Consider the following 237,538-nt stretch of genomic DNA (forward strand, 5'->3'; position numbering starts at 1 on the left):
CGTAAAGAAAGATAAAGCAGGTAGAGGGTATTCGTTGTTTTTTGTTTTTTTTTAAATTTTATTTATTTATTTATATTTGGCTGTGTTGGGTCTTCGTTTCTGTGCGAGGGCTTTCTCTAGTTGTGGCAAGCGGGGGCCACTCTTCATCGCGGTGCGCAGGCCTCTCATTGTCGCGGCCTCTCTTGTTGCGGAGCACAGGCTCCAGATGCGCAGGCTCAGTAGTTGTGGCTCACGGACCTAGTTGCTCCGCGGCATGTGGGATCCTCCCAGACCAGGGCTCGAACCCGTGTCCCCTGCATTGGCAGGCAGATTCTCAACCATTGCGCCACCAGGGACGCCCGAGGGTATTCATTTTTAAAAGAACATCGTTTTAACAATGACGCACCTATTCCACGTCTAATTAAAACCCTCTCACTCCTTCATGGAGGGAAACAACCCAGAGGCTCACCAGTAACTGCAAACGTCTCCCAAGTCCAGGGCCTCTGAGCACCTGCACCTGTGCTCCGGCCCCACTGCAAAGCCGCGTCGGTGTTTATGCCCAGAAGTCAGTCCAGGCAACACACCTTTCCATAGTGGAAAGAGGTGGAGGAAAGGGAATAGAAAATACATAAATATCGTGTGTACATGCACACGTGATGCCAGGAAAGGATGCTTCTCTCCTCTGCCTCTGGTTGTGAGGCACACGTGCTACTTCTGACTCTGCAACTTGACCCCATCGTTTGCTCCGGAGCCTCTGCCCCGAGCCCGGCCTGTGCTGGTCTTTGCCAGCTGAGGCGCTCCAGGCCTTCACTCCAGGCTCTCAGCTGGTACTGGCTCTACTTGTTTAGAGTCGCCATGGTCTCCTCTATTCCCCTCTCTTAGTCAAAAATCAGTCAATCTACAAAAAAAAAAAAAAAAGTGTGAGCATCAGCTCTGAGCCAGACACCACTTTCACCATGTGGAGAACAGCAGAGATTAAAGCATCCCAAAGCGTTTACATTCCAGCATTTAAACAGATTCAGGAAGTGGGTAAGTAGGATTAGCTCAGCCACTGATGATCGTTCTGGAGAAGGTGAAGCTGGACACGGTGGAGGGCGACCTCGTGTCCCTAAGAGGTGACGTTGGAGCCGAGACCTGGAAGATCTGAGGGAGGAGAGGTCCCAGCAGAAGGGGCACCAGATGCCCGACGCAGGCAGGAGCTTGGTGTGCCTGAGGTTCAGCGAGAAGGCGGGGGTGCCTGGAGCTCGGGAATCGGGTGGGAGCGGACGGCGCAGCCTGGAGGTTAGAGAGAAACTGGATAGAAGGGGCGTCGCAGGTCTCGAGAAGCGGTCGGGGTTATTCCGAGTGAAACGGGAAGCCGTTGCCAGCTGGGCTTCAGAGAGGAAGGCTGTCTGCGGAGAGAGGGCAGAGGAAGGAGGCTAATTGGAAGGTTATTGCGTTGGTCCAGTTGGGAAACGATGGTGGCGGCGACCACAGAAGACACACATGTGTTCCCTGGACGCTCATTTTCCAGAGCACGAGGAAGCTTGAAAGCCGGTCCTTCGCTCTGAGTCAGCGGGGCCAGGGCTGGGGCTCTGGCGGAAGTACTTCTCTCTTGGGGGAAGAAATTCAGTTTGGACAGAGCTGAGTTACCGGAGGGAAATAAAATACTTTGTCAATGTATTATTAAGTGATCCCAAGCCCCTGTGTTGCCCTCTTCGTTTCTGGGCTATGGTGAACATCACCCTCTCTCTGGGGAGATTCCAGCAGGGCTCTGATAGGTAAGGCAGGCAAATCCGAGTCTAGAATAAGTGTCTCTTCCAGTAAGGACAAACCATCCACCCCTCTGTTATGGAAAGGGTCCATTGTAATCAACTCCCCACAAGTAGTCGTCTGGGTCCTTCAAGGAACCATATCATTAACTCTGTTGAGGGGACACCCTGTGGTTTAGCCCAGGCTTGGCGTCTGTGCCTGCCACCAGAGCCATTTTATTTTTTTAACCCACTGATTCAGCATCAAGACGACCAGGAACCAAGATGGACATTTGCCCCGTGGGACATAATGCCACACGGTTGTCAGACAGCCTCGTTTGCTGTGGGATTCCTGTGGGACAGATGATTTCCCGTGCTTTGAGTGTATTCTGACGTATCCAATCACACCCCTGCCCCAGAGCCGTCCACGAACCCATTTTGTTCTCTCCAAGCTCCCCCAGTGGCTCCTCAGAAAAGCCATTTGCTCTGACCGTGAATCCACACAGGCTCACCCCTCACTGAGGCCAGAGTATCGCTTAGATTTTACTGCTGGGGGGACTTCCATTTCCGGGGGCACCAGGGAAGTGACAGGAGGGCTTGAAGGAAGAGTTGCAGTAATGGGACCCCGGACCCCAAGGTCACCTGGCTTCTGCTCCACGAGGAGGCCCTGAGTCTGGAACCGACTTAGATCTGGGAGTTGAGTGAGGTCCCTCGATTCCCTGTGGTGGTGGCTCAGGTGCGCCCTCTGCTCACCGGAGTTGGCCATTTCCCGCTACACGAGTCAAGCAGTACCTTCATGGAGCCCCTCATCAGTTTTGTCCCCCAGGGACCCTGTATCAGTGAAGCGCAGCCGGAGATCAGGTGGGTCACACCGTCCCAGTGACCGGGCAGGCCCTGCTGCCTAGGGCAGAAGCCACGCCCACTTTCTCAGGTGGACATCCCACCTCCATGGGGTCCTGGACTCCTTGAAATAGAAGCCTCTCCTGCTGGCTCCCTGGGCCCAGGGAGATTAGCAGCAGGTTGATTATAATGTAGCTGCCACGTCCATGATCTGGTTTGGGAGGTAAGCCCAGGGGAGGGTGAGGACCTGACACACCGGCTCCAGCGTTTCTGTCCCCAGACTTGCACCCCTTCTTCTTCATCTTCGGAGAGCTGGCCTCTCAGCTGCCTTATGAGTGGGCAGCCCTGGGTGCCCGTCCCACCAACGTGCTGGAGTGGCCGCCCCGCCTCAGGAGCCCGTGTGTTGAATGCACGATCCCTGGTGCGTGCCGCCCAGGGGGACAGATTTGGTCTGATCTAAATTATGTTTAGTAAATGCCGTGTGTGGGAACCTTGTTTGGATTCTGATACCGACCAGCCGGCTGTGAAAAGGTCATTTCGAGACAAGGGGGGACATTTTCACATGGAATCAGTATTCAGAAAAGGAATTATTGTTAATTTTGTTCATAGGGATAACGATAGTGTAGTTATTTTTAAGTCCTTGGTCATTTGGGTACATACTAATATTTGTTGCACGAAATGATACATGGGAGATTTGCTTTAAAATATCCCCTATATTGTTGGGAACTAGTTGGGAAAAATTGTAAAATATTGATCCTTCTGGGTTCATCATATAATTTCTCTCCTTTCATGTTCGTTTGCAATTTCATAGAATAAAAGGTTTTAAAAATAATGAAAAGGGTGTTTCCTCCGCCCTGGTCAAGTGTTGTCAAAACCTCCAAATCCCAGAAGTGCCCACAACTAACATTTTCTCAAAATGTAGAAATGTGACCATGAGCAGTTTAACTTTTCTTAAGAAATGAAGACCTATTCCTTTTAGGTGAACGTGAGGTCCTCCTCAGAACTTTGCAGCACGGTGCTGGGCTATTTTCCAGAACCAGCTACATCTCTCTGGCTTTGTTTAGAGCTCTTGTCTCACCTCCTCCCTGGCCCATATGTCGCTGACGAGAGCTTATTACATGGAGCAATCCTTGGTCACGCTTACCCACTGCACGGGTGTGGTGTTGGAATAATAGAATTCCACCATGAATCACAGTGGTACTCAGAAGTGCTTTTCTCAAGTTCACGGCTGGGAGGGTGCCAGCCTATAAAAACCCTGTGGCTCTGTTGGCGATAGTGTTTGTGCCCCTTGGGTCTTGTGCCCCTTGTGCTCTTCCTTGGGTCTGAGCAAGTGTGCCTGTGCAGTGCTGACTTTCTCCTAGGGAACTACCTTTGCTGCCTTTTATGATGTTTTCTCTTACATCCAAGGCAGCTTATTCCATCGCAGCCTGATTTTCCCATACTTATTTCCGTTCCTGCCATCTTTCCTCTCGTAACTAGTCTACCTGTTCTGATCAGAAGTCAGATTTGATCGCCCTTCAAAATTCTTATTTTCATGTCTACTCATGCTTCTCTTTCTACCCATCCCATGCATCGAGTTCAGATTAGTTTTCTTCTGTGATGTAAACAAAGTGATTGTCTTAACTGTCTCCCAGAAAGAACAACATCCAGTTTCCTTAGCTGGATGGAATCTTTTTTATTTTATTTATTTATTTTTTTGTGGTACGCGGGCCTCTCACTGTTGTGGCCTCTCCCGTTGCGGAGCACAGGCTCCGGACACGCAGGCTCAGCGGCCATGGCTCACGGGCCCAGCCGCTCGGGGGCATGTGGGATCTTCCAGGACTGGGGCACGAACCCGTGTCCCCTGCATCGGCAGGAGGACTCTCAACCACTGCGCCACCAGGGAAGCCCTGGATGGAATCTTAATGGGTCACAAGCAAAGGAATATAGCATGCCACTGAATCGGTAGATTTGCGTATGCCATTTAAAAAATATATTTGTTACATTTTCAGTAAGGCTTTTACTTAACCAAAAAGTATTATTTTGTAATAATGCCGAACCACAGAGGAAAGAAAATGACAGGATTAGGTCCAATGAAAACTTATTATAAAAAATAGAGAAAATGACTTTCTGGGGAGACACAAACGTGAGTTGACTTGATGGACTCTTTATGGCTTTTTAAAGTATTTCGTCCCACATGCTGTGTGGAGTGGCCAAAAAAATAAAATTAAAAAAAAAATAAATAAAAGGGACTTCCTTGGCGGTCCGGTGGTTAAGACTCCGCGCTTCCAATGCAGGGGGCGTGGGTTCAATCCCTGGTCGGGAAACTAGGGTCCCACATGCCGTGTGGCACGGCCAAAAAATAAAATTAAAAAAAAAAATTCAAAATTACTCAAATGATTGCTTGATTTGATTTTTTCCCCACATCTTTATTTCTTATGAATATAGTCACTTTGCACACTAGGAAAGAGGATCATGTTAAACCAGTGTAGCCCTCCAGTGACCTGGGCCAGAATTGCTGGATCTGCAGCAGAATCATGTCATCATTGAAGCTGTCACCCATGGCGCTGTAAAACTCTAACTCATAACCACCTGTGTACATTATATTTTCGTTAGGAAACAACCAAAAAATCCAGTCCTTAAGGGCATGATGCATATGAATAATATCTTGTTCTATAAAAGAATAACCCAAGTTACACAAGTGGCCACCGATGTGTGAACCGGCCAGTGTTGCTGAGGGGAGGAGGTATTTTGAAAACCTACTCTGAGGTTTAAAAATTCCTAGTTCTGCTGTCAGTGAGAAAGCAAGAAAACAGTGCTACAGACCGCACTGCCATTGATCAGGGTCTACCACGAGAATATCAATTTAGAGAGAAGGGTGGGGAATTGGATAACTTAGAAATTTCCAAACTAATGAACTTATGACGAGAAATCCAGCATGCTGCCTTTTTCCTTTCGCCGAGGACACACTGAGGCCCGTTTTAGAGACGTGTCCAGGTCTGAAAAGGGATGGCAGGTGTCCCCCCGAGTGGGTTCCTGCTTCCTCCGTCCGGGCCGGTCCCACTTAGCCCATCATGAGCCCGGCGACCTCTCTCGGGTGGACCCGTAAACTCCCGAGCCCCGCACGGGCGCTGCCTTCCGCCGGGGCCCCGGGGGGAGCGACCGCACGTCCGCGGCGCTGGAGGGCCTGGGGTCCTGCGCGCGGGGCTGCACACGGGGTCCTGCACGCGGGGCGGGGGGCGGAGCTGCCCGCGCGCCTCCCGCAACTGCCGCCCGCTGCCCCCGCGCAGCCCGCACGCCAGCCTGGCTTTCCTCTGGTGAAGGTTCCCACACAGCTTTCAGGCTGGTTTGTCTACGGGAAAAAGGCGTGTGTCAAGACGGTCCACTGGCTTTAAAGCCCAGTAGTTTCAAAGGGCAACTGAGATTATCACTCGGGATATCCTTCCCCGCCCGCAACTTCCAGTCGCTCTGTTTGGTTTTGTGCAGAGATGTATTTTCTCAGCCATGGAGAGATCTCCTTATGTATGTGCCTATTTACTTTCCTGCATTTAGGAACTAGTATTGGGTGTAAAGGCCAGTTTATCCAACCTCATTATGAAGTTGATAATATCATTAGGAAATGACGTAGGATGTGCCATTAGGACATAGTCAAACAGTGGCATTTCAGGATGCGTCCAAGGTGCGCGGAAGCCTTTCTGACTTGAGCTTTTAGTATGCTCTTGGGTTAGGAGACACCTCGTTTGTATTGATCCACTGAACACACACACCTGCTGTTGTGTAACACATACGTTTATATCAGTATGAGCCCTGTGATAAGTGAGGCACTTTGTGGAGGCTGGCTGCTCCCAGAAGCCAGAGACTGAGCTCATGGAACCTCCCGGCTGGTGTCCAGACCCGGAAATACACTGCAACAGCAAAGGAGGTGAGTGTAACCGCAGAGCCGGCAGGTCCCGTCTGGGGAGTCCCCAGGCTTTCCCCAGAAAATGACGTCACAGCCGAGACTTGAAGGCTGAGCTGGAGTTAGATGCAGTGTGTTGTTGAGAGAGGGTGTATTCCAGGCTGGGAGTGATACCGACCAGGGTTCTTGGCCTCCTTAATCAATAGAAATGGATTAGAGGCCAGATGAGAAATTCAGGCAGGGCTTTACTGGGGCCCCTGCTGCAGCAGGGGGGGTTGAGAGCAAGTAACAGTACCCTTGCTCCCTCATTCCCGGAGGGGCGGGGGGTGGTCCCTTATACGGGGTGAGGGTAGGGGTGTGTCCAGCGCTGGAGGGGTGGCTTAGGCAGTTGGCCCACCGCTTAGGTGGTGCTCAGGGCAGGGGGCATGTGCAGTGCCCTGCCATTGCTCCAGGCTCTTCAAAAGCGGCAGTTGAGTTTTTTTAGTCTTTTGTATCTTTTTGTCCATAATTTGTCCCAACTGCACATGCATGCAGTTATTTTTAGTCCTGCGAGTTTCTTTGTATTTTCTTGCTGGAGGAGAAGTTTGTCCAGGTGCAAGCATTGAAGCCCTAGCAGCAAACGGTCCCAGATGTCAGGAGAACAGCATGTGGGGAGTGTAGGAGCCAGAGGAGAGAAACTTGAGAAACCCAGGTTTGGGTCACCCTCAGAAACTTTCTTAACCCAGCCATGCGCTCATCAGATGGAAGTGTCCTTGGTGCGGACAAGGCCTGCACCTGCCCAGGGCTCGCTTGGGGGGACGGCGCCCTCTATGCCACTCTCATGGGTGGAGTTGTGTCCTTCTTGGGAGTCAAGGCCATGGCTCCAAGCTAGCTCTGGCAGCTGTAGTCGCTACTGTAGTCACGGAACTAGTTCAGCTCCATAAACCAATGAAATGTAAATATGAGACTCAAAAGAGATCCATATTTATGAAAACTAAACACTTTGAAGAGGCTTAATCAAGGTGAGTTGCTAAAAAACTGTTTTCAGTCAGATGAAAATTGAGAGCTGTAAAACATGGAAAAATCAGGGGATCTGTACTCAGGACGCTTCTGGTCATTGCTTTAAAGCATCCAGAACTGGCGATCGTAGTTGACGCCTCATGGGTGTGACATGCAGAATGATCACAGGGGGAGACCTCTGGTCCTCGATGATAACGGAGGTGAATCAGCTGCACCTTGTACGTTGAAGTTGAGGTGTTCTGGGCATGATGCGTGTGTCATGTTTTTGACTTGGGCCTTTCAGGCAGCCGGACTACCTGGTGGGAGGGCCTTGCAGCAGCCCCTGAGGCTGTAGCCAGATGAGCTGAGGGGCAGGGTCGAGAGGCGGGTCTAGACGAGGGATCAGACTACCAGAGGTCGGACAGAGCCTGCCCATTCAGGGCCTCCTGTGAAGGGGATCAGACTTTATCCTGGGGGCAACCAGGAGCCGCAGAAGGGTTTTAAGTGGAGTGGGATGGTCAGGTTTGCATTTTGGTGATGTCACTGGCTAGGTTGTGGACCTGCCTGGGGACAGAGGAGGCAGTCAGTGGGCAGAGCCCTGAACTAGAAACACGACGGTTCTCCTGGAAAAACGAAGACGTGGAGGTCGAACAATTGTCCGGATGTTTGGGGGGCAGACACCCCAGTGCCCCAGTGATGGGGGGAGCATAGGAGAAAAGCGCACGAGTGGGGGGCTTGGGTCTGTTCCAGGCATTGAAGTTGGAGGCGCAGGTGGGACAGCTAGGTGGAGATCTTATCCCCTGGCCTTCACCATGAGGGTCTCAGGAGGAGGTGGCCCAGGCTAGAGGGGAAACTGGGGAGTCAACAGCAAGTGATTGGCTCTCAAAGCTGATGCAGGGAGGGGTACCATCCAGGGTGTGTGTGGAGTGAGAAAAGAGGGTCAGCATTTGGGAGCCAGTAAAGAAAGGAATCCACAAAGAAGATAGAAAAGGAGTGGGGCTTCCCTGGTGGCGCGGTGGTTAAGAATCCACCTGCCAATGCAGTGGACATGGGTTCGAGCCCTGGCCCGGGAAGATCCCACATGCTGTGGAGCAACTAAGCCTGTGCACCACAACTACTGAGCCCGTGTGCCACAGCTACCGTAGCCTGCGTGCCATAACTACTGTAGCCCACGCAACTAGAGGCCATGCTCCACAACAAAGAGAAGCCGCCGCAAGGAGAAGCCCATGCCCGTGCACTGCAACAAAGGAGCTCCCACTCACCGCATCTAGAGAAAGCCGTGCACCGCAACAAAGACCCAATGCAGCCAAAATAAATAAATAAATAAATCTGTGACTCTGTTTTTTAAAAAAAAAAAGGAAAGAAAAGGAGTAGCCAGACAGGTGAGAGGTGTCCAGATGTCCAAGGATGCTGGGCTCCGGGGAGGTGGTGGTTATGATGTCACCTGTGCCCAGGGCCAAGTCGGATGCTCTGAACCATACGCATGGCTCCAGCAGCAATTAGGAACTTGTGGGTTTTGAGAAAAGCGGTTTCAGTTCAGTGAGCGGGCAGAGCCAGGATGCAGGAGGGTGTCTGCAAGATTGTGCGGAGAGTCCAGACCTTATGTGTGAGTGTGAAGGAATTTTTATCGATTTTGTTTATTGGTGTTGGTTTTCTGATTTGATGGCCAAAAATTTCCCATAAGTGCTAGGGCTAATTAAAAACTGTTTTGCTATCATATTAAAAAAACTATTTTGGCTTTACATTACCATATCTGAAAGCTCGTTAATTGACTGTGTGAATGTTCATTTGTACTAAATATTTTTGAAAGAAATAGTCTGTTAAATATACACCAGAAAGTTCCATTCCTTGATCTAGAGTTCTGTTCTAATACCCCAACATGAAGGAACTGGGGGCAGTTTAATCATAAGGGTTTATGCCATTTCAACTCTGATGTTTTTAAATTAAATAAATTGTAAGAAATTACTGAAGCATATTTTTTTTAAGTCTTGCAGTGAAGTTAATAACTCCATTAAGACCTTAATTTTATTTTTTACTTGGTCAAGACAAAGAATATAGGTTTCTTCCCTTTGCCTTAGTTTTTTGTTGTCGTTGATCCTACTTCTTATTTGTTATTCTGGCGTTGTTCTATTCTAATAATTGTTATGAAAGTTAATTTTATTATGAACCAGCCTTTGGGTCAAAAAAACAGTGGAGTCCCAGTCATCTATTGACCAGCCATGTGACCTTGGCAAGTTATTTAACCTCGAAGTCTTAATGTCCTCGTCTGTAATAGGAAATATTACTGTTGTCCATCCCACAGATGGGTGAGAGTGACCTGATACACAGTAAGTGTGCAGTAAATTATTACAGAGACCTAAAGAGAAGCACTGATTGTTCTGGGGACAAGGATAGTGATGATTGGTGAGCTGTGTTCGCAACCAGAGTTCTGAGTTCCTAACTCAACTGCGCTAACAAGCAGTTTAACCTTTGACAAGTCACTTAATCTAATAGGTAAGGCCCTAGGGCACCAGGAGTCCATATGGAACAATATTCTGTTTAATTATTATCCAAATATAGGTTAAACTGATCTAAAAGGCAAACACTCAGGTTATAGGAAAAAAGAAGGTAACCCGAATGAATGTTTTCTGTTGACTCTCTTGATCACATCACCCAGAGACGCCTCTCAACTTTTTGTTAAAAGGAAAGAAGAAAAGAAAAGGAACGGCAGGTGTTGGAGGGTGAGTGTGATGCCTTGAGATTATTTTAACCAAACCTTGTCTGATCTCTTATTGTTTGAATGAGCTCTTTCTGCGTCTGCTTTTCCAAAGTTTTCTTTCAATGATGAATCACAGAGAAAATATTTAGTCAGATCGTCCTTGCTCAGGACCTGTGGAGGGTGATCGTAGCGGAGCTCTCGGGAGGCTGGTTGAAGGGTCGGTGACGTCGAGCCCTGATGGTCAGGTGTGCACGTGCGTCGGGTCTGGGCTCTCCCGTCTCCAGCCCGCTTCACGCTCTCCTGCCAGTGATGGCGGGCGCTGGGTGTATTTATCTGTGAAACAAGATGATTCTGTTCTCTCGTCTTTAGGCGGGTGTCTTCCTGCCTCCTGACACCGTCCTGGCTAAAATCTCTCCCTGCTGACCACGCCGTGAGACCACGTGGACTCCACGGTCAGACCGATTTAGAGCCAGGAAAGGGTTCTGTCTGCAGGCACAGGCCCTGCAGATACAGACACCAGGGCCTTAGACCGCAGGCCTGCATGTCTGAGAGGTGTGTGGGCTTCAGCAGCGCTTAGCTGCTGTCTCAGCCTTATCAGTGCCCAGAATCAAGAGTTGTTTTTTTTTTAAAGGAACACAGTGTTCTAGTTCCTGTCTCAGAAAAACATCATAACGTTTCTTTAACGTTTTTCCAGCAAACTCTTGAAATTCTCATCTTCTAACATTTAAAAGCTTCTCGATTCTAAGATGTGTATTTGTTCCAATCATTCTAAACTACAGAGCTAAAAAAGTTTTTAAAATATCATGTGTCTAATGCCAAGTCTAAGACATTGGATTTTTTATAAGGAAAAGAGTAGGGAATTATATTCAGTATCCTATAATAAACCGTAATGGAAAAGAATATGAAACAAAATATTTATATATACATGTACAATTGAATCACTTTGCCATACACCTGAAACTAACACAACGTTGTAAATCAACTACACGTCAATAAAATAAATTTAAAAAAAGCAAAAGAAAGAACATTAAAAGTCAGGGGAAAGAGAGCAAGAGAATTGAACATGGAGCAAACCACCACCAAGCACCCAGCCTCCGCTCGTGTCGCTGGTCTTGCGGACATTCCGAATCTGAGGCTTAAACACATGCCATGCTTTTTACTCGCTCGCTAGTCGAGATCTGAGTCCTGGATAGTGAAGCCAGCGATCAAAGCAGGCCAGACAGACCCCAAAGCCCGCATTGGTCCGTCCCACTGGCTGTCTCCCAGGCACTGTGCTGTTGCAGGAACAGAGCACAAAGCTATTTCATTCATGTGCACAGAAGTTTACCCATGTGCCAGGTTTTAAGTCCACACCCTAATAGTTGCCTTTGATTACAACAAAGAAAAAAGTGAAATTCATCCATTATCTTGTTTTGCTCTTGTTATGTTTGAACCATATCCTAAGGATCCAAAGACAAATAAATGCAGAAAAGAAGTGAAATGTGTCCCAGACCTTGAAGGATGGAAACCCCACATGGTTGTTTCCAGAAGACAGGAAAGGCTTCCGTCTTAACATAGAGATGGTACCTTATCGTTTAAAGGACAACTTTGTATCTGTTTCTGAATTAGTCTAAAAATTGTAGTCAGAGCCCAGGACCACTGTCTTGTTTGGGGCGGTTTTGGAGTGGGGGGCATGGGGTGGGGTAGATGGGAGGGCTCACTAAGTCATTGAGAGCACATCTTCCATCAGTTAGGGTGGATAGGCACACGGTACCTCGGGTGAAAGAGCAATAGCTTTGAAGACACACCTCTTCGTCCTCTGCCTTTGGCTCTCAACGGCTTGTTCGTGTTTCCCCCGCTCCGTTTCCTGTGTCTAAGTGATGGGCCCTCCCCTCTGCGTTCGGGAGGCTGGCTGCTGCACGCTGTTTCAGGAAGACCTAAATGGAGCCTACCTTAGCCATCCTCGGGCAGGCAGCTTACCGAAACGGGGTCTACAGTTCTACGTCAGTATGTGCTAGAAAACGTTATGTGCTGCGTTGACTGTCTCTGGTGGTGTTTTCTTATGTTTCTCTGGGAAATGACATAACTGTGACCTGTAGATTAGTACTAATGTTTGTCTTTAATCCATTTAGAATAAAGGCATCCCTCTGGATACTCCATTATTTATGCTAATAGACAAGGGAATGTGGGTCTGAGTAGCTGATGGCAAATGTAGTTGATTACTTCCTGTTCAGAAATGCCCCCACTGCAGCTTTGGGAACTGCAGCCCCGTGTCAGCAACGGGGACAGCGGGGGAGTGTACTCAGAACCCTCGCTGTGTTCCTCTTGATTCTGGGGCATTGTTGCTCAGGTGGGGGTCTGGGCTGGGGCTCAGTCCAGCCGAGGGCAGGGGCTTCCTCGGTTCTGACATGCACCCAACCTTGAGCTCATTTTCTGAAATTGGCAGTAGTGCTGGGCCGGAGAACAGCATGACTGTCCTCGGGGCCGCCTGCCGCCCTGTGTCTGTCCTGTAGCTCTTGGTAATGGGGCCTTACCCAAGCCTAGAAAAGAGGGGAAGTTTTAGAATCTTACCAGGTTAAGGACATCTCTGAACCATGCAGGGAAGCTGCAGCTTTGGTGAAACAGCAACAGCTGGGAAACGTTTGTTGCTGAGTAGATATCCAGTGCTGGTGATCTTTCTGCCCAATATCAGAAGGTGGCCATGTAGGAAAACCTGTACCTGGACTTCCCTGGTGGCGCAGTGGTTAAGAATCCACCTGCCAATGCAGGGGATACGGGTTCGAGCCCTGGTCTGGGAGGATCCCACATGCCGCGGAGCAACTAAGCCCACGCGCCACAACTACTGAGCCCACGATCTAGAGCCCGCGAGCCACAACTACTGAAGCCCATGTGCCTAGAGCCTGTGCTCCACAACAAGAGAAGCCACCGTGATGAGAAGCCCGCTCACTGCAATGAAGAGTAACCTCCACTCGCCGCAACTAGAGAAAGCCTGGGCACAGCAATGAAGACCCAACACAGCCAAAGGAAAAAAAAGAAAAAGAAAACCTGTACCGTATTGTACTTAAGAAGATACCAAAAATTCAGAGCTAAATGGAACCTTAACGACCACCTGCTCATCTCAAGAACCAGTTCTGGGCAGGTGGAGGGATGAGTACTGGTTTGAGTTGGAGGTTCCACTGCTAACTTACCTCGCCAGCAGCCTTCTTTTCCACACATATGGATGTAACTATGTAGGGGTCTTAGGGCCACTGGGCCGAAAATAGCCTTACTGTAGAGTAAAAATCATCGTAACATCCCGCGTGATTCTGACTTTTATCATCTCTGATTTCTAAATATTTGATGTTAATGTATAATTTGGATTTCTCCACTTGCCCGTGGGACTTAATCCCTTGCTGAATTCTTTTCGTGGTACCAGTAGTCAAGGTTCGTGACAGCTTAGTCTTGACCACATAGCAGCATCTTATCCAAGGAGAATAGATTCGTGTGTTGGCGGGGGGCGGAGGGGTTGGGGGGATGGAGGGTTTTGGGGGGGGTGGAGGAGGTTAAGACTTCCTTCCACTATGCTTAAGGTCTTTGTTGCAGTATTCTTATTGATCTGGTAAATATAGGCTCTAATCACTAAAGAACTTTCCAGACCTAAAAGTCTAACCTTCTCTGTAGCTTTTTCCAAAAATATCTTGGAAGCATTTTTTGGGTCATCTTCCTTTGAGAAGTTGCCCCACTGAATTCAGTGCAGTTTTTGTTCGTTTATTTACTTTTTTCCTTCTTTTTATCTTTATGTTTGTTTTGAGTGTCTGTGCAGTAAAGTAAGTTTACTTAGTGAATGCCTTTGGTTTAAGATCCTGAAATCCCAAGGACCTTAATCTAGCACCCTGACCCCATCTCTGGATTTAGAAAAAGTCCTTGGGAAACAGAAGCTGCCCTTTGTACCAGCTGCCCAGGGAAAGTGAAAGTGAGCCGTAGAGCCAAGTTAAGACAATACCAAGGAAATGTGGCCAAGAGAGCTGCTGCTTTTTGAAAACTTGCAACTTTAACCAGAAAAAAAATTTAAGAAAATGAAAACACTCTGGATTTTATTTGCCTCCTGCTGGATTTTAAGCTTTGTTAGAAAAGATGCTCCTCAGAATTAATTCCCGCTTCGCTGCTTTGTGTCTCAGTATTCAGCGTTTCACTTGTTCATTCTAACGAAAACCAGATCCACCCGTGCATTCCATGGTCTTCCTTTGTTTCTGAATTAACACTTCTCAAGCCTGAGTGTGCCTCTGATCCCAGATCCCTGGGTCTGGTTAAAGTCAGGCTGTGATTCCACAGGCCGGTGGAGTCTGCAGTCTGCACTCCCCACCAGGGACCCGCTCTCCAGTCACCCGGCGCTGCTGGTCCCTGGACCGCACCCTTTGGGGCAGTAATAACGTGTTATCGTAAACAGAGAGTTTTGTGGCCTTTTGGGAAATTCTGTGTTAAACAAGGTGACACAGATGTCACGATGTGGATTTGTAGCCTGCGGGGACTGACCTATCCTCTGGATTTCCAGGAAGTAGATACAGTGTTCAGTGGTTTTCAGACACTTTTCGTGGACCATATTATACTAGTATTCCACATGGGATATAGGAAACTTTACCTCACAGAGAGTGGTCTGCCCTGAAAAACAATTTCAAGGAATCTTTTGAGTCCGTCATTTAATGAAGCACTGCCTTTATTAAGAATAGATATGCCCTGGGAATTCCCTGGTGGGTCCAGTGGTTGAGACACCATGCTTGCACTGCAGGGGGTCAGGGACTGAGATCCCACATGTCTTGCAGTGCGGCCAAAAAAAAAAAATGTGTATGTGTATATATATATATATATATATATATATACACACACACATACATACACACATGGGGAGAGGGAGGGGGAGGGAGGGAGGGAGAAAGGAAGAAAGGAAGGAAGGAAGAAAGAAAGAATAGGTGTGCCCCTGTTGAATGAACTGTCTATTCATTGTTTTTAAAAATTTTACTCTTTTCAGTCGTTTAAAGATACTTGCAAGGGGTAGATTCGAAGCCGCCCCGGTTCTGTGAGTGGCATATGTGTGCTCGCAGGTTACCCTTTGTTGTGGTTTGTTGAAGACTTCGCTGGATTTAAAGGTGGGATGCACCAAATCAGCAGAAACAGCCACAAATAGTTCAAGATGAGAAAAGCCTATGGTGAAGCGCGTGGTCGGCGTGGGTGACGTCACTGATCATGCAGCTTTGCCCCTCGAGCGTGGTCGGCGGACCTGAGGTTTGTCAGAGTAGCTGCTGCATGATCTGTCCTGTTCATTAATCCCCAAGAAAGTGCCCGCGTTGTTCTGATATGTTCTCAGGGACCCTGAGAGCGCTGTCCGAGCCTGGTTGTCCCCACTGTACAGACCAGACACGGAGACCCTGGAGGTTTGAACTGGCGCCCATCACCCCAGAGCCGGCACGCACTCACGGGCTCAGTTTTGAGCCATTTACTGGGGGACAACCATGTGATCCCTACTGTGTGTATACCATCTCCTTGCTCATTAACTTAAAAAGTCAGCATCTTCAGTGTTGTGAGGAAATTGAAGGAAGCTGTTTGTTAATAGGTGTCCTTTCACAATATGACTTGCTTGTTGTAGATAACTGGGAAAAAAGTATACAGGAAATAAATAACCCGTGTCAGCTAGAGAGAGCCTCTTTAAAAAGAAAAGACAATTCTCTTCATTATAGAGAACAGATACTTTATATAGTAAAAGATATGCATATCCTTGTCACATACACACATATTTACATATATGTTTTTAAACAAATCCCACTTTTAAAATGAGTTCACAGATTTGCAGTTAACAGTGTAATATCACAACTGAAATTTTTGTCATGCCTTAGCATGAAATCCCAACTCCAGGTTTGAACCTAGCAACCTCTCTGCTTCTTCCCCCATGAAATGGGTTCCTTCTTTTTTTTTTCTGAGCCCGCCCCTTTTTTTTTTAATTGAAGTACAGTTGATTGACAGTGTTGTGTCAGTTTCTGCTGTACAGCAAAGTGATTCAGTTATACACATGCATACATTCTTTTAAAGTATTCTTTTCTATGATGCTTTATCACAGGGTAGTGAATATAGTTCACTGTAGGAGCTGGTGGTTTTTCCTCCTGTATGTAATAACTTACATCTTGAAAGCTCTCTTCGGGTCTGCCTTGGGCTTTGGGATTGCAATGAAGAGCAGCCTTTCTCCCACCGTCATCGGAGGCTCTCCGGGGCCCCTGGTAGGCAGATGTGGTGCCTGGTTTCCTGGGTGGCCGTCTGGCCTGCGTTTAGGCTTTCCTCCCCGCCGTCCAGTCTGAGGCTGTAACCTCAGCCGCCCGTGGGCGGGCGCTGTGAGCAGTGAGGCTCTGGCCGGCAGGCACAGGCGTCAGCAGTGAATAAGCGATTCTGTTGTCTCCTCAGCCAGAGCCTGTGCGAGTCTCCGTGATGCACAGTCACCCCCCAGCCCCGCTCTGAACGTGGCTCTTTTCCAAACAGAAGGATGGTGGCTAGAGGGGAAATTGCAAGATTCTGGAGTCTGGAAAGCCTTCACCTGGGTACGTGTGCAGAGAATGGACTCCTGTGTCTGGCCATGTTGCCGATTCCCCTCTGTCCTTGCAAGTTGCAGGGCTCTCTTTGCTGCTTCTTGTCGAGTGTGTGTGTGTGTGTGTGTGTGTGTGTGTGTGTGTGTGTGTGTGTGTGTGTGTGTGTGTGTGTGTGTGTGTGTGTGTGTGTGTAAGAGAGAGAGAGAGAAAGCTCACTTGTCCCGCCCGGGGTCCTAAGGGCAGTTCTAGGCATGGGCACAGTGAATCAGAGAAGCTGGTGTGGGTTACAGCACAGCCGTTGGTGTGAAATAGAAAGTAGTACGAACCAAACGTGGGCTGTCCGTTATGAGTTACGGGTCTGGTTTTTGTTGCGCTAGTTTTTGCTTCTGTTACATGAAATTTCTTTATACCGGAGATTATTGTTGGGGTCCGTAACAGTGTTCCTTGCTAATTTGGGGTGTGTGAGGTTTAAGGGTATGAACTGATTTTTGAGAAATACTGTCGACTGTTTGCGAAAGTGCTACTGCCCAAGACTCAGTTCCTGTGTGGTGCTTTATCCCACCTTGCTTGTCAGTGTTTTTGTGAGTGTTGTCAGCTAGACTAATTCCTATTTAAGTGTGAAGGAAACATGGTTCTCTGATACTAGGAAGTTATCAATTGGAGCCCGTGTATTCTTTAAAGGGAGTGAGAATAAATGCTTCACAGAAAGAATTCTGGCTGACTGCTACACATGGGTGCAGTAGGATGCTTTTAAAAAAAAGTCTTGTGGCTGTTTTTGCCTTACATCATAGCTCAGGCTGAAATGAGTGGGAGTCACAGGTGAGTCTGAAGTCAGCCCTGGGCCTTGCAATGCAGTGTGTATTTTGTGCTTCCTCCTTGTTTTGTTGGCTTTCTGTGCGGCCGACAGCAGACAGGGCTGTGATCAGGGCTCCTGCTTCTGGCCTCTTCACTAACAAACATTTAGAAAAAGAAAAAGAAGTAGCCCAGATATTCCTGCGTTCAGAGCACAGGCCTGCCTGCCAAGGGGCTGTGCTTGTCACTTGAGTGGCCGGTGGTCCCACTGTCCGGCGTGGAGGAGTGCTGGCCGCCCGGCCTCACCCTGGGCGGGGGAGGGGTGTGTGCGCGCCTGTGTTTATTCCAGGGCAGCCAGCCTGATGGAGCCCGCCCCCCGCATTCCTCTGCTCCCGGGGCGGGCACGGGTCCCAATCCTCATTCCCAGGGTGCGGAGGCCGAGGGAGGCTGGACGCAGCCTCCACGCTGAGCCGGATGCTCTCCCGTCGCTGGGATGCGCAGCTGGTCAGGCCTCCTGCGTGGGGTCCGCACCCCCTTCCCCGTGTGCCCTCCGGCTCCCGCACTCCAGCCCTGCCGGCCTTTGATGAGCCTGGCTGTAAAGAGAAAGGAGGAGGCAGCTCGGCCCGAATCTTCTCTTTCCCACTGGTTCCGTGTGTTCCCGGGACCGTCTTTCATGTACTCGCTCTACGGAGCATGTATGTGTGTGTGATGCAAACGCGACGTTTAACCATCCTTAAGTGACATGCCAGCGTAAAATAAAGCGGAGAGCTTGCTGAATGGGGGGCTCTGTTTTCTTTGAGATCCCTGATTGGCCAGGGGGCCTTCGGGACAGCTCGGCGGCTCCCGGGAGGGATGTCCTGCAGGGACTGGGGGCGGGAGCTGTCCAGTCACTGCGGCTCAGAGAGGCCAGGGCCAGGCAGGTGCATGGCAGGATGGCTTGGGAGCCAGACAGATCTGGGGTTGAATTCCAGCCCCACCTCTGGGGAGCAGTTCCTTAACCTCTTTGAGCCACAATTTCCTCCTGTTTAAACAGACAGTAGTAATTCCAGGAGGCGTACATGGCTTGGATGAGATGATTTACTTAAGCTCTTAGCACAGTGCCTGGTACACACTGTGAGCTCGTTCTGGGGATGCGGTGAGACTGGAAGGGTTCCTCCTCAGGATTTGTTCAGCCAGCCTGCAAGGCAGCTGCCAGGAGCTGGGAGGGGTGTGGTGAGCAGCCTCGAGCTGCCAGGGGGCGGCCGAGTGGAGGAGAGGGGCGAGGCTGCGATGGACGGGCAGCCACGGTCAGAGCCACACCCAAGAAGAGAGGAGAAAACAGACTGCAAGGGGCCAGCCCAGGCTTGTGGCAGGACGCAGAGGAGCCCAGAGCCTAACCCCAGGGCTGGGTTGGAGGCTGAGGACTGTCCAGCTGCTGTGTCCCCAGGAGCACAGAGACCCTGGGGGCAGTGCCTGCCCAGGGCTCCCGGCCCAAACCCCAACCTGCCTGTCTCAGGGCTCGGAGTGCCCCTTCCGCAGGTGATAGAGAGCATATAGGAAGCACCTCTAGGGCAGGATTTGCCTTTACATTGAGAAGAAGGAAAATTTTTCACTTTTAGTGGTTTAAAACAAACCTTTTTAAACTCCTTGTAGAAACAGTGCACCTTGGAGGTTTGGTGTAAATTAAGTTCCACCGTGACATGACTCGCATCACTGCTCGGGCATCAGAAGGTGGCCGAGGCCCTAAGTTGAGTCCAGATGTAAAGTTCTCTGCTGGGAGGGCTATTTCCAGAAGACCCGTGGACATTATAAAAGGTTATCAGTGAAGGGTAGCGCGTCCATTTCTAGTACCTTTTTGACCTTCTTAATGTCAACATGTTTAAAAGATTCAAAAATACTATGTATGGAAAGTGGTTTGAAAGTCTAAATTAGGCTAATAGGGACTTTCCTAGAAGCAACATTAAATTCTAGACAGGAAGAATTTCGTGCTTTAATTCGGTGACCTGACACTGACTAATAAGCATGGTCTCGCCCCTGAGGAAGTAAGATGGGGCAGGAGTGGGGCAGATGTGAGGAGAGATGCACACACAGCTAAGGAGGATATTGTAGTGAAACGGCTAAAATATGATGACAGTGTAAATATGGTGAACGTTTTAAAACCGGACACCGTTACTGCACAGGGGCAGGGAGCGTAGGCAGGAGAGTGGAAAATCATAACCCATCACCGGTGCGTGAGAGCTTGGCCGCCCCGAAGGAGAAGGGGGCATTTGATGGGCTCTTTGGGTGGGGACATAGCTCCAGGTGGGCAGGTCAGTGTGGACCAAAGGATCGCGTCCTTTTTGTAGAGCGCAGTGAACGCTAACAAAGTGGCTACAGCGGAGGTGTTCAAGCAACGAGTCAGAATCCAGTGTTCTCCAGCCTATGTCGCTGTGTAGACGGGCCACACAGCGCACATCCCAGGGCAGACCCCTGCACGTGGGGTTAAGGAAGCTTAGCCTGAGCGCCTGTGGTTTCCAAATGTAGCCAGGCGTCAGAATCGCTTGGGGAGCTTTGGAAAGAGGTTCTCAGCAAACCCCTGTGATGGGACGCCATCCACCCTAGAGGAGTGGCCCTGGAGGCGGGGGTGTGTTCCGACATCCAAGGCCCCCTGTGGCCGGGTTCATGCCCCCTGTTGCATCTTGGGGCCCGGGAGCCGCGCCGGGTGCAGGGACCTGGCCGGTGGTCCAGACACGGCTGCAGCAGCTCCCCGTGAAGGCCGCCCTGGGCTCTGAGCGCAGACCGCCCACCCGCCCGCCTGGTTTTGCCATTTCTGCTCTTAGGACGGCCCGTGAGAACGGTTTGTCTCCCACCTGAGGAAGCCTGAGTGATCAGCAGGTTTGCTAACGTCCGTGTTTTTAACGGATTATTCTAAGTACGGGAACTTCCCTGAAGTGACCCTTGTTTAGTGGGACACCCCTGGAGAATGTTGTGCCGGTCAGGTGTCCACACCCATGTGGCCTGCACGGCAGGTGCCCAGTTATGACACCCACCATGTTAGCTCTTACCTTCCCCTGATCTGTCCCCTGCCCTCCCCGACCCCGTGTGACAGGTAAGGGGACAGTTTTCCCCAGCTGCAAAGAGGGGCCTGGCTGGGGTCCCAGCAAGGTCTTGTGCTTTTGAAATTCCATCCCTCTGATCAAAAGTCCTTAAACGTGCGAAATTAAGCCAAACAGGAGAGATCTGATGTGTGTCCTGAGAAAAATTCCTGCCGGGACACGGGCTGGGGACCTGTTTGCCGCAAGTGGGACTCAGGATCCTGTAAGAAGGCCTTAACCTCCGGCGTGTGTTATAGGATAAAGTTTTCCGTTGTTGCTGACGTGTGATGTGTCCTGTCCTAAAAACTCACCTTGAGGATCAGTTGTCAGGTTTTGTCCCCTCACAGACGTGAAATCCAGGTTCAGACAGAGGAATGTCACCCTCCCCAAGGAGTGCGGACACTGTTCATCGTTGGCCTTTTTTATAAGACTCCCATTGTCAGACTTCACTGGTGGCGCTGTAGTTAAGAATCCGCCTGCCAATGCAGAGGACATGGTTTTGAGCCCTAGTCTGGGAAGACCCCACATGCCACGGAGCAACTAAGCCCGTGCGCCACAACTACTGAACCTGCGCTCTAGAGCCCGCGAGCCACAACGACTGAGCCCACGTGCCACAACTACTGAAGCCCGCGCACCTAGAGCCCGTGCTCCACAACAAGAGAAACCACTACAATGAGAAGCCCGCACACTGTAATGAAGAGTAGCCCCTGCTCGCCGCAACTAGAGAAAGCTCGTGCGCAGCAACGAAGACCCAACGCAGCCAAAAATAAAATAAATAAATAAATGTATTTAAAAAAAAATATCCTGCAAGCCTCGCAGCGTGGCCAAAAAAAAAAAAATCAAATTGAAAAAAAAAAAAGACTCCCATCGTCTCCACTGTCTGCAGCCGTCCTGACTGTACAATGGCACGTCCTCTATGGCTACAGGGTTCTCTCCTGAATGTTTCTGAAGCTGCGTCAGGCCAGGGCTGGAAATGTGGACGGGGTTTCCTCAGATCGGTTGATTCAGGAAGCGTGTAGAGATTTGGGGGAAACGAGGATTCAGGGGCTGAATCTGAAGGTACGACTGTGTGAAGGGACCGGCGGGTGAAGGGGGCAGTGGTCCAGCCAGTGCATCCCCTCGAGACCCGGGACGACATCCCCTTTACAGGGGACGTTGACCATGAAGATGAGACAAGCATGGGATAAATTCATGTCACAGAAACGTAGAATGTTTATGCACATTTACTCTGTGGTCCCAGAACTGTCCCTGCAGAGGTGGGTGCTGTCATCAGCACGCAGAGCCTTTGGACCAGAAGGATGTTCCCGCCGGGCGTGGTGGCGGCCTTGACAGGCGTGGTGGACGAGCAACACGTCTGCTCTCGGGATCCTCTGTCTAGGAGTTCAAGGTTTTCATTTCAATTTGCAACAGACTTTGCTCAACGTTTACAAGATGCTTTTCAAACACGGCTTTTCCACACCTACTTATTCAACAGAAGAAATAGTACAGCTGGGAAGGATCTGGAGACGCTGGAACCCCACGTGCCATTGGTGAGAGTGTAGAATAGTGCGGCCACCATGGAGAAAGGTGTGGAGGTTCCTCAGAAAAGCTGAAATCGAATTTCTCCACGACCAGCCATCCCACCTCTGGATACACATCCAGAAGAATTTCCAGCAGGATCTCGAGGAGGTATTTGCATGGCCACGTTCAAGAGGCAGAAGCCACCCAAATGCACCTGGACAGACGGATGGTATTAGGTGCAGTGGCATGTTATCCCACCTTAAAAAGGAAGGAAATTGGATACAGGTAACTCCATGGATGAACTTCGAGGACACTGTGCTCAATGGAATAAGCCAGCCACAGGAGGGCAAATGCCGTGTGATTCCACTCACATGACGGGTAAAGCGTTCAGATCACAGGACCAGAAGGCAGAAGGCTAGTTGCCGAGGAACGGGGCTGGGGGAGAGGAGAAAGGATTCGTCTCTAATGGGGACAGAGTTTCAGCTTCGCAAGGTAGAAAAGTTCTGGACGTGGTTGCACAACGATGTGAATGTACTTAACGCTGCTGAACCTACATGAATCTACATCATGCGAAACACCCCTAAATAAAAAGTCACCGCTAAAAAAGAAAAAAGAAAGAATGAAACTTAATCTCCGAGAAAGGCACCGTGTGAACCTTCGTCTGCAGTGGAAGGTTTTATGTGACACACACGCTCCTTGGTGAGGAGATGCTGTCGAGCCGGGGGCTGCTGGGTGGGGTGGGGGAGGGCAGCCGCGGGGAGGAGGTCTGCCCAGCGGGGTGGGCTCTGGGTGGGACAGGGGACTGTTTAACTGGTGGGGCCGGGGTAGATGGCATCCTGCGGAAGAATTTGTGATGACGCAGCAGATCCCTGCTGTGTGGTTTCTTGCACACACGGTGGAACCATGTTTTCCGAAGTTGGCCTTGGGGCAGCATGGGGGTGGCCCGGGGCGGGATGGAGGCTGGAAAGAGGGAGACCCAGGTGAGTACCTTGCCTCCCCCCAGCCCTCGTGCCCCCAGATGAAGAGGTAAACTTCATCAGCAATTTGCAGTCCACCTAACTGCATGCCTTCTACATGCCAGGCATGACACTGGGTGCTGGGGGTACAAAAATAGACCCCGTCTCTTCTCTCAAGGGAGTTCCGGCCTCAGAAGGGAAACACACATGTAAAGGCGGCAAGTGTGGGCGTGACGGGACCGTGCCCCTTGCAGATAGAGCCTCGAAATGTACCACCTAATCCCCCCCGTGCAGGCGCTGGAAAAATCCAACTCCATAAAATGCCTGTACATCATGGGACAGAAACACAGGGAGACATCAGCTTAGAAGGGACTTTAAGACCATGAAAGCAGTTAACGCCCTGAACGGGAGAGGATGAGGTCAGTCAGATGCGCTGGGAGTGGGGGCAGGAAACGGCGAGCAGAGGACCCTGAGCGACGCGGAAGTGCTAGGATGTGGGCACTGCGTGATTTCTGACACTGATAGCAAAGGCAGCCCTGGGAGGGCCGGCCCCCAGTGGGCGGGATGCAGACGCCCTGGGCTTGGGGCCCTGCTGCTGCCCCAGCCGTGTGGTGTTGGGGCCTCAGTTACTCATCTGTAAGGTGGGAAAGCTGATGGCATCCGCCCTCAGCCGCACCTGGCACACTGCAGACGCCCGCTGAGCTGGCCTTGCACTTTGCGTTGCCTTTCAGTTGACAGGGTGCTCTTGTGTATGTCATTTCACTTGAGGTTCCCAGCAAACTAAGAATAACAATTATTGGTTGAGAACTGACAAATGACCCGTTGAGAAGGGTATTATCATCCACGTTTGCAGGTGAAAAAACAGAAAGGGGTGACCAAGGACCCCCACTTAAACAAAACCCATCGTGCTGCACCATCGTTTGAAAGCAGTCTGTCTGGCCCCGAAGCCCCGCCCCGCTCTTGCCCGTGTGCTGTTTCCATCCGTCCGTCAGGCCTCCAGCAAGTATTAACCAAGCACCTGTGTGCCAGGCAGTGGTCCGGGTACCAGGAGTACAGTGGAGAACAAAGCAGGCTTTAGGGAGCTTACCTTTTAGTGGGGGAGACAGATGACAAGCAAAGTATCTTAGGTGCTGATAAATGCTGTGGGGAAAATAAACTGGGAGAGAAGACTGGGCGGTTTTCGGTGGGATGTCGGGGAAGCCCTTGGGGGAGGGGACAGCAGGCCCTGAGGAGGGGAGCCAGGTTCAGGAAGCGGGCAGCCGTCAGGGTCAGAGCTGAATGTATGTGGGGGGGAGATACGGTGTGTGTTTTGGGGGGGTCTTCAAGGACCTGGGCTTTGTCCCCCGTGGGTGGCTTGGGGCAGGGGCCTGAGTGGTCCGATGTCTGGGGCGTTTAGCACCATCACTCTGGCCGCTTTGGTGAGACTCGTGGAGGGGGCGGGGCGGGGGTGCAGAGGGGCTTCTGCAGTGACCCAGCTTGAGGTGGCCGAGGCCACCACAGCTCCGTGGGGAGCTGTGGGGAGCCATGGGGAGCGGCAGGTTCTGGACACGTGCTGAGTGGAGGGTCCGGATTTGCAGACGTGTCAGAGGTGGGACGTGAGGCAGAAGAGTGACCTCTGAACAGATGGGACGTGTGGACTTGTGCCCATTGTACAGATGAGCACGTGGGGTAGAAGAGGCCCAGAGGCTGGCTCCAGCTCATTTGGCTGGAAAGTTGGTCAAGCTAGGACATTTGCCAGGTGCTTTTGCTCCGATTCCTTTGCTGGTCCCCGGACACAAGGCGTCTCTCCCGCCCAGGCCCCCCGACCTACCCCACCGAACGGGCTGACAGCACAGGGACCACCTCATTTCCGTGGCTCAGGACACGCTGACCCGAGGGACCCAAACGCTCTCGTGAGGCCCCTCAGCCAGAGCTCTTTTCCAGGCGTTTGTGATGCGGTCACCCGTCCAGCATGTGAGGTTCACGTCTGTTTCCAGATAACTCTACCCTCTGCCTCCCGTAAAGGTTCAGCCTTTTTTTGACAGAATCCTTTTTTCATTAAACTCCTGTGAACTCTGGGTTTGCACGTTATCACCTGGCTTTTTTCCCCTTTACTGATTTTCGTAGCAACTCCAGACGAGGTGGTAAAGAATTCTCCTGGGAAACGCAGTTCGGAGGGTCTCTAGGGACAGCGTGGTTTCTGACTCCACTGTGGGGAGGGGCCCAGGTGTTTGACTTTCCTGGCGCAGCAGTCCCGCTGAGACGGGAGGAGGGATGCTCGGGGCTCATCGCGGCCTTCGGTGCTCTGGGCCCCGACAGACCAGGCCCGCTGTTACTCACCGTGCTAGTGGGCGCAGTGCTGGGTCAGCTGCCCCGATTAGAGGAGGGTTGCAGCCTTACCGTTACCTCCCTGCTAGCCTGATGAGAAAGGCTCGTGCCTTTACCGCAAGTGCGTTTGCTTCCTCTGGGCTTTCTCCCCACCCCCCAGACGCAACCCAGCAAGAGTCAGGTGACCTCGTGTCCTCTGCCTGAGAGCGCTGTGACCACAGCGCAGGGCAGGAGTGGCCGCACGGGGCCTGAGGATGGACACGGACACACATACACACACACACACACACACACCCATGGGAGGTGTGCATCGAGCGAGTGGCAGGGCCGGAGTGAGGGCAGGAGGAGAGCCCTGGGGGCCTGGTGTGCAGAGCTGGGAGCCCGGTCCTGGGACGGACAGGTGTCTGCAGGGCACCCGAACTTGGCTCGTCCAGAGGGGATGGGGAATGTAAGATGCACATCAGATGTTGAAGACTCAGTACAAAATAAAGACTAGGAAATATCTCACTTTAAAAAATAAAATGAAACACAAATTTAAAATGAAAGAAAATATCTCATTTTTAAAAACAGATTCCTCAGTTTAGAAAGTAGACCCGTCCCCCGAGGGTAAAGTTACTAGAAATCCCGACTCTCAGGTCCTTGAAGGAAGCAGGGCGCACGGAGCTATCCCACTAGCATCCAGCTCGGCCTTCACCCTCCTGCCCCACCGGCTCCTCCCCAGACTCCCTTTCTGGAAAGTTCTCCCAGTAATTCGGGAGTTTCCGAATCATCGTTGATTTCCCCCTCTTTGTTGCTGCCACATCAGCTGGACGTGCGGGTCCTCGCACTGCGCTTCCGGCGGCTGGTTCCGTGTTGCGGCACGGTGAGCCCTCCCGATCCAGCTGGCCCGCCTAACCCGGGGTCTCCTGGGCCCAGCATCCGGCCCGCCCGCCACGTGCTGAGGCCAAGGCGCGCTCCTTCAGCCCAGCCACGACCGCCCTCGCTGCCATCACCATGGTGGCTCCTTTGAGCGAGTCCCAGCCACGGACCAAGGATGCTGGGAACGTGACACACATCATCCCACCTGATTCTCCAAAAAGAAAGAAACTACCGTTTACAGCGAAAGTGTGTGGAGCTGGGAGAGTCTGAGTTGCCTGGTTCCGGTCCCCGCCCGCAAGGGGCGGGGCTACAGGTCAGCCTGGGCCTCCGTCACTCGAACGCCTGGTGTCTTTCTGCGGTACCAGGGGGCCTCTGTTCACACCTGCCACTCCCTTGCTCAGGCCCTGCGAGAGCAGCCCCGGTGCGTGCTCTAACCCTTAGGCTTGCCTTCCGGTCCCACCCTTTGTCAGATGTTCTCGTGCCCAAGGCCAGCCACACTGCGTCCTCAGGCGAGAGCCAGGTGCCTGTGCCGTGGGGCCTTGGCCGCCTCACAGCGGACGTTCAATGACAGACGAGCCTTGGTGAGGGGCCTGCTGTCGCAGCAGGAGATCTGAGTGCCAGGTGGTGCGTCCAGAATGCCACACCCATCCTCACAAGGGCTGTCTCATTCTGGTAAAGGTGCCAGGTAACTGCTCGTTCTGACACTGTGGGTCCAGGCCCTTCGCTCTGTGACAACTGGGAAGCATGGTGCACGGCTTCACTCACGGAACCGTCAGCACCTTCTGATCTTAGCAACACCTCGCTGTGCCTTGCGGGGAAACGACGGAAGCAGGGCACTCTTTAAAAGAAGGATTGTATCAATATTTTCCACTTTCGTTTCCTCCTCAAGCTTATGGACACATGAGTTAGAAACATTATCTGTATCTTGTATATCCACTGTGGAGCACAGATTTCCAACTAAGTCACACATCGTTCACTCAGTATCCTGACTCGCGAAATAGCCCTGTGCGTCGCCGTTGGCGGTAGTCTCTGAAGTGTCCCCTTTCTCACCGACAGGGCACTCAACCCCGGCTCTGCTTAGCCTCAGCTGCTACCTGTGGATTACTAGATCAGTAGACATTTTCTAATGGTCTCATTCTGGGTTAGATACAAATGATTACTTTCCCCTGAGGGCACGTTCTCAGAGGTCGTAGGTTTTGTGGTTATATTTTTGACATTAGCTGTGTCCTTTAAACTGCACCGTCTCTCTCTCTCTCTCTCTCTCTCTCTCAGTTTCTTCTGATGGCGGTGCGGAGTCATCTGCCCTAGCGGATGACAATGGCAGCGAGGAGGACTACAGCTATGAAGACCTCTGTCGGGCCAACCCCCGGTACCTGCAGCCGGGCGGGGAGCAGCTGGCCATCAACGAGGTACTGAGCTTAATTCCACACGGCAGCAGCCAGTGCAGGAGGCCCGGTTTTCAGGACCCGGAACCCACTCATACTTTGCTCTCTGATTATTTCTTAGTGAACATATGCTAAAACCTAGAATTCTGGTTAGAAAGCCAGTATGGTTTTCTTGCATTTTCAAGGTTGATTTATGTGATTAAGTGTTGCAGGTAACTAACTAAAGACATCCCTCCCGGTCAGAGCAGCCATCCTTATGCGTGGAGAGGGCTTCTCAGTTCAGGATATACCTTCCCTACATTTGTTATAATAAATCTAGGAGGGGAACGTTAGTTACTGTCCACATTTTAGCAAACACTCTTGAGACTAAGGCTGAACGACTTGCTAGCAGACGCAGAGCTGAACTTAACCACGTGTTTCTCACCACGGATCTGGACTTCTCCCCGCCCCTCTGCATCTTTAGGCCTTTTTACAGAAGTCTTTCCAGAAGGCGCCTCTAGCCTTTGGAGCTCATGAACAGAGCACGTGGAGTGTAACTTCTCTGGCAACATCACTAGTTGTTGCTATAGGATCCACGGTGTCCCCATGACATCCCAGGAGCTGAGTGGTTGCACGGCCCTCAGCCCCTACAGGCCGCTTACAGATGAGCTTAAATTACCTGCTGAATATCTAGACGTCATGCTGTGTTCTCTTTAATTGCAGTAAACGACACAGTGAGATGCAGAGTCTGCTAAGGTTGTGAGGAAGGAACGGAGAGCAGGTTCTGGGTGATGCCATGAGGGGCTTGCAGGAAAGGGTGTGCTGACCTTTGACGGCTCGGCTCCAGGACGTCTAGTTTGGCTGCTCAGAAGCCCTTTCCAGGGCGAAGCGTCCAGATAGTCACACTTGCTGGTTGACTGATGCCCAGATGAGTGGACCTGGGGGTTCCTTTAAGAGCACAGGAGGGGTGCCCGCCCGGTACTTCTCCCCATCCCTGTCGTGTGACGTCACACGCTGAGCATCGGCTGAGCGCCATCGGCGTGAACACTCGGGGGCCGGGAGAGCTCAGGGTCCCCGCGCTCCGCGCTGAGCGCCCGCCTCTTCATTCCAGCTGATCAGCGATGGCAGCGTGGTCTGCGCCGAGGCCCTGTGGGACCACGTGACGATGGACGAGCAGGAGCTGGGCTTCAAGGCCGGGGACGTCATCCAGGTCCTGGAAGCCTCCCACAAGGACTGGTGGTGGGGCCGCAGCGCGGACAGGGAGGCCTGGTTCCCCGCCAGCTTCGTCCGAGTGAGTGTCTTCCTGCCTCTGGGGGCTCAGGGGCAAGAGCCACTGTCCCCTCGTCATCCTTTGAACCAGACCTCCTAGAAGCTGGGGTGTGGGAAGGGAGAATTTCCACCGGGGTCAGCGGGGCGGCTGGCGCTGCCGCTGCGTTTGCGGTGCTCAGCTCGCCCGTGCGTGCCCGGCGCGCCCCGCCCCCCACTACCCTCCTCACCGTCCCCGGGGAGTGGAAACCAGGGGCGGGCCGGGTGCCGCCCCGCTGACCTGTGCCCTGCGTGTGACCGCAGCTGCGGGTCAACCAGGAGGAGCTGACGGAGGGCTCCAGCGGCACCCCGGGCGAGGAGCCGGCGGAGGACGCGGGCCGGGGCCGCCACAAGCACCCCGAGAGCAAGCAGCAGATGCGGACCAACGTCATCCAGGAGATCATGGACACCGAGCGGGTATACATCAAGCACCTCCGGGACATCTGTGAGGTGAGCTTGGGGGCCTCGTGGCACCGCGTGCCGTGCCGTGTGGCCGCTCCGCGCCCAGCCAGACCCTCTGCGCACGCGTGTTCCTGGAGCCCCGTCGCCACCTCCGCCTGTGGTCCCTGTACGGGCCGCTCGCTCACCAGATGCTGGTGCACCCCGGGCAGCGTGAGCAGCCGGCCGTCTTCAGGGTGAGATGCGGCGACCTCCTTGCGGGACTTAGCTGCCACGGGTGTTCAGAGGGAGTGACATTCAGGGGAGGCGGCACCTGTAAGTGAGACCCAGCTGACTTTGCGAAGAACCGAAGGTCTGTCACCGTCCACCAACCACTGCCTCTCATCTCTGGCGCACAGCGAGACCCCGGGTCATGCAGACGTGGGCGTCTGGCGCCGTCCCGGGCTCTGTCTTGCGGGGTCTGGGGTCCCGCTCAGCAGCCAGGTCTCTCCCCTGTGGTGTTTTCAATTCTGTGGATTCTGTAGAGCGTTTCCCTAGACCGTCGTGCGCCCCGCGGGTCACCCCGGCGTCCTGGCCGTGAGTGCTGATGCCTGCGCCTTCCGTTCAGCTGCGAGGGTCCAGCAGGAGGCAGGCCAAGTGTGGGCTGCGCTCCCCCTGCCCCCGCCCCGCTGTGTGGTTGGACTGACCCCCAGATGAGGACCCCCCGGCGTTGGGCGTGATTGTGGCAGCCGTCTTGTTCCGTGTGAACCTGCGGTTGAGGGAGTTCCTCTGAAGTGGCATTTTAAGGAAACAGTCACTGCTGATACCTGTTGAGCCCAACCGTGCCCTTCACCGGCTTAGCTCGACCCCATGACACGCACGGGCAGGTCCCATGCGCCCCCATTACGGTTGAGGAAGCCCAGACGTAAACCAGACCTGCTGGCCTATAGCCTGTTAAAATTCATCCCCAAGAGTCAGTGGTCTGTGTTTTACCGTATAGTCAGTTCAGTCTGTGTAATTACGCGGTGCCCATCTGGGGATAATTGTTACACGTTTTTGTGGCCCTTCCTTCCTACCCCCGTATCCTACCCAAGCCGCGTACAACCAGGGCATTGGGCGTAGAGAATTAGTGGTGCTCTGATTAGGCCTCAGATTAGATATCTACGGATCTGTGTTGTTTCCTGTAGAAACTGGGTGATGGTGGAACCCTCGGCTAAGCCGTTCTTGGCTCTGGGCCGTGACGGTGAGCCTTGCTCCCTGAGCGGCTCAGCCAGCGATGGCGTCTGTATTGGACAGGCCTTCTCGGCTGTGAAATGCACTTAGGAATGAGAGAATGGTTATCTTAAGAGTTTAGAAAAAGTGTGACAGTACCAATTTTTGGGCTCTAATATTTGAAACCAAGCATCGCTTTCCTATTTTGTAGGGCTACATTCGACAGTGTCGCAAGCACACGGCGATGTTCACGGTCGCACAGCTCGCCACCATTTTTGGAAATATTGAAGATATTTACAAATTCCAAAGAAAGTTCCTGAAAGACCTTGAGAAACAATACAATCAAGAGGAACCTCACCTGAGTGAAATAGGGTCCTGCTTTCTTGAACATGTACGTCGCCCTCCACTTACCGATAGCGTCCGGCTAACTCATTTTGAAATGTCTCTCGCTGAAGCGCAGGGGTCCTTTTTGTTTTGCTCCACTTTGTTTCATTTCTTCCTTTGTTCGCTAGATTAATTTCCTGCAGGACGGAGGCTAAGGGGACTGCTGTACATGGTTGGTCTTTATCTGAGTGCCCCGAGTCCATTATTTCAAAATCTTTTCAATTTTATGCAGTTTCGACTTAGGGGTTGTATTTGGGGTAGTTTCTAGTAATACCTACCAGGTGTCTATTATATGTTAATCGCTGCGTTCAGGGCTGTATGCCAGCTCCTGTACTGCTGTGCCGCAGGTATGATTATTTTCCCCATGTTCCAGATGCAGAAGCCAGGCTTCACCCAGAGAGTAAGTGACGCAGCGTCACACATGAGTAATTGGCAGAAGTGGATTCAGGCCAGAGGCGTGCGGCTCTGGGACCCAAGCCTGTACCTGCCTCAGAACAGTCTCCTGATGCTGGCCTGAGCTCGCTCACTGGTGACTGACTGTCACTTTTTAATACAACAGATTTCAGAGGAAGAAGATTCCATCCCCAGCCAGAATGGTCAGGGCGCAGTACCGGTAGTGCTAACACCAACGACCGGGCTAGTGTAGCACTCGCTCCTCTGGGCCCAGCAGCGTTACAGTGGCTGTGGAATGGGGGCCGATCCTCGGGTGGACTGTCTGTAAACGGCTGGAGGCGCTGTTGCTGGTGGCCGTCTCCAGCTGCAGGGGTGGGCCCGTGGCTCTGGGCCTGTTTGGGGCTTCGTAGGAGAACTGTTTGGCCAGAGCAGGAGGTTCACGGGAACAAGTCGTAGGAGAGAAGCTTCCAGGTCAGCCAAGGTGAGGCTGCAGGGTGGCACGCGGATCTTGCTGTGGAGGACAGGAGAGCCTAGCTTGGGGACAGAGGTGTCACTGCTTCTGGGGTAACAGGGAGGTGGGCCTGGGCGAGGGTGACAGCATCAGGGACGCAGAAAGAGGGGTTTGGCTGGAGAGGTGGTGAGCCAGAGGACAGCCGGGTATAAACTGGGGTAGGACCCAGGCCGAAGACACCGCAGCTGCGGGCAGGTGGACCTGTGTGAAGGCAGCGGCCTTGGGGCTGAGGAGCCTCAGGGAGCTGGGTGGGGCCCCCTCGGAATCCCGGGGGGTGGGGCAGCCTGGAGGAGGGGGGGAGGGGCGGAGGAGGGGGGAGGGGAGGCGGTGGCCCCTACGTGGATGGCAGGTGGCAGGGTGGGAAGGAGACCTGTGACCAGGAGATGGGGCTTTGCGCCCACCTGCCCGGGAGAGGAGAAAGGACAGGCGGCAGCCAGGCGCAGGGACAGCACCTCCCTCTTCTCCTGGATCAGGCGACACAGGGGGTGACACAGAGGGCGCCACTCCCCAGGGCGGCCTGTGTGCCCGACACGCCCTTTCAGGGTCTGTGGAAGGGGCCTGGCGTGGGCCAGGACTCTGCGTCCTCGGCAGCCTCTCCCTCCACCCCCAGGGTCTGGACGTGGCCCCTTCCCACGGGGCCCCCTGTCCAGGAACCTCCCCGGGGGTGGGGGGGAGGCGCTGGGTGTTGTCCATCCTCGTCAGGGTCCAGAGCCGCCCTGACAGAGCTGTGCCCCCCCTTCCCAGCAAGAAGGCTTCGCCATCTACTCCGAGTACTGCAACAACCACCCGGGCGCCTGCGCCGAGCTGGCGGGCCTGATGAAGCAGGGCCGCTACCGACACTTCTTCGAGGCCTGCCGCCTGCTGCAGCAGATGATCGACATCGCCATTGACGGCTTCCTGCTGACGCCGGTGCAGAAGATCTGCAAGTACCCGCTGCAGCTGGCCGAGCTGCTCAAGTACACCACTCAGGAGCACAGGTGAGGCACCGAAGAGGACGCAGGGTCACGTGAAGCTTCCGCAGGGAGCTTGGGGGCGGGTGCAGGGGAGGGGCTTCCCCTGGATGCCAGCACGCGGGGGGGCGAGGGGGACGGTGCGGGGGCCGGAGGGGGGGCGGCGTGCAGCGGGGGGCGGGGTGGGGGGCAGCGAGCAGTGGGGCGCGGGGCAGCGGTGACGGTGCGGGGGCGGGGAGGGTTGCGGTGCCCTCCTGGTGCTCTCAGTCAGCTGTCGGGAAGATGTTTCCAGGTCGTTTAGAAAGTTTACGGTTGTTAACTACTGAAATGGGGCCATTGAAGAGCCTCCCGAATAGCCATTTCTAGAGATACTAGAAAATAAGAATTAATTCTTAAACTGTGTCATGAGCAGGTGGGGGATTTTTATTGTGTTGTCTGTCATTATAATTGACATGTGTTTTATAAATACTCTTGTAGCTACTCAGTAGTGAATAAAAACAATTTAAAAAAATAGACTGGTGTGAATACAGTTTCAGAAATACTTTCTTTCCTCTTATTTATCCTTGAGATATTTCCGGCCAGCTCACCCTCAGAGCAGTACGGTCAGCCCTCGGTGTCCGAGGAGATTGGCTTCAGGGCCCCTGGACACTAAAATCTGAGGATGCTCCAGTCCCTTATAGAAAACGGCGCAGTGTTCACATATAACCCGGGCGCAGCTTCCCAGATAGCTTACCTCATCTCTAGATGGCTTCTGATGTCTAATACGATGTGAATAGTTATAAATACAATGTAAATGCTGTGTAAATAGTTGCTGGCCTGTGGCAAGTTTTGCTCTTTGGAGCTTTCTGGAATCTTTTTCCCAAATATTTTCAATCTGCGGTTGGCTGAATCACGGATGCAGAACCCCTAGGTATGTAGGGCTGGCTGTGTTATATGCTGGAACAAAAAGTTCCTTCGCAGAGGGGTGAGGACACAGAAAAATTTGAACTCTGAAACAGAGCAGGGAGTCTCAAGGGTGCAGCGTAGTGTGTGGGTTCCACTGGGGGGCGCATCCTCCTGAGATCCTGTTGGGCTCTGAGCCCTTTCTGGTCCAGCTCGGTGCTTGTTCTGTCTCCTGATCCCATCCACCCTGTTCCCTCTGGCTCTGAGCATAGGGCTTCTCGTCATGGTTACCTGAGTGCTCCATCTCCCTTTGGGGCTTACTTTGTGAATTCTTCTGAGGGACCCAAAAATACTGACCTCTGCTTACCGAGTAGCAACTCATCACTTCCCCGCATGCACAGAACAACGTCTGATCGTGCTGTGATTGTACGTGAGCTGTCACCCATTATGTGTTGGAGCAGGCCTGCCCCCTCTCTGAGTTGTGGGGAAGGGTCTCCACCGCAGGGCCCCTTTCGCCGGCAGCCACGGGGTCCTCGCTGTGTTCTCAGCAGCCCACAGCTGGCAGGCCAGTGGGGACACAGCCGTCGTCCAGCAAGGTTTTAGGACAAAGCTCTTTGTTTTCGATGAGAACCAGACCTCATCCGTGACATCCGTGTCACGGCACAAAGCTTTCACTCCACCTGCAGCCCTTGGAAGGACAGTCTTGAAGGGGTCTAGTGAGAAAAGGGAGCGGGGAGAAACGGTGCCCAGAGGGAATCGGCTGCAGCACACGGCACGGCTCTGGGTTTCAACATCTAACTGTTGCCCCGAGAGCAGCGGGATTCTCCACGGTAGCGCCTGCTCCGGAGGACGAGGGGGACGAGTCATTCTTCTGTCCTCTGCGCCTGGACTCCTGCGGAGAGACGGGGCTGGGACAGGGGTCTTTTCGCAATTAGATCAGAAGGTCGAAAGAAAGAGCTGGGTCGCTAAACAACATACCCAGATGATGATGTTAGTTTCAAGAATTAAGGTGAAAGGAATAAGAGAAAGGAGTTGATTGAAATAGATAAAAGGAAAGAGCTATGTTATGCTTTTCTTTTTCTGATGGAAAAATCAGAAAACTTTGACAGAAAGAAAATAGCAAAGTCAAGCGAGTCACAAATTCGAAGACATTTTTTAAAAAATAAAATGTCATCGTGATGAGGAACCTGAGAAAATAAATAAGCAAATTAAGAAGCAGAACATCTCGAAAGACGGGGAAGCTATGCCAGGAGTGTGCTCATCGCCCTTCAACACTTAGCTTTTCTCCTTTAAGGGCATTTTTCACTATGAGGCATCTGCACAGTCTGATTGTTTCAATCATTTTAAAAGAAATGACAAATCATTTTAAAAGAAATGACAAAAAGCCCATTTCCTTGTCTGAAGTAAAACAAAACAAAATATTTTTAAAAACCATTACACTCTGCCTCTTTCCTGGAATTGTACAGAAAAACTTGTGGGAAAAAAGTGCAATTATTTTGCACACTTTCTTCATTGCTGGAGCCCTTTCTGAGGGGGTGTTTGCTCCCATTATTTTGGCAGCCCCTGTGTGTCACTTTGTTCTTCTTTTCTGCTCCGCTTCTGTCTGAAGACAGTGGGGTCTGGTCTGTCCGGGAATGGGGTAGCGGGGATGCCCAGGGACCTCTCAAAAGTGCAGATGAGCGGTGTTTGGTGCACAGACAGCAGAGTCTGCTCCCAAGGCTTTCTTCCTGGCCGTGCAGGAGGACTGCAATCCAGTCCACCTGAGACCCAGAGGCTCTGTGTGTCCTGGAAGACACAGGAAAGCGTGGGGGGGAAAAAGACTTAGCTCGTTAGCTGGGCGGCCGGTTTACGTGTCCCTGAATTGTTAACGTGAAGCGAGGCTTGAATGTAAACGTTTCCGGCCCCAGACACCCCCTGGCAGCCTGTGTGCAGATCGGAGCTTCCGTTTTCCTGGTGCCTCCAGGGCTAGAGGAGCTGCTGGGGGAGACATGTGAGTCTGATCTGACTGCGGCCGGTAGAAAGCACCAGCAGTAAAGCTGCGTGGATGAGGGAAAGGTCGTGTCCGCAGTTACGTAACTCACTTGTGTCCTCCCCTCCTTTCCTGACTCAGAGCAAATCACCCCTCTTGAGAATGGGTGGGGATCACTGAAGTACTTTATATGGCAGAACTAGCTCTATGAGGGTGAGAGCAATAACAGAGGCCTGTCTTTTCTTTATTAATGAAAATAGTCTGTCATCACTGTGACTAAAACTTATTTCTTGTGACCTTTGCTTCATTTCACTGTGGCTTCTGGGAAACGAACGGCAGCATTCTTATTCCACAGAATTCTGGGTGGCATTCGGTCGGCTCCCTTAACCTCTGCGAACTGTAGCCTATTCATGAAGGAGCAAGGGAAGGGGAACAATGGCTGTTGTTTAAAGGCCATCTTGTCTAGACTGTCAGTGTACAGTCACAGATGGAATGTATTATTTCGTAGGTCCTCATTTGCAAGGTGCCCATTACGTGGTTAAAATTAACCCCTCACTTTGCAGCGATTACAGGAACATAAAGGCAGCGTACGAGGCCATGAAGAACGTCGCCTGTTTGATCAATGAGCGAAAACGCAAGCTGGAAAGCATAGACAAGATAGCACGGTGGCAGGTGTCCATCGTGGGCTGGGAGGTACGTGGGAGCCCACCCCCCACCTGCGGTCCATCGTGGGCGCGGGGCACCTGGGAACCCTCCCCGCTCAGCGCGCATCTCGACCCACACACCCCCGACCTGTGGTCGTCTAAGGCGACGGCCCACTTTGTGTCCCGTGATTGGCGCCCTGTGCTCTTGGCTTTAATGGCATGATATTTTGATGCACACTGTTAAAGCAGTCAAAGCTTTACCCTCCACCTCCTCCAGGGAGTGCTCTGAAGAGCGTCTGTGACCAGTTTGTTGCGGACACCCTGTCTCTCCTGCTTGACTGTGGGCTCCGTGAGAGCAGCTGGAGAACCTTAGAGTGCAGGTTCTGTCATGGTGGGAGTGTGGCTCCTGTGTGATCTGGGCGAGGTTGACGATCCGTCTGTGTGATGGGGAGGGAAACGTTACCTCTCGTAGGGCTGTCGTGAGGATCGCGTAAGACGGTGCCACGGAGCACTTGATGCACAGCCTGTGGCGATGGCCTAGCGCGCACACGCACACACACACGCTTTTATTTGTTAGAACAGCAGTGACAGTAGCTAGTGCTTGTACTGTGTTCACACGTGCCTGGCGCTGGTCTGAGTCGTTTAAATATATGAACTCATTTAACCCTCTCAATAGTCCTATGAAGTAGGAACTGTTATTACCCCATTTAACAGATGGGGAAACTGAAGCACAGAAAGGTGAGGGAGCAGCATGGGTCCCACGGACCACTGCCCCTGAGGCCATCACCGAGGACAATAGCCCACGTTGTTCGGATGGTTTTCAGACACAGGAAGAGCCATCCTGCATCAGATCAATTGATCAGAGCTCACTCTCCCCAAAGATTGTGAAAGTTTGGATGGAGAAGTTAGGTCTTTAACTAAAGCAGGTGACAGCAGTGAACACTGGAGAGAAATACTCTTCTTTCAAGGCCCTCATGGACTCTGGGAGTTCAGATGGGACCTTGGGGTCCGTGGATCTAAGTCTCCTGTGAGCCCAGAATCCAGGGCACAGAATCGCTGTAGGCAAGTAAATAGAAAAGCTATTTCGGAGTCGAGATCTTTTGCCTCCAAAAACTATTGTGTATAACCGGGACTAGAGGAGGGTAAAATCTTACAGTCAAAGGCCAGTGTCATAGCAGATACCACAAAGTTACACTGGACTAGAGCCGACCTAAATATTACAGAAGGGTGTTTCTCCTCCTGTTCTTGGACTCTGACATTTAGGGGATAATTTCTTGTCAGAAGTTTACCTTCTTGCTGGCAGCTTGCCATCTGGCCTCTTGTTTCCAAGACCCTGAGCTGCCTAGAAGCCCCCCGAGTCTGCAGCACTGAGCCCCTAGCCACAGGGGGTCTCCTTGTTCTCGGGGGTCGGTCCAGGCCAGCTGCCATTTCGGATCTTGATTGGATCCCACCCATCCAGAATTTTTCACCAGATCTTTCTGATAAGGGAGACCCCTCAGGTAACATAGGGGCTCAATCACATTTTCCCATGGAATAGGGAAAAGAGAGAAGAGTTTTCCTGCACAAGGAGGCTGACGGCCGAGGTCTGACCGGCCTTTGAGGCCTTGCCCTGCACGTGGGCCTCGTGTAACTGGCCCGCCCGTGGGGATTCATGCCAGGGCCTCCCCCCCCCCAGCTCCACCCGATGCCCGGTACCCTAAGACCTCGCGTCGGGGCACCTCAGGACATGTGTCCACCCTTCCCTCCAGGGCCAGGACATCCTCGAGCGCAGCTCGGAGCTGATCCACTCCGGGGAGCTGACCAGGGTCACCCGGCAGGGCAAGAGCCAGCAGCGGACGTTCTTCCTGTTTGACCACCAGCTGGTGGCCTGCAAGAAAGACCTGCTGCGGAGGGACGTGCTCTACTACCGCGGCAGCACAGACATGGACGCCGTGGAACTCGTGGACCTGGAGGACGGCCGCGACGGTGCCCGCACCCTCGGCATCAGAAACGCCTTCAAGCTGGTCAGCAGGACGGGTGACGAGGCGCACCTGTTCTGTGCCAAGAAGCCTGAGGACAAGGCGCGGTGGCTGCAGGCCTGCAGGGACGAGCGCAGGCGGGTGCAGGAGGACCGGGCGATGGGTGAGCCCTGGGGTCTTGGCCCTTCCCCCGCCTCTGCCGGATCACCCCCCGCGGGGAAAAGACCAGGGAGCTGCAGGTCCTGATATTCCTAAACCTGCCTACAAGACCGACAGGGACAGGCGTGCCGTGGGTCCTATTGTTGGACCCATTTCACAGATGAGGAAACTGAGGCTGAAGGCACCAGCCCACTCTTAGAAGGCGGGTTGTCACTCTTCACGTGTCCCGGTAGGGAGAGTGGTGGTGTGGCCATCCTGGTGATAATCGTCCTCCTTCTCCGCTCTCTTCAACCCCTTATACTTACTTCCTGAAGGATTAAGGCCCTTTGCTTCGGGTTATGGAGCAGACCTCAGGGTTAATGTGGGTTCGGTGCAGGTTTTATTCTGAAATGTTTTCACTTGTTTTGAATACATATCACATTTGTTTCTAAATACAGGAGTGGAAATTTCAGAAAATCAGAAGAAACTTGCCATGTTAAATGCTCAAAAGGCAGGACATGGAAAGTCAAAAGGTAAATTTTGAAGAATGTTTTTCACCTCTTTAGTGTGTGTATGTCAGTACTGGAATTAAAATGGGGAGAAATGCCCGAAGCTGTTAGGTATGACCGACTCTTAAGTGAAGGAGAGAAGTGTGGGTAAAACAAGATGATAGTTCAGAGCAGTGGACGGTTTAAAAACCAAATCCGCATTTGGTTCTGAACATCCTTTAGTACGTGCTTACGTTTGAAGAGGAGTCTGTACAAGGTGTTTGACTTGGGGCCGAGGAGCTTCTAGACCCCCCTGCCCTGCCCTCTGAGCTTCCCCCCTGCAGAGGGAGGGATTATCCATCCACAGGCCAACCAGCCCAGGAGTCTGGGGCATGTGAGGAGGAAATCTCCAACCCCAGACTGCTTATCAGCTGAAGGCATGTCCTAGTTCAGATGAGAAAAAAGATGTCAAAGTTCACTGTGTCAAGCAGGGGGCGAAAGCAAAAGAAGATCCTCTGGCTTCTTTAGGGCCTGGATTCTCTACCCCGCAGGCACATTCTGTGGGAGTGACCTGGGCAGCTCTTACAAAATACCAAGGCCCGGGACACGGACCCCAGAGTCCACACATGCATAGTACAAATATTCCAGCGCAACAGAAATGAAACAATAAGGATTCTTATTCCAAAACTACATGTTGTATTTCTGCAAACTTTATTCACGTGAAATTTATCCCATTGGGTATTTTCCTACCCGAAAATGCAAAAACAAGGACCAGTTGAGCCCAGGACCGATGGGCCGAGAAGAATTTATTACCAGAACAGCATTTAGCAAAGCCCTGGTTCCTCTGCTCAAATGCAGAATTCCCTGCCGCCGCCCCCCCTCCCCGCCCCCACACTAAGTTAACGGATATCTTCAAGGCAGAAAATCTCATTTTAAGTATTTCTTGCATCTCCACTTTGGATGGCAGGTGACTGGTAGATACCAGTTTATTGGGATCCACTAGTTCCCGTCCATATCTTCCAAGGATCACTGGCTCAGCGGCCAGGCAGCTAGTTCGAAGGAGCTCTCATGCTTCTGGGGGTCACCTGTCCTGCACTTTCCATGAGTTCTCCCATGTCATCCTCTCTGCCGCCCTGGAAGAGGAGAGCCTTGTGGCAGGTCAGGGGCAGGGAGGGTTTGTGGACGGAGGCCTCTCTTCTTCCCAAACTCCCACTCTCTCCTCTCTCCATGCTGACTTTCACAGCGCGTGGTCTTGTAGCTAATATAACACAACTTTCTGACCACCTGTGCATAGGTTTTATATGCCAGCTCCAAAGAAACAGTTTTGGTTAATTCGACGAGGTATCAGGGCACTACTCTAAGCACGTTACTTACATTCACTCATTTAATTCTCATAACAACCCAGTGGGCACCGTTACCCCGTCTTAGACATTGGAAAACTGAGGCTCAGGGGAACCAAATCATTGCATCCCGTAAGTGGCGAGCAGCGTGAGCTCCAGGCTCTCACAGAAAGCACTCCGCTGCTGCTCATCCCACACAGACGTCCAGATCCAGTCCTGCCGGTGAAATTTACACAGTGGCCCTGGGTTTCTGTTTCCTTCCCGGTCACTTGGCTGTCACGGTACTGTCCTGGGAGGGTTTTAAGTGAGGATTCAGTGCGGTAGTCTGTGTCCCAATTGGCACACAGGGTCTGAGTGTGTCAGGATGGCCGTTCGGGACCCCTTTGGGGGAGGTGACTGGAGGGTCGGCCTGGGGTGTGGGGACCGGCACTTGCTTTTCCCTTTGGGCTGCCGCCGGCGCTGAGTCCGTGGCCCTCTGCCCTCCTCACCCCTGCATCAGGCTACGGTGGAGGATGCCCCTCGGCCCCCCCGCTCCAGAGCCTGCGGCCGGTCCACCAGCGCCACGTCACCGTGCCCGCCAGCCTGCCACAACAGCAGGTGTTCGCCCTGGCGGAGCCCAAGAGGAAGCCGTCGCTGTTCTGGCACACCTTCAACAAGCTCACCCCCTTCAGGAAGTGACGCGGGGACTGGGGAGAGGGGCCCCCGTGCCCCTCCTGGGCCCCGTCCAAGGAATCTACTCCGCACGTGGCACAGGGATCCGGTGCTGAAAACCTCTCCTGGGGACGCAGTGAGGAGGACCTGGCCTCGCCTGCGGTCGCAGAGGCCCAGCTGCCTTCTCGGGAGGGAGGGGGGTCATGACGCACAGCTCCAGTGTCCCCTGGACCGCTCCCCGCCGTGAGCCCACCGAGGCGGCCGGCGCCGGGGAATCGGAGTGGGCTCTGGAGATGCTGGGCGGGGAGCCGGGAGCATCCCCGAGGACGAGCTGCAGTCCAGGCCCCGGGAGGGGCTCCCCGAGGAGGATGGGCAGGGCCACTTTGCCTTCGGTCTTGAAGGGGACGGGAGTGCCGGGGTCACGGGGTGGCGGGCGGTGACTGCAGCCCTGTCGGGGCCCTGGGGTCCCCTGGCGTCTTCCTCATCCACGCAGTCGCCAAATGGTGGGCCGGCCTCTCCCGCAGGCTCCTGCGCACATGGTCCAGGGCCCGCGGTGCACGGAGACCCACATGCTCCAAAGACGCCGTTGCTTTCAGGGGGCAGGGAGCCCGCTGCTGGCTCTGTACACTTGTCCCCGCCCGTGTGCCACTCCCCGAGCAGAAACCTGACAAACTTCACGCACGTGCACTTCCAGTGGGAAAACCGATTTCATTTCGTTTGAGGACGAAGTGAACGTGCAGACCTCCCAGTTGAAACGTGTCCTTAAAAGAGCATCCGTGTGCCTGTTCCTCCCTCTGCCTCTGTCCTCGCCGATCGAGGGACAGTGACACGTACCTTCTTCCACTGAAAACCAGAGGCTCAAGGGTCCTGCTTCCTCCACGTTTGAAGCCAACTTTGTCCCACGCCCCCGAGCAATAGTGCCAGCTGTGCCATGCTTAGCATGTCGACAGGTTTCTGAAGATCGGTTCCGCATGGAAGAGACCTCACGAAATAGATCCAGACTCAGAGAGAGCAGCCCGCTCTAGCGAAGGCCACGCGGCCGACGCCGGTCGGCAGCAACCTCCTTGCCTTTTCTCGATGGTAAATTTTGATGAAAATGGCTTTTAAACGTGAGACACCTTTCCGTTGACCTCGTGCACCGGGCGGGGGCCTGTTACATGTCTTGTGGTTTTCTACTCGGGAATCTCTCTTTGGTGTTGAAACCTCAAAACTTCTCTTTTCTACCCAGTCCCTGCTTGAGAATAAACACACCTGTATGGTCCTAACAGAGGGGACACCTGAGACTCCAGGTGTGGGCCCCCTCCTCCTCACACCCAGAGCTGTTCCCGGGGGGCGGGGGGACCCAGGCGGTGCTGCCTCTGCGGACCTCGGGGCCCAGGTCCCGGCACGGAAGCCGCTTCTGTGAGGAAGCTCCTCGGGAGGTGCCGTGGGTCCGCGTGCTCGTGTGTGTGTGTGTGTGTGTGTGTTTCCTTTCTGAATAGACTTCTCAATTTCCGTTGCATTTATATAACTGACCTTTTTACTAACAAGATACAATGATACATTTTGAATACTATGCTTAATATGCTTTTCGTGGGCCCCCTCAGCGAACATTGTCGGGCCTCTGTGCTAAACAGAGTTGTTTGTTTATACGGCAGTTGTGAACAGTTGGGTTGCTTTTTTTTTTTTTTTTTTTAATAGAATTACTTTGAGGAAGTAAAGAAAATCAGTTGCTCATGTTATATTTCCAGTGAGGACTCACCCCCAGTGCAGAAGCATCCAGAGGGCCCCCATCTCCCCCGTTGTCCAGAGCACAGGGACAAAGGGCTGGACGTGCTGTCGGCAGCCCTGGTCTGTCTCTCGGCCGAGCCCTGACTCCTGGCTCCACCCTCCTCCCCTCAAGCTTCCCAACAGAGGAGCAGGAAGCATGGACACCAGGGCACGTGGTGACAGTCCCTTGGTCAGATGTCCATCCTCGGTGGCTCCTGCTTGGATTTCCAGGTGATTTGAAAACTGCTAAAATGCGTTTAAAAGGATAGAACGTCCTTTGTCCTCTTTAAATCTGTGTGTCTAGCTTGGGTTTATTAGCAAACGCCTGCGTTCTCTACAGGATAGATGGCTCGGTGTTCTGTTTTTACATTTGACGAACTTCCTTCCTTTTTTTTTTTTTTTTTTTTTTTTTTTTGCGGTACGCGGGCCTCTTACTGTTGTGGCCTCTCCCGTTGCGGAGCACAGGCTCCGGACGCGCAGGCTCAGTGGCCATGGCTCACGGGCCCAGCCGCTCCGCGGCATGTGGGATCCGCCCGGACCGGGGCACGAACCCGTGTCCCCTGCATCGGTAGGCGGACCCCCAACCACTGCGCCACCAGGGAAGCCCTGAACTTCCTTCTTGATTTCTCACATGTTCCACTTGGAGAGAAAAAGAGAAAAAACGAAGAGACTCCCTGTACAGGTTGTGTATGAATTTCACTGGGAATCTCGCTTTCTCTGTCTGTCTTTTTCTCTTTTTAACACTACACTGCGTGGTATCGGTGGACCACGCCCCCCCCCCCCCAATAAAGATGGCATAAGATTTTGATGAATTTCACTTACTCTGTCATGTTTCAGAGTTTGCCAACTCTGTTGAAAGACCTTTGAAATGGCCTCAGGTCCAAAGCAGCCTTCTCGGTTTTTGATGATGCCTAACATGTATAACAACCTTGCAGTAGATTGTAAGCCGTCGTACAACAGAATACCTGTGGAGTCCTGGAGAAATGGCATTCTTTGTCTTTGGCCTGCAAACTGGAAGAAGAGTGGCGGGGCTTTGCCAGGGCTTTCCTGGGACACCTGTGTCTCTTGCTCTCGGTACATCTGATCTCTTCCCACCCCCTGCCGTAGACCTGATTTTGTAGTTGAAACATTTCACCCCCATCTCCACACTCCTTCTGAATATCATCGTGCCTTTTTATTCGTAATACGAGGACTGAGCTCCGTGCCTGTTCAGAAAATCCCCTCAATCCTACATTGCTGTTGTCTAGACACAGAGCAAAAAGTACATTTAATTCAAAACCTGTTTCACAATAGAAATCTTTTGTAGAAGCCACGCACCGGCATTTTATCGGTTGGGAATCTCTACGGGCCCAGACTGCTGATTCTCCTCAGTGCAGATCAACTTAGTCCCCAAGCCAGGATAGAAAAACCCGACCACCTGAGTTAGGGAAGAAATCGCGGTGTAATATTTTGTTGAGGAGAGGAGAAACAGATGTGTCCCTCACAGTCCAGTGCCAACAAGCGTGGATAAATGTGGCTCACAGGCCAGGGACGCCAGGCGCACATCGAGAAGGCCACTGCCCCAAAGCAGTTGTCCCTGTAATAAGCTTAGCCCGCAAGTCCTCCCTGTTAACGTTTCACCTGGCGGACGCTGCCCTTCTCGGGATGGATGCAGCGAAGGTGGAGTCCCAAAGGTTCTGAAAATAGTAAGTGGAAACTGTGATCTTGAAGAAAACAAACAAACGCAGGAGCATAAATATCGGATGCGTATTTCGTAACAACAAACAACATTACTGTCTTCAGTTGTTTATTAGGTATCTGACACTTGAATTTAGAAAATACTGTAACTGATTCTGTAATTTACCGGTCGGTCTCTTTTTGTAAATATTAGCGTCCACAGTGTTCAACTTACCTACTTCGCAAGGCTTTTGGTGACCTGTTCCCTCAGTGCTGACTCACCGGCCTCAAGGTGATGTTATCTGTATAGGTCAAGTGACAGCTTCCAGACTGATGAGGTGGCTGTTGACAGCTGAATTGGGTTGTGCAAGATCGCTGTTACTTGATATGTATTTTCTCTGAAGTTTTTGTAAAAAAAAAAAAAAAAAAAAAATTTACAATGTTATTTGAATGATTTCTTGTAAATGCTGTGAATCTATATTTGTTGTTTTGTATCTGTATATTAAAGTTAATTTGCCAGACTGGCTGTAGTAATGCATTGGAGTGTGTGTGTGTGTGTGTGTGTGTGTGTGTGTGTGTGTGTGTTTAACATATATATATATATATATATATATATTTTTTTTTTTTTTTTCTGTACGTGGGCCTCTCACCGCTGTGGCCTCTCCCGTTGCGGAGCACAGTCTCCGGACGCGCAGGCTCAGCGGCCATGGCTCACGGGCCCAGCCGCTCCGCAGCATGTGGGATCTTCCCAGACCGGGGCTCGAACCCGTGTCCCCTGCATCGGCAGGCGGACTCTCAACCACTGCGCCACCAGGGAAGCCCCGTAACATATATTTTAAATGGAGAGTGAGTGCTAGGAGGCTTTCTGGGATTTGCAGCTCCTTCCCTGCCTGGACACTGACAGATTTCTTTTCAGCAAAAAATCATCCGTTAATGAACTGATGAAAACTGCTGGGGTGGGTGCAGGAGAAGGAAGGCCCTGAGGGGAACAGAGAGCGGCCACTCGACTTGAAAGAAGCCACCAAATATCGGAATGAGACTGGCAAAGCCAAAACTGGAGTGAGAAGCACAGCTCTGGCTCCCGGGGGCGCGAGGCAGATGCGGGCCCTTCCCGGTGGTTCCGGATCCGCAGGTGGCCCCACTCACTTAGCCTTGGTGAGTGGGCTGGATAAGAATTTCCTTCCCTAATTAACAGCTCCGCAAAGTTAAGCAGATAGCCCATTGTTGCTGTGACCGTCATCAGGAAAGCATCCCCAGGAAGGTTGCCGCAGCGCCCCTGCTCAGTTGTTTACTCGTAACGGCCTTCGGCTCCCCTCCTTGGGCTGGACTCAAGGGGCTTTGCTTAGGGGGCCAGGGGTGTGGAAGCTCTGGAACCTAACCCCCCCTCGGAGGGCAGTTCTCGCAGCTCAGGAGGGCACCCCGTGGAGGGAGGAGAGGGCTGAGGGTAGGGCCGTCCTCAGAGGGGTTCCGGGGAGACGGCCCAGCCCGGGAGCCACTGTCCCATGGGGCACCAGACAGACGGTGAAACGGGCGATCCTCCCATGGGGCGTGTGCTCCAGGGGGACGAGCACGTAGAGCATTACTAGAACACAGCGTGCATTGTAAACATTTGAGTTCTAGAAGGACTTAAGGGATGGGGGCCTTTCCGGGGGGGTTGGGGCAGGAGGCAGGGCGCACGCAGACCCCTGAGGGGGAGCCCCGAGCAGCCCTGGGTGAGCTGCTGGGATCCAAGTGCGATGGGAGTTGAGACACCAATGGTGGAAGGTCCATCTCAGGGCTGCGGGCCGGGGCGCTGGGTTGTACTGGGCGGAGTCTAGGCGAGGAAAACTGCTCCAGGGGCAGAGAAAAGGCGGACATAAAACCAGAGGCGGGGGATGACTGGCGAGACAGAATCCAGCAGAGACGATGAGAAAGGAGAGAAGGCCGCTGTCAGGATGCTCGGTGAGGATGCAGGTGCCCGTCATCACCTGGGTGGGTGCTGGGCGCTGCTGCTGTAATCGGATCCAGGAAGGGATGGCGTGGAGGATGGGTCTGTGACTGTCTGGACCACCCGGTGGAAGCACGGGGCTGGGATGCAGATGGGGGAGGGCCGAGCAGAGAGCAGGCAGCTGGGGGTGAGGATGCACCTGGGGCCCCTGCCTCAGCCCTGAGCGAGGCAGAGAAGGGGGAAGGGGCCCGGGGTGGGGAAGGGGGCAGGAGGGCAGAAGGCAGAGACTGTCTGCAGCGCCGAATGCTGCCCACACGCCTGCCCCTGAGGAAGGACCCAGGTGTCCGGGCGGAGTTAGGGGTCAAGAGGCCAGGTCCTTAACCTGTGACGTAATTAAACCCTGCCACTGCCCTGTGATGCTGGTAATGTTTTGCCTGCCATACAGAGAAGGAAACTGAGGCACAGTGAGGGTAGGGGATTTACCTCTGTTCAGGGGGGACTCTCCCTGCACCCCACTCTCCCTGGGGCCTCTGCATTCCAGCTTGGCTCTCAGAGTTGGTTCTGTGAGAAACAGCATTGGGTGCATTTGTTCTCTCGATGCTATTTTTAAGTCAGAAATCAATGTTAATAGACACTGATGGGAGAAGATAAGAATCAGTGATCACATGGGATTGAAAAACTAGTTGCACCATGTTTTTCTTAGTGCCGTGTGTGTGTGTGTGTGTGTGTGTGTGTGTGTGTGTGTGAGAGAGAGAGAGAGAGAGAGAGAGAGAGAGAGAACAGGCATTAAACTCTTAGACAGTCGAATGCCTACACTAAAAGGAACTACACAGAGTCAGAGAGATCTAGTTAAATGATTCAGTTCTAAGGGTCCGGGATCCGATCGAGGCCTAACAGCATCGTCTTCAGTTTGGTCCTATTAGCTCGTGATTGATCGCGGAGAGGAAGCAAAGGCACAAACGTCAGTCTAAGGGGAAGCGCCTGCCGGGGGGGACTTCTCCCTCCAGACCCACCTGGAAGCTGCCTCACCTTCTCTCGCTACCGAGGGTCTGTCATACAAAGTGAAGTAAGTCAGAAAGAGAAAAACGAATACCGTATGTTAACGCATATATATGGAATCTAAAAAAAAAAAAAAAAAAAAAGGTTCTGAAGAACCTAGGGGCAGGACAGGAATAAAGACGCAGACGTAGAGAATGGACTTGAGGACACGGGGAGGGGGAGGGGAAGCTGGGACGAAGTGAGAGAGTGGCATGGACATATATACACTACCAAATGTAAAATAGATAGCTAGTGGGAAGCAGCCGCATAGCACAGGGAGATCAGCTCGGGGCTTTGTGACCGCCTGGAGGGGCGGGATAGGGAGGGTGGGAGGGGACATGGGGATGTATGTATACGTATAGCTGATTCACTTTGTTATAAAGCAGAAGCTAACACACCATTGTAATGCAATTATACTCCAATAAAGTTGTTAAAAATAATAATTATAATAAAATAAATCGAAAAATGAAATAAAAAGGACGGAAAGAAGGAGCTAAATTGGCTGAACTAAGTGGTGTTGCTGGAAGATGCCCCTGGCTCCAGTGCTGCCTCAACTTTTGAAGTTCTTCCAGGACACCTTGTGCTTACTTGTTCCCTCCCCTTCCTGCTGTTTTGCAGATCCATCCACTAGGGAATTGCGTGGCAGGAAGGTGTGATTTTTATTTAGTTTGCTCCTGATTCCTTGTTTGCATAGCACCTGCGTGCCGCCTGCAGCCCTGGGGTTCAGGTAAGAGCCTTAGGAAACAATTTCTTTAAATTCAGTTTAAGGCCTCAGAGTCCTGAAGCAGCTCTTGTATTACTGGTGTGTGATAATCCTGCTTAAGTAGGTATCTGTCTACAGGGCTTTGGGTAGGAAAGGGGTTAAGCCACTTCCGAAATACATTCTTAAGAGGCTAAACAAGAGACAGAAGCAGATTTTGAAGTTCTGCTAGAACTCTGCAGACTGGCTGCGAGGAGGGATGAAACCGTAGAGTAAATCATGAGAATTAGCAGACCTTTCTAGAGAGCTTTCCAGAGAAGCCCATGGATTATTGTGCACAGATGTTAACATGTACATTTGTATATTCGTGGCGATACTATATGACCCAGTGTAGTTTAAAACAAGGCCTTCAACATATGTTGAAGAAGAAACACATATGTACAAAGTATAGAGAAAGTGGAAGAAAACGTATTCAAGGAAGGCAATTTGGAGATTTACGTTCTTGGACCGTCACGTCTGGGAGGGATGCTGGGTTCCTTGCATTTTTTGCAACCTTTAGAGGCTAGAGGTTTGGAGACCCAGTAAAGATTGCTCAGCTGGGCTCTGGCAGGTCTTTATTAAATCTTTGTATTTGGGCAAGTAAGAATGATGAAGAGTAGAAACCTTTAATCTTGGCCATGAATTAGGGACAACATGTCCTTGGAGAAAATTAATCAGGAGGGGCCTTGAGTAACCTTTCAGAAAGAAATTCAGTCGTGAAGGAGAATGTAGGTCAAGCATAGGAGAAACAACCCAGAAATAAGAAGTAAGAACCTATTTCATTTGGGTCTAACAAACAGTGACTCCATAGCCATTTGCAGTCTGTATCCCTGTGCCCCTAACCGTTTCCGTATGTCAGGTCTGTGGGGTCACAGGGGCTTCCCAGGGTCCCTCCTTCCCCCTGACTTGACATTCAACAGAAGGACTGTGTCCATTCTCTTTGCGTTCACACGGACTTTATTGCTCTAAGGCAGGGCCTGCTGTGGGATTTTTAAGGTATCACCTGAAGGGTTTTTGACCCAGTGGGTCCTCAGCAACATCGATGGGCTGAGTGACTACAGATGCTAGACCCTCCTCACTTTGGATGAGCACGCACACCTTTGACAGCTGAAGCCTTGCATCCATCAAAACTGAGGTTAGCTCCAGGAGGGAACCTAAACAACAGGCTTGGGCAGGTTAGCAGCACGTGTGTTTCTCTCTCACGTCAAAGATGGGCTGGGAGGGCAGGCCTGGTCTGCGCTGTCATCAGAGACCAGGATTTCTCTGTCCCCAAAGTGTTGCCCTCCAGTTCATGAGGGAGGGCGCACCCCTTCCCGTGAAGGTCCTGGCCCATCAGGGGCACGTGTCACTTTTACCCACTTCCCACTGGCCAAAATCTAGTTTCACGGTGATACCTGGGCTGCAGGGGTGGCTGGGAAATGAGTCTATTGTGGGCAGCCATGTGCCAACCGACATTTCTGTTACCACTGATGATGGTAACATCCAGCCACCTGGATGGTAACATCCAGCCACCTCCCTGGTGAAGATTTGCATGTGGTTGGAACCAGGATAATATTTATTTATTCATTCATTCATTTATTTATTCACTGTCATTCATTCATTCAACCACTCAACAAATATTTGACTGTGAGTGCTGAAAATAAGAAAGTAGGAAGATGCAGTTGCTGTCTTCAACAAGCTGTTACCTGTAAGTGACGCTAGTCTAGGTGCTGCGTGGAGAAGGGGCGGGGCAGGGGGGGCAGTGATCCAGAGAAGACAAGAGGGAAGGTGGAAGCCGGGGAGGGAAGGATGGGAGACAGACGGGGTCCTAGCTCCAGTGCACTCTGGAGAAACACCAGAAGTAGGAATTAAACATTGAAACTGAGGAGCCAGCCAGAGGCTTTGTGAGAAACGCAAATGTAACTTTTTATTTTGGAAAATAACACATGAATGTAATTTCTCCTCTATTCCTTGTGCAAACCGTCATGTCCTTCTTCTAAAAATGTTTTCTTTAGAGATGGTGCCACAGCCTATCTCACTGCTTCTTCGGGAGCAACGCACGTTCCTTTATTCATGATCCTTTGTTGAAGTTTGTCTACCTGCCGGGCCTGGGGTGTTACATCTCCGCCCGTGTCAAGTGTGCAGGACCAGGGAGAGAATCGCAGAAGGATGGATGTTTGCTTTTACCTCAGCTCTTCTCTGGCTGGAGAGCAAAATGGAGTTTATCCCAATTTGACACCTATAGGAGCTCCTGATCCTTTCTATTACTGGAATAATTGTAACACATTTTGAAACAATTAAAAGGGAAAAATCTAGACCCCCTGCAGAGGTTGGTCTGTGCAAGTTAGCTTTGACTACGACCAGTCACTTCTGAGTTAAACGGAAGAGGAAGGTGTAGGTTATTTATGGAATTTGGCTCTAAGAAAACTCAAGTCAATTTCCTGAAATGGCGTAAGTTTGTGATTTTAAAGGGAAACATCTGCCCTTCCGTCCCCAAATTCTTCTATTTGCATCAAGCTGCAGCCTGAGACTCATGGAGGCTTCCATATGATGGCGATGTGACCCTCTGGATGACAGTCTAGCTGGGTTTTAAAAATGTATATGTAGAAATAGTTTTATAGGCACTGTAAAAAAGCATTTTAAAAAAAGATAAGCTCCCATAACCTCACCATTCCAAAGCCACCATGTGCGTTTGGATATATTTGCTTCTAGTTTTTGTTACTATGCTTATAGGCACACGTTGCTTTATTGCGCTTCACAGACAGCGCGTTTTGTCACAAACTAAACATCTGTGGCAATCCTACATTGAGCATTTGCTCACTTCGTCTCTCTGTGTTCCATTTGGGTAATTCTCACAATATTTCAAACTTTTTCATCACCATTACATTCGTTCTGATGATCTGTGATCTTTGATGTTACTGCCGCTACTGCTGAAGCCTCAGACAATGGTTAGCGTTTTTCAGCAATAAAGTATTTTTAAAATTAAGGTATGTACACTGTTTTTCAACATAAGGCCATGCACACTTAATAGACTACAGTATGGTATAAACATAACTTTGTTATGACCTGGAAACCAAGAAATTTGTGTGACTCAATTTTTTTCTGATCTTCACCTTATTGCAGTGGTTCTGGAACCAACTTTTCTACTCTCTGTCTCTGAATTTGACTATTCTCAGTACCTCATGTAAGTGGAATCACACAGCATTTGTCCACTTGTGACTGGCCTAGTTCACTGAGCACAGTGTCTTTAAGGTTCACCCATGTCGTAGCCTGTGTCAGAATTTCCCTCCTTTTGAAGGCTGAATCATATCTATCCATCACGTGGGTGGACCACATTTTGTTTATCCATTCATGCATCAATGGACACGTGGGTTGTTTCCACCTTTTAGCGATTGTGGACAGCATTGCTGCTGTGAACATGGGCGTAGAAATATCTGCGGGAGTCCCTGCCCTCGGTTCTTTTGCGTGTATACCCGGAAGTGGGATTGCCGGAGCAAATGCTAATTCCATGTTTGCTTTACTGTTCAAAATGTGCTTTCATGCACAATGTGCTCGAATTTGGTTTTTACAGTAGCCCTGTGAGGGAAGCATTAATCTCTCCTCTGGCTGCAAGGAGGGGTTTGCCCAAAGTGAAACGGTCAGTTGGAGTTTCTTTGCCCAAAGCGAAACAGTCAGCGGGGGTTTCCTGACTTGGAACGTGGCTCTCTCCCGAATCGCCCACCATTAGAGTCTCCCCAGTCACACGCGTCCTCCCAAGGACAGTGTCCTTCGATTGTGAGCGGCCATTCTGCTCCCAGCTGCCCCCCGACCCGCCCTGGCTGTGCTGTCCAAGCTGGGCCACTGCAAAGAGCAGAGGCTTTGTCCGTGGCCCCGGCGATGAGAGTTTCTCCCTTCAGTCTGTTTCCGTCTTTCCGTTCAGCTCTGTCATCTGAGCCATGAGGATCTGGTGGCTCTTGTTCGTCTCCGGGGCCTGCGCAGGGATGGTGAGCTCACAGGACACCTGCAGGCAGGGCCACCCTGGCGTCCCCGGGAACCCAGGTCACAATGGATTGCCCGGGAGAGATGGACGTGATGGAGCAAAGGGCGACAAGGGGGATGCAGGTACCCACCACCTGTGCCTGCAGCTGCCCCCCGCTCATCCCCCTTCCTTTCACCTCCTTCATTCATTCATTGCCTGTGGGCTCACCCCTCTCCATCCATCCATCCATCCATCCATCCATCCATCCATCCATCCATTGCCCAGAAGACACTGATGGAGAGCCTGCTCCGGCCAGATCCAGACTGGGTGTGGGGTACAGGGCAGCACGAGCCATGAGGACCCCTGTCCTCGTGGGCTTTCCCACTGAGTGGGGCTGCCTGTCTGCTGGCCACCATCTCCGATACTACAGGGCCGTTTTCAGGAGCTTGTGATGTCATAGATCTTTCTGCCTCAGGCGACAGGTATGAGGGGTCTTTGGCACCGGGTCCTAGAGAGACATCCGACGGGTAGGTCTCTGGCAGGGAGCACCCAGCACGGTGCAGGCCTTGCCATGAGGCAGGCAGTGCAGAACGCCAGAGAACAGGAAGGGTCCTGGAGCCACACAGCCGCTCCTCGGGTATCTGTGCTGTGTCCTGGGACCTCCCCACGGTTTGGGGACTTGGGGACAGGATCCAGCCTCTGGGAAGGACAGTCCCAAAAGCCAGGATGTGTGAGTGGTTTCCATGACAAAAACCTGTAAGGCTTGATTTCTGAATGGGGTTCTTGAGCCCTGGTCTGACCATAGGGTCATACACCTAAGATGTAAGCAGAGGACCCATCTGGGTGCAGGAAGAAAACATTGAAACTTCTAGTGACGTCTTAAAAGATAAATTTAGGTGAAGAAAAAATTGAGGTTTTAAAACGCTTGCTATATGAATCCGTGTGAATGGCCTCACTTGGTCGGTTTGCAGATACGCACGTGTCATTTGAGGCCTGGACCATGTCCCATGGGAAGAGTGGTGGCCCACAGTGTGAGCAGGCTGGCCGGGACCCTCCCGCGTTCACTGACCTTCAGCGTGTTGGGATGTTTTGCACTAAGTGTGCCTGGACCGGGGGTTCTCAGATTATGCTGTTGAACTCTCACAAAGAGATGGGTGCTGAAAATACTCCCGCAAAAAAACTGATGGTTGAGGGTGAACTTGATAATGCAAAGCAGTAAAGAATCCTGAGAAGGGCAGAGCTGCCATTTCTATTCATGTGAATTCTTCAGATGTGCATTAGAAGGAAAAAACAATGATGAACGTCAGTCAGATCTGTCAAGACGTCTGCCCCCCCAACCTGGAAATTATTATAACTGTGGGCAGGTGAATTTACATTTACGTTCATTGACATGCCCTTGTCCTGACTGTGGATGTCCCAAGGGTATCACAGACTCATAGGAAGGTGCACACCAATTAAGTAAGGCATTTCAGGACTCGTGAGAAGCGTGAACACAAGCGCTGTCATTTTTCTCGGTACGTCATATGAAAGCCTCACCAACCTTAATGATAAACATTGAGAAGCCTCTTGATATTTCTTGATTATACCAGGGAGTTAGATATTCCTCTGGCAATATTAAAACGGCATAATACACAGAAAGCAATTTCAGAATGGACTGAAATTAATGCTTTGCCAGTAAGTGCTGTTAGAATATGGATTTTGAAAAAGCCTTTAAGATTTGGAGAAACAAGAATTACTCAGTGTGGGAAGTCTGCTGCACAGATGTGTGACATTCCAGGTGTTTTCAGGGCGTTTGTGGTCTAGCGTTTACTGCGTGGGCTGGATGGGGCGGAGGGTCACGAGGGGCAGTGTCCCTTCTCACCAAGCCCCGCCCTACACTCGGCGCTGGGATCTCCTAGGATAACACCACCTCCAGGAAGTCCACGCCGCTTTGGGGCATTAGGCCCGTCTCATTTCTAGTGAGTGAAAGGCCCTGTCCAAGTGAATGGCAAACCCTCCATCTTATTGAAGTCCATCCCTTATCCGCCCGGTGGTACCACGTGTGTACATGTATGTGTACATGTGCGTACACGTGCGTGCGTGTGCCCGCACACGCGCACAGGATACCCTGTGTCTTTGAGATCCCTCTCCCCACCCCGCCCCCGTCACTCCCACGCCCCTTCTCACTGCGAGGACCGCCTTGGATCCACCAGCGGGCTGGGCCGGGAGAAGCGCGGGAAGGCATCGCTCAGATGATGCTGTCAGAACCTGACTCCGCTGCCCTCCAAGCGTGGCGGCCGGATGCTGGCCTCTCTCCTGGGCGGCTCTTTGTGGGCCTCCTGTATCATCCCTCGGAGTGGACGATGCATTCGCTGCCTGCACCCCCGGGGCTGGGGCACGTGCTCTCCGCGGCCGCAGTTTTCTCACCTGGCTCCGCGGAGGCGCCCGCCGCCCAGGGAACCTCAGCGCTTGTGCAGCGTGGGCAGCCTCGCCGGCTTCTCCTTTACACTCTTCTCGGTGGAAGTGTCGCATCCGTCTACGTGACTCAAACTGCGGGCTCACAGCCTCGCTTTCTCTACAAACGTCTGAGTCCCCTTTGCTCCAGAGCCGAGGCAACATTTCTGCAGGCCAAGGGCGCGGGTGGGAGCCAGGTCACAGGCCCCGTCTGGCGCTCATCCTCTCTCTTTGGCTCAAGGGCGCATGTGTGCGCTGGGTGGTCGATCTCCAAATTTGGGAGGTTTAATTTAAAACGCTCGTTATAGCATATTCTATACACACAGAAGAAGATAGATGGAGAGAGAAGGAAGACAGATGCTCCTGTATCCAACACCAAATTTCTCTACCTCTCCGCTACTCATTCTCTCCTTCTTCCTCCATGGTCCCCGTTCTTTCAAGTTTCACATACTTCCTTAAGACTTGCACGCTACATATATAGTTTATTTAGATTATATACAACACGCATGTTTCTTAGAAGGATATTATGTCACATTTCTCACACTAAAAATTAACTTAATCTTTGTCTTACCGTTTTCAAATGTATTTGTGTGTATTTTTATTTTTTTAATTTATTTATCTTTTGGTTGCATTGGGTCTTCGTTGCAGTGCGCGGGCTTCTCATTGCGGTGGCTTCTCTTGTTGCAGAGCACGGGCTCCAGGCGCGTGGGCTTCAGTAGTTGTGGCTCGTGGGCTCAGTAGTTGTGGCTCGCGGGCTCTAGAACGCAGGCTCAGTAGTTGTGGCACACAGGCTTCGTTGCTCCGTGGCACGTGGGATCGTCCCGGACCAGGGATTGAACCCGTGTCCCCTGCCTTGGCAGGCGGATTCTTAACCACTGTGCCACCAGGGAAGTCCTGTGTGTATGTTTTATAATGAACATGTTTTTAGAACATTACCTGTACATAGCTTACAAACATACGTGTGTGGACATAACATAGGATGCTGGTGTCCAGGGCAGCCTGTTCTGAGCATCAGGACTCCTGGGTGCAGCAGAACCTCATGGCCTGATGTCCCAGTGGGTCTCCACAGCACCTTGACCACTGTAAGGCGCTAGAGAGATCCTTCGGGAACCCTCTCTCCCATGCCAAGTAGTGTGGTGTAACCATGGTCATCTGCACTTTCATAGGAGGCTAGTACTTCCACTCCACCCCCCACAGAGTGATGGAAAAGGAGCACAAATGACAAAGCCACCCCCCCCCCAAGTCCTTGTCACGTGAGAAACATGCAATCGTGATCATCCGAGCTGGCTGCTTGGGAAGCCCACCAGTCCACTGCACGACCCGCTTCTTGGCGCACTCAGCACCCTTGCTGCTTGCCCCTGCCTGCCCTCCCCCCGCAGGTCTGTGAGGGGTGGGGTGTGCGGGTCAGGCTGGGGCTCCCTGGGACCCTCCATCGCTGACTGGGACCCACATCGAGGGAAACTGGAGCTAGAATTTTAACTTCTGCCTATTTTCTCATTTTCCATCAGGCGAACCAGGACATCCTGGTGGCCCAGGGAAGGACGGGATGACCGGAGAGAAAGGAGAACCAGGTCAGAGATGGCTTTCCATCCTGCTGTGTCCGCAGCCGGAGCCGTCAGTGATAGGATAGGAATTATTAAGTGCTTACCAAGGACAAGTCCCTTACGAGGCTTCAAGAATGCTCCAGCGATAAAGGCCACACGGTCCTTCTCTCCAGAAGCTCAGGGTTCACTGCAGAGATGGGCACACTTTCCATAAAGGGCCAGACAGTAAATATTTTCAGCTTTGCGGGCCACGGGGTCTCGGTCACAACTACTCAGCTCTGCCGTCGTAGGGACAAGCTGCGTAGAGGATGCCTTAGGAAGTGGGGCTGCGTTCCAGTGAAACCTGAATTTTACATAATTGTCACGAATCTCAGAACATGATTTGTGACCATTTAAAAGTGTCAACTGTTCTTAGCTTGCGGGCTGTCAAAAACAGGCGGAGGCTGGACATGGCCCGCGCTCCATGGTTTGCTGAAGCCTGATTTAGCGCTGGGCCCTGAGGAGGGACGCTGGATTCTGACTCGGCGCCCGGGGTGGCACTGCAGCAGAAGGTGGCCCTTGAGCCGGGCCCTGGAGGCAGGGAGGATGCCGGCAGCTATCGCCCGAGGGGGAGGGAGGATGGTTACCACGGCAACGCGAACAGTGTTCTCGCCCCACGGGGTCGTTCTAAGTGCCTTCCTTGTGTTGACTCACTTAATACAACAGCCTATAAAGGAGGCACTTTATTATCCCAGCCGTGCAGGTGAGGAACCAGGTGTAGCTGGGGAATCAGCTTGTGCATAAGCGGTGGAGACTGGGCTGGATCCTGGCGTCTCACTCCAGAGCCGGAGCTCGGACCACGGCTGTCCAGTCAGGGCGTGGGAAGCGGGAGGCGCCAGGGAGGGGGGAAGGCGGAACCACGACTGCGCCACGCACCTGGCGCGGTGCACAGGCCGGCAGACGCGGCGAGCAGTGAGCGCCCACCCAGGACCACCTGACTCCAGTGAGGGGCTTCTCGGGGGGCGTCACGTCATCGGGGCTGCGCTGTCAGCTACCAAAGCAGCCCTGGTGAATCTGCTGTCTGCCTTCTTCCCTCTTCCAAAGATGCGTCCCCTCAGGGACGGGCAGAGAGCTGTCATTTCTTTCTTTTGTTTTTGGCCGTGTCGCTCGGCAGGCGGGATCTTAGTTCCCCAACCAGGGATTGAACCCGCGCCCCCTGCATTGGAATCGCAGACTGTTAACCACTGGGCCTCCAGGGAAGTCCCAAATAACTGTCATTTCTAACGTGAGCCCCGATGCTGATATAGTAGAGTCAAAGGGTGTTTTGTGCACGTGTGTGTACCTGCACAGTTTAGGAGTAAATTAACTTTCAAACCCTGAGCACATGCTGGAACTGTGCACTGCCTTACCTCATTCACTTGCTCAATAATAGAAAAACCAAAGTTGTTTTCACAAGCAAAGTTTCACAAATCGTCTCTTCCTCCGTTCTTTCCTGTCCTACCCAGGAGCCGATGGAAACGTTGAAGCAAAGGGCGTCAAAGGTGATCAGGGCTCAAGAGGCCCCCCAGGGAAACACGGGCCAAAGGGACTTGTGGGCCCCATGGGAGAGAAAGGCCTCAGAGGAGAGACCGGCGCCCAAGGGCAGAAGGGGGAGAAGGGCGACGTGGGTCCCGTTGGCCCAGAAGGGCCAAAGGGCAGCACTGGACCTTCGGGCCCAACTGGTTTACCTGGCCCCGTGGGCCCCACCGGAAAGCCGGGTCCCAGGGGAGATGCCGGCCCCCTGGGGCCCCAGGGTGAGCCCGGAGCCCGGGGAATGAGAGGCTGGAAAGGGGATCGAGGAGAAAAAGGGAAAATTGGGGAGACGCCAGTCTTGCCCAAAAGCGCCTTCACCGTGGGGCTCACGGTGCTGAGCAAGTTCCCTCCGTCAGACGTGCCCATCAAGTTCGACAGGATCCTGTACAACGAGTTTGGCCACTACAGCGTGGCCACGGGGAAATTCACCTGCCACGTCGCCGGCGTCTATTACTTCACCTACCACATCACCGTTTTCTCCAGGAACGTCCAGGTGTCTTTGGTCAAAAACGGGGTAAAAGTCCTGCACACCAAGGACGGTTACATGAGCTCCGAGGACCAGGCGTCCGGTGGCATCGTCCTGCAGCTGAAGCTCGGGGACGAGGTGTGGTTGCAGGTGACGGGAGGGGAGAGGTTCAACGGCCTGTTTGCGGATGAGGACGACGACACCACGTTCACGGGCTTCCTCCTGTTCAGCAGCGCGTGATGGGTCGGGGGGCGGGGAGCGGTTCTAACTCTGTCTCTCCATCCGCCCGAATCAGCTTGGTGAAGACATTATTTGATGGTTTTACCACGTTAATTATATCACCACTGTCATAACCATAAAAAGGTGAAAGTAGTAAAGTTATTCCTAAAACTGAGTCTATAGAACTCGCTATCCTTCCAAGAGTAAATGTAAAACTACCTGCTCTGTTTATTACAGTGTATTTGATATATTCCATCATTCCCGTGATCTGAAGAATCCTTTGCTCAGGCGTTCCTTGTGGGGAGTGTTTTGATATCATTTTAGTGCTCGAACTAGCCGTGTGATGATGTATCTCCCATCTGAATTCCTGAGGACATTACAGGGAAAGAAAAGGAAGTGTTTATTCCATCTGTGACTAATAAGAGTTTGGGCTGGTGACAGTGGCACAGCCCGGGAAACTGCAGGACACTCTGCTCACTTTCTATCTTGGGTTTTCATCACCATTCAACTCAACAAACAGTTGTTAGTAAACTGTTTGCCAAACTTGACTCTGTTTTAGTTTCCCTCCGTATCCACAGTTCCGTATCTGCAGATTCAACCAACCATGGTTGGAAAATATTTGGAAAAAAAAAATCAGGAAGTTCCAAAAAGCAAAACTTGAATTTGCCAACCTGGAAACTGCTGACATAGCATTTACACTGTACTAGGTAATTTAAGTAATCTAGAGGGGAACTGCCCTGTGGTCCAGCGAATAATCCCCTCCTAAAATTCTGGAAGTGTTAACTATGCTTACGTTAACTCCATACACTTTTCCATTAGCTGAGAGCAACTAATAAAGAAGCAAGAGGAGACAAGCCCAGTGCATATTCAAGCGACAGCATCTTCCAGATCACAGCCTGGGACTCTGACGGACTTACAGCCGTTCTCTCCACACGTCAACCAAGTCAGCGCAGTTGTGACAGTATCTTCATTCCTTGGGAAAATGGGAATTTTCTGAATTATCATTATAAGCAGTCAGCACTGCTATAGATGAAAAGGTGAAAAATTACTTGGTTTTGGAAAACTTTGGATATATGTGGAAATCATTTCTGTTTATAGGTATTTTATTGGCTTTCCTTAATGTATGTTTCTTCTAGAACAGAGCCAGGACTCGGGTGAAGCACGTGAGACACCCCAAGTCCCCCACTTGCCTTGGCGCCCTAACGTTGGCCCAGCTGTAGGGACTGATCATTTTCTTTATTGAGCCAGAGTGTCCTTATGCTGTGGCTTCTTTCAATTGCAATAAGCCGAGCTGTTTTTCCCCAGTGTTAAGTCTGGTGTTGTTATGGACCAAACAATTCGTGTACTAACTCCCTTCTAATTAGGGTCAGAACTTTATAGGTGAGATAGGCATAAAGGAAAAAAGTACAGTTTATGACCAGAATATTGGATACAAGCTTTCATAAATTCTTTTTTTTTTTTGCAGGGCAAATGTATAAGATGAAATGTAAAACATGTTATAAAGAACTTCAAAAGGATAAAGTTGATTGGGGAGGTGTCTGATCTGCCATTTGGAATTATCTCCCATCTGCTGTCTGTGGATCTGGTCTGCAGTTTTTACAAGTCTAACTACGCCAGGCTCCCTGAGACACAAGACACCTCGTTAACGTAGCACAAGCCAGCATCCTTTGAGGGTGTTTTTACGCTTCAATTGTTTGCATTAAAAATGGTTAGGAACCATTCTGGGCTAAAGAAAAGCTCTTAGATTTGAAACTCCTTTTAAAAAATATGATAAAGTAAGTAGTTTTGTCACATATATTGATGAATATTTTTACATGGCAGATTTGACATCTGTGTAAGGGCCTGCCGCGCAGGCCTGCGATGTGGGGTGGCTGTCCCCAAGGACCAACCAGCCACAGACGATGCGGTATTAATCGCCACGGAGTTAGGACTTTGGGGATTTTAAATAATTTGGAATCTGATGAAAAAGTCAGCAGACGATGAAATCACGACTTACCGTATGTACACAAACGAACGCAGAATTTCTAGTTACGCTGTAGAGACTTGTGTAAGTGCACCCTGGCACTCGCCTTTACTAAATTTTCATTGCTCTCTTTTTATCACTGGGGCTTTTTCTCCCCACCAGGCTACTCTGAAACTCCATTTAACAGTAAATTGTTGTGAGGACGGAAAGGGGCGGGTTAGAAGCCCGCCCCAGTTGGCCCTCGCTTCTGGCTCTCTGGAACTTCAGAGAAGGTTCCGGGGCTGCTCACATTCAACAGGTGTTCCCAGAAGCAGACTCTACCTCAGGCCCACGCATTCAGGTGAGATACAAGGTTCCGTTGGCGCTGGTCCTTGGTACAGGGACACGAAGCATCCTTCGGCACGGCACGCAATGCCCTGCGCGCCGGGCGCTGGGGGACTGGATCAGGGGCGTCCGGTTCCGCCCGAAGCCGAGGCCCAGCAGCAGCCTCCGCGCTGTCCTCCAACAGGGTCATCCTCACGGGCCGTACAGGGGATGCTCCGAGCGCTGCACAGCCTCCGCTCGCGGACACCGGGAGGGCGCCCCCCGGCCCCATCCCTCACCCTCTCCACCGCTGCCCTCCCAACTCCGTACTCCCTCCGCCGGTGACTGCAGCTTGGCAGATTCCACCCCCCAACAAGCTGCGTTGTCGATTATGTTATCGATCACTGCGAGTTTACAGTCGATGGATGGAGGTCCACCGACAGCTCTGGCTGCAGGGCTGGGACGTGCGGGCGCAGTGCCTTGCGTCTCGCACCCTCCTGGAGCGGAGGCCTACGGAGGGCGACGGGTCTCGGTTCAGGGTGCCGGGCAGCGGTCGGCCTGCCGCCCACGTGTGTTCCCGGCAGCGGGTGCGAGGCTCGGCGCCGCGCAGACCCTGCCACCCGCCCGGCCACGTGGGAGGGCGGGGCGTCCTGCGGTTCCCCCTCCAGGCGCGCGGCGGCGCTAGACGCGGCGGCCCGGGAAAGCAGCGGGCGACGCTCTGGCCCTGGGGACGCCGATGTGCGCTGGCCCCGCGGCCTCCTGCCCTTCCCGGAAGCGCGGGGTCACGTGGGAGGCGGGCGCTGCCGTGGAGACGCGCCGCGCTCTCCGGCGGAGCTGCGGGCTGGGTACTGGAGTCCGGTTTCGTGGGCCCTCGCGGCGCGGAGCGGCTGCAGCGGCGCAATGCTGTGCGCCCGGCGGCTGGGCGGCCTCGGGGCCGGGCTCCGGGGCCGGTGGGTCAGCACCAGCTGGTCCCCGGTGGGCGCCGCCTTCAACGTCCAGCCCCAGGGCCGCCGCCTGGACCTGTTCGGCGAGCGCCGGGTGAGCGGCCCGCGGGACCCGGGCGGGGTCGTGGGGGTCCGGGCGGCGAGCCCGCCTCGCGCGGGAGGGAGGTGTCGTTCGCCCGGGGTGACCTTGCGGGCGGCCCCCCCGCTCTGAGGGGGCAGGTGCCGGGGGGCGGGGCGGCCCCAGGTTCGGGTCCAGCACCTGCCCAGCGAGGGCCCCAGGTGCAGTGGTCCTGAGCGCGTCCCCCGAACTCACAGCCCTGTAGCTCAGACCCGACCGCAGTGAGGCGCGGGCCGCGCGGTGAGCTCACCTACGGCCTCGGTGTCTTGATACCAGGACCCGCTTCTGTCAATTAGTGTAATTAGTCTTTCCATTGATGCCCGAAGTGACGTTATTAATATTTTCCCAAGCTTTTCGGCTTTGTTTCTTTTCCTTTAAAACACCGAGTTGGAGAAGAGTCTGTTGTTCTCTAAGGCGGTGCAGCCCATCACGTAGATTTTCCCACAGAAAATCACTGACTTCTTGTGTTGTTCTCGTTGTTTGTGTATCCACGCGACCCGCTCGGTGTCTGGCAGTCAGTAGACACTCATTATTTTTTTCTTTTTAAAAATTTATTTTATTGAAGTCGAGTTGATTTACAATGTTGTGTTAATTTCTGCTGTACAGCGAAGTGACTCAGTTATACACATATACATCCTTTTTCGTATTCTTTTCCATTATGGTTTAGCCCAGGATATTGAATATAGTTCCCTGTGCTCTACAGTAGGATCTTGTTGTTTATTCATCCTGTATATAATAGTTTGCATCTGCTAACCCCAAACTCCCACTCCTTCCCTCCTCCACCGCCCACCTCCTGAAACTCATTATTGAATGATTGAGTGAATTAAAGGTGAAAGGAAGGAAAGCTTGGAAGGGATTCACCTGTGCCTGCTTTCCTTTGCATTTATGGATTTTGCTCACTTTGCACTGTTACTTTTATTTTTGCCTTTTTAATTTTTTCATTATTTCTACTATTGCCTTTCTTGGAAAAATGAGTGTGGGATATAATTACAGTGAGCCTAATAATGTGAGTTTTTCTTATTTAACGCCCAAATTTCTTCGTTTTAAAATTATTTTTGAATGAAATTTGCTACACCAACTTCCATGGGGGTAAATAACGTTGGTACTGACATAATTGGTGTAAGAACGAGCACAGCCTGTGGGTACTGAGCAAAAAGACGTGAGGGGTAAGCTTGGTTATGGGTGGATGAACTAGATCTAATTTTAGCTTTATTAATTTTTCTTTTGTACATCATAATTGTAGGTGCTGATAGCAGATTTTCAAATACGTGAATTGGTTTTTGATTAAAAAAAGAAACCCGCAGGCTTATGTAGTTTTCTGGTATCACCATAACTTGGTAGGCTGAGATTTAGAATTCCCAGAGGAGTGTGGGGAGGTGTGCTAAGAAGTGAAAATAAAGTCTGTAATTGAATCATATTAAATCATTGTAATAACCAAGTATATTTTTGGTCCTAATTCTGTTTTGCCGCTGCCTGTCTTTATTTTCTCCAACTCGTTAATATAGTTTGAAAAGAAGTTAACAACTTCCTGCGTTCCTTCTTGCAGAAACAGTGGGCCTTGTCAGGCCTGAAAGCTTCGCCTCTTGGTATTTCCCGCAATTGACATGTTAAGCATCTCTTGATACAAAGCTGTCTGCACAGCGGTCTGGCCCTGTTCATTTGCCTCATTCGTGAGTTCCTGCCTGTGTTGGGCCCTGCGTTGGGCAGCTGGTTAAAATGGCGAAGAGCGGGGTTCCTAGTCCCCGGAGCTGCCCTTTTGCAGAGGCAAGACTTTCCAACACCAGTTGCAGTCCACGAGCGTGGAGAACGTGTGGGCTTTAGGGATGCTTGGAGCAAGTTGAGATTGTGGCTTTCCCACTGTTTGCTAGTGACCACAGACATGTTCGTTTAACCTCTGAAAGTGTTACCTTATCTGTAAAAAGGTGATTGATGGTTTGTGCTCTAGGATTGTGTGATTTACATGGGAGAACCTGTGTAAAGTACGTGGTACACTTTTGGCGTGCCGTCGATGTGTAATAAGTGTTTGTGGTTTTGTCTGCCTTCCTGGGCATCATAACAAGTGTGATCGAACCGGTACAAGAAGATGGTCCTTCCTTCCATTAGATAGTGATTTTTATCTTTATCAAGGTGTTGAAATGCTTTTGGAAGATATAAAATTTGCTGCCAGTTTCCGCCTGTGACTTGGTTTAGCATGTTTATTAAATCTTTCTAAAATATATAAGTACTCAGTAATCAACTCACCGTTCCTATTTCATAGTTTGTGGAGTGCTTGACGCTGTGCCCTGGACCTCACTCAGTGCCGGGCAGGGCCTTGAGAACTTACTAACCTTGTTCCTGTGTCTGTGCTGTGAGACACAGCACATATTGTCATCCCTTCATGCCTGATGAAGAAATTAGGCCAAGGAGGAGAGAGAACTTGACCAGGGTCACACAGCTGATAGCGGTTACAGCTGACATTTGTTAAATGCTTTCTGTGTGCCAGGCACTGTTAAAATGTTTTTTAAAAACGTGTGTCGTTTAATCCTTGCCACTTCGTGAGTTAGGTTCTGTGGTAGTGACAGAGCTGGATTTTGAACCCATATCATTCTATTTTTGTTTTTTATAAAATAATTAAAAATTGAAGAAAAATTACATTCTAAAACGTTTTTAGTGTCATATGTGGAATGTCGCAGGGAATGTGAAAGTGATACCTGTGATGACAGGTGTCACCATGATATGAAATATCAATGAAAACCAAGATTTTGTTTATGAAAAAAGTATTTGTATTGAATACCCCCGGGTCATGTTTTTAGTTATCGGTGGAAACTGTTCTTTGGGTTTCAGGGCCTGTTTGGAGTTCCTGAGCTCAGCGCCCCTGAAGGATTCCGTGTCGCCCAGGAGAAGGCCTTGAGGAAAACGGAGCAGCTGGTGCGCCGCGTGTGCTCTGCGCCTCCTGGGCCCCAGACCGTGCTCATCTTTGACGAGCTCTCGGACTCCTTGTGCAGGGTGGCCGACTTGGTAAGACGCCGGGCGTGGGCCGCAGACCACTTCTCACTTTTGCAAGTTAAGCTCAGTGTATTAGGTTCAGTACTGGACTGTAAAGTTAGGAATGTCTGAACTGTTTGAGAGCTCTTGGGTGTAATCTGTTATAGTGAAGTGTGCTGTTGAATGGGAAGAATGTATAGGAAAGGTCAGATTTAGTACTCGTACTTTAATGTGTATATTTAATAAAATAGATATGTAATATGTAATGGAAGAATGATTACGCACATGGCAAAGATTCTTCATGTTACAGAGGTTCTTCATTTATAAAAATGTCTACCAAAATTCACGTAGAACATTTATCTGTACCTTTACAATAAAATTAATCTCAGAAGAAAACTAGTTTTTATAAGCCTTTTCAGGAATGTCTTTTCTGATCAAAAATAAGGTTTTGACATCAAACTGCTTGTATCAAAGGCGTCTTTCCCCCATGTTTTGAAGTTGAGATAGACGTGCCCTCAGGTCCCTCCTCCAGCTGAGACGCCCACGGCCGAGGTGGAAGCAGGCTTCCCTCTCAGCCCGGGGTGGCCGCGACATCGTAGTGGCGCGCAAGTCCCCAGTCGTGGTCACGCCTGCTCCTGTCTGTACAGCTCTTTCTTCACGTTCATTCTACGCGCAGCCCCACCCTGGCCGGGCACTGGGAGTGTGGTCCGACCTCGTGGGGCTTATGTTCTGGTGTTGGCTGTTTTGTAGCTCTTGTTGGCACTGGACCCAGCTAAGAGCTTCACCTGGATTGACTGATGCAGCCTTCTGGGCACGTCTCCACCTGTTGACGAGGAAAGAAAGGCACTAAGAGGTTAAGTTCCCCGGCCCATGAGTGGTGGAGCTGGGCTTCGTGTCCAGGCAGTCTGGCCGCAGAGGCCTCGCTCTCCACGCTTCCAGGGCTGCTGCCGCCCGGGCCGAATGGAACCTTACCTGGAGTGGCAGGAAGGTCACCTCCCCATCTTGTGAGAAAGTGTTCATTTTCAAAATTATTACGCAGTAAAATCTACTTCTTCTAAGGGATGGTGCAGGTCTGTGAACGTGGACTCTGTGTGCATGTGGCCGCCCCACGGTCAGGCTGCGTAACTTCCATCACCCCCAGAACGCGCCCTGTGCGTCGCACCACCTTGCCTCTCACCTCGGGCAACCTCTGATCTGTTCTCCATCCCCGTAGTTTGTCTTTTCTTAAGTATCAGGTAGGTGGAATCATATTTACTGTTTGAGACTGACTTTCTTCACCAGGGTGGCAGCTCCCCGTCTGTGGTTTCCTTCTTCGAGAGCCTCCTTGCTCTCAGCATCTGCGCTGAGCCAGTAGCACCTCCGCTGTCCTAGACCCACTGCTGCAAGTTTCCCGGTTGTAAAGAGATGGGCAGAGTATCCACCCTGAAGGGCTTTCCTGAGGGGAAGTGAGCTGTGCCGCGGGCTCCGTAGTCAGCTCTTGCTTTTTCTGGGTTCGGGTTCTGTCCCTCCAGGATGTGCTCAGCGAGGGCTCATCTTGTTGAGGGACGTGGGAGACGTACTGTCAGAAAAGAGGTTTCGAACCGTCTGTGCTTAACGGATGCCGCTGAAATCTGAAAGGAAAGCGCGGGTCAGCAAATTTCACTTATTTGTAATCGAGTATTGGCTTTTGCGGTCAGAAATCCCAGAACTTACTGGGTGTTTGTTGTCTTAGCCTCTGTCTTAATTAACCAGTGTTCTAGCATTTTTTCCACATTTCTACTTCTGCTCTTCACTAAAAGATTTTAACTTCTCTGCCCCATAGCTTGCCCTATTTTTGAAGTTTTTTATATTTATGAAGTTTGATAATGTCTCATTCAAAAAGACTAGGATGTGATTTATACATGTAAATATTTGGGTCAAAAAGCTCAAAGAATCTTCTTCCTTTTTTGAACTTTTAAGATTTTACCGGCTAGTGAGATCAATACCATGTAAGGCATGAGTTTTATAAACTGGTCATTTTGTTTTCTTTTTCTTTCTTAACACAGTCCCCGTGGAACTGTATTATTTTCCTCACCACTATCACAAACGAGTTTTAAAACGTATGCTGGTGTTTTGAATTTCAATATTGATTGTAAATTGTGCAGCATGCAGATGAGTAACTTATACAGCATCTTTTAAAGTTTACACAGCTCACTTTTCAGGTGCCTTAGTGCAGATGTTATCCTACTGTTACGTCAAATGTCGTATCAAACTATGGATTTATATGTTTCTACATAAAAAACTATTTGATAATAAAATTAGGGCATTTTACTTTGTGGTGATTTTATTTCACATTTTAGCCGTATATGTTGTCTTCATGAGAATGAAGAAAATACGCAGTTTTTTGTAGTTTCCCTGCATTTCTGTTTTGCAGTGTACTGCAGTTAACATGAAAACTAAAATCTAGTTTTATGAGATTTCATTAAAAAATTTAAAAAGGGATTCTGGCTTAGTTAAATTCTAAGGTCAGTACAGCAGCTCTAGTCCTGCGCCAGGTAGGCTACAGCTGGGGAGTCCTGTTTACTCAGAGGCAGCCTTTGTTCTCTGCACAAGGGCTGGGATGCACTTAACTCAGCCGGGAAAGGACACCAGGTGTGAGTGTTAACTAGAAGCGCCTCAGGCAGTATTCCATGGAGCCAGGTGGGAACACTTAGGGAGAAAGCTCCGGATCATTTGAAGCGAGAGTCTTCTCTTTTGAATGATAGAAGTAGGAAGAATTCACTTGGTTTTTACATTTGCAGGAGGGAGACTTCTCTAAAATAAAGTCAGTAAGAGTATTTTGGAATGTATTAGGAAATGAAATGGACTTGGTTCCCGGGAATAACAGAATTAATGAATGTTCAGGAAGAAGCTGCCCCTCCCGCCGGCTTAGGAAAGTTCCAGTAATGGAAATTCCTGGTCAAGGCAAATTTTAAAGTTCACGTTTTCATTTTCGCCCTCAGACCCTGGAAGCAAGCTTCCCGTCAAACGCCCTTTTGCTTTTGTCTCCCCTCCATTAGGCCGATTTTGTGAAAATCGCTCACCCCGAGGCAGCGTTCAGAGAGGCCGCGGAGGAAGCCTGTCGGAGCATTGGTGCCATGGTGGAGACGTACGTCTGCCCCTCCTCCCGGACCGTGCTGGGCCGCGGGGCCCCGGGTCTGTGCCCCGCCGGCGGGGATGGGGCGTGGGGTTGGGGCGTGAGCCACAGGGCTGCCCGGGGCGGGCGGGTGGGGGGAGCCCGCAGCCTGACTCTGGGCCGCCTCCCTGTCTGCTGTCCCTCGGTTTCCTCACTGGTCAGGGGGGTGGTGGAGTGATCTGTGTCTCAGGGCTGCTGGGAGGAGGACGAGACGGTAAACGCAAAGTGCTTGTGGTGCTGGGGGGCACGCGGCGGACACCCGGGGTCCTCGTTCTCCTCGTTGAAGGGATCATCAGCATCTCAGGGGGGGGCAGCGCGAGCTGGCACATGGCCGTGCGGTGGAATTGCTGTCGCCCTGGAGCTGTGGCCGCAGGGCGAGAGGTCAGCGTGGTCACCTCTGCCCGGTGGCCTTGCGGTCCCCTCGGGGCTGGGATTTGGGGCCTCTGGGCCCATCGTAAAGGCAGTCTGGGAGCTGCGGCAGGCGCAGGCTGGGGTGAAGTCTGGGGTGAAGTCTGTCACTTGAAAGGGATTCGCAGTAAATGTAAGAATACTGGTCAGAGTAACGGGGAGGGGGCAGGGCGCCCACCAGGACGGGGGGTCAGCCAGTGCGGGCGCCCGGCCCCCCGGCTGGAAAGACCTCGGGACCTGTGCCTCCCAGCCCAGCGGAGGCCCCTCCATCCCCCGGGGCTCGCGTGGGGCGTAAGGCTGCTGGCCGGTGCCCCTGGCAGCGTTTGCCCTTTGGGGATGGTGCGTGTGAAATTTGGCTCCTTGAACGGGTAAGCTGGTCCCTGCAAACTCCAGACCCCGGTGTGCTGAAGGCACTGGAGCCGAGGGCTGCTGGGGAGGTGAGCTAGAGCGCCGGGCCCCTGCCCGGGGCCTGCGTGCTGCGTCGGTGGACCTGGGCTGCTGGTTCCGCAGGAGGACAGCGGGCGCCTCGGTTGGTAGAGAGGTGGTGTCGGAGGCTCGGCCCGCGGTCCCCCCTTGGCCATGGAACACAGCTCAGTCCTTTGCTGGGACCAGGCCCTGCCCCCCCGGGGGGCGTGGGTGCCGCGAGGGACCTGGCCGTTGTCACTGGACAGAACCCAGAGCCTTGCCCTCCGCCCTCCTGAGCGCTGGCTCCTTCTCTCCCGTAGCCTGAGCTGCACCCTAACTGCCCAGGGCAGCTTAGAATAGGAAGCCTTCCAGTGCCCGAGCAGAATCGACTGACTTTCCAGTGGTGGAAAAGCAAGGATAAAACTGGATGTATTTGTTTAGAATTAATGCCAAATATAGACTCAAATACAGACTTTATCTCAGAGTCCTGCAATGTAGGACACGATATGGGAGATCTGCTCAAACCTCGGACGTGGGCCCGGCCGGCCACCTAGGAACGGCTGCCCTTGGATGTGGGCGGCCGGGGGCCGAGCAGCCAGAGGAGGCGGCGGTCCTTGCTGACCTTCTCCCAGTTCCTGGGGCTGAGGCCAAGCCTGCCCCCCTGCTGAGCATTTCTTGGCCGGCGGGGCTGCCTTGGTCCCTCAGGTTCAGGGTGGCCCGTGAGCACCGTGGTGACAGAGGCCCCTCGGTTCGTATGAACCTGCAGGGGTTTGATTGTGTGTGAGCTGCCCGGGGAACCTGACCGCCCACGAGCCCCTGAGTGGACCTGGCAGGCGGCGCTCAGCCCTTGCCCTTCCCTGAGGCAGGAGCTCTGGCCCGGACTGTGCTCTCGGGAGAGGGACTTAGGAGCTGTCGGTGGTGCCGCAGGCGGGCAGTGCTGGGTGGGCCGGGCCCGAGTGCAGCTGCGGACAGTAGCCGCCTCCTCTGGGAGTGGGGGCCGTGCCCAGCGTCTCGTTGAACCCTGGGGGCCACTAAGGGTCTAACCCTTTCGGACCAAGGGCACGGTAGCCGGGGCCCGTGTGGCTGCAGGGTGCGGCTCCGAAGCCGGTGCCCTCGAGCTGTCCCCGGTGTGGACCTGCCACTCCCGCGGGTGAGCCAGGGCAGCCCAGGCCCGGCGCCCAGTCAGGACTGCAGGTCGTTCCTCCCCTCCCATCCCCGCTCCTCTCCTGTTAGAGAAACCAGTGGTCCTTGGCATGTTGCTGCCGCGGCTGGTTCTCGATGGAAGCGGGGTCACGTCCTGGCTGCTCTTCTGTCCCCAGCTGTGGACTGTGGCTTTAAGTCTGTGCTTTTGCTTTCCGGGACAGTGAATACTAACACACTTCCCGTCCCTCACTAACTGCGGTTATGCCATTCCTGGTCCAAAGGAAGAAACAAAACAATTCCCCAAACCTTTGGCCTCTGGCCATGTGGATGCTGGAACTTGACACCATTCTCTTCACGTAAAGCAAAAAAAGAAGTTACTAGAAAATCATTTAATTTTTTTATTTGTAATTTTTCTAGGTTGAACACAAATGTGGAATTATATCAAAGTCTGCAAAAATTATTAGCTGATAAAAAACTTGTGGATTCCCTTGATCCAGAAACCAGGTACTGCTTCCTTTGCGTTCATCGCGGTTGTGACTGGAGCTGAGCTTGAAAGCCGTTCCCTCAGTGTCCCTGCGCTCACGGCCCCTCTGTCCGGACAGTTTCTCCCCGCGCGACGAGTCCTGCACCCTCCTTGGACGCCACTCAGACGGTGTCTCCTCCGAGAGCTCTGTGCCTGTCTCACCTCGGCCTCCCGCCCAGCTCCGCTTCTCTCAGTCCTCAGGCTCCCAGCCTTCTCTCCTCTGCCCGTTTGTTGGCTCCGCTTTCCCACCCGCTGGACGGGAAGCTCCTCGAGGGCAGGGCCTGGTCTGATTTGTTCCCTGCTGCATCTTAGCACCCCGCAGCCGCGGCCTGCGGCAGGGCCCTCTCCAGGGAATGGATTCCTGAGCAGTTGACGGTTCCATTCAGCTGCATTCCTAAAGTTCTGTCATTGCTACAGCGGGAGCTGAAAGCAGAGTGCTTTTGTTTACTGGTGGAGGTCAAGATCCTTGACATGGTTGGCTTTGGTTCATACCGTTTATGATTCTGAATTGGAAAGACCTAATTCTGACTCAGTACACAAATATACTTGATACAGGACTGTGGATGTTATATTTCTTTGCTCAGATTTATTTATTTATAAGACGTGGTAGAGTTTGTCGTTAACCCACCTATATGTTATTTGTGTCATGGCACAGAGACGAATGTCTTTTCCTGCCTTTTGCACTTATCTCCTTTTTCTTTATGGGATGCTTACTTGGCCCCGTCTGCTTCCTCCTCTGTTGTCTGTCTCCGTACGTGGCCTGTGACCCCAAGTGAAGCCCAGCCCGCAGGGGTCAGTCAGCGGTGGTGTCTCATGTTGATCTGGTGTACGAGTGACCATGCCGTGTGAGAAGCAGGGAGGGGTTGTCTTCCCCTGTCTGCCTGTAAGCGGTTACCTGTGGTCCTGTTTCAGTTCATTGATCCTGATGCTCAGGATATGGGTAAAGCTGGCTGTGCAATCACAGCAGTGGGTCTTTATTATAATTTTAGGTATGAGCATTATTACCTTCGTTAGCAAAATGAGTAAAAGGTGAATGCCTGCTAATTGTGCTGGATTTATACTGAGCTGCTGCTGACTTTGAGTAACGACAGGTTGTCCATGATCTGACTTTACTGCAGATCGCTTTCCCATATTTAATGTATAGAAATGGAAGTAGACTGGCAGACCATTTGAGGTACAAAGGAGTTGTGCTAATTGGACATGTACCACATTTCTAGATGTTACTAAGATGCCAATAGGATTTTTATTTTTATAAATATTTTTTATTTATTTCTGGCTGTGTTGGGTCTTTGTTGCTGGGCGCGGGCTTTTCTCTAGTTGCGGCGAGCGGGGGCTACTCTTCGTTGTGGTGCACGGGCTTCTTATTGCAGGTGCTTCTCTTGTTGCAGAGCACGGGCTCTAGGCACATGGGCTTCAGTAGTTATGGCACACGGGCTCAGTAGTTGTGGTGCATGGGCTCTAGAGTGCAGGCTCAGTAGTTGTGGCACATGGGCTCAGTAGTTGTGGCTTGCGGGCTCTAGAGCACAGGCTCAGTTGTGGCGCACGGGCTTAGTTGCTCTGCGGCATGTGGGATCTTCCTGGACCAGGGCTCGAACCCGTGTCCCCTGCGTTGGCAGGCGGATTCATAACCACTGCGCCACCAGGAAAGCCCACGAGTTCAGTATTTTGATTCCCCTGGTCCCTAATGGGAAAGTAAATCATCTTAAATTAGCTTATAACTAAAAAGGGAAAGATGGGGACTTGACTGGTGGTGCAGTGGTTAAGAATCCGCCTGCCAACGCAGGGAACACAAGTTTGATCCCTGGTCCGGGAAGATCCCACATGCAATGGAGCAACCAAGCCCGTGTGCCACAACTACTGAGTCTGCGAGCCACAAGTACTGAGCCCACACACCTAGAGCCCGTGCTCTGCAACAAGAGAAGCCACTGCAGTGAGAAGCCCGCGCACTTCAACGATGAGTAGCCCCCTGTTCGCCGCAACTAGAGAAAGCCTGCATGCAGCAACAAGGACCCAATGTGGCCAAAAATTAATTAATTAATTAAAAAAAAAAAAGGGAAAGATGAACTTGTAAGTATAAAATATTACAGGAGAAAATTACTGAAAAGTTGCCCCTTGCTTTAGATGTTATCCAGGATACTTTATGTTCTGCTGTTGCTTTTTTATTACTGCTAATACTTGACATTAGGATGAAGTTGTTACATTAAGGAAAGGTTAGGAAAATTAGGGCCTATTGTGAAGTTTGCAGATGCACTTTACGATCATTAAAAACTGGATTTCTACAAAGCACACTGGTACTCATTCTTGAAATAGCCATCTTCCCTCCTAAGTCTAAGCAAACTTAGCCCAAGGGGAAGAGGATGGTGGCTTGAAGCTGATGAAGAGTCTGCTTTTTGATAGCAGGAGAAAAAGGTGATGTTTCAGATATTGCTGACCTGTTGAAGGGTATTACTGGTGGTCTTTGAACTCCCTAAGCACTTTATTTGTACCCCTGTTAGGAAACTTATTATTTCTTTTGCCTTGTGTTCATTCATTCAAAAAGTACTTATCCCCGTCTGGGCCACGCCTTATGGGTGAGCAGAGTATCGTTCTGTTCAGTACACATGCTGAGTAGGAGATGTGTTACAGTTATGCATGCACACCTTCATGCAGAGTTCAGGCAGCATGTGTATGTCCCACAAGGGCTTAATTTGGTGCGTTGTGTATAGTTTGCAGCAGGTATTCTTGAAGGAAAGACAGTTGAAAAGATGTACATTTTTTCCTTTCTAGAAAAAAGCAGAAAATTTGGCCTTGTTGGAGTAATTGTCATTCATTGTCAGTTTAAGACTTGTTGTATAGTTAGCACGGTGTATCTGATACCAAATCATCCATAGGAAAGCTTAAAACCCAGTCAGCCAGCCAGCTGTTTCGCCTGACTTCTAAGATGTTAAGCTCCTGGTTTCAAGCAAACAAATTGTGTGTGTGTGTGTGTGTGTGTGTGTGTGTGTTGAAACATCCGGCTTTTGGGCAGTAAGGTTGAAAAAGATGGATTTATTTTGCAGAACACTGATTTTTGTTCATAATTATCATTACCTGTTCTAACCTTCCACCTATTTTATTTACAGGCGAGTGGCCGAACTGTTTATGTTTGATTTTGAAATCAGTGGAATCCATCTAGACAGAGAAAAGGTAACCTTGTTTTTTGGCTCCTCTTGTTTTGCTGGTATCTAGTTGGTATATTGTTGGTGTGGTTCTTGTATGTTGCTTGAATTTCCATATTATAAAGACACCTAGGTCGGTTATGTTATAAAATTCTCCTGTAAGTTGTATTTGAACATAGTGCTCTCTGGAAGTTTGCCTGTCACCCAGGATAATTCAGAGTTAAGAAATGGCTTGAGGCAGGGCGTTTTAGGTGTCGTGGAAGTGGGATGAGATGGGCCGTATCAGGAAGGCCAGCTAGTGAGTAGGAAAGCTGGCGCTGTTGAAGATTAGGGTCTGGTTGCAGAAGTACAGGAAGTATTGTTGAGACCCAGTGCAGGTGTGTTTGTTGATGTAATACCTGTCTTGGACAGACCCCCATAGTTTCATTCTGAAAGCAGTAAGCATGGGTTATACCGTGTTGAAACTGCGATGGGAGGGGCCTTCTTTGTCCAGACCCCTCATTTTACATGTATGGGAACAAGGCAAAGCGATCTGTTCAAGTTCCCATCCTTTGTCCTCAGGATCTCTCACCCTGGCTGCTGCTCTTCTAGAACATGACATCCCAATGAGTGCTTATTCACTTCAGTATTAAGCTCGGGGCTGGGAGAATGGGATGGTCCAACCAGCACCCAAAGAGCTGCCTGCTGCAGTGTCTCACCCTGCCTGCCTGCAGCCTAGACTGTTACGGTGCCTCTTTCTTTTTTAGATAAATATGTTTCTCCTGGTAAATATACGATAAAGCCACCTACCTATTAACAGAGATTGGTTTATCAAAGTGTCTTGGAAAGTGGAGGGCAGGATATTGAGAATACGTGTCACGTGCATAGATGCTGTCATTTTGGTTGGTGCTGAGTGTGAGTAATTCTGAGGCCGCTCACATGTCTGTGTACTTGTGTGGCCTTAAGGGCTCGACATGTGACTCCTGGCCTAACCCAGCAGTCCCCAAGGCTGATAGGCTCTACTGCAAACTCAGATTGCCTGAAATGGACACATTTGCCCCTTTCCAGACCAGTTTGTTATTAATACTTCTCTGTACCAATAATGCCACCATTCTCTGAGTCACCCAAATCCAGTTTTGGAGTCAGTTTGCATTTCTTTCCATTCTCAGTGCTTTCATATCTCAGTGACCAAGTCCTTGGATTGTTTCTGTAGGGCTTCACTTGCCTCTGTCTGCATCCCCAAAACAACTCACCTTGATCCTTATCGCCAAATACCTGGGCCATCCTAAAAGCCGTTGTCTTCCTACACCCATTATAAGTAACAGTGATTAAGCATTTGCTCTTTAAATCACATATTTCTCATCATATCTTCATAACAGCTTTGAGGTTGGTACTACTACTATTCCTGTTTCATGGGTGAAGACGCTGAGGCACCTAGAGGTCATGTGATTTCCCCAAGGTCACAGAGCGTGTAGGTGGAGGAGGCTATTACATAAGCCAGGCCGACTCCAGGGCCTGCCCAGCTGCCCTGCCTGCAGGCCTTCTGGCGGTCAGCCTAACCTGTCTCTGACCATTGGAGTACTTTCCTTAAAGCGCTGATTCAGTTGTTACTCTCCCACCCAGAACCTTCCAGTGCCTTCCCATTGCCTATTGAAGGAGTATAAATGGTGATTAATACGTAGAATCCCCAGCTCTCCCTGCCCCTACCCCCGTGTTACTCATGGCACTGCCCTCCCTGCTCTGGTCCTCTGTCCCCTCTGGGTTTGCCTGTCTGAAATCCCCATTAAGTTTCCTCTTCAGGCCATGGTGTCTGCAAAGCTGTTCTCAACCCCCCAGGTGGAATTTTGTATTCATCCGAACCCACATTTTACTTACTCCACACATATGGCATTTACCTTTAGGTTGTTACTACTGCGTCGCTTATCTGAATCACAGGCATCTCAAGGACAGGGAGTGTGGTTTCTCTTTTTTCATGCACAGGAGTTTTAGGCTCAATAAAATAATGTGTGAGAATCATAATGATGCTCACCAACATTAATCAGATTTGATATTTTCAGGAGGAAGTTTGCTATTAGAGAATCTGGGAGAATAGTTTTATTATTTTGTAGAATCTTCATGAAAGATGTTTTTGAAACTTTATTAAAAAGTAGCATGTCAGGTCAAGGTCAGCTTCACCAGCACTGACTTTGCTGCTTTTATCTAACGTGTGTTCTTAATAGGACAGCTGCCCCTCCTAGCAGGTAACTCCCTGCAAGCCCACCCACATTGAAGATGCAGTAACGTAAACCTGCTGAACTCCGTGTTGTCACTTCAGTGTCTGTTGTCAGAGGTGCTCCACTAGGACAGGGGGCAAGGGAGACAGCACACTTTAAGAGAGCTTGAAATGCAGCCACTAACATGACCTACAAACCGTAAAGGCCTGCGTTCTTCCTGTATTCTTTCCAGGTCATTCCTTACTTACATTTTAGGGTCTCATGAATACAATTAAAAATTAAAGGAAGTGTGTTCTTCAGCAGTCATTTAATAAATGCAACAATTTCGTAGCATTCTTAGAGCTCCGAGTACCGCATGTTTAATTATGTTCAAATGATGAAATGATATGCTTAGCAGACTGTTGGTGAAGTTGGGAAATGAACCGTTTTTATTTTTCCAGGGATTGTAACAGGTGATGAACTCCTTGAAATAACGCATTTTATCACTTTTTTTTTAAATAGTAAAAGCTTTGAGGAAAGTTTTTGGAACTATAGTATGATTTCCAGATGTCTTTCTTTTTTGTTATTCCACTGGTCACCATTAGGGGGTGACAGATGGCCATATCAGAAAGAAAACGGGCAAAGAGAAGAGTCTGGATGATAAAGATGCAGGAGTAGCTGAAAACTTATGTTTCCTATGAAGTTTGAATTGTCTGTATTGAAATTTTTTGTTATTAAAATACACTAAGTTTTTTCCGGCAGCTTAGCAAGGGTACATCTGTGTCATACATAGTTATCTTTTAAAACTACTAGTGCTGCCTAATCATTTGTTAGGGTCCTAGCGTAGATTAGAACCTGTTAATAGCTATCGACCCCCTTGCCGGGAAGCTTGCCTGTGATTTCACCTGAAGCCCGTCCTGAGCCCAGGTCTGGATGCCTGTCTAGTTTTCCTGTAACAAGTGCCTGAAAATTCACCCCGTGTCCCCAGGAGGGCCTGGCCCGTGGTGTGGGCCTCAGTTCTGAGGGCCTCGTCCCGAGCATTTGTGGCAGCCCTTTGATGGTACAGGCGTTCTCAGGAGCTGGTGTCCTAGGGGTGTGACCGACGAGAAAACCCACCCCATTCTGTCACTGTCACTGACGGCCTGAGGCCTGACGGTGCCAGCCGTGGGGCTGCGGGACGTGGTCCTGCCCCAGCAGCCCCGACTCCAGCCCTCCTCACCTCTCTGCTGCTGTCCTGCTGTAGCCCCGCAAGTGGCTGCCCAGCAGAGCTTCGGAAGTGCCCCTTCGCTGCACTTCAGCGCAGAGCCGCGTTGATTATACCTTCCTTCCCCTGCCCTTGTATCTGATCTTTTAAGACTGAGAATATTTTCTAATCTGCCCTTCAAATACTTCATGTGTTTAGTCTCAAAATACTTTTAAGTATCATATCAAACAGATTCACCTACTCCCTGGCTCACTTAACTAAGAGGTTTTCAGGGCCAGGGGAGGACCTGGACTTCCCAATGTTGTTAATTTCACAGATGCGTTGTGTAACCCAGACTTTGAATAGAACTCTAGAAGTTACATACGTCTTAAAGCCTAGAAGCACTAAAAATCCGTAAGATAACTTTTTGGTCAGGATATTAAATATCTATCGAAAGTAGAGTTAACATTTGTAGTACATTACTGTGTACTAAACATTTATGGGGCTCCCCTGGTGGCACAGTGGTTGAGAGTCTGCCTGCCGATGCAGGGGACACGGGTTCGTGCCCCGGCCTGGGAAGATCCCACATGCCGCGGAGCAGCTGGGCCCGTGAGCCACAGTTGCTGAGCCTGCGCTCTGCAACAAGAGAGGCCGCGATAGTGAGAGGCCCGCGCCCTGCAATGAGGAGTGGCCCCCACTTGCTGCAACTGGAGAAAGCCCTCGCGCAGAAACGAAGACCCAGCACAGCCATAAATAAATAAATAAATAAAATTAAACATTTATGGTACAAATTATATTCAGTATTCATTTTATCACTTAATATATTTAGTATCTTATTAAATTATAATTCAGCTATATATGTTGATTTGCTGATAGATCACCTATTAAGTTGTGAAATATTACTTAAATAACTTTTATTACTGCCCCTACGTACAGCGTAAAAGAGCGGTGGACCTGAACGTTAAAATCTTGGATCTGAGCAGCGCGTTTCTCATGGGAACCCACTTTCCCAGCAAGATTGAGAAGCATCTCCTGCCGGAACACATTCGGCAACACTTCGAGCTGGCCGGGGACCATGTGCTGGTGGATGGTCTGCGTACAGACGTGGCGGATGACTTGGTACGTGTGCTCCGTCCTTCATGCAGTTTGGTCCCCGTACCGGGGCCACGTCTGTTGTGACCCCCAAATTCAGTGATAAGATAGTCATACCTTTAAAAACACGTTAGTGTCACTAAGCATAAAAATTGAACTGGGGGGCATTAATTCTGTGAATGCTTTTGAATGATGAAAATGGTTTGATTATTCTGTTTCATAAAGGACTCCTCATTTTCAAAGTATGATGAACAGCAGCAGTGATGGCCATTCTAGGGACTCAGACTTTAATTGCAGGAGTTTTCACGTCACCTGGTTAAAGGTGCTTCACGGCATGTGTGTTGGCTAAAATTTGTGCCACCCTGCCCCGTAGCAGAGAACCCAGTCGAGTATGATTTGTCTCCCATACCAGTGATGAAGTCAGAAGCTTTATTCCCTTTGTGGACACCATTATTCTAAAGCGTTGCTCGCCTGCAGAACAAAGTGGGGGAGGTACCCTGTATTAATATGGTGTAGGACTTTGTACTGTGTATGGATGTCTTTTACCTTTCACTTTCTAAACATAGGTGCGAGAAGCCGCTTATAAAATTTTTCTTTATCCCAATGCTGGTCAATTGAAATGTTTAGAAGAGTTGCTCAGCAACAGAGATCTTCTGGCAAAGTTAGTGGGCTATTCTACATATTCCCACAGAGCTCTCCAAGGAACGATGGCTAAAAATCCAGGTGAGCCTGTTTCTCCAGCTTTAAGGACAAAGTAGGGTTTTTATGAGGCTGAACTTACGATTTTAAACAGCTATAAATTGCTGTTCTATTTTTCATAGAGTCAGAGACCAGTTACTGAGATTTCTGCTTCTTTATTAGGAAGAATTTTTAAATAGAGCTAATAGTTTGGAATGTATTCTGCCCAACCTATGTATTTTTATGTACACGTTTAGAGCAAATCATACTTAAAATTTCACTGATGATGATTTGAATTGTTTTCATTTTAACTCAGCTGGTTTCTGTGCTGAGCCTAACCGGATTGGTTAGAATTAGTGTCAGAGAGAATATTTCTGCAGAAGTCAAGGTTCATTGTAGGCTGGGTCATGTAAAAACCTGTCCTTTCAGAGAGAAGAGGGCTGCTTCGCAAAGTTGGTGCTGGGGCGGGCGTGGGGGGGCATCTCCTGGGTTTGCTCCGTTCAGTTCTCTATGATTTATGATCTTTAAGGGAGAATGGTTTGCAATGAAAACGATACAAATGTATATAGCACATCTTTCAAAGGTGTGTAGTAAATTACAGTTACATTTTAGACACTGAGTCCAGGGTAGGGTGGCCTCGATGGTGGGGCTGTTCAGACCCAGGTGTGTTGTAGGGGTTGGGTTTGCATGACTCGGTGACGGGCTGAGTGGGGGGAGCAGATGGCCGTGGACACCCGGGGTCTCTGGCCGTGCATCGGAACAGACATGCCGATCGCGGGGTCGGGGGACGCTGGGAGGTGCTCTGTGCTGTCTCTGTCCCTCCCGTGTTCCCTGCGGTGTCCGTAGCTCCTCGGAGGTTTTCTTGAACACAGCCTGCCTTGTTTCTTTCTCGTGCACGCCGTCCCCTCGGCCTGGCCTCACTCCCGCCAGTCAGCTGTGGGCACGTCTCCCGCACTCGAGGCCTGCTTGCTGCCTGCGTGTCTGTCCGTCAAAATCCTATCCAGGGTGTCAGTGCTGGGCTCCCACCGCCCTCTCCATGAAACCTGTTAAAACGTTTCCACGTCCCTTGGACTCCTTCGTCCCTGAACTCATAGAACACTTAAATCTGTGTTATATACTTTAGCTCCCAAACAGGTATTCTGTCCCCTCGGGTGCTTTTCCGTAGTCACTGTTGTCACCACGTTGTTATAATGACGTCTTATTATTTTATACTATATGTAGTTATATAATGCCTACTCTGGGCCATTGTTTCCTTTCATTCCTCTGTAGCCGTGTGAGATAGACGGTTGTATCCACTTCACGGATGAGGAACTGCAGGTCGGGTCGATTGCTAAGAAGTGGCAGGCTCTCGATTCATGCTCCTCCGTAGGCCGCCTGAGACCACCTGCCCCTTTTTCTGTGTCACCTGCATCGGCTCTTTCAGTTCATTGGTTCGACAGATACGCACTGAGTGCCTGCTGTGTGCCAGATGTTACTCTAGGCGCTGGAGATAAATCCGAGTAGAACAGATGGGAATCCCTGCTTGTGTGCAGGTGACAGAGGAAAACAGAAAAGCAAGGGAAGAGTCCGGTCTGTTCCTGGCGCCTGCAGGTTGTGGAGAAAGTGGTACAGGGAAGGGAGGACTGCGCGTGTCAGGAGGTGTGCGGCCTTGCACAGTCCGCGAGGGCTGGTGAACGAGGCTGTGAGCGGAGGGTCCGGATGGGGGCGCAGGTGTGAGGCCGAGAGGAGGAACAGGGGGAGCCTGCGGGGCGGGGCGGGGCGGGGCGGGGGTAGGTCACAGCTGAACGAGGCTCGTCGTCGGGGGAGGTGGGTTTGAGCCAGGACTTCAGTGGTCATGGCCCCGCCGAGGGGGCTGAGAACCGCCACAGGGAGGGGCACCCGGAGGTGCTTTGCAGTAGCCACAGTGAGGGACGCGGCTGCTCCAGGCCGACGGCGGCTGTGCAGGTGGTGAGATGTCACGTTTGGGGCGTGTGGCACCCGAAGGGAGAGCCAGGCCTTGGACATGAGCCACCGGGAAGACAGTTCCTGCTGACGGGGTTGGGGCAGGAGCGCAGTGGGTCTGAGTTAGGTGTGAGGTGCCAGTTGGTCAGTGCAGGTGGAAACACTGATGGACAGCGGGGCACACACACGCCGGGACGAGACTGGTCGGCTTGCCTGGACGCTGGGGGCAGCCGGGGCCCGGGGAAGGGGGGGACTGAGCCCCAGCTCGAGTGACTGGAGGTCACTGGAGGTCACCGGCCCCGCAGTAGCGAGCACCCAGGGTGATGGCCAGCAGATCCACGGCTCCCAAGGTGGTTAGCACAGGAATGTCTTGGAGCTGGACTCTGTGCACACAGTTGTGTCGAGTGTGACCTGTCATTTGGTTGGGGAGCTTGGACGTATACATAGATAAACCTTCATACAGGTCAGTGTCTTTTTAGTTCCAAATGCACAGAATATGGGAAACAATGCCCTGGGATTTTAGGAGCGCAGGAAGTTTGCAGATGCTTGGATGGTTGTTGAAAGTTTCATGAGGGAAGTGAAGCTGGAGGTGGACAATGCGGAACAGTGAGCTGTCGACAGCGGGCGCAGGAGGTGGGAGGGGTACAGGTTAGGGTGGACCCCACGTGACAGGTGTGTGCCGGGTCACCTTCCAGCGAGGCGTGCGCTTGCCCGAGGCCGGCAAACTCATTCCTTTTTATTGAATACTATGACGGTATCCAGGTAGAGTAATTGAGGTAGATGTTTCATGTGTAAGAGAGCTAGGAAAGCAAAATAGGTGAAAGTTAGTAAACAATGGTTATTTTGAAATAAAAAGCACACACAGAGATATATTTGAAAACAGTTCTCTATGCTAGCTGGTTTGATATCCGGAAATAAAGACTTTAGTTTAAACTAAATAACAGTTGTTTTTCTTAACACCGTCTAAAACGAGGCAGTGTTTTTCAGGTTACGAGATATGGGCTGGTTCAGCACTGATGGTGGGGAGACCCCTGGGTTCCTGGTTTAGGTCCGTCCTTTCCCCAGCCTCTTATTTTACTCAGAAAAGAGATAAACTGAACAAGAAACTGAAACATATAAAAGACCATCTGGAAAATAGAAAAACAGAGTGTGCAGCCCACTCTCAAATACACGTGAAAGCTCTGTACATGTTAAACAGTGGCAAAAAGTGCTAAATTCAAAAAGTCACATGAAAAATTTCCTATCATGGGAAACAACAGTAACTCCACTACATTGCCTTTGTGGGTTTGTACAAAATAGTGACTTATGGCTGAAGTATTTTAAGTAGTAAAAAAAAAAAAAAAAATTCCAATAGAGCCTAAATTTTTAATGTTCTAATTTTGCAATATTTTCTTTGGATACTGATCCTAAATAGATTATTCTGCTGTGTATATAAAAATAAAAATATTGGGCTTCCCTGGTGGCGCAGTGGTTGAGAGTCCGCCTGCTGGTGCAGGGGACACGGGTTCGTGCCCCAGTCCAGGAAGATCCCACGTGCCGCAGAGCGGCTGGGCCCGTGAGCCATGGCCGCTGAGCCTGCGCATCTGGAGCCTGTGCTCCGTGGCGGGAGAGGCCACAACAGTGAGAGGCCCGCCTACCGCAAAAAATAAATTAAAAAAATTTACCCAGAAAAACACTGATTTTTAAAATCTGATGTTTCTAAGTTGTAGTGATTTTTATGAACAAATCAGAGGCTATCTCTTGAAAACTCAGAAAAAAATTAGACATGTCTGACAGACATTTTTTTCCCTTAAACATATGAATAGATAGAAATAGATTGAACCTTTGGATTCTTTTCTTTCGTTTCCCCTTAACTTTTTATTTTGGGGTATCATTTAAGGCTTTGATTATTACTATGTCAGTTTAATTCGTTTATTTAATAAAGATTATCATCATCCAGAAATGCCTAGCATATGTTAGCAACCCAGCTTCCCTTCGAGGAGCCTCACTTTAAAGGCGTCGTAGTGTATGGACTTATGATCACCGCGTTATAATTTTAACAGGCATGTACATTTTATTTTGTGTAGTTAAAGATATTTTCTTTTGGATTTTCATTTTAGAGACTGTCATGCAGTTCCTTGAGAAGCTATCTGACAAACTCTCTGAAAGGTTCGTTTTTGTATTCTACTCTTTAGAGTACATGTTATTTATTTAGGTTTTTTTTTTAAGACTTGATTTATAAAAAAACAATTAGTAAGTGACCTGTTAAGAATATAAGTGTTGGAATATTGCGTCAGATCTGTGGACTATTCAAGAGATTAGGTGAACAGCGAGCCCTGCTTTGAAAGTGCAAAGTCGTCCCCCGAAGGTGACAGTCCCGGAAACTTGGGCCGTCCCCTCTGAGGAACCAGTCAGCCGTCTTGAGGAACTCATCATTGATAGGGACTTCTTAAAATTTCCCAAACCTTTTGAAACTATATATTTTAGCTCGTACTGTCAGTTTTATCATCAGCTGGAAACGTAGTATTTCTCTTCTTTCGGCCTCAGTGTGGGTGGCTGGTGGGGTGGTAGACGGATCTGTTTGCCCTGCTGTGTGCTTTAAGAGCGCTCTCAGCGGTCCCTCTGTCACAACTGCCGGCCTTCTCCCTGCCCAGCCCCCTGGGCTGGCCCTCGTCCTTGGGGCCACTCTGGTAGTGCTCTTTCTGGGGGCCAGCCCCCCAGGAGCCTTCAGACACCCTGGCTCTAGGACGAGGCATGGCACGTTTGTGAGAGACCGTGATCTCTCCTGTGGCACTGCCTAAAACCTCGTTTGCTGCCTGACTGCACCAGCGTGTTAATTTTAGCTCCAATTTCCATTTTCTGTTATAAACTCATGCCTTAGAACACAGTCCTCTCCAATTTGGATTATATTTATAAATTCTAAAATTATCTTTCAATGCAGTGAGCTATTGTGGCTTTGATATAATGAAGTAGTGTTGATTGTGCAGTTATTTGAGACTTGATTCTACTTTGCCTTGCTGGTTAAACATTGTTCTTTTTCACTTGTATGTAGCTATAGATTATGTTTTGAGCAGACTTATCTTCAGACTTTTATAGTGGCGTATAGGAGTTCATTCTACGGAAATTTCATGTTCTGCAAATACTAAGTGCATATTTGATTATTGCCCAGCTGGAGGGTTTTGGTAGGGGAAAAATTATGACTAGCAATCTTAAATATAATCTATGTTAATATTCTTTTATAGGAAGTAATTTGTTAGCCTCTTTTTTAAGGTGTAGCAAAAAGCAGTGGTTTAGGGCTTTCCTGGTGGCGCAGTGGTTGAGAGTCCGCCTGCCGATGCAGGGGACACGGGTTCGTGCCCCGCTCCGGGAGGATCCCACATGCCGCGGAGCGGCTGGGCCCGTGAGCCATGGCTGCTGAGCCTACGCGTCTGGAACCTGTGCTCCGCAATAGGAGAGGCCACAACAGTGAAAGGCCCGCGTACCGCAAAAAAAAAAGCAGTGGTTTAAAATTTACTGATTAACACTTTGCACTTCGCATGTTTCTGTTAACACTGCTAGTTTTTCCAGGCTTTCAGTACTTTCAAGACATATCTCTGCCAAGGTGCTTTTTAAGGTAGAAATTGTAGTAATTTACTGATGTATATATTATTGTTTCTTCTAGCACATGTAAAATTTGGTTAATAGTGGTTGCATTTGCACTACAAATTACTTCTAATTTTATCATGAATATTGGAAAGTAACATAAGCAGACTAGTTCTTTTATAATGTAATTATGAAAATTTTGTCCTAACAATTAATGATAAACCTGTTTTACAGAACTATGAAAGATTTTGAGATGATACGAGGGATGAAAATGAAACTAAATCCTCAAAATTCTGTAAGTGACCATCTTGGGATATTTTTATTATAATATAAACAGTCTGTCAGCTGAGGTCTTTATCTTTTGACTCTAGAACTTTCTTGTGATTTGCTGAAGGTGTATATAGTCTTGTTTCTGATCCTTGGATTTGGGGAATAAAGTATTGAAATATTTGATCCAAATGTCCGAGTCTGACATTCCAGGAAATCCATTGTTTTTGTGGGTTGGTTGCTCTCTCTCCCTCTCTCTCTCTCTCTCTCACACACACACACGCACACACACACACACTGTCTGTGCTAATATCTGCTCGCACAGAGGTTGCTTCTGTTCTGTGGAGAGTCGGCGTCTGTGTGAAGCACCTTTAGGGGGCTGGGGGGGGATGACCTGGCCGGTGGCAGCTTCAGCATCAGTGCTCACCTTGCAGTTGACACGTTTGTTTGCTAACCTGTGGAGCTCAGTTAAGTAGATCAATGTTGACTGACAAAGTGTAACCCGTCTTGAAAACACTGAATCTTAAGATCAAATGATTACATGATTCTTCCAGTCAGACTAAGTGTCCTTAGGGCCAGAGGGTGCCCCGAAAAGGGATGAGATCCCAGGTGTTAGGGCTCGGGTCCTCATCTGGCTTGGACTGCCACGGGATTGCTGGGCTGTCTGGATCCCTGTCCTGTAGCTGCTGGTGGTGGTCATTCTTGGTTGCTGGTGGCTGCTGAGCAGGGTTAGAAACTCTTTACCAGCTTCCCAGATCCAACCAGCATGAAATGGAGTAATTCTGTCGTAGTCACCGATTTCTGGAGCAGCATGTGAGATTGTTAAGTGGTAGTCAGAGCTGTATCTAGCAGAGTAACTAGGATTAGCCATCCACCCACTTTGGCTTCATAGGTAGGTCCACTTAGGAAACTAGATCATGGGTCAGAATTTAGCTTGGTGAGCACAGGAACAGAAAAGGTGAAGTGTGTTGCCAAAAGCTAATTCATTAATATGACTGGAAGTTGTTCTCCCTGGACATGTTTTTGTTCGTTTGTTTGTTTTTGGCTGCATTGGGTCTTCGTTGCTGCATACGGGTTTTCTCTAGTTGCGGCGAGCGGGGCTATTCTTCGTCACAGTGCGCGGGCTTCTGATTGTGGTGGCTTCTGTTGTTGGCGGAGCACGGGCTCTAGGCACGTGGGCTTCAGTAGTTGTGGCTCGCGGGCTCAGTCGTTGTGGCTTGCGGGCTCTAGAGCACAGGCTCAGCTGTGGCGCACGGGCTTAGTTGCTCCACAGCATGTGGGACCTTCCCGGACCAGGGCTCGAACCCGTGTCCCCTGCATTGGCAGGCGGATTCTTAACCACTGTACCACCAGGGAAGCCCCGGACATGTTATGTAGCTACTGATGCTGGCTGTTCTGAGGATGTTTGGGAAATGCCCTTTCTTCTCTCCTGAAGCCCCCGTTTCGGTGAAGGTGCCACCGTTCACCCTGCTCCCCTAGCCAGACCCTGGACTAAGTCTAGACCAGGGGTTCTCAGACTGCTCCCTGGAAGGCAGCACCTGGGCGCTTGGTAGAAAGGCAGGCTCTCGAGCGCCACGAGCTGTGTGTCAGTGATCCCTGCGGGTGTTGACACCCGCCCCCGCCCGTAGTGTCAGGTCCCGAGGCCTGCAGCTTCTGCCTTCCTGGGAACTCTGTCCCCTGTCTGTGCCCATTGCCACAGCCCTGGCTGAGGTCATTATTCCTTCTCCCCAAGACGACAGTGACTGGTTTTCTAGCCTTTTGTTCTGCTCCCCTCGAGGTTGTCCTGCATTCCAACTGCTTTGCTGGGTGCCTGGCCCACGTTGGATATGGAGAAGGTCCTGTGCACTTACTGGGAATGGGAATGAATGAATGCAGGGCTGCCAGAGGGACTTTTCCAAAACACTGATTGGGCCTTGCACTCTTTTGTTCCACGTTTTCAGGTAATTATTAGATTTACCTTCCCATTTCTTGGCTTTCCCACCCAGCCCTTCGTCATCTTTCCTGGACGTCCTCCTCTTCTGCCTGGGAGCCCGGTCGGTGTTCTCCGCTCACTACTGACAGCCGCGTGATGCTCGTGTGCTCTTTTCACGTACTTTTTGCTTTGCTTTCCCTTCTTTTACTTTATTTATTTTTTATTGAAGTATAGTTGATTTGCCATGCTGTGCTTTCTTTTATTCTTACGTCGTAACTGACGCTTATGTGCCAGCGAATGCCGTACCCCTGGATTACGTGCTCCCGTTCTTCACAGCCCAGCTCAGGCTCTGTCTCCTGCAGACGTCTCCTGCCCTCCCCTGTGATTTAACACCCTTCGTGTGGTACAGCGTCATACATGTGACACACTGTTCTCTGATTGGCGGGCTGCTTGTCTTCCTGCTGCCTGGACTGTTGTCAGCTCTTGGTACAGGGATGGTGTCTTGTCTCTGTTGCATTAGAGCCTGCGCTCTGTCTGGCACGTAGCAGTTAGTAAACAGTCATCTGTTGGAGGCCATGAGTGCCAGGAACTGGTCACTCAGGGGCCAGAGTCCCAGGGATGCTGTCCCTGCCCTTCAGGAGCTCATGGGCAGAAAGAAAGGAAACCTCCATGTCTTACCTTGGTTCCCTTCCCTGATAAAAGTATGAGCATGGCGCATGAGAAAGAATACCTTGTCCGCAGAGGAGATAATGTCTAAACTGAACCTTTAAAGGACCTTGGTAATAAGGATGGGAGCCTCGTTCACGGAGCTCTTCTCAGTGCCAGGTATTTTGTTTTGCAGTTGAAGTGCATTTAGCAATACTGTCTGGGAGATGCTGTTGATTCATTCAACAGATAACTCTTGAGGGACTACTGTGTACCAAGCAGAACTCAGGGGCCAAGATACAACGGGAAAATTGCAAACAAAATCCCTGCCCTCATGAAGCTTACGTCATAGGGGAAGAAAAGAGATAGTAAACACATGAAAAAAATCAGCATCGTGCTAGTCCTGTGGTGATAGGGACTGTGGGGGAAATAATGCAGAAAAAGTGGATGGAGGCTCTTGTCTTACAGGGGCTGGGCAGTGAAGACCCTCCCCCCCCAGGAAGATGACACTGGAGCAGCCCTGAAGAAGTGAGGGGCTGGTGACAGCCAAGGAAGAGCCCTCTGGGCAGAGGCCGGAGGGAGGGGTCTGCCTTGTGGTGGAGGAGCAGCAGGAGGCCGGCGGGGGTGGGGGGGCAGGGAAGCCCTGCGAGTCCCCGTACTGTGGACTGTGTACCAGGGGTCAAAAATGGTTGTTCTAGTGTTTCTTTATGACATATTTTCTTTGCCAAGATTAGAGTTAATTCTGCCTTAGTTATGTTTTAAATTGTTGCTTTCATTTCTGGGATCCACCCTAAGCTTCTTGCTTAGATTTAGAAAGAACTCTAGTCTCACCTTTAGTTCCCTAATCTTACCTGCAGTGTGTTTTATGGATTAATCCACGGGTTACATTTTGGGGAAAATTTCAGCGTGGCTCATTTAATCTATCAATTTTGACTTCCCATTAGTTTACATTTTAGAATGACATTTGTTTAGCTTTTCCCCAAATTCTGCAATTATGCTTTATTTATACCTCTCAACTCACTGATTGCAGGGAAGTCAAAATAAAAAGGCACGTATTTCCTGCCAAGTCATGAATTTTTAGGCTTTTTATAAACCTTTTTCTGGCATCATAACAGGTATACATTTTGTAAGTTGGCTAAATTATTGATTAAAGTTGTGAAATAGTCAACAGCTTTCATAACAGTGAATTTTTCCTTTGCAGGAATTAATGCCCTGGGATCCCCCCTACTACAGTGGTGTGATTCGTGCAGAGAGGTACGTTTTTTGAGAAATACTCGTGTGTGAGAAGGAAGAAAGAAGTATGTATTGAGCGTTTTGCCTGCTAACTGGGCAACTGTCCCTTCACTTGGTGCCCACGTCACAAACCTGCGTCCCCTCAAGCTCAGGCCCTGTGCCGGAGTGGCCAGCATCCGTCCTCAGGTCACTTATCTGGGTTGGGAAGCCCCTCCCCCAGGCCTGTAGTGGTCCTTCCCCCATAGCCCGTCCTCTGTGGCTTCTGTCATTCCTTTTTACACCTTGTGAGTATCTCCCGCATGGCTGGAATCCAGCCCCTCCGCCTCTTCCTGTGGGTGCTGTCCAGGCCTCTAGACTCTGAGCTGGAGGGGCTGGGACTTGGCTAGAACCCTCGTCGTGTCCCGTTTCGGGCCCAGGGTGGGTGCTCGGCACGTATTTGTTGAACCAGCAGAGGAATACGGTAGTACTTGGCGTGGCACAGTGTGGTTTTCTTATGCTTTCTCATTTTTATTGGAACACGTCAGCATGTTATTGGCACATCTGGGAGGATATAAATGAAATGAGGATTTGGGAAACTTACGTTGATAGAGGGACTCCTCTGGCTTCTGTATTCCTCTGTGTCTATTAAACTGTGGCAAACTAGCAGCTATGCTTTTTTCCCTAAATATACCCTATTTCTGTCCTTTTTATGTTTGCTTGTAAACCCACAAAATATGGAGGCCTGTTTGGAGTGAACACAAAAATGTTTATGTCCCAAGCAACTTTACATCTGCAAGAGGAATGTATTTTTTAACAATCTCAGAATCTTAGCCTTTAACAAATCCTTAACATTTTTCTCTATGGTTCATTTTTTAGATATGCAGTTGAGATTGACTCAGGTCCTGGAAGAGAATAAAAGTTTTGAGCCGCTTTCTTTGCTAAATCGTGCTGGCATATATCATGATAATATACTTACTCAGTTGGTATTAAACTTCAAAGTCTTTTGGTTACCATGCGTTATATTCCAGCACCAAGCAAAGGGTAGTAAGCACCTCACTAAAATTACACGCCGCTTCTTCTAATGGTTTCTTTTGGCATTTGTCATAGAAGCAGAAACCCGTAGCTTTTCCTGTTCTTTCTGCCCCGGCAGCAGGAGGTGGCCTGAGATCGGTCAGTGTGTCCCAGAGCTGACCCACTGAGTTCCCATCTTTTCCCCTCTGTGGCCTCTCCTTACGTATCTGTTCCCCAAACCAGTGTTACTTACAGAGCATAGGCGTCTCCTAACCTGTAGGTAATAATGCTTTGTCAGCTGGTGTTTCTTATACATGTGTCCCAGGTTCAGCATCAGTCACCTTCTCTAGGAAAGCACGTAAACTGTAGTTCAGAATCTGTAATAATTTGATCCTGATGAACAGTGAGTGCTTAGAATATATCATAGCTTAACATAAGATACGGTAGCAATAAGACATTACTTCACAATTGTGTTTTATGGCTGCAAGACTTCATATCCTGTTCTTACAGTTGTATTAAAAAATAACATTTCTCTCTTAAAATCCTTTCAAAGGCATAGCATACAGGAATGTTAAATTTTTTATTAATATGTTCCATATTTATGTAAAGTTTTTCGTTGTATTTTTGACATTGGAAAGTAATGTAAATTAGATGTCCTTGTTTCTTTCTGATTTTTGCCACTGTGATTTTTATGTGGTGTTCCTCTGCATCATGTCCCCCGCCCCTTATTATTACTATTATTATATTTTGTGGTACACGGGCCTCCCACTATCGCGGCCCCTCCTGTTGCGGAGCACAGGCTCCGGATGCGCAGCCTCAGCGGCCATGGCTCACGGGCCCAGCCGCTCCGCAGCATGTGGGATCTTCCCGGACCAGGGCACGAACCCGCGTCCCCTGCATCGGCAGGCGAACTCTCAACCACTGCGCCACCAGGGAAGCCCTATTATTATTATTTTTGACCGTGCTGCGTGGCATGCAGGATCTTAGTTCTCCGACCAGGGATCAAACCCATGTCCCCTTCAGTGGAAGCTCCGACTCCTAACCACTGGACCACCAGGGAAGTCCCTCCCATCCCTTATTTTTTAATACCTTAGCCTTAAATTTGAAAGCGATATTCTTGTCATTTCACTGTGCTCTGTAAGTACAGCATACCCAAGTGGTGGTTCTGTGGAAATTACATGTGGATATTTGAATACTTGGAAAGATAGAATCAGTTATGAAGTATACGTAAGCATTAATCAGGGTGTGCGATCCCTGAGAAGTTTGACAGTGATCTTAAACAGAAGCTATTGAATAAAGGGGAGTGAGTCCTCCATTTATACCAAAAATGCACCACTGGAACGTCTTTAGGTTGCTGCCTGACTCCGGACTCGGTACTTAGAGATCCCGGAGCCCCCCAAAGTTTGGGAATTCTGACTCCTCTGCACCCACCACAGAGATGGGGTCTTCTTGTCCAGATGGGAGGATCGGGGACAGTGTGGCCCTGTGGCCAGGAGCTCCCGAGGGCTGAGGCCCCAGACAGGCCTGGCTCCCCTGTGACACGTGCTACACACAGTCTGGGAAAGTGACTTATCCTCAGCCAGCTTGTATTTTTAGTACTAAAATAACATTATTATGTGGAATTGGCCATCTGTAAACCTTCTTCTAGAGAATGGTCCCCTCTGAGAGATGCTTTGTAATTGTCCTCTCAGATCTTTTGAAAGAGGTTCAGTTCTGCCTTAAAGCTTCTCTGAGAAAACACTCATCTGAAATGTAATGACTATATTAAATGAGTAACAGAATACTCATCAGAGAGCTTTTGGTGAGAGAGACAGCACTGGATAGGGGTCCACCTTGCCTGTGCATCCTGGTGGCCGTGTCCAGGGCAGGGGAGCCTGCCTGTGGCCGGCAGGACAGCACACAGGGGTCCCTTCCGTCTTCAAGGTCACAGGCCCACTGCCGCCTTTAAAATGAAGCTGGAGCGTCGCTCAAGGCCCGCGTGGCTCTAACGAAAGATACACACATGCCCTCTGGTTCTCCCTCACCACCCTCGTCCTCCTCAGGTTACCTCGGCCAAACTGAACCCTGTCCCCTGCCTGGTCCCTTTCTGTGTCAGAGACTGCGGCTTCCTGCCCTGCCCTACATGTGACATTGTGCCTGGAGTCCCCGAAGACCCCCGGCCTGTGCTTATAGCCGAAGTGCCGCACGGCCGGGCGCTCACAGTGTCCTCTGGACCTCACTGTCAGGCACGCCCGGAAGCGCAGAGCAACGTTTGTCGTGTCTCCTCTGTTTGAAGTGCAGTGGGGAACACGCTCTGGGCCCAGGAAACGTGCTGGCTGACAGCCGTTGTTGGAGCCTGTGTCTACACCAGTGGCTGGAGATCCGTAGTAAAAGCAACCCAGTGATCACTGTTTTGGTGAACATATTTTTGTGGATGGCATTTTTCATCTGTCAGGTTTGTTGAAGGCAGCATGACCTCTGGAGGTCTTCATGATGCTCCTTTGTTGAGAGGTTTCCCCAGGCTGGCTGGTTCTTAGAGTAGAAATCACCACTCTTCCGGGAACACAGTGTAACCCACCTGACAGCCACAGGGGACTTCAGTTCACTTATTTGTCTGTTAACTCAGTAAAAGAACCAGGAAAAGGGATGCAGAAATGCTTTAGGTGGGATTGTAAGAATTGGGGGGTTTAAAACCTCTATTTTGAGAAGCTTAAAAGGCAGAGGATGGAGTTTTGGGTTGCAGTGTCAGTCATCTTGATTGACTAGAGTAGACTGAGAGGCGCAGGTAGTGGAGGAGAAAAGAAAGGGAAAATGTAATAGTTTGGGTTTGAGGTTGGAAGGGTAGAACAAAGTGAAGATTTCTAAATCCTCGTTAAATGCCTCTACTTGCAAGTAAAGCCTAAAATGTGTGGTTTGACGTGAAATGAAAAGCAGAAGGGGCTTTCCTTGACTTGAGCTTTTTTTCCAGTTACCCAGGGACTTTTTTTGGCCGACATGTTAAACACTTAAGATTTATTTCACATTTCTTAATGTTCGCATAAGAGAAGAAAGAACCTGTTAGAAAGATAGGAAATTGTGTTTTCAAACTGTGAGTCCTGGGAAACAGTGGCAGAAGCAGCTAATGGGGAATCTTCAAGAGCAAAAATACCTTAATTTTTTTTCTTTTTCAAGTTTTAAATTCTTCATGGAAGAGTGAAAGTAATTCTTTACGAAAAGCGTACGTGCAATGATTTTATTTAGAATTTTTATTTTTGAAGAGTTAATACATTCACGTGGTTGGGACAAAACTGAAAACAACATGAAGCGTCCGTTGAGGTATTTAGAATGCTGCGCACAGCCTCCTCCCACCCCTGCCCTCAGGAACAGTCATTCTTACAGTGTTCACTGCATCCTTCCAGTGTTTGATTTTTGTTTTTAATGCTCGAGGACTTTATTTATTTTCTGCCAAGGATGAGTTTCAGTGAATCACATTTCACTTACTTTGGTGCTGTTTTATAGAATGATGTCATTGGGATGTGGGATTCAGTAGAGTTTATTCCTTGCCAAGGTATATTCTGAAATGTCGGGAGCGTTCACATAATGATACAGGAATGTTTTGTGTTTTAAACTATTCATGAAACATTGGACTTCCATAGAAGGATGGTGTGGTGTTTCAAGATAATACAACTGCTTGATACGTGAAATTGTGCAGTTTATTTGTTAGTATATGTATACTGAGCTCGTTGCTTTCAATTTTTAAGGAAACCTTTATAATGAAAACTTCCAAAATAAACAGAAATAGGGAGAATAATGTAAGTAACCCCCACATACTCATCTCCCAGATGAAGTAATTATCAGGGTTTTGCCATGTTAGCTTCACTGGTCTCTTATTTCTCCCTTCCTTCTTGTTACTAAAGTATTTTAAGCTGAATCCTAGCCCTTGTGTCATGTCATTCTTGTGTATTCTTTCCGTCTCTCAGTACGTGGCTGTTTTCTTATATGACTCCAGAACCACCAGAACCCAGTAAAGTTTGCAGCAGTTCATGGGCGTCATCTCGTACCCCGACTACACCCCTGTTTCCTTGATGCTCTCCAGTCTGTTTCTTCCCAGTTGGCTTGCTGGGCTTTCTGTCTGAGTCTCTTGCTCCAGAGCTGGTCCCCACACGTCATGCCCCAGCCGACCTTGTTCACGTTGCCACTCGCTAAAGAGACCAGGTCGTTGGTCCTACAGGATTTCCAAGCTCGTGGGCTGATCTGGTTGCCTTCACGTGGGGTCATTTCCCTGGCTCCTGTCTTCCTGTAACGTGGATCTCGTGCCCCTCCCCCCCCAGTTGTGTTGGTTATGCTCTCTGTGTTTCACGTGTGGCTGTTTGATTTTACGTATTGATGGAACTGAAGAAGCTGAGTGAGAGGCTGTCATAATAGAGGTCTCGCTGCTCTCCTGGGATTTGGCTCCAGCCTCTATGATGAGTTCCTGTCACCTGGTGCCATGTCAGCGTGACTGTGGTCATCCTTTCCCCTAAGGTTCCCTTTCCTACCTCTCTAGGGTGAGGATAAAATTGTACTGTGATCTGTGTTAAGAGCAGTTTCCAGGGCTTCCCTGGTGGCGCAGTGGTTAAGAATCCGCCTGCCAATGCAGGGGACACAGGTTCGAGCCCTGGTCCGGGAAGATCCCACATGCTGTGGAGCATCTAAGCCCGTGTGCCACAACTACTGAGCCTGCGCTCTAGAGCCCGCGAGCCACAAGTACTGAGCCCGCGTGCCACAACTATGCGCGCTTAGAGCCTGTGCTCCACAACAAGAGAGGCCACCGCTTCTGAGTAGCCCTCACTCTCTGCAACTAGAGAAAGCCCGTGCGCAGCAACGAAGACTCAACACAGCCAAAACTAAGTAAAATAAATAAATTTGGGAAAAAAAAGAGCAGTTTCCAGTGAACCGTGTATCTGATCTCCACCATTAAGGAAAAGAGCCCCCTCCTTACCAGGCAATTTGGCTGGAGCTGTTTTCTTGCCTCTAGAGTCAGAAGTCAAGATAGGACCAAACGGACGATGGCCAGTTCTTTATGAAACAGAGACGAAAAAGATATTTTCAGTGTGTGGTTACCTGAAAGGGAAACAGGTTCCTACTACCTTTCGGTTCTTTAATTGCTACCTTACCTTTATTTAGCTGGAGAAAACAGTCATTCTCGCGGTGGCTTCAAGATTACAAGTTTCACGGTGTCATCCAGCTGTCACACTGTGATCCTGCCGAAAACATCATTCCTGATGCCAGAAACATTCTGTGTGGTTCATTTTCCTTTGGTGAGGTTGAAAATAGCTCTGACGGTGCCGTCACACATGTATGTCTGCGCCTCTAAGTGTCTGTTATCTGTCGTGTTTGTCCTGCAGGGACCCTCTGTAAGCACTTGTCTGCTGTACAGATTCCCACACCTGCCTTAACTTACTGAAAAGAATAGGGTGGGACCGAAGCCTGTGGTACCCGCAGTTTCAACCTGGATTCACTGACGGTACTGAACTGTTTCGTATTTTCACTACGTTCAGTGCCAAGGTTTTTGGAAGTAAAGTCCAAGTTCTTTCTTTACCTTCATCCCAGGTGCATCAGAAGTTGACATATAAGTCTGACTCATAGAGTGTGCTTCAGAGAGACACTGATACATTGATTTTTTAATTTAATTTTATTTAAAAAATTTTTTTAAATTAATTTATTTATTTTTGGCTGTGTTGGGTCTTTGTTTCTGTGCGAGGGCTTTCTCTAGTTGTGGCAAGCGGGGACCACTCTTCATCACGGTGCGTGGGCCTCTCACTGTCGCGGCCTCTCGTGGAGCACAGGCTCCAGACTCACAGGCTCAGTAGTTGTGGCTCACGGGCCTAGTTGCTCCGCAGCACGTGGGATCTTCCCAGACCAGGGCTTGAACCCGTGTCCCCTGCATTAGCAGGCAGATTCTCAACCACTGCGCCACCAGGGAAGCCCCCATTGATTTTTTTAAAAAACTTAAATTACAACAAATGAATTCTTCAGTGGAAAGTCTCTTACTGACTAGTATTTCTGTACTTATTTTAATGACAGTGTTCCTGATGAGGATTTTGAGATACTGCTAAATTCTATTGTTTTTAATAAGAAAGACCTAATTTATACCATTTGCCATGTTGATTATAATATGTTCTCTGAAAACTGAAAATTTGTAAACCCACACGTAGCATATTTTTAACCAGAAAAAAGAGCAGAGAATCTACTGAGCTTCACTCACCAGCCGTGGTGGAGGAACGGTAAGCTGCTTCCCGTTTCTCCTGAGGATTCTAGAGATCTCTTATTCCTGCATTCAAGTCAGGGGAACACCTTCACAACGCATAGCGGTAAACTTCTTGCAGAACTAGGAAAGAGTTTGGGTGATGAAACCAGATCCTCTGAATACACTTAAGTTTTACTGTGTTTAGGTTGGGCTGTGGCTCTGACGTGCTGTGAGGTTTTGTGTGTCACCTGTTGTGCTTTTCTCTTGTTTGGGGGGTGTCTCTAGATGACGGAGGACATTTTTTTCGCAGTGGTTTCTCTTCTCACGGGGATCATGCTGTGAGCAGGTGGCATGGCAAGGGCGGGGGGAGCGGCATGGTGGCCCCAGGGGCACGGCGGGGGGGCAGGGTGTGCTGCCTCCTGAGCCCGGCATCCCGGAGGGCCTCAGTGACCTGTGACGCTGAACATCCTGTGGGTTGCGGATGTAAGCTGAGTGCACAAAGGCAGTCAGGGCGCCTCGGCAGGGGTGTAGCTGCTGGAAATACCTTGGAGCTTCCTGAATCCCTCACAGCCTCTCTGGGCCTCTCCCTTCCGGCTGCTCTTCAGGAGGGAATAGCCTCCTGTTTGGGAGGGTCATGGAGAGCCTGGTGGGACACCGGCCTGGGGGGTCTCTTCCTTGTGGTGTGAGGCCGCTGAGTGAGGCGGATGGTCTTTGTGGTTGAGCCTGTGGTGCTCTGTGCAGCCGCTCCCTCCCCTGGTTCTCCTTCCCCCGATGCCCTTCCCTCCTTCCCTCCCATGCGCCCCACTTCTCCCTGACCCTCCCCCCGTGCTTCTCCCTGACCTCCCCCCCCCCCCCGCGTGCTACTTCCTGACCTCATGCCCTCCCCCACCAACAGAACTGACCACCGCCTCGTCTTCATCCCCTCTGCACTAACATCCCTTGTCACTTATATTAGGTGCTCTTTATGGTTTGGGGGCCTTACTCTTTCCACACTGAGTGTCATCAGGCACATAGTAGGTGATTAATTCACAGCATTAAGTCAAGCTTCCTGCCAGAGTGTCGCTGTGATGGACGGAGTGCCTGCTCTTCTCCAGGCACAGCGCCAGCTTCTTTGCGTGCACTTGTCTGGTCATCAGCGGAGCCTGGGACATACTGTATTGGGTTGGCCAAAATGTTCATGTGGGTTTTTCCGTAACATCTTATGGAAAAACCTGAACGAACTTTTTGGCAAACCCAATAGTTCATTTTCCTGGTGAGGAAGTTGAGGCCCCCAAAAACCAGAAGAAAAAAAACTTGCTCTCAAAGCACAGAAAGAGATAGAGCGAAGGTTTTAACTTCCAGCCCAGGGCTTTTTCTCCGAGACTGCCTTGGGCTGTCACCAGCCTCTCCCGGTCTCAGTTTCCTCCAGCAAAACTGAGTAATAATTCTAGCCTCACCTGTCTCCCAGGATTATGTAAGGAACATGGGAGGCTTCTGGTGTGAAAGTGCTTGGCAAGTCCTGAAGCGCTGTGCAAGTCTAAGATGATGTTATCTCACACCGCTAGAGGTGTTGCCTCAGCGGTCATTCTAACTTTATTATGTATCATCTCTTCCTTTTGATTAACTTCTTCCCTTTGCCTGCAGAGGTGCTGAGGTATTCCTTGTCATGAAACAGACAGTCGCCCCTCCCATGACCCTTGCAGAGATTGAAGTCCTCGTTTTTTCTTGCCAAACCTCCCCCAGCAGTCTAGACCGGATGCCTCCTCTCTCTGGTCTCTGTCGTCTGACTTGTGGCCCTGACAGTCGATCAGATGGTCTCTCCGAGTTACCAGCCACCTGCCACGCGCACAGTTTGGTCCCTTGCTTTAGCCCTCAACACCCCGACCTCTGCGGTTCCTGACAGTACTTATTTCCTGCTCCCTGAAGTTCCTTCTTCAGTACACGGGCCCTCAGCCCTGCTCCCCGCCTTCTCACCGCCGCTCATTTGCCCTTCTGGTTTCTTCTCTGAACTGGCAGCACTTTTTTGTTCGCGGGGTGCAGCTTTAGCAGGGAACTCAGGGCTCTGACTCCCGACCATTGGGAAACGTGACTGAGGACGAACATCCAGGTGTGGCGCTTCCTTTAGTCCTTCCACTGGTAACACACTGTGGGAGGGACCTCGGTGCCTGGGCCCAAAGAAAGCAGGCCTGCAGGCCTCTTCTTGGTGTCATTTACTCCCGGACTGCTGTCGTCCAGTTAAAAAGAAGCCTCAGCCCTCGTGCTCAGTCCTGTCGTAACCTCGGGGAGATGACTTGTCTTTGTGTAAACCTGTTTCCGTACTGGTGACATGGGGGTAGAAGTGTGACCTTGTAGGGCTGTTTCTGCTGTTAGGTGAGATATATATAAAAGGCTGAGCCCAGGGTCCTCGTGAGCACTTGTCATCCGCAGCATCGCACAAATGACAGTGGGTAAGCTGTCAGTTTGTAGATTAAATTTAGGGAACATGGACATACTTGCCATAAGGAGTCCTCTCTTGCCAAAGTAACGAATCTCTGCCTTCTGGACTGTGTCCGTTCCCCGTGCCAGGCCCGTCTTCAGCATTTCTGAGCTCCTCTCCTCGTCTTTCTAGCCACCGATGGGGCTGCTCCTGCACTGAGTGCAGTCTTGGGGGATACCCAGGAAAGGGTGGCAAAGCAGAGGCCTTTAGCTCTGCTCCCCTCCTGACACCTGGTAAACTAACAAGGTCATCAGTGTAGCTGCATCTCCATCTCTGTGTAACAGAAGAATTGAGGAGGGTGAAGGAGCATGTGGCGTCAGGTTGTACCAGGATCAGTAGATGTCATCTGAGAGTGATACACCAGTAAATAAATGGTTAAGTATTTCAGAAGTGGTGGAGGAGCAAAACCACATTGCCAGAGAGGAAAAGAAGGTGCGGCCACAGAGCCAGAGGGAGAGGCAGGGAGCCTGAGCGGCCCACAGAGCCAGAGGGAGAGGCAGGGAGCCTGAGCGGCCCACAGAGCCAGAGGGAGAGGCAGGGAGCCTGAGCGGCCCACAGAGCCAGAGGGAGAGGCAGGGAGCCTGAGGTGCCAGGGCCCAGGCCTCCATGCCTGGAGGGCAGGCGTGCACACTCTCACAGCTTGCGGGGTTGGCAGGATGACTTGGCAACACCTGTTTAAAAATCTGAAACCTCATGCTCTACGCAGCGTCGTTGTTTCTGGGTGGATCCCACAGAGAGGTCTGCACCTGTCTGGCAGAGTGTTTGTGGGCTGTTTGTCGCGGAGGTGAACTGACAGCAGCTAACAGCAGCTGACTGCACAGCTCTGGGTGCATTTTCTGTAGAGAAGTTAAAATTGATACAAACACAATCAGAAGTCCAGCTCCTCTTATCACTGTGTGTGGGCCATTGCAGACAGTGTCAGGGACGGACACTCGCTTACAAGGTGCGGACTCTCACTGGCCACACACACCAGGGAGTGGACGCTTTGGAGAAGTTACGGCAGGTGCTTGTTGTGGACCAGAGCTTTATGTGCCGAAGCGGACAGTATTTAAAAGTACATTTTTGTTAAAAATACAGGAAAACATATTTTTGTTAAAAATGTGTGTTAAAAGGAAATTGCAGGATAAGAATTGTATGATTCTGTATGTGTGTCTATGTATATATATCTGTGTGTATTTCTGTACATGTAGATGTGTATACACACACACATGTAAACCTTCTTACACAGATAAAACGATGATACACAGGAAGTGGTTATCTCTAGATGGTGGGACTGGTAAGCCAGGGGAGGTTATTTGAGAGCTTTTTTAAAAACAGGGAGTTTATATTACTTTTTTTTTTTTTTTTTTTGCGGTACGCGGGCCTCTCACTGTTGTGGCCTCTCCCATCGCAGAGCACAGGCTCCAGACGCACAGGCTCAGTGGCCGTGGCTCACGGCCCAGCCGCTCCGCGGCACGTGGGATCTTCCCGGACCGGGGCACGAACCCGCGTCCCCTGCATCGGCAGGCGGATTCTCAACCACTGCGCCACCAGGGAAGCCCTATATTATTTTTTGATGCATTTGTTCTCAGTCATTTCAAATGAATACCATTTGCTTTTCACCATTGATAACAGTTTCATTTAGTTTATACAGAGTGGAAGTTGTATGTGGAGTATTATACAAGCCTATATTCTGTACCTAAATGATTTTCTCCAAGCTAAGTTGTCTCCTTGAGCTTCGCCTGATTATCGTATGTAGGTGTCGTGGGCAAGTCAGTACATGTTTTAGGTTATGCATAGGCTGTGTTGTTGTAGCTTTACTATGTTTCTTTTCTATAAAGTGAGTTTCTTACAGCCAACATACAGTGGGTCTTGTTTTTTAATCCATTCTCATATTCTCTGCATTTTACTTGTTACATTTAGACTATTGATGTTTAAAGTGATTAGTGATATTATTGGGTTAAAACCTACCATGTTTGTTACTGTTTTCTATCTGTTGCCTGTATCATCTTTTTTTCTTTCTTTTTTTTGTCTTCCACTCTTTTTCTGCCTTTTATGGTTTTAACTGAGTATGTTGTATGATTCCAGCATTTCTCCTTTTTTCACTGTTTGAAGTAGTTGCCCTGAAGTTTACATGTCCATTTACAAGTAGTGTGAGTCTCCTTCCCAGTAGTACTTACTGCTTGTTGGTTAGTGCAGGCGCCTAGGTCTCTTTCCAGTCCCTCCTAATAACATTGCCGTCATTATGTCACTTATCCTTAAGCTATAATCACCTAATACATCATTGCTATTACTATTTTGAACAAATATGAAACAGAAGAAATAGAAAGTTTTTTAATATCTTCATTTATTTCTTCTAACCCTCTTCCTTTATTTACGTGGCTCCAGGTTTCTGACTTACATTATTTTTCTTCTTCCTGAAGAACTTTTTAACATTTCTTATAAGCCTGGTCTACTAGTGAGAAATTTCCTCAATTTTTGTTCGTCCAAGAAAGCCTTTATTTCTCCACTTTTGAAGGATAGTTTTGTTGGGCACAGAATTCTAGGTTTGTGGGTTTTTATTTCAGAACTGTAAGCATTTCACTCCATACTCCTCTTGCGTGGTTTCTGCAGAGAAGTCTGATGTAATTCTTACCGTTGCTTTTTAGGTGAGGTGACGTTTTTCCCCTTTGGCTTCTTTGAAGATTTTCTCTTTGTCTTTGACTTTTTGCAGCTTAAATATGATCTGCCTAAGTGTTGTGTTTTGTTTTTTCCTACTTGGTGTTCTGACCTTCCTGGATTTGTGGTTTTGTGTTTGTCTTCAGTGTGGAAGGTTCTCAGTCATTATTACTTCAAATATTCCTTCAGTTCCTTTCTTCTTCTGGTTTTCCCATCATGTGTGCATTGCACCTTTTGTGATTGTCCTACAGTTCTTTGGGTATCCTCTTCTGTCTCTGTTTTTCTTTTTTGTCTTTGCATACCAGTTTTGAAGTTTCTGTTGACGTCTCTTCAAGCTCACTGATCTTTCCTCGGCTGTACCCAGTCTACTGATGAGTTATCAAGGGCGTTCTTTGTTTCTTTGGCAGTGCTCTAATTTCTCGCACTTCCTTTTGATTGGTTTTTAGCGTTCCCATCTCTCTGCTTACCTTACCCATGTGTTCTTGCATGTTTTCTACTTGTTTCTTCACAGTGCTTGGGATGCTAATCACAGTTGTTTTAAATTCTCAACCTGCTAATTCTAACATCTCTGACATATCTGAACCTGGTTCTGGTGCTTGTTCTTTCTCTTCAAACTGTGTTTTTTGTCTTTTAGCATGACTTGAAATTTTTTGTTGAAGGTTGGACATGGTATACTGGGTGAAAGGAACTGAGATAATGAGGGCTTTGGTGTGAGGTTACATATTTTTCTGGCCAGGAGCCGGGCTCTGCTTGCTTTTCCATTACCCCTGGGGCTGGAGGTAACTCTCCTTGGCTGTGCTCTCTTTGTCTCCCCTGTTTGGGTTTCTCGGGAGGCTTCTGCTTAACTGAGGTCTGGGACCTGCAGGCCTGGGTCGTGTCCCCTGTTGTTTTACGGGAGCCCTGCTGATGTGGTGCTGATGTGTGGACGGAGGAGATGTGACCTGCAGGCCTCTGGTTACGTCTCAGTCTGTTAGGGGCCCTGCGTCTCAGCTGCGACTTTCACACGTGCTTTCCAGTCCCCTCCGCTTTGATGAGATGGGAAGGCTGGGGGGCGTGAGGTGGATGTTCTCTCTGGTGAGAGAGTCCCTCTGGAGGGCAGGCCTTATTGAGAAGAGCAGAACGTGCTGGTGTAGTTCATAATGGCCACTTTTTCCTTCCTCTGCTGGAAGATGGGGGAATTGTTCTCCATCTTCACTGTGAGAACCTGGTGGGGCTCCTGGAGGGAAACCTCATAAAAGTGTAGGGATTCCCCCTGGGATTTTTAGCTCTCAGACAATTTGTCGATCGTAGTTTGTTTTCCTACCTCGGTACTCGTCTCCCCTGGAGCCTCCTGTGAATTGTGGCTCTCTGGATCTGCCTGCCTGCCTCTCCAGTTTTGGGGCCCAGCGATTTGCTCTGTGACCTCACTTCTCTGCTGGGTCCAAGAAGAGCTGCTGGTTTCAGTTTGTTCAGCTTTTTGCTTGTCGTTGGGACAGTGCTGCCCTCCAGGGTCCTTATACGCTGGGCCGGGGGCCAGACGTGGCAGTTACTTCCCGTTTTACAGCACATCCCCCTTCCCCATTTCTGTGACATCCCTTTCTTCCAATTCTCTGCCATCTCTAACTGTTTTTTAAATTTAATTTTACTTATTTACTTTTTATACAGCAGGTTCTCATTAGTTACCTGTTTTATACATATTCGTGCATACAATCCCAATCTCCCAGTTCATCCCACACTCCCCCTTCCCCCCTTGGTGTCCATACGTTTGTTCTCTACGTCTGCGTCTATTTCTGCCCTGCAAACCAGTTCATCTGTACCATCTTTCTAGATTCCACATATATGCGTTAGTATACGATACTTGTTTTTCTCTTTCCGACTTCCTTCACTCTGTATGACAGTCTGCCGTCTCTAACTCTTCTTCCTTGTCTTCCTTTCCACCCCTTCGCCTGGAAGTCCAGGGACCTGCCCTTGACCCTCCTGTCAGCCCCTCCCCTTCTCCTTTTCCAGCTCACACTCTCCTCGGCCATAACAGCCTCCTATAGCCTCCGTGCTGACTTCTCCCAGGACGTCAGAGTCAGTGTCTTCAAAACTGAATCTCGCTTCTTCTCCTACAAACACACCCACCCTCCCCTCTTCAGTTTGTGTGTGTGCGCGCACATGTGCATGCGCGTGTGTTCATTGCTCTGATTAAATGGCTCCTACCCACGCGGTTGCTCAAGCCAGAGACCTGCATGTTAGTCTAGGCTTTTCTTTCTCCTTCAGCCTCCAAATCCTCACAGTCCTGAAACTTTTTCATCTAAAAGAAAAGGAAACTTAGATCTGGCTCCTGGTCTTAGAGCCCCTGCTGTTGCCCCTGTTCAGACCCTCGTTGGGTGACTCCCGCCCTCTCTGTGCTGTGTCCGCTCTCCTCACCGTCAGCCTGGCAGGTTCCAGGTACCAGGTCACTCCTCTGGTGTCTGCAGAAGTGATGTCCCGCGTCTCCCAGGCCGCAAGCAACCCCGTAAGATGCTAGGTTATCCTCTTTCGGATAATCCACTAGCCCTCTTTGGATTTACTTTTCTTAATCTCAACTTATAAAAATGTCTTGTTTTGAAATGTAATAGATCAGTAGCCCATGCCTATAATTTATAAACATACCCATATTAAGGTTGAAATAAGTCCAGTTATTTTATTGACAGGGATGCACAATCAGAATGTTGGGAGACCCCATGCCTGAGGGCACAGTCCCCCCTCCTCAGGCTCGCGGGCCAGGCTCTCGGTTCCCTGGACCCCCCACAGGGTGTCAGTGTCTCTTCCCCTCTTTCCCATCTACCTGCGTCCTGAGCTCTCGTTTAACCCCCTGGTTACTGCAGTGGCCCTGCTGCCTCGTGCCTTCGTACTTTGGTTGAACCGTGGCCTCTCCTGGGCTCCCCTCCCAACTCCACTGCACGAGGAAGCCCTGGCCCTCGCCGCCCCACTGTGCGTGCCCTGCCCTCTCTCCCTCAGCGCCGGCCCCTGAGCCTACTGGGTGCCCGCTGCTGTGGGCCCTTCCATCTCTGCCCGCTTCCATCCCCGGCGTCCAGCGGGCCAGTCGATGGCTGCGTGAGTGAATGAATCAGTGAGCGAGGCCGCTGGACCACTCGAGTCTCTTACTCCACTGAGTCTGCTTTTATGAAAAAGTGATCAGAAATTCAGGTGTAAATTGGTGGATTCTGTACCGAAATCTCACTTGTGGTGCAGTTCATACTCCCTAAATCCGGTCCCCCAGTTAGTAAGAAGCGTAAGTTTGTACATATTTGGTTAATCCCAGGAAGTAGAAATAGACTCAGTACCTACTATCATTCTAGATCTCTTCTTTGTGGCTATGGTTATAAGGTTTGGCCTGGCGTAATGATTCAGAAACATTCACCTCACGCATTCTGGGTGTATTTTGGTTTATGTTGGAATAAAAAACATAAAAGAGTTGTTTTGGGGTGAAGAATGATTAATATTATGAGAATATTATCCTTCGTTTAAGATATATAACAAAAAGATAAATTAAGATCTGATTGTTCATATGACAGAGCTTCGGAGCTTTTTCCGTTAACAAATATTTTACCGGACGTGACATGTGACATTCTTTTTAGAATATAGCGCATTTCGTAGAGTGAGTTTTACCACTATAGTTCCAACTGGTATTACTCTTACTACAGTTATAATCAGACTGCTGTTCTTCTGAAGAAGACTGAGTCTGAAAGTCCCTCAGAAGCTCGAAACCTACCATAGGTTTTCAGTCCTTTCTTGGCTCGTAAATTGTCAATGAAAAGTTAGCTGAATTTACCTCAAGAAACTGAAGCCAGCGGAGCTGTGATTGAGCTGCTTCTCCTCCGTAGGTACGACAGCGAGCCCAGCGCATACTGCCCGTTCTTCTCCCTGGGAGCGTGCATGGAAGGCCTGGATACCTTGTTTAACAGGCTGTTAGGGATCTCGCTGTGTGTGGAGCAGCCTGCAGAGGGAGAGGTGTGGAGTGAAGATGTTCGGAAGCTGGTAAGCGGCCCGGTTGGAGTGAGGAAGCCGCGTTCCTGGACTCCCGGCTTTGGTGCTGAATTAACAGCGGTTTCATCTCAAGTTAGCCTTGCGCCGATGGCGCTTGTCTTTGCCCGATGAAAGATCCAAACCGCCACTTGTGATGCAGGATGCTACGAAAGAAACACTTGCCTCTAAACGTCAGTTGTTGCCTGAAATTAATGTAAACTTTTAACAGCAGAGTTATTTCTCTGGAAAAAAAATGTGTTTTTAAGGAAGTTGATAGAAGGTTGAGTCTTTTATGTCGACAAACCCCGGTTAAACGAACGTTTGTCATTGCCCTTCACGTGCGTCCCCGCTGTGCCAGGTGTCGCATCTGTTAATTCCAGCTCCCTCAGGCACCTCCCACCCCTTCCCGCCCGCCCGTGGGCTCATTCGCGCCAGATGCTCGCCTGCGGCCTGTGCTCTTGGTGAGACCCCTTGGACGGTCACTCCGAGCCTGGGATCCACCCTTTGTCAGGGCGCGCTTCGTGTGAGCTGCGACTGTCGTCGTTTTCTCCTGATAAGATTTTGAGGCTTTATGGGCCCTAAGGTGGTGGTGTTCTCTTGTTTTACCCTTTGCTCACGTGCTTAGCGCACGGTTCACGAGAAACGTGAACTGTCTTGTGGCCTTCTGGCTGCGCTTCCTGATCGTAGAGCAGGTGGTGGTGGAGTCGGGAGATCAGCGGGGAGCGTGGTTGTCACTGGGCATCCTTCTGTGCGCTTCACAAAATGGCAGCGGTGGGTAATGTGCAGACACACCGGGAAAAGAGTGAAAGGGCACGATGTGGGCGATGAAGAGCTTCCCCGGCTCAGGAGGGAGCCCCTTCCGGCTTTGCTCATGGCCGTTCCCCAGATGCCTTGAGCAGTCCCTGACACCAGGTAGATGCTTGGTAGACGCTTGCTGGAGTAATGAACATATGCTTGCAGGAAGCCCGAAAGCATAATGTTGCCGTTCTTTATGGCAGAGGCCCCAGGTTGTGCAAAGATGGAGACCATCCGTCCTGCGAGCCGGGCCTCTTGGAAGCCTAATTGGGAGAAGGATGTCAGTGGTGTATTACTTACTGCTCTTCAGCTGAAGGCAGACACTGCGTATTGTTCCTGTATCCCAGGGTTATGGTTGGCGTGCTCGCGCATCCTTACGTCCTAAGATTGGAGGAGCTATAATTTTGTCGCTAAAATGGTCCAGCCAGCACCGCTTCCCACCGGTTGCGGGTGGTGTGGGCCCAGTGGTAGAGCCGCGTCGCTGGGGACTGCCAGTCAGGATGCAGGGCTTGTGGAGGAGGGTGTCCTCTTCCGACAGAATTCCTAAATCATAGTTGTCCTGGAGATGCAGGAGAGGAGGTTGAGGGCAAAGTGGAAGCCACCTCGAGGTCACATGGGACGTAGGAAGTAATGAAACGTCTATATTTGTGGCTCTGGGTGTTTTGTGAACAGGTTCTCGTGCTAGGAATGTGTTTCTTCTTTTAGAGTTTCTGAAGGCCTCATTCCCCACTAAATTCATTTCTTTTTCCCCCTAGGCCGTGGTTCATGAATCTGAAGGACTGTTGGGGTACATTTACTGTGATTTTTTCCAGCGAGCGGACAAACCGCACCAGGTGATGCTTGGTTTACAGAATGGTCTCTCTAAAGTAATCAGCAGTTAGTTTGTATTGGTGTGAACTTTTTTTTTTTGCGGTACGTGGGCCTCTCACTGTTGTGGCCGTACAGGCTCACAGGCCCAGCCGCTCCGCGGCATGTGGGATCTTCTCGGACCAGGGCACGAACCCGCGTCCCCTGCATCAGCAGGCAGACTCTCAACCACTGTGCCACCAGGGAAGCCCTTGATGTGAACTTTATACCTCACTTTTGTAGTTCCTAATATTTAAAAGACATCACTGGGGACTTCCCAGGCAGTCCAGTGGTTAAAACTTTGCCTTCCAATGCAGGGGGTGCGGGTTCGATCCCTGTTCGGGGAGCTAAGATCCCACATGCCTTGTGGCCAAAAAACCAAAACACAAAACAGAAGCAGTATTGTTAACAAATTCCGTAAAGACTTTAAAAATGGTCCACATCAAAAAAATCTTTAAAAAAAAAAAGGCATTACTGATGGTGACTAAATATATAAATTTGAAATTTGGGTAGAATTTAAAGCTAACAAAACTTATGAAGGTAATTACATAGATCTGTATCTGTCACTTTTATCTGGGTCATGGGAACGGTAGTAATAATGATAGCTGACATTTTGCCAGCCCTTCTGTGGGCCCGCCAGTGCTCTGGGTCCTTTTTCATGTCACATCTTTGAAAGTTCACATCAGCCTTTTGAACTGGACACTGACATTATGAGGAAGCTGATGTCAGAGAGGTAAGGTTACTACTTGCCCAGAGTCACACAGTTAGAAGCACTAGGATTTGAACCCAAACTTCCTAAGTAGAGCCCCAGCTCTCAGCCACTTTCCATACTTGACATGGACCTAGTTTCAAATGGCACAAGATGTGTCCCTGTGGAGACCCTATCAACCACCAGTTCACTCCTTATGCAGAAAAGTGAGGTTCAGTTCCTCGAGCCGCAAACCAGGTTTCCTGGTCGATCAGCTTCAAGCAATTTTGGGCAGTGTGATTGGAATTGTCAAGAATTCAGGTTATTAAGTTCCAACAGAAATAATGGTACCTTATATTTAAATAGTGGTTTCACAGTTTCCAGAGCAGTTTTAGCAGACGTGAGCTTACGGATCTGGTCAGCTGCTCTGGCGTTCGACAGGGTGGAGGTGACCCAGTTTCCAAGGCGATTGGCTGGTAGATCTGGACGGGGGGACCAGAGTCTGGGTCGTTGACCTCTGCGTCCTCTGTTTCTCCTCTCTGCTTGAAAGGCTGGAGAATCCGGGTTAGTGATCTGAGCCCCAGCTCCTAGGTGCCAGCCCGGGGGGTTCAGGTTTGCGATGCCGCAGCCCTAGCTCTGCCCTTGGACACGTGACTTAGCATTTCCAAGGCTCAGTTTGTTTTCTCATCTGAAAAATGAAATACTTGCCTCATAGACTCACTGTGAAGGGTAAGTGATGAAGTGTATGCGAACCGGGAAAGATACTCAGGTTCCTTGCTTTGTGGCAGTTGAGAGCTCGTCACCTCCAAGTGATGGAGACGGTGGTATGGAAAGTGTCTCCTGGTTCATCGCCTGACACAGAAGGGGCTCCATGAACATCAGTGCCCCCCGCGGTCCACGGCTGTCCCTTCCTACCTGCCGTGAGCACCTTGAGGGCGCAGGGCTAAGCTCAGTGGTGACTCTGTCTCCGGTATCTGGTATAGCATCACTCAACACATACTTTTGGAGTGGAGGAATGAGTTCATCAACGCAAGCTCAACGTATTATTGGTGTTTTAAAAAATTAATATGTTAGCAAAATAAAAAGTATTGGGATAAAAGTGTTTGTAACTAAATAAATAGAAGAATGGAATTAAGGTAAGATTTGTACTCACACATTTTGATACAACTTTATATTACCCTTCACTTGTCGTGTTTTCTTAAAGGACTGCCATTTCACCATCCGTGGGGGCCGATTAAAGGAAGACGGGGGCTATCAGCTCCCAGTTGTCGTTCTGATGCTGAACCTTCCCCATTCCTCAAAGACTTTGCCAACATTATTAACTCCTGGGATGATGGAAAATCTTTTCCATGAAATGGGGCACGCCATGCATTCAATGCTGGGACGGACTCGTTATCAGCATGTCACTGGTGAGCCAAGAAGAGGGGACTTTAAACGTGTACATTTCATTTTAAATTGGAAAAAGCTTTTCATTTAGAAAATCTGTGGTCATTTATCGCAGATGGCATCATCTTGTCCTTCCAACTGTGATGCTACCCGATCTTCGTTACCTTTTTTTCCATCCTTGACAACAGTTCTCACCAAGGAATATCTCAGTTGCCTGTCTTTGCAGTTTGTACCATTTTACGTTTTGTCCTATATCGTGTGGAATTTCAGTCTGTGGCCGTGTGTATGAATAAGCGTATCTCCTTAGCCAGGAGCACAGACTTAGCAAGTGAATAAGTGAATGAACCGTTGCCTCTTTCTATCCAAAACCAGTTAGAAAACCTTGAGGCATGTTGTAAAGGTATGGCCAGGTGCTTTGTGTTTCTCCTCTGCTCTCCCCTGCGTAAAGCTGTGGTCCCCCTGCTGACGGGTTGCCGTGTCGGGTGACGCCCCAGGCTTCCCTCCTGCTTATCCTCTCTGAGTCTTAAGCTTGCGATCAGACAGGGCCAGTCAGCCTTCGACCACCTGGGCAAGTGTTGGTCTTCAGTATTTAGTAACTAACTTTACACACAGTATTTTGGGGGAGGAGGGAGGTATTTGAAAAGACTGCGGTAGATGGGCCGGACAGAATCATAAAGTGTCACCAAGACTTGCTTACAGGATTTGTTCTTTAAATAATTTTGAGTTTGAAATGTTGCTTTTCTGTATTGAGGATTGACCTTGTTACCAGAAGCAATCAATAGATAAAGTACTTTTAAAACAAATGAAGGATACGGGCACTTGGTGATGGAATTCATGAATTAAATTCAATTGCTGTGTTAATTAAGTAAGAATGTTGTAATTTGTGTTTTAGGTATAGCCCAGCATAGCTGAAGACAGTTTTGTTTGTAGAGGGTGTGAGCCGTTGCTTTACAAGGTGTTCTATCCAGCTGTGCAAATATTTTGTTTTACTTCTGATACGTGGGAAAATAAGAGGTTACTACAAACTTTTCTGTAAATATGTGCAATAATTTTATAGAAGTATTGACTTAATGAATTAAAGATTATCATAGTTCATCAGAAGTACAAATAAAAAATTTTAAAAGCGTGTTTGTAGTAGGATGAACGTGTTGATGTGATTCAGGCCAGCTTCTTTCTTTCTCCCCATTTTAGGGACCAGGTGCCCCACTGACTTTGCCGAGGTCCCTTCTATTCTGATGGAGTACTTTGCAAATGATTACCGAGTGGTTCACCAGTTTGCCCGACATTATCAGACGGGGCAGGTAGGGAGCGTTGACTTCCTGTACCGTCCTCTGGGGCACGGGGGTGGCTTTTGTGACCTGCGGGGTAGCGGGAACTCTTACTGCTTTTTCAGAACCTTCTCCGAACCAGAATCCTTCTGCCGTTTCCTGATTCCCTTTCTTCAGCTGTAGCTACAGTCATGTGTGGGCAACAAGTAGCTGCCCTTTATTATATGCCCAGTAACGTCCCGTCTAGTCCTCAGAGCTGCCCCCTGAGGAAGGCGCTGTGTCCTGTTTCCAGAGGGGGAAACAAGCCTCAAAGCCTGACTCACCTCAAAAAAGCCTTTGCTCTTTCCTCTACCCTTTATGCTTCTGAATATTCTCTCAGTCTAAATGCGTGTGTTGTTTGGTAAACTGTGATGCCATATTTCCCCGACGTGTTTAGGTAGCATCTGCGTGATGCCAAGTCTGAAAATTCCTTAATTTTGAGGTTTCGGTTTAAATAGTGCCTTGTGACGTTAAAGGTTTTTAAGTTCTGTGAAGTAGGATTAAGTGAGTGATACTTCACGGTAAGTTAGCGCTAATCTAATTGTCAACATTGTGTGTTTACTGTCTGCGTGTCCCGTGGAAAATGTATTCTTTGCTCAGAATTTTGGTGATATACTGTTACATTAGGTAGTGTTTTTCCGCCTTAAACTGTACCTCCCTGAGTGCCTGTGTACAATTCTATTCATCTTTGAATCTTCAACATTTAGAACTGTGCCTAACACACAAAAAGCACTAAAAGGAATTAACGGAAGGACCGAATGGAACCAGAGAAAGCAGGGCCCAAGCCCACCTGTATTTGTGACTCTCTTTCTGGTTGTATCTCGGGATGCGTAATGTGAGTCGGCGATTTCTACTGTTTGGACTTGACTTTAACCACTACTGTCAACTGTAGAATAATGGATGAGTTCCTGGAGAACTAATCTGAGTTAGTCTCCATCATAATCTGTTTCTGTGGTTAAGAGGACAGAATTGAAATATCTGTGATCCAGTCAGCTACGTGCCCATCAACGTGCGGAGCTGCTCTGGGGATTGTCACCTTAGCCAACGCCGTGGAAGCACGTAGCCCATCAGGCAGTGGCCTAGTCCTCCCGGCTCCATGCTTCGGGATCTGGGAAGGGGGAGGATGGCCTGACGCGCTGCTGCTCCCGTACGCCCCCTGCCCGTCCTCGGGGGCACGGACGTGCTCGGGCACAGGGCGCAGGCTTGCGGGGAGCCGGTCCTCTGGGGCCTCGGGACGGGCTTCACCAGGAGCTCCTGGAGGAACCAGGTCGTGAAAAAGTATGTCGGGTGACAACTTGCCAGTGCGCTCGCAGCAGCCCTCATCCGTCTCGTTGCAGGACATTTACTGAGGACACACTGAGGCCATAGGTGAGTCCTTCCGTCGGGAAATGGGCTTCGTTCTCAGCACCTGAGAAGCAGCCGGGAGTAAGTGTGACAGCATCCCTGCACTCGTGGCCTGGTGTCTCGGGGTGCAGAGCAGGGCTGAGGGCAAGGCGACTCCAGCCGAGGGACAGTCCGCAGGGCTCAGAGATCCCGAGACAGGCAGGACAGCGCGTGTGGCAGGGTCAATGAGGGGGGGGAAGAGGGACGGACAGGGACGAACGCGGGAATGTCCTCGTGTTCAGAACCTGCACCCCATCTGTCTCTGCACCCGCCTTGCCCACACCGCGGGAGTCCCGGCCCCTCCGCTCGCCCGCCTGGTGACGAGGGGGATTCTCCTGTGTCCCGGGCTTCCTCTCGGGGCCGAGTCCCTCCTGTGACTCTGCCCCAGCCCCCCTTCTCATTAACCTCCAGCCGGCAGCCTCCCTGGAGTCCACCTTTGGACCCGAGGGCTCGTCCGTCCTTTGCTGCGGTCAGCGGTGACAAGGGCCAGAGCCAAGGTGCTGGCAGCGGGGCCGGGAGGGGAGCAGCCGTCGGAGGCTTGGCGGGAAGGGCCTGCGGCTGGTCGGATGGCGGGGAGGGTCCGAGAGCATGGAGTCCGGGAGGAGGGCCACATCTGAGGAAGGAGGATGGCTCTCGCCTTGGATGTCCGCTGCACAGCGTTGCTGCCCACGCGGCCGCTCGCGGCGCCGGCGTGAAACCCAGAGTCAAGTGGACACGCGGGCGTGTGGGACCGAGTGGTGGGGAGGTTAAAAGCGGCCCATGAGAGGAGCTGCCTGGGGGCTCCGGTTCCCGAGGACACATGGAGCGGGGCGCCTGCGAACGGTGGCGAGACCCTGTCGGCGTCGGACCTAAGTGCTGGGCTGAAATGCACCACGATACTGAGGTCAGTTTAAAAATATTGTTGTCTGTTTCCAGAGCAATGAGAAAAGCCAGGAAGGGCTAGAACCACTGCTTGGAGGGTGGTGTAATGTCCTCAAAAAAAGACAATTCCTGTTTTACTACTGAATTCTTCAGTCAGAAGAACCATTTTTGAACATGATCATTTCAAGAAAAGAATATTAAATCCAAAACCGCACTGCAGACGAGATGAGATCGGCAGCGAGCAGCAGGCTGCTGTGGATTAGTTCCATTTCGGACTCGGAGGCACGTGCAGTGGGCCGAAGGGGTTGCAGACACAGCCTCCAAAGCAGGAGCCAGTGCTGGGACCCGTGGAGTCTGGAGAGGGCGCCAGAGGCACGGGGCACCTCGAGCCTCGCAGAGCACTGACTCGCCTCTTGTCGGTGATTAAACACCAACTGGCTGGATGCTTTCACTTTAAGGGCAGTTCTAGCCTAAGGGCAGGAGCTAATTCCCTCAAATCTAACTCTCTGTAAAGAAATAACGTTAAAGAGGAACAGCAGGGTGCGTCTTTCTGCTTCATTTCCTCCTGCTGCACTTCAGGGAAGGAATTTTTCCCCGTCACGTGGTCTATTCCAGAGAGCTGTCCGCCTCGGGAGAATGTATTGGTGACTTATTAACACCTGGAAGTATTTTACCTGAACCTGAGCATCCCAGAGCCAGTGGATGCCTTGTGGTCACAGAATTAGAAGTTGCCTCTCAGATCTGCAGGTACCATACGGCTGTCAGGAAGCTAATACCAGAGGTGCTGCTTCGAGGCTCACACCGTCCTGACGAGCACAGCGTCAAAGCTGAAGCAGAATTAGTTGTAAATCACTCTTAAAATCAGCAGCACAAGTGTAGCAGAAATACAGACTTGGTAGCAGCTCCCGTGGAAACATCCAGGTTTTTAGACGTGATGAACTTGATGTGAATCAGCGGTCTCGGGGAGTTCCTCCCAAACCTCGGTCGACCTTAGGCTGCGTCGCAGGACCTGTGGGATCTGGGGAACGGGGGTGTTGTCTGTCTTCTCCGTGCTCGTTGGTTCTGGCCTTCAGCCTAACCCTTCCAGTTGCTTCCAGCGGTCCCACACTTCTGGAAGCACAGGCTTTGTCCTCCCTTGAACATTTTCATACGCAGCTCCTTTTCTAGTCGTGGTAAAATACATATTACGTACAGCGTGCCAGCCTAACCGTGTTTCAGTGACCGTTCAGGGGTGTCAAGTGCATTGTCGTTGCTCTGCTTCCCTCACCACCGCCATCCCCAGAATGCCGTTCATCCTGCGCACCTGGCGCCCTGTCCCCCTTAGACACGAGCACCTCATTTCCCCTCCCCCAGCCCGTTAGCCAGCACTCTGCTCTGTTTCCTTGAATTGCACTGTTCTAGGGACCTCATATAAGTGAAATTATACGGTATTTATCCTTTTGTGGCTGGTTTGTTTCATTTAGCATAATGTTTTTAAGGTTCATCCAGGTGTAGCCTGTGTCAGGATTTCTTTCTAAGGCTGAGTGATTGTCTTTGTATGGACGGACCACATTCTGTTCAGCCTTGCGTCCGTCGGTGGACACGTGGGTTGCTTCCACCTTTCAGCTGCCGTTGCTACCAGACTCCGGTTCGGCTGCTTGCTGCTCAGAAAGCGGATACTTAAGAGACAGGTGCCGGCAGGAGCAGGAAGTTTGCTTTATAAAGCGGCTGGCGCCCTGGGGAGAAGGTGGACTCGTGTCCCGGAACCAGTTCTGAAGATTCCGCTCAACCAGGAAGGGTTTTCAAGGGAAAAGGGAAGCGATCTCATGGATCGTCGAGGCCAGGGTTGTCGCTGCCCCTGCTGCGCGCAGCCGTGTGCACTCCTCGTGGTCTCTCCTCAGGTGCTGTCTTGTTCCCAGCCTGCCCGCGAGACTCCTGCACGGGGGGCTACAGACCGTTATGAGAAATAGCGTTGGTCCCGTTCTCTTGAGGCCAGTCCTTAGGATCGTGCTAGCCCGAGATTCAGCACTGCTCAGGAAGGGGCGGCTTGCGTCACGGCTGCAGTCTGGTCATCACGCGGCATAAACTCCTGTGCGGTTGAAAGGGGCGTGACGAGTGACAAAGACGCTTCTCTCACTCCTCCCCTCGGGAAGTTCCAGGGGTTTAGAAGCCCTGTGCCAGGAACCAGGGATGAAGACCGCATGTATATTTCTTCCTGGATCCCAGGAAGAAATATACGCCCTGTCTCCCCTCGCAGGGTCTGCCTCATCCGTCCCCTTTGTTCTCGGTCCTCAGTTTCCAGCCCCCTCTCTTCCTGCCTTGTCCCCCCTCCTCGCCAGCACGCCTCTGCCCTCAGCGCACTGCATGCAGCAGGGCTGCCAAGCCCGGGGCGTTGCAGGCTACGGGGACTCTTGTTCCTTGTGGGATGACAGTGACATCGGTGATCCAGAAAGCACCCTGAGAAGAGGCTTCCACATCATGTAAAGTTGGGAACCCCTTCCTCTTAGGAATGTTGTAAGAATATGGTTTTAGACCAGAAAAAGAAGCTGCAGTCTGTCCTAATATTTGAAGGATACCATGAAGAGGAAGAATATATCTGCCGTGTCATTCCAGAAAACAGTATTACTGGGAACGGTGGATGGGAATCAAATAAAGCTGATTTCAGCTCAGTAGATTCTTCTCAAAAATGATTGGAAAGGAGATGCCTCTGAAAGTAGTATGTTTTTATTTAATGCTTAATGTTGCAAAATCATATTGTAGAATGCACGTCTAGGAAACCAGCACCCAACTTAAAAAGTAAAGTGTTACCAAATGCTCCTCTCTGGAGGTAAGGGCAGTCTTGAATTCCTATTGGTTTCTTGATTAAAAATAGTTTTTACACATAAGTTATTTATTCCTCAGCAACGTAGTGTTTAGTTTTGTATTTGAGTTTTAAAAAAATATGGTATTATACGGTTTCTAACCTTCTGTGCTTCTTTTTATAATCCTGGTGTGCCTAAGATTCATCAGTGTTGCACGTACATGCAGTATATTTGCTTTCAATTCAGCATAATATTCTGTAATTTATGTACTCATTCTTCTGTCATTGAAGTGGGTTCTTCCAGGTTTTTACTAGTTCATCTGTATCTGCTGTGAACATTTTTTTTCCTCTTCTCCTCATATTCACGTGCATGATTGGAATTGCTGGGTTTGTAAGGTGTGTGCGTCTTCAAGTTTATGAGGTAATGCCACGTTGTTTTTTTTTTAATTGAGATATGTTTGACATATTGTATTAGTTTCAGGTATGTAACTTAATTTGGTATGTGTACATATTGTGAAATGATCACAATAATTTTAGTTAACATCCATCACCTCAAATAGTTACGATTTTTTTCTTGTGAAGAGAACTTTTAAGATCTACTCTTTTAGCAGCTTGCAGACACACAATATAGTCGTGTTAACTGTGGTCACCATGCTGTACGTGACATCCCCAGACTTTTCCACCTTATAACTGGACGTTGGTACATTTTACCCACCATCTCTGGCAACCACCAGTCTGTTCAGTTTTTTTTTTTTTTCTTAAGATTCCACACATAAATGAGATCACGCGGAGTTTGTCTTCCTCCGACCCACTTCCCTCTCCAGGCTGCCGTCCAGAACGTTCATACTTATGACCCTTTTCGGCCGTGGTTCCCCGCGCACCTCATCCTCATGCTGTCAGAAGTTTTAACTTTGCCAGTTTTGTGGTTGTGAAATGGAATGCCGTGAGGACCTTCACTGCCAGCAGGACTCCCCAAGTACGTCTGGGTTGAACTTCTTTTTATCTTTTCCTTGTTCATCTTTGTTTTCTCTCGCACGCCTGTTTCTCTTCTCATTTTCCTGTGTGACGTTCGCCTTTCTCTATTGATTTCTCAGGTTTCTTGACATGTTGGAATAATAATCCTTTGTCAGCTGTATGTCTGCTCTCAGTTTACAGCTTGTCTTTTCACTTTATGGTATCTTTTGATGGATTGAACTTCATCTTAATTTTGTTGAATCCAGCAGTCTTTTCGTCCTAGTTAATGCTTTAAATATCCTATCTTTAAAAACCTTTGTTTCCCTAGAAGTCATAAAGAGATTCTTCTGTTTTTTCCTGAAAGTTTTAGTGTCTTTCCCTTATCTTTAGGTCTTTAATCAGGTTGGCACTCCTCTTTGTGTGTGGTGTGAAGGGAAAATGCAGTTTCCCTTCTTCCTGGTGGATGACCAGTTGTCTGAGCGCCACGCACTCTTCGTCCAGTGACCTGGGGGACGGGTGCCCAGTGCCCACCTGTGTGCACTCATCTGCTCTGGGGTCCCTCTCATCCCGTTGTTCTGTCTGACCTGATACCAGTGCCGTGCTGTCTGCATCACTACAGCTTTGTACTAAGTCTTGACATCTTTTTTATTTGTTTTTCAGAAATTTCTTGTCAACTCTTGGGCCTTTGTCTTTTTTCCTACACGTTTTAGAGTCAGCTTACCCATTTTCTTGAAAAAAAACTATGGTAAGAGTTCGGTTGGGGTTCCATTAAATCTGTAGGTCAGTTTAGGGAGAACTGATGTTTGAATATTGAGTCTTCCAGGCCACGATTGTGGCACACCTCTCCCTTCCTTAGGTCTTTTAAGAAGCCTTTTAAAGTGTTTTCAAACCTCCTTCCAAAGAGTCTTGCTTAACTTTTATCAGATTTAGTCCTGGATGCCCCACCTTTTTGATAGCTTTATAAATGTATATTTTAAAAAATTATGTTTCTACTTGTTGCTGGTGTTTAAATGTGCAATTTATCCTTTATTGGATATATCTTATTTTTAGCAACTTTGCTAAACTTTCTTATTCATTCTAGTAACTTGTCTGTGGAATTTTTAAAGTTTTTTAACCAAACAGTTACTCTTGCTGCAAATAATAAGCTGTATTTTTCCTTTCCCATTCATAGGTCTTTTATGTCTTTATTTTGTCCCCCTCGAGTTACGGGACCCTCCAGTACAGGAGTGACGTGGAATAGAAGTTGTAATATGAGCATCATTTGCCTTTATCCTGATTTTTAAAGGAAATGTTTCTAATGTTTTACCATAAAGCAAGCTGTGTGTTGTCGTAGGTTTAGTGGAGATAACAGGAAAAGGCAATTCCTTCCTATTCCCAGTTAACTAAGGTTTTTTTTTTTTTCTTTTTAATCGTTAACAGTTATTGCATTTTATCAGACTTTTCCTGCGTCGTTTGAGGTAATTGGGTGGTTCTTTTCTGTTTATCTGGTAATGTCGTGAATGTCGATATTAATGTTAAGCAACCTTTGCGTGCCAGGGTTGAATGACTTCGGTCCTAACTTAATGTTATTTTTTTTAATACAGTGCTGGCTTCAGTTTGCTAATATTTTGTGTGTGGAGGACTTCTTGTATCTGTGTTTATGAGAGATGCGCTCGTGATTTTCTTGGTCCTCTCACTCTTGCTGGTGTTGGTATTAAGTATATCCCATTTCATAAAATGAGTTGCTGAGAGCTCCTTCTTTTCCTTACAAGCACTTTTATGAAATTGTAATAATCGGTTTCTTGAAACTTCGTCAGAATTCAGCCATGAAACCATTCAGGGTCTATCATTTTCTCTGTGGGAAGATTTTTTAAATGACTGATTTCCTTAATAGTCACAGGAGTCTTTGGCCTTTTCTTCTTAAGTAAGCTTTGCTAACTTGTAATTTTCGAGAAATTTAGCCATTTAACCCAAGTTTTCAAGTTTATTGGCATGAAGTTATTTATAGCATTCTTTCATGCTTCAAGTCCTGCCACATCCATGCTTATGTCCTTTTCATCCCTAATATTCTTCTCTCATTTTTTTTTCCTCTATTAATCTTGGCAGAAGATAAGTATCAGTAGTGTTTACAAAGAACTAACGCAGACTTTGTTTATCCTCCGTTTTGTTTGTTTTCGTTCATTAGTTTCTGTCTTTATGATTATTCTCTCCCTTCTTCATTTTTTCCCCCAGTTTCTTAAGGTGGACACTTAGCTAGTTGAGTTTCAGTTTTATCTAACATGTACATTTACATTTTAATGCTATAAATTTTAAACTGTGTGATGCAGTGCTTTAGCTGCATGCCATGATTTTAATACAAAATGTTTCTAAGGTTGCTCGTTTCCATTGTAATTTCCTCTTTGATAATGAGTTGTTTTGAAGTGTAGTTTACAATTTCTAAACCTTTGTAGAGGAGTTGTGTATCTTTTTGTTGTTGATATCTAATTAATTAGTCCGACTGGTATTGATTTTGCATTTTGTTGATATTTATTTTATGGCCTGGTGTGTCATCAGTTTTTGGAAATGTTCTGTTTGTGCTTGCGTACATTGTATATTTTCTAATTGTTGGGCTTGGGGTTTCAAACCCTTAAGTTAGCCTTTTAATTGTGTTGTTGAAATCTTTGATATATGACTCATTTTAAATTGAGAGATGGAAGGCTTCCACTAGGATGCTGGATGTATCATTTTTTCCCCTTGGTTTGTCTCTTTTTAAAAATTATTAAGACTTTATTTATTTAAAGCAGTTTTAGGTTGGCAGCAAAATCGAGGGGAAAGTGTAGAGATTTCCTGTAAAGCCCCTGCCCCGACTCACGCACAGCCTCCCCTGCCATCAGCGTCCTCACCGGAGGCTGCATCTGGAACAGCTGGTGCATCTCCACTGACACGTCCACAGTTCACATGGGGTTCACCTGTGGGACCGTACGTTCTGTGGGTTTGGACAAATGTAGAACGACATGTATCCATCATTATGGTGTCATACAGAGTAATTTCAGTGCCCTATAAGTGATTTAATTGCTTTTTGCTCTGTTTTGAGAATATTTTGTTAGGTGCATAAAAGTATAGAGTTGAGCTATTCCTTTCTTCCTCGGGTGTTAGCCTTTTAATCTTCATAATGCTTCTTGTCTTCAAGTTTATTCTTTTTTTTCTGGTAATTTTGTAACCCCCAGCTGCATTACTAATCACCAGAGATATATAGTCAATTGACTTTCAAGAGAACCTAAATTTTTTGCATAATTTTGTCCATTAGCCACTACACTGAAATGTTTATTGTTCTAGTTATCTTTCTCACAAAATACTTATCAAGCAGTAAATAATAGAAATTAACATTTATTATTTCATATGTTTTTTTCTTATTTAATCTGTCCAGCAGTGTATGAAGTAGGTACATAGTTATCCACACTTTGTAGAAACTGAAGCTCATACAGGTTAAGTAATTTTTCAGGGATCACACAGTAGTACTCAAATCAGTATTATAACACTGTGGGTGTTTTCTTTTTCCAGTTTTTCCTAGTTAAAAATCCCTTAATATCATAGGAAATGGCTTATACTTCTTATACGTCTCACAAAACAAACAGGCCCATTTCCATAGTAAGTGTTATTTTTAGCACAGTTCTAGTGCTTTCATTTTAGAACTGTTGTGTGTTGCGTCATTATAAGATTTAGCTTGTTGCCTTCATTTGTGAGAGTTCGCCCAAGGCTAAAATTGCTTAAGATGTATTTCCAAGGAGACGTACAGCCTTGTAATAAATCTTCTCCTGTCATCCTCCCAGGAGATATGAATAAGGATTGAAGGTAAAAATTATAGTGCAACTAGAACTAGATTCCTTTTGGCAAGTTTAAGTTGTTTTGAAACGTTTCTTATTTTCGGCTTTAATGTTTCTCAGTTATGTCTAGACAAGACCATTGAACCGGAGAGCAGAGACAGGTCTGACCCCAGCCGCACTGCCGGTGCAGGTGGCCTAGATCAGTCACGGAACTTTCTGAGACTTCTCTGCTCTTTTATACAAAATAAAAATTTAAGAGTTAGAACCTAAAAACTAATAGCTCCATACTCACATCAAAAATTCTAGTCAGTCAAATTTAATAATATATGCCAACTGTAAACAAGGCAGGACTGCAGTTTTTTTTAGGAAGAGAATAGAAGTTAGACTCTGTTACGCATTACAGTGTTTCACGTTGAGCCCTGTATGGCTTTCTCTGTGCCGCCCGTCAGGTGAGTCTGTGATACTACGCAAGCATTTCCAAAGGTTCTTTCATGCCATCTTAGTTCGTAAGAAAACACTAAACCGCTAAAAGCCAGGTAAGAAGGAAGTGACGCTGTTTGCTCTGGGTTCAGAGCTGAGACTTGACCTCTTTGGGCCTGGCAGCATTTTCGTCGTATTGATGAGGTGCCATCGGATTACTGACTAACAGCAAAGCGGGCAGCTCGAGACACGCCAAATCCAGTGGTTTCCCCGCCGTAGACATGGGCCGAGGTCGAGGGCTCAGGGTGCTGGGATCGAGCTGCGAATCAAAGCTGCTGACTCGTGGGCTGGACGGCTTTGGTGCTTGGCCTGCTGCCTCTGAAGCCTTTTCTTGTTCGAGGGGACCGTGTCTCAACAAGTTTGTGTCTTTAGATCCAGCACGTTCCCAGGGGATTTCGGTGGTAGGAAAACAAGGATTTGTACCAGAGGATGTCTTCATTTTGAATATTTGTGCAGCTTCTACCGTAATACATTTTCTAAATGCTCATAAATAAGCCAGATATTTTATCGCAGTGCCTTGGCTCTGTAAGAATTTGATGCCAAAACTTTTCTTTTTTTAGTGAATGGTGTTTTTTCATTTATTTATTTAGTTTTTTAATTTTTATCTGCACTGGGTCTTTGTTGCTGCACCCAGGCTTTTCTCTAGTTGCGGCTAGAGGGGGCTACTCTTTGTTGCGGTGTGTGGGCTTCTCATTGCGGTGGCTTCTCTTGTTGCGGAGCACGGGCTCTAGGCACGCGAGCTCAGTAGTTGTGGCTCGTGGGCTCTAGAGCGCAGCCTCGGTAGTTGTGGCACACGACCTTAGTTGCTCCGCGGTATGTGGGATCTTCCCGGACCAGGGCTCGAACCCGTGTCCCCTGCATTGGCAGGTGGACTCTTAACCACTGCACTACCAGGGAAGCCTGATGCCAAAACTTTTAACGTGACACTATTTAATGCAGACTGGTGAGTTGTCAAGTGAGCGAAGATTTCTGACAGATTGTGAGGTTTCGTGTGTAGAAGTTAAGCACACAGGGAAACATTCAGAGAATTCAAGTAATGCCAAGTATGCTAACACATTTGCACTTTTGACAGCATTTCAGAAGCCTTACCAAAAATGTGCTTTCTGAATATAATAGGAAATCTATTAGTATTTTAATATTTCTGTTCCCATGTGTGGTCAGCAGACAGTGCAGCTGTGTTTACCCCGAGAATACAGTGAACCGCGCCCTTCCCTGGGAGGCGGGGCACAGTCAGGAAGTTCTGGGGAAAGTTCGCTGCACAGGGGCAGCCGTGTGATCTGGCCTCCAGGCCTGAACACTGTGACGAAGGAAGACGGGGTCATTCTCCGTCTCACATGACAGTACCCTGACCTGAAGCCTCCAGGCCCAACCTGTACACATGGTTGCCCTTTGGCAGTGTTTAGAAAGACACCTGAGCTACCCGCAGGGACTTCAGTTTCTTCCAATCAGTCAATACTTTGCACAAGTTGATTGAATAGCTATTACCTCACCAAATTGTCATGGTAATCTTTTGCAGCTTTTTTTTTTTTTTTTTTTTTAAATTCTTGTCTTACAAATGAGAAAGCAGGATGCCCAGAGCCTCGCCTGCTGTCAGAAAGCAAATGAGCAGCCTCCGAAAATGCCAGCCTGCAGCTTCGGCCGCCGCCTCTGTGCTGCCTTCCTGTGGCCAGTGCCTTCGCTCAGAAGATTAGGACGATTTCATTTTGCTCACCTTTGGTTTTCAAATCATTGTGATGATTATGTTTTTCTGAGTCAGGGCATCTCAAACTTTAATATGCATGAAATCATCTGGGATCTGGTTGAAATGCAGATTCTAACTCGGTGGGCATGGAGCGGCCCGAGACGATGTATTTCCAAGAAGCTTCCAGATCACACCATGACAGCTGACTGCGCCTCAGAGTCTGGTTGGGGCTCCAGAAATTTACATTTGAGACATGGATGCATCCGTGGATTTGGAGGAAGATGTTAACTAAATGCTAGAAATAGGAACTCAACACCCAGCAGATCCTTGGGGTCTTTGGTGTTGCCGCTGAGCCTTGGCATTTACTGCTGACAGGCTGCACTGTCATTGTCATTGCCATAGTCACACAAAGCCAGATCGCAATTCTTCAGAACTCAACACAGCACTTTTGTTTTTAAATAAGGAACAAAGATAATTGTGGAAAAATTCATATTGAATTATTAAAATAAATTAGAACAAATTAGGTCACCATAGTTAACTGTTGGCATATTATGTTCTAATTGTAGAAATAATAATTCTGCCGTTTTTCTGTTTCTCACTGGGAGGAAACCTGCAATAACTTTCTACATTTTATAGCTAAAATGCATCTTTGAAATAGAAATAACCTCCTCTACAGTAATACAATAGGCATAATTAATTGTGAAGGTAATTGCCTTTCAGTCATTTAAGTAATTGCTGTCGTCTGAATTCCTGCGTAGCTTCACCTGTACCTCTTTCGTAGCACGTAGGGCATTTCCCCATGTGATTAATTTTGACGTACATCCCTTTTTCTGGGTCCTGGCAGAAGGATCAGGGGTCCGTTGTAGTGTACCTGGCTGCAGGGTAGGGTGCTGTGCACACAGTGGGTGCTTCATAAAGGGAGTGCAGTGGGCCTCCCTGCTCCCTGGCCTGCTGGGCTTCCTCTGTCCCTCCCAGAGAGAGGCAGGGCCGGCTTCAGCCCTGGGCTGTTCATACCTTGTGGGCCGCTACAGAGACAAAAACTGCAGGTGTGTTTTTTTTGTTTTGAATTTTATTTTCTTTTCTTTTTAAACAGCTGGTTCTTATTAGTTATCCATTTTATACATATTAGTATATATATGTCAATCCCAGTCTCCCAATTCATCCTGCCACCCTGCCACTTTCCCCCCTTGGGGTCCATACGTTTGTTCTCTACATCTGTGTCTCAATTTCTGCCCTGCAAACCGGTTCATCTGTACCATTTTTCTAGGTTCCACATATATGCATTAATATACGGTATTTGTTTTTCTCTTCTGCCTTACTTCACTCTGTAGGACAGTCTCTAGATCCATCCACTCTCTACAAATGACTCAGTTTCGTTCCGTTTTATGGCTGAGTAATATTCCATTGTATATATGTACCACATCTTCTTTATCCATTCATCTGTCAGTGGGCATTTAGGTTGCTTCCATGTCCTGGCTATTGTAAATAGTGCCGCAGTGAACATTGGGGTGCATGTGTCTTTTTGAATTATGGTTTTCTCAGGGTATATGCCCAGTAGTGGGATTGCTGGGTCATGTGGTAGTTCTATTTTTAGTTTTTTAAGGAACCTCCATACTGTTCTCCATGGTGGCTGTATCAATTTACATTCCCACCAACAGTGCAAGAGGGTTCCCTTTTCTCCACACGCTCTCCAGCATTTATTGTTTGTAGATTTTCTGATGATGCCCATTCTAACTGGTGTGAGGTGATACCTCATTGTAGTTTTGATTTGCATTTCTTTAATATTTAGTGATGTTGAGCAGCTTTTCATGTGCTTCTTGGCCACCTGTATGTCTTCTTTGGAGAAATGTCTGTTTAGGTCTTCTGTCCATTTTTGGATTGGGTTGTTTGTTTTTTTAATATTGAGCTACATGAGCTGTTTATATATTTTGGAGATGAATCCTTTGTCCGTTGATTCGTTTGCAAATATTTTCTCCCATTCTGAGGGTTGTCATTTCATCTTGTTTGTAGTTTCCTTTGCTTTGCAAAAGCTTTTAAGTTTCATTAGGTCCCATTTGTTTAGTTTTGTTTTTATTTCCATTCCTCTAGGAGGTGGATCAAAAAAGATCTTGCTGTGATTTATGTCAAGGAGTGTTCTGCTTATGTTTTCCTCTAAGAGTTTTATAGTGTCCAGTCTTACATTTAGGAATTTAATCCATTTTGAGTTTATTTTTGTGTATGGTGTTAGGGAGTGTTCTAATTTCATTCTTTCACATGTAGCTGTCCAGTTTTCCCAGCACCACTTATTGAAGAGACTGCCTTTTCTCCATTGTATATCCTTGCCTCCTTTGTCATAGATTAGTTGACCATATGTGCGTGGGTTTATCTCTGGGCTTTCTATCCTGTTCCATTGATCTATATTTCTGTTTTTGTGCCAGTTGATTACTGTAGCTTTGTAGTATAGGCTGAAGTCAGGGAGTCTGATTCCTCCAGCTCCGTTTTTTTCCCTCAAGACCGTTTTGGCTATTCGGGGTCTTTTGTGTCTCCTTACAAATTTTAAGACTTTTTGTTCTAGTTCTGTAAAAAATGCCATTGGTAATTTGATAGGATTGCATTGAATCTGTAGATTGCTTTGGGTACTATAGTCATTTTCACAGTATTGAGATTCTTCCAGTCCAAGAACATGGTATATCTCTCCATCTGTTTGTGTCATCTTTAATTTCTTTCATCAGTGTCTTATACTTTTCTGCATACAGATCTTTTGTCTCCCTAGGTAGGTTTATTCCTAGGTGTTTTATTCTTTTTGCTGCCGTGGTAAATGGGAGTGTTTCCTTAATTTCTCTTTCAGATTTTTCATCATTAGTGTATAAGAATGCAAGAGATTTCTGTGCCTTAATTTTGTATCCTGCAACTTTACCAAATTCATTGATTAGCTCTAAGTGGTTTTCTGGTGGCATCTTCAGGATTCTCTATGTATAGTATCATGTCATCTGCAAACAGTGACAGTTTTACTTCTTTAACAAGTTTTACTTCTTCTTTTGTATTCCTTTTATTTCTTTTTCTTCTCTGATTGCTGTGGCTAGGACTTCCAAAACTATGTTGAATAATAGTGGCGAGAGTGGCCGACATCCTTGTCTTGTTCCTGATCTTAGAGGAAATGCTTTCAGTTTTTCACCATTGAGAATGATGTTTGCTGTGGCTTTGTCGTATATGGCCTTTATTATGTTGAGGTAGATTCCCTCTATGCACATTTTCTGGAGAGTTTTTATCGTAAATGGGTGTTGAATTTTGTCAAAAGCTTTTTCTGCATCTATTGAGATGATCATATGGTTTTTATTCAATTTGTTAATACAGTGTATCACATTGATTGATTTGCGTATATTGAAGAATCCTCGCATCCCTGGGATAAATCCCACTTGATCATGGTGTATGATCCTTTTAATGTGTTGTTGGATCCTGTTAGTATTTTGTTGAGGATTTTTGCATCTATATTCATGAGCGATCTTGGTCTGTTATTTTCTTTTTTTGTAGTATCTTTCTCTGGTTTTGGTATCTGGTTTTGGGAGTGTTCCTTCCTCTGCAATTTTTTGGAAGAGTTTGAGAAGGATGGGTGTTAGGTCATCTCTAAATGTTTGCTAGAATTCACCTGTAAAGCCATCTGGTCCTGGACTTTTCTTTGTTGGAAGATTTTTAATCACAGTTTCCATTTCATTACTTGTAATTTGTCTGTTCATATTTTCTATTTCTTCCTGGTTCAGTCTTGGAAGTTTATACCTTTCTAAGAATTTGTCCATTTCTTCCAGGTTGTCCATTTTATTGGCAGTGTTGCTTGTAGTAGTCTCTTAGGATGCTTTGTATTTCTGCGGTGTCTGTTGTAACTTCTCCTTTTTCATTTCTAATTCTATTGATTTGAGTCCTCTCCCTCTTTTTCTTGATGAGTCTGGCTAATGGTTTATCAATTTTGTTTATCTTCTCAAAGAACCAGCTTTTAGTTTTATTGATCTTTGCTATTGTTTTCTTCGTTTCTATTTCATTTATTTCTGCTCTGATCTTTATGATTTCTTTCCTTCTACTACCTTTGGGTTTTGTTTGTTCTTCTTTCTCTGGTTCCTTTAGGTGTAAGGTTAGATTGTTTATTTGAGATTTTTCTGTTTCTTGAGGTACGATTGTATTGCTGTAAACTTCCCTCTTAGAACTGCTTTTGCTGCATCCCATAGGTTTTGGATTGTCGTGTTTTCATTGTCATTTTCTCTAGGTATTTTTTGATTTCCTTTTTCATTTCTTCAGTGATCTCTTGGTTATTTAGTAACGTATTGTTTAGCCTCCATGTGTTTGTGTTTTTAATGGTTTTTTTCCCTGTAATTGATTTCTAATCTCATAGTGTTCTGGTCAGAAAAGATGCTTGATATAATTTCAGTTTTCTTAAATTTACTGAGGCTTGATTTATGATCCAAGATGTGATCTATCCTGGAGAATGTTCCATGCGCACTTGAGAAGAAAGTATACTCTGCTGTTTTTGGATGGAATGTGCTATAAATATCAATTAAATCTATCTGGTCCATTGTGTCATTTAAAGCTTGTGTTTCCTTATTAATTTTCTGTTTGGATGATCTGTCCATTGGTGTAAGTGTGGTGTTAAAGTCTCCCACTATTATTGTGTTACTGTCAATTTCCTCTTTTATAGCTGTTAGCAGTTGCCTTATGTATTGAGGTGCTCCTATGTTGGGTGCATATGTATTTATAATTGTTACATCTTCTTCTTGGATTGATCCCTTGATCATTATGCAGTGTCCTTCCTTGTCTCTTGTAACATTCTTTATTTTAAAGTCTGTTTTATCTGATATGAGTATTGCTACTCCAGCTTTCTTTTAATTTCCATTTGCATGAAATACCTTTTTCCATCCCCTCGCTTTCAGTCTGTATGTGTCCCTGGGTCTGAAGTGGGTCTCTTGTAGACAGCATATATATGGGTCTTGTTTTTGTATCCATTCAGCCAGTGTATGTCTTTTGGTTGGAGCATTTAATCCATTCACATATAAGGTAATTATCGATATGTATGTTCCTGTGACCGTTTTCTTAATTGTTTTGGGTTTGATTTTGTTGGTCCTTTTCTTCTCTTGTGTTTCCCACTTAGAAGTTCCTTTAGCATTTGTTGTAAAGCTGGTTTGGGGTGCTGAATTCTCTTAGCTTTTACTTGTCTGTAAATTTTTCGATTTCTCCATCATGTGAATGAAATCCTTGCTGGGTAGAGTAATCTTGGTTGTAGTTTCTTCCCTTTCATCACTTTAAGTGTGTCATGCCACTCCCTTCTGGCTCGTAGAGTTTCTGCTGAGAAATCAGCTGTTAACCTTATGGGAGTTCCCTTGTATGTTGTCATTTTTCCCTTGCTGCTTTCAGTAATTTTTCTTTGTCTTTAATTTTTGCCAGTTTGATTACTGTGTGTCTTGGCATGTTTCTCCTTGGGTTTATCCTGTATGGGACTCTCTGTGCTTCCTGTACTTGGGTGGCTATTTCCTTTCCCATGTTAGGGAAGTTTTCGACTGTAATCTCTTCAGATATTTTCTCAGGTCCTTTCTCTCTCTCTTCTCCTTCTGGGACCCCTATAATGCGAATGTTGTTGCATTTAATGTTGTCCCTGAGGTCTCATTTCTGTCTTCATTTCATTTCTTTTTTCTTTGTTCCACAGCAGTGAATTCCAGTATTCTGTCTTCCAGGTCACTTATCCGTTCTTCTGCCTCAGTTACTCTCCTATTGATTCCTTCTAGTGTATTTTTCATTTCAGTTATTGTATTGTTCATCTCTGTTTGTTTGTTCTTTAATCCTTCTAGGTCTTTGTTAAACATTTCTTGCATCTTCTTGATCTTTGCCTCCATTCTTTTTCCGAGGTCTTGGGTCGTCTTCACTATCATTATTCTGAATTCTTCTTCTGGAAGGTTTCCTATCTCCACTTCATTTAGCTGTTTTTCTGGGGTTTTATCTTGTTCCTTCATCTGGTACATAGCCCTCTGCCTTTTCATCTTGTCTGTCTTTCTGTGAATGTGGTTTTTGTTCCACAGGCTGCGGGACTGTAGTTCTTCTTGCTTCTGCTGTCAGCCCTCTGGTGGATGAGGCTATCCAAGAGGCTTGTGCAAGTTTCCTGATGGGAGGGACTGGTGGTGGGTAGAGCTGGGTGTCGCTCAGGTGGGCAGGGCTCAGTAAAACTTCAACTAGCTTGTCTGCTGATGGGTGGGGCTGAGTTCCCTCCCTGTTGGTTGTTTGGCCTGAGGCGACCCAGCACTGGAGGCTACAGGCTCTTTGGTGGGGCTAATGGCGGACTCTGGTAGGGCTCATGCCAAGGAGTACTTCCCGGAACTTCTGCTGCCAGTGTCCTTGTCCTACGGTGAGGCACAGCCACCCCCTGCCTCTGCAGGAGACCCTCCAACCCTAGCAGGTAGGTCTGGTTCAGTCTTCTATGGGGTCACTGCTCCTTCCCCTGGATCCTGATGTGCGCACTGCTTTGTGCGCACCCTCCAAGAGTGGAACCTCTGTTTCCCCCAGTCCTGTCGAAGTTCTGCAGTCAAATCCCACTAGCCTTCAAAGTCTGATTCTCTAGGAATTCCTTCTCCCGTTGCTGGACCCCCAGGTTGGGAAGCCTGACGTGGGGCTCAGAACCTTCACTCCAGTGTGTGGACTTCTGTGGTATAAGTGTTCTCCAGTCTGTGAGTCCCCCACCCAGCAGTTATGGGATTTGATTTTACTGTGATTGTGCCCCTCCTGCCGTCTTGCTGTGGCTTCTCCTTTGTCTGTGGATGTGGGGTGTCTTTTTTGGTGAGTTGCAGTGTCCTCCTATTGATGATTGTTCAGCAGTGAGTTGTGATTCCGGTGCTCTCGCAAGAGGGAGTGAGAGCACGTCCTTCTTCTCCGCCATCTTGAACCAATCCTCCTGCAGGTGTTTGAATAAAAGAAACTCAGGCAAGGGTGTAAATTATCTGAAGTACGAAGTTCATTCAGTCAGTGTTACTTTGAGGTAAATTTGCAGTAATGCTCTCCAACCCCATTGAAAAAGGGGTTTAGACTGTTTCAGAAAATTGTTTCTGAACAGCTCTGCACTGAGTTTGTAAGGGTTGCGAATTGCTGAGCGTGGTTGAGGGTATAACTCGAAGTACTTTTGTATTGAAATGAAGTGGCTCAGTGAGAACAGCACTGATAGCAGGAGACCCTCGAAACAGAGCACAGTGGAAATCTGCCTGTCTTTACTGTGGAAAAGGAGCCTTGGAAGAGAAGACTGGGGGGCTTGGGGCTGGCCGTGGACATTGTCAGTGTGGCCTGGCTGTCAGGGGCTGGCAGTGTATGGGGCTCAGGCCCCAGCCACAGGCTGTTTGGAGCAAAGAGGTCCACGTTTGTGCAAGGCAGGCACTGCCGTCAAATGTGTTTGTGTCAAATTGGTGAAAACTTTCAGTCCTCAGACTTTCTGGAGTGTGGAATTCCAGTGGAAGGATCTAGTCCTGTGGTCAGAGCAGTTTGAATGAGGGACATCACTGAGTTCCGCTCTGTCCATGGCCCAGCTGTGAAAGTTGAATGAAACTTTAAGTTTTATGTGCCTAACCCCAATTCTGACCTCATTGTATTTTCACCTCCACTTCCCCGTCTCTAACTTCCTCATCTATTCATTGTATTCTAATTACATATTAAATACCTGTACTTAGTATCAATAGTCACTGAAAATTTTATCATCACTGCTAATCCCGTTTTGGGGGGAACTTGTTGGAGTAGTAATAAAACAGATTTTGCAAAGGGTTATTACTTTTATCATCAAGTGGTAGTGTGCAGTGTTGAATTTGAGGGGTACAGAAAATAAGTTGAAAATAAATCTGTAAAACTGAAGTCACACAACTACCACATACATGACAGACTCCACCGTGTACAGCAGGTTCAGAATCGTAAGTCTTCTGAGGGCAGGAGATGGTGTTTCGTCTTTCTTCTTCCCGTGGTGCCTGGAATGGCACCTTGTGCTGAGAATGTGTTGCGTGAAGGGTGGGTGTTGTGTTGTCAGCGTGTGTTGAGATAATGTGTTTGTGCATTTTGCCACTTCATTCCCTCTGGGAGCGTGTGAATGTCAGTGACAGGCATGGCTCGCCTTCACACACCGTTGACTGCCTGCTCTCTTCTAAATGTATGGTGCGGAAAGCTCGCACATGAACTTCAAATGAGTGAAGATCGCGCGCGTAAGCAGCATTGTAATTAGTACAGTCGGATCCTTTCGGGTGGCCTCAAGGAGGTGATGCGTTAAATCTCTGTCCTTTTACTCCTGAGCCTGTAGGAACTGAAATAAAGAAAGATGTCCTTTTTTCCATCAATAGTAATTTTTAAGTTAACAAAGTCTCCTAGAATGTAAACCCCTTGAGAACTGGAATTTTCATCTGTTTTGTTCACTGCTGTATCACCATAATGGGCAGTCAGTAAATGTTTGCTGAGCGAATTACCACTCAGCAGCACACAACCCTGGCTCCCACTCAAGGACAAAGAAACCACTGGAGTCAGACTCAGGGGCTTGAAAATAACTAGTAACTGAGATAATTTTAAAGTAACTCTTGGATGGGGATTTAAATAACTGTGTTAAAGGATATCATGGATAAGGTGGACATTATGTATGAACAGATGGAGAAGAGAGACGGAAACTATGAGAATCAGTCAGGTGGAAATGCAGGAAATAAAGCCATGGTATCATATTTGAGGAATTCCTTTGAGCGGATCATCCATACACTTGACACAGCTGAGGAAAGCGTGAACTTAAAGATACGTCAATAGAAATTGTCCTAACAGAAATACAAGGGCAGGGGGAATGTTAGGGGAAGGGGAGGCAACTTAGAGCATGCAAGGAACTTTGGGACAATATCAGACAGTGTAACGTACATGTAGTTGGAGTTCCACAAATGAGAACAGAGAAATAAGGCATGAGAAATAGGCGAAGGGATAATGGTTGAGAATTTGCCAAAAATGATGAAAATCAAGCCAGCAATCCAAGACGCTTAGAGAAGCCCATGCAGTATAACTGCAAACAGTATACACCTAGACACACAGTAGTCAGACTGCTGGAGACCAAAGCTAAAGAGAAGACCATGCAGGAAGCCAGAGAAAAGAAGACACATTTCCAACAGAGGAACAAAGACGGAGATTATAGAGGAACGAAGACGGAGATTATAGAGGAGCGCTCGTCAGAGACAGAGTCTGAACTGCAAGATCCGTAGCATGAGATATGTTTGATTAAGATATCATCAGAAGGAACATTTCCTCATTAGCACCAATCTTCTCTAAATATGAACCGGACCGTGCAGATGAGGAACTGACTCACTGTTTGATAGCTAGTTCTGCTTAAAGTGAGAGAAAATGTTTTCAAAACCTGAGTTAAGCACCAAGTTCTGTGGCAGATGTTGAAATAGGGAAGATATACTAGTAACACAGTGAAACGAGATTTCATTGTTCTTCTGAAAGCCTTAAGATGATCGCAGTGGAGAAAGTGTCCTTTGCTAAAGCTGGGTAATTGAGGAGACATGTATTTCGTTAAGCATACTTGACTGTCTTATAAATGAAGAGAAATGTAAACAGGAAGCAAAGTACATTTTCTTGCTAAGAATTTGTTAGGTGCTACAGAGAGAGCTGTTTAGCTACATTCCTGTCTCCTAAGAACTTATAAATCTGAAACAGACCATATTCAGAGAATAGGTAGGTAGACCAGTAAAATGTAAATAAAGTGGTCAAAGTCAATGGTTATTGTGTCATATAGAGCAGCTATAATCGTGAGCAATCCTGGCTACCAGTTAGTCAGCATCTGCTCTGTTAAACCTGACACAATACACTTTTAAAATACATTATCTTGTTCAATTGTTATCTAATTCTCTGAAACCGTAACATGGACGTTTTACAAGTGAGGAAAACGTGGCTTAGAGAATTCAGTGATTGGTTCTTCGCTGTGATTGGTTAATCTGAAGGTTGTTCTTCATCTGTAGCATCCTCTGTATGCTTTCCACTCTGATGAACACGGCAGCACCCAGATCTGCAGGGGAGCAGACAGCTTCCCATCATGGCTGGGGTAGGAGACTTAGTGATCATAGAAGGGGTATTTCCTACTTTGGAAATCATGAAGATCGTCGTAGAAGCTGGTAAAACACACAGCTGATTATATGGTGAAAGAGTCATTATCATTTCTACTGCCTTGGACTTCGTTAAATTTTCATTTGAACATAATGAAAAAATACTGTTGGAGGGTCAGGTGTTTTCAAGCGCTTTCTTTTCTATGTGGTTGCTCATTGCCTGCTGGCTTGGATGTATTCATTCTATCTTTCTTCAATATATTGATACTAGAAGTGAGCCCGTACTTTGACTTCAGGAGCCAGTACTGTGAAACATCTGTGCTCCTCGGTGGACACATCCACCTTTGGAATAACAGCAAAGATTGAATTATTGGTGTCAGTATTGGTTGCCATGACTCTGGTTGGTAAAGTGATATTCACAGAAGAAAATCTTGACCAGGAAACATTGTTTCTAACTTGAAGTTTAAGGTTTAACTTCTAAATATTGTATATTAAAAAAAATTGTATATAGGGGGTTCCCCGGCGGCCCAGTGGCTAGGATACGGCGCTTTCACTGACATGGACCCAGGTTCAATCCTTGGTCAGGGAACTAAGATCCCGCAAGCGTGTGGTGCAGCCAGAAAAAAATTGTATAGAACTTAAGGTCAGTGTGGGTGTTATTTAAATTTTGTTCTACTTTATCTTTGTTATTGTTTTTTAATTTTGAAGAAGGCAGTACTTTCTAAGGGAGTAAATATATAACTCCCTTCCGTGAGCTGAAGTACATTAATTCCAGTTGACTAACAACCCAACTAGATTAAAAAAAAAAAAAGAACATCCATTTTCCTGTTTACACCACACATAATATAAATGTATTACTTAATTTGTGATTTGATGGGTTAATAATTCTTTCCTCTGAACTGTTCTATTAGGACAGTATTTACCTTCTACTTAGATGTTTCCTTACATTTTTGGTAAACATTCTTTGTATTCACTACTCTATGTACAGTGGGCCTTGAATACATAGTTTGGGGAGGTTTTTTTGTACTTTTTATTTTGAAATAATTGTAGACTCATAGCAAGTTGCAAAAAGTAATCCAGGAGTCCCATGTAACCTTCATTTCCCCCAACATTTTATAGAACTATGTAGCACATGTGGGTTTTCTGAATACGTAATTGTTCTTTTTCCTTTTTGGCCTTGCCACTCGGCTTTGTGGGATCTTAATTCCCCGACCAGGGATCAAACCCAGGCCCCAGGCAGTGGCAGTGTGGAGTTCCAATCACTGGACCATCAGGGAATTCCCTTGAATATGTAATTTTTTTTGTCTTTTTTTTTTTTTAAAAAAAATAAATTTATTTATTTATTTTTGGCTGCTTTGGGTCTTCGTTGCTGCACGCAGGCTTTCTCTACTTGGGGTGAGCAGGGGCTACTCTTCGTTGTGGTGCGCGGGCTTCTTATTGCGGTGGCTTCTCTTGTTGCGGAGCACGGGCTCTAGGCGCACGAGCTTCAGTAGTTGGGGCACACGGGCTCAGTAGTTGTGGCTCACAGGCTCTAGAGAGCAGGCTCAGTAGTTGTGGTGCACGAGCTTAGTTGCTCTGAGGCATGTGGGATCTTCCCAGACCAGGGCTGGAACCCGTGTCTCTTGCATTGGCAGGCGGATTCTTAACCTCTGTGCCACCAGGGAAGTCGTGATATGTAATTTTTGATAAACTGTTTTCAGTTGTCTTTCTGTGCTCTTTTTCGTTGCGTCTTTTGTTTTATTGTAAACCTGAGCAGGAAAGAATTAAGCCTCCTTAAATTTGTCCCTTTGTTTGCCCTTTTGCTAGATGGGTTTGCATCTTGGGAGACACTGGCCTCAAAGTGAACTACTTACAGATGAAAGGGGTCTGTTGGGTTTGGTTCTTAGACCCAGTATTGGCATTTCCTCCTCACTGTCTCCAGGCAGGGCTTGTAAACCTTACCGAGAGCCGGGACCATGGCCATGGACGCCCCTCCACTCCCTGCTCAGGGCCTGCGCCTCCCGACCTGACCTTGCTCCCCACCTCGGCCCCCTGACCGCCCTGCCTCTTCCCCCGCAGTCCAGCCCCAGTCATGCCCCGGCTGCCCACTCTGCTCTGGCTGAGGTCACTGGTGGTATGTGTGTGTCACTCCTGGCCCCCTCCTATGGCGTGTCTACACTGCAGCCAAAGGAATCTTTTCAGAACACAACTTGGCCCAGGTGACTTCCTTGGTCAAAACTCACCAGTGGCCTCCTGCAGGATCTGAGGGTGGGCACCCCGTCCTTGCCTGACTGAGCCCCCAGGCCCCCTCTTCCGTGCCTCTGCTCAGGGCCCTTCTCCCTGCGGCCCCCAGCCCCGCTTCACGCCTGTTCACTTTGTAGGTCCCGCTTCTACCTTGTTCCCTCAGTCAAGCCCTTCTGGGTCATGGTTTCACACTCATGTGCAGGGTCTTCCTTCCCCTTGCTCGTCGTAGCTCCGTTTATGGTTCTGCGCACATGGGCAGTGCTGCTGGGACCCCATCTCCACCTCTTTCTGTCCCTCAGGTCTAATAAAGTGCTTGCCCCCAGGAGTTTCCATTGTTTGTTGATAATCCTTCCACGCGTACTATTTTTTTATGGGAAAATAAAACCATTAAAGCTTTGTGAAGCATGAAAAACCCAAGTGCAGCAGCAGTCCTGTCAACAGAAGGTATAACATAAAGTAGGGTTTAAAGAAAGCTGAACATCTTGATACAGCTGCTGGCGTGTATGACTTCACTGAACCGTGACTTTTTAAAATGCTGTTGCAGGAAATTTTTGTTTTATGTCGGGAAGACCTAGGCCTTTCCCTGCACCGGAAGTTACACTGTGCAACTTCCTTCAGTCTGTGTCCTTTACCTCTTGAAAAATTCCCTTTTTTGGCTGGTTTGCTTTTCTTATAGCTAAACAGAAAGAGAAGAGAAAAGGCCTCATTGTCTGAGCCTTCATCCTGCTACAGAAGTCAGGGTCGTTCTTGCGTTAGTTCACTCCTCCTGCAGATGTGCACTGAGTGTCTGCTGTGTGCCAGGCACTGTTCCAGGCCCTGGGGAGAGATCTGTATAGATATATAGATACACATGTGCACACATGTGCACACACACGCAGCAGTGCCTGCTTCCCCTTCCAGCTCACAGCTCACATTACCACTCACCAGTGTTTAGTCTATACAGCTGTAGTGCACAGTAACCTGCCGTAAGTCTCTTACATAATTTGTTTCTCTTTAGAAGGGCTTTTAACTTGATTTAGATTGTCAGTAGAATTGTATAAAATGGCAGCTGTCTTCAGTAAACGCCAGTATTAATGATTTTAAAGTAGAGTAAGGGCTTCCCTGGTGGCGCAGTGGTTGGGAGTCCGCCTGCCGATGCAGGGGACACGAGTTCGTGCCCCGGTCCGGGAAGATCCCACATGCCGCGGAGCGGCTGGGCCCGTGAGCCATGGCCGCTGAGCCTGCGCATCCGGAGCCTGTGCTCCGCAATGGGAGAGGCCACAGCAGTGAGAGGCCCGCGTACCAAAAAAAAAAAAAAAAAAAAAGTAGAGTAAGATTGGCTACAACACTTCCCCAGCTACATTATTAGTTTATTTGTAAGAGAATACGTGACGTTACATGATTATGGCTAATTAGAGAGGAAGCCCTAAATTGTATAGGGACATTAATCAGACTGCGTTTCCAAGCCCTGCAATTCTTTCAGGTTGGAAAATAAAAGAAGGCACAGTTCATTATCATGGTTATTTGTCGGGATATGTTGTTCAGCTCCAGTACTGACTGGCACCATGGACTAGAGTTTATTTCTTGACTTTGTGACCTTTGATTCCTGTCATCAGTCAGTACGTGCTCTTAAGGTCAACAGAGCACTTGAATGGACTTTCATTGCTAACAAAGGGACAGAAAAAGTACTAACTTTTCCTAACGTTTTAACTAGAGTTTTAAAGAACAGTGCCAATGTCTGACTTCCCTACAATCCTGTATTTTCACGTACAAACCCCTATTTGATAATTACCGCTTTTTGAAATTCAGTGGAATGTATTCATCCTTTATCTTGTCCTCGAAAATATTTCAAAGTTATTATTAAACCACAATGAAATTGTATCATTTGATGTTATTTTTAACCTTCCTGCCTCAAAAGTGCACAGTGCAGTTTACTCACATACATATTGTTTTGTTTTTCAAGCCACTGCCCAGAAATATGGTGTCTCGTCTTTGCGAATCTAAAAAGGTTTGTGCGGCAGCAGACATGCAGCTTCAGGTGGGTGTGTGCCTTTGTTCTGAAGTTTTCCACAGATATTATTCAAAATAAATGTATAACTTTAAGTTCTTGCCAGTGCTACCCATTTATTATAATAATTATGCTTCCAAAACATCTTTCCTCTGAGTTCAGAGAACTTGACCTTGACTAATCATTTGGTCTTCCAACCATCCTTAGGAAGTAGATGTCAAATAAGGTTATTTCCCAATTTCAGTGGAAAATCAAAGAGTGGAAAAGTTTTACCTGACTTCTTCTAAATGGTGCATTTCAGCAACCAAGTTATATCTTTTTGTTCACTTTGTATCTTTTTTTAAATTTGTGCTTTTAGATGTGAAGTTTAAACAATAATGACTTAGTTTTTAGTAAAACTCAAAGCCAGTGTTCCAGGTTTCCAGATAAAGACGAGAAACATTTTATAAACCATCTGGATGTCAGGTCTGTGTGATACCAGATGTTTAGGTTATTTGTAATTTCTGAGATTGTTTATGGAGTTATTCCTCTTCATCAGATCTTGAGTGTTATGTAAACACAGCCTAAACACCCATCTTTCATCTCAGGCAGTATTCACTTTCTAATGATCCAGTCACCTGTTTAAAAGTGTAGCCACTATTGAATTGCTTTATAGGTGTATAAAGTTCAGTCCCTAGAAAGTAATGAATGTGCTCTGTTTTTTTGGACCTTAAAATACACGTTTCAGTGAAGAAGATGCCTGCTATAGACGAAACCATGGATTAATAACATTATTTAGTGTCTATTTGTATCACACAATTGCAAAAAGATTTCTGGATTATTTGAAAGGTTAACAGTAGTCTTCTGATTTACTCGTATCTGTCGTGGGAGTCCTACCTTTTAAAAGCCCGTGTCCTGGCGTCCTTTGCAACACTTGTTCCAGTGATTTTCTTCTGAAAAGGAAAACCAACCTTTCTGTACTTCTGCCCTCCAAAAAGAATAAGGAGAGAGAGGGAGAGAGAGGGAGAGGGGGGTTGAAAAGCTGGAGGAGAAGGGAGGGAAGGAGGTTCCCACCCGAAGGGCCGCTCACGCTGCTTTCCTGTCACACAGCCATCCCCCGAGCCGTGGGGACAACCCAGGGTGGAAGGGAGTTGCTGCAGATTTCTAAGCGGGTATCAGTAGTGGTTTTTAAATTGTGCCTTTTAAATTGTTATTTATTGCTGTACATTATTCTAGAAATAGCTCCTGTTTTTCTGCAGCTCTAAGGTTCCTGGTCCCAAGCACGCAGGACCCCCGGGGGGGCTTGTCGCCTAGGGTTGTTTGGTTCATCAGCAAATGAGCATGAAATATTGGGGTGGCCAAAAAGTTCGTTCGGGTTTTTCTGCTAGATGTTGCAGCGTACAGAAAACCCCGAACGAACTTTTTGACCAACCCAATATTGTTACTCATTGCAGAACATAGAATGGAAAGAGCTGTATTTAATATATGTTTAGATTGCCAGTTATAGCAAAGCAATATTTAGGAAATGTCTATATTTTTCCAGCGAAGGTTTAAACTTGACTTTATAATATAGAACCATAACTCTCTATCTAGATGAAGCCAGAAGTTATAGAGGTCATTTAAATTTTTTCTTTTATATAAACTAATCCTCACTTCTTTCAAGTCAACAGCTGCACATTCTCTACAAATTCCTATTTTGAATCCGAAAGATATGTATCGGAAACATAATCACTTGACAGTTTTTTCTTTTAAAATAAAATATTTTCTACTTGCTTGCTTCAGGTAAAATGCAGACAATGTTAATAAGTCAAATGTTGCAGTGAAAAAGCACTTTACGTGAGGTTTTCTGCGTCAAATTTAGCTTTCAGAGCTTGGTAAATACGCAGCAGTTCATGTTTAAACTCCTTCTAATGCTTTACTCTCCTCTCATGTTTCAGTGGCCTCTGTCCTCTCCTTGGAGAGGAGTGAGCCTTCCCTACCAGTCACCTCCTTAAGCCAGGGTCGCCCCGCCCAGCAGCCGCTTCCTCTGAGCCCTGACAGCAGGGCTGGGGTCTGCCTTGGTCCCGGCCTCAGACTCTCCGACAGCTGCTCCTGAATCCTGTGTAACACCCCTGCTTCCTCACCTCACTTCACCCCGCCTTTCACCTCTCATCAACGAACTAGGATTCTCACCCTGTCATTTCTCTCATTTAATTACATCAGGATTCTAGGAAGAAGCCAAACAGTATTTATTAGCTCCAGGGGGTCACAGGTCATAACTTAATTTTTTTCATATTTCCAGATATATATATATATATATATTTCCATGTGTGTGTGTGTGTGTGTGTATAGTTCTGTGGTCACAACTTTAATTCACTACACTGTACAGAAAGAGTACCTTATAGATAGGGTTCAGAATTCCTTAATATCCTTAATCATGGAGAGGTTGAGAGCTTTCCTTTTCATCATTAACATGGTCTTAAATGTGGTATGAAATGCAAAATACATCTCAAGCCTCATACACTTATACGTGTGACTGCCCAACTGCGACTTGCAGTTATTATTCTGGTAGACTTGTAACATCTTTGGTCGCCTACATCATAGATGTAAGCATGGCGCCCAGACTAAATAGGTGCGTTCTTCCGTCCAGGTCTTTTATGCTGCTCTGGATCAGATCTACCATGGGAAGCATCCCCTGAGGAGCTCGACCACAGACATCCTCAGGGACACCCAGGAGAAGTTCTATGGCTTACCGTACGTCCCAAACACTGTGAGTCTGGCGTTCCGACCCTGTTGTGTGCCATTGAATGGGTGTACGTGTCAAGTGGGCGGGGTGTGAAATCCTCTCCTGGATGTTGAGGTTTCCTGAGGGGCAAATGCTAGCAACGCCTGACTCACCCACTGCCCCCAGCCGTCCGTTTACATGTACTTATTTTCCTCCTGCCAGCAGGGTTTTTCTAGATTCCTAGGGAAGTGGGCTAAAAAAAGGCCCTTGGAGTTAGTCTGTGTTCTTTTTCATTATTTATTTGTGACGAGAAAAACAGCGATGTAAGATGAACGTGATGATCGGTCCCCAGCCGCTCTCACTGCAAAGAGAATCCACACTGATTGAGGACCCGCTTGTGTCGGGACCGTGACGGGCACCCTCGGTGCTCTGTCGGGATGGAGAGCGGGCGCATCGCCACCATTCACTGAGGACCAGGTGCCAGACTCCGTCCGATTGCTTGGCGAAAACCCTGACTCAGAAGGACCTGTGAACTCGATGCTTACCCGTCATAGGGGTGCACGGGGGGCTTGTGCCAGTTACGTATCTGGTCTAGGGTCACGTGGGTAGTGAGCGGTGGTGTTGGGATTCCCACCCAGCCTGAAGCCGTGTCCTCATCAGCCCAGGTTCCGTGAGGAAGCTGCATGCTGGGGAAGAGTGCCCTGGGTCCTGGCACTCAGGAGAGTGGCGCTTTCATATCACTCGGGACCTCAGGTCCAAGCGATGGGAACCCGACTCCTAGGGGCTTAAGCAGAAAGGGTGTTTATTGAGCCCCGTGGCTGGAAGGTGCAGGGGTCGGTCTGTTTGGTTGCCGGTTAGCTGGGTTGAGTTAGTTCTTACACAGTGTTGTTAGAAATGTTTCTCCTTCTTTCGTCTTTCAGCTGTGTCGTTCTCTGGATTTGTCTTATTCTCAGGGAGGTGGCCCTGACTTGGTGGCATGGTGGCCACCGGAAGGTCCAGCTTAGCCCATCTCATAGAAAGAAAGCTCATTTGAAAATGCTCTGTAAGCCGTAAAATGCCAAATAAATGTGGTTTCATTTGATAACAGTGTTGGATACCAGCATGTGTTGTGCTGAGTTTAAGTTCATCAGTAAACTGTAACTGTCCACTAGATCTTCAGGTCCTAATACTTGAACATGTGGGACTGTTCATCTTTACCAGAAAAGGGAAGTCACAGGAAATTTCATCTTCATAAGATTCCTTATCAGCAGTGTTTGATTGTCATAGAAGTTTTGTCGTCTATTTGTGATGCGTAATGCTAGTCACACTACCTTCCTATTTTTGACCATATATATAAGAAATTCATTGTTCCAGTGCTGTGTACTACTGTGTACTTGAATTATCTATATTAGTGAAAATCTGTAATAATAAGAATAGTCTCACTCTTCATCAGTGGAATCATAATAACACTTGCCTACATGTAGGGAAAAACGACATCCTTTAAGGGTGTTTTCCCGTTTACGGAGCATTGCCTGACCCACGTGCTTTTGTGCTCATTTTATGTTCTTCTTTGCTTAGCTTTAAAATCAGTGTGACTTGAACTCCACGTGGTTATATCACCAGAGGGTAGTAAAGTCGTAGGGACACCAATATTAGGAGGAACTGGGCTGCTTTCTGAAGCCACTCCAGCTTGGCTGAGTTGTCACCCCCAGCTTGCTTTATCTTAAGTCTTATAACAATTGAGCTGTGTCTCTTTTTAGAAGAAAACCCAGGAAATTCCCTGGTGGTCCAGTGGTTAGGATTCGGTGCTTTCATTGCCGTGGCCTGGGTTCAGCCCCTGGTCGGGGAACTGAGATCCTCTAAGCCGTGCGGCATGGCCAAAATAAAAATAAAAACAAAGTTAGAAAAATAAAAAAGAAGAGAACTCAGATTTCCTCACCATGCAGGTTTCTTTTGTGTAGTGATTAGATATACAAAGATGAGGTGACATTGGTACCCAATTCTGCATCAACTATCAGTAAATTATTTTTAATTTAAAAGGAAGGATGTTGTTATTAAGTCCACTATCCTTATTCTGACTCCTTTGAGAAAATATAAAGGTTTATCTCTTCACTGAGATTACCTCCCCCATTCATGGTCAGTAAGCTGTAGCTCTTTGTGTCAGTTGTTTTGGGAGGTCTTTAGAAGAAGCATAGCTACATTTAGAGAAAAAAGGCATTCTTTAAAGGCTTGTCTTTTTTTTTTAATGTCTGAGCGCTCGTTTAGATTTGCACAAGTGTTCTGTCCTTCCTGCGTAGCAACTTCGGCCTCTCATCCATTTGTCAACTCATCATGAGACCCGTAACAAACCTTCCCGTAAACATGGAAAATGAGACCAGGGTGCTCATTGGAATTCTTCGGTGTAGTATCCATCAGGATAGTAAGACAAGAAGAAAAGATAGAAGCGCTGGAAAGGAAGATACAAAACTGTCAGTATTTGCAGATGATTGATTGCTGAGAAAATCCAGAGTGTGTAGCGGTAAATTATTAAAATTAATGAGAAGTTAGCAACTTTTCTAGATAAACAATATATAAAAATTTAATCCATCTCTGTTTACCAGCAACAAACAAAACAATTGTAAATATACCATTAAGGCAAGAAAAAATATAAGGGGGTGCCTCCCCAGACATCTTTTTAAAAAAGCAGCTAATTTCCGGCTCCTAAACAAACAAAGAACTGAACCATATTTATAGATAGGAAGATTTGATATAAAAACAATATCACCTTTTCTCCCTTTAACCTATACTCGTAATGTAATGTGATCCTCCTCGTTTGTTGGCTTGAAGCTAACGAGCTGAGTGTATGATTTTATGTGGAAGCGCGATGGCCAAGGAGCAGCTTTGAAGAACAGTGGCAGGTGGGGGGGCTTGCCCCGTCAGGATTAGTACTCAGAGGAGGCTGTAGGAATTAGGACAGTGTAACGATGCTGCAGGGGCTGCAGGGACAGATGGTGGAGCAGAGCCCAGAGCCTGAAAGCTGGCTCAGCACATTTACGGCCTCTTGACCACAAGCTGAATAACACTGCAGGTCTGTGGGCCGAGAAGAGATTGGTTTATTTTAAATGGTGCTGTCGCTATCCATCGTCCATATGGAAAAGAGGAAACTTGGATCTCTCTCATTCTGTGATAAATAAGTAAAGAGTTAAATTTGTAGAGATGATGGGAGTGTCTTTCTGACAGCTCCTTTCTGTTCCTGCTCAGACTCGCATGTCATACAGACAACACAAAAGACATAAACTGTAAAACAGTAGACTGATACATTCCACTGTATTAAAATCGGCGTCTTCCGTTCATCAAAAAACCAGGTGAAAAACAGTGAAAAGCTACAGACTGGAAGTAGAGGTTGTCAACACATGTAACTGGAAAAGGATTCTTTTCCTTTTTAAATTAATTAATTTTGATTGTGGTACAAAAAACACAGGACATGAAAGGTACCATCTTGAACCATAAACCAGACGAAAAGACAACCCTCAGAATGGGAGAAAATATTTGCAAATGAAGCAACTGACAAAGGATTAATCTCCAAAACATACAAGCAACTCATGCAGCTCAATATCAAAAAAACAAACAACCCAATCCAAAAATGGGCACAAGACCTAAACAGACATTTCTCCAAAGAAGATATACAGATTGCCAACAAACACATGAAAGAATGCTCAACATCATTAATCATTAGAGAAATGCAAATCAAAACTACAATGAGTTATCATCTCACACCCGTCAGAATGGCCATCATCAAAAAATCTAGAAACGATAAATGCTGGAGAGGGTGTGGAGAAAGGGAACCCTCTTGCACTGTTGGTGGGAATGTAAATTGATACAGCCACTATGGAGAACAGTATGGAGGTTCCTTAAAAAACTAAAAATAGAACTACCATACGACCCAGCAATCCCACCATTGGGCATATACCCTGAGAAAACCATAATTCAAAAAGAGTCATGTACCAAAATGTTCATTGCAGCTCTCTTTACAATAGCCAGGACATGGAAGCAACCTTTAAGTGTCCATCAACAGATGAATGGATAAAGGAGATGTAGCACATATATACAATGGAATATTACTCAGCCATAAAAAGGAACGAAACTGAGTTATTTGTAGTGAGGTGGATGGACCTAGACTGTCATACAGAGTGAACTAAGTCAGAAAGAGAAAAACAAATACTGTATGCTAACACATATATATGGAATCTAAAAAAAAGGTTCTGAAGAACGTAGGGGCAAGACAGGAATAAAGATGAAGACATAGAGAATGGACTTGAGGACACGGGGAGGGGGAAGGGTAAGCTGGGACTAAGTGAGAGTGGCATGGACATATATACACTACCAACCATATAGTAGATAGCTAGTGGGAAGCAGCTGCATAGCACAGGGAGATCAGCTCGGTGCTTTGTCACCACCTAGAGGGGTGGGATAGGGAGGGAGATGCAAGAGGGAAGAGATATGGGGACATACGTATATGTATAACTGATTCATTTCGTTATACAGCAAAAACTAACATACCATTGTAAAGCAATTATACTACAATAAAGATGTTAAAAAATATATAATTTTAGATATTTAGCCAAAAAAAAAAACAAGTACCATCTTGGAAAAGACGGTGCCTTGAATGCACTGCATAAGATGACCTCGGTGTTCGTTGGGGCATGCGGTGAAGCCGTGTCAGGATGCCGTCTCACTCTCACCCATCAGGCGACAGAGAAAACCACAGACAGTGACCAGTGCTGGCCAGGCTGTGGAGTCACAGTCACACGTGGGCAGAGTTGCGTTTGCCGTGACTACTTGGAAATCAGCTGGGTGTCACCTCTTAACGTTGAGGATAGACCCTGTGACCCAGCAGTTCACCTCCTACGTGGAACCCAGAGAAAGTGTTGTCTTAGGTCCTAAGCGTTGAGGATAGGAATGTGTACAACAGCACTGTTTGTAAATGAGGGGGAAAGGAGGGGGCTTCTGGGAAGAACCCACGCGATTGTGAGCACAAAAATAGATGAATGATTTCGGGCATATTCATTGGCTGGGATACTGTGCAGCAGGGAAATCACGATGATGAGCTTGAGAAGCAAAATGTAAAGTAAAAAAAAAATGAGCTTCAGAAGAAATAGATTTTGTACATTTATATAAAGTTCAAAATCACGCAGAACTAAGCAGTGCATTATCATAGATCTCTACGTACTTAGTAAAACTGTAAAGAAAACGAAGGAATAGTAAGCCCAGAATTGAGGCAGTGCTAACCGCTTGGAGCAAGGAAGGGGAGCACAGAAGTCTTAGAAATATTTTATTTCTTAAACTGATTAATAGGCTTGTGGTTGATAAATTGGCCATTCTGTGGAGTATAGGAATATATTCTTGGTATGTAGAACGTACCCTACGTGTTGAAAGGCTGTTTTGGCTGCCGTGTATGGGGTACAGAGGGGTTGGGGGACCAGCTGGAAAGTTATTCGTGCGTCGTTGGGACAGCGCTGCTGGCAGCCCTGGTGGGGGGAGGGGGTGTCGGGCAGGTTCGGGGACCGTGTGGAAGGTGGGTGTGGAAGGTGGGGAGCCTGGCGGGGCCGGGGCGGGAAGTTGGGTTCAGGGCGACTGCCAGGTTCTAACGTGAGATGGACAGGAGACTTCTCGAGTCCCCCGAGACCAGAGGAGGGGCAGTTTTCCCCTCTACTCATCTCCAGAGATTATTTTTCTCCAATGAATCATTTTATTTCCTCAAATTAAACAATGAGAAAAGGAAAATATAATTTATACGACAACCTACAGCACATTGAGGCTTTCCGATGCATCGTACAGCTGGTACAGCGGGTACGCTGGGATATTAGTTTTCATATCCAGAGGCAGGCTTCTCCCCAGAAGGATGGGTGAGGAAAAGAGGCGCCTTCGTTTTCATCAGGCCCTGCGTTCTTCCTCCCCCTTGCTGGGCTGTGCCCTCACCTGGGCCAGCATCCCTGGGGGCTGAACACCCTTCAGGCGCAGCTCGGTGACACTGTGAGGTTAGCTACAAGGAGGAAGAGGCCGCTGGACGGGCAGAGGAGGGTCAGAGGCACAGGAGCCCGCAAACCCACTTGGTGCTGGCGCTCCATAAGCTGGGAGGGGCGGCCCCCGCGGTGGGCAGGGCTGGCGTCAGTGAAACAGGAAGACGGGAGGGGTGCAGAGAGGAAGGGTTTGGTCTGAGGTGAGGATGCTGTTGGATCCATGGGTCTGAAGGCCAGGAAGCAGATCCTGGCGGGAGCCGTGTAGATTTGGGAGGTGTTCACCTTCAGAGAGGATGCTGTGAGCTGTGGAGGGGGACAGCGCCCCTGTGCGGGGGACCTGCAAGAGGTGGCACACCCGGGTCAGCCGGTGTCGGTGGGAAGATCTTCTGATTGAAACAGCTTTTCCTCAAATACCAGCAAAAACTGAAATTTTAAACGTATTTCCTATTTCTACCACTATTACAGTACGACGCTGTGCCCTTTTCTATTAATTTAGGGTTACATTGTGCTACGTCGCTTGGACCATCAGTTGTAGGACATTTATCGTGGATGCGTGTTGTGAGTTCCCAAAGAACAGACTGATAGATAAACTTTCATCAGACAACTCACATGTGATCTGAGGGCTTCCCGTCTGGAAACTGCTCAAGTTTTCGAGCAGATTCTTAAGCTGGTGTTTGCCGCTGTCATGATGATATGTGCAAAGGACAGTGGCCGCTAGTTGACCAGTTGGGAGTTGGAGTGCAGTCAGGGGTGACCCGGTCGTTTGTCCAGTGTGCTCACCCGGGTCAACGTTCATTCACGTGCCGCCCCTGACCCCGAGGGCTGAGCCTGCGGAGGGGAGGGAGCGGGAGAGGCTGGGGGCAGCCCGGCCGTGTGCACTTGCTTTGTGGTGTTTCCCTTTGGTTGGTTTTTCAAGAGTCTCAAAAGAAGAAAGGTAACAGAAACACTCGCCACGAGAGGATGTCATTGCTCCCCACGGTTGGGGTGTGCTACCGCTAGAGGTTATTTTCTCTCCTGCTCACTGAAGAACTTCTTTCTTCAAAATATACACGTGAGTGTGTATAGAGATCCATGCAGATACCCGACATGTGTGCATTCCAGCACGTGAGGAATTCCGGTTTTATAGCTTTAATTTTGAATGTATATTTCAAAGCTCTTCATAGATGTCACAAGTTCAGTTCATAATAAAATTGTGTCAGCTTATTGACCATGTGGCGTCAAGCATTCATGAGTTTATTTTAAAAGCTCTAATTTTAGATTAACTGATAAAACACTAAGATAAGGAAATATCTATTAAATGATTTCTATCTAGATTAAAATGGCAATCAGATGTTTTCTTATTAGTTATTTTTAAAGAAAGCCTGGTGAGAGAAAGCTTTGATCACGTGGGAGCCTTTATATAGAAATCCGAGGTCTGCTTTTGACCTTTGTCTATTCTTACCTCACACTTGCTCAGATGTGGGTTCAAAGAATGGCATAAATGTCTCTTTTTTTCAATGTGTAAAAAAAAGAAAAAATACTGTCTGTTAAACAGTAGAACTAGACCCCGAGGTGGTTAAAAGTTCATCTTTTTCTCTCCAGAGAATTCCACTTCAATTATTTGGTAGAAATTCTCATTTCTCCTATTTTAGCTCTTTTTCCCCCTGGGGAAGAGGTTACATTTCCTCCTGTTCTTATGCCCTGGCTCTGGTACAAATGAAAAAAGTCTCCTGGGAGGTAAAGGCATGCCCAGGTGGCACAGTTTGGAGTATCTGACGTTGCTAAGCAAATGTTAGATTAAACAAAACAATATTTATTTTTTCTCTATCTTAAATACAAAGACCATATGGTACATACCTAGAAAAACCTAAGTGGTTAATTGCATGTTAAATTCCTTTCCTCTTTGGCTGCATAAACAACTGAGAAAATATTTACCTTCTCTGTCATGCTAGATTTATTTATGACTTTGTAACTAAAACACAGAAGTGTTATAAATTGAAACTTTAATCTCACAATTGACTCACTTTCTAAAAATTTATATGGTTTCAGTTTGTGGGACAGCTGCAACTCTAGATTTCACTGATTTAAAACATGAGGAAACTATGTGACTACCCGGTTGTTTTTATGATGTAGTCCTTTGAGCCAAGTCGCCGACTCTCATTTTCATCTTGGTTTCCATGAATAGTGCTATGCTTTTTTTCTTTTGCCTGAAAATTCACATAGGCTAGATAAAAGGAAATTTTAAAATCCAGGATATTCATTTGTTCTTTACCAGGTAGACTTTGCGTTTTAAATAATACACGTGTGTCTTGTAGATTTGATGCTGTTTACATTTCCAGAAGCTTCTGCCCTAGTGATCCATGGTGAGCGTGGGCAGGATGCAGGGAGCTCGGGGCCCAGAGGGCTCGTCCTGGGGTCTTTTTATACCTGTGCCCCTGGGACTCTGGGGGCAGCACCAGCTCCTGTAAGAGGCCTCTGGTTGAGTGATGCTAATCTTACATTTTAACTATGTTTGAGTCATGCATGCATGTGACCAAAAATCCGAAGGCGTGGAAGGGTTTGCAGCTGGTCTCCCTCCCACTCTGGCCCCGTCCCCTGGGACACCGTGTCACGTTGTTCTCTCACACGCACCTGAAGATGGAACCAGCTCCCACAGACACAGACATGCGTCTCACCTGCCTCTGCTCCGGGTGGGCCGGCCTTACGCGGGGCCGTTAGTGAGGAGCCCTTGTCACTGCAGCGAGACCTTTTCTCAGTGTGCCCTGGAAACCCTTTGGGGGTGGGCCTTCCCGCCGCGGTCCTGCGGGTCCTGCATTCTGGCCTCAGGCTGTGGCGCATCGCCTGCCCGGAGCCCCCTCCTCTTCTCCACGCTCGCCTCCCGGGAAAGGCTGCTTCTCCAGACCCCGTCCTTCCTCTGTCGCACAGTCTCACAGAAAGCAGGTCTGCCCTCCTTATCCTTCACCCCAGGTTCTCATTTCTTGATGTCATTTCACTAATTCCTGTCGTCCCAAATGGAGTGAAATTCCCTAAGAGCAAGGCCCATTCTCATTTATTCACCGCTTCTCCAGGGCCCCACATGGTATGCAAGGTACACGCCCAGCAAATATTTATTGAAGATTTTTTTTAACCTTTTTATTGGACATGACTTACATACAGTGCACAAATCCTGATATACAGCTCCATGAATTTTTATATACGTACAGACCTTTGTAACCACCACCCAGGTCAGGAGACCAACATTTCCGGGACCTCAGAAGGCACTGAACCCCTCAGTCAACGCACCTTCCCCACGAGGTAACCCCTAGCTCTGCCTGTTTGAGCCTCATGCAAGGGCTGTCGTGTGGTTTGTACTCTTGGGTCCTTGGTGACCCAGGTGAGAACAGTCCCGGTAGAGCCGTGGGAGTGAAGGCCCAGTGAGTGCGGGTCAGGAGAGGACGGAGGGAGGGGACTTGGGGACGCCCTGGTGATTTCCTGCGAGGGGAGAGGAATGGGGCTTGGAAGGGGCGTGGGGCAGAGAGGCTGTTTCTCTGTTGGATTTCATTTTGGTTTTTAAGAAGAGAAATGACACGCAGAGGCTGGTGGGAAGGATCTGCAGAGACTGACAAATAACGCTGCCCGAGAGTGATGGGGACGTGGCCAGGGGTGAGTCTTCCACAGGCGCGCAGGGTCAGCCTCGCCGGCGCACGCTTGTGGGAAGAGGCTGGGGCCCGGAGGGGCCATGGTGGACGTTCCCTTCGGGCTGCTTTGTTCTGTGGTTCAGCACGTGGGCGTTAGGGAGTGAGTGGGGACATGGCGCTGCTAGCTCCCAAGACGGCGTTAGGGGCCCGCCGGGCCACGGCACGGCCGTGGGGGCTCAGGTGCCGTGCTCTGGCCAGGGCTGTGGCTCTGCCACGTGGGTCCGGTGGCACGGGAGGAGGTGGTGGCCTTGGAGTGTGCAGAGCTGTCCTGATGACCCACCGTGGGCTTGCCGGGCAGAGAGAACATGAGTCCCGGGGCTGCGGCCTGTGCGCAGGCGGCGGGCTCAGCGGGTCCCGAGTCCCGGCGGGGTCTGGGACCGGCTCCTAGAGTGACGGAAGGGCCTCGGAGACAGCGATGGTGCAGGCGTAACCGTGGGCGCGAGACACGAGTTGGGGCCGAGGACGGCGTCCCCCAAGGAGGGGAAGAAGGGAAGGAGTCCGGAGGCCAGGGCGCCGTGAGCTTCCTGTCGCTGCTGTCACAGGCCTCCGCCCGTTTAGCGGCTTAAAGCAGCACAGGCGTTTCTCCTCTCAGGGTTCTGGAGGTCGGGAGGCCGAAGCTGCCGGGCTAGAGCCGCTGTGCCGGCAGCCGGCCCCCGCGGGGCTCGGGGAGGCTCACTCCTGCGCTGGCCTCTCCTGGAGGCCGCACGGCTCCACCTCGTCGCCCTCTCACGTCGCCTCCACCCTTGACCTGCCTGCTTCCCTCCTGCAGGGACGCGGGCGGTGGCATTCGGGGGCCACTCACGTAACCCGGGGTGCTCCCTGGGGTGCTCCCGCGGCCTCCTGTGAGGGGCAGCTGCAGGTTCTGAGGCGGGGGGAGGGGCATTTAAGGACTCGCTGAGCGGTCGCTGGCGCCCTCAGACCTGCGACAGGAGCAGCCTTGGCGAGAGCGAAGATGAGGCAGAAGTGAGAGCCTCCGGGAAGGAGTGGCCGCAGCCGCGGGAGCGGGGAGCTGGGCAGCACCGCGGCCTCCCGTCCAGGCCGGGGACCCGGGGGAGGGCCCGAGATCGCGGGGAGAGCCAGGTTTCTGTTGCAGCAGAAGAGTGAAGGGGGCCGTCAAGGGGGCAGGTGAAAATACAGGCAGTTTTGCTCCCGACTAGAGCTCAGTGGAGAGTGGGCGGGAGAAGCGGGGAGGGCGGGAAGTGGGACCCGTGGAGGGGGGCGTCGTGTGGCCTCCTGAGCCAAGAGGGCGGTGGTGGTGATGGAGCAGGTAACCCTGTGGACGCAGAGACCTGTGTGCGCCTGCCCAGCTGCTCTGTTGTCACAGTAAATTCCTCAGAGTGGGATTGCTGGGCTGCAAGTCACGCACAGTTTATTTCCCACACACGTGCAAAGTTAAAGTCCAGATAGCGTTCCCTTGACAGTGTGATAGGCCACACATGCTGTAACTTATTTTTACTTGTAATTCTTTTATTACCAGTAAAACCAGCATCTTCCCCTATGACATTTTTCCATCTGTATGGATGTTAGGGGGTGAATTGCCTATTTTTGTCATTTTCCCATGTTTAGGTTGATCTTTTTGTTACTGATTTTTATAGGAATGTTAACCTTTTATCTTTTTTGTTGTAAATATTTCCCACATCTTGTTATTCAGCTTTCAACTTCGTTTGTAATTTTTTTTTTTTTTTAACATTCAGAAGGTTTTATTGTCAGTTTGCTAGATGGTGGTGATTGTTGTTTTTAGTTAAATCTATCAGGCTTTTCTCTGAGTTTCCTGTCACGCTTAAAAATAACTTGTTAGCCTGAGAATATTTAAATTTTTGCCAATATTTTCTTCTAGACTCTTGTGGTTTTATTTTTGACTTTTAAATCTTTGATTACTTAAGCTTCTAGTGGTGTAAAGTATGAGATTTGGAACCAGCTTTACTTTTTCTAATTGGTTTTTGAAAAACCCACTTTCCCCACTGATTTGAAAAGGCCTCCTTTATGAGATGCTGAGTTTCATATACAAGATTTGTGTCTGAGCTTCCGTTTCAGGGCTCCTGCTGAGGCTGGATAATCCTTTGTGACGTTTTTTGTTATCAGTTGTTCTGTTTTTGTTTTTTTACACAGATGCCTTACTCTGTTACGGAGCTGCTTGTTCCTATCACACCGTTTTATATTTACTGGTCTTCTTAGAAGTGCCTCACACATCTTGTTAAATGTATTCCTGTTGTATGACTTTTTTTTTTTTTTTTTTTTGCTGTTGTGAATGGGTCTGTTAGTCTCTCTTTCCCACTTCCTCTAGCTGTTTATCATCGGCACATAGAAAGTTATTTATTTTAGTTTGTTGATTTTGTGGCTGGCATTCTTAATGAACACCTGCTGCTTTTAATACATATTCACTGGGTTTTGGAGGTTTTCCAGATACCGCTCTCTCTCTCTAAATGTGTATTTACATATATAGATGAAACCTCACAACACGTATAAATAATGTTTTGCTGCCCCTTTTCAGTATTTCTGTGACCCTGGTGTCCTTCACTGGTCCAGTGGCTTGAACTTTCACAATCGCACCAAGTAATACTAGGGGCATTGAGCATCCTGGTCGTGTTCACGGTCTCAGTGGCATATTTCTGGTTGGATCTGTGATTTGAAAGCGAGCCAGCACGTGTGTTTGAGACTATTCCTGGATCAAGAGTGTGTATTCAGATTATGAAGGCAGGAGTGAGGCAGTGAGGTGTGGACACAGACAGGGAGGCTGGAGTTCTTGGGGGTGGGGGGGATGAGCAACAGAGGCTCCCCCAAGGGTGAGGTCACCCCACGTGGTGGGTGATGCAGGCGTGATGCTTATATGGACCTCTAGGCTCAGATGCCCGCTCGGGGGCCTCAGATGTTCCTCTGTGACGGTGAGCTCTGACCTGTGTGGTTATTGTGGAGAGGGAGTGAGATCATGCATGTCAGAAGCACTTAGCCCAGTGCCTGGCACGTATTGAACACACAACAAATGTTAAGTATCATTGCTGTTACTATTCTTGTCAGTGTAATACATGATTATTGAAAGGGGGGATTTCATGATACAGGTGGTGTGCGGGAAAGATAACTTCATCAGTTGCATGTAGGATGGCTGAGAGCAGAAGCACGTTAATACATTAAAGCAGACGGACATCCCTGTGTGTTCGGCATTGTTTGGTCAGGATGTTGAGGCTGATCCCTGCCCCGCAAGGACAGCCGTGGGCCGGGCCACTGAGTCCCTGGAGTAGTGCGCCCACAGCCATGTGCTCCAGCACTGTTTCCCCGACCAGGTTATTCATGTGTGAGAATGGTTTACCTTGGAGTCGTTTACATCTCGATTTGTAACGTATATAATTAATAATTATGAAAGCAAGCACCCAGCTGGTTCATTTATTTAATAGACTTTCTCTTCAGGTCTCTAACTAAGTGATGACGTAATCATTCTTTTCACATGTGTATGTTTTTCAAGTCTCAGGGAAGCTTTGAAATACTTGCTGATTTATGGAGAGTAAAAAGTGAACCAGACTTTCTCAGAACATTTAGAAAAATTCAGACACTTAAAAGCTAAAATCAAACAATATTTGAAATGATTTATACAATTTCAGCAATAACTTTTTTCCACTTAAGCCGGCGGCGTACAGTCTAAACAGCCCTTTGATGCTCAGTCCTTTAAATGAAAGCAGTGGAGGTCTATAAATCAAGCGATCGTTTACACTTATCTCATAACACTTTTTCCAACTCATTTTCCCTCTTAAAACTTAGTATATCCTCCAGAAATTTGAACCCGTCCTATATGGAGTTTAAATTAAAGTGAATAAGTAAATACATAAGAAGATCTTGGAGAATAATATCCGGCCTCAGCTTAGTTTAGAAGAGCAGCGTGACAGCAAGTGCTGCTGCGCGGGCTCGTTTGAAATGAGGGAACCGCTGTAGGTGGTTGGTCTTGGGGGTGAGAGAGGAACCAGCCCTGTCTGTCACTGGGGGGACCACGGCCGCTGGTGCCGGGAGGACCCACAACACTTCGTCCTGATGATTTCTGATAACCTCGTATTTGAAACAGTTCACTCGTAAGTTGCAGGCATCGCTCCTTCCCCCAACTTCCCCGATGATGAGGTCCAGTGCTAGCATGGTACGTCGTCCAGTCTGGGAAGCGACGTTGGTACGGTCCTTACTCGGTAACCTGAGTTACTTTCACATCTGCATTTGCTCATTGTGGTCACTCCTGAAATTGACTGTCGTTCATTTTCCAGGGCGGTGCGCCTCAGAACGCTTACACCTCATGAGCCTAATCTATAACCTACAGCTCCTTCTGTTCAGTTTAGAGGATGACCAGGCTTCATGATCACCCTGGAGACAGGACAGTAGAAGCAGGATCAGGAGAGACTGGCCCATCATCCGAGAGCCTGCTTTCTACTCACTAGAGTGTCGAGCATTAAATGCAGAGCGCTGCGGGGAGGGGCTCTTGATCTCTTCGTCATGTGCTTCCCTGTTGGGGGAAATCCACTATCTTAAGATCACCCATCTTAAGCTTTTTCATGTGTTGTTATATCCTTGGCATCTCTCTGTACTTACAGTAGCACTGATTTTCTTATCAGTGTCCTTGAACTGTTAACTCATTGACTTTCAAGCATTCTGACCAAACCCACAATACAAAATGCTTACGTTATATGTTTAGGTATGTAAAACTGAAACAAAAGTGCCACAGACTAAAAGTTACTCTAATTGTGTGCACTGTACTCTAGTATTTTCCCTTTTTTTAAATTTTTTAAAATGCTCATTACAACCTGCTGTATTGGTTTCACAAACCACTGTAGAAAATGGCCTCACAGTCTGAAGAACACCATGTTAACTGATCTTGTCCTGTTCTTTTGCTTACTCTACCCTTCTTTCCCAAATCAACCAGAAGACCTTTTCAGAGAGAGATGCTTTACAACTACGTCATTTAGAAATAAACCACGACTCCCATTTGATCCCAGCCCCGCCGTTTCTCCTCACGTGGTACTTCCTTTGACAGACACTGTCTTTTAGGAAAGACACGTGTGTGTATAAGACAGTGTGAAAAATGACATGGTGCAGTCTGGGATGCTCTGCTGTAGAGCGGGGAGTGTTCAGGTCTGCCTCAGGGAGTACGAAACAACCTCCTTCCTGGGCTTGGTCACTTCTGATTCAGATTCTGCCCCAACTGAAGCCAGGGTAGGAGGAGGGGAAGAGGGACAAGTGACGTGTGACAGGAGGAGAGGCCTGAACTTCGTGAGCAGAGCAGGGACGTGAGCAGATATAAACAGAAGGGAAGAGTTATAGTTTCAATACAGAGGATGAGGTGGAGGGTACAGAGACTGAAGGCAGGGAGAAAAGAATCTATCCAAGTAACAGAAAACATATAAAAATGTAGTGAATTTACCATATACTTAGACACATCCATTTTTATTTGTAAAAATGATCTACTTGATCATCTTGGTAATATTTCATTCCCTCCTATCTCAGCAATGCAGTCTCAAAATCTTTTTACAAAATATATTTTTATCCAGCATTTCAGTTGTTTCATTCAGGAGGGTTGTTCGAAATACCACGTTCATCGTGCAGCAAAACTGACGTCCCTCCGTCAAGTTTCTCTTTCTTTCCTTCAGGTCTTCCTGTTATGCTTTTGTTTAATGTTATATTGGGAGATTGCCTTCATTTTTTTTTTCTTCCTCCTGTTTTTGGCTTGGTTGGTTTTAGTTTTGATTTTCATGATTATATTTTTATTGCCAGTAGCTGATGCTTCCTCTTTCTTTTTCATAGCATCTTGATCTTGTTTAATGAATGCAGCTTTTTTGGTTACAAAAATAAATGCACATAGACCCTGCCCTAAAGCTCTTACAATCCAGGCAAGAGATGATGAGTTTCTAAATCTGGGCATTGACAGTAGGCATGTATATAAGGGAAAAATTTAAGAAATGTATTGAGATAAAATTGTCAGGACTTGAGGACTGATCAGTATCTGGGGACAAGGAATCAAGGGTCAGTGCTGATTCTCAATCTCATAAAAGAGCATCTAGGAAAAACCCACAGCTAACATTCTACTCAGTGGTCAAAGACTGAGAGCTTTCCCCTAAGATAGGAGTAAGACAACATTGTCTGCCTTCTATTCAATATTGTATTATAGGTTTAAACCAGAGCAATTAGGCAAGAAAAAGAAATAAAAGACATTCAGACTGGAAAGGAGGAAGTAGAGTTTTCTCTATTGTGAGTAACGTGATCTTGTACATAGAAAATCCAAAGGAATTTACAAAAATCTATTAGAGCTAAAAAACAGGTTCAGTAAGGTTGTAGGATATGAGATCAATAACAAAAATCAGCTGTATTTCTGTACTCCAGCAATAAAACCCCCAAAATTAAGAAAACAGTTCAATTTACAATAGCATCAAAAATAAACTGATTTTTAGGAATAAATTTAACAAAAAAGTTTAACACTTGTATACTGAAAACCATAAAATATCGTTGAAAGAAATTAAAGAAGACCCAAATAAATGAAAAGATGTCTTGCATTCATGGATTAGAAGACTTATCAATTAAGATGGTAACACTCTCCCAATTGACCTGCAGATTCAATACAATCACTATTGAAATCTCAGCTGCCTTTTTTTTTTTTTTTTTTTGCTGTACGCAGGCCTCTCACTGTTGTGGCCTCTCCCGTTGCGGAGCACAGGCTTCGGACGTGCAGGCTCAGCGGCCATGGCTCACGGGCCCAGCCGCTCCGCGGCACGTGGGATCCTCCCGGACCGGGGCACGAACCCGTGTCCCCTAGCATCGGCAGGTGGACTCTCAACCACTGCGCCCCAGGGAAGCCCTCAGCTGCCTTTTTTGCAGAAACTGTCAGGCTGATTATAAGATTCATATGGAAATGCAGGGGACCCAGAGTAGCCAAAACGGTCCTGAAAAAGAAGAGAAAATTGGAGGAGTCACATTTCCTAATTTCAAAACTTGCTACAAAGCAGTAGTAATCAAGACTGGAATTTCAAGAGTAAAGTCACCAAAATGGTAATGTAGGAGATCCCAGTCTCAGTCCCCCACAGAGATCAACAGTTAGCTATCCCTGAGCAAAAACATCTCTGGGAGAGTCCTAGAGTCCACTTAAGAAATATCAGAAACAGTGAAATAAAAAGCTTAGAATAACCTCACAAGACGAGAAGGGAGCAGCTGCACGTTGCTGCATCCTGCCAGCCCCCTGCCAGCCCCACTCGACGTCCAGAGGGAGCTTCCCTGCTGGACAGTGTGCACCTCACTGGGAAAGGAGGCGGGGGGAGGTGACCAGCCTCCTCAGCCTTCCAGACGCGTGCCAAGGTCCACTTCAGTTTCACCCACCCCAGATCAGCAAAGGTGAGATGTACAGAGATGGCGAGGAACCAGGAGGAGAAGCAGGGGCCGCCAACAGCAGCTGTGTCGCAGGAGTGATGGCGGATCACAGACCTGCTCTGCAGACACACCCAGCACGTTCTGCCGCCAAAGAAACCAACGTGCAGCACAGTGAAGACCCCTGTAGGTTTCACCAGTGTTCTCCCACAGGTACACATGTGCCCTGACACCTGAGTCCCTCCACTTCCTCTCTGACCCCTCCTGGTGGAGCCTGGGAACTGCACCTCAGGCCTCTGCAGCTACGTGAGTGCAAGACGCCAGCCTAGACCCCTGGGGATGACCTCCACTGCCATGTATGCCTCAGGGCTCAGTAACTGACCCCAAAGAAATGGAGATCCAGGAACTGTCCAACACAGAACTCAAAATAATTGTTCTAATGGTACTCAGAGAACTAAAAGAGAGCACAGAATAACAATGATATAGAGGAAAACAATACAAGAGCAAAATGAAAAGTTCAACAAAGAGATAGGGAACGTAACTGGAGAATTCAATAGAGAGCTTCAACAGCAGACTTGACCAAGTGGGAGAAAGAATCAACAGAAGACAGATCAATTGAAATTATCCAGTCAGAGGACCAAAAAGTAAAAAGAGTAAAAAAAACTGAAGAAATCCTACAGACTTAATGGGACACCATCAAGAGAAGTAATGTAGTTATCATTGAAGTCCCTGAAGGAGAAGAGAGGGAGAGAAGGGGTAGAAAGCTTATTTAAAGAACTAATGGCTGAGAACGTCCCAATCCTGGGGAGTGATCTGGATATCCCAAGTTCATGAAGCTAACAGGCCACCCTGAAATTTCAATCCAAAACAATCTTCTCCAAGATACATAATAATAAAACTGTCTAAAATCAAAGACAAAAGAATTTTTAAAGCTACAAGAGAAAAAATTCTTTCATACACAGAAATCAACTCCATAAGGCTATGAGCAGTCTTCTCAGTAGAGACCTTATAGGCAAGGAGAGAATGGGATGAATATTCCAAGTGCTGAAAGAAACTGCCAACTAAGAATACTTTACCCAGCAAAGCTGTCCTTCAGAAATGATGGTGAGATGAAGACTTTCCCTAATAAACAAGAGCTGAAGGAATTCATCACCACTAACTCTGCCTTGCATCACTAAACCTGGAAGGAATTCTTCAAGCTGAACTGAAATAAGGCTAATTAGTAACATAAAAACATACAACATATTGGTAAAGACAAGCATATGATCAGGTGCAGAATACTCAATATTGTAACATGGTGTTAACTCGAGTGTAAAGGTTAGAAGACAGAAGTATTAAAAAATAGCTGTTGCGGGCTTCCCTGGTGGCGCAGTGGTTGAGAGTCCGCCTGCCGATGCAGGGGACACGGGTTCGTGCCCTGGTCTGGGAAGATCCCACATGCCGTGGAGCAGCTAAGCCCGTGAGCCATGGCCGCTGAGCCTGCGCGTCCGGAGCCTGTGCTCCGCAACGGGAGAGGCCACAGCAGTGAGAGGCCTGCATACTGAGAAAAAAAAAAAACAAAAAACAAAAAAAACTGTTGCTATAGTAATTTGTTAATAGATACACTATATAAAAAGATGTGAATTCGGACATCAAAAACATATAAGAAAAGGAGTAAAAGAAGCGTAAATGTTTTTATGTGATCAAAGTTACATTGTTCTCAGTGTAAAATAGACAGTTATATCTATAACATGTTTTATGTAGACCTTACGGTAACCATAAAGCCTAAAGCTACAGTAGATTCAGAAAAGATAAAGAGAAGGAAATCAAAGTGTACCGTGTGGAAAATCATCAAGTTACAAAGGAAGTTAATCAGAAAAGGAGCAAGGAAACTACAAGTGAGCCAGAAAAACAATTAAAAGATGGCATGAAAAAGTCCTTACCAATCAGCAATTACTCTAAATGTAAATGGACTGAATGCTCCAATCAGAAGGCATAGAGTGTCTGAAGGATTAAAAAAATAAAACCCAACAATAAGCTGCCTGCAAGAGACTCACTTCAGCTTTAAGGACACAGACTCAAAAGTGAAGGGATGGGAAAAGACGTTCGTTCAAATGGAAAACAAAAGAGAGTATGGGTAGCTATACTTACATCACACGGAAGAGACTCTGAGCCAAAAATGGTAACAGGAGACAAAGAAGGTTATTACATAATGATAAAGCAGTCAGTTCATCAAGAAAATATAACAGTCATAAATATACATGCACCTAACATCAGAGCACCTAACCGTATTAAACAGATACTAACAGATCTGAAGGAAGAAACAGACAGCCTTATCATAGGGGACTTCAGTATCCCAGTCTCAGCAATGGACAGATCATTCAGACAAAATCAATGGGAAAACGCTGGACTTGAGCCATGTTTTATACAGACGGACCTGACAAACACAGAACATTCCACTGAACAGCAGCAAGGTACGCATTCTTCTCAAGTGCACGTGCAACGTTCTCCAGCATAGATGATGTGATAGGTCACAAAACAAGTCTTAGCAAATATAAGAAGACTGAAATCATACCAGCTATCTTTTCTGACCAAAATGCCATAAAGCTAGAAATCAGTAACAGGAGGAGAGCTGGAAATTACACAGATATGTGGAAATTAAACAACATACTCCTGGAAAACCAGCAGGTCAAAGAAATCAAAAGAAAAAATTTAAAATATCTTGAAACAAAAATGGAAGCAAAACATATCAAATTATGGAATGCTGCAAAAGTGGTTCTAAGTGGGAAGGTTATAGCCATAAACACCTACATTTAAGAAGAAATACCTCAAATAAACAACCTGACTATAAACCTCAAGGAACTAGAAGAAGAAGAACAAAAAAAGAAAACAAAATTAAACTCAGAGTTAGCAGAAGAAAGGAAATAACAAAGATGAGAGAGAAATAAAGAGAGACTAAAAAGACAGTAGAAAAGATCAATGAAACCAAGAGCTGGTTTTTTGAAAAGAAAAACAAAGTAGACAACTGTCAGCTACACGTAACCAAGAAAAAGCGAGAACTCAAATAATACTACAAGTGAAAGAGGAGACATTACAATTGATAATACAAAAATACAAAGAATTGTAAGAAGACTATGAACAATTAGACACAGATTGGACCACCCAGAAGAAATGGATAAATTCCTAGAAACATACAACCTATCAAAATCGAATCATGAAGAAATAGGACATCTGAACAGACCAGTTACTAGTTAGTAAGGTGATTGAATCAGGCGTCAAAATTCTCCCAACAAACAAAAGCTTAGGACCAGATGGCTTCATTGTGAATTCTGCCAAACATTTGAAGAAAAAAAATACCAACCCTTCTCAAACTCTTACAAAAAAACAGAAAGGAAGGGAACACTTTGCAAATTAATTTTACAAGACCAGCATTACTCTGATGCCAAAGCCAGACAAGGACACAAGGAAGGAAAATTAGAGACCAGTGTTCCTGATGAACATAGATGCAAAAATCCTCAACAAAATATTAACAAACCAAATTCAACAGTACATTAAAAGGACCACACACCATGATCAAGGGGAATTTATTCCAGGGATGCAAGGATGGTTTAACGTCTGCAAATCAATCAGGTGTAATCACCATATCAACACAATGAAGGATAAAAAATTACATGATCATCTCAACAGGTGTGATGATTTGTGACCTTGGATAAGGCAGTGGTTTCTTAGATTTGACAGCTAAAGCACAAATCACCAAAAAAAACACAAAGATAATTTGGAATCATCAAAATTTAAAAATCTGTACTCAAAGGACAGCATCAGGAAAGGGATACAACAACTCAGAATGGAAGAATAGATATCTGATGGGTATTAATCTCCAAGAATACATAAAGAGCTCCTATAACTCAACGATCAAAAGACAACCCCAATTAAATATGGGCAAAGGATTTCAATAGACATTTCTCCAGAGAGGATACACAGATGGCCAATGAGCACAGGAAAAGATGCTCAACAACATTAGTCCTTAAGGAAGTGCAAAATCAAAACCACAATGAGGTTTACCACTTTTTGCCCGCTGGGATGGATATAATAACAAGAGACAATAACAAGTGTTGGCAAGGATGTAGAGAAACTGGACCTTAATACACCTCTGGTGGGGATGCAAAGTGGTGCAGAAGGTTTGGAAACCAGTTTGGCCAGTGCTCAAAGTTAACACAGTTTCTGTATGACCCAGCAGCTCCACTCCTAGGTATATACTCAGTAGAAATGAAAACATATGTCTGCCCCCAAATTTGTACACTAATGTTAACAGCAGCTTTATTCATAATAGCCAAAAAGTGGAAGCAAACCACATGTACTTTAGTTGACGTTTGGATGAATGGATGTGCAGATATCGCATATCCACGCAGTGGAATATTATTCTGCCATTAAAGGGAATGAAGTCCTGGCACATCCTACACCGTGGATGACGCCTGAAAACGGTGCGCTAAGTGAAAGAGGCCAAACACGCAGTGCCAGCTACTGTACGGCTCCATTTATATGAAATATTCAGAACAGGCAAATCCACAGAGACAGAGAGTAGCAGGTGGTTGCCAGCGGCTGGGGGAAGGAGTGCCGAGTGAGTGCTGGCGGGTCAGGGGTTTCTTTGGGGGATGATGAAAATTTGATAGCACAGCTTTGTGAGTATACTAAAAATCACTTTAAAATGTAAATTTTATTGTGTGTGAGTTTTATCTGAATTTTTAAACAGAGCGAATGCCGGCAGCCGCCGGGGAGCAGGGCAGGGCTGTGATGGGGGACACGTGGTGGGCTGTGTTCCTTCCCGCGAGGAGGACGTTGAACTGCGAGGCCAGCCGGAGGTCAGCTAGCGCAGAAGGTGTGCTGGCTGTTGTGACGTGGAGTGAGACTTAGTACCCTAGAGATTTAGAAGGAAGTAAAAGGCCATCAGTCCATTTCAGCCTTAAACAAGCCACTGCTCACAGCTGAGCCTTTGGAAGGTCACACCTTGAACTTTCAAACTCAGGAGATGTGAGAAGAAGAAAGCCTGCCCGTAGCACCTATTATTATTAGCACTGTGAAGTAATGCTAGTTGATAGTGTTTTTATAGGAAAGTTGTAATAATACTTAGGTGTTGATTCTTTTTATCCAACACTTGTTTTGAGTTGCAGTAGTATGCACTGTTGGGCATTACCCAGGTTTTCCATATGTTTCAACCACAAATATAGCAGGGTTTTTTGGGGATTTTTTTTTGGTAAGAAATTGCTAAAAGCTGTTACGTCAGGAATTTTGGACGTTCTTCAGACGAAATAATCGGGGAGGACTGATGACATGTTGATTGAAAGCAGGCAGCCCTGGTAATTTCAGTGGATCAGTCACGAACTTTATTTCTGTCAGTTACTCTGTACAAAATGCAGGTAGTGACACGACCTGCAGATGACATAGCATCGTGAGCCCCGGGCTGCACTTCTGTGCTGCCGCTCAAGGAACTTCTGGCAGGGGCCCAGGGCCTGCCTTACACGCGGGGCAGAGACTGCATGCTCCAAGGGGGAGCGTGTTCTTACCTCTCTATAATTCAGTCTCATCTCACCAGGAGCATCACCCTTAGTGAGACATATTTCTTCACTGCACACGTCTATCTTCTGTATTATAACACATCGTAGGCAACACAAATTAAAGTTAATAGCAGATTCTTTTTTTTTCTTGCGGTACGCGGGCCTCTCACTGTTGTGGCCTCTCCCGTTGCGGAGCACAGGCTCCGGACGCGCAGGCTCAGCGGCCGTGGCTCACGGGCCCAGCCACTCCGCGGCATGTGGGATCTTCCCGGACCGGGGCACGAACCTGTGTCCCCCTGCATCGGCAGGTGGACTCTTAACCACTGTGCCACCAGGGAAGCCCCAGATGTACTTTAATATGATGCAGAGGGATCTTTCACCGTGCGAGTTAGGAAATGAGTTTGCAAAGTAGCAGTTATTCCAACCAAGGTAGTTGGGTACATATCTTTTGTCACTTCAGAAATTGTGCCTGTGTGTGTATAGTCAGTACACTATTTTTTTTTACCTATCTGTTGATATCTTAATAATTTCAGGGATTACTGAAACTAATTACAGAAAGAGAATTGGGACTGACAGATGTCAGTTATGTCCAGATTACAGCAGTTTGGTTCTAATTGTCCTACCTTTCTACCTGCTTTCTGTGACTGTCTCTTGAGAACACCGTGCTGGTCACAGTGTTGTCCCCGACTGCAGAGGATCAGGTCTATGGCTGATGAGTGGAGGCCCCCCCCAGGCCGGCACAGTGCGGGCCTCTTCCCTACTTGCCCTCGTGTAATCCGCACGGCAGCCCTGCCAGGCGGGCGTGGTCAAGGTGAGGGTCCGGGAGTCTCACAGTGATGAGTGCCAGGCTGGTGGCCCTTGTTAGTGTCCGCCTCCCCGGCCGCAGTGTGGCCGTGAGGGCGGCGTCTGTGAAGGCTCCCCCGGGCATGGAGAGGATGACTTCGGAGCCATCGCACCAAAGCTCCCCACCCCCGGTGGGTAAGGTGCCAGCCGCCGCTGCCGGTATGGAGCTCAGGGAAGGAGGAACGGCCCCTCCAGCTTTCTCTCTGGAGACTCTGAGGGCACGATAAAACTCCTTTGGAACTGGGAGAGTATTTTGAAAACATGAAGCAAGTGTGTTTTCATCGCCCCGTCCGTAGATCACCTTCCCCAGCCCGTCCACAAGGATGATCCGGGTGCTGACCAGAGAATAGAGGGCAGAGGGGTACCGTGCTGGGGGCGGCGGCCCTGAGCCCAGGACTCTGGTCTGACTCCGGGGACACACTGTGCCAGGGCCCCAACCAGCAAGAGAGGAGGGAGCTGGCAGCATAGCCTTCCCGCCGCCGTGAGGATGCGGCGGGCTGGGGGGAGACCTCGCGTGTCCCCCACTGTCGGCAGTGCCCCTTCATCACCACTGGAGGAGGCCTCGAGCTGCAGTGTCATTGGAATGGAAACAGAGGGAAGTAGGGAGGGAGCCGCACAGGTTCCTGACTGCCGGCATGCAGAGTGAGGCGGGGAAGCCGGGGCTCCAAGGGAAGCTCCCGGGTCCCGGGCCTGTTTGCTGCAGGAAGGTGCTGAGCCCTAGTTGACATCAGATGGTTGCAGGTGTCCTCCCCTCTTTGTACCTCAGCATGATCTCACAGGAGAGGGGGCTTCCGGCCTGTAGGTTGGAGACGATAGCTACTCATCTCTGAGGGTCCCTGGGAGGGGGGAAGGCGGAGCTTCAGGAGCCTCTGCTCCCACCGGTTCGATACCGGCCCCGCCCCTGGGGTGCGGTGGCCAGGGCTGCACCCCTGCTCTTGGCTCGTCTCCCTGCCGAGGAGTTCCTGTTCTGTGTTCCCTTCTTCATGCACGAGCAGAAAGTCGCATAGTCTACGAAGGACACACCCGTGGAGGCCCTGCTGCCTTTGTTGAACTGCGCAGTCATGAAGACAGTAGCAGAGTCCCTCTTCTTGGTTTTTCTTGTTTTTTTTATGTATGTATTATTGAGCCATTCTGACAGGTGTCAGGTGACATCTCATTGTGGTTTTGATTTGCATTTCCGTAATGATTAGTGATGTTGAGAATCTTCTCGTGTATTTGTTGGCCATTTGTCTCCCTTGGAAGAGAACGTCTTCAGACCCTCTGGCCCTGTATTAAGCAGGTTGTTTGCTTTGTGTTGAGTTGTATGGATTCTTTACGTATTTTAGACATTATATAATGACATCATATATCATTTGTTACATGATTTGCAAATATTTTCTCCCGTTCCACAGGTTGCCTTTTCATTTTGTTGATGGTTTCCTTTGCTTTACAGAAGTCTTTGAGTTTGATGTTGCTCAGCTTAATTTTGCTTTTGTTGCCTTTGCTTTTGGTGTCAAATTGAAAAAGTCACTGCCAAGGCTAATTCAAGGAGTGTTTTCCTATGTTTTCCTCTTGGAGTTTTATGGATGATCCATTTTTCTAGGTTGTCCTTTTTGTTGGTGTCTAATTGTTCATGGTAGTCACCTATGATCCTTTGTATTTCTGTGGCATCAGTTGTAGTGTCTCCTCTTTCATTTCTAATTTTATTTGACTCCTTTGTGCATTGTTTTCTTAGTGAATTTAACTAAAAGTTTGTCTATTTTGTTTAACTTTTCAAAAAACCAGCTCTTAGTTTCACTGATCTTTTCTATCGTCTTTTTAGTCTCTGTTTATTTCTGCTCTGATTGTTACTTCCTTCCTTCTGCTGACTTTGGGCTTAATTTGTTCTTCTTTTTCTAGTTCCTTGAAAAGACTAAAGCTAAACGCAGCATACTGTTGGGTCTTGTTCTTAGTTTATTCAGCCCGTCTGTGTCTTTTGATTGGCGAATTCAATCCGTTTACATTTAGAGTAATTATTGATAGGTACGGACTTACTGTTGCCGTTTTGTGAGTGTGTTTTGGTTGTTTTAGTGCCAACACCAGAGCTTCCGGATTGTGTCTTGTCCTTGTGGAGGCTCGCCTTGCTCCCCTGGGCTGCCCTCCTGACCCCAGAGGCTCTCTTTTTCTGTGGAAGTCCTTATTACTTGACCACGGGTTCCTTTAAAATGAAGAATCTGCCATTTTTTCCTTGAGATGTTACAGGCAAGGGGAAAAGCAATATTAAGGAGCTTTGATTAGGAGGAAAAAACCCAGCATGTCTAGTTTCCAGTTCTGTTTATTGCTTTTCACCTAATTATCTCCTTTAATTAGATTAACGTTACCTTCCCACGTTCCATCTAATAAATGCCTTTCCATGTGGATTGGTTACATCTTTGTTCTGCTCGTGGATTTGCTTTTGATAGACACACACAGCTATTTCCGGGGGGGGGTTAAATTTTGTTCTGCAGAGCTTTTATTTTTTTCAATATTTATATATAAATAGAATTGGTGGTTAATGTTTTGTGTTACTATTAATTGCCTAAAGAGATTTGGTCAGGTAGTTAGAAGTCATTTTTTCTCATAAGACTGGGTCTAGTCTCCTTAAAATGAGCCATAAGTCTACCATGAGCAGAGACAATGGTTTCCAGTTGTCATTGAGATCTTACGAAGTTCTCATATTGGCACTCTGGAAATTACTCAGACTTCGATGGTAACATGAAGGAGGGATTTGTGGCTGCTGCCTATTATATGCTGGAGAGCAGTGTTAGCACTGTTAGGACTGGCATCGTTATGCTTCAGCCACATTGTTGCCGATGTCAGCACTGAGCCGCCCGCACGTCCCTGAGTCCTCCCCCTGGTCCAGCAGTGTCAGCATTTTAACTTAGTATGATACTCGCTCGTATATCAACTTGTACAGGGGCTTTCCTTTTTAGCTGTAAAAATAGCTATGTGGTGTGTTCTGATACGTGTTGAAGCTGACGTGATAGAAATTAATTTACAAGTTGTAGGTGTCAAATATAAACACAGGAATACGGCATGGGGATCTGCTGGGGGGATCAGGAATTTGAAATCAAGACAGTTGCAACTTTCACATTTGTAGGGAGCAGTAGGTCCCATATTAGATACTTGGGGTGTGCAGTGCAGAGCAGCAGTGAGGCAGGGGCTCTGAATTAGAAAGACAGCCGGGGGGGGGGCTTCCCTGGTGGCACAGTGGTTGAGAGTTCGCCTGCCGATGCAGGGGACGCGGGTTCATGCCCCGGTCTGGGAAGATCCCACATGCCGCGGAGCGGCTGGGCCGTGAGCCATGGACTCTGAGCCTGCACGTCCGGAGTGTGCTCCGTAACGGGAGAGGCCACAGCAGTGAGAGGCCCGTGTACCGCTAAAAAAAAAAAAAAAAAAAAAAAGAAAGCCGGGTCTGAATCCTGTGTGATCGTCTGTTGGTGTACAGGCTAAGTTGCTGTGACAGAGACCCCCAAATACAGTGATGTAAGTAGGATGAAGCTCCTCTCCTCCTGCCCAGCAAGGCAGCTCTGAGCAGGTAGGGCCGCTGGGCTGGCGGCTTCTCCGTATGTGGCTTCTCTGAGTCCCAGGTGTGGGTCTGGTTCTCACTTCTTTAAGGCGTAGCAGGAAGTGGAAGGAGGTCGAGGGTGTGAGCAGCTTTCTTTTGAAGCACCTGGCAAGTACGTTATCTCCATTCACATCGGGTTGCAGGAAGTAGGGGCACAGCCACCCTGAGCCCAGAGGAGGCCTGGAGAACAGTGGCCACAGGCCTTGCTCCAGCTGAGCAGCAGAGGGGCAGTTCTGTTTCTGAACGGACGAGGGGTACTGGGCAGTCTCTGCTGGCAGCCTTGACCAAATTACACTTTTGAGTCTGTTGTAAAGTGTAAGCTGTTAAAATATTTACTGAAAATTATGAAGCATTTGTAGGAATACCTTCCTCAAAAGATATCCATGAAGACACGGTTATACATTTAATAAATATAGGTGCCCTTCCATATTTTCCATTTACTTTTCTTGTTAGTATTTTTGGACACAGCTCTTGTGTTGAAATAGATAACGGTGTTAGTTTCTATCGCCATGGGACAAATTGCCGTGCGCCTAGTGGCTACAGCAGCACACAGCTCACGGCCCCCGCGGGTCAGGAGGCCGCGGCCCGTGCTTGGGCCCCCACAAGGCTGCAGTCGGGGAGTTGGCCGGGCCCATGGCTCACCTGGGTTCTCGGCAGAATTCTTTTTTTTTTTTAAATTGTTTATTTGAATTATTTATCTTTGGCTGTGTTGGGTCTTCGTTGCTGCGTGCGGGCTTCCTCTAGTTGCGGCAAGTGGGGCTACTGTTTGCTGCACTGCACAGGCTCTAGGCACGCGGGCTTCAGTAGTTGTGGCACGTGGGCTCTAGAGCACAGGCTCAGTAGTAGTGGCACACGGGCTTACTTGCTCTGCGGCATGTGGGATCCTCCCGGACCAGGGCTCGAACCCGTGTCCCCTGCATCGGCAGGTGGATTCTTAACCACTGCGCCACCAGGGAAGTCGCTCGGCAGAATTCTTATCTGTGCACTTGTAGGATGGAGGTACCCAGCTTCTTGCTGCCTGTCAGCTGTTGGACACCCCTGGGCCCCAGAGGCCACCCCCAGATCCCACAGGGTCCCTGCTGGTGGGCTTTCCCACCAGGGCCGCTGACCTCGGGCAACAGGAGCGTTTCTGCAGCCTGGCAGACATCTCAAGTAAGTAACTCGCTGTGGCTGTGACATCCCGCCTCAGAAGCAAGGCTCTGGTCCTGCCCACACTCACGGTGAGGAGATGTCACACCGGCATCCACGGAGGCCGCCTGAGAGTATGCCCACCACAACGGCTGTGTTTCATCTAAAATAAATTCTCAGTTTTATTCCAAACTGAGAATTCCTCTTTGTTTGGCATTGTTGTTTCATGGGTTTTGGTAAAATGTCAGTGGGGACTTTTTATTAAATTAGGAGTACTAGCCTGTGTTACTTCATGGAAAACATTAAGAAAGAGAGAACACGAACCTGAGAAGGCCGGGGCGGGGGGGGGGGTCTCCCACTCACTGCTGTGGTTAAGTGCCCAGGGTTGGGTGTCATAGGACATAATCCACAAGCCAGCAGCACTGTACTCAGGGAATGTGAAAAGCCCGGCGGTCCGCGCACAGAGCCTGGCCTAGCTCAGGAGCCTGCTGTCCTTTAGTCCTGTTACAGCAGCTGCACCGTGAAGCCTGTGTGGTACTGCTGGCCCGTGGCTTGTTCAGAGTCTGTGAAGCTTGACGGAGACTGAATCACACATGAGGAAACACCACACAGATGCCGTACATTTGGTGCCAAAACTAGCCTCAGAAGTCTTAACTGTCATATAATGTAGTCAAAGAATTCTTTAAAAAATAATAACAACAGCCTGAGATCCAGAATGCGTTTGTAGCGCTGTGATGTCCTCGTGCTCGTGGTCTGGATGTTACTCCTCATCTCAGTCCAAAGTCCAGTCTGTCGGGAACACGGAGCATCCCTGGGACAGAATCCTGTAGTGTCCATCCGTCTGTCCACCTGTCCGCCCACCCATCCAGCACAGCTGCTGAGTTCCTGCTGTGCTCCAGGCCCCGTGCTGAATCTGGACACAGGCCCAGCCTCTGGACCTTGCTCTTAAGGAAATTTCAGTTCTGTGTGACCCAAACCAAGAAAGCAGTGATGTCGTTTCTGTTCTCATGTGGTGGTTTAATATTCTAGTAATAAGATTGTTTTAAAATTTTAGTTAAATGCACTTATACATGTGTAACTGGAAGTGGAGAAATGATGTGCTGCTTGAGAGGATAATAGCAGCGATTAGCTCGGTCACTCAACTTCTAACATGTAGTTATTGGGTGCTGGCTCTGCACGAGTCCCTCATCTAGGTCTGAAACTGAAACCAGGTGTAAGTAACTGGCTACTTTGCTCCTTTCCATTCCTGGGCCCGTCTCTCATTTGGACAGACGAATGTCATGGGTAAGAAGGGGGCTGTAGCAGGTAGGGATCCCCGGAGGGCCTCCTGCCCAGGGCTCCAGCTGGCGGCTGTGCTCACGGGGCCCCCGCCGCGCTGCCACTCCCGCTCCAAGGTTTTGTCTGAAGTGCGGATCGCTGAGGTTGTCTAACTCAGGACAGACGGATGGAGGGCTCGTGTGAGGATGGGACGGTTCCCACCTCCAGTCAGAACAAAAGAGAAAGCGCAAAGGCTTCTGAGTCCTTTGTTCTGAAGACCAGATCCTCACCTTGCGCTTCAGAGGATGGGTGAAAACTTCGGTTCATCTGGCAAAGGTCCCTTTCGGAAGAAGGAAACTCGGAGATAAAAGGAAGAGGACAGCATAATTCCAGGGCTTAAAATGAGATGCTGTCTTTTATTTTTCCAGGTGAATGAGTGAAGTGGTAACAAGGACTTAACATTAGGCTGAATTATCAGTCCAGCTGTTTGTGGTCAGACAGCAATGGGATTGTAGGTCTTAGCGTGCCGTAAGCTTACGCTGGTGAAAGGTGTCCGGTGGTATAACTTACTTAGCGTGTCTTGAGGTGTGGAAACCTGTAATTTAAGAACAAGACAGCAAGGTGTGCGCCATGCCTGAGTAGCCCTGTCCAGGTGGGAGGCTGGTGGGAGGCAGACGCCGTGGACTCTCTGTGTCCAGGTATCCAGGTGTGGATCCTGCCAGGCGAGCTGCCGGGCTTCGGCACCTGTGCCTGGGGGTCTGGTTACTGTGACAGCCTTGCGAGTGTACCGTCCAGCACCAGTGGTGGCCATGTGGAGTCGGGGACCACCGCCCTGGGTTGTGGTGCCCCACCCCTGGGGTCTCGCCTTCACAGAAGGCCGGGCGAGGTGTCCCACACAGACGGAGGGACACAGCTCGCGAGCCCCCCCTTGCTTCCAGTCGCTTCCCGGTTGGAAGGGGAGGGTGGATCCCGAGGGTTCCCGTTCCCTCCGCCAGACCTCCTCCTGTTCCAGCTCTAGCTTGAGAGCTGGCCGGCCTGCCCTACACCCAGCCCAGGCCGAGCGCCCGTCGTGAGGTGCTGGACGCCACTCAGAGCGCCGGGCCCCTGTGTGCCACGTGGGGTACTCTGAGGTGTCCTCGGATCCGCCGCCCCACCGTCAGCAGGGAACTGTCTGCTCGCTTGTAGTTTGTGGCTTGATCAGTTAGGTGGAAATTGTTTATCTAGTTAAACATCTGTGGTGATGATTAAATTTTATACTTTATTTTCCAGGGGGTGAAAAGATTTATTAGATAATAATTTACCTTAGTTTAAAAACTTAGGCTTCAGTTTTTTTTCCTAACAATTTTACCGTCAGCTAAAGCACACATGAAAAGACAGCAGCGTATTGCTGCATGTCAGATTTGTTTCAGTAAAGTAAAACTTTTTAAGTCACAGCCGTGTCATTTGAGGATGGCTTCTGTAATTCTGGCTTTTGTAGCAGTGGTGTCGTGACTGTGCTGTGGGCAGCTTATGCCTTTGCACTTGGATAACCCTCTTCCTACTAACCACCCAGAACCTACTTGTTTTCAGCTTGTAGGTCCAGAAAAAGAACAGTATTTGCAGGAAAAGAGTTTTCCAGTGGAAGGGTATTCTTCCCTGGGAACTCCCGTGGCCTTTTTTTACAGTAACAACGTCACTGTCCTCAAAAAGAACGGCACCCGGTGCCAGGCCAGAGCGCCCTCTCCCGACCCAGTGGCCAGGCTTCCCAGCAGGCCGGAATCATGGGACACGCGTGCTGCCCTGTTGCTGACGCTACGCTGCGTGTCTGGGCATCCTCCCTCTGTTTCTGCCAGACACGAGTCCGGGGCAGTGAACCTGTACAGAACAGTCCGGTGTCAGGGCTGGTTCTGCTGAGGCCGCCTTACTGCCCCGTCCTGGCGTGGTCTCCCCCGTCGCACGAGGACCTACATATCCAGCCCTGGCGGCCTGGGGCCGCCCCCGCAGCCTCATTTTACCTCCGTCACCTCTAGAGGCCCGTCTCCACAAACAGCCTCACTCCGAGGTCCTGGGGGTTGGGGCTCGGCATGCGGGTTTTGAGGGGACTCACCAGTCCTCACAGTGTGCGCCACGTGGAAAGTGACCACCGTGAGGCCGGCCCCCTGGGGTGCCATGTCATGGCACGTCTGCAGCTTCCTGTGTGCCTCCCTGCGCTGGGCCCACACGGCGTCTGGACGCAGCCTCACCGCCTCCTGTGTCCTTTCTGTCCGGCAGGCCTGGCAGCTGCGCTTCAGCCACCTCGTGGGCTACGGTGCCAAATACTACTCCTACCTGGTGTCCAGGGCAGTGGCGTCCATGGTCTGGAGGGAGTGCTTTCTCCAGGATCCGTTCAACAGGTAAAGAGACGGGGGTTTCATGGCCTGCTGCGTCCCCGCAGGACACTGGGGCTGCTGCGTGCCGGGGGCCCTCCCCAGCAGGAGCCCGGGGAAGCCAGCTTCTTGTTCCACGGGTCCTTAGAAGGAGCTTCCTTGGAAAGCAAAGCACTACTGAGACCTGGTCTCACAGTCGTTCAGAGCGGTCTGCCTGCACCACACAGGTCGCACGGTCAGGAGGCCTCACTGCGCAGGTTGAGGCCCATGGCCCCTTAGATGCCGGGAGCGCCCTCGCGTTTCCCACGCAGGTTATCACGTTAGTCCCAGCAGCCCTGGCGGAGCCGGAGTTTCATAAGAGGAACCGAGGCTCAGAGGGGGTGATGCGTTCAGGGCTTCACAGCGGACCAGCTGGACTCAGATGGGAACCAGGTCTGCTGATTCCCAGGCCCTCGCCCCCCGCCCGACCCTGTAGCTCTTCATGTCGTTGGCCAAGGCTCGGGTTTTCTCGGCAGTTCATCATCGCCTTCAGTTCCAGGATCTTTTGAACTCGAGTCTGATGTAATAGAATTTTTAAACGTTTTACAGCTTGGTACCCACATGCTATTGTGACTTCAGCCCTCTGCACACATTTGGTCTACTTTTTAAAATTTTATTATCTTCAAAGGCTCTGAAGCCAAAATTGAGTACCATAAATCAATTCTGGGCATTATAATTCTTCACTGAAGATTTCTATAAAATCGGCAAAATACTATCTTGTTTAAAGGAATCACACTTTACTAGAAAACCACATGCTTTTAAATACATGTATTCCCCAGTATTTATATCTGTTTATGTATGCATTCTCGCCTAGACATGCAGTTGCTATACTTTTACGGGCATGTAAAAAAGTAAGCTAGTAAAAATACTCAGTGGACTAGAAAATTTCTAACCTCTACCAAAAGATCCTTTTTGATCCCAGTTCTGAGAAGTCTCCCGGTTGGAAGCAGCAAAGCCGAGGCCAGGCGGGGCCTCTCAGCTGCCCTGTCCACGCCCCCTGCCTCGGGGCCTCGGGGCCTCAGTGCTCCCTTCAGGGCGGAGCCAAGACAAGCCTTCGATGTCATCCTGCTGCTGAGAGTGAAGTGCTGGCAGCATGTCCGATTAGAGACCATATTCGCAAAATTGCCCATGGAAAGATCCTCCAGAAATAGTGGAGTGAAAACGTACTTTATTTAACTGCAGTTATTTGCATTAAAGGAATTGCATTTTCTATTTAAAAAGAGAGTAACCATTAATTTAGAGGATTTCTGTCTGCCCCCCTTCGAGTGTCAGGGACACTGTTCCTTATTGAATCCAGCTGGTGAAGAGCAGCACGGACCGCAAGTGTTCTCTGTTATCCTTAGCCAGGGCTTCCTGCTGTAATGAACCCTCTCCTGACAGCTTTTCTGACTTTACTCTTAGGTCACAGTGTTATTTTCTCTCTGTTGGGTGCCATTTCAAATTCTTTTTTGAGAGGAGAGCATAAATGATTTCAAATCTCACTTTAGAATAATCCTATAGATGATGGAGAATGGGGTACGATTTTCTACTTGTTCTGTACCACATAAACTAAACAACCCTTTCTAGAAAGAGCAGGCTTGCTCTTACAGTAACTATATCACCACTGGTCTGTCTTCGTAGAGTACGTTAAAAATCGGAATGAGATTTGTAGAAGCCAGAAGATAATGCATGGCAGCTTTTCTGAATCTGACATCAGTGTGGCTTCACTTGGGGGACTCAGGCGGGTGTGGGTGGGTGCGTGCAGGCTCCAGTGACAGTCCTCTTCTCCCCAGGGCGGCGGGGGAGCGCTACCGCCGGGAGATGCTGGCGCACGGCGGGGGCAAGGAGCCCCTGCTCATGGTGCAAGGTAAGCCCACTGAGATGCGCTTTTTTTTTTTTTTAAGGTTTATGTGTTAACATTAGCACTTTGGGTTTTGTTTCGTGTCATCTGTAATGAAAGATGTTTCCAATTTTGTCTATTTGTTTTTTCTTTTAAAGACATGATGCTTCAGCTGTGCACTTTGTTCTGAGCATCTGTTTCATGGTGTCCCAAATAAGTTAGTGTGATTTATTTAGATTGAGAAAAAATTTCAGGCTTTAACTCTCAAAATGTTACTAACACTCTAATAGGAAACTGTTAAGTTATTGTGAATCCTCAGAAAATTTGCTTTCAGATTTTAATACTCATTTCTTATTCCCTTATGAAAGCCTAGCAATACATCTGTTAGAAATTCCAAGGCATCAGGGTGGATTTTTTACTCAAAAAATTAGAACCTAATTCAGTCTTAGACATCTCAGATGCTTGTTTTCCTATGTGTTTTTAAGTATCTCCACTGAGAATTTAATTGTGAATGGAAGTGACCGTCATGATGTTCCTTGGAATGTTCTCACAAGTATTTCAAGGAAACGTGGGTGATCTTGGGTGCTCTCGGGATGCCGGCATTTCCGTGCAGCCGGTCCCTCTGACTACCTGATGAAAGTGCATTTAGGGGATGACTCCCAGCCTTAGGGGGATGCTGTCTTCCTAGTGGCAACGGAGCAGTCCTGCTCGTGATGGGTTGAGGGGACGTCCCTTGCGCACATCTGTTGCACCTGCTGTCCCCTCGGGCAGGGCTGTAGCTGCTCATTCATCCAGCCCAGTGGCCGAGAGCTGCTCACGTGCCAGGCACTGGAGGTGACAAAATCCCGCTGGGGACCTCGATTCCGTCAGCTTTTCTGGGAGGATGTGTTCGTCCAGGCTCGGTCTGCCCCCTGCCGCGGCCGGTGCGTAGAGCGGGTCTGCCGGCAGCTTCCTGCGGCCCAGCCCTGCTGTGCTTTGGGGGTGATGCCCGGTCTCCCATCTATGGTTGCGCCTCGGGTCACCCTCTCGACGAGGAGGCTTGTGACGCCCCCCCCTTTTCTGGCTGATCCTGCCGGCCCTTGTTGAATTCTGCTACGTCCAGTCACTGTTTTAAATGGGTTTCGTGTCCTGATTAATGAAATCTTCCAGCAGCCCTCTCAGGTGGGGTGTTCAGTACCTTCTTACCGATGGTGGAACAGCTCAGGCCCCGGCCCTGTGGTGCAGCAGAGACGGAGGAGCCCCACCAGGATTGGAGCCTGGGACTCCCGACCACAGGGCCGGAGCTCTGAGCAGCTCCCTGGGTAGGACTGCCGGCCGCGGGCCCCTTGTGGACTCGGTAACAGTGAAATTACTTGGCTCGTGATGGTCTGCATGGCGCCCTTTGGGCTGGTAGTTTGTGGTGCTGCGTGGACAGCCCGCTGTGAGTGGGGGCAGAAGAGGCTCCAGGGCTGGTTCTCACGCAGATGTTCTGGTGGGAAAGCTCTCTCAGCAGCGGTGCTTAGTTTATCCTTCCTGACACCAGGGTCTAAACGCCGTCTGCACATAAATATTAGCTTACATATGGCTCCAGCAAAAGAAAAATATTAAATCCTTTTCAGTGTTTGTCTTTTGGTTGGTGTATTTTCCTACTCTGCTTCCAAGATGGTTGTATCATCTCTCTGGAAATTCTGTTCTTCATATGAAACATTTTTGTGTGAAGAAAAAATATTTTTCCACGAGAGAAAAACAAGCCTGTGGTTCAAACTAGAAATGAGAATGTATTCAGACCACAGCTAACACCAGCAATAGAACTGCTCGGCTTCTAAGGGTTACCCTTTTCCTCAGTGTTCCGCCGGACCTCCTTAATTCACGTGATCGGTTACACGGCGGATGAATGGGGCCACGCGCAAGAGAGTGTTACGCCAGTTGTCACTCCGTAGGGTTGGGTTTGTAAGACAAGATCAGCAGTGGCGTCCCCTCTTCCTGTGTGCGAACGGCCAGCCTGCACCCCCAAAGCAGGAGCGTCCTGCATGATGGCTCATAGCATCGGGGTGGCCCTAGGAGGAGTGACTGTGAAATTACTCAGCGTCGTGATAGGTGCTTCATCTGTTTTATTTACTTACTAGGTAAATGTAAAGAATTATGTTAAGTAGCAGAAGGTAAAGAAACAGAATCCGTACCTTCCAGTTATGTACCTCTGTGACCAAGTGCCGCCTGTCTTAACCTCCTTACTTGAGACACAACATTTCAGGCGAACGCCGAGCCCTTCCTTAGTCAGGATACCGTGAGTTGTGCTGGTGCTCTCTGTATGACCTACTCAAGTCAAACACGGCCGTGCTTTGATCTTTGAACGATAAACGCCTCACAGGTGAACCTTGAGCTCGCTGGCCTGTTTCAGAGTCGCCTCAGGTCTGAAGGGAGCGCCGCCCGGGAGCCTCGGGGAAGATCCACGTGCGGCGACACAGACTTCTCTTCAAGGGCCCATAGTTCTTTCCTCTCAAAACTCTAAACGCCATGGAAGAAAACAAAAAGTGGTTAAGAAAGTATTTCCTTCCTGGGGGCGCGGGGAGGAGGGGAGCGGTCACGTCGCACAGTAAAACAGAATTGGATTTGCAGTTGCCAGCTCTGGTACTTAGCAAATTCCTCGACCAAGTCGATTTCCCTAAGGGACGCAAAACGTGATTTGACTTCAAAACACTTTTCTAATCTGCAGGTTGAAATTGTGTCCTTATCTAGTTTTAAACACATCCATGGCACATATAAGGATGTTAGAATATTCAGTTACTTTAATCCTCCACTAAAACACAGGGTGGCAACACACCTGACTGAATTCAACTCTTCTAACTGCCAAGGATTCTGGGGTGAGTTGAACTCTGTGTACGTTCCATACAGTGTTTTCTCGTTTAAGTATCACATTTCTTAGTAATAAGAGAACTTAGTTTTTGCTTAAAATAAACCAGGATGATATGACATTTTCATTCATTTTGCCATATACTAGAAAAGTTTTTAGGTGTGCTGTGGTGAACATGACCCAGAGTTCAGTGTCTGCAGACCACTTCAGAAAATGAATGTCTCTAGAAAGATAAACAGTGAGTTTGTAACAAGGAGCTAATACGTGGTAGCCACCTGGAGCGAGAATTGTTTCTCCCACAGCAGGTAGAAGAGGGGGGTTATACAGCTGTTGGGGGTCGGAGCGGTATTATTGCAGCAGTTCAAGAAGGACAGGTGCAGTCCCCACAGGAGGTTACATCTTCCAGTGTAAACTGCTTTATCTTTCTTTTACGTTATCCGAAATTCTTGAGTAAATGGCCCTTGTTGAGTTTTTAGGTTCAGATGTTACTTATCTTTAAATAACTAGGAAAAAACCAACACATTGAAAAATCTGCACTTGCCGGGTGCCTCCTGCTTTGCTGCTCATTTAATCCCTCTAAAGCAGGTCTGATCTCCCCCTTTCCATAGGTAACGGGGCTCATTCTCCTCCCTGCCACCTTCCTCCCGATGCCTGCATCTTCCTCAGGCGATCTTTGAAGGCTGACATGAGACTGAGTTGGTCTTAGAATGTGAAGATGTCAGTGGCCTGAGCCTTGAGGCCTCAGTGATCCCCAAAGTCTGTGTGTGTTTTCACGTTGACACTGGTGAGGCCTGCCTGACGGCCACTGAGGAGCAGTAAAATGTTCCGTGATCTGTTTCCATATAAGCTCTTTAGACTCTGTGGCAAAGCTGTCAACTTGAGTCACCGTCGTTCCCATGGGGTGATTCTCGCCACAGCCGCGTAAGCACGGTGCCCACCGAGTCTCACATTTCTGCCTCTGGTAATGGATCCTGTGTGCGCTCGCCTGCAGCCTTGGCACGAAGGGTTTTGTGGGGAAAGGAAGGTTAAAGCCCAAGATCTTAGCGTTCCAAGGGGTTCTTTTAAAATATTAAACAGCTTTATTTCTGTTCTCCTTTCCAGAAAAGGAACTCTTAGTTTTATGACTTTTGGCCCAAAGCAGTATGAAAGTAGAGATATAACATTAGAACTTGACAGAGTTTTAAAAAGGACGAAACATCAGATAAGATGAAAAGGAATAGTAGATAAATTCTCGGCGAAGCTCCCTTCAGTCTGTTCTGGGTCGCCAGACTGACTTGTGGAACCAAAGTCTAGAAGCCCCAGGCCTCACCGTAAGCTGATTAAAATCGCAAGAGCTCACGCTTCCGCAGGGCTTCCTGGCCTTCAAAACACATTCGTCGTTGCCATAACTATCCTATATCATCTCTTCTTACTACATCGTACTCTAAGCCAGAAATTTGTGGTGTGTATTCCAAATGGTCGCCCTCGTCCCCCAAGGAGATTAGTACAAACAGTGCACGATGGTAACCTCTCTCCTTGGTCCTAGGAGCAGGAAGTGCCCGGAGCTTGGTTTGACACCTTCTCCCCTAGAGGAAGCAGGGCTCCTTGGGGGAAGGGCTGACTCCAGGGCTGGCCTGCAGCGTCCTGCAGCGCCAGGAAGGAGGAAGGTGTTCAGGAATACACGCGAGGGTGGGCATGTGTGTCACGAGGGACAGGCGCCCACTATAAACGAACCCTCAATGGCCAGAACTTTAACAATTTGAGCAAAAAAGTAACTAAGGCAGCATTGGGAAATAATACCAAGTATAAGTGTGTATCCATGAGCCCGCCTGACAGGAACGATGGAATGAAGCAGCAGGCAGACCTCCCGTGCACGAGAGTTCAGATGGTTCTGTAGGTGCCCCCTGCCCCCCGAGTGTGGGCTGCGCGGTGACCTCCCCCTTTCATACTGTGCTCTGGAAGGAAGGGAGGGAGACTTTACATGGAACTCTGCCTCGGCCCGGTGTTCAGGGTCGGCACCAGCAAGGCGAGTCATGCGGTCACGACCCCTAGTGTGACGAGAAGGGCACCTCACCTCTGGGGTCTTCCTTCCCAGGGTGTCACAGACAAGGGGCACCAGAGTCGAGCCTCGGCTCTCTGAGAGGAGGAGACGGCTAGGCCCGCGCTGTGCCCAGGTGCCTGCAGCAGGGTGTGCTGTGCACACCATCGTGGGTACCTGCTGCGTTAATGCATACTTAAGTTAGAGTTCACCTGGAAGGGCAGGTGTCTCCTGCGCCATTAACGACGTGATTATGGGGGATCGAACAAGATGGTGGAATAGAGGAGGGCATGGAGCTCACCTCCCCCGAGGAACACATCAAACACACATCCACGTGTGGCATGAGTCTCACGGAAAACTAACTGGAAACTGGCAGAAGGACTCCTGTACAAGCAAGGCTGTAATGGGGTAGGAAAGGAAGAAAAGTGATCGGGTCTGGACCTGTGCCCCTGGAAGGGGACTCAGAGGAAAAGAGATGGCACAGGCAGAGACCTGCTCTGGGCAGTGAGCGGTGAGAGCCGCAGACTGGGCACCTCTGTCCTGGCATCCAGCACAAGCCCCGAGGCACAGAGGAAAGGGCGGGTTGAAGGCTTCTCTGGCGCTGGCCAGGTTTCCGCCGGCTGCCTCAGTGCACGCTCCAGCCCCACATACCCCATGTCACTGGGCAGCACAGGCCTGGACAGGGTGGTGGCAGCAGACTCGTGTGGGACCCAGAGGCCACTGGGACAGAGCCTGGACAGGGTGGTGGCAGCCAGTGTGTTGGCACCCACTCAAGCAGTTCCCCCCAGCCCAGAACTCTGACAGCAGCTGCTCCACCACAGCTCACAGCCCCGTGTGCACTGAGGCCCCATCCGCCCTGCAGTGCGGCCCTACGACGGACAGGGGCAGCTGTGAGGGACAAAGGGGACTCTCGCCTGAGGCTTTCTCCACAGAGCCAGGGAACACGGCGGGCACCGCACAGGCCGTGCGTCAGAGACAGCCCGGACCTCTGGCTGCAGCCAGCATGTGCCGACAGCCTGCACAGGCCCCCTTGCTTCAGCATCCCTGCCTCTGCAGCAAGGGTCCCAGTGTAGGGAGCAGGGAAAGCACACATGTACAGGGAGCAGAGCCAGCCCAGGCCTGACCCTTGGGGCTTCTGCTCCAGCACTTTGGGATCAGATCCCACCCCCAATAGGGCAGTGATGGCCACTGAGCAGAAGGGAAGTCTTGCTTCACACCCAGCTCCAGCCCCACCCCTACCAAGGTGATAGCTTCCAGCACACCCTGAGGAAGACATGGCTTGTGTCCACATCAGATCAACTTTCCCACCAAAGGCATCAGACACTCACAGTCTGTATAGGGCCAGTCCCTCATAAGAACGTGGTCCCTTCAAGACCACAATAGGAAACTGTTGCACCTAAATTCATAGAGGCAGAGGAATTGCTCTCAATTGAAATAATAAGAGAAAACCCCTGAAAAAAGTAATAAAACAAATAATTTATCAGATAAAGAATTGAAAGCATTGGTAATAAAATTGTTAAGTGAATTAGAGAACACTAGACAGAATGAATAGCAGACTAAGCAATACAGAAGAACACTTAAGGGATCTGGAAGATATAGCAAACAAATGTAAAAAAATTAAAAAAGGTTAAGAGATCTCTGGATAACATTCACATTTATAGGAGGTCCCAGAAGAGAGAAAAGGGTATTGAAAATGTATTTGAAGAAATTATGGCTGAAAACTTCCCAAATCTGAAGAAGGAAATGGATATCCAGATACAGAAGCACAGAGGGTCCCAAACAAGATAAACCCAAACAGACCCACACCAAGACATTATAATTAAAATGGCAAAAGTTAAAGAGAGAAGCCTAAAGGCAGCAGCAAGAAAAAAATAATCATGTACAAGGGAATTTGCATAAGGCTACCAGCTGATTTCTCTGCAAAAGGTTTGCAGGCCAGAAGAGACTGACATGATATATTCAAAGTGCTGAAAGGGAAAAGCCTGCAACCTAGGATACTCTACCCAGCAAGATTTTCATTTAGAATCTAAGGAGAGAGAACTTCTCAGACAAACAAAAACTAAGAGTTCATCAATGCTAAATCTACCCCAAAAGAAATATTAAAGAATCTTCTCTAAGTGGAAAAGAAGTAAGAATCTACAGAAAAGGGAAAACTCCGTAAGGACTGAGATAAACCACTTAAATAAGCCAGTACGAAGATAAAAAGACAAGAAAAATGTAAAAGCAACTATAACGATAATAAGCAGTTAAGTGATAAACATGAAATATAAAGTATGACATCAGAATCACAAAATGGGGGGGAGTAAAAAATGTGGATCTTCTAGAATATGAAGTTAAATGACTATCAGTTTCAAACAAGTAGGTAAAATTATAGATCAGTGTATATATAAACCCCATGGTAATCACAAATCAAAAACCTACAATAGATACACAAAAACTAAAAAGAAAGGAAAACAAGCATACTACTAAAGAAAATCGTCAAACCACAAGGGAAAAAACAAAAAGAAATGAACAGAGAAGAACTAAAAAAAGCAACTGGAAAACAAGGAAAAAAATGGCAGTAAGTACATACCTATCGGTAATTACTTTAAATGTCAATGGACTAAATGCTCTGATCAAAAGACATAGGGTGGCTGATTGGATTAAAAAAAACAAGACCCTTCTATATGCTGCCCACAAGAGGCTTACTTCAGAGCTAAAGACACACACACTGAAAGTGAGGGGATGAAAAAAGATATTTCATGCAAACAGAAATGACAAGACAGTGGGCATAGCAATACTGATCAGATAAAACAGACTTTAAAACAAAGGCTATACAAAAGACAAAGAAGATTGTGTATCATTATACAATGATAAAGGAACTCAATATAAGAAGAGGATATTACACTCATTAACATATAGGCACCCAGGACAGGAGCGCCTAAATATATGAAGCAAATACTAACAGACATAAAGGGAGAAACTGACAATAATACAATAATCTTAGGGGACTTTAACACCCCACTTACATCAACGGACAGATAATCCAGACAGAAAACCAGTAAGGCAACAGTGGTCTTAAATGACACAACAGACTAGTTTGACTTAATAGATATCTACAGGACATTCCATCCATAAACAGCAGAATACACATTCTTCTCACGTGCACATGGAATGATCTCTAGTATAGATCACATGCTAAGCCACAAAACAATTCTCAAAAAATTGAAGACGACAAATTATATCAGGCGTTTTCTCCCAGCCACAACAGTATGAAACTAGAAATCAGTTACAGGAGGAAAAATGGGAAAAGAACAAACACGTGGACTCTATAAAAACCAGTGGGTCAGTGAACAAAGCAAAGAGGAAATCAGAAAATACCTCAAGTGGAAATACAACTCTCCAAAGTCAGTGCAAGCAGAGGGAAGTTCACAGCAATACAGGCCTTCCTTGAAACACAAGAAAAATCTCATATAACAGTCTAACCTACCACCTAACAGAATTAGAAAAAGAAGAACCAACAAAGCCCAACATCAGGAGAAGGAAGGAAATAATAAAGATCAGAGAAAATAAATAGAGATAAAAAATAGGAAAGATCAGTAAAACCAAGAGCTGGGGTTTTTTTTGAAAAGATAAAATTGACAAACCTCTAGCAAGGCTCACCAAGAAGAAAAGAGAGAGGACCCAAAGAAACAAATGAAAGAGGAAAAATAACAACCAATACCACAGAGATAAAAAATCATAAAAGAATACTATGACAATAAATAGGACAACTTAGAAAAAATGGACAAATTTCTAGAAACATACAGCATGCCAAGACTGAATCAAGAAGAAACACTTTGAACAGACTGATCACTAGTAGTGAAACTGAATTTGTAGTTTTAAAAAACTCCCAGCAAACAAAAGTGAGGACTGGACGGCTTCACAGGGGAATTCTACCAAACATACAAATAAAAGCTAATACTTATCTTCCTCAAACTATTCCCCAGAATTGAAGAGAATGGAACACTCCCAAGGTCATTCTACAAGACTACCATTACCCTGATACCAAAACCAAAGACAATACAAAAAAAGAAAATTACAGGCCAATATCTTTGATGAATATAGATGCAAAAATTCTCAACAAAATATTAGAAAGCCAAATCCAAAATATGTAAAAAGGATCATACACCATAATCAAGGGAGATTTATTCCAGGTACGCAAGGATGGTTCAGTACTCGCAAGTCAATCAGTGTGGTACAACACGTTAATAAAAATCAAATGATCGTCTCAAAAGACACAGCAAAAGTATTTGACAAAATTCAGCATCTATTCATGATTGCAACTCTTACCAAAGTTGGTATAGAGGAAATATATCTCAACATAATCAAGAACATTTATGACAGACCACAGCTACCATCATACTCAGCAGTGAAAAGACGAAAAAGCCTTTCCTCTAAATTCAGGAACAAGGCAGAGATGCCCACTCTTGCCATAAATTTAATATAGTATTAGAGGTCCTAGCCACAGCAGTCAGACAAGAAAAGGAAATAAAAGGCATCCAAATTGGAAGGGAAGAAGTCAAACTGTCACTATTTGCAGATGACGATATTTTATATAGAAACCCTGAAGTCTCCACCAAAAAACTATTAGAATAAATTCTGTAAAGTTGCAGGATACAAGATTAATATACAGAAGTCTGTTGCTTTTTCTATACACTAATAATTAACTATCAGAAAGGGAAAGCAAAACAAAAAAAATCCTATTTAAAATCACATCAAAAAGCATAAAATACCTAGGAATAAATTAACCAAGAAGGTGAAAGATCTAGACACTGAAAACTATAAAACACTGATGAAGGAAACTGAAGATGATACAAAGAAATGGAAAGATATCCAGTGCTTTGGATAGGAGGAATTAATATTGTTAAAATGGTCATACCTCTCAAAGCAATCTACAGGTTTAATGCAATCCCTGTCAAAATACTGATGACATTTTTCACATAACTAGAACAGATAATCCTAAAATTTGTATTAGGACCACAGAAGACCCAGAATTGTCAAAGCAATCCTGAGAAAAAAGAACAAAGCTGGAGGCATAACCTCCCAGACTTCAGACTGTACTATAAAGCTACAGTAATAAAAACAGTGTGGTAATGGCACAAAAACAGACACACAGATCAGTGGAACAGTGAGCCCAGAAATAAACCCACACACCTGTGGTCAATTAATCTACAACAAAGGAGGCAAGAATAAACAATGGAGAAAAGACAGTCTCTTCAAAGCTTAACAGCAAAGGAAACCATTAATGAAACAAAAAGACAACCTACAGAATAGGAGAAAATATTTGCAAATGGTATGACCAACAAAGGGTTAATATAAAAAATATATAAACAGCTCATACAACTCAGTATCAAAAAAACAATCCAATCAAAAAATGGACAGATGACCTGAATACAGGTCATCTGTGACCTGTGGCCAACAGGCACATGAAAAGATGTTCAACATCGCTAATTATTAAGGAAATGCAAATAAAAACGACAGTGAAGTGTCGTCACACTGGTCAGAATGGCTGTCATCAAAACGTCTATAAATAAATATTGGAGAGAGTGTGGGGAAAAGGGAACTCTCATGCACTGTTGGTGGGAATGTAAATTAGTACAGTCACTACGGAAAATGGTATGAAGGTTCCTCAGAAAACTAGAAATAGAGCTACCATATGATCTAGCAGTTCCACTCCTGGGTATATATGTAGAACAAAACGAAAACACTAATTTGAAAAGATACATGCACCCCAGTGTTCATAGCAGCACTGTTTACAATAGCCAAGACATGGAAGCAACCCAAGTGTTCATCCACAGATGAATGGATAAAAAAGATGTGATACACACACACACATACACACGCAGTGGATTATTATTCATCCATAAAAACAATGAAATTCTGCCCTTTGCAGCAACGTGGATGGACCTAGAGAATATTATACTTAGTGAAATAAGACAGAGCAAGACAAATACTGTATGATATGACTTATATGTGGAATCTAAAAGTAAAACGAACATATACAGCAAAACAGAAACAGACTCACAGATCTAGAAAACAAACTAGTGGTTACCAGTCGGGGGGAGGGAGAGGCCAGATGGGGTAGAGGATTAGGAGGTACAGACTACTATGTATAAGAAAGATTAGCAACCGAGATACACTGTACAGCACAGGGAACTATAGCCGTCACTTTGTAATAACTGAGTATAATTCATAAAAATTGCGAATCACTGCGCTATACACTTGAAACTAAAATAAAATTAAATCAACTCTACTTCAAAAATATTGTGACGATTATTAGAAAAGGGACAGGTTTTTATTCACATTATGAGATTTTTTCTGAATATTTTGTCGGCCCAAATATTTTTTGTGATATAACTTTTATAACGCAAAAGAGAAGCAGGTCTAGGAAAGACATCTGTCACCCAGCAGCTCAGTGTCGCCCTCTGCCCTGACTTCAGTCGCCACGTCTGCTCAGAAGTCGGGACGCCAGCTTTGCCTTTGTGCCCTGCTCGCCCACAGCAGGACTCCTGCTTCCCCGGCCTCAGTCCCTGGAGCGGGGGCGGGGGGGGGGGGGGCCGCCCTCCAGGCCATCCACTTGCTCTGTGAGGTGCTCTGCCCCCTGCACAGCTTTGCCTCCAGAAGCAGCGTGTGTTTCTTACGCGACACACACCTGCTGTCCCACAGGGCGCAATAAGACAGGCCTGCCCTGGTGTTTTATAATTCACCTGATGCAGGACCAGGTCAGTCTGGGTAGATTACTGAAGTTACTTAAGGAACGGGCATTGAAGTGGAGAATACTTTCCCCCTGGGGGAGGTCGGAGGTGCATTCTGCCACCTCTTTTCCGGCACTGGGCGCTGCACTCTGTTACCAAAGGTGAGTCCACTCTTGGGGCTTTGCTGCAGCAGACTCAGGCCGCAGCCGTCGCACCCCGTCCCGCTCCGCCTGGAGCCCGTGGGGACCTCCGGGGCCGAGTTCTCTCAGACACACCACCTCCGGGCCTGAGACTGAAACCTCTCTCCAGGGCGCTGGCTTTCGTTCAAAAGTATTACTGCAGTGTCCTGTGTTAGTGACCAGTAAGTAATCTGATTGATTGAATGAAAAAAGCTTTATGTTAGCTGTTGATGAAGTTAATTCATTTAACTTAGCGAATATTTAGCAAATACTTGCTGCTAACGAGGCATTTCAGGGACACAGAAATAAGAACGATACGGATCCTGCATTTACTTGAGGGGTGCAGCGTCCTGTAGGAATGACGAAGAGCATCCCCTCTGGGCCGTGTAGGCTGAGCCTGGGCACACGGCTTGGGGGCTTCAGGACTGCAGGGGTTCAGCCCTCCGACCCGTCAGCTACCTTGCACTCGCGTCCTCTGCACCGGGGGAAGGGGCCGTGCGGAGGGTGCAGACCCAAGTGGGCAGGACAGGCCGCCTGCCTCGGGGGGCTCTGGACACGCCCCTCACGCTAGCAGCCGCGTCCACTCCCCGACATGTGTCCAGTCTGTTCTGGAGGCAGGCTGCCCCCTTCCTAGAGCTCATCACATTCTTTGCATATAAATAGCAAAGGTGGAGCTTGGAGAGAACAGATTAGTAGAGTTACAGATGCGAAGAGCTGAGGCTGAAAGACAAGGCCGGTATTTCAAAGATACGATAAACCAGGAGAAAACGTGGGAAATGCCCTTTTGGAAAGAGTGCCGTTTTTCACTTTTCTGAAAAAATGGACTTTGGGATCCCAGGAATGAGCACCTCCTGTGGGTTACGGTGTCTTGTTGACACATCAGAAAGATAACCGCGTCCCGCGTGCTAGAAACCGATGGGCGCTGTGTATAATTTGGGGTGTAGGGCGGTGGGAAGCACATGCGCATTGGTCTCTTCACCTGGGTAGGAGGAGTCGGCCTCTACCAGGAAGCGACAGGCCTTTCCTGCTCTAAACTTAGCCCGGAAGCCTCTACTACCCTTGGATTTCCCCCTCTATCTCACTGTCAAATGCTCCAGTGAATAAATTCAACCAGCATGATCTTTGCTAGCAGAGATGATAAAAAGCCTCTGGGAAAGTAGGTTTTAAACAGAATTTTAACTGTAACGTGTCGGCCGCACTTTGCATTGCGCACCCCGCGTGGTTCTGGCCCTGGGAGAGCGAGTGTGTCCACTGCACGCTCACTGGCCGTCATGGTCCAGCCTCTGCTCCTGCCTCCCGCTTCCAGACAGTCTGCTTTCTAACAGGTTTATAACAGATGACAGCACGCCACAAGGAGAGTGACTCTCTGGAGAGGAGTGGGGACAGTGGCCCCTCAATGCACCCGCGCTGCTCTGGGGGGCGTGCGACTCCCTTCCCGGGAACGGAAGTAAGGCCGGGAGAAGCCGATGGGCCCCCTCGGTGGTGCAGAGCCCTTTACCGGCACCCGTCCCCCTGGACAGGCTTTCAGCCACTGTTCACTTCGGGTGGGCCGTGCTCCTAGGCTCACTGGTGTCATCAGAACCTATTCCACCCAGACCCTTCCTGCCCCCAAAGTCTTGGGAATCCTGCAAAGCCCCACCAGCCCGTCACTGCCACCAGCCGGCAGACCCAGATCATCTCAGAAGAGATGGTGGGTCGCAGCCCTCTTCTGGGATCTCAAGGGTAATTCAAAGACAGGTTCTAGTACAACCCAACTTCAGAGACACGTTTAACCCAAGATGCATCTCCCCCCCACCTCTGTGGCCCATGGAAGCATGATGGGTCCGGAAGCCCTCTCAGCTGCCCTGCGAGCTTCGGGTGACACAGTGCCCTCGCGGGCTCTGAGCACCAAGCCACTGTCGTCAGAAGGGACAGAGCCTCCTATGCTGGCAGCTTCTGTCCAAAGCATGACCCTAGACCGCAGACTGGCACTCTATGTGTCATGTTCTGCCCGCCTCCTGGCCGTCTTCTCTGAACAGCAGCGGATTGCCCTCTGCCTGCTGCGTGCATGGGATGGGCCGTCTCCCTTTGTGTTGCATCTGGGACAGTGCCCCTGGAGCCTGACTGCACTGAGGTCTCAGCCTTTCTCTTGCAGGTAGATACCCTGTAGGGGACTCACTCCAAGAAACACCAACTATTCTGTTTCCAGATCATGTTGGGTAGACAACGTTCTAACAGGAACGTAGATAGTATTCTTTGGAGTCTTCTGACTGCTCAGGGGAAACATCATAACGTGCTCGTTAAAGATGGTCGTTACAGATGATGTTCCTGACGCGTGGGTACAAGTGTGCTGTTAGAAAAGCAGGTGTCACCTCCTCAAAGCTCTCACCCTACACTCCCAGCTGACAGGATGGGGCTCAGAGCTCCCAGGGCTAAGGAATTAGGGGCCACAAGCATCGTGGCGGGGCGATCCACTGAGGAATCTACACTCCAGAGTCCACTGATAAAGGGTAAACTCGTACTAGTAGAGACTTCGAGCAGATTTCAGTGGAAGAATTGAAACTGACGTTTGCTAAGCACCTCCGGGAATGTTGCCAGAGAGCAGGAGATGGGAAGGTTTCTCCTGGTTTAACTGGGTCATCTCCTGAAAGATCCTTTCAAGGTATCTCCTAGTGTTCGAGTCTCTCCAGCTATCTCCAAAGGAAACTCTTCCCGCGTGACTCTTACGTAACATCACTAATAACGAAACTAGATTAAGGCGTGATTATACCTAAACCTAATTTTCTTCTTTGCTTACCAGTTCATCTTTACATTAAAGTTTGTAAGATAGAATAATCCCTCCTTAATCTCAGAATTTGCACATCTCAAAACATTTGACTACCATGATCAAGTTCTTTTTTGACCCCATCACATGTCAGGGTACGTCAAGTAAGACACGTTTAGTTTCTTAATCCCTCTTCTTATAGCACTGAGTATGTTTAGTTTAAGCTGTAGGGTCAGGACAATAGCTAAACTCCACTTACATTTTCCCTTCAAGCAGTTTAAACAAAACAGAGCTTTAAAAAATTCTTAAAATCTTAAATCACACCCTCAAAGTAATTGGAATTTCAGCCCCACATTCATTTTTGTCTTCTTCCTGCACGTTTTTTTCACTTCAGGGTGGGAATTTTATTAACATGTTGCAGTAGCCTTGTGTACTGATTTTCCTAAGATACTTTAATGTTGGACATTACCAGTAAGACTAACTTCTACTACTTTGGTATTCTCCAGTTGAACGGACAGGAGAGAGAGCAGTGCTGCCAACGTAGCAATAATGAGAACCACTGTGCCCCCGTGCTGGGTGCTGCACGCTTAGGTAACCTCTTCCTGCCCGAGGTCACACCGTGGTGAGCAGAACCAGGATGCAAACTCAGGCCCGTCCTGTGTGGACTGCTGGGCTCGTAAACTTCTCTTTCGGGTTAGGCCAGGAAGCTTTTGCTTTGGAAGTAGTTGCGTGCATGTTGCACTGTATCTCCCCTCTGCTCTTTCATAATTTTCGGTGACTGAGTTGCCTGGTACGCTGATGCTCAAAGAAGATGCTGTTGTGTTCTCCGGGCAGGACATCACAGAGACAGATCTGAAAGGCCGCACATGCTAACTAGACCTGACAGGGTGTCAGCTGTCTTCCACATAGTAGTGGTTTTATGGCAAAATAAGATCTGCTGAGTGAGAATGCATGAACGCAGGGCCAGCTGTGGTACTTCACAACACACTCACTGGCAGAAACCTCCTTTTCTTGCACACAGTAACAGGAATACGTGAGGAGAGCACGTCAGGGAAGCAGACCTAGAATTCAGTGGCGCTATGGGACCTACCACACAGTTCCAGTAACAGGGTGGATGGCGACCCTGAACAGCCAAGTGAGCAGAACCCCTCCGCCTTCGCTTGTCTTGCTGTTTACCCAGCGTGGCCTCTGCAGTGGCTGAGCGCCTTCTGGAAGAAAGCAGTGGCAGCGGGCACCTGGCTTCCCAAGGCTGAGGCCTCCTTTTGTAAACGCGCTGATCTTTTCAGAGGGTGTGGACATGTTTAACGTGTGGGTGTGTTTGTTTAAGGAAGGCACGGAGCTTCAAAAGGCAAGATGTTTTGTAACCCAGAAATGTAACCAGTAAATGGAATGGTTGAATCTGACGATGAAATTAGAATAAACTGATTAGTAAACAGAGCACGCCCGTGGGCTCCCCTTGCTGGGTTAGCTCCCACCCAGCAGGAAGCCCTGCAGGCAGGGACCCCAGAGGCAGAGCCACGTCTCCAGTGTGACAGGTATTAGCCCAGCCGAGGGGGCAAGAGAGTTCTTGAGTTTGAAGGAGGAAAGGAATTTCACTTTCTGGCTGACATCCTCGTTCCCCCGAGAACTGATCGCAGATAGCGGGAACCACCTTTAGGAAAAGGTGTGGGCAGCTGCAGCCTGGCAGCCCAGGAGACTTCAAAGGAGAGAAAGATGAGCCAGCTGCCCGAGGCCCGGGAGAGACAGCTCTGGAATGAGCGCTGATCTCATAAAGTTCACTTCAGCCTCTTCAAACTGCCAGGCCAGCCTTTGTACTGGAATTCTCCATCAGTCTGAGCCAAGTTTGACACATATAATTATTTCAGCATAAAAAGCAGCCGGGAACTATCACCATGGGCTTTAGAACCGAGGGTGGTGGTGGAGACATGCAGACGCCTCACTCGTTGCCCAGTCCGTGCGGATAACCCGATGTTTGGTAACAGGGGACGGAGCCACGGCAGCTGAACATGTAGGCGAGTCACAGGCTCAGTAGTCCTGGTCACGTCTTTTTAAGTTGTGGTGAAGCGTATATAACATAAACTGTACCACTGTTGCCATTCACGGCCCTGTGCGATCATCACCGCTGTCCAGCGACAGGACTTTTCCATCATCCCAGTGAGCTCTTCTTGATAAACCTTTTCTCACAGCTGCTAACAGGTAGAAATGGATTGACTCTAGTTCCTTCTTCTGTTTCCATCTTTCCGTAGATAAACAGTTATCTCATAAAATGCAGATGGCAAAAGCCAGGAAAAAGCAAAGCAAGCAACGATTCATTAGCTGGGTAATTAGCTTGTGATTGTGTTTGATGATAATGTCCTGAATACTTAATCAGAGACCAGGCTTTTGAAATTCAACTTGTGCAGAAAAACAAGCAACCTCATCCTTCAGCTCTTGAACTTCCGACCTGACGGTTACTGTTAGCAGTTACCAGTTAGCAGTTAGCAGTTACCAGTTACGGAGCCTTTCCATGAGTTAAATGTACTTTATAATCCTTATAACAGTCCAGCAAAGTAGATGACATTATATTTCACTCTACCAGTCTGCCTCTGCTCAGACTGCTTCTAGTAGAAGACGGAGCCCCAGAAGTTACGTGACTGGTCTGAAGTCCCTAACCAGGTGGCTGACGGGGTAGCTCAAGCCCTGCGCCAGTGCCCAAGGAAGAGTTATCTTCCCACTCTTTTCCTCCTTGGAAGAGTTATCTTCCCACTCTTTTCCTCCTTGGTAACCCTTCAGAGGAAGACATCGGGATAGTCAGGGACGAGAATGGACTGAAATTTTGAATTATAAGATGCTGTGCGGAACCAGGGAATGTTCCACTCAGCCTCAAACCCTAACCTGCCCAGCGCCTGCTCCTGCATGGCAGCTCCTCTGCTTTTCAGAGCTGGCTTGTTGTCGCCTAGGTAAATGACACCGGTAGACCTTAAACAGAAACCCGACAGACATACCTTCATTTAAACCAAGTACTGGCGCTGCGTCTGAAATATAAGAGTGTGGTTGCTTTCATCTCTGATTTTAAAAGAATTGGGGGGGCGCGGGTTACGCGTCCCGACCACCTCAGGCATTGAGGGCCTGGCCTGACGGGTGCCCAACCCATGCACCTCCACTGCACCTTGAGGCCCACAGTCAGAAGGGTGTTCCCTTCCCCGATCCCACCAGGAAGGAACCCATTTCAGGAGGACCCTGGAGCTGCTGGGGCAGTGTTCCCGCCCCCTCACCCTGCCCACCTCCCACTGCAGCGGCCAGGGCTGCGGGCGGAGCCGTCTCTCTCCCCGCTCGGGCCAGGGCCGCTCTCCTTTCCCCACCAGTGGGCTTGGACAGAGGGAATCTGATAGGAAAGCCTGCTTGTGTGTCACCTGTTTACTTTATCTGTGGGAAAGAAGACATGATCATTTAAATGAAAAAAGAAGAAACAAAAACCACCTGCTTCTAGTCTAAACCGTGAGTCTAGAAAGTTGGTCCTTAATCAGAGAGAAATGTCAGTGTCCCCCGGGCATCGCTCAGTCCCTCTTCATAACATGTGAACCAATCTTTTCATCAACTGGCAATCTACTTGAAAGGAACAGAACCAACTTTGACTGACCAAGCAGAAAAGGAGTTTGGGGGAACAGTACAGAGGTCGCCATGGAGTCAAAGGGAGAAGCCGAAACACAGCTGAGAGCGCGTGGCTTCTGGGGCCGGCTAAGGGCGCGGACGAGCTCCTCGGGGTTGACGGGTGCTGCGTTCAGCCGCCCCATGGCCCGCAGCTGCTCGTCCCTCCGCCCCGGGAGCAGGTCCCAGAGGGGTGCAGTGGGCGCGGAGCTGGGCAGCGAGGCCTGCCCCCCAGCTGCCCCAGTGCCGGGGCCTCCGAGCAGAAGCCCCTCCTGCCTCGCGACGCAGCCTGCGACCCTTGAGACCGTAACTCAGGGCCGTCAGGCCTTTTAGGGCAGCTGCCCCGTCCTTCGAGGTCCCGGAACACGTGGTTTGAGCAGAGCAGTCAGGACCAAAAGGTTCGGGTTTGTTCCAGTTTTTATCAGCGTATTTGCCTCTCCGGTAAAAGAATGAGGAAAACAAACTAAGTCATCCTCCGCAACGGATGTGGCTCCGAGGGGGGCGGGCAGGCCGAAGCCCGCTGTCCTTCCTTCCGCGAGGACTCGGCGGCAGGCCCGGCGCACCTGCCTTTCCTACATCGCTGTCCACGCTTCTCCTTTCAGGCGTGAAGCTGCCCTCGGTTTTGTTTTACTGTTTCGGCTCCCTGGCCCCCGACTCAGGTGATGTCCACAGAGAAGCGTGTGTAAACTCACCCGCTCGTGGACTCGGCACCTCCAGCCGGGTTCCCGGGGCTCCTGCGAAATTGCACGTCTCATCACCACCCTTTTAAGACTAAGACTTGAAGACAAAGGGACGTGTTCGTCAGCTTTTGTAAAAACTTCAGAGTCCTTGGAATCTTTTTTACCATCCACGTACATAAAAGCCAATTTCAATTTTTCTTATTCGTGGAACTGCCTGAAAACATTGTGTTTCTCTTAATTCTTTGTGCCGAAGTTAGTTCAGGTTGACACTTGCCAAACACTTCGATCTAATTAAAGCGAGGACACGGCAGCCATATTCCAGGAGAATCCCTGCCCCGGTGACTCCCCCATCCCTCTCCGTCTGGATTCTCTTTACCAGTCACATCACACACACAGTTACTGAACCATTCACCTCTGATGGGATTTTATTTAAAACTGCCCTGAGCGTGTTGCATTCTTCCCGCGCTGCTGCCATGACTGCCTTTCTCTGAGACGCAGAAGTGGCTGGAGGTGGGCCTCACGGGGGGCATGTGCCCCTGAGGTGTGGCCACGGAGGACAGAGCAGGGCCCTGTGAACGTGGGCAGCTTGTGGAGGGAACGTGACACTTCACAGGGACGCGAGGGCCAAGCTTGACTGCGCGGGTCGGCTCCACCTCTAACGTGCTCCCCAGGGGGAGTGACCGTGTCCGTGGGTCCAGGCCTGGGCCTGCCCCGAGCTCTGCGTGCCACCGCGGAGGGCACCCAAACGTCATGAGCGGTTGGTTCCCCGGCGCTCTGTTCTCCCTGCAGACCCCAGACGCTCTGTGCGCTGCCCACCGGGTGCCTTGCCTAGGCCGCCCTCTCCACCGCAAAGGCCCTAGCTTGAGCCTGAGCCTTCCCCATCTCTCACGTTTCTGCAGGCCCCCATCTGCCCCACGGAGCCTTCGGAATCTCTGCCACGCACGACATCCTTCTCCCTCTGTTCTCCCACTGGCTGCCATCTATGTGCTGTTAACACCCGAAGCTGACTCTTCCCCGAACGCTTTATGTGGAAAGTTTTCAGGCATTCAGCAAAGTCACGTGAACTGTAAACACTCATATACTTGCCCTTTAGAGTCTACACTTAACATTTTGCTCTGCTTTGTCACGTATCCATCTGTCCATTCCTCCATCCACCCATCACATACATGTATTTTCAAAACAAGGTGCAGACGTAAGTACGTTTTACCCCAGACGCTTCTGTGTGCGTATAACTAGAGTTAGTGTTGGTTACTAACATTTACATGTGGTGAAAGGCACAAATCCTTAACGTTCCATTTACTGAATTTTGACGAGCTATATACCTGGGTGTCACAAATCACGGTCCAGATAGAGAACTTTCCCATCACACCAGGACCTTCCGGGTCGGTCACCATCCCCACTCCCGAAGGCAACCACCGCTCCAGTTTTTTTCGCCACGGCTTAGTCCGGACCTTCTTGGAAGTGAATATAAACGAAACAGGCAGCGTGTGTTTTGTGTGGGCCCTTGTGTGCAATGCACTGTGTCTGAGGCCTGCCCGAGGTGTTGTCTGGGTCAGTAGTTCTTTCCTTCTCGTTGCTGGTGCCGTTCCACTGTGTGAAGACACCACGAACGTCCACCTGCAGCCTGGTAATGGGAGCTTGTGTCGTTCCACTTTAGGCTGCTGGGAACGTGCCTGCATTTCTCTCGGCTAATACCTAGGAGGAAACAGCTGGGTCCCGGGGCAGGTGTGTGCTGAGCTTTACAGAAACCGCTGGACCTTTTTCTGAAGGGCTCTCGCATCTCACCCTCTGCCCCTGCTGGGCGACGAGCCATGGCGCCCAAGGCCTTGACTGCGTTTGCTGTCTTCAGCCGTCCCGGGGGGACATCATGGTGTCTCTTTGTGGCTTTTCCTTTCCTGGATGACAGTGATGTCGTGTGTCTTCTCAGGGCCTGTTAGTTCCGTGTTTATTCAGATATCTTTTTTTGTGAAAGGTCTGCTCAAATCTTTCGTCCATTTTTTATTTTTACAAGTATTTTTATGATGAGTTGGAGTTCTTTATATTTTCTGGATACCAGTCCTGTGTGAGATATGTGTTGTGTCAGTATTTTCTCCTATTCTGTCATTTACCTGTTCATTTTTTTTTTTAACAGTTTCTTTGCAAGGCGGGAAGTTTTAAATTTTGATGAACTCTAATGTATCTTTTTTTCTTTTATGGTTATTACCGTCTGTGTCCTAAGAGACCTTTGCCTACCTCAGAGTCACAAAGATATTCTGTGTTTTCTTCTAGACACTTAATAATTTTAGCTTTTACAATTAGGTCTGTGCCCATCTCACATTAATGGTTATGTACGGTATGTGACAGGGGTCAAGGTTAACTTTCCCCACATGGCTGTCCAGGTCCACACGGTGTACTTCTGTGATTGTGTCCTTCCTGCCCTCATACTGTGACTTGGCCTGGTCCTTCACACAGCGAACACTCAAGGCATGTTGACTGAATTGCACTGAGAGAGCCCCGTTCAACCTTGAGTTAGCATTACCTGCCAAGAGCACAGGCCGGGGCCACAGGGTTCATTGCTTGAATGTTGTCTTTGGCTTCTTGAGTGAAGAGTGGAGATCGATTCAGCTTTTTACTGAATTGCTACTACATGCTAGACAGGGTGCCTCACTGCTTTCCAGTACAGCTTCTTATTCTAGCTTTATTGAAACCTTGTATGTCAGATGAGGAAATCTGAGAACCAGACATTAGGAGTTCTCCAAGACAGGCAGGTCTGGAGGAAAGCCAATAACTTGTGTCTGATATAAGACTTCTGCAAGATAATTAACAGTTGAATGATTTTAAAGTGCACAGGACTTGATAATAACACTTGGCAGGTAATTAAACATATTAAATTCTGAACCAGCCCAAAGATAGCTGAAAAATTAAGTCTTCTGACATCACTCCAAGTGTACAGTAATATGTGCAAAATAAAAACCCCCGGGAAACATATTTGGCTCTAAATCTCTAAGCTAAGAGTTTGATTAGATAGTAAAAAAGGCATTAAAACAAGAAATAGCTTCGGGGCCCATGCACTGCCCAGGACTTTTTGAAACGTCCTCACAGTCAAGCTCGCGGTTCACAAGGCCGAATGTCCCCTGACCCTGCAGATTTGATGTGTGTCTTCGTCCCTGTGTATTGTCTGCGGAGAATGAGCGGCTCATCTTTTCTTCGTCCGCAGGTATGCTTCAGAAGTGTCCTTCTATCGATGACTTCGTAAATGCCCTTGTTTCCGACCTGGATGTGGACTTGGAAACTTTCCTCATGGATTCTAAATGATGGGAACACCGTGAATCCTTTAAATCAGTCACGGAGATATCAATTTTGTTGTAAATGCTACAACTTTGAACGTTTGTTTCTGATTTCAGCATTCAATTCTGTAATAACTTATGAAAAACCTCAAACCAGTGGAACTTGGAATAACTAACTTTCTAAACTTATGCTGGATTTAGCCTGTTTGTTTGGCAGATTTTTGAACATAAGGAAATGCATTCAGTGAGCGAGTGCAAACCAGAACACAGAGGTGTTAGCGTCAGGGGCCAGACACCCTCAGCCCAGCCCCGCTCCTGGTGAGCTAGCTTTTCCCTGTCCGATACCTTTACTTGGTTAGAGACATAATAAAAAGCAAAGTTATTTCCGTTTGAAGCCGTCTTCAGAAAGATTACACATATAGCTCCTCTGCGTGATTTCTTGTAAGTGGCTTTGAAAATGGAAAGTCAGTTACAGTGACCGAGAAACCAAGTGTGGTTTCCAAAGTATTTGTAATCGACTGTGTTGGCTTTTCCTGTGTGTTTAGGAATATACTATACAGATGGACTCAGAACAGAGGGCACCTGAACTCACACTTTTCTGACTTAACGATGAATATACAAAAATAAGTGCAGGTGCAATTAGTAAATGATGTGTCAAGTCCAGCGACTGATAAATACGGAAACTGGGATTCAAACCCTGTCTTTATCCTAAACATTATTGCATACCGTATCACCATGTGTTAATAACAGAAAAGAAAGACACCGTTTAATAGGCTTTTCACACCTTCAAAGTCAAGAATTTAATTACAGGCTTTCATTTAAAATGACACTTGCTAGTGGCCTCTTCCTGCTTCTCCTCCCTAAAAGACCAGTGCTGATGCAAAAAGGCAGAATTAAAAATCCCCAAAACTAGGACACATGTCCAACCTACTCACAGAATCTGGAGGAATTTCTACAAGCTAGAAACAGACGAGACGGGATAAAGAAACGTCAGTGACACACGCATGCCGGGTCCACCTGGATGCTGAGGTGAGGGGAGGGGCGACCCTCCGTTCTCTCCCCACCTCCTGCCCACACAGGTAACACGCTGTGTGCACCAGCCCGGGAGCCGCGGCCCCGCGAACCTCCCGTGGGGCTTCCGCGTTAGCCACACGAGGCCTGTTCTCCTCTCCCAGCTCCTCCCCGTTTGGCTCTCTCAGTCTGTGAACACGTGGAAACCACAGTGCAGAGAATCCTTGGGCGGGAAGGAGGGCAGGCCTGCAGCAGTCGCTCCCCCGTGGGAGGTGTGGGGTGATGCCGCAGGGACAGCCGGATGCCAGTGCCCAGGGCAGGAGCGGCTGCTTCTGTCCCCACCCACATGGTCTGTGAGCTGAGGGAGGCGACGCTAACTCCCATCTGGGAAACGGACCCGGAGAAACTGACACCAACCTGCCGTCCGTTACAGGTAAGTCTGAAAAGGTGCTTTAACAGCTCCAGGTGTACCGAGCCACCAGCCCCTGGGCCTTTATCCTCCCTTTTCAGCTGAGGGTGAGTGAGCAGAAAAGGAAATCTGTGCAGAGCTTCAGAAAAAGGAAGGGAAGATGCGGGAAGATCCCAACTTTGAACACTATTCTTAAAAGGAACTAAGGCACACTGTAGAAAACATCTCTGCCATTCTTAGTGAGACTTGAGAAAACACGGTATTTATGAAGCCGAAAGCCATAAAGAAAGAACAAGCGGAAATTTAAAATAGGCGAATCTAAAAAAGAAGACAGGCAGAATAAGAAAAAAACAAATGCAGAGAAACTGAAACATAGTGCAGTGATTTAAAACATGATCAAAGCAGAAAAGACCAAAACTGCCAAGGAGAAATGAGAAGCATCTCACTCAGAGTGCAGGTTAAATTCAGGGACACGGTGAAAACCGGCAGCCAGGAAGCAGTGCAGGATCCCGGGGACAAAGGCAGGACAGCTGGAACAGAAACAGCAACAAAACCCAAAGTCTCGCGTCCTCCTGTGTTCCCAGTGCTCAGAACAGTGACCAGCACACAGTAGGAGCTCTGGTCAAGACATGCTAGTCAATGAATTTAAGGAAACTTTTTTGAGATGGAAAAAAATGGATGTGTAATTTAAAAGGGAATCCTTGATGCTGCCTAACAATGAGAATGTGCTTAATGCCACTGAACTATATACAATTAAAAATGGTTAAAACAGTCAAGTTTTTGTTATGTATGATTTACCACAATTTTTTAAAGCAAAGTAAATAAATGCAAGCAAAGAGAGAGAAGAGAATCCTGCATTCTAGATCAAAACGAACAAAGAAAACAGTAAAAAGAGACCCCCCACACACACACCTAGACAGACTCTGCCTTTCATTTTGAGAACTTAAATATAAATACAATTAAAATTATAAGCCAACTGATCCCAAACTGGGCATTTCCCAGGAGTTGTTAGTGTTCCACGAACTCGAAAGGGTCCCAGTGTTAAATACATTTGTAAAATACAAGTGAGCTCTGTGTGTCACCATGTGCACATCAGCAGTCCTGCACTCACAACACCTATTTCCCAAACGTTTGATGAGGGGGCCCCCCGCTTTGCTGGAGGATCTACTGATGACATTTGTCAGAACACTGGGGACTAACTGTTGAAAGCATCCAGCTAGAAACAACAGGCTTACACACACAGAAAGGAACAAAGCGCACGGCGCTCCCAGAATTCAACTGTTCATCGCTGTGAAAGCCAAAGGACGGTGAAAAAAAGTTTTCAGAGGTAAAGGCTGAGATGCGGAATGGCGTTCTCAGATACACGAGGGCTCAGGAGACATCTCAGCTTTGTACCTTTCTTTAAAATCACTAGAAGAATAAGTAATTTCGAGCGAGTCAAAGCAAAGGAAATCCCTAAGGAACTTGTAAGAATTCTGAGGGGTCATCGCCTCTTTTCTCAACAACAGCTGGATAAATCATAAAGCAAATTATTTTACTATGAATGCTTTTCCTTATGATGGGAATAAGCCCACAACACACAGCAGTTCCTCTGAGAAAGATTCTCTCCAGTACTTTACGGTTTACCAGCAGCTTCCAAAAATCCAGTTTAAACTACTTACATGCTAAAAATAATAATCATCATCTAGAGAAAGAACTAGAGGATAATGAGTAAAATGTTAATGTGATTGTCCTTAGTGTTGAGATTTGGGCCTTTTATTTTTCTTCTATCTCCAAATTTTAAAAAAAATAGGCAATGTGTTCATTTTAATATAATTTAAAATTTACAAAAACTTTAATCATGACAGAGCTAAACTTAAAAGCGTGTTTCCAGTTCTGAAGGAATGCTTGGCTGATGTAAGCAAATTCAGAAAATGCTTCTGAGACATTCAGGGAACAACCCGTACAGTCAGAAACTTTACTAATACCCAAGGGTTAGCGTGATTTGCTCAAAGCGACTGAGATAAAACATGAATAGCAGTAGTGCTTGACATTCATTTAGCATTTTTCAGTTCACGAAGAACTTTATCACGTGGTCATCTCAGGTGCGACCCATCGCCCAAGAGGTAACAGGGCGCAGGCAGTGTCAGGACTCTGCCGCCACAGTGGGGCAGACAGGCTGGCGACGCGTCGGCCGCTGAGCTGGTCACGCCGATGCAGGACTCCTGGACTGTGCCCCCTCCCCTGCGCACAGGTCTTCAGGAGAGGATGTGGATCTCCTGCAGGGGCTCAGGTGCACATTCAGACAGAGCGCTGGGTGGTTACAGGGCCCACTGGGCCTGATGTCGCGCGTGGTCTTTCTGCTTGAGGAAGCCTGTGCCCGTGGACAGACAGACGATGAGACATCACAGCATCAGACCAGGAGGGATGAAGGGTGGGAGGAGAGAGAGGAGAGGCCATCTGGAAAAAGTCTTCCACAGAACTTGCCATCCACTGGGTGGTGGCAGGTGGCAGGTGGCACCTTTGTACTCTTTAAATCGTGACTCGATGTTTTTAGAAAACCACGTGGGAAGCAGCGCTAGGACAAGCCTGTGGTGGCCATTGGGACGGTCCTTTATGATAAACTGCTTAATTCGCATCCTTTGAGTAAGACGGTCCAGCAGTGATGAGCTGTTCTCCAGGCCCGTTTCTCCATCTCACCGACAGAGAAACCAGCAGGACCGTGTTAGGTGCCTTTCTGCAATCCCGACACACTGGGCCAAGGGTAACTGCTCTCCACAGGCACCCGATCTATTTATTATTTCCTCCAACTTTATGTTTATTTTCCTATTCATTTTCTTATGTCTTGGGTTAATTAATTTTTAATTTTCAGCCTTTCTTTTCTCAGATGTGCATCTCAGTCTATAAACTTCCTTCGAAGTACTGCTTTAATTACATCCCAGAAGTGTCCACATGGAGTATTTTCATTATTATTCTATTCAAAATATCTAATGTAGTCTGATGGGTAATTTAGAAGTGTATCTATTGCATTGTGGTCAGAGTACATATTCTGTACCATTTCAGTCTTTTGCAATTTATTGAGACCCACTTTAGGGCCCTGTATATGGTCAATACCGACTGTAAACATGTTAGATGTGCTTGGGAAGAACGTGTATTTTTTAGTTGTTATGTGCAAGGTGCGTTTTCTTCATCTTTTGTCTGCTTAATCTGCTTTAAAACATCTGAAAGATGTATTAAAAATCTCTTGCCATAATTGCATATTTATCTATTTACTACTGTAATTTGGTCAGTTTTCGCTTTATAGATTTTGAGGCCATATTGCTAACTACAAACAAATTTAGAATTCTTGTATCTTCCTAGTAAATTTTTAAATTATTATGATGTGATTCTCTTTATCTCTCCTTGTACCTTTTAGTTTAAACCTATTTTGCCTGATTTATTATAACTACACAAGTTTTCCTTTGTTTACTATCTGCATGATATATTTTCTGTTCCTTCACTATCTCATTATTTGGTGTGTCTTTTATACATGCCATGTTGCTTCTTATTCTGATATTCTTTTTTTTTTTTTTTTTTGCGGTACACGGGCCTCTCACTGTTGTGGCCCCTCCCGTTGAGGAGCACAGGCTCCGGTCCCGCAGGCCCAGTGGCCATGTTTCACGGGCCCTGCCGCTCCGCGGCATGTGGGATCCTCCCGGACCTGGGTACGAACCCGTGTCCCCTGCATCGGCAGGCAGACTCTCAACCACTGCGCCACCAGGGAAGCCCTGATCTAGTTTTAAAAAACTGTTTTCTGTGGGGTAGTCCAAATGCCTAATCCACCATTACCAGAAGCCTATAATTCTGTTCCTCTAAGATCTAAACATAGAATTACCGTATGATCGAGCAATTCCACTCCAAGTTTTATACCCAAAGTTATTGAAAGCAGGAACTCGAATTTATATTTGTGCACCACTGTTCATTGTAGCATTATTCACAATAGCCAAAAGGTGGAAACAACCTAAATGCCCATCAACAGATAAATGGGTAAACAAAATATGGTGTATCCCTATAATGAAACATCACTTGACCATGAAAAGGAATGAAGTTCTGGTACCTGCTACAACATGGATGAAACTCAAAAAATTATGCAAAGAAGCCAGACACAAAAGGACAAATACTGTATGATTCCACTTACATGAAATATCTAAAATAGGCAAATTCATCCCAGACAAAAATTGAACTAGAGGTTACCAGGGGCTGGGGTGGGGTAATGGGGGAATTATCATAGAGTTACAGAGCTTCTGTTTCAAGTGATGCAACATTTTTGAAAATAGAGAGTGGTGATGGTTGCCCAACAATATGAATGTAATTAATGCCACTGAATTGTACACTTAACAATGGTTAGAATGGAAAATTTTGTGTTGAAAATACTTTATCAAAATGTTACATAGTGACTGGTTCAAGATGGAGGAGTAGAAGGACGTGCTCTCACTCCCTCTTGCGAGAGCACCGGAATCACAACTCACTGCTGAACAATCATCAACAGGAAGACACTGGAACTCACCAAAAAAGACACCCCACATCCAAAGACAAAGGAGAAGCCACAACGAGACGGTAGGAGGGGCACAATCACAATAAAATCAAATCCCATAACTGCTGGGTGGGTGACTCACAGACTGGAGAACACTTATACCACAGAAGTCCACACACTGGAGTGAAGGTTCTGAGCCCCACGGCAGGCTTCCCAACCTGGGGGTCCAGCAACGGGAGGAAGAATTCCTAGAGAATCAGACTTTGAAGGCTAGCGGGATTTGATTGCAGGACTTCAACAGGACGGGGGCGCAGGGGGCGGGAAACAAAGCGTGTGCATCGGGACCCGGGAAAGGAGCAGTGACCCCATAGGAGACTGAACCAGACCTACCTGCTAGTGTTGGAGGGTCTCAGGCAGAGGCGGAGGGTGGCTGTGTCTCACCATGAGGACAAGGACACTGGCAGCAAAAGTTCTGGAAGTACTCCTTGGCGTGAGCCCTCCCAGAGTCCACCATTAGCCCCACCAAAGAGCCCGGGTAGGCTCCAGTGCTGGGTCGCCTCAGGCCAAACAACTAACAGGGAGGGAACCCAGGCCAACCCATCAGCAGACAAGCAGATTAAAGTTTTACAGAGCTCTGCCCACCAGAGCTCTGCCCACCAGAGAGAAAAAGCAGAAATCGACAGTAACACAATAATAGTGGGAGACTTTAACACCTCACTTACACCAATGGACAGATCATCCAAACAGAAAATTAATAAGGAAACACAAGCTTTAAATGACATAATAGACCAGATAGATTTAATTGATATTTATAGGACATTCCATCTAAAAACAGCAGATTACACTTTCTTCTCAAGTGCACATGGAACATTCTCCAGGATAGATCACATCTTGGGTCACAAATCAAACCTTGGTAAATTTAAGAAAATTGAAATTATATCAAACATCTTTTCTGACCACATGCTATGAGATTAGAAATCAATTACAGGGAAAAAATGTAAAAAACACAAACACATGGAGGATAAACAATACATTACTAAATAACCAAGAGATCACTGAAGAAATGAAAGAGGAAATAAAAAAATACTAGAGACAAATGACAATGAAAACACGATGATCCAAAACCTATGGGATGCAGCAAAAGCAGTTCTAAGAGGGAAGTTTATAGCAATACAATCCTACCTCAAGAAACAAGAAAAATCTCAAATAAACGATCTAACCTTACACCTAAAGGAACTAGAGAAAGAAGAACAAACAAAACCCAATGTTAATAGAAGGAAAGAAATCATAAAGATCAGAGCAGAAATAAATGAAATAGAAACAAAAAAATCAATAGCAAAGATCAATAAAACGAAAAGTTGGTTCTTTGAGAAGATAAACAAAATTGATAAACCATTAGCCAGACTCATCGAGAAAAAGAGGGAGAGGACTCAAATCAATAAAATTAGAACTGAAAAAGGAGAAGTTACAACAGACACCGCAGAAATACAAAGCATCCTAAGAGACTACTACAGGCAACTCAATGCCAATAAAATGGACAACCTGGAAGAAATGGACAAATTCTTAGAAAGTTATAACCTTCCAAGACTGAACCAGGAAGAAATAGAAAATATGAAGAGACCAACCACAAGTAATGAAATTGAAACTGTGATTAAAAATCTTCCAACAAAGAAAAGTCCAGGACCAGATGGCTTCACAGGTGAATTCTAGCAAACATTTAGAGATGAGCTAACACCCATCCTTCTCAAACTCTTCAAAAAATTGCAGAGGAACGAACATGCCCAAACTCATTTTACAAGGCCACCATCACCCTGATAACAAAACCAGACAAAGATACTACAAAAAAAGAAAATTACAGACCAATATCACTCATGAATACAGATACAAAAATCCTCAACAAAATACTAACAAACAGAATCCAACAACACATTAAAAGGATCATACACCATGATCAAGTGGGATTTATCCCAGGGATGCAAGGATTCTTCAATATACGCAAGTCAATCAGTGCGATACACCATATTAACAAACTGAAGAATAAAAACCATATGATCATCTCAATAGATACAGAAAAAGCTTTTAACAAAATTCAACACCCATTTATGATAAAAACTCTCCAGAAACTGGGCATAGAGGGAACCTACCTCAACATAATAAAAACCATATATGACAAAGCCACAGCAAACATCATTCTCAATGGTGAAAAACTGAAAGCATTTCCTCTAAGATCAGGAAAAAGACAAGGATGTCCACCCTCACCACTATTATTCAACATAGTTTTGGAAGTCCTAGCCACGGCAATCAGAGAAGGAAAAGAAATAAAAGGAATACAAATTGGAAAAGAAAAAGTAAAACTGTCACTGTTTGCAGATGACATGATACTATACATAGAGAATCCTAAAGATGCCACCAGAAAACTACTAGAGCTAATCAATGAATCTGGTAAAGTTGCAGGATACAAAATTAATGCACAGAAATTTCTTGCATTCCTATACACTAATGATGAAAAATCTGAAAGAGAAATTAAGGAAACACTCCCATTTACCACTGCAACAAAAAGAATAAAATGCCTAGGAATAAACCTACCTACGGAGCCAAAAGATTTGCAGGCAGAAAACTATAAGACAATGATAGCTCAATAGCTCAATGATAGCTCAAAAAGACAAACAACCCAATCCAAAAATGGGCAGAAGACCTAGACATTTCTCCAAAGAAGATATACAGATTGCCAACAAACACATGAAAGGATGCTCAACATCATTAATCATTAGAGAAATGCAAATCAAAACTACAATGAGATATCTCACACCAGTCAGAATGGCCATCATCAAAAAATCTAGAAACAATAAATGCTGGAGAGGGTGTGGAGAAAAGGGAACACTCTTGCACTGCTGGTGGGAATGTAAATTGATACAGCCGCTATGGAAAACAGTATGGAGGGTCCTTAAAAAACTACAAATAGGGGGCTTCCCTGGTGGTGCAGTGGTTGAGAGTCCGCCTGCCGATGCAGGGAACACGGGTTCGTTCCCCGGTCTGGGAAGATTCCACATGCTGCGGAGCGGCTAGGCCTGTGAGTCATGGCTGCTGAGCCTGTGCGTCCAGAGCCTGTGCTCTGCAACGGGAGATGCCACAGCAGTGAGAGGCCCGCGTACCACAAAAAAAAAAAAAAAAAAAAAACTACAAATAGAACTACCATAGGACCCAGCAATCCCACTACTGGGCATATACCGAGAAAACCATAATTCAAAAAGAGTCATGTACCAAAATGTTCATTGCAGCTCTATTTACAATAGCCAGGAGATGGAAGCAAACTAAGTGTCTATCGACAGTTGAATGGATAAAGAAGATGTGGCACATATATACAATGGAATATTACTCAGCCATAAAAAGAAACGAAATTGAGTTATTTGTACTGAGGTGGATGGACCTAGAGTCTGTCATACAGAGTGAAGTAAGTCAGAAAGAGAAAAACAAGTACCATATGCTAACACATATATATGGAATCTAAGGAAACAAAAAAAAAAGGTCATGAAGAACCTAGGGGTAAGATGGGAATAAAGACACAGACCTACTAGAGCATGGACTTGAGGATATGGGGAGGGGGAAGGATAAGCTGTGCCAAAGTGAGAGTGGCATGGACATATATACACTACCAAACGTAAGGTAGATAGCTAGTGGGAAGCAGCCGCATGGCACAGGGAGATCAGCTCAGTGCTTTGTGACCACCTAGAGGGGTGGGAAAGGGAGGGTGGGAGGGAGGGAGATGCAAGAGGGAAGAGATATGGGAACATATGTATATGTATAACTGATTCACTTTGTTATAAAGCAGAAACTAACACACCATTGTAAAGCAATTATACACCAATAAAGATGTTAAAAAAAAGACACTGATGAAAGAAATTAAAGATGATACAAACGGAAGGAGAGATATACCATGTTCTTGGATTGGAAGAATCCATATTGTGAAAATTACTATACTACCCAAAGCAATCTACAGATTCAATGCAATCCCTATCAAATTACCAATGGCATTTTTTACAGAACTAGAACAAAAAGTCTTAAAATTTGTAAGGAGACACAAAAGACCCCGAATAGCCAAAACGGTCTTGAGGGGAAAAAACGGAGCTGGAGGAATCAGACGCCCTGATTTCAGACTATACTACAAAGCTACAGTAATCAAGACAATATGGTACTGGCACAAAAACAGAAATATAGATCAATGGAACAGGATAGAAAGCCCAGAGATAAACCCACGCACCTATGGTCAACTAATCTATGACAAAGGAGGCAAGGATATACAATGGAGAAAAGACAGTCTCTTCAATAAGTGGTGCTGGGAAAACTGGACAGCTACATGTAAAAGAATGAAATTAGAACACTCCCTAACACCATACACAGAAATAAACTCAAAATGGATTAGAGACCTAAATGTAAGACCGGACAGTATAAAACTCTTAGAGGAAAACAGGAGTAACACTGTTTGACATAAATCACAGCAAGATCTTTTTTGATCCACCTCCTAGAGTGATGGAAATAAAAACAAAACTAAACAAATGGGACCTAATGCAACTTAAAAGCTTTTGCACAGCAAAGGAAACTACAAACAAGACGAAAAGACAACCTCAGAATGGGACAAAATATTTGCAAACAAATCAACGGACAAGGAATTAATCTCCAAAATATATAAACAACTCATGCAGCTTAATATTAAAAAAACAAACAATGCAATCCAAAAATGGGCAGAAGACCTAAATAGACATTTCTCCAAAGAAGACATACAGGTGGCCAAGAGGCACATGAAAAGCTGCTCAACATCACTAATTATTAGAGAAATGCAAATCAAAACCACAGTGAGGTATCACCTCACACCAGTTAGAATGGGCATCATCAGAAAATCTACAAACAACAAATGCTGGAGAGGCTGTGGAGAAAAGGGAAGCCTCTTGTACTGTTGGTGGAAATGTAAATTGATACGGTCACTATGGAGAACAGTATGGAGGTTCCTTAAAAAACGAAAAATAGAATTACCATATGACCCAGCAATCCCACTACTGGGCATATACCCAGAGAAAACCATAATTCAAAAAGACACATGCACCCCAACGTTCATTGCAGCACTATTTACAATAGCCAAGACATGGAAGCAACTTAAATGCCCATCGACAGACGAATGGATAAAGAAGATGTACATATATACGATGGAATATTACTCAGCCATAAAAAGGAACGAAACTGAGTCATTTGCAGAGATGTGGATGGATCTAGAGACTGCCCTACAGAGTGAAGTAAGTCAGAAAGAGAAAAAGCAAGTATCATATATTAGCGCATATATGTGGAACCTAGAAAAATGGTACAGATGAACCCGTTTGCAGGACAGAAATAGAGACACAGATGTAGAGAACAAACGTATGGACCCCAAGGGGGGAAAGTTGTCGGGGGCGGTGGTGGTGTGATGAATTGGGAGATTGGGATTGACATGTATACACTGATGTGTATAAAATGGATAACTAATAAGAATCTGCTGTATAAAAAAAATTCAAAAAAAAAGTTATATAGTTAATTATGCAATATGCCCAAAAGCCACTGTATTATATACTTCATATGGGTAAATTTTATGGTATGTGAATTATATCTTAATAAAGCCGTTTAAAAAATAAATCTATAATTATGCTTTATCAACAGTTATCTCCTTACTACACTGTGAAGCCAGATGTGTATCCTTTCATCTTTATTTATTCAGTAAATAATAGAGTGCCTTTTTTATGGCAGCACAGCTGGCTGCATCTTTATCAAAGCTTTACTGATCAGCAAATTCTTGCTAAATGATCTTTTGCCATAACAGTTTTCTTCCTGACAGTGGTAGATACGTGTACTTCCTTCCTCTACTCTGTGGGTAACAAGCTCCACAACACAGTGTTTGACTGGAAGTGTAATTGTTTCTGTATATGATGAAACAATTCCATTTTGTTATGAAATTATAACTTCCTGAAAGTACCTAGTACATATTAATGCTCGTAATTCTTATTTCCCTCCCTTTTCAAGGTACATAACCACTTTTTACTTAGTTTTAACACCTTCAGAAATAGATGAAATATTGTCACATAGAGAAAGTTAGAATGAAGATTGATTTTCCCTTGCTCTGCAAACTCAATTTATCTTCTTCCTACACGATTTTTAGAAACATAAACACCTTATTTGTTTACTCACTTGACTGCAAATGATAGAATGCAAACTTGAACTACCTTGAATAAAATGGATGATTTCTTATAAAGATACTGCTAGAATGTCTCCAAGCCACCCGTGTACAGTCAGCAATAGTTAGGCTGCTTTGGCTGCAAGTAACATAATTCTAGAATCAAACTGGGTTAAACCACAAGGGACAAAACTGTCATGCCACATGGTTATGGGTGATCAAGTGAAAACCGCCCTAAAATATTTCATCTTCATATACTGAAAAATTGGCCACTTCAACTCTCACCGTTGAACCGCTACAGGTGGGACATTCAGAGCTGTACCTGCTTACTCTCCTTATGAAAAGGGTCCTGGGCCCCTATCTCTTAAAAGAAGGAGTGTTTTCTAGAAGTTGACATTTCCCTTCCCTACCTGATTGATGTATTTCCAAGTACTGTATATCAAAAGGGTTTGGAATGGGATTTAGAAACTCCAAGCTTAGGACTTGAGTCAGTTCAGCTTCTTTGAGGAGTAGATGTTGAGACAGGAGATGCACTGGAGGAAATGTCTGTAAAGATAAACAGGAGGTAGCAGAAGGAGGCAGGAAGTGCCTCTAGACACTGATGCAGGTCTGTCTGACCCCTGTGCAAGGAGAGGGGTGGAGAAGGAGTATCAGGCAAGAAGAGTCTCAGCACAGCTCTGAGAAAGTTTCAGGCAGGCCAATGTGGAGTCCCCAGGCCAAAACTGCCCGTTAGATGGGTTCTGCGTCCCAGAGAAATTACCCAGCATTCATATGGAAACGGACTCCCAATAACCAAAACCATCTTGAAAAAGAAAAAGTAGGAGGACTCGCACTTCCCAATTTCAAAACTTACTGCAAAGCTACAGTAATCAAGACAGTGTAGTACTGGCACAGGGACAGATACACAGGTTGACAGAATAGAACTGGGTCTAGAAGTAAAGCTTTGCATTTACGGCCATCGGTGTTTGACAAGGGTGCTCACACAGTTCAGTGGGGGAAAGAACAGTCTCTTCAACAAATCAGAACAGCTGGATATCCACACACACAAGAATGAAACTGGACCTCTACTTCACACCACATACGAAAACGTCCTCAAAATGGATGACAGTCCTAAATGTAAGCGCTCAAACTATAAACATAACTGCACATTTTGATGACTTTGGGTTAGGTAGTGGCTTCTTAGATATGACACCAAAAGCACAAAAGAGAAAGGAGTAAACTGAACTGCATCAGAATTTTAAACTTTTCAATTTTGCTATAAATTAAACCAACAAGAAAGTGAAGAGACAATCCACAGAATGGGAGAAAAGATCTGCAAATCCTACCTCTGATAAAGGGCTTGTATCCAGATATATAAAGACATTTATGATTCAATAATAAAAGACAACCCAATTAAAAATGGGCAAAGGATCGGAATAGACATTGCTCCAAAGAAGATATACAAGCAGCCATCCAAGTAGGCATACAAATCAGCACGTGAAAAATGCTCAAAATAGTTAAGCGCCAGGGAAACGCCAATCAAAACCGCAGTAACACCATCTCACAGCCAACAGGACGGCTACAATAAAAAAGACAGTAACAAGTGGTGGAGACGATGTGGAGAAACTGGAACCCTCATATATTACTAATGGGAATGTAAATGGTAAAGCTGCTTTGGAAAACAGTTTGGTAGTTACTCAAAAAGTTAAACATGGAGTTATTATATGACTCGGAAATTCCACTCCTAGGTATATACCCAAGAAAATGAAATATGAATATATTGAGTATATCAAATATATTTTAACCCATTCATGAATATATATATGTATATAACCCATTCATATATATATATATGTGAAATATGTCCACCCCAAAATCTGTACATGAATGTTCACAGAAGCTTTATTCATAAGAGCCAAAAAGTGGAACCAACCCACAGTTCATCAGCTGGTAAGTGGTATATCCGTACAGTGGAATATTATTTAGCAGTAAAAGGAAACAAAGTATTGTCACATGCTACAACACGGATGAACCTTGAAAATGTAATGCCAAGTGAAAGAAAGAACACAAACTGTGTGATTCCAATCACATAAAATGTCCAAAATAGGCAACTCTATAGAGACAGAAAGTAGATTAGTGGTTGCCTGGGGCTAGGTGTGGAGGAAATGGGGAGTGAGTGCTAATAGGTACAGAGTTTTATTTAGGGAAGATGAGAATGTTCTAAAATTAGTGGTGATGGTTGCATAAATCTGTGAATATACTAAAAACCATTGAATTATACACGCGAAATGACTGAATTTTGTGGTACGTGAATTATACCTCTATTAAATTGTTCAAAATTTTAAAAGAAATGGTCCATGCTCAATCATTGATTGGAGGAGCCCAGGGGAAACATGGCCCAATTAACACAGTGGTGGACCTCAAAGCTCAGCTGAAACTGATTCCCCCTAAAACGAAGTTACTCTGCCGAGTTTATGATTAACCTCTCTATCCAAAACTTTATTCCCTTTCTTGTTCCACACCTGCTCCAAGACTGAGGAGTATCAAAGAAAAGGGGAGATTGTAACTGAGAAGGACCCTATGGGGCCTTCCTGGGACAGACCCCTCTCCCCATGTCCGCCAAATGCCTTCTTGTCTATAGAAAAACTTTAGCCTCCTAGGTCTTCCCTGGGTTCCAAAGAGCAAATTTTGTTGTTGTTTTTTTTTTTTTTGCGATACGTGGGCCTCTCACTGCTGTGGCCTCTCCCGCTGCGGAACACAGGCTCCGGACGCGCAGGCTCAGCGGCCATGGCTCACGGGCCCAGCCGCTCCGCGGCACGTGGGATCTTCCCAGACCAAGGCACGAACCCGCGTCCCCTGCATCAGCAGGCGGACTCCCAACCACTGCCCCACCAGGGAAGCCCCAAAGAGCAAATTTAATCAGAGAAGTGAGAAAATGCAGAAACAAAGGAACACAATCAAACAATTCCAAACAATAATAGTTTAGCCATTAAACAAAGTCAGAGACCTTTAGTTCTTTCTTCAGGGCTGTAGATAACATTCTGAGCCGTCCTTGAGTTGTTCTGCAGATACTGAAACCCCCATCAGGTGGAAGAAGTTAACTGCTGCTTGACCACCAGCGAGTAGGCCCCAGATGGGCTGGAACCAGGTTGATGCTGTTGCCTCCTAATTACCTCACCACCAGCCAATCACAGGAATGTGCGCCAGCTGATCACGCACCCCCCTACCCCTCTCCCTCACCCTGTCTTTAAAAACCTTTCCTCGCTTGCCTTGCCAGAAAGGCTGCCCTTTCCTTCACCACGAACAGGTGTCATAGATTGGCTTTACCACGCTGGGCAAAGGGACCCAAGTTTGGTTCAGTAACGTAGCGTCAGGGGCTGCCAGTCAGCTGAATCCCCACGACAGCGTCTCTTGAAGAAGACACACTTCCACAGCCCCATGCAAAGCAAGAACCACCACATGACATCCGCATGCAATGAGCTTCAGAGAAAACACTGTTCTTTTGCCATTTCACATTCATTCATTTAATAGAGATCAATTCACACCCAGTGTCCTGCTATGAATCAGGCCCTAGCGCGGCTGGGGAAAGAAAGGACCTCCTGGGCTCAATTCCTCGCGAGGTTTTCCTTCTCCCAACGTTACAATCACTGCTAATTTTAAATGAAAGTGGCTTTTCACACATGCACACTGGTTTATCTGATCCTCACACAGCACTTCACGATAATTACCGCTACTAACCAAGGATAAGCTTACAGTTTACATTTGCCCAAGATCAAAGAAGCCAATAAAAGGTCATTACCAACCTCCAAATTCTACTCTTTCCGAAACAACTGTCTCCGTCCTGCGTCCTCGCTCCTGGGCGGCCCCATACCACCGACTCAGCCGCAGCCGCAGGTCTCAAGCCAGGTTCAGCCGGAAGGACGGAGCATGCGCGCCAGCTGGACCACGCGAGCCACGCCTGGGTGGATTCAATTGGACCAGCCCCGGTCACATGCTCGCCGCTCAGCCAAGCACTGCCTCGGAGAGATGCCGAGCTCACCGGTGGCCGCGTGAGGCTCTCGCGAGGTCTGGGCCACTTGTTCCCCCCCCCACCCCCCGCAAGGCAGAAGCAGCTGCGTATCCGAAACACGCGGAGTGAGTGAGACCAGGGTGGTCCCGCAGAGAGAAAAGGTTGCAGTGGGAGATGTTAGCCGACTGGATGCTGGGCGGGAAGTGGTCTGTGCTCACCGCCCTAGTGGAGGGGCCCCGCGGCTTTGCGGTTTGCGGGGCAGACCAGGTGATACAAAGTGCCGCACAGGGGAAGCCAGGCTCTGCTGGGATGGACAGTGTCCAGCTTCGGCTGCTCTTCTCAGCCCTGAGACCACGACGCTTAGCCCCTAGAGCCCGGGACTGGTGGGGTCATAGGTTGCTGATTACACCCGTGTGCAAGGGGCGGCACACACCGGCCGAAGCGTGGGGCTGCGCCGTGAGATGAGCAGGAAAGGTCTCCCTTGCCTCACCTTGGAATCGTAGCTGGGGAGGGACTCCCGTGTTCACCGGGCCGCCACCCCCGCTACGCCTTCAGGCAGAGGCATGCCCAGACTGCCCCGCGTGGGTGACAGGCTTTCTGGTTTTACCGTCTGCAAAAGAGGCCAGCCTTCCCTAGAGCTACTTCCAGCCCCCCTCCCTTTCTTCCGTCCTGTCCTGAAGAAGAGCCACCTGCTCGCCATTTCCTCTGTCGCCACCCTTTAGGTACGGGAACCTTGTCCTTCTGCTCAGATTCTTGGGACAAACGTCAGCTGAGCGAGCACCAATTACAAGCCAATGCCTGCTGGTTACAGTGGTCACAGAGATGGAAAAGATAAGGTCCCTGTCCCCAGGGAGCTTGCAACCTAGCGGAAAAGAAGTATCTGCATAAACGCTTCCATAGTGACGTAATAACCAGTCCAAGTGCGGGTGTGCGGGGCCTCAGAGGAAGGCGTGCTGTGGCCAGGGAGCCAGGAAGATCGGACAAGGGCTTCAGAGCGGATTGTTCAAGCGGAGTAAAGTGTTAAATACAGATTTTCTTATTTTTAAAGGCTCGTTTTAAAAAACTTAGAGAATGTAGAATAAGAAAGAAGAAAATAACCACAATCTATGGGTATCTCCCCATTTTTCTCAGCTATTACATATTGTTTTGTAGCTGACTCTTTTGCTGTAAAAATGCAACCATTTTAATCATAAGTATTTTTCAGGACCAGTTTTCATGGCGACGTCTTTGAAAGAAGCCAGTGGGTAGCCTCCATCTTGCTACCCAAATCAATCGAGAGGTAAGACAGCTGGTGGAGAACCAGAATATCACCCTATTGATAATTAAGGCTAAATGGAAGGCAGAGCCCAGAACAAGAAACAAACTGGGCCAGCTGGTCATTGCCTGCAGGAGCCCAGGGGAAGCAAGTCTCTGCTCAGACCTTGCAAGAACCCAGCGCAGGGAAAGCGCAGAGCAGACAACTCACCAGGCCCCCGGCGTCCCATCGGCCCAAGTGCAGAGGGATGGAGAAAGGGGACAAATTCCCCATGCAGAGGGCCTTTGCTCACCCCCACCTGCTGCCTGTAACTCACCAATGGCTGCAACTCCCAACCCTCTCTGGGTAAGAGGAGGGAGTGGGGAGAGAAGCCAGCAGGATTGAGGAGAAGGCTACAAAACCAGCAGCTGGGACGGAGGCATCCCCTCTAACGTGAAGGTCCCATTACTCATTGAACCAGCCCTCTACTGTTGTATGTTTAGGTTGTTTCCAGACAACATAGACATTAAATACCTTTGTAATTAATCTTTATCCATGTTTATGGTAATTTCCTCAAGATAAAGTCCTGGGAGTGGAATCTTGGACCAAATGATGTTAGCATGTTTAAAGCTTTCAATGCCACATTTCCCTCTAGAAGGTTTGTGTTACTGGACATTGCCACTAGCAATATGTGAGAACATGTTTCCTTAACACACACCCACCCTGGGTCAGGCCTTTCTTGTTGATCTTTGTGAATTTGATGGCAAAATGTCTGCACCTCAGTGTTATTTCAATTTTGAGCAGTCTAAGGGAGCCTTCCATTAGAAAATACAACTTCTTAGTAGAGCTGGGGCAAGATAGGCCTAAACGTCCTTATCATAAAATGGGACTAAATAGCCCCTACCTTTTGGATGAGAGTCGTGTGGACATTGCTTGGCCCGTGGTGGGCAGTGAATAAATTGTAACCACTGTGGAATCACCTTAGAGCCCCTGGGACGAGGTTGGGGTAGACACATCTGAAAGCCGCTGCCCTTCTCCCCTGCATCTTTGTGTTTGTGCATCTCTGTCTCCCTGGGGCCATGCAGGTAGGAGTGGTAACTTACAGGGTGGTTTGGGCGTTCTGGGGATTTCTGCCCAGAACACCACCTAGCAACCCTCCTGGGCCACCAGGATTTCTAGCACCTGGCGGTTGGCTCGTCGGCCCATCGCCAGGCTCTCCGTGCCCCGTGTCGCTCACGCTGGGGGCTTTCTCAGGGCCCTTCAGTGTGTGCCCCGCAGCTGTGTGGGGTCTCGTCGGGTCAGCTCCTCGCTGTGCCATCCCCTTCCCCCCTCCCCAGGCAAGGGGAGGGCCCACCGTCCTCGCTGCGCTCGCTTTGTCTTTGGTTCCCCACCTCTGACTCGCCTTGTCTTCAGACAGACACCTTAGAAGAGGTCTCGGGTTCCACCGCCAGCAGCCCACGGGCCCCGGCAGCAGGCGGCAGGCCCCGGCCCGGCCTGGGTCACTGTTCTGGGCCCTCCGGCCGCGTTCACTATTCTGGGCCATCCTCGCTCTGGGAGCTGCCTGGCTGTCTTAGGCCCCTTTGTTTCTTTCTGGAAGTTAGCGAGGAAAAGCAGATGGGAAACCGGCAGACAAAGGTCCCTTCTAAAGCCCAGTAGCGGACAGTCCAAAGGCGGATGGAAGTCAGAGCAGCTCCGGTGCGGGCTGGCCTCTGAGTGGAGGGGGCAGAGTGGGAGGTGACCAGCCTGGGGCTCGTGACTGGGGCTCACTGAGCGCTTGACGCCATGTGGTGCTGTCTGAGCAGTGCGCTCCGTCCGTCCGTCCGTGTGTGTGTGTGTGTGTTGAGGAGTGCTCTCTTCGTGTGTGTGTGTGTGTGTGTGGTGTGTGTATGTGTCTGTGTATGTCTGTGTGGGGGGTGTGTGTGTGTGTGTTGGAGTGCACTCTGTCCGTGTGTGTGTCTCTGTGTGTGTGTGTGTCTCTGTGTGTGTGTGTCTGTGTGGTATGTGTGTGTGGTGTGTGTGTATCTGTGTCTGCGGTGTGTGTGGTGTGTGTGTGTCTCTGTGTGTATGTGGTGTGTGTCTCTGTGTGTGGTGTGTGTGTGTGTTGGAGTGCACTCTCTGTCCGTGTGTGTCTGTGTGGTGTGTGTGTGTCTCTGTGTGTCTGTGTGGGGTGTGTGTGGTGTGTGAGTATCTGTGTGTGTGTCTGTGTGGGGTGTGTGTGTATCTGTGTGTGTGTGTGTGGTGTGTGTCTCTGTGTGTGGTGTGTATCTGTGTGTGTGTCTGTGTGGTGTGTGTGTGTTGGAGTGCACTCTCTCTGTCCGTGTGTGTGTGTCTCTGTGTGTGTGTGGGGGGTGTGTGTATCTGTGTGTGTTGGGTGTGTGTGTGTGTGTGTTGAGGAGTGTACTCTCTCCGTGTGTGTGTGTGTGGTGTGTGTTGGAGTGCACTCTCTCCATCCGTGTGTGTGTTGCAGAGAGAGAGGCTGGCCACAGGCAGGACCGTCATGAATGCCGCGGGCCCGGGTCCACCACTCTCTCCCTGGGGAATCTGCCACAAACGGCACCAGACGTTTACCTGCTTACACGTTTCATCGTTTACATAGTGAACAAACTTGGGTTAAAAAATTCACGTGGCGCGAGTACATGTTCAAAACACTTCAACCCATAACTGTAATGAATGACCCACTAAGCCGCTCATCCTTCGGGGCCCCCCGAGGACGGCGCTCCGTGCCTGGTGTTTCGTGCGAGTCGACCTCAGGCTGGTCAGACGTGACCCCGACACTGACCCGGCAGAGGCCTGGGCTTGGGCCTCGGGAGCGCGGGCCGGTCTCTCCCAACAGGCGCTGACGGCACCAACCATCCACAGGGTCCGGCAGGCGCCGCCGTGGGGACGCAGGAGCCGAGACCTGCCCCGCCTCCAGGGGGCGGAGCCGAGACGCTGCCCCGCCTCCAGGGGGCGGAGCCGAAGACCCGGGGGCGCCTCCCTGCTCGCGCGGGCGCGCGGAGCGGGGCCTGGCCTCCCCCAGGGGTCCCGCACGCCGGGAGTGGCCACGCCTCCCGCCCGCACTCCCGCCTCCCTGCAGCCCTTTCTGTCCCGCCCGCGCTGGCTGTTCCCTCGGCCTGGACGGCCCGGGCACCCTGGAGGTCTCCGCTCAAATGCCGTCGCCCGGGAGCCCCTTCCCCGCCTGCGTCTGTAGGAGCAGTGACACGCCTCCCGGCACCACCGGTTACACCTTTACGTTCATTTATCAGGGGCTGAGATCACCATGTGATTTATTTGACATCTTGCCTATCGTCTCTCCTCTAAAATGAAAGCTGTCTAATGCAGAGATCTCATCTGTCCGGGTCCCTGTTGAATCCCCGGCATCTACAAAAGTACCTGACTCATCATGGTTACTCACAAGCGACTGATTCAGCAAAGGAATGATTTCTTTGTGTCTCACCTACAACCTCACCAGTTTGCAGACATGTGATGCAGGTTAACTGTGGCTGGGCCTCATAGGGTCCGTGGAGCCCCTAGATGCGTACGCGGCACGTTGAGTGCATGTGCATTTGCCTGAGATGACAGCAGCTTCGAATTCCCAAAGGGACCCGCGGCACAAAAAGAACGGGGCTGGGGGGTGGGGAGAGGAGCCGGCGGTCGGAGCTGGAGGACGAGGTCCTTTGCCGAAAGCTCAGAACAAGGCAGGTGCCTTCTCTCCCCCGCGGGCGATGTGAGAGTCGCAGAGGATGTCGTAACTTAGCCGCCACCAAGGGACCAACCGGAGGACTGGAGATTTGCTTTAGGGGGGAAAGACCGCGTCGGCTTCTGGAAGCTGAAGGCGTCAGATGAGGCGGAAGGTCTGAGACTTATGCCACCTGCAGACCGAACACGAGCTACCGCTGAGGGGCCGAACTGGCCTGACAACCAGCTTCACTGGGTGTTGGGTGCGCCCGTCAGACTGGAGAGGACTGGCTGAGGGGGAGGGCAGGTCACAGAGCCCAACAGAGACACATTTATTCTTCCACTTTATTGTGGAAGAAAAAGTGAAACCAAGAAGCGAACTAAGGTAAGCTAGAGCTTGTACTTGGAGGCAACAGTGGTAAGAGAGACAAAACAGGCTCGGAATTGGATGGATCTGTGGGCATATCCCTGGACCAGCCGTTCGCTAGCTGTGCCCCTTGGGTGGAGTCAAGTTCCTTGCACAGGAAACGGGGGTTTCACACAGCAGAGGCCACGTCGGAGGTGGGGTGGTGCCCTGGGCCATGCAAAATCCCAGGGGACCAATGGCATTTCCATACCTGGAAATCAGACTTGAAAATGTCTAAAACGTGTTGGAAGATTCTTCCAGCTCTGAACGCGGTAAGATGAATTTCGGGCCAGCATATCTTTGTGAAACGTCATTGCAGCCCTGTGCTAAGCCCTGTTATTACCACTTTCTAATATCCTGTAGTTTCTAGGGAACGCTTCAAAGAAAAAACCCCAGCAACCCTGTTGGCGCCTCAAGGACAGGAGAGGTGGCTTCCGCAATGAAAGCTCAACAGAGAGTGTTCGGGGCCCTTTGCAGCCAAGCTGGTGGCGGTGACAGTGGCCCCTGGATGTTCTGGTGAGAGAAGAAGGAATAAGACGAGAGGAAGCCTAGCCCCACAGCCTGTACCTGCCTGGACTTTGCAAGACAAGCCCCCCACCTGCTGCCATATTTCAGGGGTTCCTGGACCTCCTGGGCCGTTAGGAGCCTCCTGCCCAGCACCGAGCTGGTGACGTGGGTCTCTAGCTGACGGCATCGATGGTGCCCAGATGCCCCAGGACAAGACCTCAGGATGAGTTTCTAAAATTTCAAGCAGCTGGTACACTTCCCAGTCAGGGCCTGGTTTTAAAATCTGGCCATTGTTACGTTCTGAAAATCTTGAAAAAGCATCTGAAATGCACCACAGAGAGTGTGAGCTGACTTTCCCAGAAGTCATGAATGAGTTTAAATGATTCTGAATTAGTCACGGTTGTTACTGAAGGACTTCATGGGAGTTTACATCCAAATCTGATGGTGAGACCAGAGTGCTTTATAGACACTGTAAATGTCTTAAGAATGTGTTAACTGAAAGCGAGCACATACAGAAAGGAGCCGTGCACATCACTCACTTGATAGATTAAAAGGAATCCTGACTTGATTTCTGTTACTGCTCAGGGGTGTGTGTGTGTGTGTGTGTGTGTGTGTGTGTGTGTGTGTGTGTGTGTGTGTGTGTGTGTGTGTGTGTGTGTGTGTGTGTGTGTGGTGTGCGGGGATATGTATGTGGAGTGTGGTGTGCGTGCGCGTGTGTGTGTGTGAGCCTTCCTGGTATCCCAGAGGCAGGGGCCCTGATTTCCTGAAGACTCTGCTGCAGAAAAGCTCTGTTACCTAAATGGCACGTACAATAATTATCACTTGTTATTAATTTGCTAATCTGGAGAATCTGTAGAAATTTTATGATATGCTATTAAATTCTTTACACATCCATCTACTGTGTAGAACGCTTCTGAGGCTAAGGATCGTGTCTTTGTAACCTTCATAGTTAACACGATGTCTGGCACACAGCTGGCATTCAGTAGAACTTTGTAGAATGAAGGAACAAACGAACGAATGAGTGAATGAATGAACAAATTAACAAAGGATTGAATGACCGAACAAATGAATGAATGAACGTGAGGGACAGTTTCCTTCACCTGTAGATGAAAGGCTGTGAGAACCTGGCTGTTGCTAGGTACACCTGCCTGCTAGGTACGCCTTGCACACACTTACACTTACAATGATAGAGGTAAACTAATTATCAAGAGAAATAGATAAGTTACAAAACACTAGGACCAAAAGACCTTGAGACCTGTGAGTAATGGGAGAAAAGAGGAATGTGACATTTATCTAATTAACTTACTTAGGTGGACACCTAAACATATTTCTGGGAGGAAAACCACATTGGGTTTTGACACTATCAACTTAACTTTATTGTGGAAGAAAAGAAAGTAAAAACCAAGAAGCAAACCAGAGTAAGCTAGAACTCGCACTTGGAGGTAACGTGACAGAGCAGCAAAACACGTTCGGAGCTGGGTGGATCTGGACAAATTCCTGAACCAGCCATTCCTAGCTGTGCCCCCTTGGACAGAGTCAGGCTCCTTGTCTGGAAAACTAGGGTTTTGAAACTACCTTGATGGGTCAGAGAAAAATCTGCTTCCTCAGTGCCTGAAACACTGGTACAAAGTCATTCGTGTCTAGTTCCAGTTGCGGGGATAAGCATGAAGAAAAGTCCGTAAGATAAATGTTCAAAGAAGTAACTAAACACAGATGGAGGGTTATCTGAGTTGAAGCAAAGGGCACATCATACGGTAACAATCTTACTGATGAATCTTATCAAACCACCTTGATATCTGAGTTAAAACCCAGACTTACTAAACTTACAGCTGAAGCTTTAGTGCAATTTGGCACGATTATTATGAAGTTAATCAGTCTGAGAATTTAGCTGAGCCCAAAGAGACATACGTATTCCTCTCTTCATTTCACAAATACTTACTAAGGACCTGCTGTGTATTTGGTACTTTTTAGGCACTAGGAATACAGTGTTGAACAAAACAGTGAAAACTCTTACATCCTAGCAGGGAATGATGGAAAATAAAATAAGTAGGAGGTTAAAAGGTAACAACATCTATGGGAAAGTAGGGAAGGGAATATGGAATCTGGGGGAGGGATGCAATGGAAAATTGGGCGGTCAGAGGCAGCCTCACTGGGAAAGTGACTTAAAACAGGACAGTGAAAAGAGAGAGGAAAAAAAAGAGAGAGGAAAAAAAAAAAAAAAAACAGGACAGTGAAAGAGCTGTGGGGTGTCTGGGGCAAGAGCCAAGGGAACAGTACATGCAAAGACCCTGTGGTGGAGATGAGCCTGACTCTTTGAAGGCTGTAGAGGTCTATATTAAGGCACTAAACTCTGTTAACTACTAACAGTATATTTTAAAAAGCAATAAACTATTTCCTTCCACACTTAACTATTGTCTAACATTCTTTGCAGGTATGTGAACATCTGTTTGTGAACGGGTCCTTGGATGTAGAAACATTCAAAACAGGAACTCAGACCTCTTTCTTCCATACTTTATTTGGAAAATATTTAAATATTTACTACATGCTAGGTGTTCATAAATAGAAGCTCACTCAACCCTTATAACAGTCCTCAGGTAGCTACTGCTGTTATCCCCATTTTACAAGGGGATAAGCTGAAGCACAGAGAGGCTAGGCTACTTGTCTAACATCACTCAGCTAATCAACAACGGAGCTGTGATTTGAACCCAGTCTGCCTGGCTTTAGAGCCCACGCCCTTCACCTCTGCACTCTCCAGGCCCTGGTCCCCACCAGCGGCGAGCTGGCGTCGGTGGGAACAGCTCCAAAGAGCCAGTTGTACACATCTCTTCCCAACTCCTTGTTCGGTGGCTTCCCCTGGGTAACTAGAAACCGGCCCAATGGGAGTGTTGACAGCCGGGGAGTCGGCCACAGAGCACGGCTGCATCCTGGTTGCCAGGCAACCACCGGCCCACGACTGCAGCCTCTCACCCTTCGCCCTGCACGACTGGCTTCTGTCCTCCTCGCTTCCAGACTTGCTTCCACCCGACGCCGCTCACTGCAGGTCCAGCCACGCCCCGGCGGGTTACGTCACAGAGGGGTCCGCGTGAGTCAGGGTCGTGTCCGGTGTTCGAGTGGCTCCCGTGGGTGTCAGTGTCACGGAGGCCTGGGTGTGGGCTCCAGCTCGGCTCGGGGGACGGGCAGCCCCTCCTGAATCACGTCCTCTCTGTCCGCGAGCCTCCTTCACCCCTAATTCACGTCCACTGGGAGCCCTCTGTGGGTCCCCGAAGCCAGGGGAGAGTCAGGTCCGAGCCCGTGACCCCGCCTCTGCAGGTCCCACCCTCCACACACCCCCAGGAGCCCTTCCTCTCAGCGTCTCAGCCCGGTTCCCGGGGCTTCAACCATATCCTGTCTTGGGACCCACACTGGCTTCCCTTCTGCCCACGGGTCCCCGCTGACTGCTTCCTCCCATCCGGAGGCCCAGCATCCCTGCGGCCGCTGCACACCCTCTCCTCTGGCCCATGTCCTGTCCCGCGTCTCCCCCTCAGCACCAAACATCATCTACCTTGATAACAGCCCTTCACTTTCCACTAAGCCCCTTGGTGGCAAAGCAGTGTTTTCACCTGTGTGTGTCCCCAGCACGGAGAGCAGCGCCTGGCATGACAGGCCTCCAGAAAGAGCGGGCGACCAGTGGCCAGTTCCCGGCCGGCCAGGACCTGCTGGACGTGTGTGCTGGGAGGAGCCTTCAGTTCCCCGGGTCTCCCGGCCAGGGCTCTGGCCACGCGCGCCGCTGGCCCACACCGAGGCTGGGGGGGGAAGCGACAGGCTCCTTCCTCCCAGGAGAGCGGGGCCCTGCGCTCCATCTGGGCCGGGAGCAGGGACTGCTGAGCAGGAGTCTGTAGCCAAATGTTTATCAAAGACTCTGGACGTGCAGACTTGCAGTTCTAGGAGCGCAGAGCAAACCACTCTCTTTCAAGTGGCCTCTGGCAGGACCTTCTGGCCGCCCTCAGGCGGTTAGTGGGAAAGCGTGGGCGGGGGAGGGGCTGTCGAAATCCAGGGTAGAATTTCCCGACCTCGGAGCATCTTTTTAACTCTTTACGGCCGCTGCCATCAAAGCAGGGATCCTTCTCAGCGGTCACCCCACCTTGAAGGTGTCAGGACATCCGGGATTTCGCCTGGAAGTCAGCGACCCGGTGACGTCACTCAGACCCCTCCTGGCTTCTGGAGTCCCTGCTCCAAACCTCAGCGCTTCAAGAGGCCTCGAGAATTTCCAAGCACCCCCGATAAAGCAGCTCGCTGCTTTTATGAAGGCTGCGTGGAAAGTGGCCCACAAGAGGCCGGAGGGAGGTCAGGCCCTGTGGGCATCCGTGGAGCCGGTCCCGCTTCTTGTTTGTTAACCGCCGGGAGACGTGGCCGTCCTGGCCTGTGCCCCTCACCCTCCATCCCCGCCCAGGCCCTGGTGGCGCCCACTGTGTTCCAAATGCTCGTCCAGCTCGGTCACAGCCGCTGCTCCCGCGGGGCTCTGGGTTTGGCTCCGAGGTGTGAGGGCCTGGCGGGTGGGCGTCGTCAGAGCACGGCAGGGTCTTCGGGCTGCTGCCGGCCAGCTGAGGCTGACGCCGGTGACAACGTGGGGCAGAGGAGTCCGGTTTTCCAGACCCCCCGTGTCCCTCTCGCCTGCCCATCATTAGCACTTAAGTGATGGAGGAGGGGCCAGCGGTGATCGGGGACCCAGGTGCTTCAGTTTGGGTGGTACTGCTGGTATTAAAGGCCATTATGGCCACAGCCACAGGCACACTGCAGCTGGCTTCGTCCCAGCAGTCTCTGGGCAGGAATGCTGGGAAGGAGGCCTCTGCCCAAATACAGCGGCCAAGTAACCAAAGTAGCACATAACTGCGTTTTGGGCTGCGAAGCCCTCTGGAAACCAGGCGTGTGGCTGGGGCCTGAGGCCTGATGAGGCTGGGGCTGGGGCTGGGGCTGGGGCTGGGGCTGGGGCTGGGGCTGGGGCTAGGCCTAGGGCTAGGGCTGGGGCTAGGCCTAGGGCTAGGGCTGGGGCTAGGCCTAGGGCTAGGGCTAGGGCTAGGGCTAGGGCTGGGGCTAGAGCTAGGGCTAGGGCTAGGGCTAGGGCTAGGGCTAGGGCTAGGGCTAGGGCTAGGCCTAGGCCTAGGGCTAGGGCTAGGGCTAGGGCTAGGGCTAGGCCTAGGGCTAGGGCTAGGGCTAGGGCTAGGCCTAGGGCTAGGGCTAGGGCTAGGGCTAGGGCTAGGGCTAGGGCTAGGCCTAGGCCTAGGGCTAGGCCTAGGGCTAGGGCTAGGCCTAGGGCTAGGGCTAGGCCTAGGGCTAGGGCTAGGGCTAGGCCTAGGCCTAGGCCTAGGTGTGGGCTACGGTTAGGTTTAGGTTTAGGTCTAAGGCTAGGGTTAGGGTTAGGGTTATAGCTAGGTTTAGAGCTAGGGCTAGGTGTAGGGCTAGGGTTATGGTTAGGGTTAGCGCTAGGGCCAGGTGTAGGGCTAGGGCTAGGGCTAGGGTTCGGGTTAGGGTTAGGACTAGGTGTAGGGCTAGGCTTAGGGTTAGGGTTAGGGTTAGGGTTAGGGCTAGGTGTAGGGGTAGGGGTAGGGGTAGGGTTAGGGTTAGGGTTAGGGTTAGGGTGAGGGCTAGGGCTAACTCACTGGAGGACAAAGGTTATGAGGGCTCATGTGTGTTTGAGAGCCCAGAAGAGAGAGAGGCGGCGAGGCCCACCCAGGTCCGTGCCTGAGGCAGGGCACTGCACAGGAGAAGGTGAGGGCGAACAGCGACTGCCCAGCTCCTCCAACCTGTGGCCGCACTGAGACCCGGCCCCTCCTTCTTTCCTGCTCTTTGGTTCAGGAGCCGGGAGGAGGGGGGCCAAGCCCCCTACAGAAGCCCGGAGCGCAGAGTAGTTCGACATTCCATCTCTCACCTGGAGAAATGTAGCTTTGGGGGAAGGTCTGTATATATAATATTTTTAAGAAGCAGAGGTGAATGCATTATAAATTAATTTTAAAATCGTGTCTTTTTCATTACCTAAGAGATTTATTGAGGTTTCTCCCCGGGTTTTTCTGACCCCAGGTCCTCTCCTGGGCCCTGAGCACCTCTGCCCAGCACCTCCCAGGCCAAGAGCCCGAAAGGGCAGCAGGACCTTCGAGCGCTGCATTTAGGTGAAGGATTTCATAAGCACTAAAATGCCAACGATTTTTGCTTTGATTACTTATCTTACCATCTGGGGTCACCTAATTTTGTAGAACTCATTTTTTCTCCTTCAGCTGTCCCAGCATGATGCATTTTTTTGAGCCAAATAATAAACTCTGACATTCATTTTTGTTTGTTCTTTTGGCTGCAAAAAGAACATACATGTTTAAGCAATAGCTGTGTACAGCTCTTGAATGACGCAATATAAAAACAGCAGCGTGTTTTAATTTTATGTTTGTAGGTCATGGAATTGGAAAATGATTTTAAATATAATGAAAAAAGTAATATACTTCGAAATCTATAACATGAGAGGTAGAAAGCTATTTCGCATCTCAGTCTCCAAAAGACCCAAGGCCTGTGCCTGCCCGAGGCGACTTCTCGGGCGTCGCTCTCCTTGTCTGCCCCCTTCCAGCCCTCGAGCTTGTGTCTCTCTGTCCCGTCCAATCACACTGAATTTCCCCAAGTTCTCCCAGCACATGACAAAAGACAGCCGCTCCTGTTTAATGAGCACTTTCTTTGTGCTGGACACGCATCTAAGGTCTTTAAATGCATCAACACGTGTAATCCTCAGGACGACCCTGGGAGGTAGGTACCATTTTCCATCCTCATTTATAGATGAGGAACTGAGGCACAGAAATGTTAAGTTGCTTGCCTGAGGTCACACAGCTTAAAGGTCAGGCCGAGTGAATCCAGCCTCAACCTTATACTCCACACCTGTGCAGAGCTGCCCTCACCCCTCGCCCTGCCTGGCCAGACCCTTCTCGGTCTGCAGGAGCCCACGCATCCCCCCCACAAGGTCTTCACTGTGGGCGGAGCGGCAACTCCCACCCCAGGGTCTCATTTCATGCACTCACCACCCCGAGCGTGATCATCTGCTTCCCCGTCCATCTCCCCCTATTCCATGTCCCTAGCGGGGTCCACACGGGTCATTCTGCATTGTGAGTCTGGTGCAGGGGGCCAATACACATTGGCACCAGGCACGGGAGACAGGCGTGTATCACACAATGGACGAGGCTCTCAGCTGCTTGTGGCTGAAAGTGCCCCCGGGCCCCGGGGATGGTCTCCTGGCCTCAGCCCGCTGTCTGATGCCCTTGGAGGCTACCGCCAACACTGCCTTGGCCCCTGTGCCCACCCTGTGCCCACCCTGTGCGGGGCCTTCTCGCCTTCTGCTTCTCTCTGTCATCCCCAGTCTCCTCTGCTGACAGCCCTTCTCTCAGTTTGAAACATGGGCAGACAACAGACCCCAAGAAATGACAGAAGGACCAGGCCTGGGTCTCGGTGGACAGAGGTGGGAACAGGCCACCCAGTCCCTGCCAAGTTCAGCCTTTGATGGCGTCCGGCAGGGCTGCCTGGACAGGCTGTGAAAATGCCCATCCCTTCCCGAGGAGCTCACCCAAGGCTCCTAGGGGGCCACGGCCACGGCTGCTCTGCAGACCCCCCAAGGGCCCACGGGCGGTGGTGTTGCCTGTCCCCCAACATGCTTAGAAGAGCTGCTCGGCCAGTGGTCCCACGGCCTCCGGGTCTGCACGCACTGGGTGATGACTTGTCCCGCCCTTCTGGGCCTCCCCATCCCCTGGGGCTGGGCCTGGCTGGCCTGTCCCCTCGGGACCAGCTCTGCTGGGAATTCTCTCCATCCAGCCCTGCCCGCTCACCCTCTGCAGGGCCCTCTTTCCATCCCCTCCACCTCAGCTAAATCTCCGCCATCTGCGGGCCGGCCTGTGGGCTCCGGGGGCTCCGGGGAGACGGCCCTCTTCCCTGGTCCATGACGCGATACCTCAACTATGCGATTCACTACTGCTGTGCTCCGTGCGGTTGCTTCCCCGGATCCCGTTACGAGCTCACATATAATTTGTCGGCCTTTTCTCATTCCCCTGAGTCCTCGCTCAGTGTCTGTCGTTTCCAAACACTTTATCTCCTTGCCATTAATAACTATGTTTGGGATTCTTGTCCTCCTTAGGGTAATCCTTGCATTTTTTCCACCCTGGACCGCCTTTTATTTACTGCCCTTAATGATCGCCCCTTGCTTTTTGCGTCCTATTCTCAACCTCAACTGGGAGGCTCCTGGAGTTTCGGTTAATGGGCAGCTGCCTCCCTGGGTCTTCTGGGCAGGAAGGCGATGCCAGAGGGATGAACGTTACCATGGACACCCCTCCTCCTCCTGCCTCCAGGCCCTGCCCGCTGGGGCCTCGGGGAAGTCCTGTGAAGACACAGGGACGTGAGCTCTGATGAAGACATAAAATAACCAGGACCACGTGACTGGGGTCTCACGCTCGGGCCCGAGTGTTCCTCCCGGGGTGAGGCATTCTTCTATTGAGCGCAGAATTTAGCTGTGTTTCCCATCTCTTTTACATGATGCAGATGGGTTAGTACTAGAACAAGATTTGAGATAAAGTTTCTCTGTAGTTAATCCTGAGGCATGGGATGGGAGCCAAGGAAAGATTTCCTGGGGTGGGCGCGCGGGTGCTGGTAGGGAGCGTCTCTTCCTGCATGATCTTTAGAAATAAAATGGAGATTTTTCTATCAGGAGGGCTCAAGTCCAAGCCTTGTCCAATGGGATCCTTAATACATTTAGACTCTATCAACATCTTCTGGCTTTGATTTCAGCCCTTTGGACACTGTTCTCAATAATACCCTCTCCTTCTGTTCTATGTTTATCTCAGTATCTCCAGAGTTATTTTTGTTTAGGAGCACACTGTAAATTACAAAGGAGCAGGTTTACAACAGGCATGCTTGATCCTGGAAACTTATTTGATCTCCACACATCTGCTCTCAGATGTGAACCATGTAACCACCCTCCTCAGTTCTCAAATCTCACCTTAAACTGACAGTTTCAGGATCAACCGTCTTGGCCGTCAGCAACTCCGGGGAGGGATCTCAGCTGAGGGAACAATTTGAGCCGAATACCTACACTGCTGACACTTAACAGTACACCCCAGTTGCCTGCGTCCTGGGACAGCTGTCGCAGGAAATGTGGCAAATGCAGTGCATGAAACAGACTAAGTGGTCGGTGAATGTGTGGATGGTTAATGGTGATGATAACATGGTGGCAGAAGTGGTCCTAAGTCAGTGTTTTCCCCTCTGGGTCTCACTTTTCCCATATTGATTTTTTATAGTCAGGACTTTTCCCATATTAATTGTTTATAGTCAGGACCTTTCCTTTACCCTCCCAGACTCCAGACCATACTACAAAGCTACAGTAATCAAAACCACATGGTACTGGCACAAGAACAGACGTGTGGATCAATGGAACAGAACAGAGAGCCCAGAAATAAACCCACACACCTACGGTCAATTAGTCTTCAACAAAGGAGGCAAGAACATACAATGGGAAAAAGACAGTCTCTTCAGCAAGTGGTGCTGGGAAAGTCGGACAGCCACGTGCAAATCAATGAAGCTAGAACACACCCTCACACCATACACAAAAATAAACTCAAAATGGATTAAAGACTTAAATATAAGACATGACACAATAAAACTCCCAGAAGCGAATGTAGGCAAGCCATTCTCTGATATAAATTTTACCGATGTTTTCTTAGGTCAGTCTCCCAAGGCAATAGAAATAAAAATAAAAATAAACAAATGTGGGCTTCCCTGGTGGCACAGTGGTTGAGAGTCCGCCTGCCGATGCAGGGGACACGGGTTCGTGCCCAGGTCCGGGAAGATCCCACATGCCACAGAACGGCTGGGCCCGTGAGCCATGGCCATTGAGCCTGTGCCTCCGGAGCCTGTGCTCTGCAACGGGAGAGGCCAAAACAGTGAGAGGCCCACATACTGCAAAAAACAAAAACAAAAACAAATGAGACCTAATCAAACTTACAAGCTTTTGCACAACAAAGGAACCATAAACAAAATGAAAACACAACGTACAGAATGGGAGAAAATATTTGCAAATGATATGACTGACAAGGGCTTAATTTCTAAAATATACAAACAGCTCATACAACTCAACAACAACAAAAAAAACAACCCAAGCAAAAAAATGGGCAGAAGACCTAAATAGATATTTCTCCAAAGAAGAAATACAGATGGTCAATAGGCACATGGAAAGATTCTCAACATTGTCTTATTAGAGAAATGCAAATCAAAACTATGAGATACCACCTCACACCAGTCAGAATGGCCATTTCTAAAAAGTCTGCAAATAACAAGTGCTGGAGAGGGTGTGGAGAAAAGGGAACTCTCCTACACTGTTGGTGGGAATGTAAGTTGGTGCAGCCACTATGGAGAACAATATGGAGGTTCCTCAGAAAACTAAAAATAGAATTACCATATGATCCAGCTATCCCACTCCTGGGCATACATCAGAGAAAAGTATAATTCAATAAGATACATGCACCCCTATGTTCATAGCAGCACTATTTACAATAGCCAAGACATGGAAGCAACCTAAATGTCCATCAACAGATGAATGGATAAAGATGTGGTACATATACACAATGGAATACTACTCAGCCATAAAAAGGAATGAAGTAATGCCATCTGCAGCAGCATGAATGCAACTAGAGATCATCATACTAAATGAAGTTAGCCAGAAAGAGAAAGACAAATACCATATGATATCACTTATATGTGGAATCTAAAATATGACACAAATGAACCTATCTATAAAACAGAAACAGACTCATGGACATAGAGAACAGACTTGTGGTTGTCAAGGGGTCGGGGGTCGGGGGAGGGATGGATTGGGAGTTTGGGATTAGCAGATGCAAACTACTCTATAAAGAATGGACAAACAACAATGTCCTATTGTATACCACAAGGAACTATATTCAGTACCCTATGATAAACCATAGTGGAAAAGAATATTAAAAAAGGATGGAATTATATATATATATATATATATATATATATATATATATATATATATATATATATAAAACTGAATGACTTTGCTGTACAGCAGAAATTAACACAACACTGTAACTCAACTATACTTCAATAAAAAAATAAATAAATATAGTCAGGACTTTTCCCATATCGATTATTTATGGTCAGGACTTGATTACACGTAAGTCCTTTCCAACTCTCAGATTTATTCCATACGTCTGAGTTGGCAAGGCACACCTCTCACCCCACCCCACCCAGACCAAGGCTCATAGGATGGCATGGATTTTCATGGAATGGGCTAAGTTTTCCAAAATCCTATATGTTCCCTAAAGTGCTACTTTTCCAGCCTTTTTATGTTTGCATGAGAATGAGCTGGAGCTGGGGGTGGGGAGGTATTGGGATTGACATGTACATACCACTATATATAAAACAGGTAACTAATAAGGACTTAACGCATAGCACAGGGAACTCTACTCATACTCTGTAATAGCATATATGGGAAAAGAATCTGACAAAGAATGGATATGTATATATATAACTGATTCACTTTGCTGTACACCTGAAAATGACACAACATTGTATATCAACTATACTCCAATAAAAATTAAAAAAAAAAAAGAATGAGCCGAGGCATTGTAAGGTCGGAGAAAGAGGCAGGATTCTAGGGTTCCCTTGTCCAGTCTTCCAAGGTTCCCCCAATTTCCATTCCTTCCTTCTCCCCGCACTGCGCCTCCCATGCTGGTCATCAGGGCCCCTTGTTTGTAAAGCCCAGGGAAGTAAATACTGAGGCCAATCTTCTCCCAGACTGAGGAGATCATGAACCCACACCCAGAGAGCGTGGAGTCACCTGTCAGGCTTTCTTGGGATAACCTGGACTGCCGTCCTCAGAGCATCACAAACGCCACCCATTCTCAGCCTCTGCAGGATCACGGCAGGCATTTAAAGCCATCACTGACTGCTTTTGCTACATTTCAGAAGACATTTGCTTTTCCCTGATTAGCCTGTACCAGGAAATCCAAAGGAAGCTTCATCTTTGTTTTCAAGGCACCGTAATTTGAGATGCTTCGGACACAGTAAAACCAGAGGCAGGGGCCCCGTTCCTTCATGAACGTGCTCCAGGCCGGGCCCACGTTTCTACCCCACGGCGGCCCGATCCAGAGTGAACACAGGGGTCCCTGTTCAAACAAGTACTGAGAGTCTCAAGATGCTGACGGCAAACGGGGGGTGAAACCAAGCGTGGGCCCTCCTGCGAGCGAGCAGGGCCGTGTGGGGCTCTCGGGCCGCACAGCCTCGAAGCTGCCCTATCCCAGGACATGGTCACAGAAGCTACGCAGCCGGGCCAGGCCCAGGCGGGCTTGTCAACACCGGGGCCCGGGCCCCTGCGGCTACTGCGCGGGCCTGCTCCCTCTTCCCCGCTCTGGGGGCCCTTTGTTTGGGGGAGAAAACAGCCGCGGCCGAGATGGAATCTCAGCTTCAGCCCTGAAGCCGGGGAAAGGGAGGTCAGGAGAGCCAGGCCGTGCTCGGAGGGGCTTCAGAGGAATGCGAGCCCAAGGCCTTCAAAGGAGCCACAACAAAGGAGAAATCCTTCCTCCCCACCTCGGGCTGGGATCACATCAAGCCCCGCAGCGCACTGGGGAGGGGCGGCAAGAACGCCGAGTTAATAGCTGCCTCGAGGCCCGAACCCAGGCTGCTCCCCGGGACGGGCGCGCACCCCGCGTGCAGGACACTCGGGAGGCCCAGACGCATCCGGGGGACCTCCGGCGTCCGGAGACTCGGTCACCATCGCCGAGCTGGCGCCCCCAGTCCGACACGGTGTCCCAGCAGGAGAGGGCGCTGGGTCCCCGTAGGGTGGGCACAGGGCGGGTGATGGGGAAGGGTCCCGGACAGGTCAGTGTCCCCAGCGGGCTCTCTCCCGTGCTCCCCGCCTTCTTCTGCCACAAGAAAAGCAGCCAACCCCCCAAACAAACAACCTTTCTTCCTACCAGGGTTGGAGCGATCTTGCCGAGAAGGCTTGGCCGGCAGCTCCCGGTGCTTGGGGTCCCAGTGCTGGGGTCTGAGCCGGCGGCTGTGGGTCTCTGTGGGGACTCGGGGCCGCTCCCAGGCCGCGTCCCCCGGCCTGAACCTCAGGCAGAAGGCCTGCTGACCCCCGCCCGCTTGGCACTGCTCCTCCAGGGCCGCCGAGGAGCCGGATATCCGGGCTCGCTGATGGGTGCTACTGGGTGCAGGTGTGGCTGCCCCCGCCCCTCCTGCCCTCCATCAGCTGCATCAGCTGTGGAGCCCCTCCTGCCCTCCATCAGCTGCATCAGCTGTGGAGCCGGGGGCTGGGGGCTGGTTATTCCAGCTGCAGGTGGCATCCTGCGTGGGCCCCAAGTCCTGAGGCTTCGCAACTCAATTACTGATCATTCGCCTCCTGACTTCCTTACGCTGCACGTGGTTTGAGTCTATTGTTTGAATCTCGCAAGGCCATATACCGATGTTCTTGCACTTAAGTGCACCTTTGGGCCTGCGTGTTCATTTTGAGCATTAAATTATGCCCCATGGGGCTTCCCTGGCGGCGCAGTGGTTGAGGGTCCGCCTGCCGATGCAGGGGACGCGGGTTCGTGCCCCGGTCCGGGAAGATCCCACGTGCCGTGAAGCCATGGCCTCTGAGCCTGCGCGTCCGGAGCCTGTGCTCCGCGGCGGGAGAGGCCACAGCGGTGAGAGGCCCGCGTGCCGCAAAAAAATAAAAAAAATTAAAACAAATATGCCCCAGGACAGCCCAGAAGGGCAAGACTCGATGTGCCCATAAGCCAGACAGAGAGCCAGAGAGTGCCTTGAAGGGGGGGAACCAGGCCTCTGGTCCACCCTGGCTTGTTCCAGGCGCTGGGCATCCTGACTACACACTGCCAGCCCTGCTAATCCTCGCCTTTGGAGCGGGTGTCGAAAACCTTGAGGAAGGCGCCTGGCCGCCCTGGGGCTCCCTGAGATGCAGGGCCCGGGGCAGGGTGCCTGCTCTCCTGGACCTAAGGGCATGACTATAGAGATACACGCTTGGTCCTGGAAAACGGCCGCTGTGAATTTTCTTTCCCTCGTCTTCTATTTTCTTTCTTTCTGAAACTTCTTTTAGATACGTTAGACTTTCTCATCTTATTTTTCACGTGTTCTGTCATATGTCCCTTCTATTTCCTCAGATCCAATTTCCAGCCCACTGATTTTCTTTCCAATTGTCTCTTCTGCTTCTTAACCATATATTGCTTTAAATTTCATTTATCATGTTTTTAATTTTTAGAAGTTCTTTTTATTTTCTACATCTGCTTGTTTTCCTCACCCATAATTTTTTTTTTTTTTTTTTTTGGCCATGCCGTGCAGCATGCAGGATCTTAGTTCCCTGACCAGGGATCAAACCCGTACCCCCAGCAGTGGTAGCACGGAGTCTTAACCACTGGACTGCCAGGGAAGTCCCATAATCTTTTATTTCTTCTTTTATATCTTTAATCATGTAACAAGATTTATTCCAGACGGTGGCTGGATGGCAGCAAGTTCTTGGAGATGTAATCTGGCCCTCGTTGTGTCAGCTGGTTCTTGCTCCGGGTGCCTGGTTTCTTCTTCTGAGATACTTTGGTGACAGACAGGGCAGGAGGGCTTTCTCAGATTGTTCTGTCTGGTCCCTCTTGCCCTAGGTTCTTTCTTCAGAGTCTCTTCTGTCCCTGCAGGTAAACTTCTGTGGCACGTTAGCACGGACAGAGCCCCCGCGTGGGGTGCAGCCGGTGCTGCCTGAATCCCTGGCTCTCTGGGCTTCCTGGGTAGCTGGTTTTTCTCAGGCCTTCATCCCCTGAGGCAGTATTGGATAGGTTTACCCAACAGGGACTGGTAGAATCCCAGAACAGAATCCTCACAGAACAGATGGATCACAGCAAACACCCTGCGCCACGTGCCGACACCAACTTCCTAGCTGCTGTCACCTCTGCAGCCTCTGCCCGTCACCCTTGCTGCTTCCTCCACACTTGCTGGTCTGGCACCTGCAGCCCACCCACAGGGAGTGGCCTTTCATGGATGAGATCTCCTTCCTGGATGCCAGGTTCTGGGAGATTCCCTGGGAAGCCTGGCCCGCTGCTTCCCAGCTTACTGCTGTCTCACTGTCTGCACATGTGCATGTGTGCACCCAGGCTTGGGGGGTGCACATCTCCATGCCGGCCCAGAGCAGTCTGCTTGCAGCGGTGCTGGAAAACCACCCCAGGCTCCAGGATGAAACACCCTGGTCTCCTTGTACCCTCTCCCACTTCTTCCACCCTTACACACACCTCCTGGGGGGAACGAGGCCGCCAAACCACAGTCTGGCCTCAGTCTCCCTCCGCCTCCAAAGAATCCCACGTTACTGTGGGAAGCTCTGAACTGACCCCCTGAACCTCACAAACCCAGATGAACAGGCAGAGGCAACTTGTCGACTGGAAAAGAAAAACGCACAACCTACAAGTTGTGAGTTATGCTTCATTCGGGGAGCTTGCTGAGGACCGTGGCCCAGGAGCCAGCCTCTCAGATGCTCTGAGAAGCTTCTCCGAAGGGGTCAGGGAGGAGCCGGGATGCACAGGAGTTTTTGCCGGAGACAATCAAACGTGGTGGAGCATCAAATGATGACCGCTAATCACAAAACACAGACATCGCAAGTTAATGGTTTTCGTGCTTTTCTATGGATGGGAAGATGCGGGAGTCTGGGCTCGTCGAAATTCTTCCTTAGATCTGCATCTAACTGTCTAGGGCCAGTGTCCTGTTTTTCTCCATCCTGAATCCCCTCAGGGTGCACCGTCCTGGCTGATGGTTTGATGCAAGCAACATTCCTTTTTTCCTGGAATGGCAGGCAACATTTTTTTGTCCGAGGACTCTTTCCAGTTTGCTTGCAGACTCTTTCCACATCTTATTATACTGGTAATACATGTAGAGATAGTAATGTCTTCCACTTATGGAGCACCTATTCTGTGATAGTTTTGCATATTTTCTCTCTGATTCTTACTATATTCTTTCTGGAGAGTTAGAAATCATCACCATTTCGCACAGGAGTAGTTAAAAGGAAACTCAAGATGAAATTCTGACACCTGCTACAACATGGATGAACCTTGAGGACATTATGCCAGGTGAAATAAACCAGCCACAGAGGGATAAATATTCTATGATTCCATTTATATGAGTCTTCAAATTCATAGGGACGGGAAGAATGCTGGGGGCCAGGGCCTGGAGGGAAGGGGCTGGGGAGTGAATGTTTAATGGGGACAGAGCTTCAGTTTGGAAAGAGAAAAAGTTCTGGGGATCGATGGGGGTGACCGCTGCACAACGGTGTGAAGGTACTTCGTGCCACTGAGCTGTACACTTACGATGGTTAAGACGGTAAATTATACGTTACGTCTCTTTTGCCACAATTAAGAAAACGACTCAGAGAAGTGAAATGACTTGCGCGGGTGCCGGCACCGGGCCAGGGCCGAGCCTGCCCCGCTCCCCGGCTGCCGCTGCCCCTCCCCCGGGCGGCCCCGCCCACCCGCTTCGCTGGGGAGGGAGGCGAGCCTGGGCTGGGCGCATGGGCACGGCGGCCGGCGGGACACTGGACGCGGCTGGGGCCAGCGCCGGGCTCAACGCGAGGGCTGGGCCCCCAGGGCCTTGATTTAGATACAGACTCTGCTTTAAAAAATATAAAATATACACAAAATAAAACCTACCGTTTTAGCCACACAAGCGTGCATCTCAGTGGCACCAAGTACAATGCGCAATGTTGTGTGACCATCACCACCGTCTCCACCTAAAACGCTGTCATCTTCTCACATAAACTCTACACCCGGTCAACACTAACTACCCCTTCTTCTCCCCCAGACCCTAGAAACCTCAATTTCACTTTCTGTCTCTATAAATTTGCCTCTTGTAAGTACACCACAGTAAGTAGCATCATATGCTGTCCTTTTGTTCGTGACTTATTTCACTCAGCATAATGTGTTCAAGGTTCACCCACGTTGCAGCAGGTGTGAGAATTTCCTTCCTTTTTTACATCTTTATTGGAGTATAACTGCTTTACAATGGTGTGTCGGTTTCTGCTGTATAACAAAGTGAATCAGCCATACGTATACGTATATCCCCATATCTCCTCCCTCTTGCGTCTCCCTCCCACGCTCCCTGTCCCCCTTCCTTTTTAAGGCTGAATAATATTCCATTTTATGGGCAGACCACGTTTTGTTTATCCATTCCACTGCGGACGGATAAACATTTTTGAGAGAGGAATAAAAGGATCAGACGACCTCCCAGGGACCCATGGCTGCTCTGGCGTTCCATGGTCTGCACACTTTTCATAGGAGCCTGGTGTTTCCGCCCCAACAGCATCCAGAAATAGTGGAGGTGTGGGGTACGGATCACAGCCAGGTCCTGCTATTTTCCTGGGGTAACAGTAGAAGAAGGATGGGACCCTGGGGCTTGAACTGGAAGCCACCAACGGTATGTAGCAGGTATGGAAGGTGAGCTTCGTTGAAGGGGGCAGCGACAGTGCTGTGACATGATGGGCTGTGCCCTTGTGGTGGCCGCTCTGAGTCTCCATAACCCGGGATTCCAGCTTGAAGAGCACAAGGGCCTGAAAGAACCTCTGATTCCTTTATATTACAGAGTAAGAAAAACAATCCCAAGAAGTGATGGGCCCAAGCTCCCTCAGCTGTTGGTGGCTGAACTCAGACTAGAATCTGGTCTCTCTGCTTTTCGTCTTGGTGTTCATTATCATCAAGCCATTGCTGTCCTCCATGGATTCAGAGCCAGGAGACCAAGGATGGAGTGGGGATTCTCTGGGTCCACGTCTGTGCATTTGCAGAGTAAGAGGTGAATGGTCCTGTGTTTGGAGCAGGGCTGAGATGGGCCAGGTACCCCCTGCAGGCCTCTCTCACTCCCTGGGGCAGCCTCCTCAGAACTCTGGGCTCTGCAGATCCCCAGGCTGAAGCTGCAGGACCAGACAATCTCTACGGTCCTTCCAGCTCCATCCTGGGGCTGTAGGTGAAGCCAGGAGTCCCACGCCTTCATCCCACACAAATGCGGCCAGAAGCCGGGGTCCCCGCTCCCTGCACCGCAGTGTGGAAATGGACTCCTCGGCTGCATCGCGTGACCAGGAGATCATGGCTCTGAGGGTTGGAATCCAGGGTTCATATCTCAGCTCTACCACTATTGGCTGAAAACCTTTTTACGTGTTTTCTACCACTTTCTACCATTTACTGACTTTAAGGCTGGTTTCTACTGTCTTTGAATCTCCATTTCCTCATCCGTGAGATGAAGATGGTAATCCTGCTCGTAGGACAGATGTGAAGACCAAATGAGGTAACGGATGTACAAGTGCTGAGTAAGAGATGAGCTGTTTTCAAATGTCACGTTATCATCAGGAGGTCCCCAAGCGCGGAGTCTGGCTTTGAGCGTATTCATCGCCTCCGACAGAAACGTGCAGCGTGTAAGGTCTAGCAGTTAAGTACTGAGATGTTACAGAACAAACAAGCCTCGAATATCCAGATAAATATCATTAACGTCAAAGATGCTCCTTAACTGGGCGATTCTTTATTCTGATAATGCTGCTGGTACTTGAGATCTCTTTCAGATGCGTCTTTTCGAGCCGTCTCCAAAGCTGGTGTTATCTTTGGTCGGGGTAACTCTTTATCCATTGGATTGAATTTTGGTGAAAAAACAACAAGATTTATAGCCACGGAGCCATATAGACTTTTGACCATAGGGGCAGATCGAGCGAGATAAGGCACGTGTGTTTAAAATGAGGAATACCTTCTACGCCACGAGCTTGTTATCCTGTGTGGCGAACTCTACTGTACTGTTTAAGGTAGGATTTTTCTAAAATTCAGGCTCCTGCTCTACACTAACAGAGTCTACATTTTGTTTGAAGAGGTGTGGAAATTGACAACTGAATTGGTTTGCTTATGAAAGGGCATGCTGGATTTTCAGGAGATGCCATCCCCGGGACCCTGAATCCCAGTCAGACGGCAGCACAGAACTTGTGTTTAGAACGAAGACAGTGTTCCCCCAGAGTGATTTATACGGTCATGCGGGTGGGGTTGGCTTTTCGGGAAGGGAGAAGTGATGCCTGCAGGGACTCTGCTCTGGGTCTTGGGGAACAAGTTTCTCCTGCACTCCTGAGAATGTCCTCGGGGGCTGTGGAGGACAGCAGAGGTTCTTGCTCTGATTCTGAGTCCCCGGAAGACCTTGGGCTCTTTCTGTGCCCACTGCCTGGGCTGCTGAAGAGGCAGAATAATTACGAGTTCTCTGTACTGAAGCTCTCGGCCAAAGGGAATCACACTTGCTGGCTGCTTTGCACGTTTCACAACAAACGACAACAGCGCTTTCAGGCAAGCGCTCACCTCAGAAAGTGTCATTTGGGCCGTTCCTCCAGAAGAGAACCATCGCTTGCTTTCTCTTGTTCTCCCCGAACCGACGTCCAGTCATTGTGTCAAAGCCAACAAGAGCCAGGCCTTTCCCTTCACGGATGAAGCCTCTTTGGCAGGAGGCCGTCTGCACGGTAGAGAGAGGAGAGAGGAGGGGGGAGACTGGATGGGAATTATGAGAAGGGAGGAAAGGGAGTGGGGGATAAAGGGAGATGCCTGAAGAAAAAGACGAGACGGTCCAGCGGTTTCCGAGCAGCGACCTCTGGGTGGTGTGACTCGGCCTTTAAGAACACCCGGAGCCCCTCGAGATTGTACGGGCTGCCTGACAGAGAACCTTTCACTCGAATTACGGCTCCGCAAGTTCTGGTCACTGGTGTCTATGCACCTTGGGGATCGACTGATTGATTAATCTTTGGTCGTTGTATTAGTCAGGTTTTCCCAGAGAAACAGAACCAGTAGGGTGTGTGTGTGTTGGTAGGGGGGGTAGGTGAAGAAAGAGGGAGGTTGACCTTGAGGAGGTAAGAGATGTGGAGCTGACGAGCCTCAAGTCTGCAGGGCAGGCCCGCGGGCTGGAGGCCGGCGAGGAGATGATCCGAAGGCGCCTGGAAGCAGAATTCCTTCTTCCTCAGGGAGCTTCAGCCTTTCTCTTCAGTCCCCGACTGACTGGACGAGGCCCACCCCACTAGACGGAGGGGGCGCCGGCCTGACTCAAAGTCTGCTGCTTCAAATGTGCATCTCATCTAAAAAAAAGCCTTCACAGCAACATCCAGACCCGTGTTTGACCAGATACGTGGCCACCGTGGTCCAGCCAAGTTGACACGTAAATTAGCCATCACCCTCCCCAACGCGATATCTAACTGGGACCCACTCACAGTGACTGGAATCCACGGCGTTATGGGTGGTAGACTGGTTTATGAGCTGAGAGAAGACGTTCTCTCAAGAGGCCTCAGCTGGAACCCGACCTTCCATAACTTCCTCAGCAAACTCACCTCCTAGGAAGGGACGTCCGTAAAGGCGCCTTGTCCTAGGTTTCACAGCCGAGCGCAAGAATTACCGCGCACGTTTATTAGATGTGCGACTCCTCGAGGGAATACAACGTTCACGGTCGGATGGGACTCGGGTGCAACCTGAGCTCCCCTCCTGGATGCGTTGTGGGCGCTCTGCGTGGATGGAACCGCGGCCATGGGCGGCCCAGGAGGCGGTCCCCGCGTTAGCTGGAACCTGCATGGCTGGGAAACCGGGGACCCAGACCTTAGGCCACGTGGTGAGGGCCACAGACGGGGACAGCAGCAACGGAAGGAGGAACGCTTCCTCTCTACAAAAGCTCACACGCGAGTCTTCCCTACCCACTTTTGAATGGCGCATCTGAAAAAACACTGAATCCCAGTTTCTCTCCCTAGGCTTTAGGGACATTAGGATTAACACAGTCATTGTGCAGAAAACGGGACCCTCGGGTCACGTGACTGCAGCCGCTCATTTGCTCCGCCCCCCGTCCCGCAACACGCATGGGGTTCGCTTCCCTCAGTGAGGGCGCAGGTTCAGGGAGGGTCCTGGGTTCTCTGTGCAGCTCCTCCCTCACCTTCCTGCTTGGGCTCCATCTCTGGCCACCTGACTACTTCTCTCTCCGGGCACTTATTTGGGGTTAAAGTTGTCCGGGCAGATCTCCCTGCAGGGGTGCTGAGTGCCAGGGAGCCGACAGGCTGCACTGCGGGGACTGGGGCGAGCAGTAGCAAGAGCTGGGGGAGCAGGAAAGGCTGCACACAGGCTCCCCGGGCCTCGCCGCCCGCCCCAAACCGGGGGCCAGGCTTCGAGATTTTCCGTGCCAGGCTGCTCGGCCACCCGAGGAACGAACAGCAAACGTGGCAGCGTTTCTAAGACAAGGGCGAGGGGCTGAGAAAAAACTGGCAGCAGATGAAGGCGGCTGGCTCAGATCTAGAAGCGAGTGGACAGACGCCTGTCACCCAGTGGCCGACTCAGGCCAGGCATCTGAGCAATGCCGCTGTGGGACATACGGCCACCCCGGGGCTGGGAAGTTAGTCCCGTCCCCACCCGAGGCCTCTCGGGGACCGGGGAGTGCAGATCTGACCTTAGCAGGGGCTTCAGCCAAGCCCCAAGCGTGCGCCTCGCGCTCAGCCCCGTCTCCCCTGCGATCGGAACAGGACGAAGGTGAGCCCGATGAGAGAAGAGTCTCAGCCCCGGTGTTTCCAAACAGGGGACTGACCGTCCGCCTCTCCGTGCACAGCTGGCCACATGCCCTGCTCCCAGCCCGAGGTCTAAGTCACCTCGTTTTGTAACTTCCAAGCTTCTGGAAGACTAGAGATTTCAGGGTTTTCAAGGCACATCACCCATCTGTTTAAAGGCAAGGAAACTCCCTCCAGGGCAGCGTCGACACCCCGGGCACCACACCAGGCCCTTGTCAGGCTGGAGCCTCGGCTTCCCCCAGACCCGGTCCCACCGCTCCCAGAACAAGCTGGGCCTCTCCACGTGCTGCTCGTGGCGACCTCCGCTGTGAACACGGTTCCCCAGCTCCCGCGCCCGTCCCGACTGCCCGCAGATCGTCGCTGCTCCCTCGCGCCTCAGAGGAGCCTGCGCTCTCCTTACCATCGTGCCCCATTTGGTAAATACTTAGAAGGCTTGTCTCCCTCATAGTTAGTGTCTGCTTCAACCCCGGCACTGCATCTATGACCGAGCACATACCCTATACAACTATATACATATGTCAAGATATTGAAGGAAGGAAGGAGGGGCTGACACAGGAAACAGCTTCTTCCCAGAGGAGGCCTCTGAGGGGAGTTAGATTTGTGCTTAGACTTCAGGGGACACAGTTCTTACCTGATTCACCGAGGGGTGATGTGTACGAGGCTGTGGGCACCTGCCTCTCTCACCTGCAATTAAAGGATTGCAGCCTATTCTGCAGACCTTCTATTGACTGTAAACAGTCAACCCAGGGGAGGAAAAT

The 237,538-nt window shown here is 48.5% G+C and overlaps 3 protein-coding genes across 3 annotated transcripts; all 3 read left to right on the forward strand.

Moving 5' to 3' along the window:
* Positions 1-16,510: 16,510 nt before the first annotated feature.
* On the forward strand, positions 16,511-38,778 carry SPATA13 (spermatogenesis associated 13). Its single transcript, XM_082675938.1, has 9 exons — positions 16,511-16,641; positions 27,368-27,504; positions 28,571-28,750; positions 29,029-29,214; positions 30,566-30,745; positions 32,387-32,619; positions 36,007-36,136; positions 37,836-38,208; positions 38,642-38,778. Exons 1-9 carry the CDS (start codon positions 16,587-16,589, stop codon positions 38,725-38,727), a joined length of 1,560 nt encoding a protein of 519 aa, XP_082532064.1. The 5' UTR covers positions 16,511-16,586; the 3' UTR covers positions 38,728-38,778.
* An 8,872-nt stretch (positions 38,779-47,650) lies between these two features.
* Positions 47,651-58,039, forward strand: LOC309835889 (complement C1q and tumor necrosis factor-related protein 9). The gene is made up of 4 exons (XM_082675620.1): positions 47,651-47,759; positions 51,670-51,851; positions 55,650-55,712; positions 57,170-58,039. The coding sequence occupies exons 2-4, from the start codon at positions 51,686-51,688 to the stop codon at positions 57,940-57,942; spliced, it is 1,002 nt and encodes a 333-aa protein (XP_082531746.1). The 5' UTR covers positions 47,651-47,759; positions 51,670-51,685; the 3' UTR covers positions 57,943-58,039.
* Positions 58,040-60,988: 2,949 nt separating this feature from the next.
* Positions 60,989-195,445, forward strand: MIPEP (mitochondrial intermediate peptidase). The gene is made up of 19 exons (XM_082676008.1): positions 60,989-61,225; positions 64,073-64,246; positions 67,231-67,319; positions 69,720-69,806; positions 72,927-72,990; positions 77,253-77,435; positions 77,975-78,131; positions 82,127-82,175; positions 83,823-83,883; positions 87,614-87,666; positions 103,745-103,898; positions 105,437-105,514; positions 107,420-107,624; positions 108,793-108,902; positions 135,043-135,117; positions 137,696-137,815; positions 169,299-169,420; positions 171,205-171,278; positions 193,240-195,445. Exons 1-19 carry the CDS (start codon positions 61,088-61,090, stop codon positions 193,335-193,337), a joined length of 2,091 nt encoding a protein of 696 aa, XP_082532134.1. The 5' UTR covers positions 60,989-61,087; the 3' UTR covers positions 193,338-195,445.
* Positions 195,446-237,538: the final 42,093 nt, after the last annotated feature.

The sequence above is a fragment of the Grampus griseus genome (assembly GCF_964374135.1).
Source record: "Grampus griseus genome assembly, chromosome: 18".
Lineage (NCBI taxonomy): Eukaryota > Metazoa > Chordata > Mammalia > Artiodactyla > Delphinidae > Grampus > Grampus griseus.

Bases quoted from the DNA above. Each gene is read 5' to 3' on its own strand.
- LOC309835889 (XM_082675620.1), top strand. From the start codon at position 51,686: ATGAGGATCTGGTGGCTCTTGTTCGTCTCCGGGGCCTGCGCAGGGATG. The intron at 51,852-55,649 runs GTACCCACCACC...ATTTTCCATCAG, and splicing joins GGGCGACAAGGGGGATGCAG to GCGAACCAGGACATCCTGGT. The intron at 55,713-57,169 runs GTCAGAGATGGC...TGTCCTACCCAG, and splicing joins CGGAGAGAAAGGAGAACCAG to GAGCCGATGGAAACGTTGAA.
- SPATA13 (XM_082675938.1), top strand. From the start codon at position 16,587: ATGGTGGCTAGAGGGGAAATTGCAAGATTCTGGAGTCTGGAAAGCCTT. The intron at 27,505-28,570 runs GTACTGAGCTTA...TCTTCATTCCAG, and splicing joins AGCAGCTGGCCATCAACGAG to CTGATCAGCGATGGCAGCGT. The intron at 28,751-29,028 runs GTGAGTGTCTTC...GTGTGACCGCAG, and splicing joins TCCCCGCCAGCTTCGTCCGA to CTGCGGGTCAACCAGGAGGA.
- MIPEP (XM_082676008.1), top strand. From the start codon at position 61,088: ATGCTGTGCGCCCGGCGGCTGGGCGGCCTCGGGGCCGGGCTCCGGGGC. The intron at 72,991-77,252 runs GTAACCTTGTTT...CCCTACGTACAG, and splicing joins TCCATCTAGACAGAGAAAAG to CGTAAAAGAGCGGTGGACCT. The intron at 87,667-103,744 runs GTACGTTTTTTG...TCTCCTCCGTAG, and splicing joins GGTGTGATTCGTGCAGAGAG to GTACGACAGCGAGCCCAGCG.